This window comes from Dromaius novaehollandiae, chromosome 1, assembly GCF_036370855.1.
Source record: "Dromaius novaehollandiae isolate bDroNov1 chromosome 1, bDroNov1.hap1, whole genome shotgun sequence".
NCBI classification, from domain to species: Eukaryota; Metazoa; Chordata; class Aves; order Casuariiformes; family Dromaiidae; genus Dromaius; species Dromaius novaehollandiae.
The window spans coordinates 207,598,280-207,873,878 of NC_088098.1; the positions used below are offsets into that span (position 1 = coordinate 207,598,280).

Here is a 275,599-nt window from a genome sequence, read left to right on the forward strand (position 1 = left end):
GGCTTTGTGCGTATGGCTTCTTCAGAAATATGGTGGGTAATCACCATCCACCCAGTAAGAACTAATGTAATGTCTGTCAGGTCAGCTAAATGCTGCATGTTGCTGCCATGGCTGGGAATTGGGATGACTTACTGTATACCTGGTCCCCAGGAGACCAGAAGAATGGTATAGAATGAATCCAGGAATGTGGGAGACCTCCAATATCTGGTCCAGACAAAATCTGCTTCTTGTCCTTTGTCTGAGCAGCTCTGTTCAAAGCTCTTCAAAGGTATCCTTACTTAGGAGCCAGAGGTTAGCTGGCTGGCTTGCTTCCTCACTCTGTTAACGTACACCTGCAGGTGGCCAGCCCTGACCTGTGGTTACACTGCCAAGATAGCACCATCGGACATTTCAAGGCTTTATGGGCAGCAAAAGGGAGTAATGTCTATGCAGATGGCTAGCTTCAGCTTGTGGCAACACTAGAGAGATAGCAAAATTAGAAGTAGCAGAAATGGGAAACACTATAGATAACAAAAAGGGGGTGCTAGCTTAATGAAATTACAGGGGCAACAATATTGCGAATACCAAACAAATATATAAAGTCAGAAAAACCAGGGTCATTGGGAAAAAGTAAACAGGGACAGACTGTTATTTGGCAGGAGATAAGGATGCTAGTGGGGAAGACCTTGGGAAGGGGAAAGAAGGAATATAAGGGTGCTACATAAAAGATGTTGAGGCTCACATGGACAAACATTTATCTGGGAGCTCTGCAGTTGATGACACAAATCAGCTGCCCATTACGCTAACATCTATACTTTGCTTAGCATGCTCCCTGTTTCCCATGTCAGCTCACTGCCTGCGGCACACTGAGGACTCCTCAGCCCTGGGATAGCGGTCCGGGGATTCACTGCTCTGCTGTTACCATGGTCCACACACATCCACAGCTGCCTGGGGCTGCAGCCATGATGAACATCAGCCCTGGTGGGAATTGCTGCTTTTGGGGAAAAAGTATTAAAAATCCAAATATTTTAGAGAGGGGGAAAGGGAAAAGAGAGAAGGAAAAGAAAATGAGAAAGGGAAAGCAAAAGGAAAAGGTAAAATTCCCCCCAGCCAGCCAGGAGAAAAAGCAATGCTGGTGGTGGATGCTCCCCAGACAGGCATCCTTCTCTGGTGCAGCTGGTGATCCCCCTGCCAAATACTCTTTCTACAACAACTATATCGTTTCATAAGGACCTGCTCAATCTCCTTATTGGTTGCTCTCACTCACTGTGCTGATAATACTTCTCACAGCGCACTTTGATCACCCTCAGATGTTGTATGCGTTAATTGGCTGTTCAGTTTTGTGCATATGTATTACTGGTAATGCTTTTTAGCTATTTAAATCAATACTATCAATGTTAGCTATTAGGCACTACATCTTCCCTAACATAAAGTTATAAACTAAAAGCCACATAGCGAAGGGTGGAAAGGGAGAGAAGATCAGAAAGTGTGATTAATACAGCAGTGATAATCGCGTCTCATGAAAAATCCAACATCACTGCCGCGGCTATGGTCCAGAACTGACAGTGCAAAGCTGGGCGCATAACAGCACTTTGGACACGAAGGTACAAAACGCAGGCCTAGCAGCCTTGTGATATGAGCCTGAGAGGTTGCAAATGGGAGGCCCTTGGCATCATGCAGGTTGGGGCACTTGCGTGATTGAGGCAGGACAATAAACCCCTTGTTGATCCAACTCTACAAGGAAGCATCTGATTTCTGCAGTCAGGAAGAAGCCTAGGGTGCTTCTCCTAACTCTGATGACTGAGCACTGAGGGGACTTCATAGCAACCTCCCCTCTCTCAGTCGGTCACCCTTCCCACCTGTCTTTGCTTTTGGAAAATCATTCCTTCTCTTATTTCCTCCCTAAGAGGCACTTAGGTTTTGCCCTCTGCCTCACTGAAAAACTTGTCATGTTAGTACATGCTCAAAACTCCGTAATTAAGGAATTGTTTCATTAGAAGATCCCTTTGCCTTGGTTCTGTATCTTGTGATGTCAATAAAACCAGGGCTCAAGTTTTGCAGTCACTGATGCTTTTTATATCCTGATAGAGCTATGACAGCTACAGATCTGTATTCAAGATTTATGTGAAATCCTTTATCTTGACAGAAAGGAGGATTTGGTAAAAATGAAAGAACGAGGCTAGTCACATTCCTACTGTTACCAGGGTCTGGTAGCAACATACCTGCAATTCTGTGCACATATTCACAACTTCCAGGGAGGTCATCCAGAGGGTAGAAACAACTCACAGTCTTTAGGATATGATTATAAACTCTTAAGATTTGCAAGTGAGCAGATAGTAAAGAAGGATGCTGTTCTTTTAATATGACAGGAAAGATAAGGAAGATCATGGTATGAATGACAAGCAGTTGGCTTTGCACAGGTGTTGTCTGGTATTCATTGATTCACAGACTTTAAGGCCAGAAAGAACTCTTAAGTCATTTTTATTGACTCACTGCTTATTAGAGGTTAATATGTTTCACCCAGAGAAGTGAGCAATTTCTTCTTTCAGGTTACAAATGAATGCCATTGAAATACCTTTGCCCACTATAGTTCAGATGCTGCTAAAGCTATTTTTCTTTCACCAGCTTTCTCTGAGATCCTTCTGTTTATAACTCATGTAAGAAACTAAAAGCAAGAGTGAAATATTTTTGATGTTTTGATCCCTTGACCAGCTGGGCTTTTCTCAGATCTCACAAATATTCAATGTTCTCATGTTAGGAGAATTTTTTTAATACAAATTTCTCCCATTGCACTAACTCAGTGTTCATTAAATTCTCGTTATTGTTTTTAATTAGACCACACAAATTTGTTATTGGCTCTGACTTTACATACTGTGGATTTCTCCACATTTCTTTCACTTTCAGTGGTATCCTGCTAACCGTCATCATTTTGGCTTGGCTTAATTGTGGTCACCTTCAGGGACAGAATATAAAAGTGATCATCAAGTATTCTGTCTCTAGTCAAGCTGAGTAATGAGGGACTCCTCTGCTGTCCATTTATTTTACAGTTACTGCTGACCCCAAATGGCTCTTTTATTGCTGCATAGATATGCACAAAGTGCCCAGCTTTGGAAAGAGTCCAGTTTTCTTGAAATAATGATGGGCAGCAGAGAATTAGCATTCACTGTCTCTTTTTCTAAGTCATCTTTTCTTCTTTTGGTGTTTTGATTAATGACCATAGTCCTCTCTTGTTCCTGAGGCATGTAACCCTGCACTTTTTTCTGACTCGATTCTCACAATCATCTCAATAAGTCTGCTTACAATTAATGTAAGGACATTTTGAGGATGGAGCTTACTTTGTCTCATAGGAGAACAGGAATTTCTACATACGTCTTTGTTACACAAGACTTTTGATGTTGGTACGTAGGACTGTATACAGGAAAAATGAATAAAGGAAGCATTATTCAACTTAGGGCACTATAGCCTAAATGAGTGGAAAACCAGATGGCTGAAAAACTGGTTGTATGACTAGGCTCTACCCTGGAGGCTGTTAACAAGTGGGATACTGCAGGGGTCTAATCCTGGGACCTGTCCTGTTTAGCATTTTCATCCACAATCTGGAGGAGGTGACAGTGCACGCTTGCCAAGTTTGCAGATGCCACCACAATTGGGGAGACCAGTCAATAGGCTTGAGGGCAGGACTGCCATCCAGGGGGACCTGGACAGGCAGGAGATTGGGCTGACAGGGACCCTCAGCAAGGACAAATGCTGCACCTGGGAAGAAAGAGGCAGCAGAGGAGGCCAGAAGCATCCAGGCTGTATTAACAGGGCAGAGCCGAGAGATCCAGGGAGGTGACTCACCCCATCTACTCAGACCACATCTGGAATACTGAGTCCAGTTCACTTACCCAGTGCAGGAAGGACACTGATAAACTGGAGGGAGTTCAGTGGAGGGCCACCAAGGTGCTTGGGGCGGGAGCATGTGCTTTCTGAGGAGAGGCTGGGGGAGCTGGGCTTGTTCACCCTGGAGCAGACATAGCTTTGGGGGCACCTGACAGCAGCCCCCAGTGCCTGCAGGGAGGTCATCAGGGAAAGCCAGGCTCTTCACAGTGGTGCATGGTGGGAGGACGAGAGACAGCCAGCACAAGTTGAACAAGAGAGGTTCACACTGGGTATAGGAAGAAACATTTTTTCAACCCTGTGAGTTTGTGCAGTCTCTGTTCTTGGAGGTTTTTAAGACCAGATGGGATTAAGCCCTGAGCAACCTGGTCTGATCTCACAGCTGACCCTGCTTTGAGCACAGGTTGGACTGAGGAGATTCTGAGAGTCATTCCAACCTGAATTATTATTGTGTGAAATTATTAAATTATTGTGTGAAAAAGAATATCCTTAAGGATTTTTTTAAAAATTCACTGCATGATCCTTGATTCTCTTGTGTGGAGAATGATGACTAATAAGTTCTTCATTCATCTTTTCTATGCCAGTTATGATTTTAGAGACCTCTGTAATATTGCCTCTTAGCTGTCTCCTTTCAAGCCGAAGAGACTGAAACAATTTAGACTTTCCAGGTCTGCAAGCTGTTACAAACTTGTGATTTTCTTTGTTGTTCTACAATTTTTTTCAGATACAGTGATCAAATTTAGCAGATTATTTAAGATGGGAATGCACTGTGGATTTATATGAGGTATAATGATTTTTTAAATTCTTTTTCTAGTAATTTCTGACATTGCATTTGCCTTTATGAACAAGCTGAGGACAGAGTAGACTTTTTCAGGGGAATATTCTCAATGGCTAGAAGATCACTTTTCTGAGCTGTAATAGCTATTTTGAACCCATCATTGTGAATGCAGGAATAGTCATGGTTATTTTTCCTGTGTGCATTATTTTGCAAATATGTTGCCAGTCACTCAGAAGTATAAGATCCTCTACAAGCCTATAATCAGTTTTTGCTTGACTGTTCTGAACAGTTACATGTCACCAGCAAATTTTATTTCCTCACTCTCTGCTTGTTGCAGCTGAAGGTGTGTACTGTATATTGAACAGCACAGGTCACAGTGCAGACCACTGTGCTCCTCACTGTTAACTTTTCTCTGCTATTAAAATGGACTCTTTATTTCCTATCTTTTAAACGCTTATTCACGGGGTTGAAAATATGTAGTGCTTTCTTCCAAAACCTTATCAGATGCAAAGACCTACTGCATAATTTTAGATTATTTAAGCAGTGAATGGTCTGTCATTTAGTGGTCTGACATATGTGTCTGATGTGTGTTTTATACATGGAAGCAAATTAATGTTATTAAGATTGCAAGACTAACACTGAAAGATGAGGTACTGCGTAATTCTAAATCAGACTTCTTGTCCACCTGCATTATTATATAGCTTTTAATTATTGCATATATTATCACATACTTTTTCTTTCTCTGCAAGATCTCTGCTTATTCAGTTCGCAGGACTGAATACTTATTTAATCAGCAGCTACACAATATCTCGTTTTTCCCTCATTATTCAATGAATGACTCCTATTCCTTATTGCTGTAAAACTTAAAAAAAACTGCTCTGAAGGCAAAAAATATTAATTTCCTTTTGAGATTTTCCATGTTGCTTTTTATACTGCTTCATTTCATTTCATTCAGTCATTTCATAATATCCAGATGTTTATTTACTGCCACAAAATTCTTTAGGATGGTGGGAAGCTAGTCTCGTTTTACAGAATGAGAACTGAGGAACAGAGAGTAATGTCAAAAGTCACCCTAATCTGAAATAGCTAAAGCCAAATCAAAATAATTTTGCAAGTAAACTAGCATTCTATAGTTTAAATGGCCTCACCTTACTGTATACATGTGTCATAAAAGCTCCTTCTGGAGGAGTTTGTGTGAATGGGTTTTATATGTACCTCTGGGCGTGGGCGGAGGAATAGCCACCAGAAGACAGGAGGCTAAAAGGAGAAAAAGGCTGTGCTGCAAGGTAGCGTGCGACGGTCTCCCAGGAAGGGATGAGCTCTGGGGACCAGAGGTCCTGCTGAGTCCTCAAGAGCTGATAAACTCAAAACACCAAGAGTCAGATGAAGCTGCACAAGGCCACAAGCGCGTACTGGCATCGACAACATTGTATAACTCAAACCACATCTTCGAGCGGTGTCCTACTATATGCAAAGACTGCAGGATCGTCTACACACCTGATGCAATGCGGACTGGTGCGTCAATACAACCCTCTACTGCTGGGTAAACCTTGCGGATCAGCCTCCCAGCTGTTGCCCCAACCCCTGACTTGTTTTAGCCTTCTTCTTTAGAACGAAAATGAATGTCAGCCTTACTGGGGGAAGTGCGGTCTGAGTGGCTGGCACTGCCTAGGAACGCTAGGGCAGAGGCAAGGACAGGCCACGGCTCTGTAGGGCAGTTGTAGGCTGCCTTAATCTTGACATCACCCTTTCTCTTGGCTGCCTCCACCCCAGCACTTTCCCTACTGCCAGTGGCTACCCGTTTTCCTGCTCCGTGATGACTGCTTCCAGTCATCTAGCAGATGGCAGAGCCAAAAAGGCCAGCTGGAGGATGGCACCAACGACATGGACAGTGGAGACCTCTGCCTCCTCTTCTACCACTCCCATGCCTGTCTCCACACCTACTTCTCTTTCACTGTTCCTCAAACAGTAGCATTTTTCTGTAGCATAAATCCTTATGTCTGCATGTCATTCTCCACCACAATTCTCCACCCTGATTTTTCTTCCTCGTTTCCCTTTTCTTGCCCTTCATACGGCAGCCTGCACTGAGTTGAAGAAACTGTGCCAAAGTACTTCAGTAGGGTGTTTGGTATATCACTGGGCAGATTTTCAAGTACTTTGTAGCTATAATTGGGACCACAAATTTATGTGAGCTCAGCTGCTCTCAGGATGATACTTTAGACCTTGATTAATATTGAATTAATATTGTCCTTAAGCCATGAGTCATTGCATAATGTTTCTTTTGTAACCCTATCTTGCTTTTTGTTGTGTGACATGTAATCACTTGTGAACTCCATCATCACCTTTACCACCACAGGCAGTCTAAACTCCCAATTACAGTATTGTATCATTTCTGTAACAAGAGCAGCAGCTGTTCACAGATGAATAATATTTGGAAATACTGAATTTTTGCAGTTCTTTCCCTAATGCAGCAGGGAATCAGAAGGAGGTACCATCTGTATTATTTTACCACTACAGACTCCTAGCAAGGGGTCCATAAACCAAGGTTTGAGAACTTCTTTCACTATTAAGTTTATTATACCCATCATCTTTTTCTTTGGGAAAGACAATTGCTCCTGAAAATGGAAAAAGTAATTATTTTTTTGAATAATAAATAATGAAGAAGCAATTACAAGTGTTACAAAAATGAGGATTCCCCCTGCTCAGCCTGACTCTTCTGGCAGTGTTCCATGCACGGCCTGGTTGATGCCACTGACATAGCTGTATCTTCATGGTGCTTACGTATCCTGGAGCAAATTATCAAGTACTTTTCATGGGCTACAAATTCAAGTGAGACCAAGAGCTGTCACTGTGATGCTTAAGAACCCAACTAGGGGACCGAGGCAGGAAAAGGTTTAATCAGTTTAATTTTCTTGTCTTAAAAGAGAAAGAATATGCTGCTAGCCCATTCAGGATGCAATGAAATCAACACTGAGTGGGGAGAGCTGGGTTCAAGGAGCATCTCCATGCCTGTGCTGTGCTAAATGTTTACATAAAGTGAAGGGAAATATAAAGTATTGGTGTTTGATAGGCTTAAAGCTATTGAGTTAACCTCTAAATGAGTTTATCTTGGTTTCTGCTTTCTCCACCTCTGTTCTTTTGCTTTAAGATCTTAGCAGGTTGGCTTTTGCTTATTTATTGGTGCTGTTGTGGTCAACAAATCTGACAAGAAGAAATAACATAGACTAGTATGGTACAGTAAACAATTTGATAGGACAATCTACCATAAGCTTTACCAGTAGGGAAATAAAACAGGTAATATGTGGGTTGTTAAAGTTTCCCAGAAAGACAGCTGCTCTCTTTTCAGTCAGAACTCAAAAGAGCATTGCGGACATTAAATATGATGTTTTAAATAGGGTTTGTGCCATTCAAACACAGCTGTGCACTACAGGCAGATTGGCCAAGCTTGATTCTTTCATTAATTCTGCTTCTTTGCATTATTTGCACTAATGCACTTCAGAACAGAAGAGTGGCTCAGATCAAAGGTCCATCTATCCCAGGATCTTTTCTCAGATAATTTCCAGAGTTACCTGCTCAGAGAATAGAGAAAGCACACAATAATAGTTTGTTGAAATATTCTCCTAGGCTTCAACAGTCTGCAGCTTGGGGACCTCCTGAGCCAGAGATGATGTTTAGGTTTTTAGTCATCCTCTAAGGATTCCCTTCCATAAATTTATCCCTTGAGCTCATGTAAACTTTTAGCTTCCACAATATTCTCTACAAAGGAATTCCACAGTGAAATAAAATCTTTTTTTTTTTTTTTTTTTTTTTTTTTTTGAAGCTGCCATCTGCTAGCTGCATTTGATATTTCTTAGCTTTTGTACTGGGAGAAGCACAAAACAACTGAACCTTGTTCACCATCTCCATTCTACTTATCATTTTATAGATATTTATACCAATCACCTTTTTTTCCTAGGCTTAAGAGCAAGATGAGGCAGATCCTACAGGTAGATTTGCGCCATTTTTTCTGAGGATTAGTAAATTGTCAAAATAGGACATTTCAGTTAAGCAAATTTTGATGTCAAATTATCATATCAAATATGATAAATAGTTGAGACTGGAAGAAAGGAGGATAAACTGTGAAAATGTCAAAACATTTCATTTTGACATTTTCAGGATGAGGTATTTTGTATTACTGAAATGCTTTGTTTTGCTATTTTCTAAGTGAAACCTACTAAGTTTTGAATTTTGAAATGGTATCTAAAAAGGCCTCTTTTTCAAAACAAGAACCCAGAAAAAGTGGGTGGTAAGGTTTATAAAAAGATTAAATAATCAAAAACCCTCCAACCTAATTAAACACTACTTTTAGGACTAAATAAAACATTTCTGCTTAAACCAAAATTGTTTTTTCCCATTTTACTTAATAAAAAAGTCTGGATAGAAGTTGTGTTATATTTTGATACAGACCAAATTACTGTTGTGATTTTTCAGTATGGCTACCGAACAGAAAAATCTATCGTATGCCCATCTCTATTTACAGGGCTCTGAGTAGTTTCCCATTTCTCCCAGTCATTTTGTCCTCATTTTCAATTGTCATTCTTTTATTCATTTACATTTGTGCAATGGAAGGCAAGTACATTTTTATTTGATACTACTAATGCAGAAAGGCTTGAGAAGGCTACAGAATTTGGCTTGTTTAACCTTCCAAAACAAAGGTAAACAAGAAATATGATTGCTGCATATAAATATATCTGGACAGCGATGCCAGGGAAAAGAGAGAATATTCTCTAGGTGAAGATTATTTAACTAAAAGACAAAATTAACAAAAAAAAAAAGTATAAACCCCATGTGAAAGAATTTAGGTGGGAAATTAGAAGATTTCTAACCATCTGAGAAGCAAGTTTAAGGAAACTTGAGGAAATAGAGAAACCTATGTTTAAGATGGAACCTGCTGACGTTAAGAAAGGTCTATATGATATTGTAGCCAAGGATGAAGAAACAGAACTTCATGACTGTTTTGTGTCTTATACTCATTTTACAGAGATACAAGGGTTCAGTTCTGCCAATGCTAAATTTGCTGCCGTTGACACAAATTCACCAGAGCATTTGAAAGTTGAATGTGTCAAAGGACCATAGTAGTGCTGCCATGCAGCGTATCAATACTGGGGTGTATGAATGTTTTGCTGAATTGTATCTGTATGCTAGACTGAATCCTTGACGGATTGAATCCTGGGCAAACTTGAACCAGAACAGCTGACACATAGTCTCCTTCCTTAAAAATTAAAATGCTATTTTTGAGAACTTTGCAACATAAATTGTCTATGCTGAACTAAAACAAAAATACTCCTCAATAGGCAATTTTAATTCTAAACTTTCAGAATTGTTCCTTGGCTTGCAGACATGATTTATATAAATCAGCTTAGGACAAGAGCCTGGAAACTGCCTTTGCCTCCCAGCTAAACCTGCTGGCAGAGATCTGATTTCCAGAATTACCACTGTGAGAGATAACAGCTGAATGATGACTTTACATTTTAAGGTGAATGCTCACTTTTGATGGTGGTGTGACTTCTGCTAGAGAGTTTGCCACCTTTGTGCCTGATACAGAGATGTCCAAAGGCTAATTGAGTCCTTCCTACCTTAGAAGCAATTAAAGGCCTGCTGTTCCCTGTTCTCATCCTACTCATCAGACGATGTCTAGGAAAGATCTTTATGCCATTCTTCAGTTTTTCAAAACATGTTGCTTCCTCAGTAGTGGGGTTATACAATAAATACTAGCATCAACAGTCTAGAAGAAAAATTGTTTTCGTCTTTTACTTTTTAGCACTCTAAGTGCAGATTTGCTCATTCATGTTTGTGTGGTGAACGTAGCTCTAAAAGTTATAGCATGCAGAAGCCAACCAGGCTAAGTATGTGTGTGTGCTGTGAATGGTACAAACAAGCAGAAAAGTCGCTCCCTGTACCAAAAAGATGATCTAACAAATACGTGTGGGCCCAGAGGGAGGTCGAGCAAGGGGGAGCACATCATCTCTCTGGTTCCCGTGCCTGTGCATTGCTGCAGAGCAACTCAGCTTCAACAGAAACAGTCGGGAAGCCTCCACGGGGACTAGCCCAAGGGTTTACTCTTTGCTCAGGTTGGTGAGAAACGTGACCTTGACTCCTGCCATGCTGAGACTTGCCTCGTTGCCACGGCTCGTCCCCACGCTGCGGCTGCCCCTGGTCATTGTCACCAGCCCTGCTCCCCGCTGGGGTCTGGGTGCGGGGGCTGCGCCATGTCGGGGAGGCACGGCCCTGCCTGCCTTGCCGGCATCTCACCTGCCCTCGCGGTGCAGAATGACCCTGCCGACTTGACCGGTTTTATGAGGATGAGTGCTGCCCGGCTTTCACAAAGAAGGGACTTAACCGACTGCTTTTAGAAATGTATATTAGGCTTTTGACAGAGGCATCTCCTTTGCTGTAGCAAGAAGGCTGGGTGGTCATTTTGGACTAGCTGAATCCGGAGACAGTGACAGTATTTTGCAGCTGGCTGCTCTGAGCAGCAGAGCCCTTCCGTGCTCCAGGGGCAAGTCCACTCGCTTACAGCCCTGTTCGGCAGGTTTTCCATTCTCAGGGCCATTGGCCTCCAGTCGAGATGTCGGATAAACGAGCACTGTGAGGTGTGTTAGATCTGGTCCTTGGTGTTTATCCTCATTTCCACTTGATGGCAGCAGAGTCCACAGCAATGACACACGAGCAGGTCTTGCCCCAGCTCTGTACCCACCGAGGCACTGTAATAGCTGTAGCTTTGGTGTACACCCAAACAGGTTTTCTCTGATAACACTGGGTATTATTTTAACTGATGTGATGTTATCATTTTCTGTTTGTTATCGGTGAGGGAATGGAAGGGAATTAGTGCTTTTAAGAAAATAATACATTTTGGATCGTGAAGGTAACGGCTATGAAAGTGGCTCTCACAAGCACTGCAGGATGTCCTGTCTACGCTCACAAACGTGGCACAGAACAGGAGGTACAAATACAGTGTCTTTTACAAGAGGTGAAATCTCCACCACTGAAACGATATACAAAGACCAGATTTCTCAAAGTCAGGTCCACGTTCTTAAAAAAAAAAAAAAAAAAAAAAAAAAAGACTTAGGGAAATCTTTCATGTTTCAGGTTTGTTTTGCCTATTTACAGTGCAGATGGTTTGTTCTAAAATCCTGTGTCCTGCAGTAAACAGAAAATAGCTAGAAGTTCATAATTTATGAGACTGATCCAGTTTTCAGTGTTGGCTTTACAGATGTTATCAGGTAAAAGTCCATAGTGGAAATGAAAAGAGAAGAATTTCAGAGAATAAACAGAGAAGCACAGAAAAGACATATAGTAATAGAAAGAACATTTTCTACAAGCTAATTGGCTCCTCTGAAGGCAAGTCAACGTTTGGATTAGATCCATATTTGTGGATGTTACCTAAGAGGTTAGTCTGCTTTTGGGGCGAAACAGTATTAGGTGTAAATCAGGTCAGGTCCAACAGCTGCTTGAACTTTTCTCAGCTCCACATCCAGCTCAGCATCCCCATGTCATCTGGCAACTCGTATTGTTGTTGTGGTGTTAGGAGGCAACGAGAATACCAGCCGGCACTCCGGTCTTGCATCCTGCTCATAGTCTTTGTTCCAGGACTGTGTTAGCAGGAATAGTGTATGTATCTTCAAGCTTCACCAGATGAGACACAAAAATGAGACATAAATATTATTTTTGTCTTCTTGGGGATGTTTGTTATTGTCAAACTAAGATAATTAGTTGGTCTCCACTTTCCTGCAAGGATAAATACTACTTTTGAAAAAGATTGACTTCTTCCTCATTGTAAAGGTGTGTAGTGTGTACTCTGTAAGGGTACGGGGAATGTGAGAGCATCTGCACTACTAAGGTAATCAGTTCAAGGACCTTCTCAGTGCAAAGGGGACAATAAATAAAGGAGGATGCAAAAACATAAAACCTGGTAGACAGTGATATAACAAAGACAACGACAAAGGGCAAATTCGTTAGTCACTAATTGATGGGCCATTAAGTAACTGCAACCAGGGCCAACCTGGACTTTGTAAAGGAGGAAACAAGGAACATGGGGCTTTTTAGATAAGAGGGAGGCCTGTGGGGCTAAGTGAAACTTTCTAAGGAAATCTAGGGGACGGGGATGGGGGAAGAACAAAGACAGAAACAGAGAGGAGGGGATACAAAAGGGGCTGGTTGGTTGCCTGCAAGGAGTTGCTGGTCAGTTTGCTTGTCTGATCCAGCCTTGAACCTGATCTCTGCAGTCTATCCTATCTTCTTATTGAATCCTTTCTTAACTATCCTTCTGTGTAATCTCACTCTCTGTCGCATGTGTGAGTGCCGTCAGGTCTAGGTGCCAGCAACCAGAGACACAAGACTGAGAGAATTTGGGCCAGCAACTGGAGTCAGACCTTGGGCAATGGTGGCCTCTGGGCCTCTTACGGCAGCAACTGGAGAGAGTGAGGGTCCTAGCGTCAGAGGTTGGTGGGACCATGGGGCTAAGGGGCTGGGCATCAGGAGTGCCAGCTACGACAAGACTGGCATAAGTGAATTTAGGCCAGCAACTGGAGTCAGACCGCAGGTGATGCTGGCCTCCATGTCTGTGATGCCAGCAACTGGAGCAAGGGAGGGTCCCAGCATCAGCTGGGAGTGGGACCAGGGGCCGTAGGGCCTGTGTCCTGTGTGCCAGCTCCTAGTGGGGCTGGAGTGAAAGTCAAAGGAGGGTCTCTGTGTCAGTGGCTGAGGCAGGGGCCATGTGCCATAGCACCTGCGTGCCTGGGCACCAGATGCTGGGGTGAGGGCCAGCGTATTGGTATTTTTCCCTCACCTGGTGTGTGGGGGGGTATCTATGCATGCAGTTCGTTAGCTAACTTCAAGCTGGATTAGCTGGTGAGTAGAAGTCCCAAATAGCAGGCAAGAGGGCCCAGGATCTAGGCAGGGATATCAGATGGACAGAGGGGCCATGCTGATATTCAAGGGATCCGCAAATGTGCGTGTGCTTGTGAACTAGAGCGAGGGCATGTGTGCCTTCACTAGTGAGCTTCAACCTTTACTCGCCAGAGAGAGGGAAGGTGACTTGGCTACCTATACTCATGTGCTGTGTGAGTTGTGGTAGTGCCGTGAGTAGGTGCTGTTGCAGGCAGTGTCTTGTCTGAGGCAGTCTGTGAAGCTGGCCACGTCAGTGTCCTCTGTGTGTGTGGGTGTCTCTGGGATACACGCTCATCCTCCCTAGTGGCTGACCCTGCAAACAAGAAAGCAGCAGCCACATCCATTGGCCTGGGACAGGGAGACCTCTGTATGCTAAATGCACCAGGCTGGGCTCCAGCGGCTGGGCAGGAGGGATCCATGGGTCCCAGGACCTGCTGGAGGTGGCAGCCCCTATAACATCCCTTAACATACTCTGCAAACTGAAAGAAAGAGCCAAAATATAAGATGCATTATCTGTGTCATGCATTCTGCTGGAATTACTGCTTGCATGATCAACCTGTTTCTTGGAAAGCAGGACAAAAAAAATCTGTGGCCAAAATCAAAGTTCCAAGAAAATTCATCTATCGCTTTCCCTGACAAGTCATTTTTTTAAATGTTTGCTCTTTGTGATTCTAGATTCAATATGTCACTCCACCATCTTGCATTCCTTCAAAAACATGTAAGCCCTTGAAAATAAAGTCATAATAAAAAGGACCTTCTTACAAAAATTGAAGCAGTAAGTGAATGGGCTTATAACCACTTGTTCAGTTGTACCTCTATTTCTTGCAGATCTTTGGACCAGAAATCTGGTGTTTTGCCTACTGTAGGGACCATAGAAGGAATAAATAGGAATAGCAGTAATATTTAGGACTGTGAGCAATTTGCTTTCAGGTTCTTCATCTAACTGTTCTTCATGGGAAAGACCCAGGATAAAGTAAGACCCCACAAAGCAGACACCTCATTCCAGTTTCTCCTTTTGTTTGGATAGCTCCCTGCTGCAAGTTCTTTGCATGACCAACTTCACTGGGACTTTGAGAGCTTATGGGATGTGGAGCAGGGTAGTGCCCAGGGGAACTGCCAGAGCCATCAAACGCTGCACAGTTTCTTTCTCTAAAGCTTTTTTAAACTTCCACTTCCCTAGATCTTTCCTTCCATTTTTTTTTCATCTACCATACCATATATTTGTGGATTATTAATTTCTGCATTTCACAGGTATCAGTTGTACTAGTTGTACAATGTTAACTTTGGATTATTTATTCTCTGTTTTTAAGACAGGGTTATGAATAGTGTTGTCTGTGTGAGAAAATCAGTCCATGGTTTGCATTCACATGCATTCTTTTTGGCCTGAAACTATTCTATGACTGCAATGCATGACACGTCTTTTAACATTCACGAATCATGATTTATTTAAGTCTAATGGTCTAAGGGAAATGTGGGGAATATGTTACAAGCCTTTGACACAACTAACAAAGCCAAGAATGGAAGAGTTTTAAACTTGCGTCAGTCTTTAGATTAGGTTAATGGATATTTATTAAGGGGGTTAATAAATTATTAACTGCTACAAATATATTACAGATGTAAATCAAGTACCAGCACATCAAAAGTGGTTATAATCTGTGGTCATGGACAAGCTGTTCACCTACTGAAGTCACAAAACACCTATTTTGGGTGAAAGAACTTTGTTAGGACATTTAGTACACATGTAGCAACTTTTACAGTCCTGCTTGGCACTCAACTTGGATCCAGATTTAGCTTTTAAAGTTTGAACTTTCTCGGTACCAATACCCATAAAACTCAGCATTAGGCAATATCCATTGTTAATACTAGCTTGCAGAACAGTGTATTCACTGGGGAGCTATGTTAGCGGGCAGTGACCGAGTGTCCTAACAAATGCATAACACGCTCACCAGGAACAGTGAGACAAGACCAGATTTGAGGGAAAGTTGGTAGCATGTTCCAAAGGGTAACAACTGAAAAAGCTATTTTTTTGCATCTTTGCTCTATTGCCTGGCTTAGTTTGTTATCTATAAATAATTATTTAATGCCACTGGCTGTATTAAGCTGTTTCTGTCACATGAATATTTATTGCTTCTTGGTGAATATCATTCTATTATTGGAAGTATAATGATATATTAAGGCATTTAGAGTTTTTAATGTAGGTGTCATTTTATTCTTCTTTAAATCAAAAGAATGATATAATAAAGCTTTCCTTTGTCACTTAGTATAGTTCTTTAAAGGTAATTATTTATCCTTATACATTATTTTAATCATTAATTTAATTAGACCCTTCTATATCTTCATTCAGGCATCTATTTGATCTGTCTCTTTGATATTATTTATAGGGTAACAGTCAGTAGTGTGAACAGATTTCAATTATTATTACTGACAGATTTGAAATTGTGACATGAATTGGAAAGTGATTTGCAAAGGCATTCGGGTGAAATGCAACATTTCTAAAGATAAAGAAGATCTAATATAAAAAAATACAACTTTTTTCCAATTAAATGTTAAGGTGTTTTGAACCCTGAACAATTCCTTATGGTTCTGGTATTTGTGAAAATAAACCAAGAGATTTGGAGAGGTTTTTTTTTTTTGTTTGTTTGTTTGTTTTTTTTTTTTAATTCAGTAGAGGAACAAAGAAATTCAGAAAGTGTGAAAGGCCTTCCTGGATCAGCGAGTCCAGATTTCCATACTATAAAAACCTATGCTGCATCATCCTTTTAGTGACTAGCAAAACTTAAAACTAGTCTTCCTTTCCTCCCTTATTAATCCTATTTGAAGGTTTCTGCAACTTCAGTCAAAGTTGCAAAAACCTTCTCCCAGGCTGAAGACTAAAACCTATTCACAGCCAGTTATAGCTACATGTTTTTTCTTAGGCTAAGAATTCCTTTTGCTCTGGTGTTTATCTTCTAATCCAGTTATGTCTCAGCTCTTGTTCTGAGAGACTAAGCAAGGCCAGCTCTCATCTTTCCTTCCAAAATAGCTTCTCTGTTCCTCTGGTTGAAATAATAGTCCTTCAAAGTGCCTGTTTCAGCTGAACTTTTCCTTCTTGGACAATGATGTGCAGAACTGTATACAGAGTTTTAGATCAGACCTCACCAGGGATTTCTGCAGTGGCATTAACACTTTTCTGTCTTTATTGCCTGCTTTACCTAGCTTTAGAATAAAACTAGAATAGAGTTTCTACCTCTTTAGTTGCTCAGTATCACCTCTATCTAAGGGATAAATAAAGCAATAAAAACAAGCCTGCCAAATGCATAGGAAAACCCTGATTCTGCGTCCCCGGTATCTCAGGGAACGGCTGCTGAAATAGAAACAGCCAGTTGAGGATGACTCCAAATAATAGCAACAGCTAGTTCTTATTCCAGACCCCTATTAGACCGTTTTCTCATAGATGGGCAGGATCTAGGCCCCACTGTCCTCCAAAATTATATATTTCAAAGCTTAAATTCAAGATTACATATGCCAATCAACTTCATTCAGAATCGGTAGCAAAGCAAACCCTGTATTTTTAAGTCTTTCTTTGCCAAGCGTATAATTTTCTTGCCAAACTGGAGTCTTCTTCACACACAGACACATGCACATAGAAATTTGCTGTAGAATTGTTTTCTGGACAGAATTACATTTTTTTATTTAGGAATAATCTAAACACTTTATAACTTACATATGCCATGCAGGAGATGTTAATCACCTGTCAATTCTAGCATATAGGGGAGAAAAGTTTTTCAAGTTGTTTGATAGTGAGTGAGGTGTGAGAAATACCTAAATTACAGCTAGGAAATTTTGGAAATTGAGTTTCTCTTATTCAGCTATCATATGGCTTTTATGCCAGTGCCCAGCACTTCAGTATTGAATGATCTCTTCATACACTAAGTTAGAACAATGAGGCTCCAATTAAACACAATAGAGACTGTCTTCTGCTCACTCAAAGTCCCCTACAGAGTAACATATCTTTATTTAGGGTGAAGAGAAGTTATAGATATTATTCTGGTAGAGAAAAAAAAATACTCCAAAGAATCTCTACATCAACCTAATTTCTTATAGAAATTCATTGCACAGACAGATTCCTTAACTGATGATGCTTTATCTCTCCTCTTTCACACTTCTGTTGATCTGTAAGATGAAATAAACCTTTGCTCTTTCAACTTTTAATAAACAGACTATGCTAAAAGTTTTCATGGGCCTTGGATACCATTTTCTTTCTTCATTTTCCCCCTTTTTTGGCATTAGATATAATAGAGTGAACTACCCTTAAAGTTTTAATTTTTCTTTCTTTTTTTTTTTCTTTTTTGCACTACGTAACCTAAAAAAAAAAAAACCCTCAGAAAAAGTTTAGTTTGGCAAGAGGGAAATGGAACTCTTCTAAGTTCTGAGAAGATAAAGCTACAGAAAGTAGAAAGAAAAAAGAGGAAAAATCCCTGGATAGCTTTTTTTTCCTGTGAATCTTTAAGCCAACCCCCCCCCCCCATCTCTTTCCCCATCCCCATCTCCCTATGAGGAGTTTTTTAATTTGCCATGAGTTTAAAAAAAAAAAAAAAAAGGAATAGAGAAGAAGGGCAAAAAAATCAAAATTCAGATAAATTCAAGAAATGTATCTTTGGAAACCAAACAACCAAACGTATATAAAATGTTTTCAAGACTACCTAGATCTCACTTATGTCATTGTAAGTCAGGAGTTGCTGAAGTCATTTACATTGTTGGAAATTTTTTGTATCATAGTTAAACTTTTATCTTTCATAGAGATTCATCCTATCCCAATTGTCCAGCTCTTCAGTTTGGCTTTAAACTTTGTTAGTCTACTAAATTGAAAAGCAGCAAGTCTCTATTTGCATCTCTGCTCTCCTTTCTTCCTGCTCCACGTTCTGGCATCTTTTCCATGAAGGAGTAATAGAAGCTGTCTCCCATCAATGTGGAATAAATAGAGCTCAGAAGGAATCTTCATCCTACTTTTAATTAAGTAACAGGGATCAAGAGCTTCCCATTGCTGGTCTCTACCTCTTTCAAAACTGGAATATCCTTCTGACCTTCACTTGCATTTGTGGAGAGTAGGAGAGCCACAGAATTAGGCCAATTATGATTAAAAGAAACCCCTACACATGTCAAAAGATGTGCTGATGAAATTATTCTCAGGCAATTCCAGTCACCTCCACTTTTAGATGATTATTAGCTTTTTAATCTTAATTGATGCCTGATGTGTCCATCACGTTACCCATTATATCATCTGGCTGACAATTTAAAAGTAATATAATGGGGGCATAAAAGCTTAAAATTAAAGGATACTTAACAGTACTTACTGTATTAATCTAAAAATAAGAAACTACAAAGAAAGAAATAGTACCAGCTGGGCCAGTTCATAGAAGACCTGTACTGTCAGCCACGGATATGTCTGTCCAATTGCTGCCTCTTGCAAATGGACCAAAGCAGCAGCTGGTGTAGAGTAGTGCAGGTCCATTTACTTCAGGAGAATGAATAGAGCTTTACATTGGCACAGAATCCGACCCCTAAACCTCACCGAAAGCAAGGTGAGAGGTGATTGCTACCTTGCTCTCTGTTAAACCTGAATAATGATACAGTAAATCAGTAAAAGGAACTCCTATAAATGTATTTATATTATGTAGTACTACTTCTGGGCTTAAAACCCAGAGAGGTTGTTGCTTTCCAAACCTAACCAAAACAATTCTCTTTGCTCTAGAGATTTTTACCATTTAAACAAAGAATAATTTTGAAAAAAAAAGCAGTTAAACCATACAAAACCTCAAAAGTTGAGACGCAACCTGAACTTGGCACTCTTGCCATGCCCCGCTTGAGTAGGGGTCTCCTCTGGATGCCGTTTGATGCCCCTGTAGCGCTGCAGAGAAGTTACTCTTCTGTGCCTTTACCTTTCAGCATCTGTACGTTGCTAGAGCGGTTTCCAAGTCTACCAACACGGCATTTTCACAGCATGAAACCGCAGCGACATGTTGCCTCGCCTAGGACATGGCACAGGGTGGGTGTTTGGTCTCTCTGCGACAGATCAGGAGCATTGAGGTAAATCTGGTGGAGTCCCACCACACTGAGAGCTCCCCTGGGGTGAGCTGCTCCCCACATCCCCCTGGGCACCTGGGGTTTTTTTTTCCAAATTTTTTGGTAGACCAGAACTTCAGCTCCACAATCAGTACCGTGTCATTGAAAGCCTCAAGCTCCAGGAAAGGAATGAAAAGAAATAGCTAGGGTTTCACAAAAACTCGCACTTGAAATGCACCCAAAATATCTACCATATATTTTGGGCTTAAATGGAAGCTAAATTATTTTGAAAATTTAGTCTTGTGTGTAGGATGATATACAAGTATACACAAGTACAAAGCTTTATAAGCATTGGTCTGGTATATACATCCAGAGTGACCAGTATGACATTAAAATATATATCTGCTTTGTGGGAATTCCAGGTCTCTATCACTCAAATCATGTCAGCAACTGTTTACTTCCTGCACCTTTTGTTATGCCAGACACTATTTGGCTACCAACCATGAGAAAATTGTTATTGCTCCTGTACGAGTCAGGTCCCACCATACTGTAATGAGAACTGATCTTAAAATTGTCACTAATTAGATTTATTAATTGGGTGACTTCAGCTGAGATTGACATTGATGCTTCTAATGGTTTTGGTTCCCATCTTAAAATGAACATTCTTCAACAGTTTTGTTAGGATAGTAAATGAGGGAAAGAGAACTGTTACAACTAAAAAGACACAGTCACTATGTATCAGGTGGGTCTCATTATCATTCTTAAAATTAACCTGGCAACACATTTTCACCTGGAAATACTGCAGCACTCTTTGTTGCACTTATTTTTTACTAATTACTTTGTCCATGTAAGTTTTGCCTGGCCCAGGCAAATTTGCAGTGAAGAATATTTCTTTTATCTATTTCATGTTACCAAGTCCACAGGCAATCAGAGGAGCGATGCCTTTCCCGCAAAATTGTCAAAGTAACCCTTTTTCAGAAGTAATATCAGCAGATTTTTAACAGAAAAGGAACCATAGAAAAAGCCAATTTTAGACAAATTAGGAGAATTAACAAACTAAGGGTTTTAAAGAAGAAAGATTTAAAGAATAAAGTCTTGACACTGTATTCAAGTATTTCAATTTTTAAAACTCGGATGGATGGTGTCACCTTAAGTTAGGAAAGCTCTTTGTTGTCTGTCAGATGCAAATAAGCAAAAACACTGTCAAGCTCTGAAGGAACTGGGCAGGTTTTTTCTCTTCAGGCCCTGAGCCAGGAAGGTGCATCAGCACTATGCATTTAAGGATGTGAGTGGTCTCATGGACTGCGTTGCTTTTGCAGCGGACGGTATGAAAGACTTTGTGGCATAACCTGGGCTCCTCTGATCCGCAGGCAGGACGACCTAGGCAGCCCGCACATTGCACGTGCACAGCTGGAAACAGCCTGCCCAGATGTGATGGTATGCGTGACGGAGAGCGGGCATGGGAGCAGGCTCCCGGGCAGAGCACCTGCGCCGTGGCGGACATCCTGCGGGCTGCTTGGGCTGCCCGCAAAGGGTTGCCCAGGCTCCTCCACTCGCTGCGGTGGCCTGCTTGTGCAAAAGCTGAAATAACCTGCCGCAATCCAGCCTCTGAGAAATGTCCCCTCATTCGGTACTGTCCAAGTATTTGTATCTGCCTATGGCTGTCCACTCCTGGATGATGTCCTACTGAAACAGCAGCGGATACTTCTCCAGACAGAAGCAGTTTGAAAGGACCTGAATTCTGCAAGGTGCTTTCCCTTGTGGAAAGGAAGAAATATGTAAGGTCCAGATTTTTTTCTTCATCATCATCTTTTTTTCTTCATTCTGTCTTGAAGAATGATTAAAATATAGGACGTGGTAGATAAGTAACTACCCAAGTCCAAGTCAAAAAATAAACCATAACAGATTTGCCTTCTTTTGTTTTGCTATCATATAACCTGTAATAATTCACACAGGTTCAAATAGGCTGAAGATGTTCAGAAGCCTTATTCTCAAAAGACATTTTAAAGGATTCTTAGGTGCCTAACACCACAAACAAGTAGCTGTTGGGATTTTCAGTAGCTCCTAGATGCCCCAGGCCTGTTTATTGCCATTATAGTTGCAAATAGCAAGATTATCTATCTTTCTATCTATCCATCTGTCTATTTATCTATCTACTCTCTCTATATATATGTAGTGTGAAAAAAGAAGGGAATTTTTGTTAGGACAAGAAGCAAAATACTTGCATTTGAGCATGGAAGATTCAGACTGAAGATGAAGAAAAACTTTCTAGTGGTCAGGACGGTGAAGCATTAGAATACACTGCCTGGTAGGCTGTGGAATTGCCTTCACTTAAAGTCTGTAAGAACAGGATAGGTGAACTCCAGGACCATCCTCCAATTGTGTGATTCTGTGTTACTATAAATGGATGCTTTAGATTTTGCTTTTCTGATGCTAAATTATGTACAAACCATTTTCAATAAAGAGTAGCTATGTAATTTACTGGAAAATGTATTGCTAACCGACAAGTATATTGAAATAGAAAATCTGTTGAAAATATTCAGATAAGTGTAGACAATGTCTAAAATAACCCAACAGTCTCTAGTTCAAAGTTAAATTTGCTGTGCTGTAAGAATTTTTCAATACTTGATAAGAATCACATATTAATGTTTATTATTGAGGGAATATGTGATTTATGCCCTTCACTTTTGTGCCTGGATCTTCAACATAACATTTGTTCATTGTTGTTCATGCAAGTTCAATTTTTTTTTTTCTCTTTCTAACAAGTCTCAAGCTGACCAGGCAGTCATATTGGTGCTTTTCCTCGATCTAATCTGTCCTTTATTCACGATGATCTCTTTCATCTTTTTCTATAGCATTACATACATGTTTTGGATTCTTTATTTGCTTACAGAAATGTTTGCACTGATAGTGAGGTCTCCGATGCCGTGATGCTGAAGAACAGAGGACCACGACCTGGATGTGAGTAAAAAGGTCTGTGGGAAGCGATACAACTGTGAGCGGGGAGGTTAAACAACTCCCTCTGCATATAGACACAAAAGCTTATGTAACTGACATTTCATAGCTAAATGTAAGCAGGCTAACGTGATTGCTGGCAGTCATTTATAGTGTAGGAGGCAAAATGTTAAAAGAGGCTATGAAGTTCAAAGGATCTGGAACAAAAGAACTAACGTCAATGCTCAGATAAATGAAGGTACTTCTACTGATAGGATTTCAGTTCTGTCATGAGAAACTGAGTTCTCCTTAATGCATAAGTTTGGGATTGATCATAGTTTCGGCTCTGCTAGACACCTGTAACCTTTGCTTCTAGTTGATACAATTAAGAACAGAAGGAGTAATGCTGACCATTAAGGGCAGCTAATGAAACAGATGCCGTTGATGTCTAAGTGGCTGGGAAGGTCTAGTCATCTAGGAGTATTTGCTGTTCTCTCTCTTGCATATATGCTTCCACAAAAGGACGGCTGGCTGTGTGCTTGTGCGACGATTTGCGATAAGAACAATTCGCAATCGACTAAATGGTAAATTGAAGTTCACAGATGCCTAACCTTGTTCAAAGCAGTCCATGGGTTACCTTGGGTGAAATACATAGGACAGTGTGGAGCCCAAACTCATCATTTCTACACTTCACTGCAAATGCTAGGAGCCTGTATTCACTTAATGTACAAATCTTGCCTCCACTTACATTTTTTAGAGTACAAACTGTTCATTTACTTGTCTGCAATGCAACCTGGCAGACCATTGCTAACAGCACCTAGGACATTATTAAAGAAGAAATAGTTGCATGTTCGCAAAGTGCAATTACTTCCTCTCTGCCCTCACTGTAACGCTATAAAAGCAAAACTAGCTTTGGCTGCAACATGCAGTGTGGTGTCTTACTTAACATTCAGCTCCAGGTTGCCATCTGCTTTGATGTTAGTATTAGCCAGAAATAATCTGTACAGGGTTTTTTCCAATGGATAGTATCTCTGCCTCCCCATCTTCATAATCAGTCCTTGGTCAGATGTTTTATAACATGTACCCACTTCTGCCCATGCATCAAACACCAGGAAGGAAGGTAGCCTTACTATGTGTGAGACATTGCATTGCCTGTTTCAGATGTATTTAATATTCTCCCATATCAGTGGTAGGGAGAAATAGCAGCAGCAGCAGGAAATAAAAGGAGAGAGCGAGCTGCTGGCGACTGCTGTGTTAGCAGGCAGAACTGGAAGCTTGCACTGCAGTCACGTTGGATCTCTGCTGCTTTTAAGAGCGAGAGCTCTGCTGAGATTGTGTTCTCTGTCCTTGCTTGAACGCCCTGGACTTTCCCATTAACCAAGAAGTTATTGTAGTATTCTGAGTGTTCTCTTTATGCCTTTTCATCCCAGTTACCTTTGTATATGTGTTCTTTAAAAAATAACAAACCCCTGAAAAGAACAGTGGTCATAAGCAGGTATCCAGGAAAGAGTGAGAACAGGGTGAGTCTGATACTTTTCCCAAGCACTTTCCAAGCCTCACATTATTTTCTGTTTAGGAGGTTTTCTGAACCTAATGTGATTCAGTAAATCTGTTATTGCTAATTTCTTAAGGATAAGAAAGTATCACTGGAAGGGAGGGAACAGCATTTCTTCACTTTTCTGCTACCTGAAAATGCTTCTTAGACTTTACTGAACTTCTCTGACTTTTTGTCTCCTGCAGAACTCCTGAAACAAAAAATCTGGCCACCCAACTTCTTCGTTTGCTCAGAAAGGAGCAGTATAGTACAATATACACTTCTCTACCTCATATTGTTTTCTGTTCACACCTACTTGGCTGGCTATGAAACCATAAGATTAGGTTTATGGTTTGATTTTCACAGACATTAGCTGATAAGCAGGTGACTCTTCTTTTGGCCTTGGTGGGTTGCTTGGGCTATAGTCAGGGGTTGGACGGCAAAGCAGGAGGAAGGATGAGGACAGATGATCCTCATGCTTGTGTGTGTGGACACCAAAGCATGTACATGATGGACAAGGAAGCACGCTGAAGGCATTTCCTTGTCCTCTGCAGAAGACGAGAAAGATATTTACAAATATTCCCTAGCTGGTTATTTTCACTTTGATCCTAAAATGATGCTTTATTCCATGAGACTGTGGGCCGTGTGGTATGTTCTGGCAAGGAGCTGTGGCTGGTAGCCCTGAGCTAGCATTTGCTGAACCTATAAATTAACTCCAGCAGGCCAAAGTTGTCTGACATATGCAGAGTTCAACATATTACATTGGGCTCTCTGTTCAGCTTTAGCTTTGCCAGCTCATGCCCTATGAAAGGACCTATGCCTTGCGTGCATTAGGCTTCTCAGCTGTGCTAATTAAAGCATATTGGCCAACCTAGGCCAATATCACATTTTTTATATCCTACTCTAAATATGGTCAATAAGTAGTTGGCAGGAAAAGAAAAATTTTTCTGAAGCGAGTCAGACAGAAATATTTTAAATACTGCCCACTGATACGTTTAAGCAGGAGGATGAATAGCCAGGAAGCAAATGACATTGCCATTATTGGCAGATTTCTGGCATTCATCTGTATTATCTATGTGTTAGCTTTTGTCAATAAGATTTTATTTTTGTACAGCTTTTTTTTATAGAACAGATATTGGAATTCTTTACAGTCAACTATGAGACATATTTAGAAATGCAATTAGTGATCCTGACTCTCCCTTCCTCTATCCCCGGGGTAACTCCTTTGAAATTGATTCAGGTTTAAGCCTGCACAGTAGAATAATCTGACTTATCATCTCAGGGAACATATTTTTTATAAACAAACAGAAATTAAAATATAGTCAGTGAAAACTGCACTCTTCCTGGGCACAGAAAGACATCAGATTAGGTGATATATGTTGTAATAAACACATTGTTTTCCATACAGGTGACAAGAACCGAAAAGAACTCAAATATGCAAGCTGAAATATGTTTGTTAGAGATATTAAATTGAATAATTAATATGCAAAATTACAAAACAATCCTCCTTATTAGATAATCAATATTCAACCTGATATTCATATTTCTTGAGTGCTTGCTTCCTATTCCGCAAGTTTGGAAAATTGCATTTTAAAAATAAATACATTTTAAAATATATTAAATGTATATTGTTAGAAATCCACTTCTGTTCATTTATTCAGACTTTTCTAGTGAGTCAGGGGAGTTAGTGACTCAAGTGTACAAGTCAGAGTCATCTTGTGCTCTTGAATACATACTGTCGGTGCAATAATCAGGTAGTTTTTAACCATCTGTATAAGTAATATGTTTTAATTTGGCATATCAAAAGGACTCTGGCTTATTCATTAGGCAAAAATTTTGACCTGTTTTAAAAGCTGATCGTTTTTGCACATTTATATTTTAAAAGGGTTAAACAAAGTAGCTTCAGTTCATAGGAGCTTATTCCCGAAACTGTTTCAGGAGCCTGGAAAGAGATATCAGAGGAGCAAGGAAGCTCACAGAATCAGACGCACAGACTAGCGAGGTGGGAAGGGACCTCGGCAGATCCAACCCCCTGCTCAGGCAGGGTCACCTAGAGCAGGTTGCTCAGGGCTGCGTCCAGTCGGGTTTTGAACATCTCCAAGGATGGAGACTCGTGTGACTCCAAATAGGCCACACCACAGATGCTAAAGCCTAGGTTATCATGACCTATCCATTGCAGATTTTCTGTTGCTGGAAGACCAGTTCAATGAGCATAAAATGACCTAATCTGTCATAAACCCAAGATATATTTGGCCCATTTGATTTGAAATAATGGTTCCCACTAATTTTCTACTGAGAAGTGTGTGACAGACCTTCTGAAGGAACGTTTTTCCCAAAGGACTTTCCTGCATCAGGTTTACCATACTTAGAGTTCCTGAAAAAGTACTTTTTTCCACAGCAGGTTGGAAAAGCAGGAGAGGTTCCCTCCTGGGAGGAGCAGGATAAGTCCTGTGAAGAAAGGCAGCATATGAGCTACCTCTTCCATCACAGAGGAGAGATGCCAGAGGCATCTGTGATGGTCTTAGGCTAGAAAAAGATGGAACCAGCTGCCTCCATCTGTAAAAGTTCAGGAGCATTTGGGAGCATATGGACCCTGAGCAGTGGCCTTTTTTTAATGTTTCTTTTTTTAAATGGGGTTGCATTGCTGTCAGGCTGCCAGGCTGCAGTAGTTTAAAACATCATCTGAGGAAATCTGGCTGTGATTTGTCGTCTTTTACAAAGTCCCTTACATTTTAACAAGAGTGACTCAAGAAAACGAAGTATGTAAAAATTCAGAAATCTGTTGATTAGAGTAGCAGATAGACCACAGTCATAACACTAAAAATGGGTTTGAATTGGTCATTTGGGCTGGATCATGTGTTATGTAAATTGCAAATTAATTCTGTGTGTGAAAGTGGGGCAATCCCCATGGATCATCCCCTGGAAATATTTAGCTTATTTATTGCATCTCAAATTTGGTCATGTAATTGCTAGCTCATCTTTATGGGATGGTCTTTAAGCATGTACATGTGCAAACACACATAAACGCACCTTAAGCAGCATAAAAAATCTCTCACAGGACATACTGCCCGCAAACTGAAATTTTAAAAATAATTGATGAAAAAAATCAGTTTTGCAAGAGAAAGTATAACATGAGTTAAATTCATCCTTCAGTTGCTTTTCCCAGTCAACTGAGGACAATTATTTTTAGAGAAGCTGAACATTTGGATTTAAGCACATGAAAACTGTAAATTAACTGAAATCAGAGAATGAGCTGACTCTAATAATTAAATGACTGTGCACCTTCTCCCAGCGAGAGGCTGGGCACACAGGGAAGCACTCAGCGAAGAATAGTCTTTGCCATAGGAAGTGCTATGCATGCTGCGGCAAGCTCCGTCCATCCTCCGTGCCTCATTCCCGGCATCCCTGTGCCTCCGCTCCCCATGCTGCTGCGCCTGCCCCAGACCAGGGTCCCCGGCGTCCCCAGGGGACACGTCGTGGGCCATCGGGCTCGGGTCAGAGCAGGGTGCTCACGCAACAGCAGTGGGGACACGGTCCTGGGCTAGGCTGGCTACAGCACTGGCCCCGAGTGGAAGCGGACCATGGGGATCATATGTAATTCCAGGAAGGAGAAGCAGGCTGGGGAGTATCAGTTTCGATGTGTGATCTGTTTGAGAAGTTGAAGCTTTTGACTGAAAATTACTCCTTAATCTTCTGGTCTTTTTTTCTGTTTAATGATCTGTTCCAATTACAATGCAAAATGAACAAGCTTAGGATAAACTAAACTCCTGTGTAAAGTGAAAGAGGGAGTGAGGTACTACATAAATGCTCAATGAAGTCCTACTTCTTCCTAGCCATAAATGCTACATTGACAGTTTTGGTACTCCACATCTGAGGAACTCAGAACTGTCTTTCCAGGCAGAACTTGGAGACAGGGAATAAATTCTTGCACAGTAAATGTATAAATTCTGAATGGATAAATGTATAAATAAGTGTATAAACTCTTGCACAGTACGACTGCATGTGAAAGGTGCTCATACAGCTTCTAACGTTACTATGAGTCTGTGAGAAATGGGTTCAGCAAAGTTAATGGAACTCAGCAAAATAAAACATCCTGGGCAATCAGAATCAGAAAAAAAAATCTATGCTGCATGCTAAATACACTGTCTTCACATTTCTGGAAGAGACATTTTGAATTAAAAATAAATCCATTTAGTCTTTTTTTTTAACCAAAAAACCCAGTTCTTTATGAAGAAATACAAGAATTTTTTCCCTTGCTTATGTGTGAAACTGAAGAGATGTTGCATTACTGTACGTAACATTGCTTTATCTATTTCTGTTGATTTCATTGGTTTAAGGGATCAGTTGTTTTTCCAAGACAAAGATATGTTTCCACAGAGTCAAAGTGACTCTACTGGATCCCATCAACTGAGGATCTTTTTAGATTCTTTTAACTGAAGATCCTTAAATAGTTGTGCAATACATCCATGCTCTCCCACGTGGGGTAAGATTTCCGTTGTCATCCATGTTTCGTAAAGCATTTTGAGATAACAGAGAATGCATTATGCTAAGAAGCGCTGTCTAATAGTCACAACTCCACGATTTTCTCTCTCCTCTCCCAATGCTTTAATGAAATCTCTCACTACTGTGTGAGCTGGAGCAGGTCACACAGTCTGCCAGTGTCTCACATTCTTTATCTAAAAAAACCCTCTTACAATATCTCAATAGGGTGTTGTGGGACTCTGTATTTCAGGCGCCTGTGACTGTTGGTACGTGTTATATACATGTCTACTTTTTCGTGAGCTTTGTATTTTAAAAGTGGTGATGCTGGGGTGCCTGTACTAACAGTCTCTTCTGTATTCAGTAACATGCTGATCAAAGAAATACCGTGTCAGAGGTGGATTTTCAGTTTCTCTGGCTCTTCCCACCTACCATGTTGCAGCAATCCTCCAATTGGAATAGAGAGGAAAAGAAATCTAAGTAGGTTATGACTGAGCTTTATGAGTTTGTAAATTGGTTTAGATGATGAGTTTGCCCGTGACAGCAGACAGCCCAAATAGTCCCCCTGAGTCTTCTGTTCTCTGTTCTGTAGAAAAAGGAACATAAAGAAAAAGGAACATCTTTTATTGACTCGGGAACATTTTTGCTATGGTTCACCACCTGCATCACATTACCACGTTAGGATGAATTTCCATTTACGCTTATGATATCATTGCAATTACACTGGCTAACTGACAATAGAATTGGGCCCTTAGCAATTCCCTTAGTACTGTCACCAAATGTTACCACCAAGCAATCCTGTTAGCAGCTGTTTTCCTCCACATGAGGCATTTGCCATTTTGCTCTAAATTGTACAGTTTAACTCCTATAATGGGAGCAATTACTGTATTTCATTAGTCCTATTCGTTAACAATTAACTCCTCAAGGAGTAGAACATTACCAAGCTGCTGTAGCAGCTAAGACCAAAAAGCTCTATTTATTGCTTGGTTATATCTTCATCCTGTAAGGATTAAATCCTTTAAGATATCATTGAAGATACCGGCCTAGACATGATTTAACATTAATACAAGCAATTAGTAACCACAAAATAAATCTTTATCTTTAAATAAGTGCAAACTCGTGCTTGTTTAAGTGAATGTCATTCGCTTAAGCAAATGCCATTGGAAACTCCAACTAATTTCCTTCCAGCAAAGTATCTAAGCACATGCTTTGGAAGCACTATCAGCTTATACTAAAACATGCGCTGTTACTATTCTGTCTTGCAGTATTGAAATAGTATTTAAATGTGTGCTCTCTATCTAGGAATATTGAAGTTTTCTTCTTTCTGCTTAGAAATGACCCCCACATTCTGTGGCCAACAATGCACTTGGATAGATAACGACACAACAGGATTTTTATTGATGATTAAATGGTAAAACAACTAACTCTTGCAAATCCGAGTATGGCTATACCTACTCTGTGAGGTGTGAGCTGGCATAATTACATCCAATTACTGACAGCCAGTTGCTGAATGGAAACTAATTCCAGGATTAGACAAAGCCTCAAAAATTTTGGTTTTTTGGGGGGTTGCTTGAAGTGGCCTGGATGGACATGCATGTTTCTGACTTTCTGACTGGTGGAAGAAAATATTTTTCAGCTAATCAGTGCTGTTACTTGCCTACTCATAAACTTTGTCTACTTGTCTGACTGTCCTTAGTTTGGGATGGAGCAGCTCAAGACACAGAAGTACAGAGATCCTCTACACAGACGTTCTTTGCCGAATATGTGGGTATCTGAAGTAGGCTTTTTTAAGCATGTGCATAGTTCTTCACACACTGCTTATCAACCCTATTTTTGCCACAGCATCATTGCAAGCAAACACTGTTCGTGCTTGCAAGTAGCACAGATGAGATGTGTGTTTTGACACAAAGTCCTCTCTCTCTTATGGAGATTTAGACCAAAGCCTAAATCTCCATAACACAGCAAAGGTAGTTGGTTCACCTCTACAGAGGATTTGATAATTATTCTGCAGCAGAAATTAGATGGTGTTTTACAGATCTTCCTTCTCTCCGGCTTGCTCACAAAGGCTTGTGCTTTAACACATTTGGTGTCTATGTAAAAACCTTGAGCTCACTTAAAAGCTTGATCTCCAGTCGTTGATTTCTGGCTGTGAAGATGTTGGGCCAGTGCTCAGGAACAGAATCCGTTTTTTTCTACACAATGCTACATGAATAGGAAAAACAGCTGATGCTCAGGTTCTGAGCGGAAACATCAGTTAATCATGTGTTCACATAAAAATCAGTTCTGGAAACCATGCTTCCATAAGGAAAACATTCTCCTAAATTGACCAAACTGTGGATCACTTGTAAATGACACAAAGTCTCAGCTTCACTTCTAAAGGTTTCCCATATTTCTGCTCTTTCTTCTCAGTCTGCTACTCTCTAGCTTTAACATCTAATGGTGGTATTTTTTTTCTTACTTATTCAAAGTAGAACCTAAAATCATGAAAGTCTATCTGCTTCCCCAAATTCTCTCCAGAGATGGACCTATAAGCATCTCACTATTTATGCTAGAGAAATAGTATCCCATGTCTACACCACCAATGATTCCCACAAATGCAATGTAAAGTAAAAAAAACTTCAGTATGAAACTATTACCAGATAACGAGATGGCTGAGGCTTAGCTGCCAGTTATGCTTCAAACAGTATCTCAGTCACAGCACTGATGTGACTAACTGACATATGTGTTAAAAAACAGGCAAGCTTTTGCGTACTCAGACTCTTCTTGCAGGGACAAAAACCTCCCCTCCGTGTTTACTTGTGCTTCCGTTAACAAGGGCTTGTTTGGCTGGTGGGTACAAGAGGATCAGGGACTGATCGCTGGCCACGAAGATGAGTGGCATGGGTCTACATGGATTAGTGCTAACAGCAAATGGTTAGGTCACGTAGGAAACTGGGGGAACATCATTTAAGCTTTTAATCTGCCTTTTACTTTCTTTCTCCAGAAGTGTGGATGTAACCAAAGGCAATGTCAGTAGTACTGCATTAAATGCATACTCTGGCACTGGGGCCAACTTTCAAACTTTGTTTTCTCTCCAAAATTGAACGACTACTTAGCTGGGAATGGCGCGTGGCCTGTGCTAAATCCTAGAGTATGCCTGGAAATGGTTTAGAAAAGTCTGTGCCAAAAAATATCCCAGAGACCACACTAGCAATTTAAGAGCTGCTTGCCAGTGTCTAAGACTGTTCTCTGGCATTAATTTACTGTTATTCCTAATATAGCAAATGCTGGTAATACAAAATACCTCGAATGATATGAATTCTGAACTATGCTTAGACGCTGAATAAAATTCAGAAATAGATAAGCCCTTCCTCGGAATATATCGGAATGCAGATGTTTCCAGTTTGTGAACTAGGAAAAATTAAGTTATTAGTTATACACCTCAGCATATTCTCACATGTGATAACTCCCTGCTTGTATGCTGTACTCAACAGGGTCAATGAATAGTATTTATAAACAAAGATCATCCAATAAAAGTTGTATTCAGTTGGGTAGTTATCCCAAAGGGAGGAGCACCGAGCTGAACCAAGGCATTTTGGCAGCCTGAACGGACGCCCCGTTACCCAGACCAGCTGTCCTGGGTGCTGCGAGCCCCTCGCAGCAGCTCTCCTGTGCCCTCCCTCTCCCGCACACCGCGTTTTCTCCCAGCGGCCAGGGGCCATGTCTAGTGACAGCCCTTAGTGCCAACCCTTCACCCCTTCTCAGGAGCAGCAATAAGCAGGACTTGGGCATTTGCCATCCCTCCTGCTATGGCCTCGCCACTGCTCCGGCAGGGCAACGCACAGAGAAGCCTGAGTTTACCCAGCGCACTTATTCACTCAGACGCTGCAGCTACAGACTCTATTCCCACGAGAATAATTCCCATCATCGCACGTGAGGTTGAGAATCCATGTTCACTTGGGATTTTATTGTAGGTCTTTCGATACCTTAGGCTTTTTTTCCTTACAGTCCCTGTTCTGGAGTGAATTTTCCACATAAGATTTTAACGTTCCACTTTAAAATGGGAAGTAAGCTTTTTGCCTTAACCGTGGCGGTGTAAAGTTTGGAAACCTGCCTTCCTTACATGGCTCCAAAGCACGCAAGTCATCAAAGAACTCCACACTTGGATTTTTTTTTATCTCTTAACTTTGAAGTGACTGCGAAGACTTTCTGGAGGAACTAATAATATCTGAATTATTATAATATTTGAATATTTGAATAGTTGGGTTTACTGATACATAGCAAAGGTCTTTATAAAATTCTAAGGATGTGGGCTATTGCCTTACTGCCCACTGAGGTTATTCTATCATATTTAATTGTTCACTGCATACAATTTCAAATTTTAGACAGACACTGAAAGAGGGAGAGAGTTTCCTCATTTACGTATGGGGACTTCAGGGACTCGGGGAATTTTTATGTGTCGCTTTGATGCCAAATATATTAGCAACTCTCTATCTACACATGAATCATGAATACAACAGCAAATACAGAAAAAAAATCTAATTGGATTTTCTGCTAAAAATCACCAGTGGCATATAGACAAAGTAAATGCTCAATAAATTTATTTTAAAAAAACCACACAATAAAAAAATTGGAGACATAGGGATATAGCCACTAGATGGGAGACAAGAGCTGGTTAGGGAAGAGGGAGCTCGGCGCGACTGAAGGCACTTAGGGAGCCTCTGCTCCTCGGCTCCCGCCGCCAGCCGTGACATGCCACGCTGGAGCTGCACATTAATTCATCAGGGACCACTTTCAGAAGCGTACACAAGCAGGGAATTCACTGAACTTGAAAGCTTTTTATGAATTGGTAGTGGTGGCGATGAACTGCTGCAGGAGGGGAGATGTTTTTAAAATCACTATATACATTCTTTGGCTCTAAATGGTTTTGTAATAGGAAATTCTCCACTTTCATCTGCAGCACCGATGGGAAGGAGCATCTTTCACATTATCTCATCTACATGATCTCTACTAAAAATACAGCTGCCAAAAGCTTTTATGGAGCAGGGGTGGTTTTAGCCTAAGTGTTAAGAGGGTGGAGTCCTTGCTAGGTAACAGGCTGTCTGTGTGGCTTTAGGCAAGCTGCTTTTTTCCTCTGCATTTCAGTTCTTTCACTCCTCTTTATTTTCCCTTCTTAAGTGGCATGTAATGGAACTTCCTTTTTTCCCCAGTGGGGATAAATACTATTAAGACTGTGCTCTAATAATACTCTAAAAAACAGAAATATCTTCAAGCAAATTGAGTGTGCATTTTAATAAGAAAGAGCCTGTGATTTTTTTGTAGTGTTGTGTCCTCCTTATATTTTAGCTTTAGCCAAGAGGACAGAAATTTGATTCAGCCTCTTGCATGAAATTATTTGTAAAAATTGGCCAAAGATGAAAGAAAAAGAAATTTAATTATTCAAAACAAAAAAAGACATACCGATCCCAGCCAAAACCTGTGCTATGGTTGCATGTGAAAATCTAGAGGGGTGTGGGTTGAGAAGCTAATGGACTAAGCAGGTCATGTCAGAAATTAAGTCTAACAGATGACCAAAACAATGAAAGAAAAGGCAGTTTAATGCAAATGCCTTTGCTGAAGTTTTTAATACAGTGAGAAAGAGACAGAAAGAAGTATAATTTGACATCTCTGCCAAATGACTCCTATGAGGTCCTCACGGGACCTCCAAGACCATTGCAATACAAGTGTGCTTCGGCGGTCCCCATCCTGGGAGTTATGGCAACTTCACTGACACAGAAAGGGAGACCCTAAGGATCCTCATTGCCATCCTTGTCAGCTTTGAGTACGCCTTGGCATTAGGCCTTGAGTTTGAGGTTTTTTCCCTCTTGCCTTTTATTTATCTTTTATTTTTAGAGGTTTTCTTCAGCCAGGAAAATGTGTTCTGTAACTCTGCTGGCAATGTCACAATTAACAAAGGCTAAAACAGAGGTATCCCCATCAGCACACACGTGGTGTGACGTGGATGCTGCGGGGCACGTGACACAACCCTGTGACACTCAGCCTCCCGTCCCCCAATTTACTTTGTAAATGCAGCTGATGCTCATTTTGCTTTTATGATGAAAGGAACAAGTAAACACAAAGCTTAAATAGGTTGATACTGGCAGGTATTTGCCTGGGCATGGAGTGGCTAATCAGACCATGGCCACATTTGTATTCTTCAGTAAAAAGGTTGCAAATAAGATGATGAAAACTTGCAGCTATATGTCAGGGCTCTTGTTGGAGTTTGGCTGCCTGCGCTCAAAGCCAGCTCCAACGCGGGGCAGCTGTAACCGGGGTCTGACTGCTGCGAGACAGAGCTACGAGATACTGCAGTCGGGCTCTGCCTTGTCGCCGCGGCTTGCCCAGCCGTCCCCAGGCTGCGGCTGCCCCTGGTCACTGCCACTGGCCCTGGGGTTCGGGTGTGGGGGCTGCGTCGTGTCGGGGAGGCATGGCCCTGCCTGCCTTGCCGGCACCTCACCTGCCCTCGCCGCCCTGCTGCTCCTGCTGCCTGATGTTATATTTTCCACCTTTGCTGCTCTTTTCTTTCTCCTTCTGCAGACTTATCTTGCTTTGACTTCAAGAAAACACAGTCAGTAACAGCAGCAACGTTAATACCTTCGGACCATCTCAATGAAATTTTTGTCTTTTGTCTTCTCCCTACAAAGGACTATCTAAAAAAAAAGGCAAATGTGCAAAGTTTCCATAAAAATACACTCTCTTTTGCGAAAGAGAAAAACAGTAAGACATGTTTTAAAAACTAAAATGTTATCAATATTTTAACTATGTTTCCTTCAGGAAATTTTTATTTCCAAAGTTCAGACTCCCCACAGTGTCACAGTCTTCTTTGGAAGAGTTCCCCTTTGCGTTGGCTGCTGCCTCTCTAACAGACGGATATCCAAGCATGACATCGTACGTTTGTTGCAAAGACTGACTATGGGCTAGTTTTTAGCATGACATTCTGAGAAATTGTGTTGTCTGTCAGCAGTACTCAATCCATTAGCCAGTTCAACCAAATCCGAACCAGAGCGATTGCAACCTCAAAGATATGAACTTCTTTCCATAAGAGGAACAGACTGATAACATTGTCCATGTTGTCAATGCTTCTCTGCCCACTTGACTTCTCTGCCCACTGCCTCATCCAGGATGACTTGGTCACAATGATTTTGGCTGTAAGAGAAGTCTCATTTTTGAAGGAAGTTTTATTTTGGCTCATATGAGTTCTAAACTCAACCTAGCTACAGAAGTACAGGCACAGATGCTTTTGAAGGCTTTCCTTTGGAGATGTCTCCATTCATTCCTTTTACACTTAATGTAGAGATATATAACAAAGCTAAGCTGTTCTTTATTTAAAAAGCAAGGATATGATTCATACTATTTCTTGTAAACCTGGATTAAATCCACCAAAGCAAGTAAAGTCACTTCAGTGATGTAGAGGAGATAAGGCTTATCAAAAATACAGGTTTGCTGGGTCTGATCACACTGGATTTATCTGAGATCACATTAATCCAACTGATCTAAGTTGCTTCTTCAAGTGCTTTAAAAAATGAAGTGTCTATCAAATTTTTAAAATGTTTTGTTTGGAGGGAGCAGAAAACTGATGACAATGGAATTTTAGAATCTGATGGTCTCCCAGCCCAAATTAATCCCTCTCTGAAAGCTAAGTCTGTGCAAATTGGAGGTAAACACATCCCTAGGCTGTGGGTATAGTAGGTGAAGACATCATCTCTGATGAGGCTTCAAAATTTTTTGGATGAGAGTTCATCAAAAGGCACCAGTGAGTTTGGTTATACAAATACAGTCTACAGGCTGGAGGGGAAAACAGTTTCCTACTCCCTCTCCACTTTTCTTGTAGGAAGGTGTATGGTAGGTGACTGGAAGAAGAGGAATTTCTCATTCTCACTATTTCACCTGGATCAGGTAGGGCAAAGACTGTGTTTCAGTCACAGGGACTGTATTCATATCTAGCTAAACGCAGTCTTCCAATTACAAATAGTTTCTGGCAGCAAGAGTTGTGTCTAGCTATTCAGGAGTTCCTTTGGAAAATGTAGCAGATAACACTTGCTAGAAAAAAAAGAAACAGACAACATAAATAGATAATTTCCTGTTAGCAAGTACTGAATCAGTCACCTAGACAAAGAGAGGGGAAGGGAAAAAGAGGTCACAATATACACAGGTGAGAATAAGTAGAGTCTATGCAGAAATCCACATATATAGTCTAGCCCCCTTCTCCACTCCAGGCATTTTAGCAATTGCCTTGGCTACCAGTAAGCGTTAGCATTACTGAGCTGACCACTGCAATCCCGCTTACTGTTTGCTTTCTGCCGCTGGCAGAATTTGGAGAGGGGTGTCAGCATCCCCAAAAGGAAAGATGGCCTGGTCCATCCCAAGAGCTCCAAGTCTAATAATGCTGTAGGGGCTATGGTTTGATCAATGGTACATGGAGATATCCCAAAGGAGCTGTTGTTTGCCGCACTATCTGTGAAACCTAGGTAGGATTAGGCAGGCACCTTCATTACATGATCCACTGTGATGCTCCTTGCTAACACACACTGAAAATCTTCTGTGCCCTCCTTTTTCTTAGTGCAAAGTTTTAAAGCCTTCAGGGAGAACTAAATAGCATTTTAAACCCTCACATTCTTTGACTGGGAAGTAAGATACCCTTTTATCTCTCCCTCTGGTTTGTTAGCTAGCTTTATTACGCAGTGAAGGAAGGATTTGTCTAGGATGGTCTCTAAGCCAGTGATGCTTGGTCTCTCCCTCCTTCCTCTCCCTCTCCCAAGGTTAACAGCCTTTCAGTAGCAAAAATTTTACTTCTGGCCAAAATGCCACAAACTATTGCGTACCTGGTATACAAACACAGAAATAAGGCCTAGCTCATTTGATTCTCTTCCCTGCATTTGCTAAGAAGTGGCAGCCTTTCTTCAGGGAGCCTCAGGCTGCTTTCTCGCCCTAGATTGCCCCTTGAGAGCAAACGTGTTTGTGCTGAATAGGGAAACAATTTACACACCGCTTCCATTTGTGAAATGCTACTGACCTGCTAATAACTATAATGTCCTATTGTACAGAGGGTAAGTTGACCCAGATTGGTGGAATTGAGTAGAAATAACATCCATACTTTCCTCAAAGCCTCCCACTGCTGTGCTACCACAATTAGCAGCTGGAAAATGTCAGTGGCTGGTATTTTTGTTTTCATACCATCCTCATTTATCTGAGCAGGCCAAAGTAAAAATAACTATGCCCTATTTTCACTAGTGGCCTCAGTCCGGCTACCACTAAATCTAGTGCCATGTGGCAAGCTATTACCAAAATGAGGCATTACAGCCACTGCAACTAGGCAGTGGCAGCAAGAATTGGATTTGGGAGATTCTGACCTCCATTTTGGGGTTCCTGCTAGACCAGCACGGCTAACTTGTAACTCCTGATACGGTTCACAAGATTTCTTTACACAAGAAACCACATGGCCAAAATTAAAGCAAGCAGCTCCTTCCTCTCACCACCTTCCCCATCCTCTGCCCTTGTTCCAGCTACAAAGGAGATACTGCAACTTCTTGGCTCCTTCAGGAAGCACCACTGACACCCTGCTCAATGCATCTATACGGTGAACAAAATCCATGCTAGTAATCAAAACACATCAGGGCCTTTGCTTATGACACTGAGGTCGCCTAATATAACACAGCTTATGTCCACATGGCTAAAGTCCATCACCCTCCAAAATGCGATAGCCACATGGAGTCTCCCTACTGGGAATGGTCCATGTGCAAGCTGGGCCCATGGGACTGCAGGTTAGCTCAGCTCAGAACCATGCCAAGTTCAGGTTTGACAACAATTTAATATAGAGAATCAATGAATAGTACTCGTACCCACAGTCTAACATGTTTACTGGTATAGACGTAGTTCAAGTGGCTACATAATGGGGTAGGTAGCAAAGGTGGGCACACGTGCACCAGGCTATCACCTTTCAAATTTAAAAGCCATGATTGTCTCTTGCTAATCAATAGCAGATTTAAAAGCCTCCACCAAAAAAAACCTATTTAGAACATAAATTGGTGATATAAATTGGTGGATTTCCAAATATGCTTTTTAATTTTCAGATTGTACATAATCTTTTAATGCAAACCAACAGAGACAGAGACTTTACTTGAAGCATCAATGGCTTCTACCAAGAAGCAGCTCTCTTCCACTTCTGTCTCTCTATGCAATCTCACCTTCATCTAATTGTTATTTTTTTGTGACACCAGGCTCATCTCAGACTCTAAGCTGGGACAAGAAACAGAAGGAATAATGGAAACGATAAGTAAAAAGAAAAGAGGGATGAAGATAATAGTATCATTTCTTTTTAATGTTACATGCAAGATTGTAACTGTAAATAACTAAAAGTACTATGTGAATCATCAAGTCCAGAGTTAAGCATAATACTCAGCATTAAGCATACAGGAGCTATTATTATTTACCTCAGTCTAAAAGTACATCACTTGTAAAAGACGGATATGCTTAGTACTCTGAAATTTTCATTGTGAAGTTCAAAGTGAAAAAGAGAATGAATGTTTAAGCAGGACAGCAGGAGCTAAGTGTACTGATAAAGTAAATGCCATGGAAGATAACTGCTCCAGAAGAAGTAAGACAATAGTTATTAGTGCATTCTTTTGTTCTGCTAAATGCTTTACGTAAGTGGCTTGGGAGACACAGCTTTATGCAACTGACATTCAAAAGCAAACACTGTAGTCCACAGAGAATTAGAGCTTCAGGGAGAAAACTTCTTTTTTGTCAGGATGCAGTAAGATTTGTTTCTAATTTCAGTCTAGCACTACTTCTCCGTGAAAGGAAACCTCCACTTCACTGTGTTTATACTGAAAGCTGGACTGATGGCTGCTCATCTGTGACACTGACATTTCACAGATAAAACAGGCTGCCTATAAATGAAGTGTGTGTGGATTTTCTGCTTCTCTCCTTTCCCTTTATCCCTTCTCCACTTCCATTTAACCTGTTCTGGATACTAGTATTTCTTATATACCTTGGATGACTTTTGATGTTTTTTTGATAATAAATTTGCTTCAATGTGGCTTTATTGATTTCATGAGGGTTAGCTTCCTGTCACACTAGTCATTAATGTCTGCAGGCACGTAAAATTGGTCAGGACTCCAGAGACAGAGATGCTTCTAAAAGCCTCTTCAGTTTTTGAAAATGGCATCTGCATATGACTAGAATTTAGGATTAAGTTTAACACAGGAGAATGGGTTGGTTTGGCAGTTACGGGAACCAAGCCAGCTAGAGTTAGACTTGTAATAATCCTTAACAAATTTCCACAAAACTGCCTCTCTCTCCCTCAAAAAGGCACTTCCTAACATCAGGCCTTCTAGTTTGAGAGGTGGATAATGTGGAAGATTTCTGAGGACACCTGGTTTCGGCTCAGCACTACCTCCAACATGTGAAGCACAGCAGTCCAGGGGAGGAACAAAACCTGAGTCTACACTTAGGCAGATCTGATGGACAAGAGTCTGTATGCAGGGACAAGAAAGGGTGGCTATTCTAGATTGCAGTGGCTACATTGCTGCTGTACAACATTGCCTATTGCTTGCTTGCAATTTGAAAACATTATGCAGGGAGAAACAGGCCATCAGTCATTCTCTGTATTACTCACATCGGGTCTGGCCATGAAGACAGTAAGCGTAATTAATTTTTACTCTAATAGGACAGCTTCTAAATTCTTCCTGAATATGAGCAGCAGACTTGAATTTCTAAAATAATGCCAAATGGTAGACTTTTAAGTTTTCATAGAACATTAAATAAAGCTAAGAGCTGATGAAAAAGATCTGGACAATAACATCATCATGTTCACTGAACAAATTAATACCACTGCAAGTACTTGTACATACAGAGCAATTGTGAATTTCAGAACCATAAACTGATTCTGGAAAATCCTATAGATGTACTTACTCCAGTGCTCAATTGTCTGATGACAGATTATAGATTTCCTGAAACCTGCTGCTTCTGGCTTTTTCCAGGATGTGCCTTTTTTTTTTTTTTTGGTTAAATGGAAACTGAGTTCCCACTACTAACATTTCCTGCAGCTTTTAAAAACACCCTCAATAACATCTTTTAATCACTAACTGGCTATGGTTTTACAGTGTCCTGACACTAGTTTTACTTCTAGAAGCTCAGTACGGCAGATAATCCTCTCCCCCTTCACACTCGTCTTTGAACACTACTTCACAGGAATACAAGGGCTGTAGAAGCCTTGCAGCTGGTGAAGGGAGAATTCCCACAGGATGGATGAAAGGAGTCCCTGCAGTGCAGGCTGCTATGTGTATTCTGAGTTGCTCTGAGCTATAGTTCTCTAGAGGTTTTCTTAAATTAGCACAGACTCTCAGAGTTATGCTTTATGCCACAGGCTATACTAGTTCCCAAAGCAGGCCTGAATTGCAGGAGTATAAGGGTGGCTGACAGCCACCTGAGGGCTTTGCTGGTGGGCCATGTCTTTTCATGACACAGCTGGTGAATTTAAGAGAGATCTGGGCTTATGTATTATGTCTAGCTGTGAAAACTATGAATAACAGAATTCCTTTCTAGAACGGGAGGGTTTTGTCTTACAACACTACGATCCGTTTCCCCTCTTGTCATCTACCTTTAGTTCTTGGGTATATATTATATGTCCTGTAAACACTGCATGGGGACATGAGGGTGGTTTGAGGGTGCAAAGCCTACTGGAATAGTGTTGGGGAACTGTGGAAATGGAGGGAGCCGAATTTTGTGCATTCTTGTTCACAGTGCTTTTTGAGAGCAGGCTTGTAGCGAACTGTCTCTTGAACTGCGGCTGGCTGTAGTTTTGAAGAAAGCTTATTAGAGGTCCAGAACAGGGCCACAAATTAAGACCCCTCTGGTCCTCTTTTATTAAGGGGTGTGGAAGCACCCCAGAAAGTCTATGCACATACACTGGTACAAGACACAATTGACCATAAGTTGGAGACAGATGTCAAGAGCTGCAGTGTCTCTGGCCGTGTGCAGAGTTTTAGACTCCTAGATAATTTCACAAACAAATGTAGGCCCACAGAAATGTTTAGAGTAGGAGTGTTATACCTTCTAGGATACCCTCTGAATTCATGCATTGTTCTTGAGACTATAACATTGGTGTAGTTAGCAGGATAATGTGGAAATGCATTACAAACCTGAGACACCTCCCAAATGATCCTATTATCTCCTTTTGTGCAGGACTCACTGAATTTGTCATGCACTCCATCTGTTTTTATTTTAAATATTTAAGATGAATGATATAAGAACGGACAAAGATTCACAAGGATCTAAATATTTGTAATATTTTTCCAACTGACCTACATACAGAAGGGATGCTGTACTTTGACTTTGAACTAAAGGAAGTTGACTCTGACAGTCCATCAAATGAAATATGAAAAGGGAACCTGGATTTTGGCAATGCTAAAATGGTAAATCTCAGTGCATGCAGAACCATATGCAAATATAGATCTGTAATTTTCATTAAGTGATGGAAAAAAAAATTATTTTAGCCACATGATAATGATTCAAGCTGGGAAAAATTGTTGTGGTTTCTAATATGCTTCTGACATTTGAACTGTGCAAAGAATTTGTATTTGAAGTATGAACTATCAACAGCACTTTTGACAGCTGCATCATCTTCTGTAATCATATTTATTCTTCATCAAAGCTTAAAAAGAGTCAACACACACCAGACCTCTAACCTTTTGTCACTCAACAGCTATATTTTTCAGATTCCAGTGGGCACCATCTAAGATTTCCATATGCATCAAAGCTGTAGCAATCAAACTTGGGAAAAATAGTTTTGCTGTTTTAAGCACAGCTGCTGAACACAATGCTCCTTTTATGATCTATGTTCTCAACTTGCTGCATTGACAACGTGACTGCAATCCTCAGTTACAAGCTGCAAGCCTCACGGAATGCAATGGAAAATCAACTTCTGGACCTTCTTCCAGAAGAACTGTCACAGAAAAAAATGTAGGATGTTTCATGTATAGCATGAAACTTCATAGCAGGAAGGTGTAACAAAATAGTCCCTCATTCAATATACATCAAACTACTTTCCTCTAAAAACTTAAGAGTCTCTTAGTCTATCAAATACACTTTTTTGTGGAATACTGGCCATTAAGATGTTGACTGTTCAGAAAGTTCAGTGCTTGATATTTGTACCAAGGGAAGGCAAAAATAGGAATACTTGCAAGAGGACCATTACAAATAGGAACACGGAATATAAGAAATTTGTATGAAAAGAAGTTTACAACCATGACCAAGAAATTGGGAAAAGGTGAAGAGGTATACACATGTTTTGATGTCAGTGATGGAATGACAGGAGTCATCGCTTTTTGATGGACAGGCAATATGCTGTTCAGGATGTAAAGAAACGGGGATGCAGTAATCACATTCAAGGTGGTTTCAAAGTGCGTTCTTAAGACACAAACCAGTGATGCCTTGGAGCAAAGTCAAACATATGCCCATCAGAGAGGAATATAATTTATAGATAGCAACATAACTGAGGTCTCTGAACAGTTCAAACAGACATTCACGGAGACGTCATGCAAAATGATCACGCTGTAACTGAGCACCTGAGATTTAAAACATGAACCATTATAAAAAAGCAGCAGCAAAAAAGTCCGGTGCAGGCAGAGCAGTTCTTAGCGTGCTAGTATGACTGCTGTTCTGGTGCCCCCACAGGAAAATGAATATAGGAGATCTAGAAAAGACAGGAAAAGGGGACTATGGAAAACATCTGAGAAAGAGGTAGGAGAGAAAGGATACGACAGTGGTCTAAAATCAAGATGGACTTGGGGAAAGCAACAATCATTGCTGCGAGCAATGGGGCAGGCCTACGGACAGGTCTTGCTCACACACGCAAGCAGGCCCACGTATTTTAAGGGCTATGAGCTTAACGGGACAGGCCAGAGCGGGCCCGCCGCTGCGCCGGAGCACGGAGGAAGGGAGCGGGCAGCGCGGGGCACAGACGGGAGGCTCCAGCGAGCTCCCCACACGCCGCACGGCCGGCGCTGGAGGACTCGCACCTCCCCACACTTGTCTTCTCTTTCCGGCTCGTGTCTATGGTTCGCCGCGGCGGGGCGCGGCCCGGTGGGCGGGGCGCATGCGCAGGCGCGCCCGGCGCTGGCCGGCTCCACACTGGCGGAAGGGCTGGCGAGGGGCCGGCGGTGACATGGAGGCTGCCGGCAGGGAGGAGCTGGGTGAGGCGCGCCGGGCGGCCCGGCGGCGGCGGCGGGGCCGACCGGAGGGCGGCGGGGCCGCGGCTCGCCGCGGGACGGAGAGGGGGCCGTGAGGAGCGGCCGGCCGACCTGCACCCCCCCCCTCCACTCGCGGCGGGATGGTTCGGCCCGCGGGGGGATGCGCTTCAGCGCTGAGCGCAGCTGGGCGGGCGGGATGAACCATCCCACGCGGCGGAGGGGGTGGGTCCTTCCCGGCGCTCCTGGGCGGGGGCCGGGCCCAGCTGCCCGAGGCCGCAGTCTCGCCTGGCTGCGGTTGGTTTCGGTGGGACGTTACGGCCGTGATTAGGAGTTTATATAAATATAAATAAATACTTTCTGGTCAGGTCCCTAGGGATTGCTTTCCTCTGCAGTGAAAGCTCGTGTATGTGGGGGTTTCCGGGGGTGATGTCGATATATTAGCTGTATTTAATGCAGATTAATATTCAGCCCGTTGAATGTGGGAGCGTGTGAGGGCATGTGTGTGTGTTAACGTGCGTGTTCATCGACCGGGCGGGGGTGGCTCGGAGCGGCTTGTTCTAAAGCGGTTCTGTGCCCGGGTGGGCAGGTGGGGTGCCTCATGCTTCAGGCTCGTGTCGCTGTGGCCCGAATGATCCTTCCTCCACCATGGTAGTGTGGGCTCGGGCATTTTCCAGCTGGAGGTGGCCGCCGCCAGAGCAGAGGTGGCAGAAGGAAGTTCTGCCTTCTTCTCTACCTGCTCCGCTTCGCCAGTCTGCCAGAGTCAGAGTCTGACAAAGCCCTTGGAACTGGATTTTTTTTTTGAGGGAATAACTGTTTAAAAATGCAGATAGACACCTGATAAGACTGCAGAAGTCGCCTACATGCTTCGTTCTTGTTTATTGAATACTTTCTTACTGATGCGTCATCGCTCAAAAGTTGGTTAGCCATGTAGAAACGTGTAGCTTGATCTAGACCACAGTGGATTATTTTAAGATTAACATCTCTCCAGACACATGGTTCATTGTGACTTCAACATGGCAAAATGCTCCTTGGAAAGGGTGCAATAAACTATTAAGGACCCTGTGTGCTTTGATGTAATAATTCAAGTGTCTTGTTTTATCAGTCTTCTGTTTTTTTGACAGTTATGATGCAAAAGCAAACAATTCTTTCTGCTTAATGAGGAATTAGTGACTTTCAACACTTGTTTAGAAATAACGGCTCTCAAGATTAATAAATGTGCTTGTAAAGCAGAATAAATTGATTTTATCAAGTTACAGTCTGAAATAGAAATAAATGATTCAAAGATACCTTCCAAAAGTAAATCAAGTAATTGCATCAGGCACAGCTTTAAAGTTCTTGAAAGCCAACAAACCCAACAAAGGGTAATGTAAACTTTTACTATTCTGGAAAATGTAATTATTAGGACTTTTTAGCAATTTTTAAACGTTAAATACTTGCTTATTTTAAAGTGGATAAGTTTCTCTTTTTAATTTTCCCTTGTGGAAATTAGTTTTTGCTTTGAGGGTTTTTTGCTTGTCTGTTCTTCTGTCTCTGATGTTCAACTAAAAAGGGAGATGATTTATGTATGACTAAATAGGATTATCTCTTAGGTCTCCCTTGAACTAGAAAAAGATTCAGTCCATACAAGCATCCCCTTGCAGTACCATTCATGGTCACTTAATGTTGATCCATAATTTATATGACAATTATGGAAGCGCATGGCTCAGTAACTTTGTATATTCTATCAGACTCGTGTGCTTGGCATATTTTACAGTTTGATATCTTCTGGAGAAAAACGCCATGCGAATTCTTTACAGAGTGAAGTTTGGGGAAGGGAGAAACATATTTCTTCTTTAGTGGTTGAGGGAGTAACTGAGAGTTGTAGGGTGGGTTGTTTACTGAACCAGTGGCAGATTCTGAAAATAATCATAATAATTCTCCAATAGTTCTCCATAGCTTTAAGATGATAAATTGGCCATCTGTAAATTGAGTGGAGTTCCTGAGGAAGCCAAGCCTCTCCTGTTGTCACAGTGATGGTTGTTCCCTGATATTAGTGCGTGCTGTCTGTTACAGTCCAGGAAACACCACTACAGTGTGTCTGCTCTTCAGAGTCTCGGTCCCTCGTCTTGGCACACAAAGAGTAGCCATAGGCTTGGTTCAGTGACAAAGGCTCTGCACATGTATCGTACATTATGAATATGGCATTCCCACAAGCTATTAACATGTGCAAGCCCTTGAAAATATATTAGCTTAAAACTGCATCTTAGACTACTGTAAAGCTTACGTGCTTCTGATTTCCCTGTTATACAGCAGTCAAAGCAGTTGCGTATTAAAATGAATCTGTGTCCCTATTACTGAGGCACTGGGTCACCTTGTATATCATCAACGTATTTTAGAGGACTGTGAATGTTCTGCTGTACTCCTGGCCTTATTTGCAAAACAGATTTTAGATGGCAGCTCATCTCAGAGGTAACCTTCTGTGAAGGAGCAAAGGAATTGGATTTGTCTTTATTTTTAATACTGCCTTTGCCTTTAACTTGCTATGCAGCTGTGGCTTTATCTTTTTCTCTGTTTCATCCATAAAATGGAAATGATGGAGTTTAGTTTTGTCCCTTGAGCTGCTAAGAGGTCCAGCTATTTTTTAAAGTGCTAATTGCTTGAGCAGCTGTCATGGTTCGTTGTGATCTCTCAAATTTACGGGACCGGGTGCTGTGTGAAACAACCTTTATTTTTACAAGCTCATTTAAAAGTAAAACAAAACAAAACAAAAAAAAACCCCAAACCAAAAAAACCCACACAAACAAGGGTTAATCTCTTCTGTGCAGACTAACCTAAATTGTTAATTCTGTAGTTACTTAATTCACCAGTTTGCTGATTTGTTAATAATATGTTAATATCACTCACTTGTGAGTAAAACAGTTACCTAACCAGCGGTGAAAGTGCTCATCCTTCCTCCTCTGCCACAACGTGGATGTTCCTTGAATCGCTCTGGGAAGTGTGTGAGCCTCAGCAGTCCGGCTGCTGATGGATCCACTTCAAAGGCCGCTTTGGTGATTTGAGGTATTTGTACCTTCCACCTTAGAAGTTTGGTCTATACCATCTCTGTTGGTTGTTTTAGTTATTGGGCAAGGATTTACCTAATTCCAGAGAGTTTCAGTTTTATGAGGTGTTAACAAGCAGTTACTTATAAAACTTCAAGGAGAGCAGACCTCATTCTTTTTTTGTCCTTGAGTATCTGGCATATGTGTTGCTCTTGCTTTAGCCTGATGGCGTTGCTCCCAGCATGCATCAGGCCTTAGCACGAGCTGTGGGTTCGGCCTGAAGCCTGAGCAGGAATAAAGTGAATAGTCACAGTAGTACAGAGAAAACAAGTCCTCAGTGAAAACTGAAATTTACTTACAAAACTTTCTAACTACAGGATTACTTAAATGTGCTATATATAGCTTTATAATTAAGTACATTTAGTGACGGGTCGAAGATTTCTTTGGATGTAGGTCTATAAACGTTGGCAAGAAGCTGGCAAATTCTAAGGGATAAGAGAATAAGCTTGGAGATACAAGACTGAAAATAATGGTTATAAAAATCTAACCATTACAATTTTATTGCCCAGCATTTAAGTAGGAACTGACTAGGGGTTAAAATTCTTTAGACTTCTTTGAGAGTACTGTGTTGACATTTATGCATCGCCATAGTGTGACATATCTGTAATGAATCAATGATTTATATCTCTAGTGGATTAAGGAGTCAGGTTAACATTACAGCTGTAATTTTGGAGAAGTGGAAGAAATGCACTTTGTGTTGGCTTGCTCGTGGTAGCAGTACTTGTAGACCTTTGACATCCCTCTTACGTGGGTGTTGGCAAAAGAAAGCAGAAACAGTGGCAAATATTTAAATAACTTAAAATCTGAAGACATCATTTGATCTGAAAAGAAATTTTGGGGTAGCACAAGGCAAAGAGAGTTTTGTCTTAGCTGAAGGAGAGAAAGGGGTGAAAAGTGATTGGTGCTTTGGTTAAGTGAAGACAAAAGGGTGACTAAATGTGAATCGTCTCAAAATTCTTAGGTGTGCTGAGCCATGAAAGATAATGCAGCATTTTTTCAGTGAGCACTGTGACTGAGAACTGGATTGTTAATAGCAAGTGGTGTTTAGATGCATTCTGGACTGCTTGTGGGAGCAGAGACCTAAGGCAGACTGAGGTATGCGCTGTACTGTGTGCTTTGTAATATGACAGTCAGCCAACTTCACCTCTGATTCGTGTATAGCATGCTTACGCTGTTCTCACAGCACGAGTTTGACATCTTACTTAAACTACGTGTATTGGACCTTCCTATTAAGAAATCTAAGTCAACCTGTGTATTGCGTGCTGATTTTATGGCAGTGACTGGACTTCTCAGAACAGATAATTTCAGGCTAGGGCCAAAAAGGCAAAGTTAGGCCCTTGCACTTCTATATTGTGGTTACATACCTGATTTGTGGGGCAGAGAAAGCTTAAGCTTTCTTGCCTGGCATGCTTTGGATCCATTAAGTTTGGATGCTACGCAAGCTTGGACATCAGTATGGGTAGGAACTGTGCTTGAATTGCAGTAAGTGCATAGCCACAGTATCCCCACAGTGGAGATCTGATACCAAATGACGGAACCCATGTTTAGAAAGTTGCATGATCCAAGCCTTATAATATGCCCCTGTACAGTTACTGTTTACTGATCCACACATTTTAGGCCAGAGTTGCACGCTAGTCATGGGATAAAGAGAGAAGAGTGATGGAGAGAGGAGGCAATTTGAAGAGCAATGATATGGCTAGAATAGCGGCTAAATAGCATTGTTGGAGTACTTTAGATAATGGAGTATTTCAGAAGAACTTGTAATAAGTGTAGTTACCACAATGAGTTAGTGCTGATTAGTGTATGTTACTCATATTTTAAATCTGGTTTTAGTGGAATTTTTTCTCAAATGAAGTATTATGTTAGAATAAGATCTGTGAACTGCTGGCCTAAGTATACAGGTAGGAAGCACACATTCTGACCTCCAGTTTTAGCTATTTCTGGAAACATGGATGAATAATTGACCTACTCTAGTCTGTTTTCCTCAGTGTCTGTTGTCTATGAGTGGTATGTTAATGAATATTTGAAGAGATTTTAAGATACTGTTATAATAGTTATGTACTGGTCTCACAAGACAAAAAATCTATGTAAATAGGTGTAGATTTTAGAGTGGTTATTGTTCTGTAGAGTTTTACAGGCATATACCATTCTACTGTGCACTTAGCCTAAAATCAAATTTTAACCCTTAGATTTCATTTCTTCAGAGACTAATCTTTATGTTTTGTATTTTTACTGGATTTTTTTACTCTGGTCTGCAGATGAATCATATATTTTAGAAGCAAGAGATTTAGTCTGCACCTGTAGACAAAATCTCCCAAGACCTCCTGTGATTTATAAAAGTAAAGGACATACAACTTTAATTACTGTTGTATGGGAAGGTATATTTAACAATAATATTTTTCTTTATTGTCTATATTATTAAATCAATTTCAAATTCTTTGCTTTTTATTTCACTTTTAAAAATAGTTTCCAGTCACAGATGCTCAGACTAATAAATGTCTGGATAATAGCTGGGTTAAAATGAATACCTCTTATGTAGCAAAGTAGGGCCAGTCTAGAAAATAATTAAGCCACCTACTGTGCTCTAGTTGTGCACAATTTTGCTGTTGTTGTGGCCAGCTTGACAGGTCAGAGAAAAGCTGATGGCAATGGCCTTGGAGTTTTGAAGGTCTAGTTGTACTTTTGAGATACGTTGGGTAAATTTTTTTCTTTAAAGGTTTATCAGTTTTTATCAGCATTTTAGAAGTTTTATCTTTTACGATAGTGTGGTAAACAGTAATATCAACAAAATCAGTTGCATAATATAAAACTGTGAAATGAATGTGAGTGAGCAGATCATATGTATAAAAATAAACACAAAGTTTTATAATGGAGCATTCAGGGAAAGTCCCTTCCTTTTTTCTCTGTGGTCAAATAGACTAATCTTCAGTGTTTCGGTAAGGTGGAGTCTCTTGCTTTCTCTCCAGAAGAGTGGGTGCTAGATTCTTCAGATGAAGAAAGTCCCTGCAAGAGCACGCTGGTGACATTTGTCCACTTGGAACATGGAATTTGGCTGGCTGCTTTGTTTAGCTGCATTTGAAAGAAATTTAAAGAATTTTCTAATATCCCGCCAGCCTATTAACTCTTCTTGACATTCAAGTCTTCATTTCATGCTGTAGGCTGATGATGTTGGACGGGTTAACACCAGGTGAATTGAAAGCAGAGTGTAGGTGATGTAATATGTAGCAGAATGTTGTACGTATGCAAAAAATTGTCAGTTCTTGCACATAGTGACTACTGAATAATGGCTGCTCCTCCAGAATAGGAGGTTCCATGCTACTGAAACTTAGGTTTTATATAAAATATGCAATGTTGTACATTGAGACACTGTAAATAAAACGTAAATTGGTTTTTCAAAGTAAATACTCTTTAATGATGCACTGCTTTTCTGTTATTGTTAGTGATAGCGCACAGCTGTCAGTTATCAGAACTGTAATTCAGTATGAAACTGGGATGTAGTATTGCATAAATATTACTTGTAAAACAGCAGACTTCTGTGAAAAAATAAATACTAAAAAAGTGTAGCTTATATCTCTCCAGGATTTGGAAATAAACATTCAAGCCACCATGATAAACATATTTGGATACCTTCTGTCCCTGGTCAGGTTTTTTTCCAAGTAGTTTAAGTTAAAAATTGGGGGTCATATTAAATTCAATGTGGCCTGCCTTTTGCGTTAAAATGACTGTGTGGTGTAGGAGAACTTGCAGTGATGAAGAAGCACAAATATGCTTGAAGTGGCCCAAAGCTGGAATAAGAAAATATACTGAGAGCATATGACTGCTGTTGTTTCTCTCACTTGTGAAGCTGTATGCAGTACTGTAGTTCAGAGAAGTCCATTGTGATATTTGGCAGTTTTGTGAGTCTTCCTGAATCTTATAAGCAAATTTTGAAATGGCAGATCTTCTGGAGACAGAGGTATGAGTGCAAAAGAGCATATACCAAAAGGTGTAAGATGAGATGCAGGTTTAAAGCCATGGTGGTTCTGTATGCGGGAAAAAAAAGCTAACAGATGTGAGGCTGGGAAGAAATTTAATGTCATGGAGGCAAATTTACAGAGATGGAAACAATCGAACAGAAGTTTTTGTGTTAACTTAACATGAATGTAATTTAGTACATCCAGAAGAAGACTTTTTCATGAAATTAGAAGAACGTGTAGTAAAACTTGTGCATGTTCAAAGATCAGTTATATGGGAAATCATTTTAGCTGAAAGCTGAAGACAGAGCGTGAGGACAAAACTTTGAGTAGCAAGAATGCAAGGCTAGTAGTGCTTGGTGTGTACAGCTCCTGCACAGTCATAGTTTCTGCTTACGGAGGGGAGCTTTGCCTTGTCAGCATCTACATGTTGACATCTCCAAAAAACTCACTGCATTCTAACAGTATATGGCTGGATTATATAAAAAGCATAATTATATACCAAATGGATAATACAGACACGACACCAGTTTGTTTTGACATGCCAGCCAGTTACACCTTTGAAGAAATAAATTTTATCGTGCAAACTTAAAAAAAACCCGTGTATTACAGTAATATTGTTAGCAGACGGTAGAAAGTTGGTACCAACTTGAAGTGTAAAACAGTGCAGAAGAAACAGCTGTTTTATGCAGTATCTATTAGGTGTCAAAACCAAGGATGGATACCTCCGGATGGATTGGCTGAATGTTGTTTGGAATAGGAGGCTGCATCCTTCTTATCCTAGATACATTCAAAGGGTATCTAACTCTACCATTGAAGAATACTATTGTGGAAATGAATTCTGATATTGATGTCTAGGAGGAATGGTATCACAGCTGCAGGTGCTTGATACTGTGCTGAACAGATCCTCTAAAGATATTTGAAGTCTTTATACTCAGAATTTATCTTGGTGGGAGATTATACTCTAGCCCCAACGGGGAAAATAAAGAGGCCTTGTTCAATGCTATTTCGTCTTGGGCTTAAGACAGCGTGGGATCAGATAAATCCAGAAGTTTCAGATAAAGGGTTTAAGATATGTGATATATTAAAAATCCATGTATGGAACTGAAGATGATTTTTTTGAATTCAAAGAAGCAGCAGAGAATAGTTAAGAGTGACAAGCAAGGAAATAAAACATTAAAACAGAAAACAGTAGTAATAAAAGTAAGAGAAGAAAGTAAGTTAACCTCAGGCAAATAATTAGTGAAGAGCTATATATTATTATTATATATATCCTCATGTATTGACTATAGGCATGGAATAAAAAATCTTTGCATATAACCTTTCTTTGGGAGGGGTCATCTTTCTTTTGGGTCAATATAGTATGCCACATGATTTGTCGCCAATTTGGAGAATAAATTGCACCTAAGTAGGGGACTTAGGAGTTTTACCAGTGGTTAAAATTACAATATAGAATGAATTTCGGAGTTCAGTTATAAAGACCTTGATATGGATTTATTTCAGATTTTTTTGCATTGTTGGAACTGCTGGCTGATGAGATCTTCTGTTTCTTTGTCTCTCTGAATTGTTTTGGCTGCTTTTTCTTCTTTGCCCCTTTCATTTGAAACTGGCTCTGATGCAGCTCCAGTTGCTTAGTAACGACTTTTGCCAGGTTTTTGTCCAACATCAAATCTTCACTTTGAGGAAGATGTCATCAAGAGATCAGAACACTTTGATAAAGAGGAAAAAACAACTGAGCAAATCAATTTGAGTCTTTGTTTCATGGGGAGATCTGTCCCCAGCTTTAGCTGACCTGCTGTGCTACTTGGTTATCTAGATGATGAAATAGCAGAGAAGGAAGAGATCGTTGCCTGTTGGTCTTGTCCCCACCTTTCTTAACCTTTTTTTTTTGATGGTATTGACATTTTTATGTGAAAGATCTTTCTTAAAAACTACGTCATGCTCATTTAGACATCTCCTTAAAACTCAAGTTTACCGTCATCAATAGCATCTAGCAGAGAACTAGTCTACTACAGGAATATCCTGCTGTTTGTCCAGGATGCGTCCCTGAAAAGAACCGTAGTTAGTGATATTCCAAATAGCAAAGCAATTTTTCCCATAACAGTTCATGTATTAGACATGGATACATGCAGGGACTTATGAAATGCACACAATTTAAATATATGGGGACAATATATGTGGCATGAAGGATGGAGAGGCAGGAGCAGAATCACTGGGATGATCACTTAAAGGAGAGGCTGACCTTTTGGGATGCGTCAGTGATGTAAATCTTCAGTGTGAGCATTCTTACTGCCTCGTGCTGAATGCTTATTTTTTCATTACTGTCATCATGTCCCTCATAAATGAAGGTCAAGTAAGTCAACTAAGAGGAAAAGAAGGAACAAGAAGAGGGTTATGGTCACGCATTCAGTCTCATAGGTAAGGAAGCTGACTTCTTTTTGAATGATGATTCATTCTGGAAAGACAGACAGCGTCTTCTCCATTTCACAGATATCAGTGATCCTCTTCCATCCTCCGTGTCAAATATGTCTCCCCTCTATTCCATTAATTCTTAAGGGAAAAAATTTATCCATATTTAAGTTTATCAAAATCAATCAACTGCTGCGTTTAACAAATGAGCTTATGGGTCAAGCTCAGAGGGGAGACTGCCTAGGGGGATGGAATGGTGAGTGCTACAGACCACCTGTTCAGAAAGAAGAGGTGGATGAAGCTTTCTTTAAACAACTGGAAGAAGGTCCTGGTTCTCAGGGGGGACTCTTACTATCTGATACTTGCTGGGAGGGAATTCGGGAGATTTCTGGAGTGCATGGAGGACAATTTTTTTGATGCAGGTGCTGAGTGAGCCAACTAGGGAAGTGCTTTGCTGGTTCTGCTACTCATGAATAAGGAAGGCAGCTTTGGTTGTAATGACCATGAATGGTGAAGTTTTAAGATTCTAAAGGCAAGTTCCTGACTAAAGACCCTGTACTTCAGGATGGTGAATACGGGCTTGTTTAGGGAACTGGCAGGCAGGATGCCTTGGCAACTTGCTCCTCTGATAGGCAGAGGAGCCCAGGAGAGCTGGTTGATCTTCAAGGATAATCCCTTCAAAGCACAAGAACAGTACAGTCTGATGTGCAAGAGGCCAAGTAGGCATAGCAGGAGGCCAGTTTGGCTGAACAGGGAACTAACTGAGCTCAAATGCTGAAAGGAAGGTGGACCGTGGGGCAGGCTGCTCAGGAGGAGCAGCGCAGCATTGGATGGGCACGCAGGGATGGAAGTAGGAAAGCCAATCTTGGCTGGAGTTGAAACTGTTAGGGCCCTTAGAGAAGGGTTTTTCAGGTACCTAGCAGCACAAAGACTACTTAAGTGTGTGCTTGCTGCCAAAGGTGGGGTGACCTCATGATAAAGGACATTGTATTGAGGACTTCATCCTTTTCCTCCTTTGCCTCTCTGCTGGCAAGTTATGTTCTCCAGCCTCCCAAGTGTCTGTGCCCAGCAGCAGAATGTAAGCGGGAGTGAGGTACTGCTACCCACAGTAGAAGAGGATTGAGTTTAGAACAAAACTAAGCTGGATATGTACAAATCCATGGGATCAGTAGGGATGCCTCAAGAGTGCTGATGGAGCTGGCCAGTAGCACTGAAAGGCCACTCTTTCTGCTTTGGAAGGCTGTGGGGTGACTTCCCCAAAGACTAGAAAACAGGACAGTCAGCCTAACCTCAGAAACCAGCAAGATTACAGAGCAAGTCATCCTGAAGGAGGACGTTAGCACATGAAAGACAAGGAGACGTTCGGGAGCAAGCAGCACAGATTTATTTGAGAAAAATCATAGTTGGACAACTTCATGGTCCTTTATGATGAAATGGCTGGGTCTATGGACAAGGGGAGAACAGTGGATGTTACTTACTTTGACTTAGCAAGGCTTTTTATGTAGGATCTCATAGCATCCTTGTAACTGAATTAGAGAAATCAGGATTGGATTGGAGGACTACAAGTTGGGTGAAAAACTGGCTGGACTGGAGGGCTCAAAGGGCAGTGAGTCCAGCTGGAGACTGGTTAGTGTTGCTTCTAAGAGAAGTATACCAGTGCTGATGCTGATTAATGTCCATCTTATTTACCTGGGTGATGGGACAGAACGTACCCTTAGCAAGTTGATGGATGACATTAAGTTGGGTGTAGCAGTTGATAAACTCAGTAGCTCATCTCCAGATTATAGCTTCCATTCAGAGGGCTTTCAACAGGCTGGAGAAATAGGCAGACAGGAACCTCATGAAGCTCAACAAAGATGAAAGCTAAGTCCTGAACATTGGTCAGAATAATGCCATACAACAGCAGAAGCTGAGGACTGTCAGGCTGGGTAGCAGCTCTGCAGAAAAGGACGTGGGTGTCCTGGTACACAAGAATTTGAACGTGAGTCCAGCAGTGCACCTTTGTGCAGGCTACCTGTGTACTGGGCTGAATTAGCAAGAGTGTAGGCAGCAGGTCGAAGGAAGTGATTCTTCCCCTCTGTGTGGTACTTGGGAGACCACACATGGAGTACTGTGTCCAGTTTTAGTTTCTCAGTACAAGAAAAACATTGATGTACTGTACTAAATCCACAGAGGGCTGCCAAGGTGGTAAAGGAGCTGGAGCACGTGAGGAGACATCATCAGAAGAGGCAGAGGGAGCTGGCTTTGTTCAGCCAGAAGAAGAGACGGTTGAGTGGGGCTGGATCGGGCTGAAGTCTTCAACTACGTTAGAGTTGTTAATAGAGAAGAAGGAGCCATATGCTTGTGAGGTGCACAGCAAACATATGAGACACCAGTAACAAATTACAGCAAAAGAAGTTTCATTTATATAAGGGGAGAAAAAAAAAAAGGTCCCCATGAGAGTGGTTATCCATGGAACGGGTTACCATGAGAGTATGGAATTTCCATCCCGAGATACTTTCAAAGCTGGACAAGGCCTTGAGCAACCTGATACAGCTTCAAAGTTGACCCTTCTCGGAGCGGGAGTTTGGACAGAGTGACCTCCAGAGGTGTTTACTGACCTAAGTTCTTATGCAAGATCAGTGAGAGCAGGGTAGTTGGTAGCAGCTGTGGAACTCCAAAGTAGCGGAAATAAAAGCAACAGATGGCAGAGCATAGCGGTATATCTTATACTTGTTTTTCTGTTCATAATTATGTTGCTATTATTTTGCACTTCCTTTTTCTGTACCCAAATGTATTTTGCTAACTGTATTGTGTAGCTCATCTGAGCTACACACCATTCACTTCTTTTATAGTTAGAGGAGTGAAATACAGGTCTCTAGGATGCAATTTGTCATTTGGAGATAGGTATTTAAATTTGGTCAGATAAATCTTCCCGTAGAAATATTTCTTTCCATTGACTACAAAGGGAGTCCAGGGGGACTAGCTGAGCTGAAAGCACCTGAAGTACCGATGAGATGAATCCTGCACTGCACATCTAGTGACTAGTCCTGTGGGATACTGGTCACAGCTAGGATATTCTGTTAGTAGTATAACTGATATTTGTAAATACTCTTATTTTCTTGCAGGAGAACAGTTCCATATTCTTCCAAGGCATAGCTCTTTTGTGAAAAGAGGGAGAAAGTAGTAATGAAGCAGTTGTGATTCACATCATTAACTCATAACATGATTAACTGATTTTAGTGGATCTTAATGACTCTTGACCAAGTTGCTCCTTATGTAGTAAACATTTTTGTTCTCTTTATTTTGTAATGGAGGAGTGGAAAAGAAAAAGACTGAATTATGTTTCTCTGTAGTATACACAGGGGAAAGGACATTCTTTTTACTATGTGAACTAGAATTTACATAGATGCTATTCATTGGTTTCTAAATAACTGCTACTGTATTTTCCTCCCAGAGGAGAAATGTTACAACCCAGAGAAATTACTCTGTGCATTTGGCCAGTCCGACTGTGCTGTTCTTTTGAGATAAAGTAGTAGGTAACTTCCTTGACTATGGCCGATGAAATACTGGCAACTAGGAAAAATGAAGATTTGTATTTGAATTTCTTTGAAAATGTGCACAAAAATTCTGTGCTTTCATGTAAACTTTCAGAGTTGTCTTTTTTTTTTAAAAAAAACCCTTTTATTCAGTTCAGCACTACTATGATTTAATGTTACAGAGTTCTCTAAATAGTTTTAGAATTTCTTATTGATAAAGTTTTTGATGTTGAAAGGCAGGAGAAAGACCAAGGAGCACTGTGCCATACACGTTTGCATCTCCTGTCTTTGTTCCATTGACTCTTGTGTGCTGTGCTGCCCGCTCACCCCCCACCTCGTGTCTGGTCCAAGCCTTCTGCTTAGCCCAAGCAGAAGTTCTCTTCCCCTAAAGCACTGTGCAAAAGAGCAACAATTCTCTATTGCTCTTTGCAATCACATTCTACTAATGCTTTTCACAAATAATTTCTCATTGAGGAAAGCGTGTATACCCTCATTTTCCACCAAGTAATTTCTGTAGGTTTTAGAGAAGCTGTCCTTGAGTCCTTTCCTCCGTTTTTCTCTTTGTTTTTTCATTGTTGCAAAATGGAGCTGTGAAGTGGTATCCTGTACTGGATTGGTGTCAGTGTTAGCTGACAAGAATGGCAGCAAATTCCTATAAACCAGAGGAAGGATGCAGATGCTCTGAGCATCATGGTTGGGTATATTCTAGCATTGTAGCTCCAGAAGAGTGTGGTTTCACCAAATGCAGCGGTGGCACAGATGCTTTATATAGACAAAATGAAAGTTTAGAATATAATCTTTGTAGGTTTTAATACTGCTAATGCTTCTGGAATTATCAAAAACTGGATGTCTGCAGTCTCAGCATATTAAATGTACAGTATTTTCTTACTTTTCTCCATGTTCTTCTTGCATACACATACGTCTCTTGTCTTTTTTTAGGTTCTAAATTCTTTAGGGCAAAGATTCTTCTTGTTCTGTATTTCTGCAGAACAGTGAGTTGCTAGACCTCAGTTAGGATTTCTAGGCACTGCAGTAATGTATTATCAGCACTGTAATAGTGATGAAAACAACTCTTAGATGCCTAGATGCCTTTAGGCACAGACAAATGGATTTTCAAGGGGAAAATAGCTTGCCTTCATAGCAACATTCTTGATATTTAAAAAATGAACAGGATGCCTGAATATGTCTAAATATATTGTTAAATGATTACCTTTGAGGTCAGAATGAGAAGTGGGAAGCTGGGACAAAACTAAAATGGGATGTTTTTAAAATGCGGAGTCTTCAGTGAGTAATCTGTTGCCAGACATGTTGTGCAGTAAACACTGTATATGTATAAATCAGAACTTCCCATATCGGGCTAGCATGGAAGAAAAGAAATTCACTTTCCTTCCTTGACCAAGTGGTTGCTGATATTCACCAGTGCTGTTGGTCCTAAGAGCGACGCTCCTAGTTAGAAGGTACCTGGTAGAGGTGCTTACCACAGGTCTGTGAAAGATGCTTGAAAATATCTGTGCCCATCAAGCAACAAGTATTTTGTTTAATTGCTGCAAGATACGGTATATGCCTGAAAGTTAAAAATGCACCTGTGTCTTGGGAAAATTGAAATGTGCTTAGCTGCAAGGAGACAAGATCTTTCTTTTGTCTCTTAAAATGGAGATTAAAAAGTGTTTCTCTGCTCTTTTGTCTTACTCATGGGCGATCCCTTTATCACAGCATGGCAGGCACAAAGGATTGAGATTAGTTTTTGGTTGCCAGAGGTATTTACTTTAGTATTTCCTGACTCTGAAGGATTGGGCTTCCAAAAGTGGACAAATACTTTTAATTAGTTTATCACAAGCTTTGTCTGAGCTAGGAGAAATGTCTCTTTAGGAAAGCAAGGAGAGGGGTGGAGGTGGAAGCATCCTTCTTGAGAAAATAAGCCTTAAGCAAAGCTCGGTTTAGGAGGAGTGGTACCTACCAGCAGTCTATGAGGGACCTTGTAAAGAAAGCTGAATCTGGTGTGGGCAGCACCATCTTTGTACCTTTGACTTTGGTTTCGCAACTCCTCATATTCTGGTAGGTTCCCTGTCCCAGCCAGGGAGGCAGCCTTGTTGAATCGTCCCTGCCCTGCAGTAGCCGCAGAGAGAGCGGCGAGGCAGGGAGCGACCCTCCGTTATTTGCTCGTTCTGTGAAGTGTGCAGGATTCCTAGGTCCCATTAAATCTTTTAGTGTCAGTGCAGAAGCGTGACCGTGGAGTCCTGGCCGTGTTTGCCTGGCCTTGCGCGCAGTATGGTTCCTGAGGAAGGTTTCTGAATCACAGTCTTGGTAGTCCCACATCCTGCCAGGCAACGTGGAGTGAAGTGCTGGGGCAACTAACTGCACACATCTGAACTGCCAAACTTTTCATATTACAATGACGGTGTCGTAGCGTTCCCCGTCGGTAGTTTTGTTGGATTTCCTCTAGGTGATAAGACGTGTCTGCTTTAGTTTTAGTTCGTTATATGTAAACACTGCGCAGGCCGTTACGTTCCTTTAAAGCGATGTAGCGAGGCAGCGTTGGGGAAGGCTGCCGTTTGCATCATCCTGATGCCGCACGGAGTCGAGGAGCCTTCGCAAGGGAGGACACCTGCAACACGGGCAGGGGGCGAAGGGGCAGAGGCAGGTGAGACACGGCAAGACGGCCACCTTGCAGTAGAGGCTTCGTGGTGAGAGTAAGTATTCAGCCACACCAAAGAGCAAAAGAAACACCAAAAGAAAGAAGTTTTTTGAGGGAGACCTCAGGGGTGACTCTGTAAGAGCCATCTCGATTTGCTATAATGAAAGTAAGCCTGAAAAAAGGGCCTCATCTGCCTGGACACAGTAGGTGGGGAGGAAAACTTGTTTACAAACACTTGTATTTTTATTTTTGTTCTTATCCATCCAATTTTTAGTGCTGTCTGTTTTAAAGAGCAGTGTAATAAGGTTCACGAAGAAACCTGACTTCTGAATTAAGTCTTCTGTGCCTTTCTTGGGTGCTGAAGTTAAGGAAGAAAGTTCAAGCAGTTCCATCTCAAAGCTGTGGCCTGCTCAGGGTCCCCGCATACTCCTCCATAGGAACCTGACTCACCACACGTGGTTTGCAAAGCTGAGTGAAGACAATATGTGTCCGAACAGCATGTGATTGAGTCAGAAGTTACTGATTAGAAACTGGAAAGTTAAATTAATGATGATGATTTCTTTCATATGCTGCCGAATTGCATATGATTGCAGACTTTGCACACTTGCAGTTTGGTTTGTTGCTAGTAGAAACATTTCAGACTGTTTAGACTCAATATTCTTAAAAAGGAAAATAACACTTGCCCACTAGGTGAAACTTCCAGCTTTAGTCCTGACACCTGAGGTGAATGGCTTTTCCTCCAGGACTGTCAGGTACCGAAGGAGTGGGTTGTGGGTCATGGCTCTTGTTTACAGTGGCAACTCCAAGAGGTTGGAGAGAAGGGCAATTGCGTCCTAGATAATTAGTCAATACAATGTGTTGGGACTAAAGGAAAGGAACTTTTTTGTTGACTCTTCTTTTGATCAATGTGTATACTATGTACCATAGAGTGAAAGGTGGTTATAGCTACCTCAACTTGTATAATGAGGATATTGCTGACTATAGGCTTGCATTACGCTGTACTTTGTTACTGCTTCCCTGATGTCTCCTGATGTTACATCCCACTGGGAATCTTTTGCTTCCGTCAAGTGCTTTTGTTACTGGCTTTCAACTTTATCTACCCCCAATTTCATATGGCCTCTACAGTCTCACTTCAGCGTCAGAAGTTTCACAGATATTCAATGGGCATGTATATTTTTCTTATGTAATGTATAAACTTGGCATGGTTGATATATTTAATAGTTTGAGTGAACATTGCATATTTTTGCTTGCTGAATAGCGAAGAATATTTTAATGCAGTTAATGTTTTTGTGGTATTCATCAAGGTTTCCTGAGTTCTGTAAATATGTAATGTGATAATTCAATAAAAGCGTGCTCTTGTACACTTAGAAATACTCAGTAATTTTTAAGAAATGAATAGAGAATGTTAGAATTATGTGATAAAAATCATAAAAGGAATTTTTTCTCGTGAAAGTCATGGAACTGATAGTTACTTATTCAACAAAGTTTGCGAATGGGTCCTGTGGTAGGCAAGGGCAAGGTAAATGATCTTCTTGCTGTTGGCAGGACTTGTTTGGCTTAACCGCAGTCATTTAAACGTGGTTATAATTTCATCAATGTTAAACTAGCATAAGCTATTAGTGTCACCTAAAAGGACAACTTTGTTCACTGCTGGCTGCTTGTTGTTATTTAGCACTGTTGTTTAGTCTGATGCTACTTTAAAAAATTCATGAAACTGCAGCTCAAAGCATGTCATCTAATTCGGTATCCCGGTTCTCTCGTCGGCTAGGAGGCATCTTCTGGCATGCCTCTTTTAGACGTCTTTTTCAGGATGGGATAGCTCTGTGGAGACACCATTGCTCTCCGTGGATGAGAGATGGGCAGTAGACTAAATGCTTAGTTTTGAAATAGCTAAAAGCAGGTAAGATGAATCTCATCCTTTTGTAGCAATGGATGACGTTTCTGTTTTGCTGTGTGTTGTATTAGCTTGCAAAATAATCTAAAACACAAAAATTGTGATGATGAAAAATGTTGCTTACAAATGGAAAGCTTCAGTGTTTGATGCTAGACCAGCCTGGTTTTGAATAATGAGGACATACGTGCCTTTAAAGAGAGAGAGGAAATATCCTGTGCAGATTTGTGCTGTACATATCTGTCTAAATCAGGTTTATAGTTAGTTTCACAGGTAAATCTCATTGCGTGGTGAATTATTGGAATTCTGTTTTACTTCTAAACTCTAAGTTTGTTTATAATGCCAAATTTATTTTAACTCTGTTTTGTAGACATGGAGGTGATGAAGCCTTTAATTGAAGAACAAAATTCTGATGAGGAGCGTGAACATGATTTGTCACCAGTTGAGAAGCATTACCAACTTGATAATGAAGAAGGCATCACGTATGTATTACTCTTAAGAATAAGCTTGCTAAAATTCATTACCTTAAGTTTGTTCCTTGCAAGTAGTTTAGCAAGCACGTAAGGGGTGTGCTTGCAGCCACAGTACAGTTTTGTGGTTTTACTTTAGGACTTTGCATGGGACTTTTGCTACCAAAGAGCAGCCAGTTTTGAGTAGGCTCTCCGTTCTGCAGAAACTAACACTGTACCGGTCATAAAATATTCCAGGATGCCCATGTGCGAAGCCATAACGTCACTCAAAATTCAAGCAGTTAAGGAAGTTTTCTATTCTTTTTTTTTTTTTAATAAAGAAACTTCAGGAGACTTTGGAAATATCTATTTGTTAAAGTTTAATTTGAAGATCCTGTGAAGTTTGTTTCTTTTTTTGACAATTTTTTTGGCTGTCAGAATAGTAATTTGTAATTGGTAACTGTTTGGGATGTCAATGATTTTAAAGTAGCATTGACAAAACTTAGTAACTTGTTCTGTTTCTGAGGCAGAAAGACAATAAAATTGCACAGAAAATCAAGCCTTTCACAGGCTGGAGGAAAGAATATCAGACTTGTATATTCCAGTTGAAGTAGCTGACATCTAGAGATTAATAAGAATGTTTCTGAATATTTTTGAATGTGCTGGACCACCTTAAGTACATAAAGCTCACAAATTATCCCCATAGGCTAATAAATGATAGTTGTTTTTTTTTTAAACAATGTGAATGTATTTTTACTGTGACTTCTTATATTTTTATCCTCAGGTTTATACAAACACTTACCCACCTCCTCAAAGGAAACATTGGAACTGGGCTTCTAGGTCTTCCCCTTGCAATAAAAAATGCTGGCATTGTGGTAAGAATTCAATTTATTTTTCATAAGTGGCAAAAATTACCTATAAAGTTTGACAGATACATGATTAAGCCGTAAAAATTGCTTCAGTCTGAAGACTTAATGACTATTCATTGTGTTTTCTCTTATCCAAACCATTTTTCTGTGGAAAACAAAAATTTTGTTTGAAAAATGATTTGGATTCAGACAGACTTCTATGGTGTGTCATGGGAATTGTTGTTTGGCTTTACTTTATCTTTGTCTACACTTCACTACAGTATATCCAGATTGTGTGTCCTAGGATGCACTGTCGTCTTGTTAAATCAATCTTGTGTTTCTGGGGTGCAGGACATAGCACAGTCTAATCTACCCCAGGTAGCAAACAATGACTTTCCTAAGGCAGTGTAATAGAAAAGCAAGTACCTGCAGTGAAAACCTTTGGTCAAACCTCTTCTCTAAAGCAAATATTTAAGTTGAATATTATCTAGAATTTGTAACTGTCAAAATTATCGGGCTGGCAACTATGCTTTTTTTTTTTTATTTTTAAGCTGTGCATCATCAGGCATACTAATGTAATGGAAAGAAGCCTTTGAAGCGGCAGTGTTGATGACAAAGTGGTTCAAGCCACTGTTTAGAATTGTGCAAAATATGCAATCTTCTCTCTTGCCAAATTTTTCATAGCAAATATCATAATGAAGCTTTTATGGGAGTGAAGTTGTTCTTGTCTATTTGTTATTTACTGCTTGATCACCTCTGAAAAGCCTTCTATCAAATAGTCAGTTAAAAATAAGGTAAGGCCATAAAACATTGGCAGCAAATCCTCCTCTGAGGGAAAAAAAGTCAGTTGCATGTAATTTTTTAATTCTTAATATTTATTTATTTGCTAAAATGTGAAATTGCATATAAAGATTTTCCCTCAGCATATTTTCATGAGAGATTCTATTTACATGGCTTTGGGTATTTATGTATCACATGTCCTCCTTTTTTTTCTCTATACCAGATTGGACCAATCAGCCTTGTGTTCATAGGAGTTGTATCAGTTCATTGTATGCACATCTTGGTACGTTGCAGCCACTGTCTGTGTCAGAGGTAAATGTGGAACTATTCATTCTGTTGCTGACTTTGAATATTACTTTTTCTTTCTTCTTTTCTATTTCTAATTTTCAGTCTACAGAATGTCTTGATGCTGTAGCGGTTTCTTCAGATCAGAATCTTGTGCTTCAAAGAAGGAATACTTATTACGGTGCAACTATAAATGATAGCTGTACTTTGAGCAACACTATTTGAATACATTGAAAAACACTTTCTTCACTACTCATACACAAAATTAGGGTGGTTTAACTTGTCTTATCCGGTATCCTGTTCCCTCTCTTAACTGGGAAGTAGCCAGGTCTTTCTCACTGCAGTTTCAATTGCGTAGCGTCTGTATCTACCTAAAATGAAGAGTTCTGAGATCACTCCATGAGTGTCCACACCCCCTTTTTTTGTTTTTTTTTGCTTGCTTGTTTTTGTGCTTCAGAGTACTCCTTCCAATTTCCTTTTCAAAAGCCACTAGACAGAAAATTATTTTGTGTTGCTAATGTTTAGATTAAATCATTTTTCTAGTTTATATGGGAGAAGATGCCTGTGATAGCCTGGAAAAATGTTGAGTTTCCATGCAGACATTCTGCTCCATAGTCCATCTTTGTGAATGTGTTTTTGACAGCGCCATTAAGTGAGATAAGAATTGTTTAGGTGTGGCAGCTGTTTAAATTAGAAAACTGCATAATGAGTGCAAAGTATTTTCTATAATACTCTCCCATTTGTGTATCTTCATAGCTTCTTCATAGCTTCTGTATCTTCATAGCTTTGAAAAGCATTCAATTTATAAATAGCTGTTTTAGAAGTACTTTATAGGAATAAAGAATAAACTGTGAATTACTGTTAATTTTTTTCATGTTGATGTGTGAGCTCTGTCTCTTTTGATTGTGAAAACTTAATTCTTCACAATTGTGGTGCTGATGAAATGTGCGAAAATGATGCTAGTGGGGAGATGAATGTTAGATACTCCTCTGAGTGAGATGTACAGTACGAGGGGGTGGAATTCAAAGTTGACTTGTGGAGTATTCCAGTTAATAGTGATTTTCATTAACCATTTTTATCTTACTGTCAGGTGTTAAAGAGAAGGAGTAGGCTCTCATACTTTAAAAGTACAATAGAGTTTATTTGATCTGAATAGAAACAAAAAAACTATTCTTGTCCCTGTAGCTGGGAAAACCGCCATCTCAGCTTGATGGTGTATTCTACTACGAAGGGATTCTGTCATTCCTGAATCTTCCCTCCTTTCTCTGTAATTTTGAATGGCTTTTGGAGATGTATGCAAAAGTGAGACCACTGGAACGGTGACTGCTCTTCCAGGAAAATCTGTGGTGCTGTTGAAGTTCTTTGTGATTTGTAGATATGAGATCAGTTTTTTAAGCTGGTGTTATAAGAATATGATTCTACATGACTCAGTAGATTAGTTTATCAAGAAACTTCTTCTGTAAGAAACTGATGTTGTGCTGCTGGGTTAGTGGGAAGCAACATTGTGGTTCACATGCTTATAGAGTGCTGAATAGCGTCACTTGGGGGAGATGAGCACAAACTGTGACTCTGAACTTCAGCTGCTGCAGAATGGTATCACGGATGATTCCTTATTATAATCTTGTGAGGCTACCAGCATTTTCAAGGTGGGGTTCTAGGCTGTGATAATTTCTAGTTAACTCTATTCTTTTTCCACTCTTTCAGGTTGAAAAAATACTCGCTAGGATATAGTGATACAGTTAGTTATGCCATGGAAGTGGGGCCCCTGACGGCCCTTCAGAAGAGAGCTTCTTGGGGAAGGTAAGCTTGCATTAGAATTTAATTTAATGGCTACGCTTGGAATGGTTAGGACATTTACTTTTTACTGAAGTATTGCTTGCTCTAAGAATGTGTTCTCTGTGCTTGATGTATCTTTATGCAGTGCCATCTATTAGTTTCTGCAACCAACTAGTAACATGGGAGAACTGCAGAGTGTGCCTCTGTTAGGCGTTTCATTTTGCAGGTCTGCAGAAGCTGTGAAGAAATGAATGCTGTTTTATATTAGAGGAAGAGATCTGTTATAGCCAGAAGTGCATTCTGTATTGTCTAATGGATTGAAGTAATTTAAGTTTTCAGTTCTCTTTTATCACAAACACATTTCTCTTTATCAGAGTTCAGTCTTGAAACAGGTTGACGCTGCAAACATAAATGATTTCAGTATATTTATTCTGAGACGAAGTAAAGCTTTCTTTGATTCCTATTTAAATATGAATTGCAAATGATGGAGTAATATTTACTATATTTTGCAATAATGACATGCTGTTGTTAATAGCTTGTTGTCTCTTTTAAATACCTTTTGAAAAAGGCCATAGTTTTGCTTTTTCCGTCTGTTGCTGTATGACAGTTTACAGAATTTAAAATGGTTATGGTATCACTACACAGTAGTGAAACCCAAAACCTCAGGTTTGTTGTTCAACATTAATATCAGTTTTAAAGTTTTTTTTCCCCCCTGTATTGAAGAAGGCTATGTTTTTGTCCTGTTATTTGCAGGGGTGGAGCATCATGTGTTTTGGCTATTACTAGGTTTCAAATTAAAAAAAAAAAAAAGGTGAACTAGTCTTTTAAGATCTTTTGTGCTTACTTCATATGAAAGCAGTAGAACTCAATTAGAGGGAAAATTGGTTTGTAATGAAATAGAATGAAAATACTGTAATGCACCAAAGAGTTAAAAGCTACAAATGGCAATTCTGTTTCCAGAGACACTGTGCTGCAGAAAATCTGTTCTCTGAGGCAGTTTTCTGCTGTGTGTTTAACTCTATCAGAACAGTTTTATACAGTAGAAAAAAATACTTTATATGTAAACAGTGTATCTTCAGGCCACTAGTGTGTATGACATTTTCCAAAACCAGTATGAACCATAGTTTAGAATTTTTTCAATGAGATAAAATGTCTGAAAATGTATCCAGATACATTCATACTGAACCACTTAGTAAGCTGTGAAAACATTTGTAATCTTGAATTGCTGAAACTTCTGTAACTTAGACTGTATGAGACATTCATCTTGTCTGGTCTCCATGGAAAATGGCTGTGTTAAAGTCCTAAAGGACTGCAGCGTAAGTTATATGTGCACTGAATATGTATGTCTATTTTTTATATTCATATTGCATTGTTAAACAAGAGTCTTTGAATTACATTTTTTGCCACTTTAAAATATGTGACTGCCTTAGCATTTCTGAGAAACTTTGATACCCACTTGGGGTTACCTTAAAAAAAATGACCTTGTTTTGCCAGAGGAGGAACCTGCATTGCAGTGCTCCTGAAATTAATGTGGCATTTGAATCTAGCATTTTCTGTAGGGTACAAAGGAGTAGTAGTTGTATATCATGTGGAAGTGGGTTAATTGTTTGGATCTTAAGTATAAGATACGTCTTTTTTTTTTTCCTCAGGTATATTGTCGACTTTTTTCTAGTGATAACACAGCTGGGATTTTGTAGCGTTTATGTTGTGTTCTTGGCAGAAAATGTGAAACAAGTGAGTAAAGATATACTGGATGGAAACAATTATGATTTTAATTTGTTTTTCCTCCAAATTTTATTTCCTTTCTTTATGAAGTTCAAAAAAACCTACTCCTAAAACGTGAAGTTGAGAGATGCACAGAGTAGGTTCTGCCGTGGTTTCCACAAAAGAGCTTTTGGGAAAAAAAGGAGCAATGTGCAAAGTGAACTGAATCCAGATCTTGTGTAAGTGTTTGTGGCTTCATTGCCCTGTGATTTGTGTGTTGAATTTAAAAATTAATTATAGAAATCATAGAAAATAATGCTGGCCTGAGAGCCAGTTGTTGCTGTTTTTAATTTTTTTTTTTTTTTGTCAGGCTTTGCTTTTGACTTCTTTTTCCTGACCTCCTGAATGGATTTTTCCCTTTTCATATTGCTGGAATCTTAGGTTCTGTTCTTGTTTAGTCTCTTCCCTTTTCTAGAATTGTCTCACAGTTACTCGTCTGCACTTCAGTATAATTGTCATTTTGGAAGAACATGGCATTGTTAACTCATAATTGACTTGTGATCCACTGTGATCTCTTGATCCTTTACTGCAGAATTGTCGTAAGCAATTCTTCTAGTTCTTCTACTTATGCAGATAATTTCTGCCTGCCTGTGGAACCCTTTATTTGTCCTTACTGAATTGATTTTGGCCAGTTCTCAAGGTTGGATTTTAATCGTCTTCTACATTGTTTCACTTTCCATCTGCAAATGGAATAAATGTTTAAAACCCGCTTATTACATCATTGGCTTTATTAATTAAAATATAAAACAGCACTGTTCATATAGCATTTCATAGTTTTTTTACTGTAAATATTATTACATATATTATGTAGTGTTAAATGTATGCAAACACATTTCAGTATGTTGTAGTTCTTTAAAATGAATTGAATACTAATTATTAGAAAAATACTGCAATTCATCATGTTTGCAAGTTAATATATTTAAGAATATCTAAAGCCCAAATATTTTGTCATGCCATTTTCGTAAAAAATTCAATCAAAAATCGCATGCAACCACCCACACAGCCAAAAATGCCCATACACCTTCCAAACAATCCTCAAACCTTTCAAGAAAACCAAACTATCCCCCTGCGTGCTTAGTAAGCTACTGCGACCCTACCAGTGTACCCGGCTGTGTTTTCTGCTCATAAGATTAAGGTTGGCCACTTGACATAAAGCTAGTGAGGATGAATCTGGGCCTGTGTCTAAACATGTGTGCTTGTATAATTGGTGAAGCGGGTGAGGAATAAGGTAAGGCAGATTACCGAGCATTAATCATCCGTATGGACTCTTTTTCCACCCAGTGGGTGTCTTTGCATGGTTTAGTTTATTTTAATGAGGAAGAAGAGTGTCCCCATGGGCAGTTAATGCATAATAGATATTATGGTTTTTTTTCTCTCCATGTAGACAAGTATTTATATTATGTTTAGAAAGTATTCCAAGTTCTACAGAGTACTCTGCAATTTGTGCAGGAAAAAAAACAAAACAAAAAAGCCTTAAACGCAGTCCCACTGTCACTGTATGTCATAGTTTATCTCAATACCTAAAAATCCTACTTTACATCTGACGTTTCTTTTACTGGTCTTCTGGGGTGGGAATTTTTGTTGCATGCATCATAACGTAAGTTCAAACTGAAACCTTTCACCGCTAGTAGGTATTTGACCAACCAGTCATCACTCTTTCCTTTTGGCCTTAAACAGAAGGTAAGACTGAGCACTTACTGGCCCTGTCCCTTGTAGGTTTGGAAAAAATGAAATCTTTTCAGAAAATGCGTTGCCACCTTCTCGAAGGAGAGTTGAAAGCTGGGAACGGATCCCACAGAGATAGCAACCTGTGCAGAAGCAGTAGTTGCAGGGAGCCATGATGTGCACCCAGTGAATGAATTCGTTATCAGTAAGTCGCACTTAGAAGTGCCTTTAATTCAGGTTGCTCTCTGCTTTTTTCTCTTGGAGGGAAAAGGTTGTGTCGTCTTCCCAGAAACTTTGTTGCATAAATCTGTCCTGCAGAGGGCACCAAAGAACAGAAATTGGTTCAGTTTCAAGTCTGTGCTTACTGGGTAGTGGAAGGATGAGACAGATGAGCAGAGGGAATGGAGGACTGGAAAACTAAGCTGTGAAATGTTTGATTTCCCTTTCTTACTAATGGATGTCCAATATAGCTTCTGGTTCTAGATCTTTTCTGGTTAGTGTCTGTAGAAATCTAACAGTGTTGGTTGTGTTATATAAGAGTTTTCCGGATACTTTGGGCTACAAGACCCTATTTTCAGTTGGTTATGTTAAATTTCAAGTAAAGCGTTTCCTAAGGAATGTTTGCTGAGGCAGAAAAGAAACTCAGGTTGGTGGAGCAAGGCTGGCAGGGTGCAAGTAAGGGGCTTGCGGGTGAAGGTGGCTAGATTTGGAGAAGAATGGTGAAATTGGAACCAAGCTGGAGTCTGACAGCAGCAAGGCTGGGGTAGGAAAAGCATGGTCCCCTCTGTACCATAGTTACTTTGCTTTTCCTGCTTGTGGAACATGAGACCCTAAGTCTTGGCATTCTTCTACTGTTCCTGAATATTTGCAGAGTTCTCTGAAAAGTGTCCTTTTCTCATTGTTTACTGATAAAACTAAAATATGGCAAAAAGTTCTTGCTATGTGAGAGCACTTTATTAGCTTTGTAGGCTTCAGTCTTGAAGGTGACCTATCAAGGTGTCAGTGGGATGCTACAAAAGCATGGAATTTTGTTTTTCTTCCCCCAATTTTTGTAAAAAGAAAGAAAAAACATTTAGGAAATTATACACAGACATAAACTTAGAAAAGTTTAAAAAAGAAAAAGTTGAGTTTGCAAAGTTGTGTGCTGAATAATAATGAAGCACTGGAATTAAATGATCTGTGAAACATTTGATCTTTTCAAGCCAAATTATAGGATTGCAATGTAGTCTTTATCTGCCCGATCACATACTGTTTTTGTGCTAGACCTGGCTTTGCGTATTGTACTGGATGTTACTCTGAGTTGAATAGGAAGGAACTGGAAGGAAGCTGTTCGCTCAGAGACTGCTCTATTGATCCCACAAGATGCTGAAAAAGTCTGTAGAACGTTTGGCAGAAGCAGCAGGCTATGAGAGGTGGGTGCTGAAAGAATGGTCTCAGTTGAAGAGACTAAGGAAACTGAATTCTTTCTGCCGCTGCTCTTATATGAAGTGTGTGAATCATTTACACTGAATTTTCTGCAGTCTAATTGTGTATTAGTCATGTGCTTGGCGCTTGATACCAGGCATATGATAAATTTCTACAAATCTGGTTTTGGTCTTCATGGGTATCGCTGAAGTCAATGGACACTGTACTTGGGGTATGTAAATGAGGCATGAGGCTAAGCACTCCAGTAAGGAAAGCTGTTTCAGACATCATACCAAACACTTGAATTAATGCTTGAATAGCTGAAGTGACTTCTGATTTTATAGCTAGTGACTTCAGTGACTATGTATTTGCTTTCTACAACCCTGATAATATTTCCTTGTATGGGACTGGGAGATGTTTGTGGGACTCCCACATACAGTCATGATTAGCACGGAACAAAACGCATGTAACCTACGTTCAGGTTGAACAATATGTTGAGCTCTGTGGCATATACAAAGAAGAAAAGGAAATGCTGTGTAGCAGCTTATGAAGTCCTGTGCTGAGTTCGTGTGGATCCTGGGAAAGAAACAATGATTGTGTAATTAATGACCACATGCTAATGTGTGTGCACGAGAGGATCAAGAGCATGCAGCACAAGTGTTCTTAATTTTGGCTTTTTTAAGCTTTTAGATATTTAACTTCACAACTTTTGATGTAGTCTTTGTAATGTATCTCAGGTTTTGTCTCTCTTTTTTAGTCAGAATGAGCACAAGCATAGTAAAATTTTATTCACGTTCTCCAGAAGCCAAAACTACTTTAGTAGAAAAGATAATGAAAGGAAGCCATGATTCTCAAGGAGCAAATGAACATTTCTGTGTCGCATATCTTGGGCTTGCTCTTAACAATGGGAAGATCTGGAGTGTGTTTGTTTATTGTATGAATTTTTCAGGCATCGATCCTTGACTGAGTAAGTGAAGAGCCCAAGTTGCCTCACACTCAGATGATATTTTAGATTGCTTTGCTTTGTTCGTAGGAAAGAGGCAGCTAGATATAATGTCTGTTGTGTCTTGGCCCAGCATGACTGCCTTCTGCAGTGACGCACTAGCCAAAAACAGCGGGAGACTCAGGGTTATCATTGACCAGAATAGGAATCTGAGATTATACTTAAGTTAGGACCAGGGAGTCCCATTTTGGTAGTTTTAGTTGGCTGTTTCTTGCAGATGTCTGCATCAATATTCACTTGATAATGGCCATGGAGAGTTTGTGTGCAGCTGTAGTATATTCTTTCTCTGTGGTTCTCCTCTATCTTTTTTTCAGAATAAGATAAATATAAAGGCTATTTAAGATGTCCCTTCTTCTCTGGCACAACATGAAGGTGAGATCTGTTTTTTACACCCATCATCATGGTAGCTGAATGTGGTGGATATGAACTTGAATCAAATTCTATGCAATATTACACACTGCATGTTCAAGCAGTGTGACCCAGTAAACTCCACTTAAATATCTAGTTGGAATTTGGTGTTGCTATTAGAAAAAAAATTTTTTTTCTCGATTTCAGGAGCTTCTTACTGAGTTTTGCACATACAAGTGAAATGTCTCTCTCTTGAGAGAGAACTGTTGCTCAGAATGATTTGGGTAGCAGCTGGCTTATACTGTGGCGTTTTAAAGATGTTTTAGAACCTGGACTGTATCCTGCCTGCTGTTTCTTTTTTAGCAATAATTTTGTGGGGGGGGGAGGGAGGGAATAGTTCATCAGGTTCAGGAGATTTGTATAAACTGAAGGCGTGTTAAGTATTTAGTGTGGATGAGGCTTTCAAAGGGACTGATGGGACTTACGTGCTCAAATCGCATTGTAATTCTGAGAAAATCCTCTTATGTGTCCTTGCTTCTAGGACATCTCTGGCTACCCGTGAATACATGCGATTAAGTAAACATGCAAGCCTCCTGTTAAAGTGCTTGCTCTCTAATTTTATTTTAAACACTGTGGGAAAACATAGGAAACTTTGCTACAGTGAATCTTACTTCATTTACTTGTTATTAGGGGAGTAATTTGGTTAATCATGTGCCGTAATGCTTGGCCAAGCAAAGTTATTGTAGCTCTGAATTCACTGAAATTCAGTTCTACATGTGTTTAGCTCTTTTTAGTAGCTTTCTAAGAACTTTATCCTAATGAAAACCAAGAGTTGTTAAATGTCTTATAGCTGACACTCTTCAGATTCTTGCGGGGTGGAAACCTTCAGTGTGTTAGTAGTGACAGATGCTCTCTATTTTCCTTTAAAGTGATATTTCTGGAAAACATGGGGTTGCTGTATTTTTTTATTGCTCCCTTTTTCATAATGAAAAATTATTTCTAGTGCTTCTTGTTATAAAGAACAGAATTTTACATAAATTTGGTCTTCCTCAGTTTGTGAATTGTCTTAAACAAGCTAAGGTGAATTGTGGTATTTTTCTGTTAGACTTGCTAAGTCTGAGTTTGACAAAATTGCCAATTTAAATGACACAATTTCCATACTCTTGATTTTATACTATCAACTAACCCCTTCTAACTCATGAAAAGTTTCACAGTCCCAAAGATCCTTTGATTGCGTACTGTATCTCCAGCTTGTCCTCTTATCTCCCCTTCTTCCTCTTCCTCAAGCTAACAAATTAATAGCCCTGAGTTGCTGTAATAGATATTCAAGATATCTAGTACACTTTGACGTTGTGCACTACTAATTATTTGCAGATATGAATTCAAATTGATTTAATGGAGACAGGTCTGTGTAAACTCTTAGAGCTCTTGCCTTTTTAAGTGGAGCCAAAGTTGATTAAGAAAAGAGTGAAGTTAAATAAAGTAATTTGAATTAAATTAAAGACAGATGGGTTCTTGGGCATGGAAATCAAACAATAGGGGTTGGTCATCTTAGCCCTTACTCTCCTTAAGAAAATTCAAACTCTTAATACTCAGGGCTAGATTGATCTCGACTAGGTTCATTTTACCTAACTCCAGATGTATAAAAGACAGACCTCTAATCTAAACTGCTCATAAACATTTCTTGTTTAGGGAATTGTGGGATAAAGACAAGGTCTTTCAGGGCTCAATTTCATCATTTGTCCTATGGATGAGTCACCTGCTAAAGACACCTCTCTTCCATTCTGCATGGAGAGTATAGTGAACCTAAACTACCTAGCTTTCAGCAGATAAACTTGGAGGGACAAATACCACTTTAAAAAACCTGCAATGTGACCATATACAAAAATTCAGTGCTACCAATGTTTAAAAAAAATAAAAATTTTCCAACAGGTCCATGAAGGATTTTTGGAAAGCAAGACTTTTTCCATAAATGCCAGTGCCACCAGCAGTTCTTCTGAGAAAAGGAGTACCGATTTACGAATCTACATGCTGTGTTTTCTGCCATTTATAATCCTCTTGGTCTTTATTCGTGACCTTAAGAGCCTGTCCTTACTTTCGTTGCTTGCCAATCTGTCCATGGCTGTCAGCCTGGTGATCATTTACCAGTATATTGTTAGAGTGAGTATCAAATGTTTATTACTATTATTTTTTCAATATGACATCTCTCGTTTGCTGCATGTGGTAGCTAATCTCCAGTTTATATCAATTGACAGTTTCCAAGCAGCCGAACTAATACTGTAATTTATTGAGGTAGGAGGCACTCTAATACTTGAGACATGCTTTTACTGTACTTTTGAGATGAAGGATAATATTGCGGCAGATCAGATAATAAAAATACAGACTATAAGGACTTTGAATTCTTCAGAGAAAGAATATACAAATTTTCATCAGTCACACCTGAAATTTATAATATAATATAGATTATAATCTGTGGCCAAGCATTTTGTTGCAACAGAAGAGCAGTTTCAAAATAATATTTAGTTCTAGTGTTTCTCTAATACAATCAGGAAAATTCTAGGGCTTATACTTTAAGAATATATATTCTATATATTGCAGAATTTCATCTCCTCAGAAGTTGAACAGTCATTGCATTTTCTGGGTTGCTGTTTTTTGAATGTTTGGAGGTATTTCATAATGGAACAAATTGAATTGGCAGTTAAAAAAAATTTTAGAAACTTGTACATTTTTCTTTCATGTAATTTTGGAAAAAAATATAAATGGTAAACACAGTTGCAGGCGTTATATCTGGATGTGTGGAGTGTAACACTGCCTGAGAAAGCTTTCTTGAGAGTGTTAAGAAAGTGGTAGGAAGAGGAGAGTGGTGGAGGAAGGCAGAAAAACAAGCTTTGTTAAAGGTATTGGTTGGGACTAGAGGTAGGAGAAGTAGTTGCACAGAACAGATTGGGGGAGATTGAGAGAAACTATATATGTATTTTTTTTTCTTTTTACTATCCCTTATGGTTATGAAGCATACCTGTGGAGCATAGAGGCAGGTTAGAAATGTAATACCCTCTGAATAGCCTTGAGTTTGCAGACTTGAAACATTAAGCTTGAGGTGTGAGCTTTCCCTTTTATTTTAGTTGATGCTCACTTGAATATACCACTGTGGTACTTTAAATGGGAAAATATCTAATGTCAATAACATGATCCTAGGATAAAATATTGTTAGAAGTGTCTCTGTGTGAGTGGAAAGTGGTTGTAGGTATGTGTAAAGGACTAAGTTCGTTGGCAGGGGGAAACTAGGGATCAGAAATGGCAGTGTATACTGCATTGTCAGCACATGCTGATTTTACTTTCATAAAGAGTAACGCACCCATCAAAATTGCTTATGTTCTTTACATCGGACTTTTTTGCTTTGTTGTCTTCAGGATATAGCAGATCCTCGGAAATTGCCTCCTGTGGTTGGCTGGAAGAAATATCCACTCTTTTTTGGGACTGCCATATTTGCTTTTGAAGGAATTGGGGTGGTAAGTGCTTAATTACTAACTCTTCAAAATTCCTGAATCACTGCCAGATGATGGAGCGTAGGCAGTTATTATCCCTGTTTTTTTTCTTTTTTGTTTTGTTAAAGCAGTTATCTGCCAGTCATATGAAATGCGTTAATTTACCTTGTCAAATAAGGCAAAAGTTGAGGGCAGAGGATCCCATCAAAGGGGAGTTTGGTGAATACTGATTAATAGCTGGACAGTTAGCACCTTCCCAAGTTACAGGAATGTCTAGTTCATCCAGATAGATTAAGACAATAGTATAAAAATAATCAGTATCATAATATAATATTCAGTTAATAATATTATGGCAATGCTATAGTCATAATGATTCAACAGTTTAGCATGAAGCAAAGAGTGTAAAAACAAACAAAAAAAGTATTCAGTTTCCTTCTTATTTTCCTTTGGGATCACAGAGAACATAAGAGATATCAAAAATGTATTCTTCTTGCCTGAAACTTGTCTGTAGGCATGACTTAATAGAGATGGTACTGATAAGAAAAAGGCTAGAAATTTCAGACTATTGTTTTGATTCATGGACTTCTGAGAATGACCCTCAGTTCCCTCTTGTTTCCTGCATGATGTTGATTAGACAGATTTATCACTCCAAAAGTTTGCTTTTTAAAATTGAGTCTCTTTTAATCTCTTATATTCACATGCTGCTGCTTCTAAGGACTTTCTGTTTGGCCCTTGCATCTCACGCTAACAAAGTTTGCAAGTTCATTAGCATTTCCGTTCCACATTGCATAAATAAAAAAATAGCCAAAGAAGCTTCTGGGAATGCTAGGTCATAAAAGTCTTTAAACTATTGGGAAATTGCCATATGCACTTTGTTACACACTTCAGCAAGTGTTAGTGTGTGCTTAAAATTAAAAAACCAGCATGCACTTCATCTGAAATGGTTGTTTGTCATTGACATAACATGGGGGAAATTTCAAATATCTTTCTTTTCTGGAATTGCCAGATCTGAATTAAACCAGTATCTATCTGCCAGCTGCTGTATTACCACTGCTAGAGGAGCTCGCTAGCAAAAGCTAGCTAGCTCTCAACCTAGCAAAAGCTCCTATTGTTATAGAACTGTGTTTTCACATGCAGAATCTGTGCATCTAGGGACTGTGAATCTCTGTTTCTCAAACTGTTCTTTAGCATGCTAAAACAGCTAAAATAATGACCGATGTTGAGGTTTAGCCACCATATATCTCAGTTTATCTGGACATGCTTCCTTTTGTGATCTGGGAAGTTCTGTCATAGGAAAAAGGCCCTTTGTCTGGGGTTGTTTGATGCACACAAATTCGAGGCAAAAAATCATGTGCAGTGAATCTAACAGATTGGGGTATACTAAGGCAGCACTCTTTAATTTTTTAGTCTGTCTGGGGCAGACTGCACTTGCTGTGTGTGGGCAAATGCAAATCAAATACAGTAGGTCTCATATATTCCCACTGTATTAGATTTGTTGCTCATGTGCTGTGCAGCATGGGTGCATGTGTTTCTGTCTGGGAAATTCCAAGTAAGAGTCGTGTGAGCCTCAGGGAAATGTAGAAGGCTTATCACTTGGTGGCAATAGTTTATTGAATCTTTGAGATTTATGGTGATTATTTTCTGGTAAATTAGATCCCATATTAGACACATCCTTAGACTGAAGTTGATAGTAATAACACTGACTTCCAGTGTAAACCTTTAAAGAACTGCTCCAAGAGTTGTGCTTGGTTGAATCTCTTAAGAACTCTGAACCTTTTTCTTTATTAGTCAAGAGCACATAATGTAGGATTCATTTTTATTGTATCAAACAATATTTTTATTTTTCAAAAATACTATTAGATGTTAGCACTGTTTAGTTACTAAGTATATTTCTGTATAGGCTGTCTCGATTTCTTGCTTGATCATAATTTATTTTCAAACCAAATGAAGAGTGTATGTTAGATCTTCCACTTTGTTTCTGGTTTACAAATTAATTGAATGCTTATGTTTGTTATGGTTTGATACACTGTGTATACCTATATGTGCTTACATATGTACCATTAAAATAACGTGTCTGCCTTTGCAAAATAAAATGATTGTAAAATTGAAAATTTTGAGCTTGATATTTTTCTTCCTTTTGTGTAGAATATCAATATGTCTCTAAACTGTAGTTGCATGCATCATAGAGATTTGAAGAAAAAAATGATTTTATGGATTAAATAGTATTAAAGAGAGTTGTTTAGTCATGAAATAAAAAAGAAGTGAGACAAAGGCAAGAAAAACATTTCCACTTTACATAGTTAATATTCTGTACAATTATTTGTGACTGATTTAATTAATAATTAGTTGTTACGGCTTACTGAGTTACCATCATAGATTGAACTGTGATTTCTGCATGTATGTTGGTGACCTCTTGCAAATGTAAAGTGAAATATGTTAGCTTAAATGTCTTTTATTGGGGTATAAACTAATGCATTATACTTCCCATTTACAATGGTTTAAGAATACTTGCATAGTCAGTTGCTGTAGTTTAGTTGATGTGTGATTACCTGTTACCCGGTGATAATTTTTTTTTCCTTACCAGAACAATATAACCATATGAATAAAGAAATGGCAGTAAGTAAGACTGCCTAAGTTATTTAAAACAAAACAAAACAAAAATTTAATTTGTTTGGCTCCTTCGTCTACTTTATCTGACTGCAGGCAATCAAAATGGATTTCTGTAAGAAATCTTGATGCTAGATTTTATTCTGTTATGTCTTGCAGATAGCATTTATTTCTGTGAAACTTTCTGAACATTGCATTATAAACCTTAAGATCTTAATTTTATCATAAAAGTTGATTGTTTGATTCATCTTATGCAATAAATTAGCTTCAAACAGTTATGAGTATGATTCCATACATTCGTTATGCTAATTTACATTTTACCCTTCTGAGAGCTACCAAATTGTTGAATATTACAAACAGAGACAGCAAAGGAAGTTCTGAATTTCTTGGGCTGGTTTTTAGCGGTCTGAAGTAACAACCTGATAAGAGAGGAAAAGTGGTTTCTCTAATACCATTGTTCTATGCAAAATGGACTTTCCCTCTAGAAATATACATTAATCAACTTTTTGAGTAGGAAAATAAATAATCCATAAAGCACAGTACAAAATAGTACACTTTAGCCATTGCAGTTAGGAGGATTTCTTTTCAAATTGATTTTGTTTTTTATTAACAGGAGAGTGGCTAATGCAGAAAGAAAACACTAATTAGAAGAGCATAATGCCCTGTATAGTATGGAATACCTGTTTGTCTGGTTTTTTTGAGCCACATATTAGAATGTAGGGGAAATACTTCAGCACTTCATTTTTTTGTCCCATTATTCCAAAGATTTTTATATTGATTTTATTTTTTCTTTCAGTTTAGCACTTGTCATCGTTTAAAGTGCAACCACAGTTCTTTAGTAACTCTATTAAATAAAGTGAAGCTAATTAAACATAGTATTCTAAAGTGCTTTTCAGTGCAGGGAGCATGATTCAGGGAGATATAGTGATTCTGCAGGTTCCTAGTATGATTTTTTTCTTGTTCTGCTGTTTGGGAAATCAGTACATCTCTCTTTTAGATGGTGACTATAAGAACATGTCTATCTTTTGAGTTTCAATTCAAATCTATCATAGTTTAGGACCAATTGGATATCCCTGTGTAATAAGAAAATCAGCAGTATGGAAGTAAGTTTTACTGTTGCTCCCTCGATAAATGGACTTCAAGAACCTTAATTTTACAGACTTGTTTCTGAAATAACTCAAAGGAGGAAGGTTAGCCTATTTATAATTGAACTACAAATTCTCCAATAAATTACTGAAATGACTAGATTCTAGTACCCCTTCAATACCAAGAGCTAATTAATCTTCAGCCAGTTTTATCTAACAGTTGTGAGACATTTTCATGAAAATCCATGCGGAGTTAAGATTGTTAGAGAGAAGTTCTCATTGCACCTGGAAATGCTTCCATTTGAATTTGCGGGTTATATGACCCCATTTCCTGCCTATTCGCTTTCTGCTTATCAGATGAGAAGTGTGGCTAGCAGTGTGAACTCAAATACTAGAGTAATTTCACGAGTTTTGAATTGGTGCCATTTTTTTACAGAATCCCGATTTGAATAGTAGTTTTTGGAGCAGTCCGATGAACCTGTGTTTTCTTTTCTTGCTAATAAGGTGAATTGGACTCTTTATCTGTCTGCAAGATCCATCTAAAATCTTATTTGATTGCAGACTTGAACAATTTTGCCATGTTGCAGAAACTCCATGCAAATTATTCACTTGTTACTACAACTGTTACAGCAGAAATAACACTAGTGCCATGAAAGGGCCTGTTGAATGTCAGTGCATGCTAAACACTAAGTGATACTTGTAATGGCATTCAGAAGTGCTGCGCTCTATTGCTTGTTCTATTTGTTTGCGCCTTGTTTGGGTCATCTAGAGAAACGGGGTCACTGCTGACTGGCAGAAGTTACCTGCTACAACTTTCGAATGTCTTGGCAGCCGATTGGTGATGATCTCTGTGCGCTGACAAGGAAGAGTTGACAGCGGGGATACACAGAGATGTGTCAATGTGTTGCACTGGCAGATACAACCTGAGAACTCTGTACTGTAGTGATCTGGTGGCTGTCATTCATAATAATGAGAATCAGTTTGGGATTTCAACACTTGAAAGCTAAGATTTTAAGATCATCGGGATGTTCTTGTGAAAATCATATTGACTAGCGGCATAAATACTGTCTGTGAAACATTAGTAGCAACAGAAATCCGGTACCAAAGTGGATGCAACATGCTATTTTGGCTTTTCAGTTTTGGTTTAATCTTTAGTGTGAAGATTTCGATTCAGGCAGAAATGAAACGTTGGTTATGAGATGCAGAAACTGTAGGTTCAGCCCCCAGTGGAACTTTCTGAGTGCAGGGTCCTGCTGGGGATGGGGTGGTGGGCTGCTGTGTCTCTTCTCTGCTTTAGCTTCTCTCTGGCTGTGGCTCTGGCTTCACCTGTGCCATCTGGCAAATCATGGGTTGATATTGAAGCCGCAAAACAGAACAGAGTACCAACACTACTTTTTGAATGCAGGAGTTGCAGGTGATGAACGTGTTTTCATAGAATATTTAAGGTTGTGATTGTTTTGCAAGAACCATGTTCAAAACCCTTTTTTCTTATTCCAGTAGGCCTGCTTTTATTGTGCATGTGAGATTCATGTGACTGAATTAAAATGTAGCTTCAGACTGTGCTGTTGAGTGTGCCTAAAATGTAGTTAAAACCCTTGGACATGCTTTTCAGAAGAGTGTAAAACCAGAGCCTTCAGGCTTGAATATATACGTATCATTATAGTGTGCAGGTAATAGCTTTCAATAATGTAGTGCCTATACAATAGCAGTTACACTTAGTGAATATTTTCTGGGGAAATTCCTATTGGCTTTGTCATCTGACATGTAAAAAACAAATGCAAATGTGGAAGTGATATTTTAATTTAAGATGGAAGGGGAAGGAGGATAAAATAGATTCATAAAGTTTAGACCAATTTTCTTCTCTATCGTATATAAATATGTTCAGTTAGGTAAAACTGTGCGGTTCAATCTTTCTTTTTTTCCTGTTGGATGTTACAGGCTGATTAGCCTAGCAAAGAGAAAATGTTACTTTCCAACATTAATTTCAGGTTTGGAAAGTAAGTTTTCTGATTTTCTTTTAGGCTGCTTCTTTAAGGTGCCTTTTAAAACCTCTTTTGAACTTGGATATCACAGTTTTGCAGTTGAAGGTAGGGTGGCATTTGTATACAAAAAAACCCAGGCTCTGGTATCACGTTAGGCAGCAGCTATCCAATTCTAGGATTTAAGAAGAAAAAACTAAGTGGATTATCATTTTAAAATGTCATTGTATGGATTTTGAAAATGATGCAAAAGAGCTTGTCAGGGCTTTAAGATAAAAGCCTCTCATTGTCAAAAATTCCTTTGCCAGCTTAGTATTATCCTTTGAAAAAATAAATGAAACCCAATGACACTCTGTTCTGTTGTCTTTAAGAGCAGACTGGATTTGTCAAGAACAAATACTTAACAGGTAACGTGACATCATCTAGATGTATTTGGGGCATCCCGAGATCAGGATGCATCAGTTTCATTGTTATTATTTTCCTGAGGACATTTAAGAAGATGCAGAGACTTTATGATCAAAGTATAAATGGTGGGACTTCTCAGAGTATTTTTTTGCATTTGGGCACTGAAATGTGGGTTACTGGATTTGATGAATGTGGAGATGACCCACTCCTGGACTTGCCTGGTAATTGTGGACTTTAAATGTCATGTCATCAAGAGGCATGTTATGACTACTCTGTAAAACTACTTGGTTTGCCTGTCTCGTTTCTGAAGCTGCTTAACAAAAAAGTAGGAAAGGAGACAAAAGATTATGAGCAAATGTGTAGAAGCAGAGAATGCTGTTAGATGTAGCTGATGAAGCATTTTTGTTAGAGGCTGTACAGGATTCAGCTGACACATTCAGATCCAGCTGAATGGTAGAATCGTGAACTACATTGTTATCACCTCTTTATCAAGTTAAATATTTCTTCCGTATATCTTGCACTTGGTGAGTATGGAGGGACTTTCTTTTACCCTGAAGAACTGCTTGCTTAGCTCCAACCATTTTCTTGTGTATGTTCTTCCTTAATACTTTCTGTAGTTATTGCAGTGTAACTTTTTTTTAGGCCGCGTCCAATACGTGATGCTTGTAATATTCAATTTTTTTTTCCCCCTTAGAGAATCCAAGACACATACATGTGCACAGTTAGAAGATAAAGGGCTCCAAAGTTTACTGTTTGCTTGCTTTTTGCATTTCTTAGACTCCTGCTGCTATTCTGTGACTTTGGAGAACTAGGAAGGGAACGTTGGCAGAGTGCCAGCCTGCCACGTGTTGTGGCAAGCAGTTTTGGGGATTCTCCTACATGTGACTTCAGTGAGAAACAAAACCCAGTTCTTCTGTCTGGATGTGACTCTCAGATGGAAAACTTCTGTGTTGTTAGTATGCATGCAGTAAAGCCAGAGAGACTTCTACTTCTTATAATTAGGCAGTGTCGGAAACAATTTCAGGTAGAAACATTTTCTGTAATTTATTCTGCTTTTTGGTGTCAAATTATTCATTCTCCCTGCCCATCCTCCAGTAATTCTTCTAACCCTCTGCTATTTTGCAATTACTTGTAGTTATCTTATGCAAGGTTTCTTCCTCCTTTCTGTTTTGATAATGATATTCTACATGAGTGCTTATCTGCAGTGTGTTGAATTGTCTAACTACTATTTGAATATGAGACTTTATTATGTGACTACTCTTTTGAATAAAGCTCTGAAGCTATACAAATGTTCTTAACTTTTCCTGGAGTGAGCAGCTATTTAGAATAAATGTTTACATCCTTAGTTTTGGGTTTTCATAGCTGTCATGTAATTGGCATCATCTTAGCTTCACAATCTGTTATATATATTTTCTCCATGTGAACAGTTTTCATTGATGAAGGTAGTATAACTGTGCGTGTGTGTATGTATGTACATAGATATCTAAAAATAAAAGGTGAAATTCTTGTTTATGTCTTAAATATTTTGTCAACATACTTATTTTGTAAATTAAAGCTATTGCATTTTTTGGAATCATTAAAGTCTATTGAAACAAACAAGGAAGAGACCGCAGTTTAAAGAAATGTGATTTTATCGTATGAGTCAAAATCGTAGATATTAAAACAGCTATGATTTTGTTGAAGGACTTCTAAACTCCGTAGACTTCTGGAATGCTCACTGAAGAATAGTGTTCCTATATACAAAGATTTTAAGAATACATGTTCTTCTGGATTTGAAAGAGTCCTAGTCATCCCCTGTTGAACACTTCAGCAGTGACCTTCTAATAAACAGAGTGGCTTAAAAATTGTATGCTTGTAGGGGTGATTTGTCAAGAGCAGCAGAAGAAAATCCTGAAGGAAATAGAAAATTTGGAAAGGAAAAGTGTTGCAGTGGAGAAGGCATTTGAAGGAACAAGGTTATGCTAAGGAGTGGTATGTTGTGTATTCTTAAACTTACCTTGCACTTAAGCTGTTTGGGTGCTTTGCAAAAAAGTAAATGAGTAGCTTAGATGTTCAGATGTTGTGCTCTCTCTTTTTTCAAACACAAGTGAACAGAGCTTTCTGGTTTTTTGAGAAAAGCACATGGAATGATCAGTCTCTTCCCTTCTTTCTCCTATTTTGGGTGGAGTGATATTTCAGAATGAGATGGTGATTTCTTTTGACAATGTTCTTACATCAAAGGATAAGTTCTCAATCAAAAAAATCCCGTTGTGTTGCTGGGGATTCTCTGTTGGGGTCCTGTTGATTTTTAACCATCTTAGTCTAGAAGAGTGCATGGTTGTGTTCCTTATTCCAGCAATCTCTCTCTGTTGGTAAGCTCATACTGTGTTGAGCTATTTCAGTGTATTTCACAAGTGAATTTATTCTGCCCACGCTCCATCTTTTGCTGCTGCCAAAGATGGTATCCTCCAAGGTACACCTTCCTCCTCTGAAATATTGAAGTTTTTTTTCCCCCTATGTTTAGAAATTCTGTTTCTGAAAGTGTTGGCTGTATTTTGACCCAAAAACCCAAAGTTGGAATTTCTGCATAAAGCTGAGATTTAGTTCTCCTTACCTTTGGATGGCTCTATCTTTTATAGTGTATTTTAGGCAGTGTGGTTGAGAAAAAGGGAGAATGCTTTTGGAAAGAGAAATTCCTATATTTAGATTTGTGAAACTTTGTCAGAAACTTCATCCTGTTTATTTCCTATGTTTTCTATGTTTATTTCCAGCCCTTGATGGAAAACTATTTACTTGTACAATCTTGGCGTTTGTTCAGCCCCAAGATGCACCCTGCAATCTACACGTACCTGTTGTTGCATGTCACTTTAGCTTCTAAAGCAACATTTGGGTAGAAGAGTATTTTGGGTGAAAGTCAAAAGATCTTTTGGAAGACTGCATCATTTTTTTCCCATACATTTCCATGGAAATGAACTAAAGTTCATAGATTGTTTGGCTGTTGTCTACAAAGAAGCAGATATGGACAAGTGAGAACTTCATGATCATTGTCAAGAAATGAACTTCAGGCTCTTTAATAATAATAAAGCTTATTTTAAGATTATTTAAATTTTAATGCTTTTTTGATCTCTGGCTGACATAAAGGTTTACGTTTTATTACACCGATGGGAAGCTTAATTTTTTAACTCATGAACTAGGAGGAGTCCAGAAATACCTGGTCACATACTATACCTTTATGTATAATTGCAAATGTATTATACTCACCAGCAACATTCCTTGTGTTTCTAACTCATATTTTCTTGTATCGCTTATCCTATAGAAATTTTATGAGTAGCCTAAGTTATACAGCATTTTGTAATCTGTAGAGTTGGATAAATGGAAGACAGTGAAAACAAAATGAAAAACTCAAGAGTGTTGTTGTCACACTGGTTAATCAGAAAAAAAATATTTACTATTGGTGTATATCTTTTGCTGGATAAAATAGCGTTTTAATGGAAAGGATAGCAAATTGTGTAACATTGCAATGATTTTTACATGACATTTAAAAATATTAGTGACATAGAACTGAGATACTGCTTTTTAGTTTTCAGTTTGCCTTTTGGCAATGATTTCAGGATTTAATTCATGAATCGAATCAGATAAAACATGATAGTATCCAAGATTGTATAGCTTTTGTTAAATTGCTGAGCAAGCTAAAAGTTAACATCATAAATGGCGTGATAAACAAGCTTTTAAACATAAAAAGAAAAAAGAAAAAAGAAAATAAATTCCAAAGAAAACACCAGGTTCAGATGGCAAGCTAAAGATGAATGTAATGCCTTTCAGTGTTGTTAAATCAAGGCCATCAGAATTGGACAATAAATTGTGTATTGTGGATACGAAATTTTTTTTTTCCTGGTTGAAAAGGTAGGAAGCTTATTTGTGTGAATCTAAGAAGATTGTTTTGGGGACAAATGGAATTGCGCAGCAGATTTCAGGAGGTAGGGTTCTGTAATGAGAATTTTGCTCTGGGAGTTACTACTTTCTTATAAACCTTTTACTATAAAAATTGATGAACAACCACCATTTGGCTTCCATCTTTCCTCTGGGCAATGGTAGACATACTTTTATTTGCAGTCATGATGGATCCATTAAGGCAAATTAGGTTGTTTGTTGCTCTTGGTGCAACACAGTCAAGTTCTGTGTTCTCCGTAGATAGTAACCATTACTGGAGGCTTTGAAAGATATATAACAAATATATGCTCAAAATATTGCATAAGAGTTTCTGCAGAGTAAAATAAAAAAATGGACAAGAACAGGCAAGCAAAAGGTAACAATGTAATAATGAGATATGTTTTGATCATTATTTTGCTTGGAGAAAATGTACTAGAAATCTTTTTTTCAGAGATATTTCCCCAGTAAGCTGTAGGGCTGTAGGCCCACCTTTCAGTGAACAGAAGAATTCATTGATATCTTATGCAGATTAGAAGGAATGGGCCAGGCCTGGACTACATTGGTTTACTCATAATTTATCTTCTATCTTTGTGGGTTAAGTAATAGAATTTATATTTACATACCTTGAATACTTTCAGTATCATACGCTTCCTTGGCTTTGAATACACAGGGTCTTATTTTGGTGTAGTATTTGGTGCAGACATGATTACAGGTGTATCTGAGAGAATAAGATGTTGATAAATATGTTGTTTTTAATTCTCCAAAATTCTTCAGTTGTCTGAACCTTAAAATAATTAAAACACCTGTCTCTCTGCTTTTTTTCTTTTTTTAACTGAAATACTTATTTAAAAATTATAAGGGAGAAAAGATTGCTGCATTGCTGTCTGGCAATTTTAGTGGCATTTCCTGAAAAAGGGCAAGATGAGCATATGGATTTAAACAATAAACATGTATGCTATTGAGTTAGCCATTACAAGATTAGTTTTTTGTGGCTATGGCAATTAAATCATAACTTATTTGATTATCTGCAATCTGAGTTCTTGTGTCTGTTACTTTTGGTCCAATCATGTAAAAAATACAGTAGAGATTGCTAATTAGGATTAGACAGTTCCCTGCAGCTTAGTTCTAAAAAGTCTGATTGTACCAGGATATTCTGGGCAAGTAACTAAGAGGCAGCATTGTTACTTGGGGATGATCCCAACTATTGCATGCAGGTTCAAATTAAAGGGAACTTACTTTGCATAATTGATAATGTTAGACTACCCAAGCTACTTCAAAGATTAGATTTTGATTCTTTGCCAGTGAATTATGGACAGTTTTTGAGATCCTTATTTGGTGGATTAAAGGGAGATGAATAATGCTTTGATATTTTGTAATTTAAAAAACTAAAGGTTGATAAACTCCTGCAGTGACAATAACTGACTAGAAACTCCTGCTGCTGCTTCCCAGAGAGAACGTCTGAGCTTAGGAAGGCTCACTGGTGAGGCTGGAAAGGGACACGCTCCCTGGACTGTGTGAGGCAGGAAAGGCTGCATGCTAATGCAGCTTCTCCTGCTCAGTTTGGAGGTGGTTCTGACCCTGATGCTAGCTCAAGAATGAGCAGAGAGAAATGAGTGTGGTTTTTTTAATATCCTTCCTCATGGCTGCAGAAATAATGCTCACTAAACGCAGACAAGTGTTTTGGTTACTGTTTTCATAAAAGGCCGTGAGGTTGGCGAAGTATGATTTGTCCTTCATAAATCTGTGCTGGCCACTGCCAAACATCTCTTTGTCCTTCATGTGCCTGGAAACGGCTTCCAGGAGGACTTGCTCTGTAGTCTTGCTGGTTTCCGAGATTAGGCCGATTGGCTGATAATTCTCTGGATACTCTTCCTCGCCTTTTTGGAGGTGGGTGTAACATTTGCCTTTTCCAGTCATTGGAGAACTCCCTTTCTGTGTCCCTTCACATCCCTAACCAGTTTCAATTCCAGCCAGGCTTTAGCTTTTCTGTTTCCATCCCTGTGTGCTCAGGCAGTGTTTCCTCCTGCATAGCCTATCCCCAGTTCCACCTTCCTCACGGATCCTTTTGGCATTTGAGCTCAGTTAGTTCCGTGTTCAGACAAGCTGGCCTCTTGCTATGCCTGCTTAGCCTCCTGCGTAACAGGCTGGTTAGTTTTTATGTTTTGACATAAGTTTTTTGAAGATCAACCAGCTCTCGGGGGTGGGGGGGAGGGAAGGAGTCATTGCCCTTCAAGTCAACTCAGGCATCTTGATTGCTAGTTCCCTGAAAAAGCTGAAGTCTGTACTTTGGAAATCTAGGATCTTTAATTTGCTAATTGTCTTCCTCGCTTCCTTCAGAATTTTAAGTGTCAGCATCCCACTCATTCATTGTAGCCAATGCTGCCTTTGACCTTCACATCCCTGATCAGTTTTTCTTCTTTTATGAGTAGCAGAACCAGAAGAATGCCTCCCCTAATTGTTTTTTTCAGTGCCTCCGTCAAAAAATTGTCTTCGATGGACTCTGTAAATCTCCTGAAATGCTTTTGCCATGCTGTGTTGCAGCCATCAGGGTGGTCAAAGTCATGCATGAGAATCAGAGCCTGTGATCAGGAGTGTTTCTTTCAGTTGATTAAAGAAGGTTTCATCCACCTCCTCTTCTTGGTTGGGCTGTAGCAGATGCTTATTGTAATGTTCCCATTTTTGGCCTCTAAGCCCTTGACAGGCCTGTTGCCTTTGCATAGCAAACTCTGTGCATTAGAGTGGTTCCTTTGTGCAGCACACATCCCACCACGCACCCTTCCATCCTGTCTTCACTGTAGATCCTGTATCCATTCATCATACCACTCTAGATATGAGACCATGCCTCTAACTCCAGCAATGTCAGAGCTCTGTCTTTTCACAGACTTGCAGTTCCTCCTGTTTGTTTCGCAGCCTAGGTGACTTTGTGTGAAGGCATTTCAGATGGTCCCTGGTCACCCACTTTAGAGAGTATAAGAGCCACCACTGCTGCTGTCCTTTCCTATGTGTGCTTGCTTCCTGTCTGCCATTCCTACTTTTATCTGCAGGCTTTGATCTTCATTCCTCAGTGGAACTAATTAAAGGTCCTCTTTACTGGGTTAGGAAGTCCATTGGAAGAGATTCCCTTCTGTCACTTTTTCAGGTGGATCATGTCTCTTCCCACCTGTCCTTTCTTGAAGATGGTCCCATGTTTGAAAAAGCCTGGACCCACTTGGTAGCACAAGCTGCACAGCCAGGGTTTCATCTCCAAGATCCATCCACTCCTGCCTGAGCCTTTCTTCTTGGGTAGTAGTATGTGGAAAGCACTAACTAACTCCTAAGAGTCCCTAGACAGCCCTGTCACTTCCACACTTCTGTAGTCACCCTTTATGCACTTAGTGTATCTCTTGGCAGTATTGCTAGTGCCCATGTGGATGAGCAGTCCACGATAGCGGTCTGATAGTTGGATAAGCCTTAGTAATCCTTCTGTGGTGGCCTGGGTCCAGACCCAGTATAGCAGCATATCAGCTCCTTCGTCTGGTGGCTCAGCAGTTCATCCACAGCACCCATTCTGCAGGTGAGGCCACCATCATCCTCAGCCCTGGCCTCAGGAAGGAGCACCTGATAGTCCTTGCAGCCTGAGATCCAGGTGGATGCATCTACCCTCAGGAGTTCATCTTCGTCCAAGTCTCTGATGTGCCAGGGTGGCTCCTCCGGGGTGGTGCAGGGGCCCTTGTCCTGTAGCGACTTGCCACCACTGTCATGCCAGTTCCAGCACAGTCTCGCGCAGTGTTGAGCAATTCCTCTGGGCTCTTGGTGCACCCTCTTTGGCAGCAATGGCTGTGTGCGTTCGCTGCCTTGGTTCTGGTTGCCGGTGCTCCCTGTGGATGGATTTGCTAGGAGGCTAGATGTGAGTCTGCTCTGTGTCTCACAACATTTCCTGCTTGGCAGGCCAAATCCTGCAGTTGCTTTTGACTCCCAGCTGCTTTTCCCTTACCTCCCTTATGCCGGCTGCTGCTTGCTCCTTCCTTCTGCACTTTTCTCTAGACAGGAAGTGGAAACTGTGCTGCAATTTGATGTAAAGCATTATATGTTTGCAAAATGGCATTACTGATAATAATTACTAGTTACTAACATCTGTTGCCTTGTCCTGTGCAGTCATGTAAACATCTCTTTTTTAATGGTTTTTTTTTTTCAGAATCGTCATAGCCTGTGTTTGTTATATAACATTTTGCTATTTCAGTTAAAGGTATAGCAAATAAGTAAGAAGTTTCTTTCTCTTCTGCTTTTTTGTGAATAGCAGAATAGCTGCCAAAAATGAGCATGGATCTTTCTTGTGAGAAAGGCATCATAAGGAAAGGTCCAGTGGAGTCAGTAAAAGGTCTCTGAGTTGAGCTCCCTCTGTTGACTTTAAAACCATAGGAAATGGGTCTTTTCCCCCTTAGTCTCCTACAGATTGCTTTTGCTGTCCTTCAGAGAGGCAGGCAATCTCCAGAATCCTTTTCCTGCCAGGAAACATGGTGGAAAAACACCAGATTTTTCATTACTGGAATGTATCTGTAAGTTCACAACCCTCCTTCTGCCGGGAATGTGCAAAAGGATCCTATGTTGGAGACCTGGAAATCAAATCTCTGTGCCTGAGAACTTATTAAGAGACTCCTGATATCTGTAAGCTGGGCAATGAATTGCCACTAAAGCTCTGCAGAGATGAAATAGCTGGCTTGGAATAAGATCTTATTGTAACAATTTATGCTTATTAGGATTCCCTGAATCTGTAGAACATGGCAGAATGTATGCAGGAAATAAGCTCCATTTATAATCACTAGAGAATCAACAGTTATGCATTGAATGAGTGTTTTTATTACTGGTTTAGTCCCAAATATTATCTGTTGATTCCTTCTTTCAGAGTGTTTTATAGGAAATCAAGAAGGGGAAAACTCAGATGAGGGGAAAAAGTGCCTGTAATTAATATTCTTCCAAGTTCTTTGCAAGGACATCTGTTAAAGCAATTTAAGTCCAGCTGAGGACAAAAGAATCCAAAATGCTATCCATTCTACTTGACAGTTCTCAATGTGAAATATAAAGAGACAACCGTATTGCCCCCGAAGCTTATTTCATTTGGATGAATTAACATTTTTTGTCACTATGTCAGGAAAGTAATACCTCTAGCTACATATCTCCTTTTGTATTTTTTCTGCTGCTGAGCACTATAATTTATAGATGGATTTAAATTTTGTAGTATGTCCTGATTTAAATTTTGCTTTCTCCATCACTAGATTATGTTATAGTACAAGTTCAGGTTGATTACTGGAGGAAAACTTCAGCTGTGGAAGCTTTGAATTGTAAAGAGGATCCTCAGATAAGTTATGTAATATGTATTAATTAAGGATGCACAGAAACTTTGAAAATGCCTCCAGATGTGCTGCTTTTTAGAGATCTGTTTGTTCCCAAGTGAAATGACTTCTTCAGGGATTCCAGTTCATGAGAAATGGGATGAATGGACAGTGGTGATACGTGTTGATAGGTTGGGAGGAGAATACCAGTGGGTAAATATGAGGGAAGGAATGATTCCCCTAAAAGGAGGAGTGTGGCAGCTATTCAAACATAATGATTTTTCTGTTAATTAGTCGATGAAACCTGCTTTGTTTGTAACTTGTATTTTTTTAAATTGAAAGCAGTAGATATTTAATCATTTAAAAAGCATTTTTGTATGAAGGACACTAGATTTTATAGGGCAGCCCTGTTGCGTTCATTAGATTTGATGTAAATGGCAACCAGATATGGAAGGCTAGTTTAATTGCAGTGCCACACTGTTAATCAAACATATCCTATAGGCTATATGTCTACTTAAAGGTAAGCTGAATGACATGCTATTCTACTGATTATATTGACTAGATCTTCATTAGCTGTTACAGAAGCTTAGATGTTTTGCTTATGTGTAGACATACAAAATGAGGTATCTTAGTCTTGAACTGTATCCCGTCTTGAGTATTTGAGATAGGTGCATGGTTACTCTGAAAGAGATGGGAAAAATAAACTTGTCTAGGAAGGTTTACATGCCTTCAGTTTGTGTCTTTAAGATTTAAAAGAATCTGGTACACTGATGAAACTCAAGGGGAGAAGGCCAGCAGCATATTGTGAGCTTGCTGCTTGGATTTCCTACCTTGCCTTGAAGTTTTGGATTGGTGGATGAAAGCTTACGTTGAACCTTATAGAGTGTGTTTTGCTGTACCGTATGTAACGCGTGTAAAAGACAGCAATCTCTCCAGCAAACTGCCGGCAGTAATGGGGCAATGCCCGTATCTGCACTTTGAAGCGACAGCAAGCTCACTTGGCTGCAGTTGAGGCTGCAAGCACGTGCGCTGCGGTGAGGAACAGCAGTGCTTAGTGTGCTTGGCCCCAGCTCTGTCAGCAAAAGGGAATGATCTTGGGTATGTGTTCCTGTCGTTCGCTTCCCTTCCAGGGAGCACGGACTTTGGTGTAAACCACGTGTGTGATAGGTGTGACTGTGGTGAGAAGGGACCTGGCTTTTCACTTACCTGGCGATTAAACATACTCAATAAAAATAGAGAATTACCCTTGGATTCTGAACATAATCTATTACAGAAAATTTTCAGTCATGTTACTCATATTGCCTATGCACTCTCGTCTGGGCACTGTATGTTTCTCTTGTCACTTTTCCTAACCTATAAATATTGCTTTATCTTTTCAAACTGACGTTTTCCAACCAAGATAGGTGCCCTTCAGTAAATGACTGAATGTTTCTATTGGATGTATAAAACACGGTGATCTTCAGGGCTGTAAAATATTATTGTAATCTTATTTATTAATAATACCACCTGAATTTCAGAAATTGACTTTGAAAAGGTGGGGGTCGGGGGGAGTCTTACTGTGAGGACATAAAATGTAATTATTTTCCCTCCATTTCTAGGTACTTCCCCTGGAAAACAGAATGAAAGACAGCACGCGTTTCCCACAAGCACTGAACATTGGCATGGGAATAGTTATGGCGTTGTATATCTCACTAGCCACTCTAGGGTATCTGCGCTTTGGGGATGAAATCAAAGGCAGCATAACTTTAAACCTGCCACAAGATAAATGGTAAGTGGATATACGATTGAAAAAGCTTGCTCTGGAAGGAAGAAGTTGCATGTGGTGTGAAAGGCTGTTTCATGCATCAGTGCTGTCATGTTTATAATTGATAGGTGCACAAACTTTTATTTAAAATACTTTATGTATTTTCTCTATGCCTTCTACAATTATGTCACTATCCTACCCAGCAATGTCTTGCATAGAAACAGGAGTTGCATATGGAAAGAGCTCAGTGATCTTGATGGTACGGTACTCCATCTCAAACAGGAGCCAGCTCCCAACGTATTGAAGGAGGAAATCTGCAGTTTGCAGCCAGATATATTCCAGGTCTGAAAGTGGCTAGTTTTTGCTTGGATACCCTGGGAATACAGTGACATTTTTTTAGTGGAGTGACTGTGTTTAGCAGGTAAACAGCTGGATTAGAAGACATCAAAGATGAATACACTTGTAGATCCAGTGCCAGCTCATGGATAATATATAGTAATTATATAGTAATGGTTTCCTGTCAAGAAAGTGAGACTTAGAGTTACCAGTTTCTCACAGATATTATAATTTTTATTTACCTTTTTTTTTTTTTTTTTTTAATGCTGTCCGAGCTCCACATGTGGGGAAGCTGAAGAAGTGGCTAAAGGTTATTTTAACTGGTTACCATTGTTAGCCCTATATCCATCTATGAAAAATGTAACTATTTAATTATTAGTTTAAATTTAAATCTTCTTTTCTTTTTTTCTTTTAGTACCTTTGTGTCTGATGGGTCTAAATTTAGGTTACGTCAACAGTGCACAAGAAACATTAAAATATTTTTCAGCATTTACTCAATTCTGATCAAATAATGTCTTAAATGGTGTATGCTTACATCTGCTTGTTTTTCAGTGCATGTTATAGTAGCATTTTGAAGTAGCAAAATGTTAAATTATGTGAAAGAAAAACTGCTTTGCTGGAAGGAATTCTGCCTCCTTGCTTCCTTACATCTTGAAAAAGAGTAGAGAACATCTAAAGAATGTTCTTAATTTTCAGCAATTCCTTTTCGTTTGTTTTAAAATTTCCACTTTCCTTCGTTCAGAAGAATTTTGAAGTCAGTGTGAAATGTGCATTTTTAATATTCTTCAAAAGTTTTGTTTAATTGCTTGGGTGGTTCCTATATAAATACATAAAATGATAATAAAATGCAGCTAGAAGGGTGATTTTTTCTTTCATTGCTATAATTTCAATTTACCTGTTCTTTTTGTTTGTTTTTTTTTGTTTTTGTGCTACTATTTTATGAACTGGGATTGGGCCTGAGTGGCGTTTTGCATGAGTCTTGTGGGGTTTTTTCTTGTTCTTTTTTTTTTTCTCCCGTGGTTCCATTTTTGGGGGCATTTTGATTGTAATATATGTTGCCTTTCATGGGCATACACATACATGAAAAAATCAGAAATCCTCCAACACTTAACTTCATCCATTTCTTTTTATATGATGCATCTGAAGAAAAGGAAGATACTTTTAGTTGTAAATTTACATGCTTTTACTTGTTGTTAATGGGATTAATAAAAAGTTTGTTTTAAATGGTATGTCTAGGTTTCTTTGTTAAAGCCTAAGTTTATTTGTGCCTTAAGATAGGTGTGCTTAGAGGAGGAGGAAAAGAAGTGTAGAATAAGGTAAGGGTGCTCAGTCTCTTTCCCTGGTGCTTTTTGTTGAGCTTTTGCAAGCAACAGAATGAACTTGATTAGCTGCTGCCTAAGTGGTCTGTTCAAATATCAGTTTTCAAATAGCTTTTGGCTACAGTTCAGATGTGAAGATAAGATGGTATTTATCCTGCTGGCTTTTCAGACCTAACTCAAGAAAAGGAATAATACAAGAGATGGAAACTGGCACTCTAAAAGGCAGGGAATTGGCATTATAACTTTAGTAATCTCAGAGCCGTTCAGGACGTATAAGTAGAGGTAACAGCTATCTGTTTCCCGCTTTCCCTGGATGGTACCCCAGAGCAGTAAACCGTATCGGAAGGAGAAGCTCCGTGCTACCCACGTGGGTTAGTGCTGGGCTTTGCAGTGGGTCCGCTTGATTCAGTGCTGATGAGCAAATGTGTGCAATTAACTGTGCTATCAAAACAAGTTTCCACGGATCCATATGGAGCATTTTATTCCAGTTGGAGAAGACCCTAGTTTGGAGCAATGGTTTTATGGTTGTAGATGATACAGGCTTTGCTTGGTGGGGGGGTTTTTACTTTGTTCTGTTTTGTTTTGGATCAGCTGCTAAGTATGAAGGCAAACCTCAGGACTACTGAATCAGTTCAGTTCAAAATTCAGCTTAGAAAACCCGTGTGTTTGCCATTATTTTTAACCAGATAGCACACATTATCATAATTCTCTTGAAGAAAGTGGGAGTGAAGAAAGGCTCCTGTCTTTTGAAACATGGATATTTGTTTACCTGTTACAGTAAGCTTATGGATTCTGGACAGTAAGGCAGAACTCATAGAACTCATCTCTCTTTTTCTTCTTTTTTCTTTTTTTTTCTTTCTAAATCTCTTAAAGCTGCTTAGCAGTCAAAAAAGGAAATAAATGTGTTGCAGCAGCAGCAGTTCCTAACCTAGCTACTCCACTTGAGACGTTGACATAGTGTTGTAACAGGTTTTTCCTCCCTTTGTATAGGCCTGGAGCTCCATAAGGCTGTGTACAGTCAGTCAGATCTTTGATACAAATAACTTCGGACTTGTTCGCAAAATTTAAGTATACTTTTCTCTTTCTTTCCCCATCAAGAAACTTTTAATTTCTTCTATGTGTTTGTTCAGCTAATAGAAAATCTATTTTTTTAGTTAGCAGTTTTTCAATATCTTCAAAAAATGAAAAGAAGACTTGCTGAACCATCTTGTAGGTGAGATGAATTTTTGAGAAGCACAGAAGACAGGCCTGAAAGGACTGTTAAAATTTATCATCCACATTCTTCTGTCCAAAACCACTCCACTGTGCCAGAGCCATTACTGACTGTAGGTTTAACCTGCCCTTCAAACTGTTGAGTGACAGAGGTGCTGTAATCTCCCTGGGCGATCTGCTACAGGGCTTCACTGTTCCCTTCCTTTTGAAGCCTTTCCTACCACTAAATGAAGCCTCAGTTGGTGCAGTTTAAGCCTGCTTTTATTTTTCTTTGGACATGGAGACCAGTTTATCTTCTGCCTTGTAGAGCAGTCTTTGAATACTTAAAAGACCTTTATTGTTTATTCCCTCAGTGTTACTTTTTCTAGCCTAAACAATCCCAATCTACAGCCATTACCAGTAGTCATGCTTTCTAAACCTCTAATTATTCTCATTATTTTTCTCTCCCAAATAGTCTACATTTTTTTGGGTGCAATATTACCAAACCAAGGCTTTCCCAGTGCTGATTACTTCATGTGCATCTTAGTTATTTTTTCATTATATAATGTTAGGAGATGTTGTAAAGACTGCAAATAGCACAGCGCTGTTGTCTGTTATCCACTAGAATTCCAGAACCTTTTCTGGAGAACTATTGATTCAGTTCTTTGACATTGCTTTTGTGCAGTTTTGTGCAGTTTTATTTTATTTTATTTTTTCCAAATTCAATATAAAGCCTTGCACATCTCATTATGGAATTATATGCTATTTTTTCCAGCCATTTCTCCAATTTTTGAAGATTATTCTTAATTTGAAGCCTGACTTTTCATATCCTTGCAGGCAACTGGTATAACTGCAGATAATAACTGCAGTACAGATTCAGGTGGAGTCACATCTGTTGCAGTTTGCCACTTTTGATACTAACTTATTGATGCTACACTGAGTTTGGTTTTCTAAGCAATTTTGCCCTCACATTTAGTTTCCTTTATTCTGTCATTCCTAATCTTGCACATGAAAATGTCATGCAGAAGTTTTTAGCTAGTTGTCAGTATACAATATTTTGGGCCCAACTGATTTGGAAACATACAGTTTATTCAGATATTCTTTGTACTCACTGAGAAACCTATAAGTTTATCCTCAAGAAGGCTAATTCTGTTCTCTGTTCACATTAACAATTTCCCAGTATGGCTCAGGCAGCTCAGTGAAGCGAGAGCCCCTTACCTACTGGAGATGCTGAATCTAGTATTAGAGTTTTGAACATCTAAAGGGTATGCAATTACCTTGTTTAAGGCTCATTGCATCTGAATATGTTGTTGTTTGCCAGTCTCTGTCATTTTATTAAAATAAAACAAAAATGCTTGCAATGTTCCAGACAAGTTATTAGGTTTAGAGACAGGTTATAATAGAATCGTAGATAAGCCTAGGTTGTAAGGCACCTCTGGAGATTGTGATTAAAAAAAAAAAGAAAAAGAAAAAGAAAGAAACAAAACATTTTCTTTAATTAAAAGAAGCTATGGTTATTTTCTATACTTTAGATCTGCTTCAGGAGGTTGGTTTATTTATTTATTTATTTATTTTCAATTTCATCAAGACAGTTACAGCCTGGGGCTTATTTCCAGTCTTCGTGGTAACTTATGTCCTAAGTATTGCTTTTACTGCCAAGAATCTTGATTTGGGGATTTTGTATATCCTTATAAATCCAAGCTTTCACCAGGATTCTGTTCATGTTCACCCTCCTCCCTTCTAAAGATTTCCCGTGGTCTGTAGTTGGGATGATAGTTTTAATGCTTCTTCTGGACGATTATTGACTGCGCTTTCCTAACTCTTAGAACTGCTGGTGTCCTTTAGATGTAGCAAGGTGGAAGCTGCTTTTCTGAAGTACATTGGATGAACGTGAACTTGTCTGTCCTGGTGTGTATGTATATATATGCAAACCAATTATCTCACAGGGAGGCAAAAGCTTCCTTCTGCCTGTCAATATAAATTATTTGTACACATAGAGATATTTCAAATAATCATGTGCACTGATATCCTGTCTTTATTTGAGGCATCCTGTTTTGGTGGGAAAGAGTTGAACTGTATGAATACAAGTTTTGCCATGCCATGCCAGTTGGCATCACGATCAGAGGCCAAGATCAGTGCTGGCCTGATTTTGTTTGCTAGTGCTGATGTAGCCCATGACACTCAAAGAGAGTACATTTTGAGTGACCCCAGCCAAGCATTGAGGGATGCAGAGTCTAATTTGTTCTTTCCCTGTTCTTGGCAGTGTTTATTCTTTTCTTACCGTTATCAGTTGCCTGTGTTTTCTGATTGTAGTTCAACCTCTTACTGAGGACTGAGGCACAAAAAGGCATTCAGTGCTTTGCTCTGCTTGACATCATCCTCTGTTACCATGCGTTGGGCTGTATATGAGAAATGTGTCTTCTCTCATCTGTGAACACTCACCACTCCATGGCAAATGGAGCAAAACTTGATCTGAAAGCTTTGATCATATTTTTAGTTGCATTCTTATTTCCAGAAATAAAATTGTACTAAGAGACTCATAACTTGCATCAGTTGGCTTTAAGCAGACCACTGACAAATGCTGGTAGCTTATGTAGCAAAGAGTAAGAGTGCACCTAAATTTAAAGCCGTCAGTGGCATAGATAATTCTTGTCACTTGTTTATTCAACCAGGACCCCGCAAAATGCTGGGAGAAGGAAAAGAAGGATACACAGCAGCCGTGTAAGATTCTGGCAGATAAAATTGCCTTTGGGATAAGGTAAATGTGTTACATGTTATAAGTGATTTAGTCCTCATTGTGCAGTCAACTTTAGGCTGTAATTTTTTAGCATGGCAGTCTTAAGATAAATATTCCAGTAATGACACAGAGTTTGTGTGAGACATATGATGCAGGATATCATCACTGACACAAGTATAATGAAATCTTACTTTTATTTCATTCTCAGTGTGGAATTTGAGTGTGGGATCAGAACACCCAAATCACCATAGTTTCTAGTTTTGTTAAAACCTCTGCTTCATTGTTCTAAAATTGTTTTTAAGATCTGATTTTTATTAAATCCTGTCCTTTTGCTATATAATTTGATCATGAATTGTTTGATTATGAAATGCAATCTAGCCTTTTATATAATATTTCTACAATGCTTGTGTGTTCATTGCTTAGTTGACAGAGACTAGCAACAGGAATTACAGTTTCAGTGAATTTTGTTAATTGAGCAAGCTGGATTCCTCTATTAAATTAGTTGAGCATGAATTTTTTACTTGTGGTTCTAAATTGTATATATGAATGTATATAGGACACATCACAGGTTGTGTTTGCAATATATTACTTGGGTGGGAGTGTCCAGAAGCCTCCTTCAGGGTGAGGGGCATGTTGTGCTACACGTAGGAAATTAAGGAGATATTGCTTAAAAGATCTTGCATAAATGAGGACAAATGAAGTCCAAGGAATGAAAACACAGTAAGGGTTTATTCCTGGAAAAAAAAGATGGTAAACATAATAAGAAAATACTTTTCTAACATGTTATGGAGTTTTATAGGCTGGAGGATCCATAGTTTCAGCTTTTCAGTTTTAAAAAGCAAGATATTTCAAGAGTGGGTCAAACTCATTTGTTTCTGAAAATCCTAGCTCTATCTATATATCTGATCTAATACGCGTATATGTATGGGGACATATTTCCAAAGCCTGCTGGGTCCTTGTTTGATGAAACGTTGTATGGAAATATTAGATGATAATTTCATATTTAAGGCATCATTCTTGTGAGCTTAGATGGCTTCTTTTCATATTTACACTGTTCATAAACGTTGCAGTAAGATCTATTTCTAGATTAGGTTCTTGATAAGGTGTTTGCTCAGCAAACATAAATCAAATGTTTGCGATTCATGTGGGAAAATTTGCCAGATTCCTGGTGCCGTAGACCATATTAACCTTTTTGATTCCAGTTCTTTGCCTGACTACTGCGTATCTATGGCCTCTATGCCAAAAAGAGCATGTTGCTCTGGTGCTGTTACCAGTTAAAGAAAGCAATTGTTACACACTAAATCTTGAAAGTTCTCTCTCTCTCATTCTTCAGTCTTCTTCTTCCATCATCATCATGGGAGGCAGAAACATGCCCGACATCTCCTCTGTTCAGCTATAGTGTGGCAAACTAGAGAGACTCCCTGTGCTCAAATTCAGATTAAAATGGAACTACTGGTGTACGACTGTGTATTGTCATGGTGCCAGGTGGCACCAGTAATCAGAGCCCTGGTCACTTATTTCTGAAACAACTATTTTCTCCCTGTTTGCTAGTCCTGTGTACAAGAAATGGATATATTTAATATGTATACTCATATAAACAAACAAGACTGCATTAGAGATTCCAGACTTTACCACCAATTCCCTCTCTTAAATGAGATACACTAAAAGAAGCTAAGGTTAATGTTTTGGGCCAGAAGAAGAAAAAAAAAATGTCTCCATGTAGGTATAGATAGCATCTTGACTGCAATGAGTTAATTTATGTTAATGATTACTAAGTGTATATGTCCTGAAGAATGTACAGTCTAGAAATCATTCAGGGCTACAGAGTTTTCTCTTTTTTCCTTTTTCTCTCTTCTCTTTTTTTTTTCTTTTTCTCTCTTCTCACCTCTCCCACCTCTTTCTCTCCCCCCACCTCCCTTTTGTCCCCTCTCCTCTCCAAAGTGTTGTGATGTATTTTCTTGCAGATACTCTGTTTCAAGACATACTTAATCCAAATTTCTTCTGATACAAGTTCTGATTCTGTTGCAGTCATTAATGCAGCATTGTTATTTGTGAGGTTAACAGCCAGTTATGGATCATTTAACTAACCAGCGCTGTAGCTGCAACTCCTTTTGCTGTGCAGTTTAATAAATAACTGTGACACTGTTAATACATCTGAGATGGACTTTGTTGGCACATCACCAGTAAGTCAGGATTTATAACAGAAATGTCCTGAAGAAATTCAGCTTTCACTTAAAGATATGAGTCCAATGGAAAGTCTTGCACAGAAGTATCTGGACAACAGAGACATGTCTTAGATTCTTTCATATTGTTTCCCATTGCTTGGGGCTACTTAATTTCAGATGTTTCTAAGATACTTAATATGACAATTTCAGAAATATCACCTTCTCAAACTGAGCAGCCTTCAGCTTAACTCAGAGGTCTTTTAGAAGTTAACGAGAACATATGGCTTTCTGTTGCTAGACTTGTAAGGTGTTTCAGGGGAAGGTTTGGTTGAGAAATTTGGCAAATAACTACCAAGTGATTGTTGCTGATTAGGTCTACAGTATATTAGGGTTGGTCTTGGGGATTCAGTGTGTAGGTGTCACTTACATAGGTGCCATCCTTTTCCTAAAAGATACTGAAATTCTGCAGTGGTAGTAAGTATACTTATTAGATTTAATTGGTGTTAAGAAGATTAATGCTGCTTTTTCACTTGATCATTACAGATAATTTTCATTTATTGCATGATTAAAAAATTTCTTGATGTAGGTTTCTTGTTTTATGGCTGTGATTATGTGGAAAAGCTTTAGTATCATTATCTAAACTAATGCACAACCCAGTGCATCCTCTTTCTGTAAATATCCTTATTTTTGTGATTGAATGTCAACACCAAGAATTTAAAATGCTAATAATGATTAATGATTAAAACACAAACAAGATTTCTTGAATTTTTTGTTTCACAAACATGCAAATACTTCTGTTGTGTTGTTTTGCACTTTATTGTACCTTCTCCATTAAAGAAAATTTGGGAAGACAGGAATGAAAACTTCTCCTTTTAATAGGGCTTTTATTAGTATAATGTTGGTGGCTTATCTCTCAAAATGAGCTGCAGCTGCTTTCTGTCATCCTGACTCTCAGTCTACTAATTCAGGACTCTCTAAATCATGTCCTGGCTCAAAGGAAACCTAGGTGCAGAACTTAGGTTTATGTGGAGCCTGGGATGCTAGAGAGAGTGCTGTATCATTGGGAATTGTTCCACTGTGGAGCTGGGACACATCCATGACACATTCTTAGATGTGGGGACTTGGAAGCTTTAGACATAGGTTGTGGGATTTGAGCTGATTTATAGCTTCAAGGAGGCTGAACTACTCACAAGATTCATTGTTGATTTAGTTGTTGCATAATGCATGGAAAGAGAGGATTCTTTAAGTAAGTATAAAAATTTTAATCATTGCAACGTGTTAAAAAACAGAATTTGAAACTATTGGTCTGAACAGTTGAATAGTCTTTTTTGTACAGTGAGGGAAAAAATGCATGGAATGGGTTATTAGCTTATATGTTGATAGGCCTTAAAGCTTGTTAAATACTCTGAACTTACATATAAGGTAAAAAAAAAAAAAATCCCGATTTAGTAAAAAAAAAAAATTGGGGGATTTTCTCGCTTAACTTTAATGAATACTCAAATGTCATATGATAGAAGATCCTTTAAAAGAAAAAAAAATAGAAAGCTAATTTTTTGTTAAGAATTTGCCACTTACATGATTTTGTGTAAATGTTTTGAACAGGTTGTATCAGTCTGTAAAAATTCTGTACTCCTTTGGGATCTTCGTGACCTATTCCATTCAGTACTACGTCCCCGCAGAGATCCTCATTCCAGCCATCAGCTCAAAAGTGGAGCAGAAGTGGAAGCTACTTTGTGAACTTGTGGTGAGAGCACTTTTAGTCTGCTCAACATGTAAGTTTATACAGAACTTCCATAAAAATGTTTGCTATTATGTGTTCTTGAGGCCTACATTGATAAAGAAATGTTCCTTTGTATATTTTTCTGGACGTTGGCAAATGTAAGATTTGCTTCAGTGACTCAATATTTTTTATTTTCATAAACAAGTGACTCTAGTGTTGTATTTGCATTTTAACACGTTTGTTTAGTAGACTTGACCAAGAGTTTGATGACAAAGCATCTTTTGCCAATAACAAACTAAAGCTGCCAACCTGAAAAATAGTTTTCTTGGGATGAAAGATTTTTAGTAATGCTCACACATTGCTATTTCATGTCTGTGCTTCTGTATGTGACCTGCAGTATGTGCTGAGCGCAGAGAAGTTCTTTCTGTTTTGCCAGTCTATGAGGACTAAGCCTAAGGTGTGCTGCTGTGTAGCCATACGACAGCACTGGCAAACATTGCTTCCTCGTCAGAGGGTTCATGGAGCGCCACTCATTTTAGGTGATAATGTCCCAAGGTAGTGTTGTATCTCTGCCCTCAGTGTCTGTTCCTCCTTCTGATTTTCTCGCTTGTCCCCTACTTGTCTTCTCTTCCCATCCTCCTGTTCTGTCCCCTCTTTTCTCAGGGGGCTGAGTACTACAGACAGCAGCAGTGATCGGTAGTGGGCTAGGGCCCCTCTCTGGGCTCCCTGAATGGTGAGCATGGTCTCATCTGGGAATCGATGTTCCTGAAGATAGTGAAGTGATAAGGAAGTTTAGGTCTGTCTTTACATCTCCCATCAAAAGTGCTGAATAACACAGGGAGATTAAAATGAGCTCATCTTGAAAATGTTGTGAAAAATTGTTACCAGTAAAAAAGCTGGGCTCTTGACTTCACAATTTTAACTTAAAGCGGCTGCTTACCTTAAAGAGATTCAAAACCTCCAGACAAAGAATGGTTCTGACAAGAAAAGCCTGTGGTGAATAGGTTTAAAAGCACATTTGCCTGTCTGACTTCTGTGGGGAAATGACTCCATGATATTTGGCCCTACTGGGGTAAACTGGGAAGGAAAAACTGGGTGGCAGTCTCTGTGAAAAGGAAGTAGAAAAAGAAAGAGAATTAGCTTTAAAAGCTGGAAAATGAATCTGTGCAAGGTAAGAAGAAGAACTGGAAGCAAATCAACAGTGGTATACATTGTGAGCTGTACTTGAAAATGGCAGGGCTGTTTGTTGGGTATAATTAAATAGGGCTGGGTCAGTGGGGACAGGCAGAATCCAGTAAAGCATCAAGTATGGTGGTCACTTCTTCCCAGAAGTGTATTTGCATGAGCTTTTCTTTGTTTAGTTTTCAGACATTTATTTTTCAGATATTTCATTAGTTCATACAAGACAGCATCTAATGGTCTTTGTTTTTTGAAGGCAAGATAAATGCTTTAAATGATTTAATGTGAAGTGAATGTTTTATCTTTGTTTAAAAAAAGGTGTGGAAAATAAGTTTCAATGTCAGGAACTATCAGTGATGTGAACCTGTAAAATGGGCTTGCTGAAATATTGCAGATTTAATTGAAGTCTTTGGGAATATTAAATTGTTTGCTAAAAGGCACTTAAAGAAAAGTACAACTAAAATTTTACTCTTCAATGCTTGATATTTCTGGGGCTGTTGTGTGACCAGCAGTGTTTATCTTACTCGTCATTTCAACTTTTTCAAGTGCTTTGTACAAAATGTACGTATGCTGTTACCCATGTGTGTTTGTCCTAATTTGGGTTGCAGAACTTTTGAGCAAAGAGCTGTTTAATTGCTGTGTAGGTTTCAATAGTTCATTTTCACCACCAGTTTGGTGTGCAAGCTCCCATGCTTACACTCATCTTCTGTTTGCTACTTTTCATGGAAGCATTGGTTATAATCCAGAACTGTTTTAAATAGTGCTTCACTTTGAGTAAATGCAGGAAATAGTTCCTAAAATGATTTGGAAAATGTTTCTTTATTAAAAAAAAAATCCCCAAAACTTTTAAATTGAGTTTTAAAAGTGAAAATGTTTTTGATATCAGTGACAGAATATGTTGTAATGTCTGGACCATTCAGGGGTCATACATTGATTCTGCCTGTTTAAAAATAACTTTCTAAAAAGAGAAACTAATAACACATTAGTTTATTAAGAGAAGACTTGAAAAATCAGTTGGCTTTTTGTTGTTATTAGTTTTGGGGCATTTTGCATTTCTCAAAAATCCGTGAAGTCATTGTTTTATTGTTCCGTAAGTATGTCAGAAGCTTGGCTGGGAACATGCGTATGCTGAGATGATGCCAGCAAAATGTTGGGTTTTGTTTGGTTTTTTTTTGGTTTGGGGGTAGGAGGTTGGTTTGTGTTAAGTCTGGACTTGGCAATTGGAGATGCAGCATACATCGAAAAAAAGGCCTTGCTTATGGTTTTAAGTGTATTTAGTTGCTCACCTTTGGACATTTAGTATTGCAGAAAGATGGTCACAAGTATGTTATGTATTTTTAGATTGGTATATTCTGCTTCCTCTACTAGTGTTTTGCAAAAGGGACCTAATCTGAAGTGTGCTATGGAAAGCTCACTTGACACCTACTGTTGCTGGTCCCACCTAACCTTACAGCTTTGAGAGGGGAGGAAATGCACCAGCTCTTGAGAAGTACGCAATGTGTGTTGGGAGTGGGCCAGTCGTTCATTTTTTTTTTTGCTTGATCAGTGTGATCACCGTGATTCTCTTTCTGGACAGAATTGGTAATGAAAAATATTTAAGAGATTGCTATATCAGAAGAGAAGTTGCAAATAGATTTAAAAACACCATTAGTAGCAGATATATGAAATTTTAGATTTGTTCTGTATAGCTCTTTCAGGACTCTGCCCCACTCTTTTTCAGAGTAAAAGCAAATCCGAAAGGGTATTTCCGTGAGAGTGCTGGACTGGCAAAAACATCCCTTTCCTGTGCTTGTAATTCCTTATTTGTGCTTTTTGAATAAGAAAACTGTGACTGCAAATGACAGAGTTTGTTCCCTACTGCTTTTATGTCTTCTTACAATTTAATATAGTATTAAAACAGCATTTTGGTATTGCGTTAGTAAGAATGCAATTGAGACATTTTTGAATTTTACGGAAAGGGAGAGATGAGTTTCCATTTCATTCGGTATTGAACACTTCTCTCCGTTTCTTTTGCAAGGGAAGTACATCTCATCTTTGCTTAGATTTCACCATGTGTTTTGTGTGGTCCTTCAGATTGATATGATGCTTCATGCTTGTAACACTAACCAGTTTTTTTTACAAACTGAGCACCTCGTACACTCACGGGGACGCGGCCGATGGGCTAGATTTCTGGTGAAAGTCCGGAGCAGTGTTGAAGATTGGGTTCTGCAGTTAATGAATGCAGGGGGGAGTTTGTCCTGCAGATAGTCAGGCAGAAATGTGGTTGAAAGCTCCGTCAAGGATCACTGTGGTGGACCTACCCTCAGGCCACCAGCATGCCTGGAAGTCCCTGGCTGCAGGAGGCCTCCAGGCACACTCTTAATTGTCATCTTCAGCTGCATGAATTGCAGCTCCTGCCTGACAACTCATCGGCTGTTGTCCTTTGAGTCCATTCAGCTCATCTCTAACAGTTTACAGCAAGTCTTTGTAACACATAAGATGACAGAAAACAGATTTGATCATACTCAGATTGTACAGTGCTCCCCTCACATCCTTGTAGTTTCAGGAGGTTCCGTTACAGTCGTATATGTATTTTTATTTGAAGTGTAAATGCTTTTCATTTATTTTACCTTAGAGATTTTTTTTAAGTGTTTGTAATATTTGAATTTCAGACAACTTCAGTACTTTGAAATATTTGTCAGGATGGAATTTTTATGTCATGAAAGTATTTCCTGTGATTTTACAACTTCAGAATGCATATCACAAAGTAATTTGGATCTGCGTTTGCTGCATCTGCTTGGATAAAGATTGGGCTTCCTGCCCAGATTTTGCCGTAATTCAGGAGTTTGCTGAGCCTGTTATGTGATAGCGTTGTGGCTGCTGCACAGACTGGGAATAACCATTTGAGCATGAAGCTTTTCAGTTTGCTTCTGAAGAAACTGGACCATCCTGGCTGATTTTTTTAAATTTCACAGTTCTTTTAATATCTCATGATCTTTATTGCATAGATCTGTATAAGTTTCCACTTCATCTTTTGAGGGACCAGTTTGTCTGGGAGAATGAGACAAAAACCTTCTACCCAAGTGAGTCCTTCTGAATATTGTTTAGTGAATTGCTTGAAATAAGCTGCTGTTATGTCATGAGAATTTTTTACTCTTTCCTGCTTACCTAGCACTAAGATCATGGTAATACTGGAAGGGGGAGATTTTGGGGAGGTTTTGCTGAGCCTAAACAGTCCTTTCTCTTGTGTTTACAAACTTCAAAATATGCTCAGCACATTGAGATTGAGAGGGCATCCAGAGATGAAGAGTTTTGACTGTCAAGCATTAGTCAATATTGAGGCTAAATGGCATCAAACATATTCAGTTCTATTGCTGTCTCTCAGTGAAAATTGTGTTTTAAAAAATTTAGGGCAAGGCAAGAATGTAATTTTCCTGAAGTATATGAATGCAGGTTTCTGGCCTCATATCTAGCAAAATCTTACCCATGTGTCTTCTGCCAGAAAGGTATTAAAGATTAAGTTGTGCTTTTGAAGGTGTTAGAAGAATTACAGAAAAATAAAGTACTGAGAAAATCTTTTGCATCTGAACGTTGGCAGCAAATTCACAAAGAAGTAAAGGACTGAAAATTAAACATAAAAAAATTAAACAATACTTAGGTTTTAAAGAAAGAGGTGCTTTTGATGTGTTATTTTCAAGAGAGTGAAATAATTTTCTTTGGAATTGATGAAAGCTGCTGAAATTTAGCTATATAATGGAGAAAAATGGAGTTCAGAGGTAATTGTATCTTTTATCTGCACAACAAATATAGATGTTTTTTATAAATAGCTTAATTTAGAGCTGTATTGCAGAAGCCATAGTGTGGCTCTTAAAATGAAAATGAAGAAATATTGTATTTGAATATGGATGTGGAGATATTAGTAGAATTGTCAGCTGTTTTGATTGTTAGCTCGAAATGAAACAGATTTAATTGAATAGCTGATCCAGCCGAGCGTGCACTGAACTTTTTAGTGAGCTGCTTTCCATTAAAAACAAAAGATTAGCCTGTATAATTTTACTAAGAGAATAAATTCATTATTCTGTTGAACTTTCAGTTGTGCTTGTCTAAATATTTCCCCATTTTAACTGTACTTGGTTTTAGGAAAGAACAGTTCTTGATGCTGAACGATTAGATACAAGATAACATGATGTTTATCAGCTAACAACATTGGGCCAATAAAATACTTACTTAGAGTAGCTGCAGTGTAGGTAAGATGAAGGAATTTTAAGATCTGAATGGATTTTAATATATGTATTTAGGATTAAGTGACAGTATTTCCATAGAAGTGGTCTATGTATTAGAACTTTTTGATAAGAGTTTGTTCATTTTAAAGGTAACATTAGTGACAGATAAATTGAGTAGTTAACTTAGCGATTAAAGAGCTGTATGACAAATGATATCCCATTCACTTTTTAATCCTTACCTTTTCAGGGTAATGCTCAAGGATCGATCAGTTTGATATTCTTTCTTGTTGCTGTGAATCAAAAAATCTGACTATCCCTAGGGCTGGAGTACAAAACTGCAGAGTTTGGGGACACTTTAATGTGGAAAAATAGTAATGAATAATGTTTTGTCATTGCTTTATTGTTAGCATTAATTACGTACTGGTATTAAAGCGGTACATACAGCTCTGAAATGGCACATGGTGACCTTACAGGGCCGAGCTGTGAATTTATTTTCTCATAGAACTGAACTTTTGAATTAGTAGGATATGCATGCAAGTGATGGACAGCTTATTCCTTTGCCAGCAAGGACAGCTTGTGGATTTTTCTCCACTCATGCTTTTGCTCAGAACGCCTTTTCCCTCTGTTGTGATTATGCTGGCGTAACTGTTTGTAGGGTCATGCTGTGTCCATGAATGAAGAAACTCATCTGGCATAAAGCTTTCCCAAACCTTCTTTTTTTAAATCTGTAGATTCTCCTAGACGTTGCTTGCACTGTGACTTGTCCTGGGCCAAGTCAAAGAGCTGCATTCTACAGTTTAGGAGATGGAGGGAAGAACAGGAATATCTGTAGGATGTTATTTTATAATACAGATAAGTCAGATTAACAGCTCAGTCCTTATGAAAAGAGGGTATCTTACTCTTCTCTTCCCTTCATATCTCTTTTTCCTACCCTGGCATGTAATTCAGCCTTTTTTCCTTCTGCTGGCTTTGGCATTTGATCAGAAAAAAAGCAGATACGATTCACTAACCAGCAGCACAACCCATGTTCTCTACTGAACTGTTTTGCATATTTTTTGATTCAACAAATGATGGAACGTATTGTGTTTTGACTTGCAATAAGTATTCATTGAGCAAAGATACTCTGCAACACGGCATAATATGAATTCTGTGTCTTGTTATTCAATGTGAAATTCCTTTTTCACTTCACATGGGCTTTTCTGGTAAGATTTTCTAGGCTGTATTTCCTGCTTCAGTAAAAATTGTCTTGAATCACAGCAGTGTCCTATAAACTGCTAAGTCGTTAGCAAGGCCTTTCTCTGATAAAGCAAAGCATAGGTACCTAATGCTCTTGCAATACCAGGCAGTCCATTTTTAATGACAAGCCTAACTATATGCTTTGAAGTTTTGTGTATTCCCACAGTGTTTCAGGTGAGCATCCTACTTTCTGATACACCATATTGTCACGGGGCGGTTTTGCAAAATGACTGAATATAGACCACCTGCAGTTTGGGTTACTAAAGCTGTCAAGGGTGCCACAATATGTGTTTCCAGTAAGTTTCTGGCTATCACTGTCCATTAGTAATAATAGTTTGCCTTGTCTGGCATTTGTGGTGTTTGGTAGGTCACTGGATGCTTTGATTCTGTATTTGGATTCGGAAACCTTAATTCGTGTACCATTTTGGCTGATATTTGGGGCAGTGTTTCAGAGCGATTCTAGTGAGAGAGCTTAAATGGAAAGATTAGAAATGTGCCCATGCTCTTTCATAGGAAAGACAGTTTTCTAGCAAAGAAAGATTTAGAGTAATTGTCAGGTCAGAGTAGCACCCATGTGTCAAGAGTCTGTTCACCATGGTGCCGACTGGTTTAGGAAGCAAATCTTTGTATGTTTACTGACTTCCCAGATGAATGGGTTTTTTTGGTCGTTCTCCACTTTGCTAATGATAAGGGGTCGCTGGAAGAACCGAATTGTTCTTGTGATCTGTTTTTACCTTCCTAAACTTTTCCCTCCCGCTGAATCTCCTCAGGTGTTTTCATGCCAAGGTCGGTATCTCGCATGGTCTGTAGTTGCAGACGACGGCACTGCTGACCACAAGGATTGCGTTCTGTTACTGCGGCCCGTGGAAGCAAATGAGGGGCTGGAGGCAGTTTGGGATGTGCGACTAGAAAAGTACATGTTGCTTCATTTTATGTGTTCTTTTGGAACAAGTCAGTTTTAAAATTCTCCTTAGTAGATATTCCCATATTTGCCTTGTGGTGATTCACCAAATTTTAAAACAGTTCTATCTATGTAATGAATGTTAAGTAACAGAAATAAAATTACTCTCGTTAGGATGAGTAACTTGGCTGTGTGGTTGTCCAAATTTGGCATGGCTCATCAAGACAGTGTAAGACGGCCAACAGATTTCTGCAACTTGAGTCAAAAAATTAACTCGGTTGGCTTTCAGGACAGAGGTGTCCCCTGCCTTCTGTTGGGTCCTCGGGTACCTGGTAAGACTTGTTTTGTGAAGGTATGATAAGACACAGATAAAGGGATTACATGGATTACAGTTTGGCAATAGCTCTTGGAAATTAACAGACCTTTGACATGGAGAATCAATTGGCCAGGACTGCCCAGACTCGTGGTGCGACTGTCTTCTCGTTACCTTGAACAGCATGGGTGCCACACAGTGGTTTTACTTTGCTTCCTTGTAGGTATTTTTATATTCCGTTGTTTTTTCCTTTGAAGCTTATTACTATGGAAACAATGATGTAATTGGTCCGAGCAAAGCGAAGCGGAGTGCACATTTAGTATGTGTATCTCAACTGGTTTACAGCTGTTAGGGTTTGCGCAGTGGTCCTGTCTTGGCTGCCTCTGGTCATTTCTAAATTGAGGAGACTTGGTCCGAGTAATGAATTATAGACTTTTAAGGATGAGGAAAGTATAATAATATTAGGGAGCCGAATTTGACAGATCTCTTCCATCTGAATCAATATGGATATAATGTTTTTAAAGAGAATTAAATCTTCACAGCTTAAACTGTGAAAAATCCATGTAAAATAATGATTGCATGTAATCCAACACCTGTTTAAAATTATACTTGAGTTAGTGTACTGTACCTATTATATTCTTTGAATCATTTCAGTCATCTCCTTCATCCTCCAGAAGGACTTTGTTGATGCCAACTGGTTTATTTTTTATTATTCTGCAGTGGTCCTTTAGAAATTATTACACTTTCTGTGTGTCAGGTTTTCCTTCTTTCTGTCACATCAGAGAAAGTGATATTGGTCTTTCCTGGGGAGTGGTGAGGAAAAATTCTTATTTTGAGGAAGTATTATTCTTATTTAATTCTGATTTAATAAATCTTATTAAATTGAGGAAGAAATGTGCTTAAAAGCTGGATGACAGATTTTTTAAAGTTTTGTTTTACAGTCTTGTAGATTGTGACAACCGGTTAAGGTTTTTACAGTAATATTACATTTGTGGTATAGAAAAGATTGTCCAAGGTTATATATCGAAATCTGCAAATACTTGCACTTAAGTTTTGAATGGGTAACCAGTTTTTGCAGTGTTAAAATCAATATTTGAAACTATCTTTTTAAAGTAACTTTTTTCATCTATTTTTTTTTCCTATTTTCTTAAAGTCTTCATTCCATATCTTGTAAATGTGAATGATTTGCAGAGAGGATGAAGAGACTTACTGCCTTTTGCATTCTACTTAAAGTACAAGGTATTATATTCAGACATATCAGTGGCTTACAAGGGAAGGGCAGAAAGGAGATACCATAGGCCAAGGTTGTTTTGTATGGCAAAGAGTAATCCAGGACAGAAAAAAACCATAAGCAATTACTTCCTGTAGAGTCACTTGCCCCAACTGTAATGAGTTAGTTTATATTTCAGCTTGATGCCTTCACTCTATGAAACCTTTTAATAAAAAATAATTAGAGGTTCTCAAGGGATGTGTGGCAAATCAAATAAGAAGACTTAGCTCCAGTGATTGATTGATTAATTTGAAGCATAATTTCCACCACTTGTCTAGTTTGTCTGAGGTCAGGTTTCCGAAGGAATAGGTCTATACAATTTTCCCAACTATATAACCCCCGTAAATAACTTTTAAAATCATAGAATAATAGAATTTTGGTTGGCAGGGAACTTTGAAAGTCATCTAGTCCAGCCTTGTACTGAAAGCATGGCTAACTTCAGACTTTTCAGCCATTTTTGAAAAAAGGCTTGTGGTCTCAGTTAGGATTGAATTGATACAAGTTTTTCCCCCCAAAATTGTCTAAGTAAAGGCTGGAGAACTTGGTGTTTCCAGACAGGTGGAATTTAACATTATATGTTCTGTCCAGCATTAGCTTTTTAGCCTGGACGGTTAACTCCAGACGAGTAATATAGTGTAATATTGGTTGCCTTTTGGGAGGGCTGTAGGGACAATTGGAAAAGAAATGGAGGGAAAAAGCTTAGGGTAAAAGATAGAAATCCGTGAGAAAGGAGGTTCTGTTGATGTTGCCACTCAACTTGGAAGAAAATGCTGACATAGGCTATTTCATTTTAGATTGATTGTGTATATATTTCCTGTAAGGCAAACTCAGCCCATGCTTTTTAAGTTAGGGAGCGATGATGATGTGTTGTTTTTAGGAAGTCTGTTGAAAGCTTCTGGAAGCATGCTAAACTGTATTATTAGAGTCTCAATAAGAACAAATAATCCTAATACTGCCTCCTATACAAATATTCCTATAAAATGGACAAGCTGCAATACATCCATAAGAAACTTGCTGTTGAAAAAAAGGCTTTAAAAGGGAAGATGTTTCCTAAAGTGATTTATCTCTTGTCATTTGGGCCAGAATATCTTCCAGAATATATGAAATCATTTCTGTTTCTCAAAATCCAGAGTTTTTTTCAACTTCAGTAGCTCCACTATAATACTTCTGGTCAAATGATTAATAAAGGATATGGAAAATAATTCATTGCTTTAAAGGTGTGTGCACGGTTGACTGTTACAGTCCTGATAATGTGTTTGGATCTGCATCTATGCCTTGCATTTGGAATCTGAACGATTAATAATACAGTGGTATTAGGTATGAATATATTAGGCCAAGCCTTCAGCAGGTGGATTTCACCATAACTTTTTTTTTCCCTTCAGAATCTGGCTCATTCTTATTCTTATGCCCAGACAATTTAATTGGTACATGTAAATTTGCCATGGATGATTATATCATTTGATTCCTGGACAGAAGTTTATGGAGTATCTGACCATCTGACCCTGCAGTGTGGTGGAGGGGTGGTGGCAGAAAGGGGAGACTGGGAACTTTTTTTTTCCCTCCATTTTTTTAGAGAAGTCTAATTTATGTGGTTGATTATTCTGTATTCTGAACCATGATATCTCAAGAGATTTAGTTTATAATGGTTAAGTATTGCTTATAGGCTACTTGCTGTGGGCTGCCGTCCCTGAGAACAGGGAAGAGTGACTGACGTGATTCATAATGTATTACGATGTCTGATGGCCCTCTGTGTTACTAGTAAACCTGCTGCTTTTGTCTCAGGGTCTCACGCTGACAGCCCTCAGCCCCTCGTCTCCGGATCGCAGTGCTTCCCCTCTCCATTCAGGTTACCAGAATTCCTGTCGTCTTGTCACACTTCTGCCTTTGCCGTCTGTGCTACGTTCCTCTCTTTCCTGGGTCAGTACCAGATGCTACATTTTTGATCTTTTGCACAGCTCTGCTTCTCTGAACTCTGCTTTTTCATTCTTCTGGTACTGCCCATGGTCTTTCTAATTGCATCTTCCTTGACCTTTCAGATCTCCATTACCATTGTGTGTTTTTTTTTTTTTTTTTTTTTTTTTTTTGGCAAAACCACTTGATCTCTTGTTCTCTGTTATCCTAGGACCTATTTGTTTTATAACTTCACTGGGTTTATTGTATTTGTTTACATTTGTGCTTTTCCCTTTATTTTGTGCTTCTCTTTGTTTTAATTGTCTATCAGAGTTCATCTGTGATATCAGATAAGGAGCTGGAAGTTTATTAGTATCATAATCACATGGAACGAGCCATTAATGTTATGTGACCAGTGATCAACTTGACATAATATATTACAGATCTGAAGTCTGGGAGGTTTGGCTAAGGCTGCCACAATTACCTGATTTATGTTTCCTGTAATTATCCCTATTTGATAGTTATAGAATATATGTCTTATTGGAGTGTGGAAATAAATACTTGCCACAAAATGCGCCACTGAGAACATGGTAAGAATTTCATTTAAAAACCTCTCACTTAGAAGTGTAGCATTGGCTAAAAGAATTTACTATTAGGTTAAATGTAAAATGATATGTTCTAAATGTATTTGGAGTTTCATTTAAAGTTTTGATGTTGTTTTGAGGTTTTCACCTAGAAGCTGCATATTTTGTGGAAATGTTAAATAGAAAGAATATGCTGCTCAGAGGCCTGAATGAGTTTTGATTGCATAAGCAAATATTCTAGATTTGTCACTCTTGGGATAACAGTGTAATCATTTTGGATATCATTGCTTAAATTAAAGCCCTGTCTCATGGTGAAGTCATTCCTTTTTTAAATTCAATCTGATACAGTATTTACTGAGATAAAATCAAACTGCAAAACAGTGAGCTGAGGTTAAAAAAAGTGTCATGAATGTTAAAAACTAAATAATTCATTTTTGTGGCTCTGTTGTTCTGGAGATCCTAGATTTAATCTTTATTCAGCTTTATGCTAAATAAAATATAGAATACTCATAAATAACCTGTGTACCAAAGGTAGAACAGTATGTTGTGGTAGAATTAGAAATTGTGAATTACTTAGCAATATTAACATTTCTTCAGAATAAGAAATGGGAGCAAGACCCATAGTGTTTTTGGTCTTGTAGTGCATCTTTCCCTGAGTCGATAAGTGCTTTAGAAATGCCTCTCTCTCTTTGTGGCTTTTTTTGTGGCTAGAGGGACCATCCAGTCTGACACCCTGTATAGCTCTGCCTGTATCTGTTTCAAGGAAGGGAAAAAATGCTGGAAGTAGGGCATAGCAGATAACTAGTGATTTACTACCCTCACTGTTTTGTTTGTTTATTTAGAGAGTTTCCTTTTCTGTGATGTATTTATCAAGCTTCAGCTTCCAGTTACTGTGCTTGCTTATCTTTTATCTGCTGGACTTATGGATCCTTATCTTACCACATTTTTGTTCCACATGTTAATATAAGCAGAGTATGATTAAATTATAGTTGGCATATACTTTAGTAAACTAAATAGACCAAATGTAGGAGGCACTTTCTGATCCTTTTTTAAGAAAAGCCTTCTTACGTAGAGTATAAGAGAATCTTTTCTAATACTATTACAGTGTCTTGTGTTTGCTAAAAGACAAAGATTTCTAAGGACGGTACAATAACTTCTCTATTTTCAGTTGTATTCTTTCACATTTACGATCACGTTAGCACTTTTGGTATATTGGCCTCACATGCGCCTGGGTAGCTGCCGTGGTTCCCAGCACAGTAAAGCAAAGTCGTTCGTTCCAGGCTGGGAGTCCTGAGGCTTTCTCTGCTTACCTCATTTCCCGCAGTGATTGTCATCTCTGACAGTAATGGTTTTCTTCCCATCCCGAGATAAGTGCTATGTGACTGAAGTGCAAGAATTGATTTTTCACTGGAAATAGTTGTTCAATAGTTATTCCCTGTTCTTAACTGAATTTGGAGACTTACTTTGTAAGAACAATTCTAACGTGAATATATTCCATTAAAGATAGAAATGCTTCTATCCTTGTACTTTGTTAATCATAATGCCATGTGATACTTAATCAAATGTCTTACAGAAGTCTAGGTAGATTACATCATCATCAATATTTTTTATCAAAATTCAAATCTAATTAAAGAAGATAGCTTGGTAAGTCCTGTTTTTCATAGAATTTCATATTTTCTGTCTGAATTCTTTGTAGAGGTCTCCCAGGATTGACAGTTCCTTCAGTTTGAGATTATTATGAAGATGATAGGTCTACAATTGTCCTATATAATCTTTGATGTATATAGTTTCCAGTGTATCAAAATTCACCAAAAAGCTGATTATTGTTCACAGAAGTCCTTATCTAACTCTTTTAAAACACTTGCATGCTTCTTATGTAGGTCCTCCTGATGTTAAGATATCTTTCCTGTCTGTTTAAAATCCTTGATTGCTGTTAGAATGAAAGTACTTTGATCATTGTTTTGCAAAGATTATTGATCTTTTCTCTGAAATACTGAGCAGAAATATTGCTGAAACACGTCCTCTTTTTTGTTTGATTTTGATTATTCTATCATATCTTCATGGTTTGTCACTGGACAGACATGATCACTAATCTAGCATTAATGAGTAGTTCAGAGATCAGGTTTTTTGATCAAAATGAGAGCTAAAACTGAATTCTTCCTTTCTGGATGCAAGATTTTTAATTAGGTAATTCTTATCTTTAATTCTAGAGAGTCTATGGTATATTAGTACTGGCATGATGACATCCAAGACACACTACGTTTAATTAAAGTATCTCATACTAAAGCAGTCTTCCCTTGCAGTCATTTTTTTTTCCTAAGAAGCTGATCACTCTTTGGGGCACCAGTTAATTTTCAAACTTGTACTTATCTATCAGAACTTTCATCATAAACATTGACGATGATTTGTTTCCATGTTGCTGGAGACACAGAAACAGGCACCTGTGACATGAGTACTGTTTCTTTTTTTCTGTCCTCTTTGGGAGTCTCATTCTTCCTAACCTATGTGTAGTGATTGATTCTTAACTTTGCAGCCTGACCAGGTTCTCATAATACCTTCTAGAAATATTGTAGTAAGTAATGTGTAGGCCATCAAAACAGCCTTCCCTTCATTTTCCTTGATAATTTTTTTTCCTACTCCTTACTGTTTCACTTTGCTATTACCTTACACATTTTTAGCTAATTTGTTTCCAGGCTATTTTCTCAGGAGATTTGTTTTCCTTTTTCTGAAATAGAGGCTATCCCAAACCTGCAGCATTATTTTCCTGTAGAAAGTGAACCAGAGTCCTGCAAGGCCTCAATATTTATTTGCTTGGTTAGCCACATCTGCAGTTTTCTGCTGTTCATCCTCTTGCACTTACAAGTTAAGAAGACTCTGTAAGATTACTTACAAATTTGTTTCCTGCAGTGCCTTTTACGGTCTGTGAAATGTAGTGTAAAGCCATGAAATTAATGCATATATAGAGCATGAACAGGAGATCATTATTCACAGGCAATGCATATCTACTCAATCTTGTGATGCTAACCTATGTTTTTGGTATGGATGACATTGCCATCAGTAAGTGTCATGGAGACAAGAGAAATTTGACAGGAAACTCTGTCTTCTAAAACTAGTATCCAATTTAGTATGGAAGTGACCTTAGGAATTTATTTAGTGCAGCCTACTACTCAAAGCTGGGTCACTGTTTGAGTTGAGACCAGATTGCCTGGGGCTTTGTCCAGTTGGGTCTTGAAAGCCTCCAATGATGGAGAGTCCACAACCTCTCTGGGTAAGCTGTTCTAGTGCTCAACTGTCCCCATGCTGAAACTCTTTTTGGCCTTATCTCAAGTCAGCAGCTTCCCTGTTTTATTGTTATCACCATAGTATCTTGTCTTTACACTTGTCCTCAGTAGGGAGCCTGGCTCTGTCTTCTCAGTAGCCTCCTCTTAGGTGCTGGGAGACTGCTATTAGGTCCCCCCTCAGCCTTCTCTTCGCCAATATGATTAAGCTCAGTTCCCTCAGCTTCTCCTCATAGGGCAAGTACTCCAGCCCCCTGACCATCTTGGCCCTTTGCAGATCTCACTGCGGTTCATCTGTGTCTGTCTTGTATTGGGAGGCGCAAAACTGGACATAGGATTTTGGGTGTGATCTTTGCAATGTAGTTATTGTCACTGAATAGCTTTTTTTATGGGATTTCATCTTCTCTCAAGCAAAAATCTAGTCTTATTGCTCTGAATGTGAAATTATATGCATATCTATGGCACTGTAGAAATTGCAGTCAAAATTTCTGAGAATTATCCATATTGGACAGTGCTGTGGATAGCATTCACTTATTTCACAGAAAGTTGAGCCACACATAAAATTTAAAAAGTTTATTTAAAATCTCAAGGTTTTGGCTTGTTTATCCCAAGTTTAACTATATGATAAAATATTAACTAAACTAGATATACCTAAAAAAAATCCCATAAAATCCAGATTTTTTTCCCCTAAATCTTTCAATCCCAGTATTTCATTTTTAAGGATCCTGGATCTGCTTAGCTTGTTTACTGGTGTTACTTACAGTAACTAAATTGTGCTGTTACCCCACAACCCTTGTGTTTTTTCAGGAATACCGAGTTAATGCATGTCTCTCATAATATGAGTAAGAATTGTGCACCTAACTCACCATGTTTTGAGCTGAGAATAAGCCACTTACTTATGTGTGTAATACTCCAGATATATTCTCAACTATAATGCCAGTGATAAGCATTTCTTAGGTACTCATAGTGGTGTGAACAATTCTTACGAAATATCTGTTGGTGATTACTTATGAATATCATGCAATTACTTAGGAATATCATGCATGATTTACTTATTTGTAGGACAAAAAAGCATTAGTACTGAGTTCAGATGTGTTATTACTTTCCAGGAATTTTAGCCTATCAGTCTCACGTAATGGTAATTCTAGTTTAGTCTGATTGTAGCCCTGCTATATTGTTATGCTTAACATTCATATGTAATCTAATCTGTTTTTCTCTATCAGCTGCTGCAAACTGTTTTTGTGCTGCCCCCAGGAAAATATTGTAAATTAGATATGGCATCTCAGCCCTGACTTCTGCTAATACATTTTAAAATGAAATTCTTGCATAAAGGCCTATCTTACAGCTGAATCGTACAAGATATTAGGGGAGAATAATGCTTTGTGTTTTTAAAAATAATATTTATTTATTCCTCTTTTGCTCCTGTGTATGACTCATCTAATATTCCATGCTGTGGACCATGGATAAGATAATGTGCTGCTTGCTTATTTGTCCTGCAACTACAACTCTCCCCCTTATCTTCTATTAAGAGAGTTAATAAAAGCAGTGCACTGTGAGACTTCCGTGGTCTTTCTGGTAAGCAGATGTGGGTTACGAGCTTATATTCGGCAGCTAGTGGTGGAAACACCTGTAGTGCCCCATCTGTTGTTGCTATGAGGCATTCTGGATGAAATAGTTGAATTGCGTTCGGTTTTAGTAGTTACGTGGAAATTGCATCCATTAAGTGTGTTTATGAGGGTATGCATGATTTATGTTTTTGCCAGAAATGAGTAGTAAGGTAAAGCTGGTTGTAACTGTTATCACTGATAGAAATAGCTTTTGTGGGGAAAAGGCGGAGGAAATAGTTTGGAAAGTGCTGCTTACCAAGTTGGTCATCTGTGCAGCTACGTGCTGTTGTCTCTGCATGCTTTGTGCAAACTGTAGGCAAAGCTAATAGTGCACTGGGGGTCACTGGTGTGACAGAGCTGATTTACAATGGATGCTTTTTGTGTACATAATATATGAAATACTGTAAGAACAGCAAAATATTTTGATGTGTGTGTTTTTTTTCTTTATGGGGAAGGAGATAGTTGAAGCAGAAATATGAAAGACTTCTTGTAGGAAGATGAGAAGGAAAGGTGGGGGATCAACATCCCATAACATGCTTTGAATAGTAAAGGTAATTCTCCTCTAACCAAACCTGGAGTACTGCATTTATAACAGATAGGAAGAAAAATGAGAATTTGAGAAGAGAGATGTAAATCACTGAAACTGTTTAGGTACTGGATGAAGAAGCAAGAATTCACATATTATGAGCAGGCAAGAGAGAGGTTGTCTCTAATTTGGACAAAATAATGAGAAAGAGATAACCTAGAGACTTTGCACAGTGGCACTGAGTGCTTTGTGTGGGCTTTAATTCAGCAGCTGCCTCCTCACTCACCTTAGGTTCAGCTCTGAAGGCAGCCACTCCGAAGCCTGGACTGCTTCAGGATAACATGAAGGCACAGAGGCATTCATGGGATATATTGGGATATCCCAATGGGATGGGATATATTTGAATAACGGAGCTGAGCGCTCCGTTAAAATTTTAGGTTGTGTTAGACTCACTGTAGTTGTGTGTTTATTCTCACGATATGTTTTGGTAATGACAGGAACTAGGAATCCTTAATGCCCACTGTCACTATAAGCCATTTATGGAATTGTTCAACTAAGATTGATTAAAAAATAGGGTGTCAACAATGAATTACAGAAATATCAGCCCCAGTGCAAAATAGTTTCCCCAGGTAATATATATATATATAGCATTTTTTTGTTTTGCATATGTAGACGCAGTCATTTCTGATTCTACATAGATATTTTATTTATCAAAGCCACTTCTGATTTCCCTTAGAATTCAGAGATACTTGTCACTGCTGGAATTTTGTAATCATATTTTTCTGTATAACATTTCCCTCATTTAAGGCGTAGTATGGATGATGCTTAATTAACAAATCGCAAATTGTTATTTTATTCCATTACTATTCAAATGTTGTCTGAAAATTCAGTTGTTTGCAAGTTTTTTTTCATTGTACATATTTTTGACTGCATCGCAAATGCTAATGTGTTTTCACAATTTTGTAGAAGAAAAATGAATATGGAGGGTTAAGGCTAGAAAAACTAAGGTCAACCACGTTCCTTGGTTATAAGTATCCAATTTTAAACATTTAGAATATGATTTTTCAGAATGTTTAGCATTTTGTAATGTAATGTAGCTGTTTATGCAGGTTAAAAGCAGAGCTTCTATTGACGTCACCTGCACCTGCGAGTGCTCTGCGCTTCCGCAAATCAGACGCTAGAAAGTCTGACACCCACAAACAATTACTGATGAGCTAAGTTGACAGAAGTGATACTGGGTGACTCACTTACGAACTCAGAGGCAGTTCTGCAGAACAATATTCAGTTGTCTCAACTAAAAGTTCATTCTCTTTCTTCCTGTACTACTCTTTCTCACTCGCCCTTCATCTTTTGCCTGGACCTTACAGCTCTTCCTTTTCACTTCTTGGTCTTGATTCATTCTCTGCCATGGGTCCATTGGTCCATAGATATGTGAAAAGCAAAATAATAATAAAAGATTGTATGGTCATGCAGTTAAAGATCTTACTAATGCATTGCGTAAATGAAGTGCGTATTCTCAGTGATTACAGTATCTCTAGTGGCTCTAGTTACTCAAATCAGAATCTTTGATCTTTGTCAAACAGGAGGCAGATTTGTATGCAGAATGATGTTCCTTTCCCAGGGGCTGGAACATTTTGGGTCTCCGGCCTACAGTATTGGAGCATTAAAAATTTAAAGAAAGTCTCCGTGGTTTTTCGGTTTTTTTGGACAGAGTAAAATCCTCTTTCCTAAGTACTGAGTAAGAGAACTATGAATAATTCTGGTTAGAAATATTCCAGTTTTCCAGTAGAGGTGAATGCGTAGCATGTAAAATCTCACTCAGTCGTTAAACTTCTGCAAAATGGTAAGTAATTGAAAGTGGGATTTTATGTTAGGAAATGTTAGGCAAACTAACAAGAAGTACTGTCAGGCCCAACTATACATAACTCCAGTTAAAGCATTTGCCTCTTGATTTAGAAGCTGTCAATTTAATGGAGGATAAAAAAAAAAATCACTTGAAAAATACCAAGTCCTTAATTGGTTGATATCTGGCAAAGGCCTACACAGCCATTTTTCATTAAAAGAAAATAGTTTCCTGCAGTGCTGAACTAAATATATTAGCCTTAGTTATAACTAATTAGCCAGAGTTACAACTTAGAAACTTTTGAAAAGAAGCTTGTATTGTAATGCTCTGATTCAGGCTGCCATGCTTATTTGTAATAGCATTTTAGCACAGTCTTAGTCTGGCACACTTAACTACACATGAACTTCTGAGCAGGAGCAAACTTAAGGATAGTCTAAACTACTTTGGTAAGGTGTGGCCTTAGTAGTTTACAGTATTTTGTATAACTGTGAATGCCCGTTACTAAGTTAAACAAGACCATATATAAATTTCTCATTGTGTATTGAATCCTCCTATCTCCCATTTCCCGTTGGAATGCTTTTGCTGGGTTTTGTTTGCTGTGTAAGTTCTCATGGGCAATGTCTGTATCATCTCCTGGATATGCACAACATTTGTTCTCTTACAAATGGGAGTGAGCCTAAACTCACAAAGTAAGAATAATGGATAGAGGTCAAGCTAGATCCTCATGAGCCTAACTAGATTTACATGTATTCTTACACTTTCAGGGATAAAGAGATCCTACATTGTTTTAAGTAAGCATAAATATCTTTAATTTAGCCATAAAGCATAACATTCTTCTCAACCACTTTTAGCTATTGAAATATTATTCATCTAGGAATGGAATGTATCTAGCATATCTTTAGGTTTCTACATCTAAATTAATTGCGTAGGCTCCCACTGTAGTCAAGTTAACATTGTCAGTGGAGTAGAGGAGGAGGTGTATTGCTTTCTGAAGAAGTATTCTACATTGGGTTAGATGAACTGTACCCAAAACTTAATTTACCAGGTTGACTAAATCTCTACCTAATATATGGAATCTACACAACTAGCTCATCTGTAGGCACCCAGATTTAGGTGAGATTAATTCAATCTCAGTTTAAGATATTTCTCTAGATTTCCTCTATAGCAAGAGGTGAACTAGCTTCTTTCTGTATTTCTGTCTTTCTCTATTAACTTTATTCATCTAAGAGTCCTGAAGGAACTCAGTGTGAAATTGCAGAACTGGAGAAAACCTGGCTATTAATGAGTGAATAAAAGGGATCCAGTGAATATAATTTTTGAATGGTTTCTCAAAAAGCCTTTGACAAGGTTCCATGACATAAACCATTGAACAAATGAAGTTGCCGCAGGTTTGGAAGAATGACCCTTTTATGGATTCAAAGCTGTTTAAAGTTTAAGAAGAAGAAGGTAGAGCTTAGTGCTCATTTTGCAAGACAGAGAAAATTTAGTAAGGGGTCCCTACAGCTCTGTGCTCAGACCAGTTTTATTAGAAATGTTTATCAGTAACCTGGAGAAAGGAGCGCACAGTGAAATCCCCAAGTCTGCAGATGAGTATAAGGCCTTTTGTGTAGCTGAATACATGCCAATGGCAAGGAAATGTAGAAGGACCTTACAAAGACAAGAGGCTGGCAAATAGGTGGTAGATGAAATTTGTTGTAGATAAATATAAAGTAACGTGTCAAGGGGAAAATAATTTAGACTGTGCCTACATATCACTTGACATGGAAGTGCGTATTAAAGCTCGGGAAGGGACCTTGGAGTCATTGTTAACGAGCCTCTGAAACCATCAGCTCAGTGTGTATTGGCAACAAAAGGAAGAAAAAAGCCAGTGAAATTGCCAGAGAACAAGACATGAGGCATTGTTTTGCTGCTATATAAAAACTCGATTTTTCCCCCGCTTTAAGTGCTAGTGCAGTTCTGGTCTTGGTATCTTGAGAAGGATGTACCGAAGTGAGAGACAGCACATGGAAGAGCAAATGTCCCGATTTCAGCCCAGATTCAGCTCGGTGGCATTCAGTTTCAGATCAGTACCTGCTGATATCTTATTTTCAAAACTGTTCCTTGACAAAAAATCTGATGCTTTGAGGCAAAAATAAAGAATATAATAGCTGTTTTTTTCTTACTGCTATTTTAGTTTTTATTGGCAAGGATGAAAGGGATAAGAACATAACATTTTCATTTGCATCTTCATTTTTGCATTGTGGGTTTTTGCGTTGTGTTAAGTAGATGGTGAAACCCCAAGGGAAGATGCAACTTAGATATTAAATGGTCTATATATGAGTAACTTTAGATGAGTGCTTTGTTCTTGAAGTGAGAAAGCTAGAAGGACAATAATCATAATAAAAATAAACACACAAATTATCATGAGCAATTGTTTTAGTTCAGTAGCTGTCATCCTATCTAATACAAAATTATAGGCGGTAAGCACAATAGAAATAATTGGTATGATTAAATATGAACAAAGTGCTTGATAGCAAAATAAAGGAAGAATACATTATTACTGGTTTGGTTACCAAAGTGCAGGGTAACATTTTACATTCACTAAAGATGCTAAATCCTCAAGTTATTTAAAACAGAGGATTGCATATAATAAAAAATAGTAGGGTAGGTTTTCCCAAAAGGATCTTAGGCTCTGTGGTTCTTGGTGCTGCAGCTGGTTCTTAAAGCTATGCGTATGGTAGGATTAATGCAGTGAATTCAAATTAGAATTCGCGGTGCTGAGTATCATCCATCTTACATGCCAGGATTGAACACACTAAAAAATGGCAGCCTTAGGCAAACAGGTAAGATAATTATTCTACTTCATAATGCACTTAAGGTCCTTTCTTAAATAAAAGGCAACAGAGTGAAGTTATAGCTAACTTTTTAAGAACATAAAATCTTTAGAGCTGCTCCTTTTTGGTAGAGCTGCACTTTGCAAATGGGATATCCTAGAAAAACTAGTATGATTTACATTGTAGTTCAAAGTAATGAATGCTGGTACCATTTGCTTTTGTTCAGCATCTAGTATATTATGGGTGCTCCCTGGCAGAACAGAATGAAGCTGGTGAGGTACAAAATGATGAAGCTGTTCAGAAATGCTCTGAGCATTTCTTCAATCCTTTTATAGTAGTGATTTGCACATGAGGATCATATATGCAGCCAAATGCCATATTTGAAAGAAATACTGAAGAAACTTGGTGTAATTCTTTTTAAAAAAGGTATGCCTAGCTTTCTTAAAAGTAGCTGGCAAGATTCCTGCAAATAGCAGAGTTTTGAGAGGGGAACATCTCTCTTTCTCAGATGTTTGAGAGCACTTTGTAAAAAGCCAGGTTTGTGTTGAGTTTCTTGCCTAGCAGTAAAGCATTTCTTACAAATAGGAGACTGAGACTATAAATCAAAAAATCACAGCTGGTATCAGAAGCAGACATAAGAACTAAAATTGTTGTTAACCTTTCCCACTATCTGGTGGTATGTCTTCATAGCAGCATTTCACGCACAAGAATAGCAAGCAAGTTTGTGCATTTCTCTTCTGGCAAATAACTCCTTTTCTCCTACCTTCAGACCGCTTTTCCCTTACCTGCTTAAAATATCTATAGTATTTGTAGGAACAAAACAGTGTTTTCTGAGAAGCCAATAACATTTTTTGTGATATTAAACAGTTTAGGTAACGTATTTTGAAAGAGTGTTAAAAGAGAAAAATAGAAAACTAGATAATAGAGAGAAATTATATCTGACAAACATTTGGAGTCATGAAAGAAAACAAAATGTAACTTCAGTTTCCTCACCATCAGCTAGAGGAAGCTTTGCCTTCAGCCAAAGACAGCTCAGGATACGTCTCTCACAAATTCATTGTATGTGAAAATTCATAGTGGATACCGGACAGTGGGTACTGGTAATGATAGCTACTTTAAACTAAAAAAAAAAGATGGAAAAAGATAGAAAGTAAATGTGACCATGTGCAGAAGCATATAGTTTTATAAATAGTAAGCTATATATGAATGGGCTACATGCTTTATGCATGGGGAGGAGCATGTGTATATATATCCCTGTCATTAAAGACCTTTAATGTCAACAGAAAACCAGCAAACAAAAAAGGCAAAAAACCACCTGGTTAAGCAACTACCCAACAGTAGTTCATCTAAGACTGGCAGTTCTCTATGGAGCATTAGAAATCGGAGTCAGTTTAATGGGAAATTCCTGGCTATTGTGACTATAGATGATGCAAAAATTACTTCCAGGAGAATGGGTTATTTAAGAAGTACTCACTCTACTTACTTTGTATTCGCAGTTCAAAGTGCAATTGAGCTGCACAGCAGTGGCTGGTAGCAGAACATCTGGAAAAGTGATGTATGAGGTTCAAGTGAAATTGTAATATTTACTTGAAAAAAATCTTCAGATAACTCCATCCTGACCTCAGAGGGCTCTCACTATGGGCAGATGGGCGCATGGGGGAAAAAAAAGTCCCTAGGGAGTTCATGATTGTCCTTGGTTGAGTCAGGAGTCCTGGGAAGTCCTGACATTGTACACAGTGATTTTTTTTTTCTAGGTAATTCTGCTTATCTTAGTCTAGGTCCTGTCTCTTTGTGTCTCCGTTTGCCTTGCCCTCTTACATACACACTTATTAGAGGACTGTGAAGAGACTGTACAGAAACTGGCTGATAATATAGCCAAGGAAGGATAACGTTAGTCAGCATTTCTGGAGAGCTGGAGAATGCTCATCAGGTGTCAGTGATGGTTTCAAGAATCACTTCCTTTTTCATGGTCAAAGATGATGTAACACTTGCATGGAGATACTTTCACTTAGTAAAGTACTATCTGTATTTTGATGCAAGTTACTGGACAATAAAAAATGAAAAGATAGGGAAGAATTTTATGGATATGGAAGAATCTTTTGCCTGGAACCACCTTCTAAGCTCATGCAAAGTTGTTATATTTGCTTTTGTTGTCGTCTCCATGGAACACACCTGTGCTGTGATCTCCAGTATTGGCCAGGCTATTAAATGTTTCAACTGGCTGCTTGTATTTATTGTGATGACTTGGAACAGATAGTGCTTGTACGTTATTTCAAGGTCTCATTTTCATTACCAGTTTCTTTGGTTCCTCTGCCATTCTTTTTCTAGTCACTAAATTCGTTTGTAATTTCCACACTACACAATAGTTTTTGATCTTCTTTTTGGTTCTCTTTGTGCTGCTGAAACCATGGAAAACTGAAGATTCACAAAAGTGCTTATCTGATTTCAACTTCCTAAAATAAATATAAAAATTCTATGTTTTTTTAAAAAAATCTAGCATAAATTGTGTTAAAATAAAAAGCATGTGAAACAGAAGACTGCAGTTTTAAAAAATGTCATTTTGAAGGCAATTGTTCTAATATTTATAGGTGTTTTCCTTGCAGAAATATTGGTAATAAGAATATGTTTTCAGAGCAGAAGTAGTTATAAAAGAAACATAATTTTGAGTTTTCATAGCTAAACAATTTATTCTTCCATTTTTAGTTCCTGTAGGTTTACAAAGCTGAACTCAGCTCTCTTCTATATTGGTTTTGGCCTGGTGTTGCTCATTTAGGCCCAGCCGTGAGTGGGAGTTTGGATCAGATAACTTCCAGAGGTCCCTTCCAAACTATCTAATTTTATGCTTCTAGGATTTTTAGCTGCCAAAATGCTAGGGTTTTTTGCTTAGGAATAGCATTGCTGTTTCTTTATTCTGAACTTACTGAAATATGCATGTAATAACTTTCATGCAATAACTTTCAAAGAATATATTTACAAACTTAATCCAGTCTTTGTATGAGAAATAACTGTGCTGCGTGTGTGTGTGAGGGGGACAGATAAGGACTTTATGAGTACTTAGAGTGTTTCAGTCGTACTGAAAATGAAGAATGAAGACGTTATATAATTAAATAGTCTAAACTTCTACTGTTTTGAAATCACAGTATGAATCCTTTATACTCTAGTCATAAAGAGAATTTGTAATGATAAAACATTTTAAGCCATCACACACAAATTGTGCAAATAATAATCACCGAATGGTAGTGGTTGAAAGGGACCTCTGGAGATTATCTAATCCAACACCCTGCTTAAGCAGAGTCAGCTAGAGCAGGTTGACCAGGGCTGTGTCCAGGTGGGTTTAGAATATCTCCAAGAATGAAGACTTCACAACCTCTCTGGTTAACCCATTCCAGTGTTTGACCACTGTCTAAATGTCTGAATGTCCATGTCTACATGGAATTTCCTGTATTTCAGGTTTTGCCCCTTGTCTCTTTTCCTTTTACTGAACACCTCTGAGAAGAGTCTGGCTCAGTCTTCTTTATTCCCCCTTCACTAGGTGTGATACACATTGATCAGCCCCCCATTCCCCCTGTACATCCCCAGGTCCTCCTCCTTGCCCTTCTTGAAAATAGGAGTGACATTTGCTTCCTTCCAGTCCTCAGGAACCTCCCCCAATTGCCATGACCTTTCAAAGGTTATTGAGAGTGGCCTTGTAATAATGTCAGCCAGCTTCCCTGTCCACTCATGAGTGCATCCCATCAAGGTCCCAAGGGATTGTGTTCATCCAATTCATTTAATGTTCCCTAACTTGATCCTCTTCTATGGAGAGTAAGTCTTCCTTGCTCCGGACTTTTCATCTGGTTTCACGGGCCTGGGATTCCTGAAGGCAGGTTTTACCAGTACAGAACAAGGCAAAGAAGGCGTTGAGTGCCACAACCTCTTCCGTGTCCTCTGTGACCAGGTCCCCATTCCCATTCAGCAATAGGCCTCCTCTTTTCTTAGTCTTCCTTTTGCTGCTGATATACCTGTAGAAACCCTTCTTTTTGCTCTTCTTGTCCCTTACCACTTTCAACTCCAAATAGGCTTTGGATCTCCTAGCTCCATCTCTGCATGTTTGGACAGTGTCTCTGTAGTCTTCCTTGGTGACCTAACCCTGCTTCCAGCTCTTGTATGCTTCTTTTTTATGTTTGGATTTTGTTAGGAGCTCATTATTCATCCCTGAAGGTCTTCTGCCAGTGTTGCTTGAATTCATTCACATGGGGATGGACTGTTCTTGAGCTTGGAGGAGGTGATCCCTGAAAATGAACCATCTCTGTTGGACCTCTCTTCTCTCCAGGACTGTCTTCCACGGTATGGTGTCTTCCAAGCAGCTCCCTGAAGAGGCTACCTGAGTATATCCCCCCAAAATTGGCCCATGTAGGATTGCTCATATGTTAGAACAAAATAAGCATTTTGATTTGAATTTGTAATCTTTTGTTTATAGAGAAATGTGACCTTTTTGAAGTTATTTACCTTCTGAACTCTAAGGTTGCATCAGAATCTTGTGAGTTGTTTAAAGCTGAAAAAGCAGGGAATTACTTGAAATGTAAATTAGTTTGACCTTAAACATGCCTAGGCCTTGCAAGGAACTAGTTTATTCCATCTTATAATTTAGAATTACTGATTTTCTTACTCCATAGTAACATTTTTGCACACTTCTAAATAGAGAAATTACATGAATAAACAATAATTGTAGTTCCCTTAATTGGAGAAATTCCATAGCCTTTTTCAGAAGGTTACATTTTGAATTTGATCACAACGTTCATGTTGAGTATAGAACTGTAATGCATCAAGCTATTATGAAAAGGATCAAGATTCTGAACAAATGCTTCAGTTTGTATTTGATCTCCATGACTGACTGATCATATTGACTCCTTGCAGTGCTACTGCAGACTGAGAGGTACTTTTATCCCCATATTTTATAGGATAGAGAATAGAGTTACAGGATAGATTATATTTTTGCCTGAGCCCTAACTTAGTGGGCAGAAGAGATGAGCTAATACTGAAGGTTAGGACAGTGTGTTTGGGGTTCAGAATTTCTAGAGTTTAGGCAAGGAAGGAACTTTTTACAAATAGAAGTTATGTCTAAAGAAGTGGGACCGAGTCTGTTGAATTGCATGTGCAATGCAGTTTTTGTGAGGAGAAGGACAGTACCTTCAAATGGACTGTTTCTTCCTGGAGACCTGTAACCTCCTGTGATGGAGGAACACTGATGCTGGAATGTTTCTTTCTGATCCCAGTGGCCTGATTGCCTTCATAATAAACTGGTGTTCATTTAGAGAAAAAGACTATGATGACCATTACTATTTTACGTGCTAAGCTGATCAATGCATGACATGATTATCACAGATGTATGTAGCTTCTTATTTTACATGTTCAACAGACAGTTTTTCTAAACCATAATGAATTTGTATTTTCACATATGAAAATTTATATGCATTATCTCCTATGTTTATTTGAAGATTATCAAATAAATTATATAATCTACTTCAATATTGTACTGGTGCTTTTGGGAACAAAAAATTTTGACTTTATATTTCACGGTTGCATATCTCAAGCTTTTGAGAAACTAATTTAAAAGTATAGGTTTCAATATCTGAGCTTACGTTAAGCAGGAAACAAACATTCTCCAGTAGTGTAAAATGATAGTTAGATTTTTGTGATCAGTTGCCCTATTCAAATAATCAGTTTTACATATACAGACAAGAACTTCTCATCCTACTTAGGGGCAGGAGAGGATTCAGAACTAAACAACTTTTTTTCCCCTGTGATAGACATTGTCATTTGGAGTGATTTTCCACTGCTCGTGTTGGGATGTGATTTGATGCATGTACCAGAATTCCATTCTTAGGGCTGTAATGGATAGGTTAGTTTAAGATTTTTTTTTACTTTCTGTTATTTTGCATGTTTCTTTCAGGGCTTGTTTTATTCACAGCCAGGAAGTTCCATCCATTCCTGGTTGTTCATAGGGTACCTAACTGTGGTGCTTTTCAAACTTCTTTATTTTGAAATCTTCAGTGGTCTAGTGATGGTGCACTAAAAGCACTGCATCCAGTTTTAGCTGGTGACTCACAACCTGTAGAAGATAAGTGAGGAAAGCCTGAGGCAGGGCACAAGTCTCACTTGACTCCCAACTTCATGTTCCTCAACGGTGCTGTCTCCATCTCTGGCTTTTCAGGACAATGCTTTGCTCTCTCCCTAGACTGGTCTGCAAATGATTCAACCCTATTAAACCTGTTTTCCCAGGAAGGTGCTGGATCCAGAGACACCAAAATATTAAAAAAAAATGAGATGAAGATCATTGTTTGTAAAAAAAAAAAAAAAAAAAAAAAAAAAAAGAAATATTTTTTCTTAAAAAAAATAGAGTTCTGTTTCACTGTCTTTAAAGACAGTGCCTTCACAGTCCAGAAGTTAAGACAGGAAAAGCAGTCAGAACTGGACGACACTTCACAGCCCTGACAGTGGGGGAGGCACTGCAACTTCTGATTTGAGTCCTGTGTAATTGCTCTGTGTTTATACTTAAATGCTGTATAATGAGATAGTAATTATGTCTTGTGGATCGAATTGCAATTATCTTTGCGTTTCCATCCTTTTCCAGTCATCCCCCTGTATGAGAAACCTGAAAATTATAATGTAATTATAGGGTTTGTTTTCTGTCCCATGAATGCTCATGCTTATCAATAGATACTGCAAAATTTTAAAGAAAATCTAAATTAGTCATTTAGCAAAAATAAACTTTCTAGCCATTAGCGTGATCCAGAGCCATTGAACTGGGTGAAAGGGTTCGGACTGAGCCTTCATGGGTGTTTTTGCAGATCCTGGGGCATAATATGGGTGAACGAGTCTGGGAATGGTAGCAATCTCCTGGGGAGGAATGGGAAAAGATGGATCCTTATTTTAGAGATGGAAGAGAAAGATATTTATTGTAACGAAAGCAACTTTCTTATATTTTAGGGTGCCTTAGCTGTTAAGCACACAAAGGCTCATTTCTTAGTAAAATGTCATTGTAGTGAAATGTGAAACATTTTAACCTCTCTTACCACTCGGTTTGTGTAGACAAGACCTTACTTGCCTTAACTAGAAAGTTCAAACTTTTCTGGTACTTCAAGGGCTAAGAAACATGGCACAGATCTGATGGCCAAAAGAGTGCTAGCTTTATGCCATCACTTTCCAGAGAAAATTCTGGTTTAAGGGCTTTGAGTGTTCCTTAAGAATCAGCAGAGAAATTGGATTCTTGAAGGAGCCAGTTAAAATTTGCAAATGTGCTGTGAGATAGTTTAATCTTTTCCTGAAGATCTAGTTCTTCAGAGTATGTGCACTGACCCTAAAGATAAAATCAGTAATTAATGCTTGGTTCTAAAATCCATTTTTTAAGCACATTGGTCTGCAATTATGAAAATAAAATAGAAAATGTGATTTGTTGACGGAGGGGTAGAAAAAACTTTCTTAAGCTAATTTCTTGCAAGTTCATTTTTTAACAGTGATGCTGAATGACAAATTGAATGCTAGTCAAACAGTTATTTCTGTTATCCCTGTTCAGCATCTTTCCTCCATGCAGTAGCAATGTTAATGTGTATGTTTTTGTCTGGCGGAGACACGCAATGCAATAGTGACGCCGTCACCGTTGTGCCTCGTCTGTTCTCTAGGGGATGGTCACTGAGCTGGCGATGCATGTGCATCCTGAAGAAAATTAGATGTTCCTTTGTTACCATCTTACTTTCTCGCCACCTACTTGCTTGTCCAAGTGTTCTCAGGAGAGGTCCTAATTATCAGGTGCTTTTGAAGTCTGGAGAATTAGTACTAATTAGCATACATATGACTCATTAAAAATATACTATTTTTGCTGGTATGTTCTTACAGTGCAGTTAATCCCCTTTTCCTCCTGTTGTCGCTAGCCGAACAGTTCAGGCTCTGGAGACAAAGGGGCACTCGTAGGTCATTTGCAGAGAATATCGTTGTTGAGACAATTAGACACATGGTGCCCTGGCCAGTATTAATAAAATAAGGGTTTTGATGTTAGTAATAATGCTGATACTCACAGTGCCTGCCTTTCAGAATTGCCTGTATGATGTTACAGCCCTACAATTTTTAATAATTCTGCGAATGTGGCATAAAGGCCACGATTGCACAGACTGGTACATTAGACTCCTTTCCTTCAGTTTGTTTCAGAAGTACAGAAAAATCAAGTGGGAGAAAGCATGCTGTCTGTCTAACCTTCAGTAACTGTAATGCCCAAATTATTAATATTCCAACGTGATGTGGGGCTTTTTTTGTTTGTTTCTGAAAACGTATCCTCCAGGTGTTCGTATGTATGTATGTATATAGTGTGTAGGTTTATTTAGATATTTATTTATATATATATATCATTTTGGTTGAATATTTTTGAAATTTCATGACAAGCTTTTTTACCTTTTAATCACTTTGTCAGAGTGATTAGAGTACTCAGTAGAGAATCAAATTGAATCTCTTGGGAGGTAATTCATGTGACCAAGTTTGCTTTTTTTAATTAGGTGAATTATACTCCTAACTTCTCCCCCTTTCCCTCTATTTTTCCATCACTTCACCCAAATTAAGCCAGAGCTGTTCTCCCTTCTGATACAGAGATAATCCTCAACTGTGTTTGCAAATGCGTTTTCTGACACAGAGTCGTGTTTTCGTAGAAACAGTTTACGTGATTAAAAGACATTAAATCTTCCCTTTGTTATTTTCTGATGTAACTGCTGTTTTCACACCACATGTTGTAATAACAGAGTGCTACGAAGCCTGTTAATTAAACTCCCCTCTTGTATGTGGCAGCGTGCTGCGCTGCCTGCTTTGCCATGCTGAACTTGTGGAGGGCAGCACAAGTGCTTGGGCTTTGGAGGCTGCTAGAAAAACACCGTTTACGGATATAGTAGAAGTAGCAAGAGAGCAGAGAGTGTTTGCAAATGGCTGAAAAGTGGAAGAGACTTGCTTCTTATTATGTCTTTCTACATGTGGATTTGTCAATTGGTTGATACACCTTAGCTCCAGATGCATATACAGGATAGCAGTCTGCCCTCCTGGGGAGGCAGCACCGAACCAGGGAAGTGTAGGGAAATGCCCTCCAAGGCTGTAGCTAAAAGGGGAGAAAGAGGTGACTTGCTGCTAGATGGAAAAAGTGACAGGCTAAAGGAGAGGGCTGTCTCACTCACTAACCCTATACTTTATATAGAGGTAATCTTTAAAAGGACTCTTGAGATTTTTATTTCAATGAAATAAATTTTTTTAAATGAAGTTATACTGGTGAGAGGTAGCTGTAAGCTAGATTTTTAATTGTTTTTCCTGCAGGGCAAATGTAAAATATTTAGAAGTGTTTGAAAGTTCATAATGGGAAAATAGTATTCCTGGCATAATTAAAGCTGTGTGGTAGGTTCTTCCCTTTCTTTTGGACTATCTCATTGTCATAGATCATCATTCAAGTAAGCTGACAAACTTATTACCAAAAAAATCACCTTCTGTAAAAATATTTGAAAAAGGTTTTATAAATAGAGATCCAGAATATTACTGAGCCATATATATACATACATGTATACATACATGCATATATGTATATTTAAATGCACATATAAAAACAGTGCTTGTTAAGCCATGCTGTATGCATTACCTTTACTGAATGTTCTGTCAGGTTGCAGATGCCTGAAAATTCCTGATAAATATAAGAATCCTTATGTTCTCTTTCCTCGTCCTTTCCCTTTCCAGGCATTATTTCCAACGAGATTCCCCCCCCCCCCCCCCCCAAAAAAAAAAAAAAAAAAAACAAAAAACAAAAAACCCTGAGATGTGTGGCAGCTCTGTATAAACAGTTTCATTACACAAGTTAATGCCAAAATATTCTTCTCCCAAGGCAAGAACAGAAATCTAGAATCAGAGAATCATGGTATCGTGGTGGTGGGAAGGGACCTCTGGAGATCGCCTAGTCCAACCCTCTGCTCGAAGGAGAGTCAGCTAGAGCAGATTGCTCAGGGCTGTGTCCAGGGCGGGTCTGAACATCTCTAGGGATGGAGACTCCACAGCCTCTCTCCACTGTTTTACCACCCTCACAACAAAAAAGTTTTTTCTTATGTTTAAATGGAGATTCTTATATTTCAGTTTGTGCCCCTTGCCTCTTTTCCTTTCACTGGGCATCACTGAGAAGAGCCTGGCTCCATCGTCTTTACTCCCCCCATCAGGTGTTCCTACACCTTGATCCGATCCCCCTGAACCTTCTCTTCTCCAGGCTGAAGAGCCCCAGCTCTTGCAGCCTCTGCTTGTTACAGCAGATGCTCCAGGTCCTTAGTCATCTTTGTGGCCCTTTGCTGGACTTACTTCAGTGTGTTCATGAACCATGACATACATCCTTTGGATATAAAAGTAGGATTTTAAAAGGCATTTAAGTGTTTTAGGAGTATATTTTCTTTAAATTTCAATTCTGCTTGTTATCATAAGCTACTTCAACACTGAAAATGCAGCCTAACGCTTGAAGAAATTCTGCCGTATTTAGAAGTAAAGAGAACGCATAAGAGGATTGATTCAGAAAGGTAAAAATGGGATTTTAGTCAGGTGAAAAAGGAATATATTTTTAAAATCACAGTATTTCCTGTTTAAAACGATGAGCCACAACCCAGTGCAGCAATGGACATACAAATCTTTTTATGGTTTGGTGAAAACTACAAGAATATACTTATTAGGTTAGGTATGCAATAAGGAATGGGTGATACAGAAATACAGTTAAAAAGTTAAGGAATGTCTGAAATAGAAAAGTTTCAAATATATTAATAATAAACATTTTTCAAACTAGATTTTTAAATGTAACAGTATGTTTTGATGAGTTTCCATGTAACATTTTAGTGTCAACGATTTTTGTACTGTACTGTAAATTTAATGTATTTTCTGCATTAGTCCGTTAGTCCAGTGAAGAAAACTACTGATGAATACATTACGATGAATATATTACTTAAAAAGCTGTTCTACCGCATGTAGTATCTGGGAATCCTTAGTTAAGAAGTAAATCAACTGATAAGCCCTGATAGAAAATGACAACTTAATTATAGAGGTAGCCAGTTCCTAAAATTCCTTTTTTATTATAGTGGTGAACTCATAAACATAGCAAGTTTTTATATTTATTGCCAATCAAATAGTGAGAGAGTCCGGATAAGACTTAATAAGATGAATACTACTAGTGTTGCAATTTAATCACTGGCATATATAAGACAAAGAAAAAAAAGAATTCTTTAAATACATATGATTTTCCCAATGTAAGTAGTTGACATGGTAGAGTGTGTCAGAATTTTACATTCTCTTAGTATTCCAGTATTTGTTGTCTATGATGACGTTCCCTGATAAAAAAAAATATTAATCAAACAGTGTAGATAGTTGACTGATTTATTTTTAAAACCTGTCTTATTTTCTACACATTTTCTTTTTTTCTAGTCTTTAATTTTTACTGTGATATTATTTTGTAAAATTGGATTAGTCAGCCTTAACCTTCAAGATGGATGTAATCCTTCAGACTTATAGTCATTTGGAAATGTTTATAAAATCAATATCTGTATAAGCAAGAGTACCTAATTTTTAAATATGGTGAAATGAAATTTTGTGTCAGGCGGACTGGTGGAGCGCGGTAGGAATGGGCAAGCAGTAAGATGATAATATCAGAATTGTAAATACACGTGAAACCAAAACTACCTGCTGCCAGTGCTACCCCAGCTTCATAGTTCTTTAGGCTTCATTGTGTGGTCAGACTGGCCCTGCTTTGTCTTTTGTCTGTCTTCACCCCAAATCGATGGCAGTGCTGTTTATGGAAGCAGAGGGGCTGGAAGTGTCACCTTGTCTAGTGAAGTGCCAAAGCAGAGCCGTGTTGTGGGTTTCAGAACCAGAATGGGTTGTGAAGGGGAGTTCAGTGATACTGGACAAGGATCAATCTTTTGAGATGCAGCTTTCACAGGGCCAGAGTTCACTTGGGACAGTTTCCCAGCAAGTTCATGAAACTGTCAAGAGAAGTAGGTTACTCTTCTCATTCACAATTCCTTCAAAAACATACTGTCTTAATGGTATGGTGATATCTCATAGTATTGTGATTATATATATATATATATATTTAATAAGCATCATAAAAGTTACATTGGGAAATGTTTCATTACACTCAAGTTAGAAATGATTATGTGGCAATAAACATATGAACATTAAAGCCATAGCATCATTGCTGCGGTTCTGGAATTCAGGCTTGTCAATCTATAAATCAAACTGAAAATATTATCTCGGAATCTTTTATTGATAATTTATCGTAGTTCTTGAGCATGCCTGCTTACCATACTACCATACCTACCATACCATACTACCATACCTACACTTTACGAGTGAAGGAGGCATATGACACTGAAGAAATCACGACCAGGTCATCTTTTCTGCACAAAAAAAGATTCACAAACATAATAAAATGATCACAGCTAAAACATTTTTCCCACCTTCTCCTACTCCTCTAACAGCAAACACAACCAGTGCTCTGAACTTCTGAGAGCTGGTACATGAAAGGAGCAAATAAAGGGATGGAAGAGAAAGCGGTGATGCATATCAAAGCTAGTTCTTGTCAACGGAAATGCTTCGGAAAGCAGGGACGGTTCTTAGATTGCTTTTGCACAAGAAGAGAAAGATGAGTAGAAATAGATTCAGTGTGTTTCATATCCGGCACATTCCTGCTGAGAAAAAAACCCGGAGTTGTGACATCAGAGGGAGCAGATGTGTATTATTGATATTGTAATTATAGTTACATCTGTTCTAAACTGGGTTCTTCAGGAGGCTTTCATCTACGCTGGCAAATGGGGTGGAGGCTTGATTCTTACTGCCCTCAGACCAGCAGAGAATTGATGGTCTCCCTTTAGCACTGGCTTCTCAAGGTACTCATGGAAAGCAAAGCCTATTGCAAGTATCTAGTGGAACTGTGACAGTATTTTTATGCACTGTTTATACTGATCACATGGAAAACTTGTGGGATAAACTTTGTCAGGGGTAGAACTTAGTGGGAGCAATTCTCAAACATAATTATAGTTTAAAAGGGAATTTGTTTGAGGCACTTGGTATTGGAATACAAATATGGTATTGTCTTGATGCACCTAAAAAGCATGTGATGCATTGACTACTATTTGTTATGGCTAGATTAAAAAAAAAATAACAAAAAAGGAGAAAGGAAATTGGCTTTATGAGAATGGCAGCCCCTTGCAGTTCCCCGCCTATAGTTAGCAGTTGTCCTGAGAATCTAGATTTAGAGAAAAGGGCTGTGGCATCACAGATAGCATTTTTCAGTCTGAAATTTGGGGTCTAAGCACAACTGGCCATTCCTTCCTGGCTTCAGTTCTTAATTTTGTTTGATAGACTCTCAGGATTCCCATGGGTCGGTTGCAGAATTATCATCCCTAAGAGAACGCTTATGGCTACTCTGTAAACAGAAACTTTGACCTTTTCACTGATCTTAGCTGGAGAGCTTAGAGGAATTTCAGTGATATGCCTAGCCTTGTGGAGCACTTGCTGGTTTGTGTTTTGTGTCACTTTAATGAAAGCATTTACGTCTCGCTGACAGTTGGCAAGATAATAACAGTGGTAGGCAGTAAATAGATTGCTCCACCAATCCAGTTTAGAGAAAAGACTCCCAAATACTGATTGAAATGTTTGAAAGAGTAATAACTTTCAGTCATTGCAAGGGATGAGAAAAAGAGTGAATGGCTGAAGGGAGGAAAATCTGCTAATAAAATAATAATGTTTAGCTTGATCTTATTTTAAATGGCGATAGAGGGATAGAATGAATAGAGACACCTGAAAGCTGTCCTTTCTCTGCAGCACTGTACATCCATTAGAGTCGTTATTTGCCTAAGTAACAAATTCCTTCTTTATTTTGAGTTGAGTTATTTAATTTTCATCCGTGCCAGATTATCAACATGTCCTGATCCCGAAGTCTTAAAAGCAGGCCTTGTAAAATAATAGCATGACTGTCTTCATTCAGGTTATAGTGCAAGTGGTGTACATTACTGGCAGCAGACAGTAATCTTGCCTTGTAGCATGGGTGATGATGCTTCTGCCCTTCCTGGAGGGTAGGGTCTTAACTGAGCTATAGGATGGGTGATGGACTGGTGCAAGCACAACGGCTGTTTCTTTGGGACTTCTGATTGTCAGTCAATTCAGTTGCACCGAACTCCTCTTTTTCTCTTTAACTGAAATTTCTGGTGAAGAAAAAGAACATGTCTTGGGGAAAACTGGATATATGGCAGTCTTAGCTACATTGTGATGTTGTTCACTGGGTTTGTAAGATAAACTCCAAATTGTGAGCTACCATGACTTGGACTCCATCAACAAGAAGGAAAGTTATCTCTCTCTGGTTAAATTAGATCCTTAGAAATGTGGCTAAAAAATCACAAAATAAATTCAATAATCTAAAACTAAAAATCAATATACACAGTGTTTTACTACAAATTATTGCTAAACATGTTTTAATTCAACATTGGTTGATGTGTCTGATGTGATGCAGTGCTTAGTTCCTTCTCCAATCGATAGTAAAGCAATTTGTATTTTTTCTATTGTTTAATCATTCTATATTAGAGAGAATTAGATTGTGTGAGATACTCACATCTGCAGAATTTCTAAGCATATGACAAACTAAATTGTGATCTTGCTTTGCATAGTTTTCAGATAGAAAATATATGTGGTATTACCTTTGTCTTCTCCTAGTTGAAACCTCATTAAGTGTACGTCACCAAGTTCTGTTATTTCAATAAGCATCTCAGTGTTTTTTGCTAAATTTCTTTTTCAAACCCATCTTTCTTAATGGCTTCATCAAGTCCCTCATACAGAAGTCATGCTATGAAAACATTTAAGTGAAATATTAAAAGACTTGTTAGTCAAAATATGCCAATATTACACTACTGCAGATTCTTCAAGTTCCAAAACGAGTCAGGCCACTACAAACCTCCCCTGCACACACACTTGCCAAACTTTTGCTTTAAGTCTCTGATGTGCAATGATAACTTTGATCTGCTCTTTCCAGTTTTTCTAGCCCAGTAGACCTGCTGCAGTGATTTTGATTTGTATAAAACGGATGCATTGTGGTCTGTGGTTGTTTGAAAACTGATGGAGAAGCAGCTAAGTGCCCCAGTGGGTTGGAGGATTAGAGGTGGTACTCAAAGCCCCAAAGAGAGGATTTAGATTGCAGAAGCTATGGTTTGCCCCTTTCCTACATCTCTCAAAAACAAACAAAAAAATCATATTATTGAAGCCTATTTCATCACAACTTTTCCAGTTTTTCAGTATGGCCTCATTCTTTGTATTTGGCTGTATTGAAATAGCATTTGAATTGGGCAGGCTTATCATTTCTTTTATATTACACTGTATTACGTGTAGCTGTAAATACCCACATCTTTGTTCATCAGTATGTTTTATTAGTAACTGGTCTCTGTTTACGCATCAATATCAAAAATAGTGACTTTGCTGGACCCTGCAAAATGGCACTAGTAATACCTTTGATTCCTGTTTTTTTCTGCCAGGTATCTTTTGAGTTGTTTTGGTTTGCCATTAGATAATCTATTGGACCTGTGTCTTTATAAGCTATTAGTTTCCATCTGTTTTTTGTAGTACTAAACCATAAATGTAATTTTGTCAAACAACCTTGTAATCTCATTAAACATCACCATTCTTTAGTGATGACTATAAGCTGTAACTCTTCAGAGTTGGGAAAATAAAAATTACAATTTGATCTTCATAAGTAGTCCAGATCTAAAAATCCCAAAGAGTAAAAGCACTTACATTTGAGAAAGTTTAGATCCTGATGAGACAGGTTTTTTCCTAATTTTTTTTGATGCTACCCTAGTGTATTCCAGATCCCTGAGGGCTTTTTTCATTCTTCAAGTCATGCTGTTTAGTGTCTGATACTTAGGCTAAATGCAGTCGTTCAGAGACTTGTCTTCAATTATCTTTGTGCTAATGTATGTAAGTCATTTGAAATTTCAGTTCTTCCCTGGGAAGCAATTTATGATTTGATTGGGTACCTAAGTGATATTTAGCTTTGATTATATGAAAACATTCTGATGTGCAAATTTAAACAACTGATATTTTTGTACAGTGTGCCATTAGGAAGATTTGATTATTTCATTAGTGTGTCTTAGGTAACTGCAGATGATCAGGCTGCGAGGAAACCAGTCTGTTTATTTGGATGCCATAATGTAGAGTGTGGTATTAGGGAAATTTAATATTGCCCATTTTTAAGCACTTGAGTTTGAAGATTTAGCCACAGAAAATATGCAGATTGAAATCACATTGCATTAATTTCAGTTAGTGTTTCTGCAGTTCAGTATAAATCTGAGCCAACTGTGAAGTACATAATTTCAGTTGAATTTCTTCCAAAGTCAGTAGTATTTGGACATTTATTTTAAATATCCATTCAAACAGCCATCAATGCAAAGTGCTGAGTGTTCATACTCAGGACATACTACATTGCTTTGGATTTCATCCCACGCTTTACTTTTTTTTTGTTTTCAGCAAAGAGTGAGGTCAGCCATAGAGTAATTCAGTTGGTAGAAGAATCTGGTAAGGTAGCATGAAACTTGATAAAAACTTAGAGTATCTAATAGCCAGTTCCCTAAAGTACTTAGTTGCTTTCAGAGCATCTCTGAAGCATAACGTGTACATGATCATGAAGGGCTATGGCCTTTATATTTAATTGCATTATTTTTATTTTTTCATTTTTTTCATTTGACACAACTGAAAGTATTCAATACAAATAGAGATAAAGCATTAGTACTTTTGAATATGTATCTGTTGAGAAAAGAGGTTGTACATATACTTCATTCCTTAATGTTCAGAAGTGTATGTCCCTTTGATGTGCATGAGAGCATTATATATATTAGCAATTGTGTTTTGACAAACTTCTAGGGTACAGGAATTACTGAATTACTTCAGCTGAAATTCAGTGTAGTCAACAGAGGAACAGAAGACACCTGGTAAGTCTCATCTCTAAGGTAATTCTCAAGCTGATAACTAAATACTGAATTAAATTTTAGAGGAAATCAAATGAGAGGACTACAGACTTCTGTAGTTCTACAAATTTCTTAGGCTCTGTATTCATAGTGGTTATTCTTTTTCCTGTCTTTAAACTTTAGCTTCGTAGGAGCTTGAATAGCAGCCAGAACTTCCATGTTCTGGCATACTTTTTTAAAAAAAGAATTGCTGTGCCGACACTTCTGATATAAAAATTGTGCTTACTCATATAGTTTTTGATTGTCATCATTCTGCAGCTGCTACACCACACATTGCATTTCTCACAGCTCAGACATAACTAGGCAGCGCTAACATGTTGATTACAGCTTGTCTGCACTTCAGGCTGCTCCTCTATATTTAACTAAAGTAGATATTTTCTAAATGTATGGGTCTCCAGCAACACCACTAAATTTCAGACTATGCTAATTTTATTTTATGCCACTTTAAACTGTGGTGTAATACAGGGCAAGATTTTCTTTTCTTTAAATTGATTTTTGTTTTCTATAATGGAGAAATGAAATTGTTTTGGATCCTTTGCAATGTCATCTCCGAAGGGGTTCATTTTAAAATGTACAATTTTATTGGCCATTGACTGGTAGTGTAGAACAGACTGTCTTTTTTATTTCTGGCACACACAAGTCAAGCAAAACGTAAAAATACTAAACAATGAAGTAGGCAAAATGTTTTCTCCTGATGTGCAGCTCCAGCATCTTACAATGTATTTGAATATCTTTTTTTTTTTTTTTTTTTTTTTTTTTTTTTTTTTTTTTTACCAAACTGCACATGTTAGATGATAAATTCTGCAGGGTGGATACTTCTGTGTAATAGGAATAAATCAACTTGTAAACAGGTGCAAGATTCTGTTCTTAATTTTATTTCATGATATGGATTAAAAATAAAATTACCTATTCCTTACAGCCTTCCCCAGTTTCACTATTGATATCTATGAGAAAATTGAGCTGAAGTCACAAGTGAGATTCTCATTCCCCTGAAGGCAGAGAACTGAGGTTTTCAGAAAGGACATAGAGCTCTCTGAAATAAAATTAATAGTGTTTTTTTTCTGGCACTTAACACAGTGAATTCCCACTGAAGCTGGTATTATTGATGTCCAAATATTAATCATCACAATATCTTACCTTACGATTACATTCAATATCACTCTAATTTTTCATTCCTTTAGAATTGTAACTTCTTGTTCTTTCAGTTCTTTCCCTCTCCATCTTTTTCCTGCAGCTAATTCATGAAACAGCCTGATCCTTGTTCTTCTCTTTCTATTTTACTTTATGCCCCTACCTTCATTCTGAAGCCCTTTATCGACTCTACTTCTACTTCTTATCGACTCTACTTCTACTTCTGCTCCTCTCTTGAAGCTCTGCTCGGCCTCACTTTTTAAGTAGATTTTTGCAACAGACTTTCCATAATCTATTGTAGTTGCCTTTAATGTTATGTGTGTATATGTGTATTTTATCATTCATTATTACCTGGTTATTCATTTCAGTTTTTATTTCAATTGTAAAACATGTTTGGGGTGATTTAAGCCAGTGAAAAGACACTGTCACTCCGTTTTCCTCATGCTATGCAAAGTCTTTAAGATGGTATGAGAAATGAGGGCTTTGAATGTACTGAAGCCTTGGAGGGTTTGCTAGAATATGCGGTTGTATATGAAGCTTCCCACAGAGGCACAATCACATTAAATTCTGTCGATTTTAAATTGGGAGGCATTGTTTTGTTTGTGCCGTCCTTCCTCTGCCTTGTCGTTAGCCTGTGCTTCAGGGCTTCCAGAGAAACCACGCTGTGGCCAAGCCCCTGACTCGGTGAGCGCACTGTCGTTTTCAGCCGCTCCTACCGATGCAGGCTTGGTATTTGTGTGACTCAGTGAACTGAGCTGAGAGTGAGAAGTGTGCCGCTGTTAAAAAGTGTCTGTTTGGATGAAAACGGGAGATACCTTTTGCTTTACCAGCCTGGAGAAAATGCGATCGGATACTGCAGTAGGATTGCATGATACAAAGCCCTGGGCTCCTGACGTGCTGGCTGGCTGCGTCGTGTTGCAGGCTCTGCAGCTCCTCTGCAGATGCTTCCTCCTTGCTTCTTCTTTTAATTGCGTATTACTTAAGGAGTACATTAAAGCTTATCTTTTTATCACATGCCCTTAAGTTTTCTTCTGAAAATTTAAGCTGATTTATCAAAAACACTTTTAGAATTGAAGTTACCAACCTCCTTCACTGTTAGAGAAAGAAATAAAAAAACTTGAATCATTTTACTTAAAAGTCATTTTATGTAGTTGGTACTGAATACGGCATTGTTGTGCTGATCTTGTACAAACCTTTAGGAAAAGACAATCCTAAAGAGCTTACAAACTAAGACAAGACTTTGAGGACTGTCTTGCTACAAGGCTGGACGTTCTTAATTCAGGAAACTCCAAAATTAATGCATGAAAAACATGAGATATTACTTCCATTTTATTTTATCTGGTTTTGTATATTCTTAGAAGGTACTCATCTTTTTCTCCTAAAAAACCCAAGCTTTGTTTTGTTTTCATCCCTTGATATCAATCATTTCTTTATATTCCTATCCATAGACTTGACACGAAATGGGACTGTTAGATGATCACTCTGAATTCATGAGTATCACAAGCTGATGACTTTTTTTAGTTTCAGTAAGCTATGTTACACTAAATTATATTTCTTAGATTAGCATACAGTCTTGAATTGAAGCCAGGAGATGGAAATATTATTTTACTATGATTTATTGTCCAAATGTATCTGGCTTTGGCTTGTTGCTGTCAGTTATGTTTATACCCGTTTTAATTAGGTTACAGAACTTTTTTGTACTCACTTGTCCTTTTCCTCTTCCCTTTTTTCCCCTATCTCCCACCCCCAGAGGTACTTTTGTGCTGTAATCAAACAATCATGTGCTGTAATGAAATAACCTTGCAGCCTTTTTGATAAGAGTTTGGAATTATATCTACCATTGAAAAGTAGTTTCTTCATTTGTGATCGTTGTAACTCGTCTCCGCTCCATATCCAGTTCTGTAATAGTTTCTTAAAAAATTCATCTACCAGACCAGTATTCACTGGTTTCAGTGGCAATGTGTGCAAAAGTAAAATCATTTTTCTGTTCTGGCTTACTTACAATTTTGTGTGCATCTCCAGTAAGTGTAGAAGTCCGTTCGCCGTGGTATTACCGGAGACCTGCTCCTCAGCTGCTTGCTCTGGCTAACCTGTAGGTACTCCTCGGTTTTGCTGCTGCTCTGCGCGTGTTGACTTGCTGTAACTAGTGCCAGCTTTCCAAGCCTAAAGCTTTACTTCTAGTTAAATATGCTCTGGGCTTTAGCATTAAATACTTGCTCTTTTCTAAGCAGAGAAAGTTTTAGGTTTTCTGAAAATAAAGTGGGGGAAAACTATATAGGAGCTGTGTTTTTTCATTTTTTTTTTGTAAAAAGACGTGCCCACCGAAATGTAAGTTGATAGTTGCACAACAGCAAGGTGTCATTAACTAGAGGAAGTTTCTTAGCAAAGATTAAAGCCATTCTGGAGCAAAAACTTATTTTGCCATATTTAGCAGATCTAAAGCATGTAGCTCAGGAGGAAGTTGTGCTAAACTGTTGTGTTTGGTATGGAAGTTAAAGATGAAAACCGAAGACTTCGTTTTTCTAATGGAGAGGTTTTGAAAAAGATTTTAGGAGCTAGTATTTGAAGAAGATTAAATTATCATGAAACAAGGATAAAATCACCTTCAATAACAGAAAGGAAAAGCCATTAAAAGAACTGAAGTCAGAAGATAAAGAAATCGTTGTGGTAATACATCTTGCATAGTAACTATACCGTTTTCTTAATGTTTGAGCAGCCAGTAAAAACTGTTTTAGCATAGCAGGAGCCCTGCCTTTAGGTTTTGCTTTGTTTTGCTTTGCATTGCTACTGATTCCCAGCACATTGCTGTTGCATTATCCTTTCCTTGGTAAGTTATAGCTTTCATTTAATAAATTCCTAAAAAATCATTTATTTTTATTGCTGAAAGTAGGTTTTCACAGAATGTATCTCTCTCTTTTTGGAACCCAGTGTACTTTTTTTTGTAAAAACAGTATAAATATAAGTAAAATCATTTATATATTGAGTATACATTTATGTCTGTATATATTACATGTATAGACGTAGATATATTGTAGAAAATGAGTTTTAACGTTAAAAAGGCACCATTGGCATAAAAAAAAGCACTCAGCATTAAAATAATGCTGAAATTAAGCTAATATTGCCTATGTCAAGACTATGAACAAATGAGCTGGCTACCCATAGGATGAATTCTCTGTTTGTTTTAGAGCACAACATGAAATAAGTTTTTAAAACTATCTAAAGGAAAACGTACATTTATGGAGTTTGTTTTGTTTTTTCCTGCTGCATAGCAGAAAACCAAGTCTGAAGAACTTGCTTGGTTAAAGTCCTTCTCTTAGAATTTGTGCTCCTGCTTTGATGCCCTGTTATGTTCCCATCTTGTTCCTAGAATTTGAGGCTGTGAATTCTGCCTGGGGCTAGTTTATCCACCTCATAATTGTCCTTTCCAACTATCATGCTGCTAAATCAATCTGTATTTCTTGCAGTTTATCCCCTTATGAACATGGCTGAAGGAAAGGGAAGCCCAGCTTTCGTGTTGCTCCCTCACTCAACTGGGATTTATCACAAATTGTCTTTAACATTTTAGTTAAGCAGCAGCTCAACCTGGGGAAAAATATTTTCAAAACAATTCAGATGCATAAACAGCTAAGCATTATTTGCTCAAATAAGTTTCTCTGACTAATTGACAATGAAGTCTAGAAAGTACTTGACTCAATAGGGAGACTTATTATGTTGTTGCTTAATAAACTTTTGAAAATCACTTAGATACAATTAAATTCTAAGTTGTTTTCAGATGCATGCTATAAATAAGACCTATCACATGCTACTAAGCAAGGGAATAAAGATGACTGGAGAGCAAAGTAATTTATTAAAAAAAAGAATAAAGAAAATTAATTGTCAAAAGCTTTGAAAATGTTTATATTTCATTTTAGGAACATGTATAAAATACAGAGCAAATATTGTAGTTATCCGTCTTTGCAAGTTATATACAGAAGTCATTTCTGCTTTGGAATATTGCTTTTTAATTCACACAAGGAAAAAGATAAAAAGCGAGCCATAGCCATACTCGCTATGGGATTTCATTTCTCTTTGGCTATGCTGTTCTCACAGTAGGCTTATGGAAGAAAATGATCCAGCTAGGAGAGCTAACTGATTAGTAAAATGTTTCAAGCACTAATGTGCACATTTTTTAATGTCTTAGCTACAAATGAGGCACATGGAAATATTTTCTCCCTGGGCAATAAGGAAATGACTCAGCTGAAATATATGTAGGTACGTTTTTGTTTTATAAATTGTTGACATTTTGCTTAGACTTCCTAGTGGTACTTATTTTCCTTACCTATGAGTAGCTGAGCAAGATAATCAGCTGTGGTTCTAGCAGAGGCAAACAGCAGCCCGGTGAATTCCCCGTTGTCTCCATCTATGCATGGAGTTTGCTTGAGAACTGACACACATTTCTATTCTGAATTTCTGGGCTTCTTGGACTTTATACGAGTGGTATACTTTTATGTGCATGTGGCAGTGCTAGACATCATCCAAGCAGCCGTGGGCATCTAGGTGAGAACTGACGCAAGCGGAAGAGGGGTGAGGAGTCAGAGTGATTACGTTTCTTTAGTAGCAGTATTTGGTACAGTGCAAATTAAAAATTTAACTTTCCTCCACTTTCCCAGAATAGACAGGGGAAACGTAGTCAGTATCTCAGATTGACCGCAGTTCTGTGGAAGTCCCTGTAAAAATGAGTGAAAACGGCTCCTACCCATTGGTACTGCCAGTTTAACGTGAGGGAATGTTTAATATTTGAATAGTGAAATAATATAGTTAATGTATACTGAGTGAAAATTTTCAAAAGTAAGTTGGAAATTGATTGGCAATCTCGAAATGAGCCTCAGTATGACACCTGTTGCTAACGATAAGATGTTTTAGCACAAAGGCTACAACCAGTAGGAAGTCCTGAATGCAGGCTTCTGATTAGAAAAGCCCTTTATTTTCAAAATATTTCCTAATTTATACATGATGAAAAACACTTTTCAGCACACATATTTAGATCGTTGTGCAGAGAGCCAAATGTGCAGAGTTTGTCTTTCAAAATGCTAGAAAGGACAGGCAGATAGAAAGTAGCTCTTTGAAGACTGTAAAAGATAAAGGTAGCAAAAGTATTTCTTGAAAATATTTAAGAGCTTTTTGAGTGTATGTTGAAAACAATTAGCATTAAAGAAAATACTCAGGGCTATCAAAGCATAACTCTTCTGTCAGTTTGTATACTTGGCATCCTTCTGTGTCTTTCTCTTTTCAATAAAAGAGAAAATTTCTTTGCTTTAAATTGCTTCTTAAGAAGTTATTTTGTAGCTGGAATTAGTCACTCCAGGCGTTTTCTTTGCTAATGTTTAAAATGAGCATAAAAGCTGCAAAATTAATGATGCCTTAGTATTATTCATGATTAGTGGTTTGATAAGCTGATTCTCACAACAGGTTTTCAAGTATCTGTCCTGTTTTATAGAGGATTGGAGAGGAAGTTGCTGGATGGTAGCAGGTTGTTGTTTCTTCCAACATGCTATAGGTAAAAATTTGCTGTTTATTCTTTTAGTTTGCTTTGTTTCCTCCACCCACACTGTGTATAATAGGCAGAAAAAATAATTTTATGAGTTTTGAGATCCATATGGAAGTATAGGAGAATTAAGTCCCATGTGATTTAATTATGTCTTTACTAGCCTACTGGAGAGTTAGGACTTTGAAGACCTGTTCTCATAATAAAGGTATACTGCTTTAACACATCAGAGCAACCAGCATGAAACTGTTGTTTATTAGTAAAATTAAGAAAAAATATATAACATTTTTCAATGAATTACATCCTTGAAATGTTAAGTTTTCATGTTAATGTTTTATTTATTTTTTCCTGGTTTTCCTTCCCCTGTCTTACTATAATATTGCAAGTCACTCTGAAAAGGAAGATGCTCATGACTGGCTGTATGGTCTGCTGGTATGGATATAGTTGCAAGATTCATGCCATGAAAAGAAGGGATGGATGAGCTCTTGTTATTTATTCCTCTTCCTCCTTCTCATTGAAGGTCTTACTTCTGCAGCATATTCTCAAGTGCTTTGTCTCATCTAAATTTTATACAAAAAGTGAGTCTTGAAACCCATTATGAGACTGTATAACCCATCTCGTGACTACAGAATGAAACGGAGTGCTAAAGTATTTTTTAGTATAAAAAGGTGTTCTCATTTGTAATAGATCCTTCGATGTTTTTGGGGAGAGGACTTTATAGACCTCAATGAGATTGAGTCCAGAAGACCAATCCAACTGGAATATGTGCCTAATCTAGCCAAATTCAATGCAATAAAATACATGCTTAAGTGCAGTGCTAAATTGGAGCCAAAGTGAAAATCTCATATGTGCTTTTCACCACCATTTCTCTTTTATTTTAGATGTATTTTTTAAAATATAAATATATATCTATTTCATATATATTTTTTCAGTTTTATGTGGAGAATAAAGCCATTATATATATTACTGTCTAAGCTATGCATGCAAGGCTAAAGCTTGGGTTAAGTCAAGACTCAATAAACAAGAGAACGTAGCCAGAGACAACCTACAGGTACCTGCAGTTGAGACCATATAGTCTGACATTTCTGCCAGCAAGTGGAATCCTCTGCTGGGCCAATTTTCAGCAGCCAGCACATGAACGGACCACTTTCCTGAGGCTCTTGTTCTGCAGCTTCTCATGCCTGCAGCTTCTGCCGATGGTGACAGTTCCTGCAGGAAAACAATGGCAGAGGATAGTGGTTTGGGCAGTCAGCCTTTAGTAGCAACTCCTAAAAGGAGAGTCTGTGCCATTTCCAGTCCAGGTTTAAGATGTCATTAGTGTGAACCACTGCTAGCTCTGCTCTGAGAGCAAGAGTGAACTACTCAGTCTTCCCTGTAGGTCACATCTTTCCATTCAGGATGAAATAAATCATCAGTCTTTTTACTGGCTCCATCTCTAACAGGCTGACTGCTGAGAGAAGGACCGAGACCACAGTCAACTAATGTAAAGATCAGGCAGTCTTTATTAAATTGCAGATGTTGAAATCTCTTTACGTTGCTGGGAATTACAGGTAAAAGAAATCAAATCCAAATGATAAATAGGGGCATGTAAATTTTACAGGGGACAGATCATTTATTCATTGAAAAAGTAGCTTTTTTATGAAACAATTTGTGGAGTTTAACTGAATAGCTTCATCCAAAAATAAAAGGGGGTGTGAGGAAGAGGGATATGGGTTCAAAAAACTGAAGAGGCCCAGGCAGAACTCTTTTTACATAATATCCCGGTGCATAGAGGATTCTCTTTATTTTTTCCTCAGCTTTGGCAACCCAAAGCCGTGTTTGTAACCAGCTGTAGAGTCAGTCTTTCTGTAGGTTCACCAATATTAAATAATTTATGCTAAATTGAAATACTTCTGCAAGTGAGGTATCAGTTTGAGGTCATCTGTTCCACTTGGGCATTAGGGAAGTAGGACTGGTATATGCAGTAAATGAGCTTTTCCTTTGAAGATTTCACAAGTGTCAACACCTGCTCTTAGACTGGCTTTTCGGTATGATGGGAACCATACTTACTTCTCTGGGACTCCTCAGATTTCCACGTGGGCATATTTCAGCCATGAAACCCAGCAGGACTGATTTAATTCTCGTTTGAGTGATACCTTTCAGAATGACCCACCTTAAGCTAACATGGGAGCCTACAGCTTTGCTCATTCCTGATTTTGTGCTGGAGAGTTTCTTTATGTCTAAATGTGGGGGTCTGGGAAGTCTGGGCTATGAATGTCCTCCCTCTCTGTGTTCTCTACCAATATGGGCAAATCTGACTTAGAATTCCCTGTTTAGAGCTTAATTGATTTTTTTCCACTAACTAGTTTTCATTTTCAAACACCCTGAAAAACTCCCAAGTTAACAATAAAAAGATGGATTTAATTCTTTAACTTAATGAATTTGGTCAGGGAGAATTTTAATCTAATGACAGCAATGTTTCTCACATGACCACAAAACCTGTGATAAACTTGGATATGTATATATTCTTTTCCTTTTGAGGCTTCACTGCTAGATGTATGGCCTTTACGCATTGGAAGATATCAGTCACTCTGAGATTTATCATTGACTTCAATAAAGCCAGGATTATGTCTGTGATGCATCTAGTTGTGTGCTGTGTCTTAGCAGTATCAAACCTGCAGTAATTCTTTCACTTCATATCAAATTTGGATGAAAATGGGTATTGGTTTCACTGCAGGTAATTTTTTAAACCTGCACATATACGGTACTCCAACAGATGAAGTTTCAGTACTCTGTTAAAAGAATAGGCCTTTGACTGCTAAGTATACATTATAATTTTGCTCATATATTGGTGTGTTTTCGGAAGATTCCTTTTTAAAAATGATACATGTCAAATTACAAAGGCTATGGGATTTTTGAAAAATGATGTCTCCTAGTTTGATTCCTTTAACATTTAAAAATTGTTTATTTTTAGCTATGGATAGATGACAGCCTCACATTACATAAAGTCTGTAGTCTTGTTGTTTTCCTATAAAAGCAGGAAAGGCAAAGATACATAGTCATTCAGTCATTGAACAACAGATGTGACGTTACAGCTGTTTAGGATTCTTACATATCAGTTTTTACCAGATTTTTTTGATGTGAAATTTGGAATGAAATCTTTAATTTCCAAATGATGTTTACAAGCATTGAAACATTAGCATTTCTGGGTTGACATTTCAAAGCTGAAATCTTGATTTTGTGAAAATTTTCACTATTTTGACTTTTTAGTTTTCTCAGGGTAAAAAGATTGTGACATGGAAGAGTTTTCCACCACATAGAAATTTCATTTCCAAAGAAGATCTGTTAAAATTACATGTGATACCCATTTATGTGTCACACTGAAGCTACAATTTATTCTTCTCTGAAACCTACTCTTACAATTTGTATCTTTTTCATACTTGTTGCTTAGCTGTTATGATAAAATCTTCTAGTATATGCTTCCATTTTTTGTTAGAATATCTTAGCCTTTGTGGAAGCAGAGAAGGGTGGATCTGAGGAAACGTGGAACTGTTTTCTTTTCATTTTATGAGAAAGAACACTCCTTTAAATAAAGTTTATTAAAATATTTTTCTATAGAATGATGCTTCTAATGTAAGTCAGTAAGTTTTCTCTCTTCTATCTCCTTGAATGTATATGCTATCTGGAGAATAAAGTCTTCCATTTTATGATGGTGTTACACGGAGGAGGCTCTTGTATCTGATACCTAATTTATGGAACTCCAAAGCAAGTCCAGCTGCATTTTTTAAGTGGAGATGAGGGTGTTTACTTCAAGGATATCCATACCATTGAAGGACAGTAATGATTCATATGCCATGTGTTGCGGATGAGTGGAGCAATGCACTTCACCCGTAAGAGAGAAGCAGCACTATGTTTTATTGCGGTAAGATAGTGACTTAACAAAGTGCAATCGTAAATAAGACAACAATTTCACGAGGTCCGATGGCAAGGTTCACCCAGTTATTTACTGTGTGGAGGACAGGGCCTGATGAGAGTGTCAGGGAGACCCTCCTGTTGAGTCACGATGTTCAGAAAGGACCTCCTTGCTTTCCAAACTCCTCCTCAGAGTAGCCTGCATACGGCCAGATCCAATCCTAGTCCCAGACTTGATCAACCGTTTATGCCTAAGAATTATGTGTAAAGTGTGCAAAGGAGACTTGGTCAGCGGTTTATGTCTAAGGGATTATGTGCACAATCAATCAGAGATACAACCTAGCCAAGTTTCACAAAGTTTGCAAAGTTTCAGCGCGCTATTAATCACTTACCGAGGATCTGTCGTGGGCGAGGAATCTCGCAACCTCAAGGAGTAACCCTGAGAGGCATCGCTGCTCAGGAGGAGCTGCTGCAGTGCAGCCCGCTGCCGTGCAGGAGAGCTCCATGGGCGCTGGACAGACCCCTGTTTATGGGGGGGGGCGGGGGGGGGGAGAAGACTGACTCATAGTCATATTTGCATGCTAGACAGGCCTTAGTTGGCGTGTGCTCAATTAGCCTCTGCCTACATGCTGTTTACAAGGAGGTCAGGTTGAGGGGGAGAGAGCCCATCGGAGGGGGAAGGAGCACACTGTCACACCATGTCTGTTAGTTTTATAAGTCTTTAAAGTTATAAAAATGGTGCATCACATAAACGTTTACTTAAAACATACACAGTCTTGGTTAAAAAGAGAAGTTTGCTGAACAGCTGTGCTGGAGTTCCCCATGCTTCAGTCTATCTTTTTAGTGGACGGGGAATGCATTCTTTAGCTGTCACTGCAATTCATGCTGACAGTCTGGCTACATCTTGTTCCTTTTCTCACAGTAACTGAACTTAATTCTCTCTTTATTGGGTAATTCAGTGCATGGGCTGCATGTTAAACTTTTGTTTATGCAGATGTGGAGCATTGCCAGTAGGGATAGGTAGTAGTGTGACTGAGAGCAAAATTTTGACCTACAGTGTTTTCTGCCAATATTAAAAGCCTTCTAGCATGCTCTCTGGTATCTGCACCGTGCCTAACTTATCAAAGATGATTTTATGTGACATGCTATCTACATACAAGAAAATTGATCCAAACAGCAGTTTTTATTTATCCCAGCAAACACCCAGTAGTGATCTCCCTTCCTATGTTTTATAAGCCTGTACTTGAAACCACATCCAGTATAATTTTTCTTCATTTTTCTTTTACTTCTGTCGGGAGAACCTCTTGCTCCACTGTAATATTGTTTGACATTGTCTGTATGTTTTTGTAATTCCTTTCTCTTGTTTCGTTCATGATTTTTCTTTAGAAGGAAACTTTAGAGGGAAACTAAAGAGAGTAGCTTATGTATTTGGTCTATAAGCAGCAAAAATGTCTTTTCTGATTGACTTGTATCACTTTTGTGGTCATAGTAATTCAGCTATTTTCTAAACTTATACTGAAAATGGGTAGATCAGTTTTCAAACATCATGGTTATGATCTCATCCTTAATAAATATTTACAAAATTATTAGGTAAGGAATAAGCTATTCCCTCAACTATTTATGTTAATAGTAAAGTTATTCTTCAACATCCACATCCATTTAAGGAAAAAAAACATCCACTTTTTGCGTAGCCAGGACTTTGACAGTAAAAACATAGAGAGGAAAGATCTTTCCTACACTACCCACAGAATTAATTTTATTTAATAAAAGTATTATAAATTTGAATATTACATATAAATATAGTGTGATCCAGAGCTGGGGAATCATTTTGAATTTATGCCTTTTGTGTTTCATATTTCCTTTTGACACAGGTTTAAAAAGAGGGGGAAGATGGCACTTTTTTCCCAGACTGCTCTGTGGCCTGATGCCTGGCGCTGTCCGGGGAATTAAGAGCTGGCAGGCTTGGCTTCTCTGAGCCATGGGTGTTGTGCTGGGCTCAGTCTTGTACGAGAATATTAAGTGCAGTCAGCATATATCTTCGGTTTGGGGTCTGGAAGGGACATAGACATGGAGATGTCAGGATCGCGAATAGCCTAAGTTGAGAAGTGAGCTTTTAGGTGCTCGGCTCAGTTACTGTGTTGATACCTGTGGATGCATGTAGCAGAAAAAAACAGCATTCTGCCTAAATTGTACAGTCATTGTCAGAACACTTTCCCCCCTGGACGCTTGCCCCAAATGGCCAGGCCTTCAGAGTGAGTGAATCACTGCGGAATCACCATCACCTGCATAGTGCTAATCAGAAGAGAAGTAAGGTGGTTTTTAGATTTGGCCTTTGTTCATCGGAGTTTATGTTTCTCATAAAGCCTTTCTTCTCTGAACTGCAGTATATTTTCTTAAATTCAAGGGATAATGTTCTCTGAAAGTTTTAACTGATAAAAGTCCACACTGAAACAGGCAAATTGCAGCCAACGTCCATGCTCTGTGTCTCCTTTGGCCTGTCCTTTTATGTTGACGTTGAACTTCTGGATAACACAGTAGCTTATATCATGAAAAAGAAAATCCTGTTGTCTGCTCATTGATTAATTATGCAGCTAATACCTGATTTAAATTAAAGTTTAATTAAAGATTATATCTGAAATCTTGCCTCTTTTAGGCTCTTTTTTCTTTTTTTTTTTTGTTTAAGAGAGAGCAAGAGGGAGATTAAGCATTTAAACATTAACTCAACAGTAAATGTTGGGGAAAAAAATTAAAGTTTTCTTTTTTTGTCCTGTGAAAGTTAGACGATGATTATCTAAGACCTGTAGAACAGACAACAGTACCATGTTTACCACCGCTCCCAGATGAGCTGTAACTAGAAGCATATTCACTTGACTTGCCAGGTTTTTATGTCTTTATTTGGAACGCTACCAGCAGGCACCATGTTTCCTTTGGGTAGTTGATACTTTCAAGGATGATGGCAGCTGTGGTTGTAACGCTAATTAAGAGATGACATTATAATACAATAATATCTTATGCTTGATATTTAGTATTGCCTTTTATCCTGTGGGAGTCCTTAACGCTTCACAAAGTATATTTACAGGAATCATTTCATGTCCACTTAAGAGCGTTACAAGAGCGCTGTAGTAGAGTTTGGAAAGGGAAGAAATGGGCAGCCGAAAAAGGTGTCATGTAACACTAGCTCAATTCCTTATTTACCATATAAGCACACACACAATTAAGGATAATGTTCTTTCATATCAGAGTTCCAGCCTAAGTACTAAAGCTCTAAGAGCTACTGCAATGATATTAGAGTTTATTACTTTTATATAGTTTTTTATCTGCCACTGTCAAAGTGCCTTACAAAGGAGTCCTGTATTATTATTACCATGTCACAGACAAGGAAGCTGAGGCATGGGGAGAGGAAGCGACATGTCCAAAACCACTAAACAGACCAGCATGAGTGAAATGCACTGAAAACCATTTTCCTGTGCACAAATCCAAAATACTGTTTCTAAGGATATAGTACTTTTCCCTTTGTTTATGGAAATAAAAAGTTACAGGACATACAGTCCCAGATACTACAGGCACGGGGGCTTACAAGTTCTTTGAGAGAAGATCATCTTGTTCTTGTACTTTCACCCCTTTGAAAATAACTTTCATTGACCATCTCTTCAGAACAGTTGCACTGCTTGTCTCCTGACAGTGTTTAGATCTGTGTTTGAAATGCTTAAAATGGACCTATAAAATATAGTTGTTTTCCAGTCTGTAGTCCATCCAGATCATTTATGATTCTCTGCTGTATTTTCTCTACAAGTAAGTTCTTGTTTGGTTCTCTATCATCTCTGAGCATCCTTACTCTATCCTATGCAGATCAGTCAAATCATTGGGCTTTAATGGCTCTTAGGGAGTGCATTTTTCAGTAGGACATTTAACTTGTCATGGGAGAAGTTATAGCGGTTAGGGTACATCTTAAATTTTAAAACTAAAAAGAGGTCTCATTTCCACAATCACTTTTTTGATGACTAATATACTAATTTTAAAAACTGCACCTTTTCTTAAATGCTTAAATGGTAATGAAAGTGTTATCTTAAATATTGTTGCTTAGTTTAGGACCAAGAATAAATCTATGTTAAATCTGTAAAAATTGTGTCCTCCTACCTATGCTAAAGCTTTTGAGCTCAGTTACTGCAAGTCACTCATCTCTGGAACCTTGTCTTCTCTAACGGGAGAGGGGGAGATGGAGAGGGAGAAAGGTGTATGTTACTAGTTCAAAATAAAGTCCCCAGGGCTTGTCTCTCTCACACGTGCTAGCAGGTCAAATTGAAGGAAGCAAGACATACTCATAGCTATTAAAACATTTTTTTCTTCCAAGGGAAGGCCTCCTGTGGAGGGACTGGTACTATAGGCTAGAACTTCATATCTGAAGAATGAGGTTACTCTTTGTTTGTATTTTTACATACCCGCTGTATAATTTTATGGCAATGATGTAGGCTGTTTTGTAAGTAACATTTTATATTGCAACGTTTTGTTTGTTGATGAAGATGAGTGAAGTAAAACCAGAGAGATTTGGTTTTCTGCAACTTTTAACTTTTAAATAGACTTGGACAAGGGAAACATGAAAAAGGTTGACTGGCATATAGTAACGTAAAGTATATTGATAGGTGAATACTCTTGCTGGTTTTTTTTAATAGAAAATTTGTTGACATGACAGCTGCTTGCGTGTTGATGATGATAGAGCAGAAAACTAAACTGGTTTGTTCTTAAGTAAAAACCTTCTTTAAAATACAGCTTCCAAAGTGCTGAACTTGAGAAATGTAGAAAACATGTAATTTCAGAAAACTGCTTCTCCAGAAGTCCTAATGCAACCTTTTCACTTAGATAATTTTTATTTTGACACATGCACAGATCTTAAAATGTATTCCATCCTTTTTAAATGTTGAGGTGGAGATCAAGTTTAAAATCCCTGCAGAAAATCTAAGAATTCCACTGACAAAATAGGCGTGAATCAGCTACTTCAGGATCTTTAAAAATGACAAAATATAAATACTCTTACAAATCAGCAGTAAAAAGAAAGGTAATTTTGTAGGTGAAAGCTATAAACGCAGTAAAAATTATCTTTAAAATTCATAGACTAGATATGAAGTCTTGTTATTAAAGTACACAAGGAGTTTTTCATCAGTCTCAATGGATATGTTTCCTCTTCTACTTCTGTTCTTAAAGTTGCCAAAATTCAGTTAGTTGACTTTTTTTCAACAAAAAATTGTAATTAACAGGTCCTGTTTTTTTCATTAAAAATTATAGGAATTACAATAAAACAAAATAAATCAGGATTAAAATGTGATGCTAATACATTTAATTCAATTTTATGAAATATACAGGTAAAGGAAAACAGTTTTTATGAAAAATACAACTAAAGTAAAACATTTCAGGACATTATGTTTCTGAGGCCTTCTTGCTAATACATTTCCATGTGCAAACAAAAACTGGTTATAGCATAGATTTATGCATTAAACCCATTTTTTTAATAATATAATTTGAGTACTCTCAGAGTAGCCCCTTAGATTTTTTTTTTAATGGAATGAAATATCTGACATGCATTTTCATGCAAATAATTAAGTGAAGACGGACTTCAGAAAAAATGCCTTTTGCTAAAATAGAATGACATACATGTGATATTAAATTTGGTAGCTGTTTGTAACATGGTTGCTTAAATATGTTGTTGTCAGTATAGTAGGCATTTTTTCCACAAGCACTGATGACACTATGAGAAGGTGGAAGAGTTTGTGTGCCTGGCTCTGTATTTCTGTGGAGAGCAAAATATCTGTACAACTTAAATGCATATGAAAGAATTTTAGTTTAGAATTTCATTCTTACTTATGCTTTTCTATTCGGGTCCTAACAGTTCAAACCACTTTTTTTGTTAAGAAATCACCTAATTATTACTAAATATAAGATAGACATTTTGCCTTTGTATTTATTATAAGATAACTTCTGTTATACAGCAGATTTTTGATAGGCAGTGGCATGGCTGCTTAAGGTAGCTATCTGGAGTTTTATTGTATAAGAGAAATTAAGATTTACCTCTCTTTATGTGAGGAAACTATATAGCTTTGCACATCTATTGCATTTGAAAGTCTGAGTCTAGGAACAGCAAACTCCGTTTTGCTTTTTTAAGGTTAGGAAACTCTGGCAGTTCTTTGTGCTGTCCCCTACCTTTTGGAGGTTTGATTGTATGAATTAGCCACACTTCCATGTGCAGTGAGAACTGGACTGTAGGGCCCTTATCCTATAGATGGACTTCCCTGGCACATACCTGCACAGATACTGCCTGATTCAGAGGTGTCTGCATAGGTACTGGAGTGCCTCTACTGGCAGCTGGTTTGGGGATGAGTAGGTAATCAGAGTGGAAGGTGATGATAATTTATTTTTCGTTGAATTACTTTGAACTGTTACTGAAAATCCTAATAAGAAGTCGTATCCAAACTAGTCCATAAGGGTGAGGTCCATCTCACTGAACTTCAGCCATGTAAAAGTCAGGTGAGAGCTTTAAAGACCTGCTAGCAGCAAGGCATCCTTCAGAGAAAGAGGCAATTCCAGAAAGAATTCATTTTGACTGCTTGGGAACAAGATGAATCATCTCCTGGAGAGGCATATTTTCTCTGCAGAGCTCTAAAGGGAGCCTGGAGCATGTTAAACTACAAGCTTAATGTCTAGAAAATAAAGCTAGGTCTTAGCATCTCGCTCTGGGACGTTGCTCTGTGCGTTGCTTGCTCCCATGTCCATCTCTGGGCGCCGCTGCTAGCGCTTGCTGTGTGATCCCCGGCTCTTCTGCATTGGACAGCTCCTGGCAGCTTTGTGGAATCGGTAAATTTGGTCACCACATCCCTGGTTTGGAAGATCATTAATAAAAAGGCAGAACCCAAGCCTCCCTCTTGACTCTGATGCATCCAGACTCTAGACCCTAATTCTGTAGTTAATTGGCCTGAACTGGTCATCACTGGGAGCTGAACTGCACCTAGCTAGCGCGTTCTCCCTGTGAAGCCAAGGTGCTTGGCAACGTGTTTTCTCCATATCATCCATCAACCCAGCAAGCTCTAACTAACTTTTGCCTGTGTCAGCAGCTGTTGCAAAATGTTATTTTGGAAATATGTTGGTCCTCCCGCTGCAGTATGATTGCTGTCTTTTTATGGGCATTATTTGTGAACTCACTTTAGTAATGCTGCAGTAAATTCACAAGCTATTTACTAGCGTGTCAGTAATAATATAGTACCTATCATGCACAGCACTGAAAAACCCTGCATTTTTACAGCCCAAAATAAGCAGGCCAGTTCAAAATGCTTAAAAACCACATGAGAAGCCAGGCATTGGCGTTTTATGGGAAACTTTTAACAATGTGTGAAATCAGACTGTGGCTTCCTATTTGAAGGTGGCTATAATTTCTGTAGGGATTAAAATATTTGGTTTGTAACATACCTAGCAGTATGGGCCTGCCTTGCTGCTTGAGCACTGCATTTGCTAACTGATTATTTCACCCACAAGAACATTGCCAAATTCCTGAGTTTGTGCTTTTTGACTGAATTCTAGTTTACATCTAAATGGTGCTTTATGCAAATGGCAAAAATATTGATAACCTGGTAAATAATAAAATCCATTCACCTTTTTGTTACATTAAAAATGCATGAAATAGGATTACAAATAAATGTATTTCACATTATATAATTCTTTACATACTATGCATACTTTAGCATACCATGCTATTATTTAAATAATGTATAACTTATGATGTATCCTCAGGTGTTACCAGTAAGATTTAATATCTTTTTAAGCGAATTTACTAAAAATAACCACCCAAAAACAAAGCCAGTAAAGTATAATGCAAGTATAATGGTTAAAATATTGATTTCAATCTAGCTTTGAATCTTGATTAAAAATCAATTATTTAAGCTAGTTTGGATTTAAATGCAATGTCAGCCCACTTTCAGCAGCTGACACTGTGTGCTACAGGGATGTTTTCTAGAGAAATGAGTATTGTAGGGAGTGAGTTATCATTCTCTAGACTTAAAGAAAGATTCTCTCCTTTTTTTGAGGAATGAGCAGTTCAGTAGTTACTGAATTAGTGAATTGGGATGTCCACAACAGAAGCTGAAATCTTGGGAAGTCTCAGACACTTTATTGAGTTTTGGGCTCCTATTAGGAATGTGACTTTAGTGCAGAATGAATTGTGAGCCATTTCTTGCTGTCTGAAGTAAAAATATCACTCAGTGAAAGAGATTTGCACAGGACGTAACATTCACTCAGATTTGATCAAAGCACTGTCAAATCACATCCCGCAAAGCCTCAGTGGAGGTCATCGTTTCTGCATTACTTGTTTAAGGGGCCAGTTATCTTCTACTGATTGTTACAGATCATATTTCCAGGAAGTAAAGAGACCTTGAGAAAGTATAATTTAATTGCATAATGTTTTAAACAGAATTTTGAAGTCGCTCCTATTTTTTAGTAGGAGTCGATGTAACAAGGCGTACAGTGGAGGCAATGCATTCTTCATGGTTAAAGGACAGCATTTCACAGTCTCTAACATTGCCTGCTAAACTTCCTATAGGCTACTTAACACTTCAGAGTCCCTAGAAATGCCATCAAGAAGTATATGGGTGAGGTTGCCAGTACCCTTTCTTGGGGTACATATTTTTAGCAATAAAACAATTTTTCGACATATTCAGGAAATGACCTTCAGCTGAAAGTAAACTACACTTCGCAACACTTCTAAGGTCATTGATTATCTTCTCTTTTACAAATCCTCTTTCTGACTTGCAGCAGGCTTTTATATAGCTTTGTATGCCTTGTCTTTCAAGGGATAAAAAATACATAAATTAATAGTTTGAAATCTATTTTTTCTTAATGGAAAGCTTATATTAACATTCATTGTGAAACCATATTATTAAATATGTATTAAGGTATTGTAGACATGTTGGGCAGACAGTAAAAGGCTTTGATTGTGTTCACACTTGGACAAGCTGAGCTTTCTGTTTCTCTAAAAGGAAGTAATTATCCACAGATCTTTCTTAGGAAATCACAATGAAAACACTATTATCCAATTGTTTCTTGATATTTAAACTTTTATAAAAATGGGATTTTTGGCACCTTCCACTATTTCTTTTCTTCGCAAAAATCCGTAACTGATTTTGGAAAGCTAAGGAAAGTAAGCATGGCTGGAAATGAGGGAGTAATTAGTTCTCAAAGAATGGAACTAAGAAGAGATGGTTTGAATCAATTTTAAGAGGATTACGATATCCTCTTGTCTTTGATAATAGAAAAAAAATGGAACCATTGAACTAGAAGGGATATATCTTTCCTTATCTTATCTTTGGTCTCCAAACTCAAATTAAAAGGCATCATAGGTTGGGTTGTGGAGTAGCTGCTTTCTCTGCTCATCTTCCCTTTTTGTTCGGATATATTGGTTAGATTTCCCTATACATAGTATAGCTTAGTGTTTTCAGAGGTTTCAAGAGTCTCCACACTGAAGTCAAGTCATAATAAGGACGTTTTGAGGAAGAGGCCCAGAAGCATGTAATGTGCAATTTCCTGATCCTCCGGAATATAAGTAATATATTATACCACCCCTAACACCCACACACTTAAAGAAGTTCCAAGGATAAATAATTCTTCCCTTAATTGTGCTATTATGTATTAGTCTTGAGTAGGGTAACTTTTCAGTAAGTTTTCAGTAGCTACTTTTCAGTATTCTCCCATTTACCACATTAATGTGTTTGTGGAAACTGTAACACACACAACCCCCTTCCCAAACACAGGTTACAAACTCCAACTCAGAAGTTTAATTATGGTCTTCCAGTACAGAATCTCCTTGTTCTATAATTCATCTAAAACTTTTTTGGGAGGAGAGGAGCTTGACTTAATCTGTTATTTAATAAATTTTTAGTCCTTAGGTGGTAATTAGAGAAGATAAATTATCTAGCACAACTAGTACAATTTTTCACAGCCTGATGGTTCCCATTTCTAGTGAAAGAATTCCACAGAAGCATATGCATATGTATATTTTCTCATCTTAATCAGCTGTTCCTTTAATCATCTTTAATAGAGAAATGTAAGTTTTGATTATGAAATAGGGCAAGAAGCCTGAAGGATAAAGATAAATAGTTTTAACTCTTCCAAAGGTGAGTATATTAAATTTAATCTCAATAGCATTAGTTTTTGCTCAGTTCATGCAGTAGCCAACAGGTACATAATGACATTTTTTTTTCAAGCATGAAAGCAAAACAAGCTGCTTTTTGTATAGAATACTTTTAGTTTGCTCAGGCAGCCCCAGGTCTGGCTTTGGGTATGAGACAGCAAAGCAGCCATGGGTCACTGCTTTCTTTTCTATGACATGGCTTGATATTGATACTGCTGAGAAGAGAAGGGCTGGGGAGTATGGAGTCACAGCAGTGCGCGGAGGGAATTATGCCTTTCCAGCAGCTCAGAGTGGTATGGCTGACTCCTCAAGGATTTGCTCCTTCTCCCTTTTCACCTCTGCTCCCTATGGCTAAAACAGTCTGGTCTTGGATCAGCAACATTCATTTTTGCTTGCAACGTTGAGAAGCCTTCAGCTGTCTCAAAGTAGCAATTTATTGTCGGAGACTGAGGCAGAAGTTTAATAACTCACTTCTGGTGGGTCAGATCAGATGATGATCAGGTGTCTCAAAGCGATTGGCTTTGGGGAAAGTATCAACGCTGTAATGGTGTAGGATTATCCATGTAGACCAATATTAATGCATTTTGCTTTGTGCTTTACACTCATTTATTGAATCTAGTTGCATATAGCAGTTGTTTAAATTATTTCTCTGAAATATGTCTGAACATGTTTGTATTTTAAAGTGTCAGTAACAAAGCTGAAATAATTTTGCTACAGAGACGAATAAATACCACATTTCAAAGATAACAGTGTAACCAGATGTCTGATGTGAGCCAGTTGACTGCAGACTGTAGTCAATTGAATGCTGAAGCACATTTGCATGTAATTCAGTGTATACTATGCCAAGCATCGGAGCATGTTAGTTTTATGAAAATTGAAGTGATGTAGTTCCTGCAAACAGCTTCATAAGAAATTTCCTTATTCTCTCATTGCCAATTTTGTGTTACATCTTTGCATCCAAGAGGGACACTTAGTAAAAAAAAAGAATTTTGAAGATTTTATGCAGAGTGGCAGACACAACCCCCATATTAATAAGATTAGAAGGCTGAGCCATTTATGAACTAATGCTTTGACTAAGAGTGAACAAGCCTCTCTGATGCAAAGTGCTTTAACAAAATGAACCGATTTCCACATCTTTGAGGGACTGATGTGGAGGCTTGTGGGGAGAGAATGCATCTGCCCACTTGAGGAACGGGTTATCATGGCCCTGCAGTTCCGGGGTGGGCAGCACGTCCTTGCTCACCTCTCATTGTGAAGGGTAAGGTTATTTAAATCATCTTCTCTCATATGACTCTACTGCTTCCTACCAACATAGGACAAAGCCATTATCAGCAGCGAGTAGTAATGCAAGGGCAAGTGAAAAGTTAGAAGTGAAGTACTTCTGGTCTCTCAAAGCATACTGTATATTGCTGGAAGATAGTGATGAAAGAGTGTTTCACTCCAAAGGAAATAAAGCAAAACCATATGATGTGTGTGGTTGTCCTAGATCCTAGCTGTATCTCTTTTTCTCTCTAGTGCGAAAGTAGAATTTGTCACCTTGTACAGTATAACTGCAATTTAGTTCCTCCTTTGTTCCTTTATCTGTTTGGTTTTGCTTTTGAGATTGAACCGGTATTTAAAAACATACAAAACATACAAAACACAATTTCGTTTGCACTATGAACCCTCGGGGAAGGCATTCTTTTTTTTCAATGAACTGCTTTTTTTCTGAAATACTAAACCCTGTTAGATTTTGTCATTTATTTTTTAAATCTTCATTGTTTTCCTTTTGACCTACTAAACAGATTACGGTTTCATGAAAGGTGGTCCTCTAAATCAGCCTGCAGTGTGGTAGCCCAAGGGTTGCCGGACCAGCTGATGTCTGAGAGGTAGCATGTGCTGTTTTTTTCCAGCCTGCAAGCCAAGAGGAATGATACGACTCTTGAACGGACCACCAAAATACATCTGCACAGAAAACACAACACAGATCCTCTGTCAAATGACTAACCACTGAGAAGACATGGATATCCGGTCTTTCCAGTTGGCCAGTCTGCACATGCAAACTTCTTTGCAACCAAGCCTACTCAACTTTCTAGGGTAGTAAAGTGCTTTCTGTCATAGGAGGTACAGGAAAAAACTTGGACAGAATGGAGGAGAGTGTTGCAGAAAAGGAAGGGTGAGTTAGAAGACAATATGAAGGTGTTGCAGTAGGTAAGGGGATCTGGGAACATGGCAATATGGTAAAAGGAAGAACAGGATGTCAGTTTGACTGGTTGAGCAGTATTGCAGTAAGGAAAGCTAGATAGAGAGCAAAGGCTGGGATATTAGTATAGGAAGGAGGATTCAGGCTGGTATTTTGGGGTGCAAGTTGAGACTCTATTTGCCTATTCATTGATCCGAATTGTGCAAACCAAATTGAAAACACACTTGTGATATTTTCTATGCTTGATTGGATCTCTGCTCAATTCAGTGAAGCTCTGCATGTGAGTATGGCATGCATGGATGCTTTTGCAGAATTGTTGCCTTTTTGATTACTGGGAGTTATAAAGCAAAGCATCTTTTTAATAGTGCATGAGATGATGCTGCAGTAAAAAGCACTATGATGCTTCACAGAGCTCCTCAAGTAATATTTTTACTTTGTACTTTCATTTTTTTTTTAGATGGGAGAACAAAAGTCTATTTTGAAGACTTCCTGAATCTGCTTTTCTGTCAAGCACATCAGTCTCAGGAATCATGATTCTGTTTAGCTGTACTTTGGATGCTCAAGTCCTAGTCAGCCAACACTGAGAGAATGTTGCATGTGTTTAAACTGGTGAATATGTGAACACTCTTAGGCATCCCACAAAGTTCTCTGTGTGTCATTTGTGATCTTCCTGATTTTGTCTAGTTTAATACAAATGCTTTATATGGATTAAGAGTGTCCCTTTAAGTGTGTGTAAGTACTACTTGTTATATAATTCCCTTCTAAGCCTAGTGCTTGCCCACACTAAAGTCACAAAAGTGACTGAGGCAACTTGGCAAAACATAGTACGGTCAATACAGGAATATGTCTGAGGAATCGTGGTATTGCCATGATCTTTCAGCTCATAAGACTTTTGTGTGTGTGTTTTATCTTAGGTGACCAAGCACTGCATCTTTAAATTATCTTCACTGTAGTCTTCAGGGTACTCAGAAAAACAGGAAAAACAAGCCTAGAAGCACTTAGAATCATAGAATAATTTAGGTTGGAAGGGGACCTCCATAAGTGAGATAGTCCAGCCTCCTGCTCAAAGCCTGTCTAATTCAATCAGGTTGCTCAGGGCCATGTCAAGTCGAGTCTCCACAACCTCCAAGGATGGAGTTTGCACAGCCTCTCTTAACAATCTGTTCCCAGGGTTTGACCTCACTCATGGAAAAAAAAGGGAATTTCCTAATATCTAACTGGAGTCTCCTGTGTTCTAACTGTTGTCTGTTGCCTCTCATCTTATTGCTGTGTAGCAGCTTCTTGGTTCAGTCAGGTTCTGTTCCTTAGTAATGCACAAAGTATTTCCATTCAGTATAACTTTTTTAAACATGGAAATAAACATATCCCAAGGGAAGAATAATGGCAAGCTTTTTTGTTTTTTGTTTTTTTTTTCCCTAAGAGTCTGAATGCCATGGTCAAACTGTGAAATAGATTTTTTTTTCATATTGCATAACGAAGTGCAAATCTGGCCATTTTGCTTGTAGGTAGAATTCTCTGGTAAACACTTAATTCTACGCATTTTTTTCCTGCTAGAAAGGACATTGTCTTTCTTTGTCGTATCACAGGTCTCTCTCTTGTTAAAAATAGGATTTTGTTTTGTGCATTTAGAAAGTCTTTAAACTCCAGTTGTCCTGAAAATGTATGTCAAAGACTTACCTTTAATGCATCAGTGATCCAGTCTTCTGATTTAGTGTTGGAGAAGAGGAACAAATGGAGAGTAAGTTTGTGGTGTGCTGACTTCCTGCAGAATGTAGAAGCATAAGCTTGAACTATACTGTGAATATTTAAACGCTTACCATTGTGATAATTGAGGTCTGCCCAAATTTTAGAATCACCTGCAGCAAATACAGATGTTTTTGGTTTGATGTATGTGACCTTTCACTCTACTTAGAAGCTGGATTAATAACCAGAGCTCCTTCTGAAAAGGAGGAGACCTGGGTGCAGTGTTCTCCGCATCCTGAAGGATGCCACCTTGGCAAACACACAGAAGTTGTACAACCACTGGGAGTAGAAGTTGTCTAGCAACTCTGCTAAGGCTATCTTCACACTCAACGAAATAAAAATAGTTATTTTTACAGGACAATGTATCTCATCCTAAGTAGATATGTAAGTCAAGTGAGTTACCCACAATGTTATGTAGTTCTTTCTACTGAATATCAAGGAGAGCCTGGGATGATTAGTGCAGACAGCAACATGTAACTTCTAGACATCTGATGCAAAGGGCATGAATCCCATCTTTGACATACTTTGATGCATCACAGAGGGCTTTATCAGCAGGTGAATTTCCTCTTAGATTATGGGTGTAGTGTAACAGGAAGAGGTTCATATGCTACTGCAATAAGTTTGATTAAGGTACCCAGATTCCATTTCAGGGCTCAATCTACAGATTTATCCAACCTCTGTAAGATACCTATCTGAGCAAGTTAATTTACCTCCTAGTATAGAGTGAGTCCAGTTACTTTAGCTGTTAGCATATACAGGAGGATTGCATACACCACAAAGCAATAGGATACTTTGTTTGTAACTGATGATAATGTTAAATAGGAGACACCATTAACATGTTTAGGCTGATAAGGCGGAATTGGGTTAAGAAAAGGTAGATCTAATAGGAGCTTGAGTATGTACCAGAAATTGGAAGGCAGCTTTCCAAAAGGATACTGCATCATCACTCCTATTAACTAAATGGAGAGGAATGCTGTCCTCCAGATGTCCTGTAATAATGCCAGTTCAACATTGGATAAACTGTTTTAAGTCCCTGTAGAAATCTGTGTAGCAATGTACAATATCTGCAGGTGTTTTTTGGCACCTGAAGCCAAGCTGTAGTGTACTGCAGCAACATTGGTAGATGGCATTTGGGGGATAGGAGTTCCCTTCCATTTAATTAGTGTAATTGGAACAGGGACCTCTTCAGCACTGTCTGCTTCTTTGAAGGACACTGCCTGTATATCACTTGAGACAATTATTTTGTTCTCCAGCTGTATGAAGTTACCACTTCCTTGTATTATCTGACATTTGTCATTCTAACTCTTTCTTGACATACTTAAGAAGCCCCCAATCTCTTTGACCATGTATATTTATAACATTAGTTGTTAGGACAATTTGCTCAGGCCATAGTTCTGATCTGATATGGATTACTTATTTTCTTCAAACGCACATGTATAAATACTTCTGACTTGGTTTCTGTTAGAATTTTGTCTAAATATCCAAACATAAAAACAATTTAAAATCTGGCAATATCTGGAAACTATTTTCTTTAAGGATTTTATCAAAGAAATATTAAACTTAGTTTTATTATTTGGGCTAAAGGAAAATTTAGTAGTAATTATCAGTATTAATAGCCTTTTAAGCTTCAAAATTGCTCTCTGGCTTCCTACAAAATGCTTATAAATAAATTCAGTCCTATTAGAAACAGGAAAAAAAGACTTTTTAAGTGAACTGTATCATTAAAATTTCTTGATGAAGTCATAATATGCTTTTCTTTTGATCTATGAATGGACAAGACCAAAATCATAATTCAATGTTTGTATGAATACAGAGAACCTAATTACTGTAGTGCTCATTTTGCTCATTATGTGGGATGTAGCATGGCATGTGAAATACTTTTTGATAGAAATAAGGTAGTCCAACATGTGATTACTAGAGGAAGTACTGGAATATGGTAATGACATATTTCACCTCAGTTGCAATTTTAATTCACCGTGGTTGGCCAGTAGTAAAGACATGCAGAAACTGGTTTTGCTCCCAATGATCTCATTGAAGTTTACCTTAGCAAGAAAATCTGGCTAATCACTTGCTGATTCTGTAACAAGGAGAGAAAATTGTAAAAGAAGTAGCTCTATAAAAATAATGGAATAAAATTAAGGATTTATCTTTCCCCTGGAATGATATGGCCCTTAAGAAAATAAAAACATTCTACTATACTGTTCCCCCCAAAAGGCCCAACCCACACAAATGTGTTACTACATGGTTGAGACAGACTGCAGAATCCTGTATTGCTAGTTTTTGAGATTAGACAGCAGGGTTTCACATAGAAGCAATATGTTACAGTCTCTTGTTATCTCTGTGAGATATTTTATTCATATGGCTCTTGCTCTTTCATTGGAGCCTGAAGACATTTTAACTGTTGCCCCAAAAGTAAGTCTCATATTAATATTGTAGGACTACCTTTCTTCAGTTAGGATTCCCAGAGCTTCCAAAACAGAAAGTTTCATGGCTTTTGATCAAGGTTCAGAATTTCTTCTTCACTCTGTACTTTTAAGTGTAAGTAGGCCAGGGAAATTCAGGCTCTCTGCCTGCAGAAATACCCCTTGTTTGCTTCTTCTGGAAAGTTGGCCCCATTCTTAACCCTTGAAGACATTCTTTGGTAGAAAATAAGCATGAGCCATAGTTCTGTTGGATTGGTGCAAACTAAAATAAGACACTAAATAAAACTTGAGACACTTTTTCAACCCCCCTCCCACAGCAATATTCAAATTCATAAGAATTCATATGAGCCAGGCAAACATTTGACAAGATCCAAACCAACGTACGGTACTTTGCTTTTCTGTAAACTGAAGCAATTATGAACTATGTAGCTTTATTTTTTTCCAACTTAAAAGTATGAAAAATTTTCTCATTATTTGTAATCAAGCAGAACATTTCAAACAAAACTATGAACTGTAAAATTAATGAGTATCTGCTAAATTGTGGACACACATGTAGAATTGAAAGAGGCCTATTACAGAAGTTAAAAAACTATATTTAATGCATACACCCACTGCATCTGTTAAATTAGCAAGATAATAAATGTGCAGCTCTCTCTTCTGCTTCAGAGTTTTCAACATATTCATTAGCTGAGAGTTTTACCAGTCATTGCAAATATACTTCAACTCTAGTTTTCAATTGCTTACACATTGTGCATTAGTGCATTACTGTGTAAGTATCAAGCAGGATTGCCAGTCATCCTGGTCTGAGTGCTCTTCTTGGGTACTTGTGGTGTCTGCTCTTTTGGCTTCAGTGGGAGTTATGACCACTAAAATTATAGAGATGGGTTCTTCATGACTTCTGTTAACTTTGGTGTAATTCCTTTCTCATTCATTTCAGCTTTGCCCTAGATAATGTGGCATTTCCAGTCTTGAAATGTCACATCCATGTAATGGAAGAAACAATTTATGATGTTTGGCTTTCTGAGTAGTTAGTCATAACAGTAGAATAAAATACTTGGTTGATCTACTGTTCAGTGTCATGGTGTTCCTGAGTTTTTCTGAAGGACATGCTCTGTCAAAGCCTCCTTTGGCCATGTGGTATCTCTTATATCTCCCTAGAATTCACAAGGTATTGACAAATGACAGTCATGACAAGCAGTTAATGGATTTTTCTTGGCAGATCTGTGCATGGTTTAATTATTGCAAACAAGATGGGTTGGAGAATCCTTTATCCTTTATATTTCTGTGGGCTCATACCGTTGGTAATACCTCCCTTTTATGTGACGTGACTGTAGTTTTTATTAAAAAGTGTATTAGTAGCAGGAGGTAGCTATATGTTCTACATGTGAATTTTTAACTGGTCAGCTACTGAAGAGGCATTTTGCAAGATGAATGCAATTGTAGAGACCAACATTGTTCAAGATTATGAGAATGCCAAGTGACCAGGAGGTTTTGTGTCCATTTTAGAGAATTTTATGTCTCTTTTACATTATTTATAGTAATATATTTTTGCCCACTATAGCCTATGCAGTATGCAGCCTTCCCTTTCCCCGTCCTTCCTGAACTTTGTTCTTTTCATTTAAAAAAAAACACAAAAAAGTAAAAATGTCTCCATACAATTTCATATTTCTTATTTCTTTATGTATTGTAGGCAAAATTTTCTTAGGCTATAAGTGCAAGAAATCTTTAAGTTGAAGCTCTGCAAACTCATGCCAAAATCCAAAATTGAAACTGAATTTCACATCAGCACTAAAATGTATCTTTCTCAGAAATACATGCGTGAATCTACGTAGTGTACTCCACTTGCTGTGTGTACACCTGGAAAAATAGGGGATGATAGAATTCTTTTAAAAGCAATCACTAGGTTATTTGTTTGTCACAGTTTCTCATGCTGATGTTGAATCTGAAGCCACAAATACTTTTCTTGTCTTTTAGGTGCCGTAGCAATTTTGATCCCTCGCCTAGACCTGGTGATTTCTTTCGTTGGAGCTGTCAGCAGCAGCACCCTGGCCTTGATTCTGCCTCCTCTGGTTGAAATCCTCACATTCTACAAGGAAAATATAAGTCTGTGGATGGTGCTTAAAGATATTTTTATAGCTATCATTGGAATTGTTGGATTTTTAACAGGGACGTATGTGACCGTTGAAGAGATCATTTATCCTGCATCCACAGTCCTACTTAATACAACAGAGAGCATCTCTGCGGATTTGAATGCTACACACTTGATGGTTGGCTTCTGATAATAATCAGATGCCACAAACCATTTTGTTCCTGACTGTAGGATCTGTTTGGTAAAAAGAAATCCTAGATGAATGGCAGACCTATGTGTGGGACAAGTTCCAATGGGTTTTATATGATTTTTTGAAAAACAGCATGCATCTCTTTCTCACTCTCTTGTTTGTTCCTTCCATTGTTCCTTCTGCTATCTGAATTAACCCCTCTGCTCTCAATCTTGTCTGCCCATTTAGTGAAAAACTGAACTGATGTCAGGACTTTCTAAGAAATACATTGGAAGGAAATGCAATTTTAGATTATTTGCAAGAAAAAAAGAGGAATTTTTGTAAGGAAGTCAAGATGCCGACCTCCACAGAAAAAGTGCAATTCAGTCTATTCCTCACATCCAAACACAAGGTCTAGGTACTACTATGGCAAACGAAGGCACTAAAAGGGTTTGAGTAGGAGTTCAGTGATGTACAGACCCGCTCTTGGCTATCTCTGAAGGGGTGAATTGCACCCCAGTAAACCAGAGATACTGTGATTTTAAAAATTAAAAGCTTTGATTATTTTTTTCCATTCTGGGGGCTTGGACATTTGCCCTGGAAAAGCTTTTGTGTAATTGTAGTTGCCTAGTCTGGTTCCTGGGAAGTGTTAGATCTTGAATCACAGTGTGTTGTGCAGAATGACTGTGACTCTTGTTCAGTCTTCACAGTGGCTCTAAGGCGAGTTTTTCAAGCCACAGGAAGGACCAAGCCCTTCTTGGTTAATACGAGTAGAATAGATCACCACTCTTCGTGGGTTAGAGTCCAGTAAGCATAAAGGCTTTTTTTTTTTTTCCACACTGACCATACTAACAGTGAAGCTGAAGAGTGGTCAAAACAGGCAAGGTTTAGAGGTAAAGGTTGTATCTTCTATTAGACTAAAAGAGAGCCAGCACCTTCAGGAGCTTTCTTCCCATCTTGCATGGTCTGTTGCTGTGTGTTCCTGTACCATGAGCTGCTCCAGGGAAATGGCATCAGAGTGGAGCTCTGGGGAGCTGCAGAGACCTGGCTGATCCAAGCAGCTTAAGGATTCCTGATGTTCACTTTTGCATGAGAAAGGAAAGGATCAGACACTGATTTCTAGAATGGAGCTTATGCCATACTTTCACACATATAGGCTGCGGGTTGTTTGTAAAAGAACTGTGATTCCACAGCACTTTGAGTTTAGGGTGGCGCAGAGGGCATCTGTTTCGAAGCCCTTTTTTCCTAGAGCCCAACATCTCCTGCAGGTTGTCTGATGGTATGGGTTATCTCAGGACTTTCAACTACTGGTACTTTGTAAAGAGGTACAGCTTATTTGAGATGTAGGATATACATGTAAAATATGATTTTTTTTTTAGAAAGTTATTTATCCACTTTGGATTTTGAATGCAATGTTACAGGATATTGTTATTTATCAGAGCAATGTTACTCTCTTTAATGATGCAAAAACATCTAACATCACAAATGATGATATAAGTAGTTTATTTTTCTACATTTTGGTAACTCCTGTCCTAACCCATTTTTTACACCATTACTCTATCCTTAATTGCAACTGTACGAATGTATGAAATGCTGTATTTTTCTATCTATTGCTAGAATTCTGTAGACTGCCTGTCTATATTTCTGTTGGAACATATGAAATTATTTTTGCATGCTTATGTTCTGCCTTAAAGAGGATCTAACATGCCCATTACTGTATTTTGCTGCTTTTGTCCGTTTTGGAAGAGAAAAAGAGCATGTTGATAAATTGGTAACTAGGCGGAAATGAATTTTCTGCAGCAAGCCTGTGCACTCTCTGAATCCCCAACAGGAATCTTGCCTTTTCAGTGTTCGTTTTTGACTTTCTGGCTCACACTGCATAGTTGAATTTCACTCCAAATGCCAAGCCATGTTTTTGGTTTTGTTTCCTAAAAACACTCGATATTTTGTAAAATAACGGAGCCGAATTTAGCATACTTGTTCCTGTTATGAAGAAACTCCTTTTTCTAAGGGATATATCTAATTATAACCTTTCCTCAAGAAATCTGATATACCAAAACCCCTCTATTATATTCATAGAAATTAAGATAGGAATATATGCAATATTTTAGTTGCCTTCAGAGCATTCCTTAAAAACCTACCATTTGCTGTCAGCACTATAGTGCTAAAATAATCTAGTCACACACACACACGCGCGCACACACACACGTTTATTTATTCTTTCTCTCCAGAATATTTTCCCAGTTGTCTACCATGTGGTATTAGAGCCCTTTCATCTCCACTTTCATGAAAGCTTTTCTGATAGAGGGGTTCAATATAGCATGAAGTTTGAACTGCACGTATTTTTTCAAACAGTAGTTCTAAGCAGTGTTCTCATTTTCATTTTAACCTGGACAAAATTAAATACTTGGCAGGCACTTTAAAGGAATGAGTCTCCGCAGTTATAATGCCATATTACTAACCTTTTATATAAAAGTGCTACTGAAGAGCAAACAAAGGTAATTATCTGAGAGGCAAAAGGTAAACTCAGCTTTTCAGCTTAAAGCTTTTTTTAGTCTTCTTTAAGCTGTTTGAAAAGGCATATTGAAGTTAAGTGTTTCACTGTATTTGGCAATACATCTGTTGTTTACCTAAAAACATACACTACACAGTGATAGAATATATTTCTGTTAAGCTTATTTTACTTGATATTAAATATTTCTACACGTAATATTTTTAGTAGGACCAAGAGCATATAAATGAAAGATTTTTTTTAGTTAGTTTTGCATCTTTCTACCCATATGTGTTTGGAGAATAAAGGATTGTCAAGTCCATTCATATCATCTGTTCTTCATTGACTGCATGCTGGTGAACACCTCTGAGATGGTGCTTCTGCCAGCATGCAGAAGGACTTGAATTCTAGTCATGGGACCAGTTCAGTGTTTGGCAGTAATTTTTGGCCAGTGTGAGTGAATAAGGATGTGATACTATTAATGAAGAGTTGCTGAGCTGAGTGCCTACAACCTAAATAGGTGGCCAGGGTACCCAAACGAATGCAATATGTCTTTTTGAAAGTCAGGTGACTTGTTTAGAAGCTTAATAGGTTCAGGGAATCTAATCTTAGCCATCAAGCTTTGGATATCCTGGCCCAAACACCAGCAGATCTTACTGCCACGTGTGACAGGGGAACAGCCTGTCAAGCCTGGCAGCTTTTCAGACGTGTTGCCACTGCTTCACCAGGTACGGAGTGCTGTTTTTATGCAGTGGGTCAACGTTGTCATGTCTAATGGTGATGTATCTTTTAAGTCTTTAAAATGGTTATTAATATATTTTCCACAATGTTGATTTTCTCCTACAATGTAGGATTTCCATTATTTTAACACTCAGACAGTGCACTTGTGTGGCCTGCTCTTTCAAACAGAAAGAGTGAGATATCAGAGTATCTTCCTTTGGATGAGACTAAAATGTCATTAGTAAAACTAGTGAAAAACTAGTAAGTCTGAACAGTAAGAGTGTTCCTGTGAAACATTGCCAAAGATTTAAAATGATAGAAGATCTGACAGAAACCTCTTCTGAATAATAGGAGCGTTCATTCTGATTTTAAAGTACTGTAATATGAATTGTAAGCTAAGATGCAGGGAGTGAAACTCCAGATTTAATGGATATGGTTTACATTAAAATATATTTAAGATGGAAATGCAGTTTATCACAAGCTAAATTAAACTGAAAAAATGTACGCAATTGGATTATGTTCTTGACAAGGAACAGAAAGCTGTTGTATTATATTTATGTACTGTATATCCACTTATGTTTTACAATATGGTATTGTTAACAGTTTTAATGTAATTTAATCATTAGCCGCACTGTAAGTAACTGGATCATTTTCTTGTCTGTAACTGTTTGTCCTCAAATATTAGGCAAGAAAGAGGGTGGTTTTGTCTAATGTTCTGTAACTTAAATTTTCTGTATCAATAAAGACTACAGCAATATTGTCCTGCTAATTCACTGTTATCCTGCCCATCACCCATTACATCGCAAGAATAAATAGTTGCCTTAATGCAATATTTGCTTTCTTTTTTCTGTTGAGGTTATCCAGGGAATGGTAAGCAATTGGGCTGAGACTGTCTGGTATGCTCGAAGAGCTTAAGCTTCACTGATAATAAATCTCCAACTTCAAAGTCACATGGGCACTTCTGAAAAATCCCAATTCCGCTGTAAGATTTTTCATAACAGGACACTTAAAGTTAGGCTTCTGCATTTTTTCAGAGATGCTTTAGTAAATGAGTTAAATTCTAAATGTACAAAGACAGCCAGGCGTCCCCACTGAAGTTCCAGTTAATACATTTTAGTCACAAGTCATGTACAAAAGCCCATGGGAATGATCCATCAAAACCGTTCTGTAACAAGAAAGAAACCTAGGATGGTCTAAAAGTCCTCTAGCACAAGCAAAGAGACTGTAGCAGTAGATGGGAAGGGTGAATTTCAGCCTCCTTGGACTAGAGAAGAATTTGAATCTGTAATTCCTTATTATATATAGGATGAGCGAAATCATGTGTACGGTCAAATTTCCTCAGCTTTTGCTGTTACTGACATGTATGCTTAAGAGTTGACTTTCAGCAACATTCCTATTTCCATAATCCCCAGCCCTTCTAAGCCTGAGTTTTTGGTTCCTAAATTTTATGAGGACTTTAAATCATTATATCTGTTTGTTTCTTTAAAATATTGACTAACTATTGGGACAACAAAACTCCATTTTTCTCCTCTAACATGTGGAGAGCAAGTAATTTCAGAGGGGTTGGACAGAAATGCACATCATAGCCATCGCTTCACATTTTAGATTATTTTGTATTTGTCTTAGATATCTGTAAGACAAAGCTACTATTTCACAAGTGTAGAATACAAAGTGCATCCGAAAATGCAATTTTCCTTTTTTCAAATATTTGTCTTTGTCAGGACGGAAACAAATACTTATGAATGTAGTATGTGGGAGAGAGATTAACTTCAAATGTATAAAAAGCCTCAGTGAGAGTTTATTTGTACGTGAATGAAGCAGCAATTATAAAGGAGTAAGATGATTTGATAATTTTCACACCTCTCCAGTTTCAGGCCCTGATCTTGCAATAGGTTTGAGGCATATAGAAAAAGTAGTGAACAGTCAGGATAGGACTTAGGAAGTATCAATCTGAATAGTCAGGCACAGGATATGTTGCTCACACACAGGGACATACTGTCATTCTAGTCACTGTGGGGTATCTTGCCCAGCATACGTTGGCTGTGGTCCAAGAAAGACTTGGGTCTCCTGTAGATCCCCTGTCCTTTTTTGTAACTATGGATGTCTTAGGTTACATTTAAATTAAGATAAACTGAAATAGGATTTGTGCTGTGTCAACATGCTGACAGAGATGGCAAAATGTTCCTTGGAAAACTATTGGCTGGAAATGAGGAGTGAGATTAGTGGATGAAAACCCTTCAAGATGCCACTGGATTCATATTAGATAGAGTGAAAGGCAAGAGGGACATTATTGGAAAGTGATTATTTCATTCATTTGATATTAAAATGTTTCCAGATGATCTTGAGAAGTTGTATACATCACTGTGATTATATAACTGTAGGAATGTATTATTAGCCTTGTCAGTCCTCCCACTCATCCCTACCACTTTAATTTATTCTATTTTATATAGGATAGAATCTGTATTTTTGTTCCTTGTAGGTCTCTCTAGTATCAACGTGTCTTCTGGTAGAGAATTAAGCAATGCCACTAACGTCTGTTACAGTTTATATTTCACATGCTCTCCACCGAAGAAGCAACTGCAGTGAAACATTTTGGAAGTTTTAGGAAGGGAGAAGAACCTTCTGATTCCTTGTGCATTCAATTTACAGGTCTCATCCAGATGTCTTGGTTACCCTGGACCGTCTCAAATAGCATGAGAAGACTGAATCTTGCCCAAAGTTAGCTGAATTATCCTCTAGTCTCTAGTAGTGTATTGACCAGTCTGACTGAATATACTTTATGTCTGTGAGCTGACTACACCCCTGGATGCGTGTATTGAGGCTGGTTTAAGTGATTTCATATTTGAGTTCCTGTCGAACTCTTGCGTGAGTACCATCTCATACTGGCAATTTTTTACTGTCATTTTACCAAATTTTCCTGAAACCTTTTTATTAACAATTAATTAACCTCAATTTACGATTCTGTAGATTCAATACATGCAAATAACAGCTGAGGTACAGAAAGCAGGCTATACATATACATTTAGTTTCAGTCTAGCAGACCTTTCAGTGCAGTAAAATTGCGATGCCTCTTAAATTATAGAAGAAACAGAATCTGTTAGGTTATGTGATGAAAGGCTCATCTCCACAGAGAGGAAGGAACAGAGAGGCACAATGACAGGTGGAGGAACCCCCCTCTAGAAAAAAAATACCTTTTTTTCATTCCCATTGGAGAAGAACTTGGTAAGGGTTTGTCTCCAAGGAGCAAGGTTCTCAGGACATGGGGAATGATTTGATGAGCGCATCTTGTAGAACATGACAAGGAAAGAGAATAGTGTCAGGTTTTGTGATTAAAGGCTGATCTCTGTAAACGGATGGGAACAGACCCCAGTGATCTAATCGGAGGAATGGAGCACCCTGATCTGGCTGCTCCCAGGGCTGTTGCAGAAGAGCAATTGGCCCACAGTCCGGGTCTGAAACCCACTGGAGGAGTCAGCGGGAGAAGCTCTGCTGGGATCCCCTCACAGCCTGAGGGGGCTGCTGCCCACGGGCTGTGGGACTCACTGTGCGATGCAGGGGAAGAGCATTTGGGGATTGCACAAACCTTACTATGGGATGTTTTTAACGGGATGTTTAGGGAAAGGACAAATGTGGGAAAGGGAGAGGTCAAGGTGTTTTGGGGAGGAACCAGCATGGGAAAACAGAGGGGCAAGGGGATAAATAGGGCCAGTGGCCTGTAAAAGGTGGCTGGTCAGCACACTTATGTGGCCATGCCCTGTGCCTGATTGGTCTGTCCTGTCTTCTCATTAAACTCCATTTCTAGCTATTTTCCTGGGTGAGGGACTCTCTATTCTGTGTGTATTCATGTGTATGGAGGTCTAAGTGCCAGCAACTGGAGTGGGGACTGCAGACTTGGGGGCCCATGTGTCCAGGGTGCCAACAACACCTGCAGAGACCAGAGTGAGTGCGAACTGTGTGGGTATGTACATCTGTGCAATCACTAGCAAATATCAAACTGGACTAGACAGCAAGTAGGACAATAAGCTTGGGAACTGGCATAAGTCTGGGCCAGCTACAGGAGAGGGACCACAGTGATCTGAAAGTTGACTATTGGAGGGACCGAGGTCACAGCCCGCTGCTGGAGAGCTCCTGGGGTCTGGGGTCAGCTACTGCTAAGGCCATAGGTTTGGACCAGCTACCAGAGAGACCCGTTTGCGTGTGTGTGCGTGTATGTGTGGCCCCTGGGGAAGCCGGGATCCTGAGGCAGCTCCTGGACCAGCTGCTGGAGAGGGCCATATTGTATATATACGTGCGTATTTTCACGAATGGGCTTTCATCCAGATCAGTCAGAGAAGGGAGCAGCATCCGGCCATTGGTCCTGTTTGTCTTTGTGTGAACACTGTGTTTTCCATCTCTGATGTTCTGTGTGGCTTGTCATGTTTATACATATATATGTATTGGGTCCATGTGTGCTTAGTGGGACTACACGCTCAGCCTCAATACCAGCCAGACACGGGTACGTGGAGCTGTGGCAGCCTGTCATCTACCGGGGTGGCGGATTTGGCAGCTCCTATCAGAACCCACTTGCATTCTTTTAAAAAACAAGTCTCACGGGGCTCAGTCTCATCTACCGATACTACTTAATTTTGGCCTTTCTCTGGTTTCATAGTAGAAGGAACTTGCTTCTGACAGTGCACCATTTATTTGAATAATAGCTTCTTTAGTGGTTTTTAAACAACTCAATGGTTTTTTTCAATTTGCAGATGTGGGCTTTTGTGACGTTTGTTTCATGCCTTACCTGGGCAATGCATACTGCGTAGTCTTTAACTCCTCACCTGATGGACCTACCTGACTTTGAAGCTAGCGAGTTCAAACTACTGAAGCTAGTGGCGTCCTTTCAGTTCTGTTTTAACACACACAGAAACAAAGTCTTATTTTGGGAACACACCCATCTGTACCTGTTGTTTTCAACTCATGGTACACAGGCACTTAAGGACTTCTAAGGGGTCTGTAAAAGATAACTACAGACAGCAAGTCTTGAGGCAATTAACATAAACTAGTGATCCTGCACCTTCACTGAGAAATATTTAGGGTCCTGCAGATGCAAAAAAAGCTGCACATATTAACAGTTGTATGCAAGTAGTACAGATGTCTGTAGTCGTATTTTATTACAGTAATTTGCAGTACAGGAGACTTAAATATTTCCTAGGTATAGGAATGGGAAATTAAAGATGTTTTTTAACAGAGCTACAGGGCAGGAAGGCCATCGCAAGACCACTTACGGAATAGCCTAGTTTGGTTTTATCTGACAAAATAAAAATATCGGGAGTTGTAAAGTTGTGTTTGTCCCTGAGTCATACTGCAAGTTGAAAAATATGTGTTTGTCACTGAATCATGCTGAGCAACATAGCAATAAATAAATAAATAAAAAGCATGCACACATTTATGGAGGAATCCTTAGTGTACAGTCCTGGCTGCCTGCTCACTCTTCACTTGAGGACTGGGAACTCCAGAGGAATCACGTTGAATGAACACAATAAGAATATCTGCAGCCTGAATGGCTGGAGATGCTTCTTAGGCTTTTTTGCTACATCTCTGTCATGTGGGCCTATATATCCCCCAGGTGAAATTCAGTCTTCGCTATGTATCTGCTACTGAAACACATCTTTTGCAGCTCAAAGAGTTTCTCCTTTTGTACCTTGCAGGCCAAATCTTCAGTGGGAGGAAAGTAGCAGAGATTGTAAAGTATCCTTACTTATTTACACCATGTAGGAATCTGGATCTGCAAGTTTAGAAACTGACTTTTCTGTATCTTAGTTCTCAGCAACTTTCCGAAGTGGTATTTGTGAGCACCCCAAAATTCAATTAAAGTGTGTCTTTAAAGTATCCTTTTCTCAAAATGTTGACATAAAAATGCCACTGGGAAGTTCAGAGTTTATTGATTTTTTTGACCATTTTCATATGTAATACATTCATTTTACAGAACGGAATAGCTTTTTGTTGTTTTAAAATGCCAGCCCTAAGAAATTAGAGAGCCGTGGGAACCCAAGCCCAATTCTCTGTCTTTCATACAGCACCATTATTAACACAATCCTTGTGAGGCTTAGTTGGCCTCTCAGCATCATCATCTACACCATCTTCTTCAAAGCCCAAGACACTGTTGCTGTTAATGGGTTCATGTTGATGTAAATGATTGGAGCAATTCTCTCGGCACACAAAAATGGAGAGAATCAGCTGCTTCTGGGAGCGGGGCTGGCTCTGGAGGCTAGCAGACTAAGGCTCAGCAAGCTTATTATCACTGAAGTGACTGGATATGACTCAGCTGTACACAGGGAATAAGCCTGTCAAATAAGAGCTTGGCATCTTTTACCTCATCGGTCTTACAAGCCACACTTGAAAGAATACATAGCATGTTGGTTTTCCTGCATATGTATTAGATTAAATTCAACACAGTCGCTACTTTACTTTCATGTCTATATATTTGAGGGGACTTTTCAAAATTTTTCCATGGGTAGTTGGGTCAGACTCAGCCACTTGCTTTCCCATCTCAGTCGATAGCTCTTTGCTATAGCTCTTTGCTGTCTCAAGTTTTTAGCAGAACCTGTGGTGCATATGCTGTGTCACTGCAGGGTTATTGCATAAGAGTGCTCTCATTCCTGAGTCTGACGATTCCACAGATATTTTTATTCCTTCACATCGTAATGCTTCATCTTAACTGTCAATTAGCGATTACTTACTTTTCTAATTTTTAGTTTAAACTCTCTGCAGTTCAGAGTTCTCTATTGCTATTATAATTAATTGCTGAACTCATGTCAGCTTAGATAACAAGATTATGACTTTTTATATATATAAATATACTTAATATATATTTATTAAAATTCCCCATTCTCTTCCTGCCCAAACAACTTTCTTGCAAGTCAGTGCCATGCCTCTCATCTAGCTCTCTTACCCAACCGAGAATGCATGGCTTGTTCTGTCCCTGGCTCTTAAGTTTAGACTAAGCCATGCTACTTGACATCATGCTGTAGGCTGTTATTTATGCCCTGCTTTGTTCGTTCAAAACACCTAAATATCATAAATGCATATCTGAATGCAATTTCTTCCAGAATATCAAATTTCTGCTTGGTTGATGAACCAGGCTGACACAGCTGATATCAGAAGATGAGAATCAGATGGAGTTTAAAGATTCAGTTGGCAGTGATCTAATAAGAAAGCACGCCAGGATTCACTAAAGAAGCAAGGTGTATGGCATGGGCCATGTATCAGCTGAAATGGAGGTAAGAAAGCTGAGCTGGAGACCCAGGCTGGCAGCTACAAAGCACTCCTGGATCCCACAGTTCAGACGTGGCCTGACAGCATGGGGACAACCCCCAGGAAGAGCACCTCACCGCGACTGATCCGACACTGAGAAAATACCACAGTAATAAGCAACAGCCCCAGCTCTTCCCTAAGGCCTTTACAAGTCTGTTTCTGGACTCCCCACCTTTCTCACTAATTTTCTTGAGCCTTTGGATATGTAATTACACTGCAACGATATCATTTTCGCTTTTTGTTAAGCATTTGCAATCTTGCATCATCCACATAAACCTGTATTGGACAGTCATGTTCTTCCTCTTGTGATTTTCTTCCCTCTCTCTTCAGCACACAGCTTCTGTTTTCATCAGTTTCAGCCATCACAACTGATTATATTTCTCTTTTTGCAGATATTAATGGATTTCTGCCATGTTGCATTTTCTACAATATTCTTTCCATGGTACAATCACATGCAGTTCCAGCTGCCATTTACAACTTCTATCATTTTTGTCCTATAAATGTTGGTATTTTCTTGTTTTGGAGAAAGCAATACAGTTTGTAAGTAGCTTGTCAAACATTCTTATTAGGCTCCTGCACCTCCACATTGGAGATATTTTATTCACAGTATGGAACTGTTTTCCTCTGTTAAATCGTAAGTGCTACATTTCTTAATTTAAATACAGCATGATGGCCCTTCTCAAGGTCCTGAGCTATAATGCTCCTCATTTCTGGTACAGATCAGAAGTATGAATCTTGGGACTGCCAGGGGCCAGGCTAGCACCACAATTTTCCTATTACAGCCATGTTGTTCAGCTTGAAGAGAACTGAACCCTTCCAGACAGAGCAAGGCCAGCAAAATCTGTGAGTATAAGGGTATTTTCTCCCCTGCAGTTTATTTCCTTTGGGACTTAGATATGTGAGGAAAGGTGCAGTTTGTCCTGCAGTGAGGTGAACTATGCTATAATATCAAACTGCACTCCAGCCTGGCTAGACTTTTACTCTTCAAACTGGCTTCTGGTTTTGCAGTGGTTGGCGTTTACCACATTTGAGTCTTGGCTCTCACATTTCTGCACATTTGTCACAGAAAGTGGTTTTTTTTGTTTGAAACTGTATACGTTCTCTCTCTTCTTCCATGTTGTGTTAGAAATAGCCAAGACGGTAAGGCATGAGAAGGAGTAACAGTCAATGAAAATATATGAATATAATGATCAAGAAAATCTAAGCCTGTCATGATATCCTGAAATTAAGTAGAAAGTAAAATAAAGCACTTACTAGCACTGAAGACAAGGTGCTGGACTCGAAAGACAAATGTAGCAAATAAATCCATTTTCCTCAAGAGTGTGCTTCCTCCAAAGACTTCAGTATTCTCACTTATAAACATATCTAGTTCACTGAATTATCTTGAGAGCTCCTCTGTAAAACAGACCTCCAGCGTGCCGTGCTTTGAGGAAATAATTCAGATTCATATCAGCCTCAGTGAGGGCTTGGCTCACTGTAGAAATTAAGCAGATCAGAATAACTGATACCTTTCTTACTTTTACAAGGTGTTTATTTGGGCAATATTCTGCTACTGAAGAAAGACACTTGAAGAGCAATAATACAACATATTCCTATCCAAACATCAAAGCTAAAGGGGTGATTACCCAGAACTGTCTGAAACACAGGCTGGTTCTTGCAGTATCTCAAGTAAGGCACTTAAGAAGTGAGACCCCCAGGACTGCTGGTTTTGGAAACCCTGGCACAGCATAACACAGTTTATAATCAGGAATTCCATAAAATCAGCCCATGAAATAATTATCGCAGATATTCAGTGGTCTGGATACGTAAACTGTAGATATGGGTGTCTGGCTTCTGTCAATGTTTGCTGTAAGCAGTGGGTATTAGCTTCTACCTTGCTCACACACTTTGCTCTTTCTTTGCCTCTGATGTGGAAAGCACATGGCAGGTGCAAATACATCCCTTAGGACAGACCATCTTGAGGAACCATCACCTGATGTTTACTTCTCTCAGAAACTGCTTTTCTCTGACTCTGTTGCTCTTACTAATCCCAGCTAGTGTTCTTACAGCTTTTTTCCTCCTGTATTATTGCAGCAAATAGTGATAATGGGAAGAAGGTTAAATTAAGCACTTAGCTCAAATGCAAATATTCAGTAAGTACTAGGCTTTACTTCTCTTTCTCCTGTCAGGTTCAAGTATTGGCCAAATTTATTTTTGTGTTTTCAGAAGCATCCTGCTTCCTTCTAGCTACAGGTAAGCTGGTAGTAACTGTTTAGACCAGTTTTGCTTTAAAACATTTTAAATCAAGAAAGCATTCCTGTAGCTTGTTGCAGGACACTGCAGACCCTGAAGTGGCCAAATATTGGGAGACCAATAAATCTTCTAGACATTGTAATATACCATTTCTTGGCCACATGGGCTTTCTATTCTGGGAACACGTTAAAAAAAGAACTGAAAGATAGTTTCTAAAGGATAGCAAAAAATAAAATTCACAGTTATTCTATACTGCTTTTTATCCTGTACTACAAAAGACCAAACTGTGAGTTTTACCTAATAAATTTTTCTATTTCTCTTCCTTCTTACTCATAAATACTTACATTCTCCTTAGCTACTAATTTTGAGAAAGGTACCTCTACTACCTAGGGGTGAGTTTAATTTTCATTTATTTTGCAATTATCCACAAGTAACAGCTGTGTAAATGCATGCACTGCATTCTCAAAGGCTGGCTTTCTATGCGGCTGTTCCTGGATTAGTTTGACAAGAAGCATACACCTTTTTGTTTTACTGTGACCATTTAGGACAAGACTGCTTCAGAACGGTAGTATCTGCAGAATAATTTGTACATTGAACATTACAATTCTCTAGCAAGCAGTTGGCTCCCACTACACCTTGAGGCCCCTTTTCCATTAAGCATCTACCAAGAAGTAGTTCCTGCACCATAAACCTATGATGTGACCACATGACAGAGAAATGGTGGAGAAGGAAACAATGTCCCCAAGAAGTTGAATCCCTGGCCAGGATCATGCCAGTGAATGTTAAACTCAGATATAGGTGCATGATGGCATGATTAGTATGCTGTTCTCCACCTCTGCTGTGTGCTCTCCAGCAGCTTTGTGTTGTCCTTCTGTCTTCTCCATCTAGGCAGAACTTCCTTCTGTTTTAGATCCATTGCAAAGTCTGTGCATTGATGAAATACTATTTTTAGGGCTTAGTAAGTATTTAGTAGGAGCACAGGCTGTTTTGAGGCACTACATCAGTGAATGTTTTTCTGACAAAAAAAGACCTTTCATTACCTCATCACAGGTAGGTCTTTGCTGTTTAGCCTGGTCATTTTTCTTCTTGATTTGGAGAAACTTGAGGGCCTTTTGTTCAGTTTTCCGTGCCCAAACTGTGTACAACTGGATCCTATGTGATCCAACACTGGACACGATCCTATGACCCTACTCAATCCAGCACCTCCCCAGTTTCACAGGGTTAACCAGCTCCAACAAGATCTGCAAAGCTCTGGTCCTGAGCTGCTGCCTTTTCCTCCTGCACTCATCGTATCTCTCCTGTTTTCAAAAAATGGCACTATTAACACACCCCTCTGCCTCTCATCCCACCGTGTGCTCCTCCAGGAACACTGTTTTCCTCCGCTCTCTGGCAGTAGCAGCTCAGTTAGTTTTTCCATCGGTCAGATTGCTCAATGTTAGGACTCGAAATCCAAGCTTATGATTAGTTTGATGGCCTTATTGTTGTATATCCAAATATAACTTGAAAGCAGAAACAGAAGAGACATAAGGCATCTAGCTCATCCTGCTAGTAGTTAACTGTTGCCAGAAAGTATATTTACCTCTGCTTTGTCTAGTTTAGTCCTAAGTCTCTTAAGTGCTGGAACTTTGGATGCTCTTATCCAGTCTAATACCTCTTTCTGTCAGCTGATCCTGATTAAAGCTGGTTGAATTATTCTTTGGGAATGCATTTTTCTTTTCAAATTAGCATTCTTCTATTTTTTCCCCTTTTCTTGCGAATTTCCCACAGCCTCACCAAACACAACTGTTATCATCAGCATTTTATATAGTGTGTTCAGCTGCAGCCTAAGAAAAATAAATATATTCAAATTTCCCTGTAATAGCTGTATTACCTACAACTCACCAATCTCAGGGTTTTTAAAACTTTTCTATTAAGTCAGTTTTGATTAGATTTATAATCCATATAGGGACAAAATAAGTGCCTGCAAGAAATAATGCAGTTCAGGATGAGAGCGCAGTGCTGTAGAGCCTTCCAGGCAATGTAAGAAAAAAACTGTAGAATATATTTGGAAAAATGCTGTGTAAATGCACAGCAAATACAAAACTGCTTAGTTGTTCCCCCTTCATACTTCAAAGAGGTCAACTGGCATTTGCAAAAAATATTGAAATGTATAGCACAGTTACATAGGAGTGAGGGATTAAGACCTCTCTTTTGCTCATTATGAAGAATTTAACTGTTGGAGCAGAAATGAATAAGGCTTACTATGGCTAGGCAAAAAATGTTAGATTTCTTCTCAGTGTGGCTGGAGACCAAAACAAGAAAAGGAGCAGCTGCAAAAGTGTAAAGGCTAGAAGATTCAAATACTCATAGAACCTAAAGGTGAAAGGGATCAGGAGCTCACCAAGCCGGAGCCCTGTGCATTGCAGACCACTACCTGACATCCAAGTATGTCAGTATTTAAACAGAAAGGCATCTGGTCATTACCTGTGAACATCGAAAGGTTGAAAGTCTAGCATTTTCCTGAGTATTTTGCTCAAGAGTTTAGTCTCCCTCACTGTTAGAACTTCGGTCCTAGTTTCTAATTGATGTTCGTCTCCCTTATGCTTCCAGGCACCTTTTTTTATGTTATTCCCCACTAGATTAAAGAGCCATTCAGGACTTTGAACACTGTATTTTCTCCCATTACTTGAATCAAATCATTTTTTAATCATCTTTGAGAAACAGATTAAACTCTTAAGTCTCTCACTGAAGAACAACCTTTTGTGATCTTTTATTTTTGTAGTCTTTCACTACAAAGCTGCAGTGTGTGCTCATGTTGTTGCCTGTCCACTCTAACCCTTACAGATTTTATTGTTTTCTTTTAGTACGTAACTACTGCATTTCTTTCTCCACAGCATATGAATTCATGCTATTTCAACGAAACCACTTCCCCAAGACATCAGCTTGCTGTGTTTGATGCCCTGTCTCTGCTAGTTTACACTCTGCCAGTTTTTCTACCATAAGCTTTACAAAACTTACCTGTAGTGATTTTGTATTTGCGTCTATATCATTGATAAAACATTAAATAGGGTCAGGTCTAAAACTGATCCCCAGCTGTGACAGCTAAAATATTTTCAGGTTGAGAAGCCAGTGAGCAGCTCTGGTTGGTCTGGGTGAAGGCCCACGACAGGAGAATTTCAGGATACTTCAGGAAGACTCTGGTGAGAGAGGGCCTTGGTGCAGTGCTACAGAACGATACCTCTTCCTGAAACCAGGGCAACATTGCTGCATGGCCCTGTACCATAAAAACACACCAGGCTGTCTGCAGCACTAGCACAGCGTTGCATGGCGCTGGGTAGCTACACCACCAGTGACAGCAGTGTTAAAGGCATTCCAGCAGCAAGGCACCAGGGAAAGAGTGAGGAGAGTATGGTTCAGCCCTCCACTCTGCTACTGATTTATTGGGTGACTTTGGATGAATCCTCTACACCATTTGTGCCTTTGGTTCCCCAGTAGGACAAATGAGAAGATCTTTACCACATTCTCAAAGTGCTTTGAGATCATCAGGCTATAACCACAACAGGAACTTCTGAACCATTGTAAGATCAACCAGGGTAACTCGGGTCCATGCTGGCCCCCATTCTAAGCCCTGGATATTTTCCAGGACATGCAACGACACAAAATCCCTGGTGGATACCAGCTCTTTGATATCTTTTGATACCAGCGCTTGTTTTCTGGATTCCTGCATTTCTCTATTTTAAGGTCAAAATATAGCATTTATTGCAGTCAAAATGAACTTTTTGCGTAACAGAAGGTCATGGATACCCAGTAATTCCTGCAGACAGCTTTGGGGTGGGATAGAAAGAATCTTTGTCACAGTATGAATTCATGATTTAAAGATATGCTAGAGAACTTACCTTCTCAACCTGGCACCTGCACTGATTGCCATGTCAACTGTTCATAAGTTTTCCCTCACTTTCAAAAAAATTACACTTTATTTCCAGCCTAATAGTCCTAGCTTCAGCCTATAATTTTTGTGTCTTGCCACAGCATTTATCCATTAGAGAAAGAATCCATTACAATCCATTCCACAGGGAGGTGTGAAATGATTACCACTGAATTATCACTTAATTTTCCATTTCATAGCTAAGTATGTCAAGTTTCTGTTCTCTCTCTCTCTCTCTCTCTGTAGATTGCATATGGACTACACTATTTTCTCTGACTGTATTTCCCTCTGGAAAGTTTGAAATTTCTAGCCTGAAATGCTAAGGCCATGACTTGTATAATTGTACATGTGGACGTTTACCAGTCAGGTCATCTTTTACTGGCCTTGGCACATTCTGGCCAATTTATCAGTCTGACAGAGAAGGCATAGCTCTCACGGGTCTGACACCCTTTAAAATTTTGTCGACACTGTGACTCAGGGAAAGGCATTCAAATAAATCCTGTGTGCATATCACCATTATCTGCTCTGCCTGTGCCCCCGCTTGCCCACGGAGCATGCTGACCCTGCAGCAGCACACCCAAGCCTTGCGATCAGCAGTAGATCGCACCACCTTTGACCCATTCATTTTTTTTAGGAGAGAGACGGGGAGTTTTGCTAAAGAAGGGATGGAGATAAGAGGTTCTAAGGGCCATGTGGGAGCAGTAGGGATCACTGAACCCAAGCCTGTGTGATATCAGGTGTCACTAGCTTCACTGTTCACGGAGAAACTTGTTTCCATGGTCAACATCAGCTTTGAAAACTGGGTTGATGAGGAGGATTTGTTTAGCTTGCTTGGTGTTTTTTGTTGACCTCTGTCCTCACTCCAAAGTCTATTTGTCTTTATCATCTTTCATCTGGAAACAGAGGAAACGAACTATAAAATAGAAATATGTATTTGTAGAGAACAAAAAAAAAAAAAGACTGAAGAAACCAGGAGCAGATGTATGTGGCACCTGAAAGTTTTTTTTAAACTTAGTTTTGAAAAATAAAAGGACTACTTACGTTGATAATGTGCCTTTAACAAGGACTTTGATCTTATTATTGCAGGACCTGAAGAGAAATGTGAGGAAATTTGACAGAGAATTCTCTGTGCAGTAGCTGTGAAGTAAAAATAATTGGTTTATGCCCTTAGTTTCACACAGGCAGACCGGAGTGTTGATAGTCTTTCTTCTACTGATTGATATAAAGTCTGGAAAACATTTCTACAAGAGTGATGAGGTTTGCTGCACCGGGCTCTGAAGTGCCTTTGAAACACTCCCGTTCACTGAGGCTCACATAGAGGCCTTGTAGGCTTGGAAGGCTTATGGTTAGCATATTACAGAGCAGGCTTTGGGTTAATTGACTGCTTTTCTGAGACGTATGGTTATTTTTACAGTGTTTTGATGGCAAGAAGTATCAAATCATAGATATAAACCTTGTATAGTAAAATATTTTTCCTTATTAGATGCCCACATGATAGTAAAGCTGTATTTGTATTTCATGGACAGTGGTCTTAGGTAGGGAGGAGGAAGTTCAGTGTTTTTTAAAATCTGCCATTGCTTCTGGGTGCCTAATAGGAATGTCAATATTCTTGCAAATGATATCCAAGATGTCTCAAAATAAGTAACCAAATTCCAAAACCAGAAAAAATCAATAGGTTCTTTTGGATAATACTGGCCAAGATCACTCGGAAAATCCTTGGCATAGCTGGAATCTGTATCCAGAACTTCTTAGCTATATAGAAGAAGAAGAGACCTTAATAAAATACTGAGTGCAAAGTTGGCATAACACCATTTAATTTTACAGAGATACTGCTGATGTTAACCAACCTAAATGAGAAAAAAATTTGGTCCCTGGAAGCATTAGGAAGAAGCTGAATAGTTTTATAAAGAATAAATCATGCAGGATGGGTTTTTCTTCATAAAATTACTTAAAACAATCATTGAAAGCAAAGCAGTCGATCTAGTTTATTATACTACTGGATTATAGCAAATCATTTCATTAAGCAGAAGGAATGAAGTACACACGCACACCTACCTCCCACAACTGCCTCATGCTGTTTTATGAGACACCAGAGTTCTCATAAAATCTCTCTAAAACTTGTTACAAACATTCCTCCTTTGTTCCTTTTATTTCATTGCTTTGTTCCTTTTCCTTTTTCTTTTCTTTTTTTCTAGGCCCTTAAAAACCTGATGTCTATCACCTTCAGAATTTTCTGAGGTTAGGCAATTTTCAAAGCATCCCTAAATTGTTTAAAAAAATGAATAGTTGCAAAACCTTTGCTTAGAGGAATGTTTTAGAAAAGGCTCCCAATTTCTTTGCCTTAGCTGGATCTGAGTCTTAAACCAAAGTTGCTTGCTGGTATAGAGGAGAAACTGATTAAATTATTTCTGCTTGATGGAATTACCCCATGTTTACACTGAGTTTTGACTTAAAGCCTATTAGAAATAACACAGATTTGGGACCTGAATTCAGCCAATTAATAAATACAGATATAGCTAATCTTGGAATAAATAGTAGTTAGTGAAAGAAAAAGGAGAAAGCTCTACCTTACCTCTGAAAAGGCTGCATTAGCACATCACCTCTCATGATCATGAGTTTGGCATGCCATGAATACAGTCCTGGCAGGTTTCCTCAGAGAGGGTTTGGACAGAAGACCTGTTCGTGTGGCAATGATGTTGTCCAGTGATGGAGGTTTCCTAAGCTTTTCCGACACACATTTCTTGGCAGGTTACTTTGGCTGGACCATATTCTCATTCAGGTATTGTGTAAGTTTAATTTCTCATTAGCTAGGAAATCGTAATTCATTATTGTACTGGCACAGAAAGACAGATTACCTGGGGGGTTGTGGCCAATTAGTACTGTTTCTTTTAACTACAATCACTCATTATTTCCATCCTCTCCCCTCCTTAAGCTTCCTTTATGTCACTTCCAGCTGGGCTCCATTCGTGTCTCTCTCTCTCTCTCTTTCTCCGAAGCGTGGTATTCACTGTAGCAGGAGGGAGCAAGATCAGCTGAGGAGACCTACTCCTCCCTGTATTGCCTTCACCTTTTCCCACATTGAAAATGAACTCTGAACCATTTTTTTCTGACACACTTTCAGCATCAGTTCATGTCCTGCAAGCCTGTGGGCCTTATACGCAGCTGATGCAAAGTGGGTTAACTCTGCTGCAGTTCCCATAGACACAATGAGTCATGTCAGCTGAGATCTTACGTCTTTATTTTAAACTATGCCTCCACCAGGAGAGTTTTCTGCTTATCATTGAAAAGCTACTGCGCATAAAATATCGTTCAGGTGTTTTCCTGCAGGAAGTACTTTTGTAGGCTAACATCTCAGTAAACCTCTCTAGACCCTTCAAAGATATGGAGAAATACAGTGAAGTTTGTGTAAGGTATTCAAGGAGCAGAATCTCCTGAGTCGCACAGTGTGTGCCTAACGTGAGAGACCAGATGTCTCCAGAGGGCAGCATGTTTTCCTGATAGAACAAAGATTTCATCCGTTTCCCAGAGTGCACCCTGGCACGTGGGACGTCAAGACAGCCCTAAAGACAGCAGGAGAAGAGGGGGCTAACACAAAGAAATGGATCACTTTGCAACAGAGCAGTTAGTTGGAGTGACCTAGCCTGCACTGAGCTAAGCAGCATAAGTGAAGGGTATCAGGTCTGCCACAGGGTGATTATGAAAATGCCACAGGATAACTGCAAAAACAGAATAAATTTCTGCCATTTTTAAGCAAGCTTCCCTAACAACTCCCAGTACTTATACTAAGAGGGTTGGACCAGCTTCAGATAGTTGAAATGAAGCAGTAAAGCTCATCTGCCATGGAAGTACTGTGCTGTGCAGCAAGCATCAGAAAGGAAACCAAGTGAGAAACTGGTTCTGGTCTCGTAGTTGGAGCACTCAGCTTGGAGGCTGCTCTCTGCACCGCTTTTTGAAATCCAGTCTGATGTGAAAGGAAAATACTTTCCTAGGAGCTGGCTCTAATCTAACCATTACAGTCAGTTCTCTCTTGCCTGCTCTCATTCTGGCCCCAAGACCCCTACAGGCCTGCTGCTGGCAGGCAATTTCCAGAGAAGGGATGATTAATTTCATTTTCTACGGTGTCTCATGACCTGATAACTGGGGCAAATTTCTTGAGATGTGTGTTCAGTTCTCTTGAGGCTGACCGAGAGCTCAGAGGAGTTAGCTGCAGTTACTTACCTGGCTGCATAAACCTGAATCACAAGAGTTTCAGAGCACACATACTCCCATCTTCTTCACATAGGCACTAGGCAACTGTGTGTGACCAAAACTAAGTGCTCATGAAATTTCCAGGCTAAGCAAGGAGGTGCTGACTAGGAGAGGCAATACTGGTAAGAAATCAAGCAAAAACATCCCTAGGACTTCCTGTGGCTTTTACATGCCTAAATTCCAATGCAGACAGGGGCTATGTGGCCTGGATCCACCTAGTACTGAGAAAACTGTTTTTTGTTTTTTTTGTGTTTTTTTTTTTTTCTCAGTTATGCAGATGTGACTACATTGTGCCCTGGAACAGCACAAATGAAAAAGAAATTCTCAGAGGTTTCACTGGATCATTATAGTTTTTGCAACATGCCATCTAGTTTCATATATAGAACCAGTTCAGGTACTAGGAAAGATTTCAGTAAAGAACAGTGGAAGAGTCAATGTGAAGGACCACAGAGAGTGCAGGTCACTATTCTCTCTGGTCGGAAGAGTCCTAAGGAGGCCAGGTAAAGGTAGAAATACTGGGAAACAAAGTGTTTCTGTATACAGAAACTAGCGTGCCTGTAAAATGTGTCATGTCTGGGATAAGCCCTTAATTTTGGCTTCTGTGACGAAATGCTAAGCACTTTTTTTTCTAGCTTTACTGTGAATAAATACATTTTTTAATCTCTCCATGTATGCATATGAGCTCTGCAAGTAGAGTAAGTGGTCCTCTTGGGAGAGAGAGAGGGATGGTGTAATCTTGCAAAGATGAAGGTAAGACTCGGTGACCCAAGTAGTCTTTTCTGGTCTTCTGCTATGAGCCTGCATAGAAATCCAGCGTGATGTTCAGTCCCGTATAGTATGCACAGCCATCCCTCTGCTTATAATCTAGCAACTCTGAATCTCTAAACTTTGGGAAGTGTTAATTCTAAGCTAGCAAAGGTTGGTACCCCTGAAATAGAGATTTTATTGTAGTATTACTCATTCTTGTTTTAAAGCAAGATGGATTTGGATAATATAATCACGAGACTTTGGAAAAAATAGACAAAATATTATAGTATTAGCATGTAAACTATGTCTTCATTAAAAGTTCGTAATCTCCAGAGAATTTACTCCTCTCCTTGCTGTGCGCCCATATTTTTAGTCTTAGAAAATTGGGCTGTGTAGGACCAACGGCAAGCAGAATAGGGCTCCAGTTGTGCCTTTACACTAACTGGATGCAAATCAGCTCAGAATTAGCCATAAAGATGTCAAGGAGTTCCCTTCTGGAAAAGTTTAATGACACCCATTCTATTTCTCCAGAAATTTCTGTCATCCAATTTGACTGAAATATTTCCTCCTCCACCATGCATTATATCCAAGCAAGCAGGAGTTAATAGCATTCCATCGATATAGCAAATTAAAGTAATTCTCACTGGTGATGACACAGCACACACAAAAAAATTTGCTCCCACTTTCATTTTTTCCCATTCTTCCAATGTGATTCACCCTCCTACATCTTTTCTTCCATTGTCTCATGAATAATTTCTCTTTAGCTGGATCAAGCAAATGTAACGCTGTATAAACTGCTGCTTTTGTGCAGTAGTTACTATTAATAAAACTCTCTGGTTCTAACAGTTCTCTGATCAACGCATCCTAAATCTTCCCTTCTGAAATTACTCTTCAGTGTGTAGAAATGGGAAAAGATACAAATCAGGCATTTATAGTTTCTCATAACTTAAGCAGGGTCTCAGATATGCCTTTTGATTTATTCACTCATTTGTGTATTACACTTGTATGTCCTTTTTGAGGTAAACATCATTTCCACTCTGCAATGATGTCAGTTGTGTAGCAGGAGTAAGTATACCAGTCTATGCTGCATATGTTGGCAGCTTTTTCCCCAGTTTGGAACATGGAAGGGAAATTCCATGGATCAGGGATTTACAGTAGTCTGTGATTACAAAAGGACAAATTTGTTGAGATACGTTTGACATAGTCTGACAGTATGTTGGCAATGATAAAAGAAATGGGGAAACCACTTACAGGATATGATTTATATAATCTAATGGCAGCCATCTAAAAGTAGGTAGTCTGAGTTTAAACTTGTCACCCTTTGTTGTCATTGGACAGACTAAGGCATTTCGGAAAGCAATTAATGCCATCCCTAGGTGAGATGACCCTATGGACATGCTTGTTTCTTCACACTCCATACTTGAACAGCCCAGACAGTTTGCTGTCAGACAAACAATAGTAGATGCACAAAACTAGGCAAGAGTAATTATACTTTGTACTATATAAAACTGAGAAATGTCCATGGGAATTTCTAGACCCTCAGTTCTGACAGAGGGAGCAGCTAATTTGGTATCCAGCTGAAATAAATGCTGTATCTTTGCTGGACTAACTGAACAAACTTGTGTGCTCTGCCAGCTCAGAGAGGAGCGCTGTCCCCATGACTTCTCCCTTTTAACCAATGCTGACAGGAGAGAGGGAGTGGTGGAAAGATGTACACCTCTCACAGTAGCCAAATGTCTAGGATGATAGTATTTTGATCAAATCCATATAAACCCAAGCCTTCACTAATGAACCAGGAAGAAACAATTGTTTAATGTAAACATGAATGAAAAATACATTTAAATTTGTGATTCCGAGAGTTTTATACTGAGAGAAAAAAGAAGGAACACAATCAAGTCAGAGGAGGGAGTGAACAGTTGCTATCCCCTCTTATTGCTGCACCCTTAAATTGAGTCCACTGCTACTAGGTACTCAACAACTCCTCCAGGATATGAATTATCCTAACTTCTGCTACAGTTCCTAACACTGCTCATAAACCTTTTTCAGAAAGTGTCAAATTCTTGCAAGGTTCAGCCAATCAGCTGTGAAGAGAAGTCAAAGACTACTACTGACGTCAGTGTTTGCTGGAGCAGATGTGGCATTCATCCCATTTAACAAAAGCTATCTGAAAATAAACCACCTCATTGGACCAAGGTGCCCAGGCCCTTTCTACATCCAAGGGTGAGGTAAAATGAAAGAACGCGAGATGAGGGATTTGTCTCACTGATCTTACCCTCTTATCTTAGAATGTAATGAGCTGCCCTCCAAACTCTGTACTTGTTTTCTCTACTTATTTGGAGGGTGAGGGAGAGAAAGAGGTGCTACATGCCATGCCTGTTACTGTTATCATTGACATGAAGATGACCGTCCTCAAAAACAGCTCAGTAACTCCTTCCTAGATGAGAAGGCCAGTTCAGCGGGGGAAAATGGAAGCACCACTCTTGGGAAAGTCAACAACTGCTTGTGTAACTGCACCAACTGGACCAACTGGTCCTTAGGAGCCCCCCTCCCCCCCAAAAAAAAGAGCACTGAAAAGGATGATTTCCTGTTAGTGAAAATGAATACAACAAAAGGTTTCTAAATGTTGTAAACAATGTCAGGTCCATGAACTGAGTTATTATAAGGGATTAAATTTCTTCATGAGCCTTAGACTTAACTGTTTTTTGAAACAGCTCCAGTCAGGTTAAAGGCTCATCGTGAAATGATGATGCTGTGGAAGAGCCTTTTGCTGCTGCAAGATCTAGATTTGAGTTCTAAAGTACAACAGCATGGGCAGCATCCTGGAGACCACCAATGACAACTTCCTGACACAAGTGATGGAGGGGCCAATGAGGAAAGGTGCTCTGCTGGACCTCATATTTACAAACAAGAAATGGCTAGTTGGAGATGTGAAAGTTGGGGGCAGCCTTGGCTGCAGTGACCATGAGATGGTGCAGTTCAGGATCCTGCGAGGAGGAAGCAGGGCAAGAAGCAGAATCACAGCCCTGGACTTCAGGAGAGCAAACTTTGGCCTCTTCAGGGACCTGCATGGAAGAATCCCAGGGGATAGGGCCCTTGAAGGAAGAGGGCTCCAAGAAAGCTGGTTGATATTCAAGGATCACCTCCTCCAAGCTCAAGAACGATGTATCCCAGTGAGCAGGAAGTCGAGCAAAGGGGACAGGAGATGAACATGGATGAACAAGGAGCTCCTGGCAAAACTTACACAGAAGCAGGAAGCACACAGAAGGTGGAAGCAGGGACAGGCCACTTCATGACGAATATAGAGACATTGTCTGAGTATGCAGGGATGGGACTCGGAAGGCCAAGGCTCATTTGCAGTTTAATCTGGCAAGGGAAGTCAAGGACAGCAAGAAGGGCTTCTTCAAATACATCCGCAGGAAAAGGAAGGTGAGGGGAAATGTTGGCCTGCTGCTGAAGGGGGCAGGGGCCCTGGTGACAAAGGATACAGAGAAGGCAGAGATACTGAATGCCTTCTTTGCTTCAGTCTTCACTGCTAAGACCAGCCCTCAGGAATCCCAGGCCCTGGAGGCAAGAGAGAAAGTGTGGAGAAAGGAAGACTTTCCCTGGGTGGAGGAGGGTTGGGTAAGAGATCATGTAGGAAAACTTGACATGCACAAGTCCATGGGCCCTGGTGGGATGCACCCACGAGTGCTGAGGGAGCTGGCGGACATCATTACTAGGCCACTCTCAATCATCTTTGAAAGGAGGAGGAGGACCCAGGGAACTACAGGGCAGTCAGCCTCCCCTTGATTCCTAGAAAGGTGATGGAGCAGCTCATCCTGGGTGCCATTTGCAAACCCATGAAGGACAAGAAGGTGATCAGCAGTAGTCAGCATGGATGCACAGAGGGGAAATCCTGCTTAACCAATCTGATAGCCTCCTACGATGGGATGACTGCCTGCGTAGATGAGGGGAAAGCAGTGGATGTTGTCAACCTTGACTTCAGTAAGGCTTTTGACACTGTCTCCCCTAACATCCTCATAGGCAAGCTCGGGAAGTGTGGGCTAGATAAGTGGACAGTGAGGTGGATTGAGAGCTGCCTGAATGGCAGAGATCAGAGGGTTGTGCTCAGTGGCACAAAGTGTAGTTGAAGGCCTCTAGATAGTGGTGTTCCCCAGGGGTCAATACTGGTATTGTTCAGCTTCTTCATCAGTGACCTGGATGAAGGGACAGAGCACATCCTCAGCAAGTTTGCTGATGATACAAAGCTGGGAGGAGTGGCTGATACCCCAGAGGGTTGCGCTGCCATTCAGAGGGACCTCAACAGGCTGGAGAGATGGGCACAGAAGAACCTCATAATATTCAACAAAGGGAATTGCAGAATCCTTCACCTGGAGAGGAAAAACCCCATGCACCAGTACAGGCTGGGGGCTGACCTGCTGGAAAGCAGCTCTGTGGAGAAGGACCTGGGGGTCCTGGTGGACGGAAAGTTGACCATGAGCCAGCAATGTGCCCTTGTGGCCAAGAAGGCCAACGGTATCCTGGGTTGCATCAGGAAGATTGCTGACAGCAGGTTGAGGGAGGTGATCCTTCCCCTCTACTCAGCACTGGTGAGGCCACATCTGGAGTGCTGTGTCCAGTTCTGGGCTCCCCAGTACAAGAGAAACATGGAGTTACTGCAGCAAGTCCAGTGGAGGGCTACTAAGATGATGAAGGGACTGGAGCATCTCCTATATGAGGGAAGGCTGAGAGAGCTGGGCCTGTTTAGCCTGGAGAAGAGAAGACTGAGGGTGGATCTCATCAATGTATATAAGTATCTGAAGGGAGGTTGTAGAGAGGATGGGGCCAGACTCTTTTCAGTGGTGCCCAGTGATAGGATGAGAAGCAACGGGCAGAAACTGAAACAGAGGAAGTTCTGTCTGTACATCAGGAAAAACTTCTTTACTGTGAGAGTAACAGAGCACTGGAACTGGTTACCCAGAGAGGTTGTGGAGTCTCCTTCCTTGGAGATATTCAAAAGCCATCTGGACACAATCCTGGGACATGTGCTCTAGGTGACCCCGCTTGAGCAGGGGGGTTGGACTAGATGATCTCTATAGGTCCCTTCCAACCTCAACCATTCTATGATTCTGTGAAATTAATTTAACAGAAGTTACCTAGTGAGAGAATTTCTATTTCCTTCTGATGAGTAATGATTTCTTACTGTGAGCAGTAACTACCTGTGCTTGAAAGAAAGCAGCCTTATTTAACTATCTTCTAGTTCTAAAGTGCTCCAGTTTAATGAATCTATTTGTCTCAGCTTTTTACATGAGATCTATGCCATGGCGAGTCTGAACATCTCAGTGATATATTAGCACTGGTGACACTGCAACATTTTGATGTAAAACCCTAAAACATACAAAACTGTTATTTTAATACTGAACAGTCTTTTCCATTGTGATACTGACCTCATTCAAGATTTTTAATATATCTTATGCTTAAGGACATGTTGTAAAGCAGCTGATTTAACCTTTAGACTTCACCCTGGCTGGGGGTGTTGGAAAATGACATTAGTCCCAATGAGGTTACTAGTGCAAATGCAATGCCTGATGAGAGACTGAATGCCAAATGGCACCTCAGTAATAAACAGGTGTTGCTGCTGTTACTCTGGTTCAGTCCACGGTTTCCCGAAGAGTTGTAGTCAGAATAAGACAAGTTAGAAATACGACTGATAGGAAGAGTCAAAACCAGAGCTGAGAACTACAGACTTCATTAACTTTAAACAGATGAGACAGCATTTGTAGAATGGCAGAAAAAACTGTAGGGACTACAATGAAACTGTTAATGGTTGTCTTTGTAGTGTGGTCTCTAAAACTGCTTTATTTGCTGTATACAACTAGTAAAGAAAGGGAAGGGCCCATTTTGACAGCTACTCACATGCATGTTACATTGCTCTTGCAGTACTATAAAAAGGAGATTTTTGTGCTTGTGCTGTGGGAACAAGGTTGTAATCAGTAGCATGAAGTCCAGCTGGAGGCCAGTCAGTAGTGATGTACTCCAGGAGACAATACTGTGGTGAATACTGTTCAACTTCTTCATTAATGACATGGGTGATGGGACAGAGTTCACCTTTAGCAAGTTTTCAGATGGTACAAAACTGGGAGGATTGACTGATACATCAGGTGGTTGCACTGCCATTCAGAGGGACCCGGACAGATTAGAGAAATGGACAGACAGGAACCTCATGAACTTCAGTACGGGAAGTGCCAAGTCCTGTACCTGGGGAGAAATAACCCCATGCACCATGGACAACTGGCTGTAAAGCAGCCTGGCAGAAAAGGACCTGGAGGCCCTGGTGGACACAGAGTTGACCATGAGCCAGCAATGTGCCCTTGCGGCAAAGGCAGACAGCAGTATCCTGGGCTGTGTCAGGAAGACCGTTGCCAACAGGTTGAGGGAGGTGATCCTTCCCCTCTACTCAGCCCTGGTGTGACCTCATCGGGGGTACTGTGTCCAGTTCTGGGCTCCCCAGTACAAGAGAGACATGGACCTGCTGCAGGGAGTCCAGCAAATGGCCAAAAAGATGACCGAGGGGCTGGAGCATCTCTCATACAAGGAAAAGCTGAGACAGCTGGGCCTGTTTAGCCTGGAGAAGAAAAGGCTCAGGGGGGATATTATCAATGTTTATTAAGAACTGACGGGGGGAGTAAATAAGAGACAGACTTCTTGGTGGTGCCCAGTGAATGGACAAGAGGCAAGGGGCACAAACTGAAATACACGAAATTCCATTTAGACATAAGAAAAAAATGTTTTTCCTTTGAGGGTGGTCAAACAGTGGAACAGATTGCCCAAAACAGTGGAACAGGTTGCCCAAAGAGGTTGTGAAGTCTCCATCCATGGAGACATTCAAAACCTGACTGGAAACAGTCCTGAGCAACCTGCTCTAGGTGACCCTGCTTTGAGCAGGGGGTTGGACTAGAGGATTTCCAAAGTTCCCTTCCTACCTCAGCTGTTCTGTGATTCTGTGAGTCTGTATCAAAGGCTCCCTGCAAAATAAGATTAATGGGTCTATAGTTGTCATTTTGAGGGACAACAATCTGTCTCTATAGATAGTCACAGAATTTTAACGGTGGATTTCAAAGAAAGCAGAATTCACCAAATCAGGACTTGGTTCGTAAGAACCTTCAGGCGGGAATTTGAAGAAAAGGAGCTGAAAAGAACTGGCAATTTCTGGAAGAACTGACATAAAGGACATAGGGGGTGTGAATCAGTTGTCTAAATACAGATCCCTAGAGCTGTTTGAGATTCCTGGTCATATCCTGCCTAGCTCCTACTTGCCACTGTGTGATTCAGAGCTGTAGTACAGACCAATACACTGAGGCATCTTAATGAAGGTGTCTTCATAAGAGTTAGGTGTCTAAGTTCCTATTATAGTTAGCGGGAGTGAGATACAGTTGCCAGCTTCAGTGTCATTTGAGGTGCCCTAGAGCACATACAAGCCATCTACAAGAGGTTGGCAGATAGGACATAAGACCTACAGGAGATCTGCACCCTTCTGGATTATTGACTGTAAAGTCAGCAGGATACTGTAGGGACTTGTGAATGGTGTAAGGCACCATAATTATGTTTAGGCAACTGAATCTCAGCTAGAATATGAACCTGTCCTGATTCAGAAGAATGACAAACCACAACAGATCTGAAGAACAATTTTCTGCCAAAAAAAGAATGAGGACACATAGCTATAGATGAATATAAAGTAATATCTCAAGCATATATGGAGAATATCATAAAGCGAAAATGAAGAATGACTTACAACAGAAGGTTATAAAAGTCAGGAAGAAAAGGCTGTATAGACACATTAGAACAAGAGAAAGAGGACAAAATTATAGATCTATTATTTAACTAAAGAGCTAAGCAAATGCAAAAAGAAACCGTGAAACATGAAATATTCAAGACCTGGTTTGCTTCAGTTTTCACAAGAAGAGTGAATTGCAACTAAATCCTTAATACATTTAACATCAGCAAAATGGAGAGTCTAAACTAGCAAAGCAGCAGGTCAAATAGTACTGAGACAGGTGAAACATATTAAAGTCATCAGTAAAATTAATTTGTTAGACAAATCAATCTGGTAAAACTCATTGTTTGCTGATTGCTGAGGCAATCTCTGAATCTTTGCCAGTTATCTTTGAGAAATCATGGAGGACAGATGAAGACTGGAGAAAGGCAAACATAGTACTTTAAAAACAAAAAGAAAAAAAAGGATCTGGGGAATAAAGGCCCACTCATCCTAATTTCAAATCCTGGAAGACACTAGAACAAATGATTCAACAATAAATTTGTAAACCTCGGAAGAGAGAAGATAGAGCCAGCACAGATTTGTCAAGAACAATTTGTGTCAAACCCAAGTTAATTTTCTTTTGGACAATATAATAGTCCAAAGTGGATAGTGGATAACAAGGAAGCCACTGCTGTAGAGTATTTTGTCTTTAGAAAGCTTTTTGGCAGTCCCCTATTGCAAAGGACAATATGGCCCAGTTTATGTTATCATAGGGTGGGTACACCACTGTTGGCATTAACAAGAGCCCAGCATCAAATTGAAATATTTTCAAGTAAGATTCTCCCATAATTTTCATAATTTTTGTTAACGGTCTAAGGAGTTCAGTTAAACTTGTAGATGCCACCTATCCAGGAATGGCTGTTGGCTCTTTCAGTAACAGGATTATAATTCCCAGTTCTTTTAATCAGGAAAATGGTTTGAAAGCAACAATACAAAATTAAATGTAAAAAGAAAACGTTCAGGGAAGTACATGGGCAAACAGGAAATAAAATGCACAGATAAGAACTGGGAAAGTGGCGAGGCAGTAAGACTTAAGAAAAGGATGGAGGGGGAGGTGTTGCAAAAGACGCAAGTTAATAGGAGTAGCAGATGTGACAGTCTTCCAAAGCGCTCTCCTAGGATGCCATACACAACGTCTGGCAGCTGATTAGTCTTTTATTTTTCTTATTCTTTTCTTCATTCATGCTTGTTTGGCCTCAGACAGTGTGGTCCAGTTTGATACCATGTTTTTAAGATATCGATATGTATTTTTTAGAAAGAAACATATACACAGCGAAAACTCAGTAGGAAAACAAGAGGAATCATGAGAGAATTAGAAAGCAGAAGCAAAGGTCGAACAGTTAGTCTTGTGGATTCCAGAAAAGAAAAGTCATGACAATTGCATGCCAAGAATGTTGTTATAGGGAAGATTCATTGTTTTCCAAGCCCACTGTAAGAATGAGAAAGAACTGGTTCAAAGTGCAATGGGATAAATTTAGGTTAGATATCAAGAAAAGCTTTCTAACTTTAAAGGAATTGAAACATCAGCACAAGTTACATTGGGAAACATCGGCACCATTAAATTGGCATTATTTAAAAACTTAACTGAAAGTTTTTAAAAAATGGCTGAGCAGTCATATGTCAGGGATGGCCTAAGTACACACAGAGCAGGATGCTGTGATTCATGTTCAGAAGGAGAGGGAAAGCCTGTGGCCTCCAATGTGGCTGGAAACTTTGGAATCCTGCTAAAAGGCAGCATAGGATAGTCTGAATCTCTTCAGGCTGAAGAGGGCTGAAATGCCTATGTCCTGGTTCCAGGAGTGCTCCAATCCTTTCGCTCTTGTATTAGACCGAGCTTGGTCATATCTTTCAATGAAAGGTGATTTACATTACTGCTATACTTTATGCTGGATTCAAGGCTGTCAGCATGTGTTTGAGGGATTCAGAACATGCCACCTGTACATGCCCAGTGGGAAGATTAGGCACAGGGTTGGGAATACCTACCAGTTAAGGTGACAGATAAGGGTTAAATCACCCAGCCTTGTTGAAATGGCTTTAGTAACAGACAGCAGCAGAACTCAAAGGAACTGCACTGGTTAAAATTTGATACAGATTCGGGGGATTGCACTCTTCAACTTAGATGCCTACTTTTTACCCTGAGTTTAAAGGAAGTGCTTCAATGCTTTGGGTCAGAGGCTGTGTTTTACTATTCAGATGCCCAATGTCCAGACACAAGAGGATTCCAGTTAGAGTTTGGGCCATGTCATACAAATAAACGTAGGGGGCACAGATGCTGGTCACTGTGGAAGTGGTTTCTGTCACTTCTCCCCCCCCCCCCCCCCCCCAATCACAGCGTTTCTTTCTTTCATTTGTGGTGATTAGACGTTTCGGTACCTGTTGATCTGTGAGTTGTGTTCTCCTAGGGCTGAGTGCTGTGGCCAAATGCTAGTGGTTTATATAAGCAGACTAGGAACAGCAGCCAGGTCTCAGTGTCTGTCCTCAAAGCACTCACATCTGGATTGCATGGGTGCTCAGACAGGCAGAGGTACAAAATCTGGGTTCAAGGCTGTGTTGAAAATCAGATGGGTCATTGATGAGCAAGCCTTTCTTTTGCCAGCTCCCTGTCCTATTATTGGGCTGTTGCATGAAATGAAGAACGCTGTCCTGGAGGGCTTTGTGTGAGGCGCAGTTGTGTAGGTGAGCTTGGTGAGGAAGGCAGCCAGCTGCTGCGAGAGGATCTTGTCAGACCCTCAGTGCTGGACACAGGCACTTCGCCTGCCTGCAGTATGAGCCAAACAGAAGCCATATAGCTGCTCACACACCGTTCTGGCCTAAGTTAATACCCTATGGCCTCGAGCAGAGCTGTTTTAGCTAAGAGGTACTACCAGATCTAATTGCAGCTTTGAAACTTCTGATGGACTCAGACATGTCCAGGACAAACCTGCAAATGGTTGTGTAGACATGTTTTATAGATGATGTTGAGTGACCCACTAGAGCTACACAGTAATCCTGACCCTACTGCTAGCAACACACTTTTACCTGTTTCTTCAGCTGTGAGGTGGGTATGCCCCTTCTCTGGTTTTGGTCCCGCTGCAGTCCAAAGGGGTGGATCTGTTTGATCACAACCTCCAAGGAAAAACAGATGTGCAGGGAAGTGATGGAGGCCAGGTTTTGTTTCCACATGGAGTTAGGACGTGCCAGGGCACACATGTGGGGACCAGGATGGCAGCTCATGGAGGACTGTGTGCGCACGTTGCAGACACAACTGCTGGGTATTTACATAGCTGGGGGTACGTGGGCATGTACTGGCTGGCAGAAGCTCATCTGTGGGGATGCTGAAAGGCTGCAGGTGCCCATTACCACTGTTGGATGTGTCACATGCTGGGCAGCGCATGACAGGTGAGTATCGATGACAGCGTGCACCCTTTAAAATGCATACTCAAATTGTAGCCAACTGTGGGCAGAGACGGGAAACAACAGTGCAGTCTGGCAGCTGGCAGTTGACACTAATGGAACAAGGAGTATCTTTATTGGACAAATCACCAGCTGATGCCTCAAAGGTGTTTTGCTGCACTGTGGCTGTCGTGCTCTGGGACCTTTTGGGGTGTGGGGAGAGAGAGATTGCACCTCTCTTGGGAACAGATGAGCATGCTCAAGAAAAAGACTCCTGAAGAGAGCAAGACTGTACATGGAGCCTTGCAACACAATAGAAACCAAGAGACTTCTGAGAAGAGATGATCTATAATGACATAAAGAGAGCAACACTTTATTGGGTGCTCTCTTACAAAGGAAAGGTGCAAGGAGCTCCACCTCAAAGCTGATACAGGCTCTTGTCACACAAAGTAAGAAGTTAAAAAAGAAAAGAGTAACCAGAAAATTGGAATTGGTAAGGAAAGCAGGGGAAAGTCTTACACATTTTTGATGAATCTTTCCGCTAAATCTTTAACATGTCTAAACATGAAGCCCATATATATAAACAAAGAAGCTGGTTCTTCAGTTGATCTCAGTTTCTTAAACAGAGAGGAGAGACTAGACATGGTGGGTTTGATTTCTAAGGGCTTGGAGTTGCTGATCTGAATTGTATCACAAAAATATTTGAGGCAAGTGTGAGCCTAAGCCGGGAAACACAAACTAGAGGATGATCATTTATTTTCCCTTAGTACTGCAGTATTCAGAGAGGTTTTACCTTTACATATGGAATAGTCTGAATGTAATGGGACATTCTGCTATATGTGTACAACAGTTTAATAAATAACATATAGTAACACCATTAATAGGCGTTTTGCAGAGGAAGAAGAAAATATAAGATTTTCTACTCCAAAGGTTTTGGAGAGTATGTGTTTAAGTGTGTATACAAAGATGGAATGTTGATAAAAAATAAATAATGAGATAGATAGATAAAAAGAATAAGAAAAGGAGAATAGAAAAAATTATGAGAATGAAGATAGGACTCTAAAAGGTATAAGGAAACATAAAGGAAAATGATGAGGAGGCAAACTAAGTAAAAAGAAAAAAAAAGAAAAAAGAAAATAGAAAGGGGAAAAATACATGTCAAAAACAGCAGTAATTTTCATACTATTATGAGGTATGCAATAAGGAAAGTCTTCCAGCAAAAGAACACTTAGTATGGATCTTGTGGCTTGGCTAAGTAGGTGCCACTTATCTCAAGTAGAATAAGCTACAGAGCTGTATGTATTTTCAGGGCTGAAGTCTCCAAAATTGCCTAACTGTACTAAAAACTATTGCTAATCTGTCATCCAAAGTCTGCTAAACTAATGCAAAGACTGAGGAGGTGGAATCCATCTGATCAAACTTAGATACTTTCATCTAGTGAGTCATGTGAGACTGTCTTTATATACCATGGAGAGAAATAGGGCCTGTTAGAGTGATGCATCTCATATCAGCGTAGATGACTAAAATAGGCCAGAGGAACCATGACCTGAAAGGCTGTTTCTCTCCTTACATTGTAAATGGAACATAAGATACCTGGCTGAAGATCTAGGATTGTTAAAATAAACCTTGCTGACCTGAAACTTTTTTTTTTTTTTTTTTTTTTTTAACCAGAAAGGAAGAAAGATGATTTAAAGCAAAAGAAGCCTATCACTGCCCTAAAACGAGAGGATTTTAGCCCATGGTCTCCTATGCTGAATTGCTCCCAATTTTGCTCCCAATTTTGCTCCCAATTGCTCAATTGCTACCAAGCCTGGTAGCACAGCAGATTTTGAAATCTACTGTTCAAGGAATGGCTACCCAAGTTTGCAACTTTTCTGACTTACATTTAGACTGTTAGAGAGTTTAGGCACTAGGTTCACAGGACGGAGAATAAAAAGAACTTTAATTCCTGTTGCTATAGCACTGCAAAGGCATTAGTGTGGGTCTGATAAAGAGAGGAAGATAAAGAGACATAAGAACCACCTATCAAATAGTTGTGAGTCAGTTTAGAAGTCACACCTAATTCTTAGTATCCTACCAAATGTCTGGTTTGGTTCTTCTGAACTACTTCTTGTAGACCATGGTCAGGCTTTTTTGCAGGCTCCCTGCATGACCTTGAATGACTTGCCTCAGCCAGACCTGTGGAGACTAACCCTGGGTTGTTCCCACACCACTGAGCATCACTGTCCCTGGGATGAACCAGGGAGCCGAGGGAGGTTCTGCGTTTCCCCGTGAAATGCACTGGCGGAGCAAGGTGTCTGGGAAAGAGACTGCAGCCAAGTGTTTGAGCCAGCCAACACCAAGGAGAAAAATATGCTTGCAAATCCACCTATCCCCTGCATCTTAGATTTTTTTGAATGTATCACTGTATCTCAGGGAGACTAAGCATATCCTGTAATGTCTCTGGGCCTAGGCACCTATCATCCTTTTAAACATGGACAATTCACCCCTTTCTTTAGAAGAGTAAGGATGGTATTTGTATTAAGCCCCTTTTATGTAACAGCTTAGTGAGTAAAACACTTACCTAGACATGAGGAATTTTTACTCATTAACACCTATTCTTAGAAAAACTCATTTTATAGTGAATAAACTTTTCACTGGAGACAGAAACAAAGAAAAAGGAATAAAAATCGCATTGGCTTAGATCTAGCCTCTGAATCAAATAAGCACTGTTTCTTGTATTAAACAGTCTGCTCAATTTTCCCATCCGGGTTTAACAGATTTTTAGGCAGCACTGGTTTTGTCCCAGATCTTATCTCACATCTACTTGCGAGCACCTGATATTAGTGCACTAAGGGAATCATCTCATTTTGTGCTCACATGTTGAAAAGAAATTAACAGTTATAATTTGCTCTGCAACCTTTTATAATGAGAAAGATTTCAGAAATAGCCAATTTAAAATAGGACAAATTGTTTTTCCCCCTAGCAGAAAGTCTGCAGTAACTGATGTAAGGGCCTTTCTGTCCTGCAATGCTAATGAGCAAGCAGCAGAGCCAACATCTCCAGCCACCCTGTGTAGGGCCCTTGATTCACGCATGGTATTCTGGTAGTCTTATTCACCTGTTGGGAGAAGAGCTGTGCCCAGCAACAACCACTGTTTTCCTTCCTGAAATTTTGCATTACTCCAAATCTGCTTTCTCATGTGAGGCTAAACTCCTTCTTCACCAGAAGGAACTCCTTCTCCTAGAAGAAATAGCATTGAAATTTGTGAGCCAGCTATTTGGGCTAGTTCCAAACTTTTTTTCCCCCTGCAGATGATATATTGGGATGGGAAACCATTCACAGGAGAGACCTTCTTGTTGGAGGGGAAAATGAATGATCAGCCCACATTCAGTCAGCAACAGAGAGGTGGCATCTTTAATTGTTACTAGGCTGTACTGCTTTATATTGCTTTGGTATCTCTAAGGAGATAAGGGAAGGAAAAACTTAGAGCAAATTGTCACTGGATTTTTTGTTGGCTCATCTCAGCTAGAGCCAGGTCATACCAGGTAAGGCCCTCAGACATGAATCAATCACTCCCTGGTGAAAAAGACTCCTAAAAGCCTTCCCACCCTTTCACATATAGCTCTGACTTGGAGCCCTAGTGGGACTACTTGTGAACAAGGATTTTTTCAGTATTAAGAAAAGTACAAGAATCCGCTATTTCTTGCCTGTTTTTGACTAAAAACAGTGGCTGGATCCTTTATCTCATTACCAGCCTTTCTGAGCTACCAAGAACTCATTGCATTAGGTTTTGAGACCTAACTCCTTCAATTTTGCAGTCCAGTCCAGTGGAATAGCTTGTCTCACTGTTATAAATTACTTGGCACTGTACTCCAACATTTTTAGGAAATTTGCATCCCTCCAAGCAGTGTTCAGTTGCTGGTCTGTTTTATCCCTTCTCCGGCCTCATTAATCCGATGAAGATCCATTTCACCCTTGAATAGTTTGCACAAATGACTGCACTGGTCCAATTCCTGTACGTATTTCTCCGCAAGTACCTGTTGGTGACATGCAGTGTGTATCAGTCCATGTTGCACATTCAAAAATACTGTTCTTCTGCAGAGTTCATGTTAGCATCTCAGCCAGCAAATAAAGGTGGTCTTTGTTCATGCAAGCTTAAGTCAGCGTTACAGGGTTATATTCAACGTATTCCAGAAGACTGACACAAGACAAAAATGCAAAAATGCAAAACCAAAAGACCTGATTTCATCTTGTTTAAATGATTTTTTTACAAAATGATGTGAAATCACTTTGTAAAAGCATTTCCTTTACATGGGGTTAAGGTGATCATGTTTCTTAATAATGTAAATAGATCACATTAGCCCTTACACAAAGTTCAGTGTGAAGACACCTTTTTTCCTTCTGCACAGGGGCTGAAATTTACTCTTGCTGTCGAAATAAAAGTTCAAAAGATCAGACCCATCCTTAGCTACTGATGCGCACAAACCATGTCTGGCTATTTTAGCAGAAATACACAGAACTTTTTGCATTTGTTCCCGGCTGGGTGATTTATTTTGCATCGTCAAAGACATGATGGGGAAGTTTCACCCGTGCTTTTTTGCAGAATTTGAGAGGAAATGTTACTAGGCCTAGAACATGGGTTTTCCTACATCTAGCTACATATTTATTTGGCCGAATCTTTGGGAGGAGAAGAGAAAAAGAACTAAGATAATCTTTTCTGGAATCATTTAAAAATTTCTGAGGTATTTCATCGAGGAAAGATAGTGAGTTTCTTTGTAACAGCGCTTCTGAAGGTATGAACCTGCTGTCAGCAAATGAATGGTGTTTTCGAGCTGAACTTCTCAAAAGGAGTTTTACAGAAGAAACTGGCCCACAGTCAGAAGCTGAGTAGAAAAAAATGGAAAAGGCCACAAAGTAAAAAACTGTCAGTGGCAGTAGTGGGGCACACAGAGTAGAAGAGAGATGATTATGATTAGCTTAACCAGCTGGTCACAGCCCAGCCAACCTTGGCCCTTGCATGACTGCTGTGTAGGTGCGAGCGGTTGAACAAAATACCAGTGCTCCCAAGATAGGGTTACGATTTTAGCAGCAGGCTGGGTATTTGAAGAATTATTGCAACCTCTGTCCTATGCTAGGATCTCATTTTCTGAAATCTTATGCATTTATACAATTAAGTTGGAAGGGACCTTTGGAGGTCTTGCAGACCTCAAAGCAAGGCCAGTTCAGGCAGATTTCACAGGACAGTGTCCAGTCAAGTTTTGCATATCTCCAAGGCTGGAGACTCCAGAGTCTCTATGAGGCTCTGTTTCAATGTTTGATCATCCTCATGGTGATTTTTTTCCCTTTATCTAGCTAGAATTTCCCGTGTTCCAACTTATGTCAGTCGCCTCTCATCTTATCATAGTAAATCTCCTAAATCTCCTAAAATGTCCTGAAAGAGTCTGCATATGTATACTCTAAAATTCCTGTTAGGTAGCTGAAGATGTCAGTATTCTCTCCCATCCTCCCCCCTCAGCTTTCCACTTTTAAGGATGAGCAAATCCACCTCACTTAGCGACTTTTTTATACCGTGTGCTCCTGTTCCCTAACCATGCTGGTGGCCTCTCGAGCTCATTCCAGTATGTATTTTTTTGTAGTAAGGAGCCAACAGCTGGATGCAGTGTTCCAAATCTGGTCTCACAGTTATTGTCCAGCCTCAGAACAGTGGATCTACCCATAAGGATCCTATTGAGAATTAGGACTATAGTTTACAAAATGGACCCGAGGGCATAAGGAAACCATAGCAGAAAATTGTAAAGATAACCTGTTGATAAGGGAAATACAGGAATGGCTGGTGGAAACAAGACTGGAGTCAAAATGTGATTGAAGTAAGGGAAAGGGAGTGAGATCCCATGCAGGCAAGGATGGCCACAGATCTAGATTTCTACTAGCCTGTGGGAGCTGCAAACCAGGTAGTTGCATCCTTAGCATCCAACAGTTACAGGCACAAAGTTACTCCTCCACAACTGTGGCTGTTTAAAAATCAGAATACTCCTGGTCTGCCCTTGCTCCCTGCAGATTAATGAGATTTTGTATTCTGTATAGAGGCCTTAACTGCTCCTGGGAAGCTCTTGCTGCTAAGGAGCTCTGTTGGCTGCCCCTGATCAGAGGGAGTTGGGGCCTTTCTTCCAGCTGACCCTTGATTACGGCGGGTCATGCACCCTGTTAGTCAGTGCTAGGGAGAGGCCTATGTTAGAGCCAGGCCTAGAGAGCAATGAACAGAGGCAGCAGGGGCTGAGCATGTAATCCCAACACATGTATGAACACAAACACACAATAAATATATACATAGTTGGCCAGATGAAAACAGTTAGAAAACATGCAGCACTCATACAGACACAAGCAGCACAAACAGCCTGATCCCGTTGCCCTCTCTGGGAATGAAAGCATGATAGGCCATTAGTGGAAAATATATAAATATAGATACATTTATACAAATATATATGTACATATATACATTATGAATCTCTCCACTAGCTGGTCTTAAACATCCAGACATCCTATGCAGGAGCTGTCTCTGGATCCCAAGTATCTCAGTTGCCTCAAACACACACACATGCAAACGGGTCTCTCTGGTAGCTGGTCCAAACCTATGGCCTTAGCAGTAGCTGACCCCAGACCCCAGGAGCTCTCCAGCAGCTGGCTGCGACCCCTGGTCCCTCCAATAACTAACTCACTCTCAGATCCACGGGTCCCTCCAGTAGTTGCCCCAGACTTATGGCTGCTCCAGCTCCTGGCTCCCAAATCTCCTGTCCTACTTGCTGTCTAGTCCAGTTTGATATTTGCTAGTGATTGCACAGATGTACATACCCACACAATTTGCACTCACTCTGGTCTCTGCAGGTGTTGTTGGCACCCTGGACACATGGGCCCCCAAGTCTGCAGTCCCCACTCCAGTTGCTGGCACTTAGACCTCCATACACATGAATACACACAGAATAGAGAGTCCCTCACCCAGGAAAATAGCTAGAAATGGAGTTTAATGAGAAGACAGGACAGACCAATCAGGCACAGGGCATGGTCAGGTAAGTGTGTCGACCAGCTGCTGTTTACATGCCGCTAGCCCTATTTACGCCCTTACCTCTCTATTTTCCCATGCTGGTTCCTCCCCAAAACACCTTGATCCCTCCCTTTCCCCACCTTTGTCCTTTCCCTAAACATCCCGTTAAAAACATCCCATAGTAAGGTTTGTGCAGTTCCCAAATGCTCTTCCCCTGCATCGCACAGTGAGTCCCACAGCCCGTGGGCAGCAGCCCCCTCAGGCTGTGAGGGGATCCCAGCAGAGCTTCTCCCACTGACTCCTCCAGTGGGTTTCAGACCCGGACTGTGGGCCAATTGCTCTTCTGCGACAGCCCTGGAAGCTGCCAGGTACTACATTCCTCCTATTAAGTCATTGGGATCTGTTCCTGTGTGCTTACAGAGATCATGGGCCTTTAATTACAAAACCTGACACTATCCTTTTTTCTTGTCATGTTCTACAAGATGCGCTCATCAAATCATTCCCCATGTCCTGAGAACTCTGCTCCTTGGAGACAAACCCTTACCAAGTTCTCCTATAGGAATGAAAAAAAAGTAATTTTTTACTATAGCTCCGAAACAAAATTTAGCAACACACAGGAAATAATTCAAACAAATAGGCAAACCTTTACTTCTACAGACCTTTCCAATGGAGTTATAGTACAAGGAAAATGCTGGAATCTAATAACGTATTTATCATGCTATTACTTTTCCCATTGTTCACAGTCTTACATGTTAGGAGATAAAAATGATGTTGAAACAAGCATTTAATCAGTTCAGTCTACTTTATTATCAAACATTTTTCAAACATCTTTTTTCCCAGAATATTCAGCATTCAAACCACAGTTTCTTTTCTTAAAGTCCTCAGGCTCTTTTCAGCCAGATTTTCCTGAAGATCCTTTTATCTAGATCTTCTCTTAAACCTGCATTCCCGGTGCGCGTTTTGAATTTTGTCTTCTTGCCTTTTTAATTCTATGATTCTGTTTTTTTAGTATCTTTTTGTTTTTTTTTTTTCCACAGAGATGCAGACACATACACCTCCACTTCACTAGTTTCTAGTTTGGTTTCATTGAACCTTATCTCCATCTTCACCTCCAATCTTTTCGTAGGACTCTGTTTTGGGTATTGCTTCTTCATTTTCAGCTCCTACACTCACTTACTTCTATACTTACTCTAAATAAATGAAAGTTCTTGTATTTACTGGCCTCAATAAAATTCAACACAATCTATATCATTGTATGTTGTTTGTACTGCACTTAAGACAAGCTATTCAAAGCTTGGGCCTGATACGGTGAGGCACTGGACAAATGCACAATATAGTCCTTGCATACTAAAAGAGATAGGGGGAAAAAAACCCTGTAATCTAAAGAGACAAGTCACTCAAGAGGATCTGAAGAATTATGACAGATGAAGGACTAGAGGACAGAGATTAATGGCTGAATTTTCAGAAGACTGAAAATTCCCTGTTAGTGACCTGAATGAAATGTCAGAGCTCTTTAAAACTACTGAGAACTGACCGCCTTTAAAATAAAGCTTTAAGTGACATACTAGTGTTAAATCAGAAATTAATAGTAGAGTAAAGAGGTGAATTCAGGTTTTCTGACTCCTGGACAAGCACTTACCTATAGATTATCCGCACAAAATTGAAGTCTTTGGCAAAACTCCCATTATTTTCAATATGAAGTGCTTCATTTTCAGTTTTTCCGTCTGTCATATAACACCTCTCAAATATTCTAGGTAGAGCATATATAAGAAAAGCAGAAAAATCATTCTTAGAAGCCAATCTGGACCTTACACTGCAAAAGTTCATCTCTAGACAAACTAAGATGAAACACTTGTACCCTGTTTTCATGAAAGCTCTATGTGCTGGGTCTCTCTCTACACGCACTCTTGCTCTTGTGTCACTGGCTTATTTGATCTACAACTGAACGAAAAAATGACAGAGCATGGCGAAGGTGAACAGCTCATATTCATTTTAATGGATTATTAACTTTAAAGTGGCTCTCTCCCTCCTTCCCTGTTTTTCTTCCTCCTGTGGGTTTATCAGGAAGCCATGGGGAATATGTAGCTAGCATCCTCAACAAAACCAAACAGTATAGCAAATTGTATTTAATCTTTTAACCTTTGCTTACTTTTATTGTTGAATATGGTTTCTTTCCAGTAAAGTAGCCAAGTTATCTGTCAAAAAAGCTGAAAAATTCTTTTGATAGAGAATAAAATTGATTCAGCTGCCACTAGCAGGAAGCAATTTTATTTCTGTAGCCCAGAAAACTTCAAAATGTCATATTTTGCTTGTATAGCAGAAGAGAGAGAAAAAAAAAACATGGGAGAGAGAAAAATTGAACAGAAAGCAAATGTACGACATCTCTGTTGGAAATTAAGAAGAAAAAAAAAATCCCATTCTTCCTTCCTTCCCAAAAGGAAGATGTTTCGGAAAAAAATGCAAAAAGAAGTACAGAGAGCCCAAGAGCTCTGCATCCTTACTGCTACGTGGTGAACTCAACCCAACAGAGGCAGAAAGCAGCTGTAGTCTATGCTGAGGATTCACTGGGGGCCTGCTATGGGTCTGTGCATGTCGGCACTTTTGCAGCAGTTACAGATGTCGACATAGGCAAAACCACCTCTAAGAAGTTCAGAGAGACTTTATGCATTTACAAGAGTCATCTATGGGACACATTCTGGGGCTAAGTCACTTGTCATTTCTAGTCTCTTGGGAGCCTGAGTTTTCAGACCTGGAGTGGGTGACAGCCACAACAGGGACAGGGGAGTTAAAGTTTGCTTTGCTCTTCCAGCTGTCAGGATATATTGGTGGTCCAAATGGCTCTAAAATGTCTTTGCATATCACTTTTAGAGCATGCATAGGCTAAATCGATCCCCGTATGTGATGTCAGGCAAGTATTTTCTCTGAGGTCAGACTGACAGGGACCTCTGCAGATTTTTTGTCTTTATTTGTAGTGCAGGATGTGCTACCTTTTCCTGCAGCATTCATTAACATCACCTAATCAATTCCCTGATGTTGGAAGGATTACACAGTTTGTGCCTTCAATCTTCTCTGCTTTTTTTGTTGCACATCATAGTTTGTGGCTTTTGGTTTTAGCTGTTAAGTTCGTTGAAGAGTCTGGGGAGGGTTTTGCAACCAGCTGCACATAGGGCCACACAGAGCAGACTTGCTTGGATCCTCCTTGCTGAAGTACCTTTTCCAGAGGTGCCAGTGATTGCAAGTGGGTAGCGCTGGTAATACTTCTCTCCTGTGTTCCTCTGTGCTGTGGATAGAAACCATGCAATGATTGCCTCTGACTGGAGAAAGCTCATACAAAATGCAAGGGGAGAGATGGCTACAGTCTAGAGATACGGGGTCCAAAGAAATAAATACAGTCTCTACAGTCAGTGTGATAAGCATACCCAGAACAAAACGGGTTCTTGACCATTCTCGCTGCTAAAGACTTCTTCAATTGGTATGAGGAATATTCTAACTGCCCAATGATTTTAGTCAAGACTTGCAGTGTTGCACATCCTACCGTAGCTTAAAAAAAGGTGTTATATACCCTATCATCCTAGGTTAAGACAAGTATAAACTCCAAAACAACCTATCTGCATCTTTGGACATCAGCCTTTTTTTATTCTTCCTCAAATTACCATTGTTGATATTATTTAGTTCTCATTTAAACACTTCTGATAAATCTGAAGTGTAATTCTCAATTGATGTGAACCCCCTAAAATCTTAGTTTTCATTGTACCAAATTTTCTTCCCAGTAAAAGCATTCTGTGTTGGCCAGCCCCACCTTCACTGTCATTCCATTCAGTACAAAGGTAAGTTTGAACATAATTATTTCATTAGCCTTTGTTATCCCATATTTCATTTCTGAAGGCTTACTGATGACTTGAAGTTGTTTCTCAGAAAATGCACAATTTTAAATCAAATGGCACTTTTCTCTACTGTTGGCAAAGTGATTATCATAATGGTATTTTTTACAGGTCTTTGAATATCAAATCTTGTTGCTAAAATCACCTACTATTTGAGTGTAATAAATCTCCTTCTGATAAACAGTTCTTTTTCAAATAAATTAATCCACAATAAAAATTAATTTAGCTGTGACTTAAATTGAAAACAAGGAAACATTAAAAGGGAACTGAAAGAGCAGTTATCCATTTGACTGCGCTTGTTTTATAGTTCATCATTTGTGATACGAGCTACACTCTCTCCTGAAACATCTCAGATACTCCTTTTGTAATACCGGAGATTTTCTGTTTTGAGGTAAAACTTTGGATTGAACAGAAGAGGCAGAAAGGTGGACTGCCAAAGAGGATCTCGCAGTACTGTCTTCATGGAAGTTCATACAGATGAGCTGCATCTGTGTCCTTCAGCTTTGATTAGACAAAATGGGGAGCTAGAGAATCTGTACTGCCCTCTGCATCCTCAAGCTGTCATTATGGTAGGGGAAAGGGACAAGGGAAAATGAGGCATAGTTAGGTATTGTGAATTAGTACATGCAAGAAGGGGTCAGATATGTTCCTACATACTCTGAGCTTTTTTTGTAGAACAATTGATGCTGTAGGTTTTGCTTGTGGAAGAACCAAGCCTGCAGCTGTCAACCTGGCTTGCACTGGAGTCCCAAGATGTCCAAACTCACTGGTTTCTGTGAGGTGGCACAAGCTGGTGTGCAGTTCAATGCCAGCACACCCAACACTGAGTATTACATTCTTCCATCATTAGTCTACTTTTGCTGTGTTTCTTCTCCACTTTGTTGCTTCCTCTTTCTTCTGCCTTCTTGTTCTCAGCAGTGCTAGTATTCAGCTGCCCCTGCAGAAGTTACCAAGAGACACTCAAGCAATAGAAACCTAAAGGGTTTGTAGTAATCTTTTACTGTTGTGCCTAATATACACATAATTGTACATCATGATAGAGGAGAATTTAATTATACCTTATTGAAGTGATTTGCCATATAAATTTGAACTATAGTTTAATTCCAATTAAGCCACATAAAATATTAGTTTTCCTGTATTTCAAAGGCGATTTCAAGACAAAGAAATTCAAGCACACTGAAGGACAGGATTAATCTCACTTGACATAGCTTATCTGTAGTGCAGACATCTATGTTCAAACTAGACACCTTGGACTCCGCAAGTGAGATCTGAATGGAAATACTCCTAACAGCTTCCCTGAGAATTAAATCAGGGCCATTGTCTTGATGAGCTATAGAAGACCAAAGACGATGACTGTCTTTAGCCCTGAGTTTTTGTATGACTGTGATGATGCATACACCAAATGTATGTATCATTATGGAAGAGGCAGTATGGTTGCCTTACTCACTGGCTGATGCTTTCTAGAGACCTGGGTTCAAATACCAGCTACCCACAGACGTGGTAAAGGATGTGTGTTACGATATACTTCCATCTGCTTAGCATGGTGGCAGATGCAGTGCATCAGGTACGTATTAAAGCAGAGACTGGGAAGATGATTCAGTGACTAGAAAAATGAATTGTGAATGGACTCAGTAGTTCCTCATTCCACTACTAATCTAGCTCCTAGACACTGAGCAAATCTCAGTTCCCTCATTCCTTTACCTATAAGAGTTGTAACTGCTTAATGTGAATGTGCTGAGACTTGATTTATCTCCATAAAATATTGAGCTTTTTAAATGAGAAGTGCCATGAGGTGGAATTTCTCAGAAGTTATTAATGTTGGCCTACCTTCTGCCTTTGTATTTAATGATAGCTTCTCAAACAGTAACAGGAGTCAATTCTGAGTATTTATGACAAAATAAACTTACTATGTAACATCTAAACCAGAAATTATTTTTGTAGTTTCCTTCAGGGCCAGAAACGTTATTTTATGTGCAATGGCATAATGAAAATACAAAGTGTCTGTTGCTTTGGACTCTCACTACTGAAATAAATAACTAAAGGCTGCATTCAGAGTAACTGCCATAGAAAGCAAATGCAAGAGGTTAATAAGACACTGAAATCGTACGAAGGATTATCAAGTACTCTGGAGATGCTGCACCTTGGTTCCCTAAATGGTCAATAGAAAGAGGTAGGACAGACCCTCAATTTACACACCTACAACAAATGGTCTGAATAAGGCCCAGAATAACTCTTCTCAGTATTTTAGGATGAGAAAGAGGTGAGACAGAGGAAAAATGGAGAAACATGGGCCATGTGTGAAGTGAGTAAGAAAAAGACATGTGACATCATTGGACAAAAGTAAAAATAAAGCTTATTCCTTTTATAAAATGGATGGTAAAAGATGGAAATCAGTGAACCAGTCTGAGATGTCCTGTTTTCAAAAGAATCCAATTCACTCATCAAATAAAAATAGGTTTGCAAAAATTCTAAGTTTCAAGCAACTTGTCTTGGTGAGAAGCTTGCTTACTCTTACCTTCACCTCCATTGCTATCCATTTGTTTTGTTTCACTTTTCCCACTTGTAATGGGCCCCTAAGTAATTAGGGCTCTATTATTTAGGAATATGCAATGATGCCAGTCAGAAGGATGCTGTGAAGGAATATTGAGATTAAATAATTAAAAAATAACAAAATATTAAGCCCAAAAACTCAATACAACCAAATACTCGTTGATAGTAGACAAAGCATTCCTAAAGGCCAAACAAAGCTTTAGGCTGATACAGCTCTACAGAGTCAGCTGCTGCCTACCTAAGTTTGGATGGCTGAGTTAGGTGGTCAGGAGCTCCCTTGGGGTGGGTCTCCAAGGGTACCTGCCATTCCCCCTTGACTCTACCAAAGTACTTGCTGATTGAGATCAAAATGCTCTGTGTGCCAGTGAGCTTTCTGTATTTCCAATGATAATATAAAAATAGACACTTCCCAGAATAATAGTAAAATAGAAATTGAAAAATTTGAGTCACAAAACCCAAGAACCTATGATGCAATTATAGCAGAAAAGCATGAAGGGTCATTGTGCTCCCCAGTGTGAAATTATACTGAGAGATGCCACTTCATTTTCTTCCACTTCTTATTTTCTGCCTTTGTTATGATCCCATAGAAGATCTGAATACAATCCAGCGGGTATGTGAATCTCACTAACCTGCTTTGTGTGCAGAGAGACCTCAGTTTGCTTTTGTGTGTTACTGAAGGACAAGAAGTTATGGAAAGAAGTAATCTTCAGTATGCTCTAATTTACATTTTTAGCTTTCACCTATGGAGTAGGAGAAACAGAGAACTTGTTTCTCCACATAAAGAATGGGAGCTTTGTTAACAAGCTTTTTGGCTGCATCAAACTCAGAGATGGACGTGGCTGTGAGAAACCCCTCCCCCCTCCAAGCAACTTGCAAAAAGCAGCTTTACTTCACAGCCAGCCAGAAAGAGTTGAGTGTGAACTTAATGCCTGCAGTGAAGATGACATGATTGTAAACTGGGTGTTAATCCCTTCATTAGCTACGTTTTCCATTTCAGTTACTGGGAAAGTGCAAGCATTGTGAAAAAGGCAAAAATGGATAAGCAAAGAAATTTCATTTTTAATTGCATCCTCTGTAAACAGTGAGTTTAACAATACTTACATTTTTATAACAACATTGCTAAAAATGTGTGTATCCTGGCATGTCCTGTCATGTGGGGATGAAGAACCTCATTTCTTTTTCATTTCTGAATTGTCTCCTGTGTAGGAACCAACATCTTTTTTACCTTTTTGTAGTTTTCTTTTAAAGTGTTGCTTGCTAACTCAGACAATTAGCGAACATCATTGTACTTTTTTAAAATGCAACTTACAGGACCATTAGCCATCTTACCTTCTTGTCACAGCTTCAATATGCATGTAACTTCATTGCACATTCAGTTAGACAACAGTAAGTTACACAAATTAAGGCTTATGATGGCATGTTTCCAAACTAATAGTTTGGCCAAGTACAGGGAAAGATGGACAGGTCAAGTAATCACTCTAGAACACACTGGTCCCAAAGTGGGCTCTGGGTTTACAAAAATCTGTATCTTCCATAGGTAATTTGGGTATGTTTCTATTGTGTATTTCAACAGAAAATAAAATGTAGTTTCTAATTTACTGTCCTCAAATAAGATGCTTAAAAAGTTGGAAAGTGCTGTAAATGCCATCTGCTTGGGATGTCCACTGTGTATAGTGATAACATGAAAAACTTCTTCTTGTATAAAATTCTAAATATTAATCCCAACTCCATGGAGCTCCCTTCGCAGAACTGTTTAACCAACCGCCCCCTCCTCCCCATGCACTATTGCATAAAATGTTTTCCTAATTAAATAATACTGGAAAGAACACAGAAGTAACAAGAAAATTGGCACACACGCCAATGTTAGCAGGAGAATAGGGATTCAACTTACTAACCAGCCTATCACAATCTTCTGCAAGGACTTAGGAAGCAATTCATTGTTTCTAAATAAATTCTTATTTTTTTTTGCTGGAAATCTCACTTGTGCAAAAACTCCACACAAGATGCATAACATTACAGTGCTACGCACCTGCAATCCAGCACCAACCAACGTGACCGCTCATGACCACACGCTCACCCCCCAGCGGCGAGGCCTTTTATGCACTTACTGAGTTAGTCTAGAAGCTCCTGAACCAATCACAGGTCACGATCAAAGGCCTTTCCTTTTATGGAACGCTCACACCCCTGGCGCCTCTAGGCCGGCTGGATCCGGTTCCAGCCGGTACCGCTGCTTACAGCTTGAGTGTGAAGGAAACTGCTGGAACGGTTAGGAAACATCCATGACAGGCCGCAGCCAAGATCACCTTTTAGCTCCCTAAAGAGTAAATAAACCTTAAAATAAATTCTGTATATATACACAAACTGCCGCATGTGTGAATGAGGGAAAGAACAGGTAGGCATAAGCAATGCAATTAGCATACTGTTGCTGCTGTTTTTAAAGCATCTGTGCCTGTAGGCAGTGCTGCTTGGGGAAAACATGTTTACTGGCAAAACCTAGTCTCAGCGAGATGATGTTTTGCACTTGGTGGTATTTTTCAGTTGAGGTTCTACAAATAGTAATAAAGATCAATGGCATTTCCATATTTAAGCGTGTAAGGAGTAGCCCAAATTTGTGTATCACCATAATATGTAAGCATTATACTATTGGAGGATTTGGAAGAGATGTAATTTTTAGTGAATTAAGAACCCCAGAGTGGTTACAATGACTGCTCCAAGATAGCCCGCATCAGAACTGATTCACCAAAGGAAAAAAGAGACACTACCTTTGTAAATAAAAACATACAAAAAACCCTTTTGGTATATAAATCCATGACTGTCTCGTCCACAGAAGCTGAAAATGGTGGTAGAAGAAACTAACAAACACCAGTTTCCCAAATTCCATTGTTATAATCAACAAGATCTTGATTTATTATGATGACATTGAATTCACATCCTGGGCTTTTCAGCAGTGAGACCATATGGAACATGAGTTTCAGCCATGGATCAGATTGGAGCAGGGTTAAGCTTCAGTACACACTACCTTAAAACAGGGCATTGACTCCGTTTCTTTTCTGCTGCATGTTTTCTCTGAAAACATGAGTGGGACAGTAGGAATTAGGTGATAAACATGTTTGTTTCCTGAAATAAGAATTTAAAGTATTCAGGATTTCACTTTTTGTTTGGAAAAGGTGATTTCATACAAACTTTTCTGTTATGGCCACCACCACACATTCAGAAGCAGCTCCTAAATATTAATAAGCTTGTTCTTACAATAACGAGGCAAAAACAGATTAAAGGTAGAAGCTTCATTGTAAAGCAATAGTATGACAAGCCATGTTTTAAGTGGCAGGAGAAGGCTTTGTACCTTTGAATCTGGATGTGTTCCATATGTCCTGTGTTTCCTGTGCGTGTTGGATTCACCGTGCAGCACAGGATGGCTGCACTGCGCACGCGTGGAAAGTCTGCCTTCGGCCTGCTCTGTGCCCATGCCTGGATACCCCTTCTAGTTCATCCCAGTGTGTCTGAGAATGGGAAGTCCTTAGCCACTACCTGCGCAGGGGCTGCCATTTTCCTTCAGGCACAACTGTATGGCAAGTAGATGCCATTTTGTAAAATGTTATCACCCCCAGGTTTTCATACTGCTCTGTGATTGGCTGACTTCTGTTTCTTGAAACCATCATACTCCACACCTTCTCAGACAGCCCTGTGATTGTCTGCCAGGACAAAACACCCCTTTATATCAAAGCCAGAAGGGAGTTCCTTCAAACTAAATACACAAGGGCTATCATGTCATTTCAGCTTCCATTTTATAGAAGAGAGCTCCCAGTTTTGACAATGTTGTGAACCACATGTTTCCACAGAGCCCTTTGATTGGCTGTCGGGAAAAACCATCCCTTCAGTTTACCAGGCAGAAGGTCAGACAATGAAGCCCCTGCTCACTGTGTTTAAACAGTCTCAAGTCTGTCCAGGATCCTTGCCACTTGGCGAGCTCTTGTGACAAGTAGTCAGATGCATTGTGCCGGAGGCTAGGAGTTCCCAAAATCAAAGAAGAGTTGGGGTAAGAAGGGACATCTGGAGATCATCTGGTCCAAGCCCCCTGCTCAAGCAGGGTCAGCACGAGCAGGATGCCTGGGACCACGGCCAGTTGGGTTTTGAATGTCTCCAAGGGTGGAGACTCCACGACCTGTCTGGGCAGCCTGTTCCCATGTTCTGCTGCCCTCCCCATGAGGAAGTGCTTTCTTCATTTCACACGGAATTTCGTGTGTGTCAGTTTGTGCCCACTGGCTCTCGTCCTGTCTCAGGGCACCCTTGCAAAGAGTCTGTCTTCTTTACACCCTCCCATCAGCTACTTCTCAACATTTATGGGATCTCCCCGGAGCCTTCCCTTCTCCCAGCTAAAGAGTCCTACCTCTCTCAGCCTCTGCAGTCAGTGACCTAGTCTTCAGTTGGTGCATTGCCACCTATGAGTCCCTTGTCTCCTCAACACAGAGACTAGCTGTTGAGTTCCTGGGCCACTCTGGCAGTTAAGGACTTTCCTACCCCTGGTACCCAGTGTGTATAGTGCAGCTCTATGCCAGTCTTAACTCTCAGACAAAGGTGACTTCCATCCTTATGTCTCCCTTGTAACGTAAAGAATGCCATAGCTCTTGCCACAATACTAGAGTAGAGTTCTCTTTATTGATAGTCAGAGCATGGTTCCCTTCACGAGGCCCCCCCAACCTGCAGGGCTGCCGAGGAGGAGCCCAGGTGGGCTCAGGCAGCGCTGGCTGCTCAGGGCCGCCTGTAAGGGTTTTGTGAACGGCGTTGTAACCGCGAGCGGCCTGGCCGTCGGTGTGGCCCAGTCTGGCCTGACTGGCTGCTGCTCGCGGGAGCCGGGCAGCTGGGGGTCGACGCCGCTTGGCTGGTGGTGCTGGAGCTGGTCATCTCCGACTGTGCACTGGGGGCTGTAAGGAGAGGCAGGAAGGTCAGCAGCATGGATCCACGGCCCCAGGGCAGGAGAGGCCAGTGCCTCTGCCAAGCCCAGCCTGAGCACCCATGGCAGGCCTTGCCGTGCCCTGGCTCTGGCCTGGAGGGACCCGTCAGGAACCCAGGTTCTCCTCTTACAGGTGCCCAGGCCCGCGCAGTCATCACACTCCCATATGTCTACGGTGGCACTCAAGGCGGAGCAGCGACGGTGAGTGCCCTTGGCAGCACAGGAGGAGCAAAGCAGCAGCTGCCACGGCCTGCAAAAGCAAAGGGGATTGATGGCCATGGCAGCCAGGGCTGGCAGTGACGCCCCGGAGGCAGCCAAGGACAAAGGGAGGCGAGCAAGAGGGTACCCGGCAGAGCTCCCCAAGCTGGCCCCACCTGAGTGCCAAGAGGCCTTGCTCCCAGAGCCCTTGGTGAGGTGAAGAGCCTGGGCACAGCCCCAGGCAAACCCTCAACTGCTTGGCACACCACTTGGCCGCTGCTGGCAGGGGCATGCCTCCTGCCCTCGCAGCACAGCATCCTCACAGGCAAGGGCTGTCCCTTTCCCTGTTCTTCCTCCCCCGGAGGGCGTCCATCCACCTCCCAAAGACCTCCAGGGATCATGCGAGACTGGAACTAAGCCACCCGCCGCCACATGGGCAGCGGGGAAATTGCTGCTTTGCTGACTTACCCCTCTTCTTCCTCTTCTCTGCCTCGGGCATAAAGGCACCGTCTGGCATCACATCGACTGTGCCTCTCATAGAGTTCGTTGAAGGTACCGTCTGCTTCCCATGCAGCTTCTCTGCAGGTTAAGCAAAGGAAGGTCATGAGGCTCCCCTGCCCCTAGCATAAGGCCGATGCAGGTCAGCCGTGCCCCTCTGCCCCCGTCCCGTGTTACAAACTCCCCAGCGAAGCCCAGCAATAGACTTGCAGGATGCTTGAGGTCTGGGACTGCCTTGGGAGTCCCATGCAGCCAGTTCTGTGGCCTCTCCAGGCCCCGGAGTCCCTCTCTGCACAGTGGGAAAGAAGACCCTGACCTCTGCTCTCAGTGACCTGGGGAGTCTGGGGAGAAAACCAGGCGGGAAGCGCAGGCTCTCAGAGTGTGGGGGGAAGGTGACTCAGGCTCAGAGAAAAGCACCGGCGCAAGTTCTGGCAAGAACCAGTTCCTCTGGAGCTCGTAACCACCAGCACCCTGCTTCTTGCTCAGCAAGTGGAGTTGCTGGGGCTGGGAGCATCCCTGCGTGGTGGCCTGTAGCCTTCTCTGCTCCTGGCAACCCCTCTGCTTGGCGGCAGAGCTTGGCGAGAGAGCCCCGGGACTGGCCCTCTTAGGCTTGTGTCCTCCTTCTGTCTAGTGGGCACAGGGCAAGGGCTGAGGAGAACCAACCTGATGGGGACTCGGATCCCCATGGAAGACATTTCCCAGAGGAAGGTCTCCTTGTCTTGGCACTGCGGGCACTGGAAACAGAAGAAGCCAGCACGGAGAGCCTGTTGCTGCAAGAGAGGCACAAGCAGTGTGAGCGGGGCACTGCCCATTGCTGGCCACCTGCCGTGCCCAAGGGGCGCCAGAAGGGCCTCCTACCTGGACGCAGCCCCGGTGGAGCCACGCGTGCCTACATGCGGGGCACACCAGAGTGTGGTGGGAGAGCTTTTCCTCCACAGGCTCTAGACAAATAAGGCAGGAGGTCTCCCCATCCTGGTGTGCCTGCACTGTTTGTGCTGGGCGATGTTCCCGGCAGAAGGACCTGGGCGGAAGATGAAGAGGTGGGCAAGGTCAGGGCATGTGGAGTCCTTCCGCATTTCTGGACAAGACTACCCCAAAGGGTGTACAGGCTGTCTGCTCCCCAGGCAGTGTGTGCATGTCTCTCTTCCCAGCCTTTTCCTGCCCAAAGGTCCCAGCCTGTTCTGGCTGCGGCCTGCGCATCATCCCCCTGAGGTGGGCCCTGGCACACTTATGCCGAGGTAGGGACCTTGCCTGCATGCAGAGAGGAGGTCTGACCAAGACAGTGGCTTTGCAGCCCAAAGCCAGGAATGCCTCCCCAGTTCCCAGGGGGCCAAGAACAAGGCAATGCCAGGGCATGGCTGAGGGCAGACCCTCCCACTCTGCTCCAGCGCCTGGAGTAGGGGCAAAGGGGCCCTCCACTCCCTGGCTCTGGCTCTGGCTCTGGCTCTGGCTCTGGCTCTGGCTCTGGCGGAGGGTCAGTGTGGCTCAGGGCAAGCCACTTCTTTGTGGACTTGGCTGGCGCTGGCAGGAGGGTGATGAAGGCAAAGGCAGCCCAGCACGAGGCTCCTCCACTCTTACCTGTACTGCCCAAAGAACTGCGAGATGCAGCCGTCCTCGCAGCCGCAGGGGAAATGGAAGCTGCGCTTGCAGCCCTTCTGCCGGCAGCGAATGGTGGCCCCCCGCTCACCACAGATGTAGCAGAGCTGTAAAGAGCACAGCAGCCCTTCATTAGAGACATGCTCAGGGCCCCCCAAGGCCTGCCCCACACCTTTGGGAGGGGGTGCAGACATGTGGGCACTGCTGGGTCACATCCTGCAGAACCACCTCAGGGACTGAGATTCTGGCTTATGCTGGAGCCTCTCTGGAGCTCCTGGGACTTGCAGGAGCGTTGCCTGGAGCTAACGGAAAACCCCGGGATTTCCTTCCCATGGCCCAGGCTGAGCTCGCACAAAGCCAGGCTGGCACAAACCTCCCCACGCCCCTGCTAGCTCTTCACCTTCCGATTTGCCCGCTTCACTGCCCGCCTGATATCCGCCGGGAGGAACTCGTCGACTCCTGTCTCAGCACGCGTGACACGGAGCCCGCTAGCAAGATACTGAAAAACAGCCAAGGCCCGGAGCTCGTTAGGTCTTGGAGGCATGGCACGTTGCTGGTGGAGCATGCCTGGGCACGGAGATCGCAGGCTGCTGGGCTGCGGCACCAGCGGGAAGCTGGAGGCAGCCCCAGGAGACTCACCAGGCAAGTCTCGTGGGCGCAGACACCGTCCTTCCTGCGTTTCTCTCCATAGAGATCCGGGTCCGAATCGGCCCGGCCACACAGCACGCAGGCTGCAGGGGGAGAGCAAAGGCCACAACCGCTACTGAGCACCTCGCTGGGGCCTGCAAAGGGTCCTGGAGGGCTTCTCCTGCCAGGGCCTGCTCTGTCCCGGCTGCCCAAACACCCTCCTGCTGCTGGCTGCTGCCCCGCGGCTCCCCGACAGCCCCACGCTGCCCCAAAGAAGGCTCCTGCCCCGGCCTCCGGGGCTGCCCCGCACGACCTGCCCTCGCCTTGCCCTCACCTCTCACGGCCCCTCTCGCCCCTTCCCGGGGCCCCTCGCTCCTGAGCAGCCCTGGCCAGCACTGGCCTTGGCTCCCCGCACAGCCCTCCTGCCCACACGGCCCTCCCCACGCCCCAGGCCTGGTGCGCAGCAGAGGACGGGCCCTGCCGCGGGGACGCTGCACAGCTCCTGCCTCCCCGTCGCCGCTCTCAGCCGCCCACCGGCCGCCCCGCAAGGCCTTCGCCCGGCAGCGGGCGGCAGGGAGCCGAGGGTGGCTCTGCTCTCACCCTCCTCCCTCGAGTCGGGGGCCTTGCGCTTCATGGCGCGCACAGCATGGGTTGACGGTGAGTGCTCCAGAAAAGCCCTGGCCCTGCTGCGCCGGGGTCTCCGCTCCAGACACTCGTTCGCCGACCCTGGGGGAGCAGCGGGGCCAGGGTGACTTTCCAGCCCAGCCCCAGGCCCAGCCCCCCGTGGTGTGGGGCCCTGCTGCTCCTGTGGCAGCCCCATGCCAGCCCCTTCCTCCCCTGCCCTGGGCCTCTCCTGCCCTTGAGCTCGGCGGGGCTGGAGCAGCGCCTCGTGCCAGGCCCTGGTGAGCAGCGGCACCTCCCCCGCCCTCACCTGTCCTGTGCCCAGAGGCGCTGCCTCTTGCCTGGGGCTGCCCGCGCCCCGTGGCCCTTTTTGTATCGCCTGGGCCACCCGCATCACCCACCCCCACTGTGACATGCCACTGCTGCCGGGGTGTCACGGACCCCCACTGTGACACGCCATCACTACCGGGGGATGTCACAGACCTGCACTGTGACTTGCCACTGCTGCCGGGGTGACACCGACCCCCACTGTGACACGCCATCACTACCGGGGGATGTCACAGACCCCCACTGTGACTTGCCACTGCTGCCGGGGTGACACCGACCCCCACTGTGACACGCCATCACTACCGGGGGATGTCACAGACACCCACTGTGACTTGCCACTGCTGCCGGGGTGACACAGACCCCCACTGTGACACGCCATCACTACCGGAGGATGTCACAGACCCCCACTGTGACTTGCCACTGCTGGCAGGTTGACCCTGACTGCCACAGTGAGATGCCAGCGCTGGGGTGTCACAGATTGCCACTGCTGGGGTGACACAGATCAGCACCCTGACACACACCACTGCCACCAGGGTTTCAGAGACCACCACCATGACATGCCACAACTGCTTTGGTGGCGCAGGCTGCACTGGACACACCACTGCCAGTGGGGTTTTACAGTCCACTGCTGTGAGACTCCACCATTGGCAGTGACTGTAGAAGGCAGGAACCAAAGCCCAGTGGCATGGAACTGTTGCTTCCTCCCTTCAGTCAAACTTGTCCTTATGTTTCTGACACAGAAGTTTGACAAATAACAGTTTTTGCTCTGTGTCTTACAATCCAGCACAGAGCTAGGGGCTGCTTTGCAAGCCTGATGCCCACACTTTGACAGTCAAGAAATTCCTGATGAGAAGCAGGCAGCTGAAACATTTGGTTTTCCATCAGATCTAATCCCAGACCGAGGACAAACCCTTCAAATACTCTTGAGGGAAGAAATGATTGAAAGCATTATACTGTTGAAACCTTGGACCAAAAACAAGCTGGGCTTTATTTCAGAGGCTGTGTTTCTGTCGTTCCTGTGCGATGGGAACCAGGTGGCCATAGCCTGAGCTTGACCTGGGACACTGCGAAGCCGTGGGGCTCCAACACCATCATAAGCCATCCCTGGCATCGTGTGCAAGGCTTCAGCCTTCTTCACTCCCTTTTATATAAATGCCTAGGCATCATTCTGTACTAGAGGAGAAGGAAGTGTAAGTTACTTGCTTGTGCTGTGGTGAACGTGGGTGTAGAAAGACTCAGTAATGCATTTGGAACTCCATATAAAAGTGTTGAATAAACGGAGAAGAAAATAATTATCCCAGCCCAAGGAATTGTATGGTTTTAGCCTGCACACCTCAAATTCTTTCTTTCTTTTCAGGTGAATGTTTTGCAAAAATGCCCTCCATAGGTATTTCAGACATTATGTGTCCTCATTGTTCTGGTTACATGAATAACCTATTGCAAATCATCTTGTATATTTTTCTTCATTTTGTCTTGTTAAATTTCCTTTAAACTTCCTTTCTGTACACGTCCAGTGAGAAAGGTAATGTTCTGTAAGTGTAAACTGGACTAGAATTCGATTGTATGATACACTTTAAAAGTGTGGTTTGGCTAAGTGAAAAGTGCTAAGGGTTTAATTTTAGGTTTCAACATATGTGATACTTACTCCCCATGCTGCCATAAGGATTGAGGTTTGAAAGGAGAGAGTATGTTAATTTTAAGAGAGTCTGTATTCAAAATATGATTTGTATTTTGATCATTGTCCTGCTCCAGTTATCAACTGTGTTAAAACACAAGGGAACTGTTGTTCCCTTAAGAGTGGCTAGTTTTATAGTTGTGGTAATTGGGAAAAGTGCATTGGAACAGATGAATGTGTATGATAAGGAGAAGTAACTGGAGTAGAAAAATACACTGCTGCTGTATTGCTGTCAGACATAACCATAGTAATTTCACAGGTAGTTATTATTGCATTTTGCATTCTGTTGGAATGAAATAGTCCTGGCATGCTAGTGATGCTCGTATCACAGACTCACAGAATCACAGAATATTTGGGGTTGGAAGGGGCCTCTGGAGATCGTCTGGACCCGTATTTCGTCTCCAGTAATGGCAGTCGGAGATGTTGCTGAGAGGGCACATGTGGCTTGTTACACTCAAATTCTTGTTTATGGGCAAAGAGGAAACATACCTTATATATAAAGCCAATAATTTCTTGTTATTATAGTTGAAATCTTAACAGCCTAATCCAAGAATCAAGAATAGTCTGTATTTAATTACAGAAAGAAAGAAAACTTCAATGCATACAAAGTTTCAATAAAAATTACAACAATGTAGTAATAAAACAGTTATGCAGACCAAGAAGGTGAAGGAGGATAAGTGGGACGAGAGCCTTGCAAGCAGAGTGTGTGGAGATAGAGAGCGAAGAAGTTGGACTAGGTGTAGCGCTGCGCTTATCTAGATCAGGAGACTAGAACTACCCGGGGAAAAGATGTTTTGTCTTGCAGTCCTTGGTCTCATCCACTACATAACTTTCCAGTCCTGCAAGCAGTAGCCTCCTTTACGACATGGATCAGTTCCACCCCCAGAGCAGAGCTCCCTGTTACCCTGTGATTTAAGACTTATCAGAAGACATATTAGAACTCAATTTGCGTGGGCAACCTGATTTTTATGCTCTTTCTTAACTTTTGATCATTTGATTTTGAAACTGAATCATGGGTCTTTGATTTAACCTTTGTGTGCTTTCAATATAGCACACATAAAACATCAAGTATCACTTTGACAGAATTAAAATTTTGATAAAGTTTTTTTCCCCTCATTTTGTTTTTCATTGTGAAATCTTATTCAATTTAAACAGGCACTTGAGGAGTTGATGCATTTGTTTGCAATGATGCAAGCAAAAGACTTAAGTTTAGCAACAATAGCATATCTTATTGCTAATGATATAATAGTTACCGTGTTCTAATTAATTACCACATTTGCATCCCATTTGAGATAGCTTTCAGAATGTGTTTGACTTCATAATGTAAGGTAAGAAGTTTGTGTTTTAAATTTATTATGGGAATGTGATTAAAAAGGCAGATAAAATCACTCAGACTGACACACAAGAACAGATACTTTATTGGTATGCAGATTATAAATGAAATAAAAGAATAACCTTCATTTCATCTACAACGAAGAAAAATATCAGGGCCTGATTGCACTCTCTTTACTAGCTTGTTACTCTGTGAGTGGTCTCAGTGGAGTTTTAAGGGCTGAATGCAAATTTCAGACAGAAGCATATTTCTGGAAACCTAGTTCCCCTGGCTGACATTATCTGGTCTTACGGTTCCTCAATATGCAGTAAGCTGAAACATCAGCAACCATAGCCAAAAATATAAGCCTCAGCTTCTTTTCTGACCTCCTCCCTGTCCCCATCCCACAGTGTGCTCTCACAGTTTATACTGGGGCATCGGTCTTTGTCAGATCCTTCTGTGGGTCTTGTCCTACAGATTGCACAGTAAATCAGGTCACTATTTGAGAGGTGGGACCAACTGCTTCACTTGCTTGACTTGTTGGCAGGCATGTGAGCTTGGATCTTTGCTTTTGGAAAATTTCACCCCAAGTAAATCACAGTGTCTCTATTAAAATAAGGCACAAGGTATACTTCCTTAATAAACAATTCTTTATTTGGGCTTGGGAGAAGAAGTAGGTAAAAGAGCAGAGCAGTTTTTGATTAGAGCACAGGCAGTTGGAAACCTGAATTTACTGAATGGCAATTTGAATTTTTGCTGACAGTGACAAGGCAACTTAAGCTGCAGAAGTTGGATGTGTTCTTGATACAGTCCATGTTGCATGTTAGGTGAACATGAAGAAAGACCTTTCATCTGAGGAAATGGAATTTATGAGCCTGTGTTGAACACCCCTCTGTCTTATCTGTTCCTCAATTAATAACTTTTGAACCAACTCGTTAATTTTACTGCAATGTAAATGCTGGGCAGAGGAAGAAGACTTATATCAGTTCCCCACAGAGACAGGCAGGCAGAACTCAGATGCTACACAGTTCATTGGGCAGTGACCAGCCAGGCAGCACAGACAACATATACCTATCTCCAGGCTAACTACTCATGATAACATATACTTACTTAATAGGAAGATTATACAGAACATAGGTTTAATGGGATGAAGAATGAGTTTAAGGGATAAAGTAAAACAGATTCATAGGATTATTTACTTCTGATGCTCTGAGAAGAATACCTTAATTCTCTAATTAATAGTATAGAGTAATTCCAATGTATACACCAAATCTATTCATTGAGCAGGATAAAATCTAATGGTAATCCATAGGACACTTGGGAACTGACTAGCAGCTCTCACCACAGCAAATCCTATTACTTTCAGTAAGCTATCCCAGGATACACTTAAGAACATCAGCAGGAGGTTGAACCCTTAGAGTGTCATTGCAGCAGGGTCTTTATATGCAGACAGACTGCATGATTTTTGCTGCACACTAAATATTGAAAACTTGCATGTACCTACATATTAGCCTGTAAGCGTGCTGGGGTTTTGACAGCAATACCTTGCTACCTGTATGTTCAAATTTTAATGATTCAGTGTGCTAACAGGTGGAAAGGACTATGCCATTTCAGGGGTCCATCTCCTTGCAATCAGCCAATTAATTGCAGCAGAGAACCACAATGTGCCCAGCAGAAATCATCAGGGGGCTTGATGCATTTTGAGTAATTGGGAATTTCACCTTGTCATTTCAGTTAGCATGTTTAATTCTGAATGCTGGCTTGACAGCATGGTGGGCTACCAGTGAATGTCGTGTTTGCAAGGATATTCTTAGAATAGACAGCATGAAAGAAATGCTAGATCCGGTCAAATTCGTAGTATCTGGCTAATTATAGCAACATTTGATTATGGTGTTCCGTGAAACATGACTGTATATTTGGGCCACACTTCAGCTCAGCCAAGCTGTCACTTTAGGAAACACAGAAGTGATAGCCATAGTGTTAGAGTGTGTTTCTCCATTCTGCTTGCTGATACAGTCCCTACAGTTGTTTCCATTTGAGCCAATGGAACAACTTCTGTGCTTAACTGGGGGAGGATTGAGTCCATGGAAGAAAATGGGGCTATGGTCTTGCCTCCTTTCCAAACCTTTTGAGAAGTTAGCACTCAAAGCCTACATCTTGTTTTGGGGCACAGAAGAGTATGACCCAGTTCCAGGGCTTTGGAGTGTGTTTATGTAATCAGAATCTGGCTCCTGATAATTTCTGAGTGGCACCTGTTCATTAATGCTAAGTGGTTAGGGAATTTTTATAACCAGTGGCCTGACTCATTTCCTCAAAATCAGTGGGAGACCTTGCATTTGACCTTGGTGGGCTTTTAAACATGTAATGTGAAAATTAAGTTTGAAAAGGGCAAGCATTTTAAATTTAGAAAAAGTACTCAAACATGTTTTCCCCACTAAGGATATACTAGAAAAAAAATGTGCTAACTACTGCCCAGTTTTCATAGAAACTCTCCCTACTGATCTTGAATGAGAAGGAGCTTTAGAAAGATGTATTTTCTATTGTCTGAAGATTCATCCTCATAGTTAAGCCTATTATATTTTAAAGTTATTGTAGGTGGAAAAACAACTGAATTTCATGCCTTGTTTTTTGAAATGGAGCTGTTTAGGATCACTTATTCTGGATTTGATTCTGTATAATTAGCAAATAAACAGAACCTTATTTCTCTGAGTTGATCAAAAACATTTGGAATAGTGTTGCTTGGCAGGCTAGTACCTTGATTTTTCTCTGATACAGTTCTGTATGTCAGGGTTGTGATAGATCTCCCTTAATCATAAACTCTATCCTCAAATCTTTGCAAAGAATCTAGTGGGGATTGTGATAGACATGGTTTTGAGTGCATTATTAAGGTTTGTTGATAAACCATTCTCCATTCACTTTCTTCTGCCTGTGGCTATTGTCTGTCTTGTCTTGCATCAGAAGCTGCTTTGATACACAGATTCCCCTCAAAACGCTGTTCGTCTGAGGGGAAGACACACTCTGCTAGGAACCAGCAGTACATAAGTTCTGTTATTTTTTTATCTGGGCTAACAACTGTCTTGAGTATTGATCAAGCTGTTGTACCACCCGCTACTTCAGATTGTTGTTTGTCAAAAGCAAGAAATTCCAAGGCAACTTAAAGGTCGTGATTTTGATACAAAAGGCTCAAGTCTCATGGGTGCAGGTCGGGGAGTTTCTCAGGATGAATATGCCAAAACTCTTTGTGATACTGTTTTGGCAAAAGCCGTTAACTGCTACCTGCTTTCTCCTCCTGGTCTGGAACAGGCTGTAGAGCCCTGCTATCCAGCATGCTCCTGCTGCTGCTGCAGAGGCCATTGGCCAGCTGGTGGTTGACTCTTCACACACATGCCATTTGTTCCAGCCTTATGAATATTTATTCATATTGTCAACTTTGCAAACAGGAGCTTATTCTACAGAATTCTGCTGAATGAGTCATGTTGTGTAAGATCATGAATCAGAGCCTTAAAATATTAAGATTTGGGGGATATTGATTAAAAGATTTTCAAGAATGCCTAACTTTTTATAAGTCTAATTCTCAGTTTCAGAAATGGCTAACACACTAAATAATCTCTATCTATCTCGTTGATTTGCAATCTGTAATCTGTAATCTTGTAATCTGTAATCTTTAGAAATAGTACTCAGAGTCCTAATTTGCTTGAGTAAATTTTGAAAATTTTATCCTTTATCTTTTTTCTGTGCTGTTATACAGATCAGTACAGTAAAAGACATGCATGATTTTGATATAAGCCACCAAATACTACAGGTAATATTGACACTTCAAACATACTGTAGAAAATAAGATGGAATCAAATAATTTTATATCTTTTTTGTTTGCCAGGCACAGAATTTTTGTGAAATATATATATGGAATATATTATATAAGAAAATATAATCCTATATATATATAAGAATAAATATTATTCTCATTATACATAAATAATAGTTGCAAGTCAGTTGTTGAAGCTGACATAATGCACTATTGCCATGAAACTGCACTTTTTGTATATTTGAAGTACGTTATTTCTATGTGCATTGGGTTGTACAGCTGGTTTACTTAATCTTTGCTATTTACATGATAGGATTAAACCCAAATCTACTTCTGGATAGAAAAATGATTTATTGAGTCCTGCAAAAGGAAGCAAAAATAAATTCAGATTTTGAGAATGAACAGTCCTTTTTCAGAAAGTTCATTTCAACCTTGTTCAAATTACAGTATCTCTCTTAGACACACTGCTTTACATGCACTCTTTCTTTTGTGATCATCTCTACAACTCTGTGGCCCCAGCAAAGCATCCTGAAGTTTACTTAAGCTCTAATGATAGTTTTCCTAAATGTGCTTTGCAGAGTAAGAACCTGAACAAGTAAGAAAAAGTAGTTTAAAGGGGTAATAACTTGAATATATTGCTGACATTTAAAAGCTACCACAGTGAAATTTACCCATCCAGTTAAAGTAGTTCATCAGGATCCCTTTGACAGAGCTCTGGAAAACAGATGCCGAGATGTATCGTGCCATTATGGTGGTAGGCCCACTGGTTGTGTGGCCCACACAACAGAGGCTATCTTAAAATATGGTGCAGCTGTCACTAGGTAATTTGCATCAAACAGTAATCTTTTTGGAGATGATAGATTCTCTACAGCTCAGTGGCACTAATTTGAAACATTTTTGAAGACATGACTCTCAGAGAGAGGATGCCTGTTGATAAACTAGCCAGATCACAAGGTGCTTCAGAATATTTTTTTTGTGATTTCAAGCAGGTTTATAAAATGGTGTTTTCAGACTGCTTGGACCTGAATCAGAAGAGTAAATAGAAAATGAAAAAATAAAAATAAAATAAAAACTGCCTGACTTCATGGAACTTTCTAACCTGGCTAGATTAAGAAGCAAGTCCTATAATTACCTATAGTCCTATAATTACCTGGGAAAAGTGCGTCAGAGAAAGAGACTAATTTCTGTGCCCAGATACATCCCTTGAAGACCCTCTGTCTTTCCGTTGACTACATAACCAAGAAAGGTTAACCTGCCAACTCAGAGAACTAATTTAGCTTATAAGGTTAAGAAGTTAAATACCAGCTCTTCCCACCCTACACAACCTAAATATTAGCAGTAGGGATTAAAAAAAATCAGAGGGACAGCACACTTTATGCACAACCTAAACAGTTACTTAGGGAGGCCCTAGAATACTTATCTGGTCAGAGATCCCATGCAGGGCATGAAGAGGCTGAAGGCAATCATTCTGAAAGCACCCATGGTTAAACGATAGTTCTTGTCTTGGCTGCTACGGGTATACATTAGAGATGTGTTGAGCTAAAGGGTTACTCTCTCTGTATGCCTCTCATACTCCGCAGGTCAGGCCAGAGGGAGCACAACACATATGAGCCAGTGAGTGGCAATGATTTAGCATCATCTTGTTGATGGCAGGTGGTGAGCTGGAGTATGATGCTGATTCTCAGCGTAACTCTGGGGATTGTCCAGAGACTGTCCTGGGTGGATCAAGAAGTAGAATTGCCTCAAATTCTATGAAGCAACACCTCTACAGCAGAAACCATATAAATAAGCATTTCTAAAAGTATGTGGCCCAAGCAGGATAATTACAATTAATCTGTTCTTTAGGTATAAAGTTTTAACTACTTGTAAGAAGTTCTTGTATACTATGCTAGGAGGATTCACAGCTCTTATTCCTCTTGAATTCCCCCCCCCCCCCCAAAAAAAAATAATTTTATGGTCAGTGTCTCCATAAATATTTTCCAAGAGCCAATTTCTGTATGGTACAATGCATTATATAAATATTGATTTATTTTTATATAAGTTTTCCGATCATTATTTAGGTTAAAGTGTAGCTATTATGAGTAAGAGGAGATAAACAGAGTTCTGAGAACAAATCTCAGCTATAGTTGTCTGCAGACCTCCTTCTTTCTCATTAAATATAGTTTGTACATAGACTGGAAACTGCAGTGGAATTGTGTGAAGTCCTGATGTGCCTGTTCTAAGCATTATCATGTGTTCAGGCTGCCCTAATTCACAATGGCACGTAAGCCTTTGGGTTAGCTTTAGGCTTTAATCTTAAGCATGTGACTCCTATAGCACCTACAAATAGGCTACCTCAGTCAGAATACTTTCCATTTCCATGAGTAAACGTTAATAGCCACATCTTCAAGATAACAAATGTTTTTGGATGAGATTCCAGTTTAAGCAGTACCTGAACTTCTTAAGCTCTTCAGTTAGACCTAGAACAGTCCATTGACTGGCATGGTATTTGGATTATGTTAGAGACTATATTGATGAAAAAATATATACTCTGCCAGCCTTTAGCCGCAAAGGGATTGGTCTCCAATGCAAGAGTCTTCTTGGATCAAACCTTTATCACAGATTTAAGACAAAATTAAAATAGCCAGCTAAAAGAATTTAAAGATCTTCAGTGCTTCATAAGAGAATGACCTGAAGGTGGATAAAAGTACATTTGTACAGAGTCAGTTGTCTCCCATACATGGGCCTGGAAAAATTTGCAGCATTTAATAAGACTTAGGGTATTTTATCAGGCAGGACTGAAAACATTTTCTTCCATTACTTTTCTCTCATCTCAGATTGGCAGGTGGCATTAGCTACTCTGGGAGATTGTTATATTAATGCAACAGATCATTAATATTAAAAAACCCAAATCTGAATAGCAGAAAATATGTGTTTACATAACATATGCAGGTCAGAAAATTGGAACTAATAGTTGATAACAATTTTGTGAATGTCTGGAATTGTTTAGCTAAACTTTAAACACTAACCTCCCTTCTGCTGCTCTCCTATGCATGCCTCTTTGGATGCAGGGCTATTTTAACTGCTGCATTAAGTTTCAGTAATAGCATTGCCAAGAGAATCTAGAAGTAGAGTTGTGGTTCAGTTGCTCTATGACTGCTGCCTTCTCTGTGCATAGGGCAACTTGATCAGACTTAATTTCCTCTGATGCATCCAATAGTTTTGCCAAGAGGAAAAAAACAGAACATTTTGGGATTTGCAATGCCCACAGGAAACCTAAACTGAGGAATGAGAACATGAAGGACTGTGACAGGGTTTCAAAAATCCAATATCCTTTCCAAGAGCAAAGTTGGGACAGTTATTCTGAAAGATCAGCGGAGTAGGATGCTTGGCATCTCCAAACCTGCATTTCTCCCTTTTCTACTGCCCATTTGACAATAGTTCCACCTGTGGTCTCTTCACCTCCACACTGTTTCTCATTTTTTTCTTTTTGCAGTGAATGCTCTGTCTAGGCAGCGTGCCCAGTTTTGTACAAGCTGTTGACCCAAACAGCCTGATGCTGCTTTGCTCCCATTCTCCCCAAGCATGACCAATTATTTTTTGTTTCCACATCTTGAATTTGTCCTTGGTTGAGCTCTTTTGAAATTAACTGCTTGGCTGGCAAAAAAAAATGGTAGTTCAGTTAAGAAAAGTGTGTAGTGGTGTAATGCTCAGTCAAGTATTTATTTCAAAGCAGTGCCACTGACTTTTGGTCAGAGGAGAGAAGCATATATGGCACAAGTGATTACACTTCATTGCTTTAGTAGAGACAGCTAACACTCATGATTGACTTTTGAGCCTATACCCTTAATTATGCTTTGCCTCAGTTTCTTATTCTGAGGATTGGAGGCAGGCTGTTCCCTCTTTTGACAGGTGCTGTATTTGTCAGTATCCATAGATGTTAAAAACCTACCAATTTTTATAGGTTAAATCTGATTAATAAGTAATATTTGTGCTAACCAGCTGTACAGCCCAGCAAAGCCACATGTTGATTTGGTCTTTAACATTTCCCTCCTGCTAATCTCTTTGTCCTGCTAATATACCCACTTCAGTAATTGATGTTAGTACTAATAGGGGGCTGTTCACCTAATGATCTCAAAGCATGTTAAGGACTTTGATTGATAAGCCTCATCCAGAGATGGTTAAATAAGTGAGTAAAATACGTTTGTGTTACTAAGTAAGGCACAGAGAGGTTAAGGTATTTCATTAATCAAAGCACAGCAGAACTGGCAATAAAACCCAGAATTCTCTGTTCTCCTCTTTTCATCTTAACTACAAGTGATACTCACTTTCAATGACTAAAACACCCACAATATCCCACAGTAATGATCCCTCCCTTCCCCCAACAGCTTCCAATAATGTTACTGGATGTCCCTATTTTGTTACTGTCACAATGTGACTTATGGTTGCTGGCTGAAAGGCAATGTAAGGGAAATAAGGTACTATTCCTCTTCCTGATCCATGTTATTGTGACCCATTAATGCAGGCTGCTGTAGCATAGTTAAACTGAATGAGGAGAAACCACTCTTTGCGGAGCCTTGGACAATCCATAGGCAAAATGAGCTACGTGGCATAAGACCATCCAGGCAATCTGAAAGCTGGATATCTGCAAGTTGTAGGGAGTTAATGGTCTGAGACTTGCTGGCAAGAAAAAGCATGAAATCAGGGCTAGGTGCCAAATAAAAAGGGGATTTGGAAGCTGGAGAATTTACCACAGAAACTGCAACAGGAGTTGATGTGCTCCAGCTCTGCTTCAGGGCAGTAAACAAGGAAAAGCTTGAAGAGTCACTTAAACAAATGGCAGCCAAACATATTCACAACCCAGAGGGCAAGACAGACAGATCTTCTGCGTGGAAGTTTTTGTGGGGCTTTTTTTTGTTTTTTTCCCCCCCAAGAGCGAGGTTAATGAAATGAAGAAATAGCAGAAATAGATAAGAAAGAGAAGGCAACTTGGGGACTGATGATACTGCTCTGGTGATGGGGGTAGGAAGCACACATAACATCAGCCCAAGATACCAGACGTTTAGTTTTCTAGAGCCTAGTACTGTAACTGGTTGTTGTGCAAAGTGCAGCTCCAAATGGTATGAAGTATGGGAAAATCCCATTCATACATAAATTAGAGGGGAAACTGTCACTGAAATGCTGTGTATGTACATGTATGTGTGGGTAAGGGAGAGAAGAAGAATATGGCGTGATGGCGTGGGGAGGAAGGCACACTTCCATGAGACTGTATTTGGGTTAATTTAGGGGTTTGGGGGATTGTGATCATTTAATTTAGGTATCAAGTGAGTGCTTGGTAGGGTCTGTATATACAGATGGGTTTTGGGAGGGACTTTTCCATCAAGAATACCAGCAAGCATTTCTTTCAGTATGTTATAAGGGTATTTAATCAGAACAATCCTGGATTATGTTCTGGGTAGCCATCAACAGCATATGGCAAATCAGGAGAAACAATAGATTTTTAATACCATAAATTCTAAGCTCCATTCATGATTCCGGTGTCCTCGATGATGCCTCTGAATGCTTGAAAGCTGATGCTATTTGTGTTACTTTCGTCATGCAAACCCATATGACATGGGGTCATTACTGACTAGTATTATAAAGTTGGCAGATCTCACCAGTCCTGGATGCTGATGGTGCTGGACTGCTCCTTTTCTTCTGCTGCTAGTAAGGAAGGAGATAGTGCGAAGTCCAGGCTGGGCAGCTTTCTCCATCCATGTATGGTGCACTGGGATATCTTTGTACAGTGCGCAGTGACATGCAGCTGGAGAACTCCTAGGCTAGAAGGGAACTTGGAGTTTAGCCATTGTCAGAAAGATCTTTCAGGAAGTGAGGGTAACGCCCGTAAATATGTTTACCTTGGTAATGCGTATGAAAAAGACAGCAGTCTGTATTAAGAATGGAGTTAGAAGCCAGCAGTTTCTGACAGATTAATATTTTTTTTTTTGTGAGTAACTTTGATGGTTATACTTGGGACTGACAAATAGCTGAAGTGGAAGGCCATCTGAATACGTCAGTTGTGCTGTGGGAAGCAGGGCATGATTTTATTGTCTGCTTTGAAGACACATCATGTGCAAGGTGATAGCTTCACCTACAGAAGAAGCTGAGCAAGAGAAGAGAAAACTACATAAAGTGACATTTTTGTTTTGAGGAAAAAAAACCTGCCTGTCCCCAGAGTCAAATTTCTTCAGGAGAAGAATAATAGGATGACACTGAATATAATTTCTGGTGGCAGAGTTTCAGTCTGAAGACTCTTGGAATTGAATCAGGTCCAGAGACCTATGAGTTGGCAACTGAGAGCATAGACCTTTCTTAATAAGCTGTTACATGAAATACTTTCAATGTCCATAGGAATCATTGTATGGCCTTTTCTCTTATTATGATATCTGGGGGCTATTGAATGCTTTTTTTTTGGAGAAAATCAAAGGAGAAAATCTCTAGTTTTGTGTGAATGCTCTGAGTCCTAGCCTACTTAACAGAAGAACCTTTCTTTTTTTTCCCATGATAATCTTTAATATGTAAATCTTGAGGATTAAAAGGCAGAAGGCTTCTAGAAGAATCAAGCAGAACTTCAATGTGTTTATCTTCTAAATCTCATGACTTTTAATATTTGGCCGGGGGGGGGGTGGGGGTGGGGTGTCTGCCCTGTGATTTTTCTTTTGCTTGAGGGCTGGACATGGACAATTCATGCTGTTGGCTGCTAGTAGCTGAAACCTAGACTAGAAACAATGATCTGGTTTTGGAAGTGAGCCTAAGAAACTGAATGTGTCAGTGTATATCATTAGAAAGGCACTTTGGTGATAAGGTGTACTTGCTGGGTATACCTTAGGATGCTTCCTCATGCTCTGGCTGAGCAGCTAAGCCACCTTTTGCTGCTAAGGCAATATCCATCCTTCTCTCTCAGATATGCAAGTTTTATTCATTTACAAAAATTGTTGCGATAGAATGATACGCTCTCCCTTGCTTTGTGGGATATCTGTTGGAAGATTTTCATGACAGTAGCTTGTTTAGCCTGTGAAGACTTACTGTATACAAGTCAATATAAGCTGGCTGAGTATAAAGAGGGTGAGGTTACGCTGTCTTATCCTCAACACAGGAGAAGAGATACTCTGTCAGAGCAGCTGCACGAGCCCTCTTTCTTCTAAGCTGGAAGGCTGACAGCTGGGATTTATCTCCTAAGTTGGTTCCCATCACCTACCCATTTTTGTCTTCCTAAACAAGATTAGCTGTTTCTCTGGATACTTAAAATGATAAAATATGGGCTTATCAGCCAAGTCATATATTTTTTGACATAAAAGTGGATGGTCAGAATTTAACCATGCTGTGGATCTACTCTGAATTTTCCATTTAAATGAAGCTTAAGGTCAATGAGGCCATATTAGCTGAAACCAAAAGGAATAAAAATCATCAAGACCTCTGTGATGGGAGGCTGATAAATTTTAAGGACCTTTCAGTGAGTTCAAGCATCTTTTAGAGGTGACTTAACATCTCACAATAAATACATTCTTATGACATAGAAATTATAGTGGCTGTTTTGTAGGATAGTGCTGACAACTATTTTTTATCTCATGCTTTAAAAAAAAATGAACTTTTCCAAAGCTCATTCTGTCAGTCGTAGTCAGGCAGTGTAGAGTAATATCCTATTTCATTGTAAATTGTGTTTTTTTCCAAGATTTTCATAATGGAGTACTTTTATTGTGGCGCAAAAGGGTTGATTTTGAGGGTAAGAGATGTTAAGTCTTATTATTAAAAAAAAAAAAAATCACAAGAATTACAGTACCAAAGAAACACGATTTAAAACTTTTTTGTGTAACATCTTACCATGCTAAAACAACTGGATCAGAACAAAAGAAGAGGATGCATTTGCTATGTCCACAGCCATTTTGGGAAAGCAGGTTTTAGACAACAGTTATTAGTATGCTACTGTAATTTACAGATGTGTTGGATGAAGTAGGTAAGCAAGTGATTTATAAAGCATACGGTGGTTTAATACATGTTGCAGCTGTATATGCTGTCCTTTTTGGAGATCTCAGAATAATGGGAGTCTTTCCCCACATTTAGCCTCATCAATAAATACAACTTGCAGAAGCAGCTACTTAGGTGGTGTCCAACTCCCCGTGCATTTCCTCAGCTGGGTAAAGGATTTCCTGGGCTAGAGCTGCCATAGTTGCATGTATGCTGCCATTCTTAAGTTGAATGCAACTCTCTGATTTATTTTTGAATTCCTTTATTCAGCTGAAGGGCTCAAGTGCAGCCTGCCCCACTAGCCCCATCTCCCCACTCCTGCGAGTGGACTGCTGAGTGTCGGTTGTCTGGCTAGGAAATGGTTCGTGACTCCTTCGGTTGATGGTAAATGTGCCAGCAGTGAGCTCAGTGTTTAAACGGAAGACTGGGGTCAGTCCTCAGTGAGCTTCCGCCTGCAGAAAAGCCTTGTTAAGTTAATTTTACAGCTTTTAATCTATGGCCTCTGTACCCTTGACAGGTGTCAGAACATGGACATGGCAAAATCTTTTGCAATTTGGCTATCCAACGCCTTATTTCTCCTTTCTATTTTTCTGTCTTATCAAAGCTTCCTCTTAGTCCTTCTATTTGCTTGTCTGTGGCACCAGTCCTCAAGACACTTGTGCTAATGCTTTTCGTGCATGACATTAAGCACTTACAGGCTTGAAGCCTGTGATTATGCATCTTTTCATCCTGATACCCTGCCCTGTTATAGACAAGATGCTACTCATGGGCACATAGACCCATAGTGCTGGGTGCTCTCCAAATGCAAAACAAACAAGCTGTGGTTCCAGATACTGAATTTGTGAGATTTTTAAGCACCTGCTAGGGAAGAAGATTGCTGAATGTGGAGTACAGTGTCCAGTTTTTGGCTCTCCAGTGCAAGAGAGAGATCAAAAAACTGGAGAGAGCCCAGCAGAGAACCACTAAGATGGCAGTGGGACTGAGATGTATTATTTACAAGGAGCAGCTATGAGAGCTGGATATGGTTGGCCTGGAGAAGGGAAGGCTAAGGGGTGATTTAATTGCAGTTGTCCACTATCTTAAGGAGAGTTGTGAAAAAGATGGAACTGGGTGCATAATGAAAGGACAAGAGGCAAAAGTTACAAGTTGCAGCAAAAGACTTTCTGGTTCCATATAAGGAAAAACATTGCTTATCCTGAGGGTTGTGAAAAACTGGCATGGGTACCTAGAGAGCCTGAGGAACCTCCACCCTTGGGCGTATTCAATACTTTACTGGAAAAGGCTATGACAGCTTTATCTAACTTTGAATATAGCCCTTCTAGGAGCAGAGGGTGAGTGCAGGTAGCCGCCAGAGGTCCCTCCGTACCTAAAGGTTTCTATGATTCTGTGACAAATTCCATCTTTTGCAGGAATTAGTGCACAAAGTAAGTCTTTTGTTAAGCAAGAGGTGAGATTAGATGACAAATAATGATCCCTTGTGCCTTTAAAACTGTGTAGTCTAGTAATGCTCACATTTGACAATTTTGGACTCCTCCAGTTTGTGTTCAGACCCTACTCTGTTCCCTCAATGCCCCCATGTAAGTTTTGCTTGCAATATTGTACATCTGCAGAGTTATTTGAAAGACAGTGGCAGTGTCCATAGCTCAGTGATGGTCTTTCTCAAGAATATGAAGGAAAAATAGGAAAGACCTGTTAGATGAGAACAGCTGGTTCAGTGCATGGCTAAGGAGCTCAAGAGTCTATGATGATCTGTGATCCTGAGCTGTGAAGAGAGGCTGAGGAAGATACTCTGGGTAGTTTGGGTCCTGCTAACAGTATAGCCATACTGGCATCTGGTGCATTAGCCATATAAAGATTTCTCTAGACTAACAGAAATGCATACAGAGAAGAAGCAGACCTTAAAAAAATCCCTTTTATTAAGACTCTATCTACTTGATATAACTGAATTCTGGGCACAATCCATTGAAGTTGGCATGTGTACAGAATTATGGCAGTTTCATGCAGCACAACCTATTAGCTGCAGAAGAAAATTCAGCTGGAATTGATAGATGGAATTGTCTTTGGCTAGCAACGAAGTAGAAGGCGAAGCCATAATAGCAATAAAGTCCTGGTCTTAACAGTAGGTACTGATAAACTGCTGGCTGATGAAGTATAAATGAATTTTTTGGGAGTTCTATTAGGATTCAGTCCCCCAGCATCTTTAAATATGTTGTTGAGCAAATACATTTTAAAAAAAGCTTCGGAACTCAATATATAGAGTATGTAAAATAAGGTCTTAAAAGGCATTTCAAAAGGAATTTCTTTTGGAAGTTTCTCTAGAGTGAAGCACACCAGCATCACCATATCAGCATCCTTGTGGCTTAAAAAAGCACAAACGTTTGTAAGCATGCTGAAGCTGAAGCTTGTTTTGTTCTGTTGCCCTTTGGTATTGGGATGGGAGACAGCAGCTTTGATTTTAGAAAGGAAAATGATAGTACTGTGTCTCACTCCCTGTTTAGTAGACCTGTGATCTTGTAATAACTTAGAGGAAATGTCAGCAAAGTAACACATACTTCAGAGACACTTTCTAGTCTGTTAAAACCACACGCAGGAGGCACTAGAAATAGAAAATGCCTGAAATGAAAAAAAGCACAGCATTCCCCCCACTGGGGGTTCCCTGGAGCTGTTCAATGTTGTACTCGTTGTCTGGCAGAGACGATCTGGCAATTGTTCAATCTCATTAAGAGAGAGGAGTGACTCAGAAAACTAAGATATAACAAGAGGACTGCCTACATTTTATTAGTCAGGCTTTACAATCTAGGGGCTGTGTGATTTTCAGCTGTTGCCTGGTTATTATATGATAGCAGTAAGCCAATGTCCAGAGGTGACCCTCCAACCCCAAAGCTATTAGCAGTGCCTGGTTCCTGCATCTGAGATCTCCTCGAATACTGTGTCAAAAAATGTGATATGAGATCTCTGTTAAAACATGAAAGAACTGTGGGTTTCATAGAAGGATATTAGAGTTATATCAAATAAAAACAGGAAGCCAAGTCTCCCCCAAGCAGGGGGAGAAACAGTAGGAATTAATCGAGAATTTCCATGGGTCACTTATGGAAAATTGGTTTTTATTGAGTTTTACATCTGTGGAAATGCAAACTGGGACAAATTATGGCTAGTGAAGTTGTTTTGTGTGAGGCAGTTGCCTTGCAGATGTGCTGACATACAGTAGTTATAAACAGGATTATTTTTGTTAGAATGTTTGAATTCTTTACTAGACTTGTTTTTGGTTAGTAATGAAATGCAAGCTTAAGGTGTACTAATGGTAGAACTATGAAAATACAGTAATAAATGCTGATATAAATAAAAAATGAATGTAGCCAATAAGAACTGAGTCCTAACCATTAGATTTAGGAATACTTAGAAAATGAAATAAAAAAGGGTATAAAAGCCATGTTTAAAGGAATTTTCTCAACTCATTCTCCAAGTTCAAAAGCTTTTGGATATCACAGATTCCACCAGATTTCTGCCTCTTGATCACTACTTGTCTACAATCTTGTCTACTTGTCTACCATCCTTTCTGTAATAATTTTGGTGTAATGGTGAGAAAGAATTTAGCAAAGGTCATCAGTGTTATCTAATCCAATTGTTACTTCCAGACTTGCTCCAACAACAAGACCACTTAACCTCAGCTGATGTGTGAAGCCTGAGGGAAGAAAAAGATAGAACAGAACAGGGTTTAGGAAAACATCATATTTGCTATAAGTATACTAGAATCATGTTTTATGATTTGTTTTACTTGTAGTTTCCAAACCTTGTAAATATAACTTTAGAAACTTCATATCTTGACAGTGAAGCTTCTCTTCATTTTCCTGCCTGAGGCTGGTGAGCAAGGTGAAGTGGGCTCAAATGGGAACTGAGAGCATGCCACTTCCATGGCAACAGTGAGTCGGTATCACGGGAAGATGTGCCCAGACCTCGTGTGTGTGAGCAATGCTGTGTGAAGCTTGTGCTGCCAGATGCCTGCTTTTGGGGAGGTGCTCCCTCTGGCAAGCAATGAGAAGTATTCTTCCTGCAGAGAGCAGACAGCAGAAAGTCATCTGGCTGCCGTAAGCACTCCCAGAGTTCACACTAAGGCATGGTGTTTTCTCATTTCCGTCTGGCCAAGGAGGTGTCTGACCACAGTCACTGAGATCCATGCTGTTTCTGCCTTGATTAGTCACTGTGGTGTGTTCTATATGGAGCTGTGTCTTGAACCCCCAGAGAGCGACGCAAGCACGTTGTGCAAGTGCCTGCTTGTTTTGGGGATTTTTTCAGAGTGGTACAACATCACTGCTCTGAACACAATGGTTGCTGTTGGTTACTCAAAAGTCAAGAAGGTTTTGGTATTGATGAGAGGTAGAAAAAGCATAAAGTCATTTTATTTCTTTTTTATGTCCATTCCGTGGATGCTGAAGTGCAGTGGTGTTCTGGCTCTATTGTTTTCTTAAAATGTAGGTTGTTCCTCTGAGTGGCCAATTCTGTAAAAGAAAAACAACAGCATGAGAGAACAGGTGTAAGATGGGAGAAAAATCACAAATATCAAGTTTTATTTACTTCTCACTTTTTCTTCAGCTCCACTTTCAGCTTTCAAAATTTTCCTGATTTTGGAACATGTCAAAATGCCAAATTCAAACTTTATTTTATTTTTTGTCCAGGATCTATTTTTTTTCAGAGTTGAGAAACTTTAAAAATAGCATAGCAGTAAAATAAAGAAAGAAGAGGAGAAAATGTCTACTTATATACTATCTGTTCTATCACGCTCAGAGGCAGTTTTGGGGGTAATTTCCAAGTGAGTTCACCCGTGTAGTCTGTGCTGCCGAAAGGGCAGAGATCTCCTTTTCAGCTTGGGAATTTGGGATCCAGGGTCTTTGATTTACTCATGCCACTAAACAAAGGTTGGAACCCTGCAATACAAGAAGGACAGGAAACTAAGCAAGGGAGGATCTGGCTTTAACAAGGGAATTCAAGGGGACTCAACAAGGATCTGAGTAGACTGCATAATAATAATGAATTCAACATCTCCCTTAGGTGAGGAGCAACATGAATTCTAGACTGAATTTGCTGAAAGGGCAGCCGACACCTCTCACTGAAGGCAGATGTGGGACCAAATACATAAGCCAGATGTGCTGTGTCTTCAGAAGCAAAGGAGAGCATCGAGACCTTTAGGATGAGGTGAGCACTAAGCACTAAGGATTATGAGGTATTCATGAGCATGATCTATAGTGAGATCTCCAAGGACAAAGCTGCTAGCAGCTGGAGGGTCTGCAGCAGGACTAGCACTAGAGGAAGAATTAACCACTACATAGAAAGGGAACTTGCTCCAGATACCCACTGAGAGTGTATACAAGCATGGATAGGAAGTGAGTATCACTAGTGAGGGAGTAGAAACCACACACCACAAAGGGTGGGAGATTTACAGTTTCTAGGGAAAAGCAAAAAGCAGGGGTGACTGCCAAATCCTACATGTGGATGGTAGAGAACAGCCTCTGCCAAGAGGCCCTGGCACTGCTGGAGGTGTGCCAGAGCAGCCTAGCACCTAGGCGGTGAAATATTACTGAAGGTTACTGAGGCACATCCAGACTTCTGGCCAAGGCACTCCTCTGCTCATTCATGTGAGCTCTGCTAATGACTCTACACAGATCCAAAGTGGCTGTGAGATACTGGAAGGAGAAGGGAAAGGCTGGGGACTCCCATCTGTCCTTCCAGTGAAGGGACAAAGCACATCCACATAAAGGTGCATCCTGTAGATAAATGCATGGCTAAGCAGATGGTGCTGTCAGGCAGGCCTTCACTACTTCACTACCAGAAATATTTCATGAGTCATTGATTACTAAGAGTCCAAAACACATAAAAGGGCAAGAGAAACTTTGCACATTGCAAACCTTCTGAGAGGAGCTTAAATCTAGGACCAGGAGTAGTGTGGGACTATGTAACAGACTACAGATGAGTATAAATGTTGCTGACTTGGACAAAGGCCTAAAAACTAGATGAGATATTTACCTATTATAGAGATAAAGAAGCAACAAAAGATAGACTGCCAAACATTTTACATATCTGTATTATGTAACAGGGAATACATCTGAGAACCTGAAATGCTTCATGCAGGCAATTGAAATATGCTTTAATTTATATAATAGAATTGCTGAGAAAATGCATAATTGAGACGTTAATATAAAAGGGCATAGTCTGTTCATGGAGAAAGGGCAGGAAGTGTTACCTGTGTATCAAAGAAATATATGCTGGCTCTGTGGTCTTGAGTGTATTAAGACGCGAGTCATGCTGAAAATCTCTGGACAGTGATTAAAAGGATAAACATGCAGATGCCCTAAGGGTGGCCTGCCATAGTAGGCACCATAAGAAGAATGTGGATGAGACTTTGTGAGAAATTACCAGAATCAACCAAACCATGAATCTTATAATCTTCGCTAACTGGGAAAAGAATCGAGCAGGACACAGAGGTTATATCGTTCTGCTAAACAGAAAAAGACAGGACTGATCTTTGGGTCTGAGGCCAAGTGTGCACACTGATTTGCTTTGTTACTGTATAGGACAAGCCTTGTTTAGAGCAGATGGGTGCTGTCTGCACTCCACAGTGCTTGGTCCTGAGTCTGCTCTTGTCCCTTGTGGCACAAAGCATAATCATTATTTTATATGTCATCTTCTGTTGCAGTTCAACATGTCTAAAATCATGGCTGTGCTGTAGCTCACCAGAATGGTGCTTTCGTAGCTTGAAAATAAGCCCATGCTGCTTTCTGTGGGTGTAACATATGCATGTGGAAGCCTTCAAAAGCAGATTATGCAGTCATTTGTCAGGTGGGGTTTAGGTTAATATTTTCTTCCTTTGAAAGAGGACTAAAGTCTGGGTGGCTTCTTAAGCCCTGTTTTCCTGGAATTTCAGTTGGCCTGGTGACAAATGTATAAATTTTAATAAAGGCATTTTCCCACAAAACATATTTTCATAGAAAATTTTCTGTTGAAAACTATGTTGGTTACAAAGCTTCAAAAATGTTGAAGATATGAATGTCCCTAAAATGTTAAGATGTCCTACTTTCCCACTTTTGTGCTCTTCTTCTATAGTTAATATTCTACAGATATCTTCTGGGCTTTGTACAGTTGCATTTTCTGAGGGAGATCTGAAAACTTAACAATTCATTTCAAATCCTGATTTGAAGAAGGTCATATGAAAAAATATATCTTTTTCTGGTTTTGGGGAAGAGAACTGTTTTCAGGATCTGGGAGCTCAGTCCATGTTCTGCGAGATTGCTGTGTCTACTTGCTGCATTCATGTATTCAATTATTCATGTACGGTTAAGTTGTCTAGAGCACCAGCAAGGAAGTTTTATTATTTTTCTATAACTCTGAATAAATAAATAAACTAACTAAATTAAGAAACCAAGAAAAATGGAGGCCATTTTGGATTTAGCTACTGAGAAAATAAGAGGCATGATCAAATCACTAGAGGCTTGGGTATATTTCATTATATAATCATACGGCACAGTACCGTTGCATATTTATACATATTCCTCCTGGCTCCAAAGTAAACTATCACCTTCATTTCAAATAAATTGAAAGAGGTTTGGCTCCCACTAATCACACTAATCCTCCTTTCAGAGGAAAAAACTTCCTATCTCCCTTAACATAGGCATTATCCATTTCTGAAAGAGCATGACTCTTTTTGACTTACAGCCACCTCCAAGACCATGCAGCTACGGCTGCTGTTTGGTCTGGAGACTGGCTTCCTCAAAGCATCTAGAGATGTTTTGCTTGCTGTTCAGGTGGTGCTGGGAACTCCTTAACAACAGCAGTGTGCCCTTATATTGCATAGCAGAGATCTAACTCCTTACTAAGTCCTTTGTTCTTCTTGAAGAAAATCTCTGCTACTCAAGGGACGTTGCTTTCAGCTCGAGTCTCTGCAGGGAAGAAAAGAGTTTCTCTCTTGGGATAAAGTCAGTATTATATCTGTTAAACTCCACACGATTCCTGACGCCACTATTAGCCTGACTATCTTTATTTTTGAAAATCTGTACAACTCAGACCACAGCACCACATGCTTTTCCCTGCCTTACAGACTGGGTCCAGGTGGGATTGCTGTTAACTCTACAAGAAGGCTAGTGTATATAACCATTCACTCCTTTCCTGTCTTGACAGGAGCACAGTTTAAAATAGTGGCCTGTATTGTACCCCAAGCAGCTACTTATGTGGCCAGTAGCTTTGCACTGTAGTGTAGTTGTCTGAAGAAAAGATTAATTTACAATTTCTTCCATTAAAAATGAATTTATTTCCATTAAAATAACTTTATGCAGCCACTCAACAGGATAAAGATCTATGTTTTGTCAGGATGCTTCGTATTTGACAAACATCTTGCTGAGTGTTGCAGGCTGCATTATTTCTCTCCAGTCCAGCTGAGAAAAACAGACTCATTTTTAAGAAGCAGTTTGCTTCAGAGACCTTCTTTCCCCAGAGTGATCTCCAGTGAATATCTGCTGTTAGATACGTGGTGCTTCTAGTCGTGAGAAACAGTTTACTCATATGGCTCTGCTTGGAGAAGGAGAAAGAAAATACTTGTAATGATCATAATAAGAGTTTTGTAGCACAAAACTAAGGTGAAGGCCTTAGTTTCAAGGACTAGAGGTTCTGGAATAAGGGCTACTGTGTTCCTGTCTGTTTCCAGGGAAAATGACTCTTTACTGAAAAGCAAAGCACACATTTAACTAGTGTTCTTTTAAAGCACTATAGTTAGAGAAGACAAATTTACTCACCTTGAGAAGGAAGGGAAAGGCAACACTTTACACTTCGTAAGTGTGGTATCTCTTTTATAGTACAATTTTAGAATTTATGCACTTGCTAGCCACATCCTAAATGGAAAGAGCAAGGTGATACAAACAGGGTAACTCACCATTTGGCATCTCTCCAAACTGCATAGGAACTGAAATTATGTTATTTATGTTTGTATCTGGTCATTTGAGATAAAACTACCATTTGTTAATCTTGTTGCTGCAACAGGGATTCCCTTTATGGGGCCATATTTACACACTATGTTACAGTAGATTGAAAACAACCTGTATAGCTGTATTTGCATGAAGCATGAGGATGCTTGATCTTATGCTCAGCCCAAATGATCTTCATATAGTAATTACTGCTCCTGCCCATCTGCCTTAGAAAAAGATATGATCATTTCCTTGCAGAACTTGCTGCCTATGAAGCCAAAAATGATGTTGTTTGGAATGAAAAAAAGATGCAAGAAAGGAACATGGGAAAGTCTCCAGTTTGCACATCCATATTCCTAGACAGTTTTATGAGGATATACTTTTAGGAAAGTAGGCTTGGGACAAGCAGCTAACACTGGGCTTCTCTCTAGCTTTTTGCACACATAAAGTCATATATTGACTAGAGAATCAAAAAAATACTGAATATTCAAAATCAAAACCTTTCCCCTGATAAATGTACATTCTCCTGAAAAGCAAATTTCTAGCACTGGTTAAAAGATTGTTTCAGATGGTGATTTTTTTTTTATTTTTAGACAAGTAGCCAAGATAGTCCTAAATCCACCCTTGCATATTAGGTTCCTCTAACTGTTGTGCTGGATTTGTCTCCCTTCCTAAATCAGTATGTGGAATATGCTTTTCATGCCTTGACTGATCCCTTTCCTTCACACCTTTTATAAGTGTTAGTGGCTTATTTGTCCCAACTGATGATCCCATGGAGTTAGGCTAAATGATCTTGGTGGTACATTTCAATCTGGCAAGAAAAAGGATGCCATAATTTGAGATTTGGCCTAACTTTATAGTTCTTGGGAGTTGAAATTAAAACATAATGAAAAAAAGAAGATGCAGGAAGGAAAAAAGTCACTTATTCACTGAACTCTCAATCATCTCTGATGTATAAAAATACCCCTGACGGAATTACTTTTTATCACATTCTCTGTTAAATGAAACACATGTTGCATTTACTTTATTAAGGAAAGTTATACTGATGAAAGGTCAAAGTAATCAAGTGCTATCTTTATGCACAGTATGAGTTAATCCTTATAAAAAGCTCCAGCTTTGCTAGCCCTCCTGCCCCCTCCCTCACTGTTAGTGATAAGGAAATTAAGCAGTTGTTTTGTACAAAAGTAAGAGTAAGTGACATATTACAGCTGATTAAGATATTGAATTAACACTCTTGGCCACAGAGGGAATTGAGCAGAATGCAAAGATTTTTTTTTTCTTTTTTTTACTTTCTTTCCTTTTATAACTTCAGGATCTTATCCGCACCAAGTAGACCCTGACTTTACAAGTAGCCTCAGGCAGCTGATGGTTCTAGCTGTGAGTCCGGCTGGCAGAGTCCCCTCTTCAGTCCCTTGGGTACTGAGGGATTTTTGGTTCCACCAAAGAATAAAAGAGTGCGGTGCTGGTGCAAAATATTGGCTTGCGGATCTCAGCATTGTGAGACCACCTGAAGCCTTGTAAACTGCCTAAATGGTGGCAAGTACTGAACATTACTATAGTACAAATTCCTTCAAATTGTTCTAAGAGCTCAGCAGCATATTTACTGAGTCCTTCCTATACTTCACTGACCTTATTACAACTTTGTTGCAATCACAGTAATGAGCTGCCTATTGATGTTTACTCAGGCACAAAGATTTGGTATGAAAGCACTTTGTACTATCTTAGATGTTAAGTATACGTGACAGAAGATGAACACTATTAAGAGGATAATGAAGGTAATGTAGTTATGGGACATTGTGAACAATTTTCATGACAAATGAAACTTTGTAAAAAGTGTAAGAGAAAGATCTCTTCAATGTGAATGTGCATGTATGCATGCTTATTTTTTTAAGTCCCTTATTTTGTCACCTCAAAACTGGGTGAGTGTTTTGTGGGTTTGATGCATGTCTGTAAGAAGGAATAAGTTATCCCCGAGTTCTAGCTGTATACTAACTTGGGTTTGGGCATATATTCTTCCCACCTGTGTTGCTTCTGTACCCACAAGTGGAGAGGCTCCCTCCTTCCCCTGCAAGTAAGGTAGTGGATGGTGTTTCTGCAGCAGTTGCACACAAAGGCTGAGGACGTGAATCTGCTGTTTCTTCTATCATACCCCAGAGGAGTACAGGGAAGGTGTCCTGCGCTTTGCAACACAGCAAGAGCAACCTGTGGGCAGGAGATGCTGGCAGCAGCAAGAGGGGAGATAAACACTGCCTAGAGAGCCCTTTATAAAAGATAGCACTGTGGCTTGATGGTCTCAGCTGCACTGCTACTTCTTTTGGAAAATGAAATATTACATTACTCAGTCATTTTGTGAGGTGGTTCTTTTCCTCATCTAAGTGCTGAGAAGCCTTGGGGAGCAGAGAACACCACATTCACCTCATCTGGGAAAAAGGAAAGTATAACAACTAAAGAAACATATAAATATACCCCATGTGTATTTATGCATTTCACAAGTGACCACACCATAACAGTGGCCAGTCCCACTGTGCAGTGCCTTGGAAAACAGTTCCCAAAGTGTGACGCCTGATCCTCACAGTGGGTTATTTGAAGGGGCGGGGGGTGGAAGTAGCCCCTTAAACCACTTTTAGCTGGTACAGTAGCATCTGGGAATGGAGATAGTAGCAACCAAAATCCCATGTGAACTAAGTCTCTCTACCCATGCTGGATGGGAAGAGAAGGAGAAGCAGAGCCCCCAACAGCAGCAATTGCTGTCTGCCCTGTTCAGCCTGATTTATGAGGAAGAAGAGGTTGCAATTTGCAGGGTTATAAAAGATGTTAAGAAGTCCAGCAGCTTCCTGGGCTCATTAGGAAGAGTATTGCCAGCAGGTGTATGGAGGTGATCCTTCTCCTCTACTCAGCACTGGTGAGTTCATATCTGTAGTGTTGTGCCCAGTGCTGGGCTCCCCAGTACAAGAGAAACGTGCACCTACAGGAGTGAGTCCACTGAACGACTACAAAGATGATTAAGGGCTTGCAGCATCTGGCATAGGAGAACATAGTGAGAGCTGGAATTTCTCTTCAGCATGAAAAAAACCCTGCAACAACTCTAATCTTGTGTCCTGTGCTGGTCTTGCAGGGCACCTCTGTGAGGCTAGCTCTGTGCTAACTACTGCAACCGAGACAGCCTCAATCAGCCCCTGTGTCAGGGCCCAGAGTGTATCCCTGCCCTGCAGGTTTGGTTGCCAGGCTTGGTGCTAGCTCGAAGTCAGCACAACTGAAGGCAGCCCCTTTACTTGGTGACCTTGGAGAGAAGCTCCCAGAAGTGCAAGGGGGAGGCTGCAGCCAGGGCTGACCCTCATCTTATGGGAGCTGTTTTACACTGGGCTCTAGTGCTTGGCTCCTACCTGAGCTACAGCCCTGCTGCATCTGTGCCTGGCTGGTACCACTGATCTGGGCCACACCCTGACCCATGAGCTGAGTTCCTGGCTTGACCCCAGACCTGCCCTTTCACTATTGACTTGCCTGATGATCTGGGCTCTGGGCTGACCCTGGCTGTCGCCCCCAGGCCTGCCCTGCTCTGCTGGCCTCACTTGCCTCTGATGCTCCCTGACACCCCAAACTTTCCTGTGGCTTCCAGCTGGGAAACTCACAGCCTGTCCTTATTCCTCGATGTGCTTTCTTCTTGAATGTGACCTTCATTCGTATCAAACCAATCTGAACTACTGTCAGGTCAAGATGACTTACATATTCTGGGGCACATATTGCATAACTTGCCTGGCTTTATATGAGTTCAGTCCTAGTAACCATATATTCAGCCAGAGTATAGACCTGTCTTAACTACAGCCAACAAAGCACAGTGGCCTGCAGCTTGAACGGCAATTCATGTACCATGAGCTTGTCCAGGGCTGCCTTTCCCTCTGAACAGCAAGCAGAGTTCAATCTCAGTCTTCCAGTTCTGGGACCTTCATATGTATAAACCAGCAATAAATTTCTGCCTGTTGGATACTATTAGGCAGAGAGTAGAGGGAATATAGTACAATAGCAAAGCAATTGCTGAAATAGCATTAGCATCTTTAACGACAGCATCAGTGACACTGTTAACCTGAACTAGTACTTTCAATCTTTCTAGTCTGTTACAAAGTGGAAGCAAAACACATCCAAAGGCATCTCAAATACTGTAATGTCCCCCTACTTTGGCTGACAAAATGTCAGTCTGAATGTCGATGACAGAGCTGTCAGGCTGATTTGTAGTGACTTAATTACCTTGGAATCTGTCCAAGCAATTTTCAGATGAGATACTCTTTTCTGTCCCTGATCCTATTTTCCTCCTATTTTGCTGCTTAATGAAAAAAGCTGTTTTCTTTTTGTGTTTAGCAAGATTTAATTAGGTAAACACAAATTTGGCATGTAATAATCTCTTTTTTTAATGTGAGAGAGTTTTTTGCTCTCATTAAAAAATCAGATTTATTTTCAATCATCTAATTATTTCTTTTCAGGGTGAAAGATCAAAACATTTATGTGAACTTATTTTCTAAGTACTTTGGCATAGCCATTTCAACAAATACAGTAAATGAACATGATAAGATTTTGAAAAGCAACTCAGATAATCATCTCACATAAAAGGGTTAAGTTATATGTAGACTCATATTCAGGTGTCTCACATCTAAATGCAGTTGGCCTCTCATCAGCAAAAAGCAGCTACTTTCCTAAGCTTCCCTGAGAATAAAGTCATTGTACAAGAAGAAAGTAATTTGTTTCTTCCTTAAAATTACAGAATCATTCAGGTTGGAAGGCACCTCAGGAGGTTTCTAGTTGAACCTCCTGCTCAAAGCAGGGTCAACACTGAATCGAGACCAGCTTGCCCAAGGCTTTCTCCAGTTGGGCCTTGAAATCCTCCAAGGACAAAGAAGCCACAACCTCTCTGGGCAACCAGATCCAATGTTTAATTAGCCTTATAGCAATTTATATGTAAATATATGTATCCATTTGGAACCTCCCTGTTTCAGTTTATGGCCATTGTCTCTTGTCCTCCCAGTGTGAACCTCAGTGAAGAGCGTGGATGCATCTTCCTGCTATCCCCCTCCTACCTATTGGGGGTGTGGCGTTAAGCCTCCCAAGCCATCTGTGCTCCAGGCTGAACAAGCCCAACTGACTATCTCAGTGGCCCTGACCCCAACTCCCTCTAGTTTACCAACATCTTCCCACTACTCTAGATGGGGTGTAATGAGTGATATCCAAAAGGTATGATCAGTTTTCTCAATCTACTGGCTCTGTTCCTGCTGATACACCCAGGACACTGTAGCATCCACCTCTGCCAGGGCACACTGTGGGCTCATGTTCAGCTTGCTGCACACCAGGACCCCCCAGGGCCTTTTCCACAGAGCACTCCCCAGGCAGGCAGTCTCCAGCCCATACCATTGCAAAGGTTTAGTCCATCGTGTGTAATCCATTCTGATTACAACAGAGCAAGTCTGGGAACAAACTGACTCATTTGCAGTGTGCACATTTGGGAGATTAAGACTAATAGGGTGTGAAATAGATAGTGAATCTACATGACAGTATAGATGCAATCTATATTTGGAAGCAAGCATGTTAGGCAAAATTCTGATGTTATTTGGCAAAGCTCTGCTGTTTTTCCTAGAACTACACTGACTGATACCACATAAAGGTCAGGCCACTCTATCGAGGAACCTAGCAAAACTCAGAGAACAATTAATGTATTTGCACATCATTTTTCATGTCACGCTGCCTTCAAATAGCCTTCCCTCATAAAAGCCCCTTGCTTTTTATTTGTTATTTTAATCAAATATCTTGTCTTGTTTAAGAACAATATGGACCTGCTGGGTGATTCTCTCATTTTAATGTGTGTACGTGGTACACTCAGGAGCTGTCATGAAATACTATGTTTAGTTAGATAACATTTGGCATTCCCCTGAGTCCCTTCAGGACATTCCTGTGTAATCATCTCAGTGTAATCATCTCAGTGAGTCTTTCCTGTACAAGATAGATGTGGTGGTCCAATTCTGGTTTTGTGGTACTGTACATTAATGATGTTCCAAATATCATACATTTAAATTAACTCCTGGAGCTAACAACCTGGAAGGAACCCCAGTTGCTTTTACTTATTGCTTTGGTTGCCTTGAAAAATCTACCACTAACATATTTTATGTGTTCTCTTTTATTTTTATTGTATTTGTATTGGACCTATGGAACTATCATCTAGTATTGGATAACTGTACAGAAATTACTTTCCATGTGAGGTCTACTGTATTCTAATAATATAAAATATAAGACCACAAATTGTATACTGTCCAGTAATTCTGGATGGACAGAATGACATATCTGAAAAGATGTTGCTCTTCAGAGGCCCAGCTGCTTAGTGCCTCTAAAATCCATTCCCCTAAAGGCTTCTTTCTCAAACTGAGCATCCAAAATTGAGGTAACCAAAATCACTACTTACTTTTGAAACTCTTACAGATATCCCTAGAAGTGTGTAAATTAACTAGATTGAACTATATTTAGAAGTTTACAGTATTTATTCATTTGCATTAAGATTGGACAAGTTTACATGTCCAACCTTAATGCAGAGGCAGAGATCTTTGCTGCTGCCTATGAAAATGTTCCAAGAATTTTCAAATGTTTGTTTTGAATCTGAAGAAAAAGCATTCCTCCTAGGTTTCCTATAGAAAGGTAAAAGGTAAGAAGGCAGTAGGCAGGAGGGAGCAATTATGGAGTACAGAGAGAGAACAAGAAAGAGTGTAACCCTGAAGGAGACAATAGCCTAGGAAACAATCAGCCATCGTCCCACAACACATGTGAGTGAGACTCACTTAGGTTGGAAGGGACATCTGGCAACCCCTGGTCCAACCTCCCGCTCCAAGCAGGGCCACCTTCTAAGTTATACCACAAGCCTTGAGGCCTCGCACTCTTTCACCTCTCCATGACAGGTTTCTACAAGATTCCCTTGTCTCTCATGGATTTAACATCTAGTAACTGAGCTTAAGCGCTTACAACAAATACAGGAAATGGGTGACCCAGCCTTACATCTTGCCATATATTAACCCCATCCAAATAAGAGGTGACATCCAAGTGCTGACAATCAGTTATCTCTCCACTTATAAGGATATTGCTAACAGGTCTTTCAGATGCTCTTTTTAGATCTGAATAAAAGAATTGAGAATTTGTTGGCCAAAGGCAGTGAACCTTTTTCTTACATCATAGATAATTTCTTTAACTACTATATCAAAGGAATATTTTGCCTATTCTGTTAGTTTTTGGTTATTTATATAAACTGGAAAAGCATAAACAGGAAAGCATAAGAAGCCCTTACTAGAATAGCCTTGGCGTGTACAGCGGTTTTACTGAAGTCACAGACAAAGCAGATTACCTCCAGAAATGTACTTGAGATAGCTGTGAAATGGCTATCTCAGTGTTTTTGTTGCTGCTGTTTTTATTTTAAACAACATCTTGACTTGTTTAAATATGGGCCTTAAAATCCAGTGCCCACAGTACCTAGTGCAGAGCTGTCTCTGTTACTCCTTTGGGAGCTCTTTGGCCTATGAGTTGACTGCAGTGTGGATGTGTCTCTGAACAAGAATACTAAGACCTCCATATTTCTGGTGAAGCCAGGCCGTGATATGTGATATCTGATATGTCAGCATGGATGCAGTTTGCACTGTTATATCAAGTATCACAAATATTTAATGTTTTTCAGTAATAGAGGACCTAAATAAATAAATGTGACTTGCTTTTCAAAGCTTAGGTTCCTCTTGACAAGACAGTATGGAACTAGCCCTCAGATGGTTGCTTAGGGCTTAGGAAATCTATGTTCACTTCCTAGCTTTGTCACAGCTTTGTACAACTTTGAGCAAAACATTTGTTCTCTCTGAGATCTTGGTTCCTACTTAGGAAAGGGAGATTATAATCTTGTTTTTCTTCCACCTGCTGTTGGCCCTTAGATGCAAGTCCAGCAGGTCAGACAGTGTTCTGCATGTGGGTAGTACCTGAGCATGTTGGATTTTCAAGCTCCATTGCAGTTAGTAGCCTCTAAGCAATACAAGTCATAAGTTATAAAAAATAAAAGTCTACTTATTTCTGTAAACATACAGCACTTGCAACATAGCCTTGGTTAATCTGAAAGCACTGAGGATGCCTTGGTTAATCTGAAAGCACTGAGGATGCCTTCAGCTGCAAAAGGAATCAAGACTCCTCTGTTCTATTCTCTTTATGTTTGCTATCTGACCTTCATAAACTGCTTACTTCCCTATGCCTTGATTTCCAGCAGTGGATGTAGTGTTCCCTACTAGCACTGTTCAGTTGGTTAAAAATTGCATGAATTAAAGGGCTGCTTGCTGTGGGAGTTAGGTTGTACTTTATCCTGAACCAGTCTGATATCCACAAGTTCTTTTCTTTTTCAGTTATATTTGTGGACACAAATTTATTGAGTGGGAGAGTACCATAGTTGTTCGTTCTTTCTGGAGTATCAGCCAGAAGGATGCATACTTACAACCAGTGATATGGCTGTGTGGCTCCAGCACCTCTGCATTTAGGTCAGGGCTGCTCCGATTACTGATTCAGCAAGACTTTGCCCCCTCCTTTCTATCACAAACTGCTTTTACTCCATCCAGGTTTTCACAAGCAGTTTCTCATGTTTCATCTTATAACTTTAGTAAATCACTTTCCTCTTTAAGATGGTTTGTGAATTTCTTGCCTGGACAGTTACACATTCAGTATTTTTACTGGCTGGTTGATCCGCTTCTACATATTATGTTTCCTCTATACCTCACTGAGGGAGATGCAAGAGGTGCAAGAGTGGAATTCTACACCAAGTTTTCCAAAACCTGTAGAATACTCAAGACAGGACTGAGGAACATTTGGAGACTGCTCAGTGCCTAGCTAAAGGAGAAGACAGGGACAGCAGAAGAAAGGAATGAGAACTAGAGATAAGGGATGAATACAGGGAATGTGGAAAATTGCCTTATAATTCTCAGTTAAAAATTAGAAAAATGATAATAGATTTTGCAATAGCAAAAGAAGTGCTACTGGAGATATATTCAATTAAGAAGGCTGACTTGGTCTGCTTTTCCTTCTTTCACACAAAATCAGAATAAAAGTGCCTCCAACTGAGAAAGCTGTAACCATGTAATTAAAAAAAAAAGTATATTGTTTTATTTTCAGAATTGGTGTAACCAATATGTTTTATAGACAATCTTCAGAGCTGTCTTCTTTAACCTTGGAGGAGACAAAAATGACAATCTTTTTTAGAGGGGAAGGTGGGGAACAATAAAACCTCACACTAATTAAATTATGTATACTCATTTTTTTGTTGCAGTAAGGTAATTACACAAAAACATTATGCAGCTGTGGTTTTAAACTGCCAGAGTGTTTAGGTTGTCATTCTTTTTGGAAGTCTGTGGTTCGGATGCTGTCTGTTAAAACAGAATGCTTGTGCTTGACCTCTCCTGAGAATAAGTGATGAAATTGGACCTATCTACCCTGGCAATCTGTGCAAAGATCAGTTTCATTCTTCAGACAGCTCTGTTTCTCCTCACAATACCTATTTGTAGCCACAGTAAGTGTTTGGAAAATACTATGGCTCACTAAAGTGACAGATTCAACCTCTCTCTTTATAAAGGTGTACTTTTATTTTCATTTTGCTTTAAGTCCAGTAGTAAAAAATTAGAGGCGATATATAATGAATGTGTCTAAGGGGCTGGTAACCATCCAACAGAGTGCTGCCACTCTCCAGCGCTGTGAAGGCTCATGAGTCAGGAATGACTGCCAAAAGTTATTTATGAGAAATGCTTTGTTTTGTGCCTCTGAGAGAAAGGACAGTAGTACTCCTGCTCTCGAGTGGCTGACATTGTATTTGAGATCCCCTCATAACTATTTATTGAGTAATTATAAAAGAAGTGTCTGCATGAAGGTCTCCATGTTTTGGAAATACATGCAGTAATTTCAAAGCTGTGATGTTAGTCTCCAAAGAACGAGCACTGTCCTCTTATGTAGGGCAAGAGAGCTATTAGTCAGTGAGCCCCTGGCTGTGCTGATAAGAACTGGCTGATCTTGTGAGTCCTTCTGGTCTGATGGGAGGAATTCATTTCAGAGTAACGAAATTCAGAATTGTCACTTTGGAGTCTTACATGCAGCATTCCAGTGTTGCTAACATCTGGCATATTTATTCCTTAAAATGGAAAGAGAGATGAGAAAGTGTAAAAATGATGAGTAAAACCCACTTAACTGTGTAAAATTTCATTCAAGCAAAGAAGTATTTTAATAAACCATTGTTTTATTTTTTTAAAGGACATCACATCAGAACGGAATTCTACACTTAAAACAGACCTATCTGTGTCACCATGTAGATGCTTTTGTTCATTATACCCATCTGTGGCTTCAGGCAAGTCCTTTGTTTGACAAAGGGTTGCACGTAGGGTGAAGGGGCTGGAGTTCAGCTTGTGGAACCTAATCCTTAAGCAAGTCAGGAGCAATTGGAGGCCCTGACACATGGTCCAGCAGTGAAGAGCACGTGGAAGTGAAAGCGTAGGAGCACATTTTCACTCCAGTCAGCCACCCAGTCAAGAAACAGAGCTGAGCTGAGGATTTGCTGAGTGCATTTAACTTCTGAAAAAATTTACAAGACCACCATATCAATTCCTTCTTCCTTCCTCTCCTCCTGTGTTCCACCTTCAGTACTGGCTGTTCAAGTGCACGCCAACATCTCAGCTCTGCTGCTAGCAGGTAATCTGACTACCCAGCTTCACTGGCCTCCAGTTTTCGTCAGCATGTTCCTCATACTTGCTCCTCCAGGAGCAGCAACATGTTTCTGCTCATTATTCTGTGCGTCAGATGCAATGTGTTAAGTTTTGCCCGAAGCCTGAAATGTGTGCATTTGACTGTTCTCCAGCTTCCACTCGGCTAAGTCCTTGTCCGATAAAGCAGGAGACTAGGATTGCTCACTCCCTCTAATGACTTGAGAATGTAAGCACCAACAATCAGTTCATCTAATCTTCTTACCCTGAATCCAATTTGCTTCCAGTCCTAATCCTCCCTTTGATCCCATTTGCTGTCAGAACCTATATAAAAAAATGAGTGACTCCCTTTTTGTGTGGAATGAGTGCAAAGTCTTCACCTAGATGCATCTTAGCTCCTGGCAAAGACTGTAAGGGACAACTTGGCCATTAATTCCTCCGAATTTATCAGTTTCACAGCTCCTTACATAAATTGACTTGTATTTTTCAGGGGTGTCTGCTGTCATGGGTTCAAATCCTGGACAAGCCCCCAGTCACCCTGCTTGAGCAGAGGGTTGGACTAGATGATCTCTAAAGGTCCTTTCCAACATCAGCCATTCTGTGATTCTGTGATCTGAGGTCAGATGCCTTCAAAGCTTGATACAGTTGCACTTGTTGCTTCATTGAGCTACTATCACCAGCTCTGAACCTCACCATATCATCCTTAATGTTCTTCTACTCTCTATTTTGGGGCAAGAAATTCCCTATTTGTGCTGAAAACAAAATTTAGCTCATCAGATCTTCATTCCTGCTCACTTTTAATGCTTTTCTAAACCCCTTTATTCTGTATACTTTTATCAGAGTCAAATTCTTTCTCTCCCACTGACTGTAGTTCAGACTCACCCATCCACTTGTGGCTGCCGCTGAGCCCCCCAGAATGTTCTCACCCTCTAGCCTGCACTCATCTGCTCTTCACTCTTCCCCATCTATGTTGATCATGTCTCAGATCAGCCAGATAAGTGCTTGTGGAGTTGCTCTCTAATCAAATTCATTAGACATGGTTTAGCTTCTTTTAAACAGCTTAAACTAGATCTTTTGTAGTCCTAATTGAATTGACTGAATGTGAAGAGTGGTGACTAGCAGGTGGACATAGGCTAAAGATGGAAAAATCTTCATCAGGGTCAGCCACAGCCAGGACAGGATGTGTGACATCAGTCTTAAGGTATTTTGCATACAGGTAATATATATGGGACATTGGGGAAAAGGTGCTACTATTTTACCCAGTAAGGTTTCTAATTAGCATTGTGTATAAACTACCAAAAAGGACAGAGCAGTTGTTGGGATTTACTCTAGCCTAACAGGTAGTTTAAAGGGAGAGCATGGGCAATAGTGATCTAAACCTCAGCCCCAGCTTTAAGATAGTTCTCTTTCTGATGAAGAGTAGATGAATTTCCCAAAGTTACATTAGGAACCATTCTTTTTTTCCTTCTCGGAAAGCTGACAATTCATTGTAATGTGTGTCAGTCCCTTCAGAGATGAGCTGTTGTCGCGGCCCGAAAGGAGTCGTTCAGGACGACCTCCCTCCCTTGGGGCCAAACGACCAAGTTCGTGATGCCCTTGGACTGAATTAAGGTGAAACGACACCAGCCAACCGGTTTTAAGATTTATTAACACAAAGATAAGGCATGTGGTCAAATAGGATAATTCAATGGCGAATACTGCAACTAGCTAGACAAAAACAGATCTTACCAACATTCAACAAAAGAGAGGGGGAAAGAGAGAGAGAGAGAGAGAGAGAGAGAGAGATATCACCACCCGTGGATCCAGCGGCGTCCTGTTGGTCCTCTTCCTTTGGGAGTCTCAGCAGTGGGGGGGGCTCCCGTCTGGTGGTAGGTGGGTCTTCTTCACCCTGGGTGTAAGTTTTGGTGGTGCGCGTGCAGTAATTACAACTCGAGTTGGGTCCGACCCTAGGTTAGCTCGGAATGACACGCGTGCAGTGGTTACAGCTCGAGCTGGGTACCTCCAAAGAGGGACCCTGAACAAAGAGATCCCTGGGCAATTATAGCTTTTTCAAATTAAGTTTCCCATCCCCCCACGTGGTAGTTCAGACCAATAGTAATTTTTGAGTCTGGGGTCTCCTGCTCCTTATTGGATCTCATCGTTGTTCCTAGGCAGGCTGTTTCTTTTCTCCCTTATCTTTTCTGTTGCAGTTTCTGCAGACAGGTGTGTCTTCCATCCTATAGGTGTGTCTTCCTTCCTCAGGTCCCACCATCATCTCTCAAGGTCTTGACAAAGAGGTGGTAACTCCAGCAATTAGCACTGTTTCAGCAGTGCACAGGAATGCAAATTGCTGGTAACTCCCTTATCGTTCCCGCCTGCACCAGCTCTGGGGCCCTTTCTTACCGAACTAGGGAGTGCGGCCTAAGGCTTCAGCAAATTTAGCCCCTCATGCCAAGCAAGTTTTATAGAAGTTGTGCTAAAAACGGATCCCAAAGTCTCTGCCCGACTGTGGTCTCGTTCAGTGCAGGCTCGGTGTGTTCCGGGTGGTCGCAGGGAGACCATCTCGGGGGTCGCAGCAGCCCAGTCCTGTTTCCGCCAGGGACAGATGGCTTGTTCGGGGTTATGGCCTGCCTGCACCCCATGCACCAAGAAATGTTTAAGGCAAAAAAAATTCATACATCTGTCCGCCACAGCTGTACACCCCACATTTTGTAGGAGTACAGGCTGGAAAACTTTTTAGAGGTTTGAGGTTCTTCTTTTATAAGAAAAAGATCAAAAAGCCACAGATATGGGGACTCAGAAGAATGCTTTGTTATGCTTTGAATTACATTAAAGACATAATTATTATTGTTAATTTTAATTAATTTTAATTTAGTTAATCAATTTAAGTCATTCACTTGTTAAACGTAGTGGCTGTACTGCTAGGTGTTTGTACTAAAAGTGTTTGCCTGAAATGAAGCTGAGGAACTACTCATTTATCTGAACTGCTTACCCCAAAGAAGGTGGTAATATAGGAATAAGGAGAATTTTGAAAACATGATGTGTTGTTAGTGGAATCAGACTGACCTGATTTTGAAGAACATAAAGACCATGTTCAGAACTAACTGGTCCGTGGCCCATGGAGTTACCTGGCGCTTTCACAATCTCTGCAGCCTACTACAAGATAGCAATGTAAATTCAAATTGCTCCTCAGTGTCAGTCTTTTATTGTTAGCATTGCAAAGCTTACAAGTCCTAAACATTTCCCTTGATTTTTTTATTTCAACTGCTTTCCATATTTAACTTGCCACTTTCTTACTAGATTCCCTGCAGAAAATCCTCCTCGTTCTGGGGGCGAAAAGCCCCACTGAGTCAGTCAAGGAGAGGCAGCAGAGAGAGCTGCCCACCTCTCTCTGTGCAGTATGATTCAGATTTGTGTGGGGGTGCCCCTAAGTGCTGTGTAAAAGGTTCTTGCCTCCATCCTGATGACATAATACAAGGTTTAACTTACCTGCAGTGAATGTACTATATTTGTTTCCAAACGAATAGTGAATAGACTACAGTCACTATAAATACTCTGTGTAGTTACTTAATAAACTTAAATGACTGTAAATAAAAAAGATCTTTCTGAATTAGTGAGTAAATAATAATTGCTCAAAGCCCTTTTCCCCCCAGCAGACCTCAATTACAACTGCACAGTATGTCACAGGACATTTAATTACCTTCCAGAGGGCCCAGTAATTCTGCTTATAGTGAATACACCTCCCTATTACTCCTTTGCAATAATTACTCTTCTGATGAGATTTGTTTAGGTGTTGTTGCTGTTTTTGATTAAAGGAAACAACTCAAGGAGAGGTGTTGCTGCCTGTCTGTCGGTCCCTCTTGCCCATGAGAAAATTTACTGCTGCTTGGGCTTATCTTCTCATTTTCAGGGTGGGAATCGGTGCTGACACTTCATTGAGATCAGATCTGACAGTGACTGAAGTCACTAGGGATGAGATTCAGTTCTAAATTAAGGCACCGCAATGAAGATATTTATATGTGAGCCAAGTGTCTAAGCTCACATTTGTATTCAGTGGAGATCTAGTCATAAAATCTATGGAGCCTTGAAAGCAAATCAGGTGACCATCCATGAAGGGCTGAATTAAGTTGCCTAAGAAGAAGCATCTTAAATGATTTGAAATGCCTTAGGGTGTCTCCAGAAGGATACGTATCTCCCATAGGTCCTTTGTCATACATGGCTAAGATAGCCTCAGAAACCTTGAGTTATTGTAAACAGCATTAAATACCTATGTTTAGACAACAGGATCATATCTTGGGTATCTAATGTGGGGTGAAGGTGCTGAACTGGTGTACAGACTGCTTTCTGTAATAAGACCTCACATGTAGAAATCTACAAACAGATTCCTAAACTGAGATATCTTAAGACTGATATCTTATCCTTTCCATAGACAGTATTGATCTTGCTTCAGACCCTTGTAGGTAGAAAGGATAAAGTGTTTGCTATGAAACTAGGATGAGCAAGTCAGGTTATATGTGGTTCTAGTTCATTTCAGTTGGACTAGTCCATCAGTACAGGAGTGGCTGAATAATACCAGGAATATTTCTTTGAATGGTAACCCTAAATGTTCTCTGCTGGCGGTGTGTGTGTAGTGAGAGAGGCCGTATAGTACAGAGGGAGATTTCCTACAGGGTTTTCAAGCCAGGTGGCTTTAATACTAAGAACTATATACTATAAGATATACTATATACTATAAGAACTATAGACCGCACTTGGGAGTCACCCTTTAGGCTTCTCAGGGTCTCATAGATAGGATTTTTGTGCTCTCTGCTTACCGTTTCTGGAGAAGACCAGAAGAAATGTGATATGTGTTTGAACTAATTCTTTAACACTGACAAAATCCCAGGTGAAATCCTGCCATAAGAACTAAGGAAATAAATCTCTGCTCTCTTGCGCACTGAACTGTGCTTTGCGTCCATACAAAGAAGAAAAAGAAAGAACCAGAATGCTGGAGTGCAGGTATGCATGAATTTATAAAAATGTGGGTCTGTGGAGTGCTGGGCCAGACACTTGTATTATAATGTGGTTTGGCATCACCAGAACTTCTTAGCACCTCAGGCTCTGTGTTTGAACCTATGGGCAAAACTGAATTTTGCACTCAGGCAAAATTGAATTGTGCACGCCAGGGATGAGAGGCATCTGTCATTGGAAGGAGAAAAGTAAAAGGAGGAAATACAGTGAAGATAAAAAGCCGAGGGTGCAGTCCTTGACAGTTGGGTCTGCTGCTTATCTTACTAGGGTAAGAGAGGTTGTGACTGCTCCTGCTGGAAGGGGGCTCATCCCCTCTGTACCATGACACCATCTTCAGGCTGCCTTCCAAGGGTTCTGGGATGGACAAATTAGCTGTTCTTTCCAGAACCATTTTACTACCGCTGGTGATCTGCTGCCCATGGCAATTGCCTGTTTTGTCTATGTCTAGAGTCCAGCTTGTTGATCATACTGGAAAAGTGAGTCAAGAAGAGAGGAGGATGAAGAATACAGAGTCTACCTCTACAATGCAGTTGTGGCAAAATCAAGGGACCACTGTACTCATGAAAGTCATGTGACTGTTTAGCGTATCTAGAGTGACTTTAACAGTCTCAGTTTGGAGAAGTGTCACTCTGTGCAATGAAGCAGGCATCCTTACTTATCATAAAAGAGCTGGATTGTGGTCAGCCTGTTGAGACTTGAGTGTCATTTGCTTTGCAAGCTGTAATTGTGATCACTGGCAAATTTTCTGTGGTTAGGGAAACAGTGTCATTTAAGTTTCACCTCACCCTGGGACATTTCTACTTTAAAGGAGGGGCTGGGAATAGGGGAGTAAAAAAGAGTTGATTCTGTTTAGAAATATTGAAAAAGAGCCAGGAGGCTTCATACCATCCCTCAGCCAGATGTTGGCAACATGACCTGACAGGCTGCGTTCACTGCTTGGAGTTTAGAGAATTGAAATGGTTAAATCATTAGCAAGTATTTGCTCGATGGCATGGATGCTCCTTGTTGACATCTGTAGGAAGCTTTCCCCGTAAATATACTAAATGAGGCTGTAATCAATGCAGAATGGTGGGGATGATGTATTAAATTGTTTTACCAGAGCTTTAATAATGTTACAAGTGAGAGTATTTGCATTGAAACCATTAAACCTCTCCTGCCTTTACAAGTGCTTTGTCAACATCTGCTGCCCTTCACAAAGTTCTGTTTTCTTAAACTCTTGAGATAAAGCATCTCAGTGGTTGCAAAGATTTATTATGCTAGAACTGATATCTTAATACCAAGAGATAAAAGAGATTTTTTTTTCTTTACAGTCAGATTAAAGTGGTAACTCTGCAATAGAAGCCTTTAGGCCAGACATTTAATGAGCTAAAGTGCTTGAACAGAGGGAAGGGAGAAAAGGGGAGGGAGGGATAACACTATTTTTAAGATGTCTACTGTTGGAGTGTATGTTGGTATTGAAACCCTTTGAAAAACCTCTAAATGAAGTTGCTAATCTGTCCCTCATTGCTCTGGCAAACATGGTGTTTAGGGAAGGAAGGCAGATATATAACCCCTACAGGGCACTCATCATATAGTCACCAACCCTGTTTTGATTTCTATATTTTGATCTTTTCTTTTTTAACATCCTGAGTTAGAAACAACAAAATTGTCCTGTTAGCACAGAAGCATCTAGACACTTGATGGAGAGAAAATATGACCTTAGAGGCATTGCCTTTCAGTAAGTCTGCCTGGATATAGTTACTCCAGCTCAGGCTCCCTCTCTCTGACTTTCATGGAGACATTAATCTGTCATTAAAAGATTTTCAGAAATGAGATTTCAAACAGCAACATTTCCCTGATCTCTAAGGCAAAACTTAAAGTGTAACAAAAACTTAGCAGAAATCCACTTAGCAGTCTGTATTTCTTGACACCTAAAGCAGAGTGAAAAACCTAGATGGATGTGTGTTAAAGGTTAAAAAACTTACTTTTGAATGTAGGTGAAGGGCAAAGCTCTGCTGATATGGTGTTACTTAAAATAATTTAATTGATTATTATTTATCTCCCTATTATAGCTATCATAGCTACATAAAGGATGCTCTGGCTTTTATAGTGCAATAAATTCTGAGTATTTTTAAAACGTGTTACTAGTTTACCATGTGATGACAGAGTGGAGGGACATATGAAATTAATGGTTCACCTCAGATTGGTTTTGTCCAACATATTACCAGTCAGAGGTCAAGGAGAGGGAACCTCCCTCCACATTCCTTATGGCAATGTTACACAGAAATCTTATTATTTTATTCCCATTGGTCACAATCATTGGAACAGTGTTAACACACAGATGCCCCATGCCCAAAGTGAATAGAGCGGAGTTTTAGTTCTTCCAAATTATTTTTAGAAGAGGAGAAGGAAGATATAATTACATTAAACAGGAGACAGTAATTTGTAAATCCCTCCCATTTGTTGATAAAGCTACTACAAAGCAGTGTGTGAGTGCTGAAAGCAGTATTACCTATTGTTTAAGTGCCCCACCTTGTTGCACTTCACAAAAACTATCATCAAAATCAGCTTGCAGATGGCACTTGAATTAGACTTGTTCTTGTTAAGGCTGTTTGTGAAGCCCATGTGAGAGACTGGTATTGTATTGCACTTCAGGTTCAAGCAAGAAATGCACATTACAGGCATACTTAAATAAATTACTTCAATGGTATATCTCATAATAAAGGCTCAGACCTTGCAAGAGAACACAAGGTATATGAAGCCCAATCTGTTATAAGTAAAGTTTCTCCCTAAAGTATTTTTTAAATTCTTTAATGAGAAGAAACAGACATGTTCCCTCAGTAGAAGGTTTATAACTTATTGAAATAACATTTCCAATACATTTTGCTATCCTCTTAAAGCCTGCAGTCAGACAGTTAAATTATGTATTTTATTTATTTATTTAGACAGCTTTGCTACTCTCAGGCCAAGCCCATTGATGAATTTTAAATCAATCTTTAAAAACAGCTTAGTCAGCTATCCCTATTTCCAAAGATCCGTCAAGAAAAAGCATGACCAGCCAAAGCTTTATCCACCACTTGAATCAGTTCCCTGAATAATTTCTTCTCCACTTCCATCTCTCTCCTGTTCAGCCATCTAAGGAAAAACATGGGTGAAGAAGGGCATTAGGCAATATCCTAGAGTGAACTGATTAGAAGTTTTTTGAGCAAAAGTGGACTGTGGAACAAGTGTGACAGAGTGTGTATTGGAAGAGTCTGCTGTTCTCTGCTGCTCTGCATGAAATATGAATCGTTACAGTCTTGGTTTCAGAGAGTTCATTTCCTTTGGTTCAAATCATAGCAATTGTCAGTCACACAAGACAGAATTTCTCCTCCTCTTCCCTCTGTGATGAGGGATGAGATTCTTACATTTAGAACCACATTTGATGAGATTCTTACATTTAGAACCACAAATAAAGCAAAATGGTAATGCAGAGTTTACAGCCATAATTAAAGAGGCTACCAATCCTTTGGAAAGCTACTAGCCAAACAAATATGGGCTTTAAAATTTTAATGTTATAATGAATATTTTTACTTCTACCACATCAGTCAGTAAATAGGACTGGTCACAGAGGACATTATGATCAGCTTTCTTTATGTGAACACAGCTTAACAAGCAGCTGTACTTTTATTTGCAACACTGTGCAAGGAGGATCATCTACTACTACAGCTCATTCTTAGAACAGGTGTTAAACTGCCCTTGACCTTGCCAACACCAGGGTCAATGAGATCAGGACAAAAAGGAGCCACATTCTTGAAGCAAAAGGGATGTGGACAATTCTCGTTCCTACATAAGTTGAATCTTTCTTCACTATGGTCTGCAATTATTAGACAAAGACCAGAAAGAAATTGTTTTCTCTTGTATGACCAATGGAAAGACCAGGCAGAATTGTGGCCCTTACTTCCATCCTGTTTACAGGGGTGAGTTTGTTATCTCAAAGATGGCAGGAAGAGGGCTGGGGTCATTCCTACACATGCCTCTGTAGTTCCTGACCATTGAAGCTGGGCAGTTGCAGAGGAAGCGGTAGGCTCTGCAAGTTGTTATAGTAGTGTGCTTTATGCCCTCCTACTCTCATGAGCCACTGGAATCATTTTTCCTTGGCAAATAAATGCCTTTCAGTGCCTCTCAGGTGGTATGAGTGCAGTCTTCCTCTAAAACAGATTTTTATAGTACTAATTGCAAAGGGCAGGAGAGTGTTGCCTATAGCAAATTGCACTGATGTCTGACTGAAATGAAGAAATCTTTCAGTGACTTAGTAGACCTTTTGGGAGACCTTAGTAGACCTATGGGTTCAGCTCTGTCTTTCTTGATCATGGTGAATAGTACTTTAATCTCAAAGGAAACCTTGATGAAACTGATATCTAGGCAAAGTATTATTTAGCTTGTGTAATACCCTCAGTCTAAGATTGAAGGATGAGTGTGAATATTTGTGTCCATGAGGTCAAAACCTGAAAATTAAGTATTATTCTGGTACTATTTATTTATTTTGGATTTATATCAGCATGATTCTAGAAAATCTACTTCCTTGGATTTTTTGCTCAGCTATGGAGGAGGACTGGACCTGATATTTCATGTGTAGCATCTTAAAAGTGTAACATCCTAAGGATCCTAGGCAAACCATAACCAAGCTACAGTCAGTGACCTAGCCACTGCATCTTGAGGGCTGCCTAGAAACTCATCATGCAACAAATGTGGCCCTACTACAACCAGGGGTGCCATCAGGAAAATTGTAGGCCCTTTCATGTCCAAGTGTGCTTGGAAACTTAATATCCCTGATAGGTGGCTTAATCCACTAGCAAAAATGCTTCAACAAGCTCTCTGTTAGATGCTCACATGACAGCCTTATATACAGGAGTCAGGAAAATCTAACAGCATGTTGGGGTGCTCCAGAAACCAGTCTTTCGGCTGGAGTAAGCATAATAATTATCACAGAATGGTTGAAGTTGGAAGGGACCTCTGGAGATCATCTAGTCCAACACCCCTGCTCAAGCAGGGTCACCTACAGCAGGTTGCCCAGGACCATGTCCAGACAGCTTTTGAATGTCTCCAAGGATGGAGACTCCACAACCTCTCTGGACAACCTGTTCCACTGTTCCACCACCCTCAAGTAAAAATTTTTTCTTTAGATTCAGACAGAACTTCCTGTGTTTCAGAGACTTCATTTTGAATAACCTATAGGAAATGCCATTTCCATATGAAAACCTTCATCTCAAGGTCTAGAAATCATGCAGTTTAGAAGTCTAAAGATTAGAAAATAACGCATTAACATTTAAATGAAGTGTAGAAATACTATATTGCTGCTGAACTTCAAAGTTGAGGATGTGAATTTTTTACAAAGGGCATTTGCATCTTCAAAGAGAGAGAATCATTGACTTTTGAAACTCATAAGGTAAATCTTGCAGCCTATGACAGCCTGGTAAACACAAATGAAAAAGGCCATGAGGAAGGATTGCAGAGCTCCATAACAAGCTGCACCATAGTTACCTAGAATGCAGACATCTGAAGGAGATCTCTTAGGCTTAATTTACTCATTCATTCAAAATAAGCTAATTTAACAGCTGGATGACCTGAGCATCCTCAGTCAAACCTGCAGCATTGGTCTCTGCACTAACATGTAGCAATTATCTTTCCAGCAGCTAATGCCTCTGGAGAACCATAAGAAATGATTCAGCCCTTATTATTGTCAGATCTCATACTTTAGAGAAAGGAGATGGAGGCTACAAACAAAATATTTGATCCTGTTTTCCTAAAGATCACTTTGGTACCTGCTTCGTCTTTTCCTGGTACTTCATACTGCAGAGGAAGAGGTGTATCAGCAGATCTAGTACCTACAGAAGGAGCCACACATTGATGTGAAGGTAACGAAGAGTCCACTTAGTATTTTCTTTGAAAAGTATTTCAAAGCTGATTTCTCCTCATTTTAAAGTTGCCTGAGTTACAATTTACCCAATTAATGTTATGAAGTAACTGCCTAAATGCAACAGCCAAATGAACTGTCAGCCACTTGGAAACAAAGAATGTGATAGTTATTTATGGCCTAATGGGAGATTATTCTTATCCTCCAAAGAGTGTATACCTCTTCTGATAATACAGAGCTCCTAAAGAAATAACTAATTTCTTAATACAGAAAGCCTTAAAAATTCAGTGTACATGGGGTTTAAACCTGTCTTGTTTTTTAAAATATAAATAGGCAGCTTTGTATGGGGGAAGAATGGAAGAAACTTTTTTTTTTTTTTTTTTTTTTTTTACTGTCATGATTACAAATGTACTCTGGTGTCTTTGTGTTTCTATCAGAAAAAAATATTCTTTCCACATTTCCATGCTTTTGTTGAGAGAAAAAATAGGGTGAAATATCATTGGTGTTATAGAAATCTTTATCCCTTTTCTGCCAGTGCAAGTGGCCATTTTACTCTTAAATTGAGAGAGTAGGATTACAGGACTGAGTATGAAATTGCAGATGAAATTTCCACAGGTCATGGGCCAAGTACAAGCTCTAAGATCAGACCTTCTAACACAGCTAGTATGTCTTAACTTCCTAATTGTATTTCTCCTAAAGACTCAAGGTGGTTTAGCCACTGGATAAATAATGGGTTAATCCCATCCTGCTTGTGTAGAGCATAGCATCTCTAAGGAACCTGTATGTTTACGTACAGTACTGTATGTCCACACATATCTGTGCCGGTATTTCTTAACTATCATTATGTGTATGCTGCCATCATACAGAACTCTCACAGCAGCTCCGCGCATGGCATCTTCCTTCACTCACACGTTCGAGCAGCAAGGGACCAATGGCACAGTCCCCAAAAGACTCAAGTTCCTTTGAATCACAGAATCACAAGGAACAAGGACTCACATGTTGTGGAGCCGTTGTTCTCTCTTCAAGTGCTTCAGTGTGGTCCATAAATGCTTGAAGCTATAGATTGTCTTCGAAACACTTTGAGTTTCATGTAGCCAAGGAAAATGCCACATTTTAGCTTTGTGTCATTCATCCCATTGAAACTACTTATGAGAAATATCATCTGAAGAAAAACACTCCTGTTTTATTCTGATTGTTTCTAACACTTTTGATTTTATCATGACTCTTACGATACTTAGGTGTTTTCTTTAACATTCAATTTCATAGTACAAATATTAGTGGCAGCACTAGAGCTGAAGGACAGTATATACTGCTTCTGTAGTCATTGAGCCATCCTGGGCCTGCTTCACCATGGATTTTCTGAACAAGCTGGTGTAGTCTGTAAAATGGGGTTTACAGACATTTGCCTGTCTCCAGGGGAGGGTGTGAGAAGTTCACTAGAGACTGTGAGGTGCCTATTTTGTAAACCTGATGGGAAGAGAGGCCATTTTCAGGATTAGATTCTCATTATTCTGAGGAGCAGAAGCATATTGTTCATTTGATCATTTATCTTGCAGTAGCTCACAATAAATTTGTCCATGTAGCCAGCATGATCTGATCTCTTACCTGGCTCTCTGCTCTGTAAGGCAATATGATTTGAAGTGTTAGCAAATGTGTAGACAGCAGTGGAAAACAAAATCAAAATCAAAAACAAAAAACAAGGCAGAAAATCTACTTACCTAGGTTTCATTTGTAGCCAGCTGTGCAGGGCTTGTTACTATGACAGAGATTGTCGCTACTCTGCAGAGTAACCAGTGTGTGCAGATAATAGCACTGTCCTAGAGAAGATGATGTGTGGTGTGTGATGTCTAGGAGGGGCACATACCATGTACTGAATTATGTGGATGTAGAGATGTCTTTATTATTCTCCAGGAAACCTGTAATAATAATTTTAAGACATTTAATGTTTTTTTTTTCATTATAGAGAGCCTTCCTGAAAGTGATTGGAGTAGTACAGGTGTAGTACTTAATAGGAAAATGAAAAAAACAGTTTCCCTATTTCTTACACACTGTCGTGCTTGCTGTGTAGTGGACTAGAGACAGACAGAATGATTTGAATTAGGGAAGGGGAGATATGCATGTATTAGATTGCAGCAGATGACTCCAGAATGTAACCATCTCTCACCAAGAATAGGTTTGGCAGGCCAGGCAGTGCTCAAAACTTCATTAATAAAATCTTAAGAATCTCTAGATAACTTAATAATGGCTGTGTCATGATTTGTATTTACATTCTTTGGTGATTCCTGCAACTTCAAATGCTTTTGATTAACAAACTATGAAGAAGAGATCACTCTCTTTTTCTGATGTCATTTAATTATATTGAACAAAGGGAGACACATTCAAGTATACTCTAAAATCCCTGTCTTTGTTTTCCAAATGAAAGCCTTGTTCTAACAAAGCCCTGTTTCCTCTGGAGTTGTGGAGGTAGGAGGGCACTGAATTAAATGTGTCAGAAGCACAGCAAATTCTTACAAATAACACCATTCTAGATTCATAGGTTTCAGTTCGATCCATGCAACTTTATTTGCACAGGAAAAGTTGAGCTGATAGAACTGCTCTTCAAAAAGTAGAAGTATCCTTTGAAAAATAACTGGAGAATGAGATGCAGCATCAAAGTCCAGGATCTATATACTTTTTCCCCAATTAAAATGGCATTTGAGGCAGCATGATTTGTTGCATGTATTGCATTTGAAAGGCTCTCTATATATGGAAGACTGTTGTGTTTTTTGAAAAAATTCTCCACACAAAAAAATCTGGGGAAAAAAAAGAAGTAGGCACAGTGTGCTTTAATGCAGATGACTTCAATGCCATATCTGTTTATGATACACAACAGAGAGGGCTATTAGTGCCATTGGATTTACTTTCTATATTTCCATCTAAAAGCTGGGAGTTGTAACCAGTGGCACAAGAGTATCCAGATCACTAGCTGCAGTAGCTTTTCAATGGTTCGTATCTGCTAATTATATAAAATATTGTAAAGCACTAAATGTCTGCTTGAAATTCTGTAGCAGAATAGGCTTTCATGGTGTTGCAAAGTGGCACTCTAAGATTAGTGCCACTTTAGAACAAAGGGCAAATCTTTTGATGGACTATGTTTAATGATGTAATGTTACTTGAAATTCATATTTCATTATGTGCTATTGCATAAGGTGCTAGACAAAGACCAATTAACCCTTTCAGGAATCTAGCCCTATGAAGACAAAACTTGCATTGACTTCAGATGGCATAATGATTAAAGCACAATGAAAGGCTGGAGTTGATTGATGAAATTAGGGCCTAGTGTTTAAAAAGCGCTGGGATCACTAGCTCATGGTTATATAGACTGTTGTATTAAAGCTAAGGTATGTGGGATCAGTGAATACGTTACAATTTGGAAAATCTATTATGTACTTTGTAAAATTATATATTACATGCGCTTCATAGAAATATTTCTGGTTCCTTATCTTTTAAACAGCATGAATGATACAGGAAATAGAAAATAGATTTTTGGCAGTATAGCTAAGAGTAGCTTTTGACAAGGGTGCTTTAATCTTAAGCGACACAGGCACAGCTGCTTGAACCGGACTAATGCAGTGGACTTTTGTCTGAAGTTCTGCTTAGCAGTAATGAAGAGTTTGGAAAGAGTATAAAATGCCTAGCTGGGGGAAAAGCCAGGTAGGATATGATACTCACTTTTTCAACATCAAAAACAGCTTTTAGAAGAAGTCTCTAGATTGCTACTAGAATCTAAGAACAGGAAAAAGCCCCAAAACCTGATAATTCTTTTTGATTGATTCCTTCATGAAAGATTTACTCTTGGACATACTCTAGCATTTGAGTATGTCATTGCTAAAGATATTACACAGCTTGCCAACCAGAATCTCCTGTATCTCTCCTACTGGGCCATACACGCAGTTTGGATCATCATGAATTAGCCTGTGTCAGCTAACCTTTCTCACTGTAGGAAGTGGTACAAAATAACACCTACTTCTCTCAGTCATAATGGCATGGAATGGGAAGGGAATGGCTTCTTCAGTCTCTTAAGCACAGACACTGGAACTGAATCTGTGCAATAGTCTCCTTTACATTGCACATAGCCATAATGTCCAGGAGGGAGAAAGGTGAAAAGTAACAGGAAAGGTTTCTATAAATACATTGATATTAAAAAGAAGACTAAGGAGAGTAGGGGTCCATTTCTCAGTGGGACGGGACCAAGAGACAAGTGATAGGGAAAAAGCTGAGGTACTCAATACCTTTTTTGCCTCAGTTTTCACTGGTAAGTCTTGTCCTCAGGCATACCAGGTCCCTGAGCCTCCTAGCAGAGTCTGTGGGAGTAAAGAAATAACCACAGGAGAGGGAGAAGGAGTAAGGGGTCACTTAACTGACTGGGACATGCACAAGTTCACGTGGCCATCTGGGATGCCTCTCATGGTGCTTGGGGAGCCGGCTGATGTCAATGTGAGGCCACTGTCTATAATTTTTGAGAGGTTGTGGCAATCAGGGGAGGTTCCTGATGACTGGAAGAAGGCAAATGTCACACCCATCTTCAAAAAGGAGGATCCAGGGCACTACTGGCTGGTCAGCCTGACCTCAAGCCCTAGGAAGAAGATGGAGTAAATCCACTTAGAAGTTGTTTCCAGACACATGAAAGACAAAAAGGTGTTTGGGAGGGACAGCATGGGTTTACTGTAGGCAAATATGCCTGACCAACCCCATTTCTTTCTATGATGAAGTGAGTGGCACTATGGACAAGAGGGATGTTGATTTCAGCAATGACTTTGAGACAATCTCCTACAGTCTCCTTCTCACCAAATTTGTAAGATATGGGCTGGATAAGTGGACAATAATGTGGGTAGAATATTGGCTGGACTGCTGGACTCAAGGGTTGTGGTCAATGATGCAAAGTCCAGCTGGCAGTCAGTAACTAGTGGGGTCCCTCAGATATCAATACTGGGACCAATACTGTTTCATGTCTTCATTAATGACCCAGATGATGAGTGCACTCTCAGCAAGCTTACAGACAACAAAAAATTTGAGCGAGTAGTCAATATAATGGAGAGCAAGGCTGCTCTTCAAAGAGATCTGAATAGGCTGGAGAAATGGGTTGACCAAAACCTCATGAAGTTAAATAAGAGCAAACTCAAAGTTTTGCATCTAGAATGGAATAACTCCATGCAGAGGACAGGCTGAAGGCCCAGCTATCTAGGAAGCAGCTCTGCCAGAAAGGACTTGGGGGTGCTGGAGGACAAGCTGACCATAAGCCAGCAATGCACCTTCACAGCAAAGGTGGCCAGCAGCATCCTGGGCTGCATTAGAAAGAACATTACTAGTAGGTCTAGGGAAGTGATCCTTCCCACCTATTAGGTGCTTGTAAGACTATGTTTGGAGTATTGTCCAGTGCAAGAAGTATTTTGATATACTGGAGTGAGTCCGGTGGAGGCCACCAAGCTGGTGAGGTGGCTAGAGCAGAGGACATTTGAGGAAATGCTAAGAGAGTTGGGTTTGTTCAGTTTGTAGAAGGGAAGATGAAGGGGAGATCTTACTGCTATTTACAACTACCTGATCAGAGGAAACAGAGAAGATGGAGCTCGACTCATCTTGGAGGTGCACAATGATAGGATGAGAGGTGACAGACACAAGGTGGAACACAG

At 39.8% G+C, this 275,599-nt stretch overlaps 1 protein-coding gene across 1 annotated transcript; it reads left to right on the forward strand.

The window, feature by feature from the left end:
* The first annotated feature begins 43,657 nt into the window (after positions 1 to 43,657).
* SLC36A4 (solute carrier family 36 member 4) lies at positions 43,658 to 173,591 on the forward strand. The gene is made up of 11 exons (XM_026109199.2): positions 43,658 to 43,765; positions 61,619 to 61,730; positions 62,482 to 62,572; positions 63,549 to 63,637; positions 65,315 to 65,410; positions 67,036 to 67,120; positions 73,503 to 73,730; positions 74,981 to 75,079; positions 91,948 to 92,117; positions 101,444 to 101,613; positions 169,267 to 173,591. Exons 1-11 carry the CDS (start codon positions 43,669 to 43,671, stop codon positions 169,569 to 169,571), a joined length of 1,542 nt encoding a protein of 513 aa, XP_025964984.2. The 5' UTR covers positions 43,658 to 43,668; the 3' UTR covers positions 169,572 to 173,591.
* Positions 173,592 to 275,599: the final 102,008 nt, after the last annotated feature.

Excerpts from the sequence above, each read along its gene's own strand:
- SLC36A4 (XM_026109199.2), top strand. The coding sequence starts at position 43,669 with ATGCGCAGGCGCGCCCGGCGCTGGCCGGCTCCACACTGGCGGAAGGGC. Across the intron at positions 61,731-62,481 it reads GATAATGAAGAAGGCATCAC|GTTTATACAAACACTTACCC; the intron begins GTATGTATTACT and ends TTTTATCCTCAG. Across the intron at positions 67,121-73,502 it reads TGGCAGAAAATGTGAAACAA|GTCCATGAAGGATTTTTGGA; the intron begins GTGAGTAAAGAT and ends ATTTTCCAACAG.